At 39.8% G+C, this 244476-nt stretch overlaps 4 protein-coding genes, 1 non-coding gene and 4 pseudogenes across 13 annotated transcripts; 6 read left to right on the top strand and 3 right to left on the bottom strand.

Moving 5' to 3' along the window:
* The first annotated feature begins 28195 nt into the window (after nucleotides 1-28195).
* LOC138843162 (cytochrome P450 2C4-like) lies at nucleotides 28196-49628 on the top strand. Its single transcript, XM_070057566.1, has 9 exons — nucleotides 28196-28438; nucleotides 30611-30773; nucleotides 30960-31109; nucleotides 34018-34178; nucleotides 35469-35645; nucleotides 43408-43540; nucleotides 45141-45328; nucleotides 46452-46593; nucleotides 49091-49628. Exons 1-9 carry the CDS (start codon nucleotides 28271-28273, stop codon nucleotides 49270-49272), a joined length of 1464 nt encoding a protein of 487 aa, XP_069913667.1. The 5' UTR covers nucleotides 28196-28270; the 3' UTR covers nucleotides 49273-49628.
* Nucleotides 49629-53977: 4349 nt separating this feature from the next.
* LOC100347267 (general transcription factor IIF subunit 2 pseudogene) lies at nucleotides 53978-54679 on the bottom strand (annotated as a pseudogene).
* Nucleotides 54680-57945: 3266 nt separating this feature from the next.
* LOC127484313 (U6 spliceosomal RNA) lies at nucleotides 57946-58052 on the top strand. The gene has a single exon (XR_007911182.1). It is a non-coding gene; the product is annotated as a U6 spliceosomal RNA (small nuclear RNA).
* A 24872-nt stretch (nucleotides 58053-82924) lies between these two features.
* LOC100349948 (cytochrome P450 2C4-like) lies at nucleotides 82925-121324 on the top strand. 2 transcript variants are annotated; one of them, XM_070057565.1, is made up of 7 exons: nucleotides 82925-83237; nucleotides 85155-85286; nucleotides 87917-101176; nucleotides 103152-103314; nucleotides 103509-103661; nucleotides 106394-106481; nucleotides 119047-120266. In XM_070057565.1, the coding sequence occupies exons 3-7, from the start codon at nucleotides 101009-101011 to the stop codon at nucleotides 119096-119098; spliced, it is 624 nt and encodes a 207-aa protein (XP_069913666.1). In that variant the 5' UTR covers nucleotides 82925-83237; nucleotides 85155-85286; nucleotides 87917-101008; the 3' UTR covers nucleotides 119099-120266. The 2 variants fall into 2 exon arrangements, with proteins under 2 accessions (XP_069913666.1, XP_069913665.1); XM_070057564.1 differs by lacking the exon at nucleotides 106394-106481 and having other exon boundaries at nucleotides 119047-121324.
* Nucleotides 96109-96836, bottom strand: LOC127484272 (general transcription factor IIF subunit 2 pseudogene; annotated as a pseudogene).
* A 496-nt stretch (nucleotides 121325-121820) lies between the features above and the next one.
* Nucleotides 121821-163997, top strand: LOC138842990 (cytochrome P450 2C5-like). 8 transcript variants are annotated; one of them, XM_070057563.1, is made up of 11 exons: nucleotides 121821-121954; nucleotides 125100-125388; nucleotides 127193-127355; nucleotides 127551-127700; nucleotides 131891-132051; nucleotides 133350-133526; nucleotides 138753-138885; nucleotides 140323-140510; nucleotides 147095-147235; nucleotide 149085; nucleotides 163331-163997. In XM_070057563.1, the coding sequence occupies exons 2-11, from the start codon at nucleotides 125221-125223 to the stop codon at nucleotides 163510-163512; spliced, it is 1464 nt and encodes a 487-aa protein (XP_069913664.1). In that variant the 5' UTR covers nucleotides 121821-121954; nucleotides 125100-125220; the 3' UTR covers nucleotides 163513-163997. The 8 variants fall into 8 exon arrangements, 7 of the variants coding, with proteins under 7 accessions (XP_069913664.1, XP_069913660.1, XP_008268452.1 ...); XM_070057559.1 differs by lacking the exons at nucleotides 121821-121954; nucleotide 149085; nucleotides 163331-163997 and adding an exon at nucleotides 156659-156796 and having other exon boundaries at nucleotides 125118-125388; nucleotides 147095-147305; XM_008270230.4 differs by lacking the exons at nucleotides 121821-121954; nucleotide 149085 and having other exon boundaries at nucleotides 125119-125388; nucleotides 147095-147305; nucleotides 163331-163468.
* A 4518-nt stretch (nucleotides 163998-168515) lies between these two features.
* Nucleotides 168516-169226, bottom strand: LOC100348426 (general transcription factor IIF subunit 2 pseudogene; annotated as a pseudogene).
* A 1680-nt stretch (nucleotides 169227-170906) lies between these two features.
* Nucleotides 170907-195795, top strand: LOC100350195 (cytochrome P450 2C4-like; annotated as a pseudogene).
* Nucleotides 195796-218386: 22591 nt separating this feature from the next.
* CYP2C5 (cytochrome P450 2C5) lies at nucleotides 218387-240731 on the top strand. Its single transcript, NM_001170926.1, is given in 9 exon segments — nucleotides 218387-219073; nucleotides 221258-221420; nucleotides 221608-221757; nucleotides 224647-224807; nucleotides 226115-226291; nucleotides 233461-233593; nucleotides 235197-235384; nucleotides 236508-236649; nucleotides 240195-240731. Coding segments are annotated over 9 exon segments (1464 nt in total). The 5' UTR covers nucleotides 218387-218905; the 3' UTR covers nucleotides 240377-240731.
* Nucleotides 240732-244476: the final 3745 nt, after the last annotated feature.

Below are 244476 nucleotides of genomic sequence, written 5' to 3'. Positions count from 1 at the left end.
TTGTGTGCTCTGACATCTGTCTGTCTCTCCACTTGTTCCATTGCCCTCCTTGGACTCTACCCTGTGTTTTAATGTTTCATCATTTCTTTCCCCTCCTTTCACTCATCCTCCTATTTTTCCTTTCTCTTCACAAATGTTCACTGACAAGTTGACCACTGGGTGTACATACGGGCTTGAGTGAGCACAGATTCAAATCCTATTATTAGAATTAGGAAACATTGTACAGGCTGGAGGTTCTCCAAATCCCTCTTATGTCAGTTCCAGCTTCCCTATGGTGAGGCATCAAACAGCCTAGTACAGGTCAGATTGAAGCAACCCCCACAGGAAGAATCACTTTCTTGGCACTTATGACCACCACATTACCAAAAAGAGGCACATCAGTAATTATGGGTGAGCAACCTTTCACATCACCAACAGAAGACAGTATGTTCAGATTGGACAAAGAGGAAGAACATCTTCATTATGAATGTGTCTTGTCTCCACCTATCTTCTTCCTTGAGCTATCCTCTCTAGGACTTCTGCAGTCTTGAGGCTCTTTGGTTCCTGGTTTGAAATGAGCTGTGCAGAGGACACACCTCTCCCTGAGCAGTATCAGCTTCTGGAGTTCAACAGTCCTGGGATCTGGGTCATTGTTGAGCCTACAGGTCCATAGTCCCGGCCCCTACCCCCTAAAGCTTTTCAGGGGAGGAGAAAGGCAGGATAAGTGAGGTACAGGCTTCAGGATTTGGAATTATGGATCGAGATCCCAAAGAGAAGTCTATGATTACAATGGAGCTTGAAGAGACACTGAGGTCATTTGTTAGTTGCATCTGTAGGAATGAGGTTCTTCTGATCCTGTGCAGAGAAAACAGATGAATATGAATATGCATGATATGAGTGGTAGGCATCATCTTTAACTTGAAATTTTATTAATTTCATTAATCAGATCAGCCCACTTATCTTCCCACTGCCAAGATAGATTGTCTGTCAATCAGTAAATTTGAATTTAGATGGAATCCATTATCTATGATAGACAATTTTTTAGCATGAGAATTTCTTTAAGCTCACTCATACAGAATTAAGTCTCAGTCTGTTCAGACTGATGGCAGAAAATATCATAGACTTGATAGCTTTTAAAGAACAGAAAATTACTTCTCACATTTCTGGAAGCTAGGAAGTCCAAGATTAGGGCTCCAACATATTCGTTATCTGGTGATGAGCTTCCTGGTTCATAGATGGCATCTTCTGACTGTTTCTTCATGTGTCAGAGAGGTGAGGGAGTTTCTAGGGTCTGTTATAAAAGAAAGCAATTTCAATTATATGGGAACCAACCTCATGGCCTAAAAACCTATTAAAGAATTCATCTTCTAATCGAAAATGAATCTTGATGTGAATGGAAGGGGAGAGGGAGTGGGAAAGAGGAGGGTTGTGGGTGGGAGGGACGGTTTGGGGGGAAGCCATTGTAATCCATAAGTCGTACTTTGGAAATTTATATTCATTAAATAAAAGATATAAAAAAAGAATTCATCTTCCAATATCATCACCTTGGAGTTCCATATTAACATACGAATTGTGGGGGGAATACCTACATTTAGACCAGAGCAAACTGATTAGTGCATTGCTTTTATAATTGTTTTATTTGATTATTTTTTATTTATTTGACAGGTAGAGATATAGACAGGGAGAGTGAGAGACAGAGAGAAAGGTCTTCCTTCCGTTGGTTCATTCCCCAAATGGCCAACACGGTTGGCGCTGCACTGATCCGAAGCCAGGAGCCAGGTGCTTCTTCCTGGTCTCCCGTGCGGGTGCAGGGTCCCAAGCACCTGGGACATCCTCCACTGCCTTTCTGGGCCACAGCATAGAGCTGGACTGGATGAGGAGCAACCGGGACTAGAACTGGCACCCATATGGAATGCTGGCACCACAGGGGGAGGATTAACCAAGTGAGCCATGGTGTTGGCCCCGTGCATTGCTTTCATTGAGAAAATTTATAATAGAAATACCTCAGCACTGCAGATCCTCATGAAGTATAAATCTATCCCTGACCTCCTCTCTGCCAGCTCATATCACCCAGGCAAGAGAGTTTACAAGCCTCTGACTTCTCTACTTTCAAGCTTCATAGATGGAATTTCTGTCCCTGGGCTTACTCCAAACGAATCAATTTCTCCTGACTCAAGGATGCCTGGTCTCCCCCAACACAGTAGAGTTTCTCTGGGAAGATTATTCCAGTACCATCAAAGATTGAACATCAGTGTGAGTGGATGAAGACAGAAACAGATATGGTTTCATCCGAGAATGTTCATGTATGAATATAAATATGATGATGTGATTATGAAAAGTCTGTACATATTTGTGCACAAGAGTATGTATCATTAAACTTGTGAGTTTGTGTGTGTGTTTTTGTGTATGTACATAGTGTGATTAAGCTCATTTTAATCCTAGTTTCTGGGAGTCATTGCTCCATTGAATTATTTTTCTATCTTTTATTTTCATGGCCCTTTCTTAGCTGTTACCCATTTATAGAAAATCCAGCATATATCAAGAGAGAAGCCACTGCTAGGGTGTGGTGAGTTAAAAATCAATGTGCAACCATTAAAAGAGAGAACCTGACCACAAGCATAGGAGGGACATAGATTAAGTGAGTATTTTATAGAAATCCATACCTCGGAGTGGAAAGAGTGGGATAGAGATGCTCAAGGAGCAGAAGAACGTCTTTAGGAAGAAGAGGATTCCATTTCTCAGAAGCAAATTATTGCCTCCATTCATGTATTTCCAGTGAGTAAGGGTTAGAGTTTGACCTAGAACCCACAGGCCACCTCCAGGGGGTGCTCCTCCTGCTGATGAATACAGGGATAAGACTCATCAGCCTCTGGATCTTTGACCCTCCATCACCTGTCCTGAAATATGATCCCAGGTCCAGGACACTTCATGGTTCCAAAGCTTGGTGAGTGCTGATTGACTCTTGCTTTGCAGGTGTTGGTGTCCTAATGTGATGTCTGCATGAGTAGCCTTTGCCAGGACAAGGTCTTAAATAGCTCGCCAGGTCAAAATTTAGACCAAGAGAGGAGTGAGGCTACACCAGCCAGAGGAAACGAGGCTTAAGCTTCCAAGAGTGCTTTCCTAGTCACTGTCTTACTTCATCTTAGTGCTTTTCCACAGAAACTCTGCATGTTCCTCTCCCCTCCAAAATCCTCCCAGGAGAGCCATCACACAGCAGTTGTTGGAGCCATATTCAGTGCTCATGTTGCTAGGACTAAAACACCATGTATATTATGATTTCTCTTCCTTATCTTTTATAATATTTTTGTTTTCTCTGGATGTGGTAGCATCTATTCACCATTGGGCTTAGTTTTTAGAAGAATCTATATACATTTCTTTGTTTCCACTCTAAATCCTCCTTGCGTTGTGAAAATCAACCATACAATGAAATACGTGACACATTTTGCACATTTTCCCCTCTTGGGGGAAGTTCTTCAAACCTTCTCGCTAATTCCAGTTGCTCCTGTTGTTCATTCCTTGAGTTTGGCTCTCCTTGGAGGATTTGCTTTCACCATCATCTGAGGTTTTCCCTTGGACTCTCATAGTTGACTTTCCATTTCTGGATCCAGCTTTTCCTTTTACTTCTTTACTCTTTGCATGTTCCTCTCCTCTCCAAAATCTTCCAGCAGAGCCATCACACAGCAGTTGTTAGATCCATATTCAGTGCTCATGTTGTTAGGACTAAAACATCATGTATACTATGATTTCTCTTCCTTATATTTTATAATGTTCTTGTTTTCTCTGGATGTGGTAGTATCTGTTCACCATTGAGCTTAGTTTTTAGAAGAATCTATATACATTTCTTTATTTCCACTCTAAATCCTCCTTGCGTTGTTAAAATCAACAAAACAATGAAATACATGACATATTCTGCACATTTTATCCTCTTGAGGAAAGTTCTCCAAATCTTCTCGCTATTTCCAACTGCTCTGGTTGTTCTTCATTCCTTGAGTTTGGCTCTCTTTAGAAGATTTCAGCGTTCTGAGGTTTTCCTTTGGACTCTCATAGTTGACCTTCCATTTCTGGATCCGGCTTTTCCTTTTACTTCTTATACTCTCTTGTCAGACAGAAAACACAATATTATTTCTGACAAAATTGCGGCAGAGGTAATTTTTCTCATTTGCTGATCATTACTTAGTTGCAAAGTTGAGGCTATTTATTTAATCACAAGTTGGCTGGTTATAGGTTTCTAACTTGTAAACAATTTATCTTATTTTTTAAGGCATTTCCCTACTTTTACTTAATGTTGCTTTTGAGAAGTTGCATTTTCTCTTGTATCTTAATCCTTGTGTGGGCTGTTTGGACTAGTTTTCAAAAATTTCAGGTTTTTTTTTTATTCTACTTTATCTCATATGTACATTTATATATATATGTATTTATAAATCATAAATATTTTCAACATTACATTCTACCTTGGTTTTCAGTGTTGTCTTTTCTATACCATCTCATTTTTTTTTTCATTTTCAGAAAATCTTTTTTTTTAATTCATGGGCTATGTCTCTTAGAGATATTTTGGGTTAAGCATAAACCCCAATCAGAATGTCTAGAGAGTTTTCACCCACTTTTTCCCCCAACCATAATTCCCCTATTACTATCTTTCATAGATTGAATTCATTTGGTATTGTTAATTCATCTACACATTCATACCTTCCTTCTGATACAACCTCTGGCAATCACTGATATCTTTACTTACTCCATAAACCTTTCCCTAAGTTTCATAGCACTGACATTTTACAGTGTGTAGTTTTGAAGTTTGACTTCTTTCCCTTAGAAAGATGCATATAATTTTTGTTGGTGTCTTTTCATGGTATGAATGTCCTAATATCCTCAGGAGTACTGCCTTCCATTGCTCCTTTCATAAGAAATCACTTGTCAATTTCCCATTAACAAAAGAGTGTGAATTTCCCCAACACGAGACAACTGGTTTTAATGGAAACAAAGCAAATTTTGGGGTGCTCTGATAGGTTACAGCAAAGGCTTGTGTGCATTCCACCCCTCGATGTCTCCAGCAGCTTTGCAGATATTTCATTTCCACCTGGCCCTTCCAGATGCAGAGGGTGGTAAAGTAGAATCTGACACTATGTCAGCAAAGCCCTTTCTGGAATGTGTTTGCCAGGCCCTGTGGATACTAGTCAGGCCAATTGCAGGCCCTGGGTATACTCAAGGTCCGTTGCACAGCATGGCTTCTCACTGAGCTAAAAAACAGGAATTACTCAATGATCAAGGTGGACTGTCAGAAGGACATAGAATCCATTCATTAGGAGATAACTGATGCATCAAAATTAGTAATTCTTATCAATTTAAAACTATTGAATGTGTTTGAACATTCTGTTTTAGGTTTATTTTTTCATTTGAAAGTCAGAGTTACAGAGAGAGAGAGAGAGAGAGAGAGAGAGAGAGAACCTTCCATCCACTGGTTCTCTCTCCAGATGGCCACAACAGCAGAGTAGAAACTGATGACTCCCCCACACCTACTTCAAGGAACACAATGCTCTGAGATGCAAATAAACTCACATTATCTAAAGGATCTGTATTGCAACTGGCAGTGCAATTTCACAACTCATGCATTCTAGGCCATTAAGGCACTCACAGACATGGGTGCTTACATTGTGGATCAAGAGGTTATAGCACTGCTTATGACGCAAACATTCAAAATGCTTGTCATTCAAATCTTGGCTGCTTTTCTTCTGATCCATTTCCCTGCTAATGCACCTGGGAAAGCAACAGAAGATGGCCCAAGTGCTTGGGACCTTGTCAACCATGTGGGAGACGCAAATGGAGTTCTAAACAACTGGTTTTGCCTTGCTCAGTCCTGGTCATTGTGACCATTGAAAAGTGAACCAGTGGATGGAAGATCTCTCTGTCTCTCTCTGTCTCTCTCTGTCTCTCTCATTCCCTCTCTCTCTCTCTCTCTCTCTAAGTATGTCTCTAAATACATAAAAAATATATCTTTTTAGAAACTGAAACCCTCAGTTATTGCCCATAATGATTACAACTAGGACAGATGTTGGGACTTAGTAGGTTCAACTCCTCTTGAAGCACAGACATCCCACATTGAAGTGCCAGTTCAGGTCTTAGATGCAATACTTCTGATCCAATGTTTTGTTGATGAACCTGGGAAGCGAGCAAAAGATGGCCCAATTACTTGCATCATTGGTACCCATGTGGGAGACCCAGAAGGAGGTCAGGGTTCTTGGATTCCTTCTCACCTTTCGCTGTCTGAAGGATCTGTGCAGATCAGAGTATTGAAATCAAGACAAACTACCCGATTCTGTTTGCAAGGACTCAATCTGAGATAGGGGATGTGGAGTTAGAGGGGAAGTGGGATTCCTTAATTTAAGTTCAAGGATGCAGTGGGGAAGCTAATCTTTCTGGTAGTGTTGGGATAAGTGCATCAGTCTCACTAAAGAGTGCAGTGAGACGCCACCCCAACGTGAGTTTACTCATGAAGAATTCTGTGCCTTCCATAGATTGGTTCCAAGAAGACTAGAGAGCCAGATTCAAGTTTTTTGGGAAATGAGGGCCCTCTTTTTTTTTTTTTTTTTTTAATGAAGACTAGCCCCTATGGACCTTGGGTACACATAGATTTGGAAATAAATTTGGAGAACACTATGGAAGATATTGTTAAATTCTGAAATGAGAAGTGAGGTGTCCTCCTACCTCAGGAGAAGCAATGTACTGTGCCCAGAGAGTAGGTAACAAATGCTCCCTAATGCATGTTCCATTGGAAGCAGCTGTGTGTGAATTCATATCTGGAAACTGGAATTGAATCACCTTTGATTCATATCTGCACCTCCTCTCTGCAGATGATGAAGTTTCATTTTGTTTCCTAATCCCACAACCATTGTTCCTGACCTTTCTAGTTACTCAGCCGTAATCAAATGCTGAGAAGAAGAAAAGGCTCTTTTCCACTGAAAGAGCAGACATTCCTCTAAGCCACAGGCCTAGTTCAGAGATAAATGCCATCAAGGGAAACACTCAACAATTATCTCCACAAATTCCTGAAAATAACACAGAAACTCATGAAACAACAAAAAGGAAGGGTACATGAACCTTACCCTCCAAGGGACACAACAACACTTCAATAATAGAATGTGAAGATGAAGTGATGGAATGTCTGAAAAATTTGAAGATTAATCACAATATTACTCAGAAGCAATCAGAAGAAAAAATCATAAATTAAAGAAATTGATTCATGACATGAATAAAAATGTTTCCCACAAATTGAGATTTTAAAGAGAAATCAAAATGAAATATTAGAGATGAAGAATTCAAGATCAAATAAAAATGTTTTGGAAAATTTTAAAACAGACATGGTCAGCCTGCGCCACGGCTCAATAGACTAATCCTCTGCCTGCGGCGCCAGCACAGCGGGTGCTAGTCCTGGTCAGGGCACCGGATCCTGTCCTGGTTGCTCTTCTTGCAGTCCAGCTCTCTGCTGTGGCCCAGGAGTGCAGTGGAGGATGGCCCAAGTGCTTGGGCCCTGTACCCTCATGGGAGACCAGGAGAAGCACCTGGCTCCTGGCTTCAGATTAATGCGGTGCACCGGCCGCAGTGTGCTGGCCGCAGCAGCCACTGTGGGGTGAAACAACAGAAAAGGAAGACCTTTTTCTCTGTCTCTCTCTCTCACTGTCCACTCTGCCTGTCATAAAAACAAATAAACAAACAAAACAAACAAACAAAAAAACAAACCAGACTTTGTGAGGCAGAAGAAAGAATCTATGAGCTAGAAGATAAATCTGTGAAATTTTTCAGTCAGACCCCAACATTGAAGAAGAAATTAGAAAAATTAAGAATGTTGATTGAACCAACATATGGGTTTTAGGAGTTCCTGAAGGCATGGATAGAAAGAATGGATTAGAAGGCCTATTCAGTGAAATAATTATACATAATCCCCCCAACTTGGAAAATGAACATCTAAGTACAGGAAGCACATAGAACTTCTAATAGACAAGACCAAAAAAACTCTTCACCATAACACCTTGTTGTCAAACTTTCAACAGTAAAACATGAAGAAAAGAATCTAAAATGTGCAAGAGAGAAATGCCAGATTTGTTTTAGTTGATCTTCAATTAGACTCACAGCTGATATCACATCAGAAACTCTACAGGCTAGGAAAGAATGGAGAGATATAGTCCAAGTCTTAAGAAAAAAAACCTGTAAACCAAGAACATTGTACCCTGCCAATTTTTCACTTATGGGTGAAGGTGTAATAAAGACCTTCCATAGCAAAAAGAAATTGAAAGAATCTGTCACCCTTCATCCAAGCTTACAAAAGATGCTTAAGAATGTGCTACACACAAAAACACAATAAAATATTCATATTTATAAAGGCAGTTAAAGGCAGAAAATGTTCCAGTAAAAGTACAAAAGAAATACAAAGTAAAAAATAAGAATATTAGTGGAAAAATGGCAAGGCCAAGTCATTACTTATCAGTAGTAATATTAAATGTAAATAGCCTCAACCCTCCAGTTAAAAGATACAGACTGGCTGAATGGATTAAAGAACAAGACCCATCGATTTGCTGCCTATAAGAAACACACTTCAACAACAAAGACACATGACAATCTAAGTGAAAGGATGGACAAAGATACTAACAGAAAGCAAAAGAAAAGAGCTGCTGGCCGGCGCTACGACTCACTAGGCTAATCCTCCACCTAGCGGCGCTGGTACACCGGGTTCTAGTCCTGGTCGGGGTGCCGGATTGTGTCCCGGTTGCCCCTCTTCCAGGCCAGCTCTCTGCTGTGGCCAGGGAGTGCAGTGGAGGATGGCCCAAGTGCTTGGGCCTTGCACCCCATGGGAGACCAGGATAAGTACCTGGCTCTTGCCATCGGATCAGCGAGGTGTGCCAGCCGCGGTGGCCATTGGAGGGTGAACCAACGGCAAAAGGAAGAGCTTTCTCTCTCTGTCTCTCTCTCTCACTGTCCACTCTGCCTGTCCAAAAAAAAAAAAAAGAAGAAAAGAGCTGCTGCAGCCTTTTTAATATCAGAAAAACAGACTTTAATACAAAATCTGTTACAAGAGACAGATAAAGGCACTACATAATTATTAAGGGATCAATTCAAAAGGAAGATGTGTCTATAATAAATGTATATGCACCCAATCACAGGGCACCTTGCTGTTTAAAATAAATGTTAACAGATCTAAAGGAAAACACAGACTCTCAAACAATACTAATGGGGGAATTTTATCAATGGACAGATCAATCAGACAGAAAATCAATAAATAAACAACAGATAATCAACACTATGGAACAGATGAACCTCACTGATGTTTACAAAACTCTTCATCCCACAGTTTCAGAATACACCTTCTTCTCATCAGTACATGGAATGTTCTGTAGGATAGACTACATGCTAGGCCATAAAACGACACTTAGCAAATTCAAAAAACTGAAATCATGCCATGCATCATCACTGACCAGAATGGAATGAAGCTGGGAATCAACAACTCAAAAATCTCTAGATCATTTACAGACACCTGGATACTGAACAACATACCCTGAATGAGCAGTGATCCCTGTAAAACATAAGAGTGGGAATAAGAGAGGGGAGAGATGTACAATTTGGGACATGCTCAAGCTGACTTGCCCCAAATGGTAGAGTTAGAAACATACCAGGGGACTCCAATTTAATCCCATCAAGGTGGCATGTACCAATGCCATCTCACTAGTCCAAGTGATCAATTTCAGTTCACAATTGATCATAATGAAAGGACTAAGAGTCAAAGGGAGCACATAAACAAGTCTAGTACCTGCTAATACTCACCGATAGAATAAATAAAGGGGAGAGTGATCCAGCATGGGAAGCGAGATACTCAGCAGACTCATAGAATGGCGGATGTCCTAAACAGCACTCTGGCCTCAGAATCAGCCCTAAAGGCATTCCGAATTGGCTGAAAAGCCCATGAGAGTATTTCAGGCATGGAAAGCCAAGACACTCTGGCAAAAAAAAAAAAAAAAAAAAAAAAAAAACCACCTAAATGAAATATCTCTGTGAGTGAGATCCCAGTGGAAAGAACAGGTCTTCAAAGAAGGAGGTACCTCTCTCTGAAGGGAAGAGAGAACCTCCACTTTGACTATGACCTTGTCTAAACAAGATAAGAGTCGGAGAACTCAAGGGGCTTCCATAGCCTTGGAAACTCATGACTGGTGCATAGGGAGAATACTGATGCCATAAACAGGAGTGTCAATTTGTAAAGTCAACAACAGGAGTCACTGTGCACTTACTCCTCATGTAGGATCTCTGTCCTTAATGTGCTGTACATTGAGGCTTAGTGCTATAACGAGTACTCAAATAGTATATTTCACTTTGTGTTTCTATGGGGGTGCAAACTGTTGAAATCTTTACTTAATGTATACTAAACTGATCTTCTGTTTAAAAAAAAAAAGAAGAAATTATCAATTCCCAACTTGACTCTCACTGGGATTAAACATGACAATAGGTCTGATCTGATTTCATCATTATTTAAAAAATCATCTATTATTTTTCACTTTATGTTTGTGTGGGAGCAAACTGTTGAAATCCATACTTAATGTATGCTAAACTGATCTTCTGTATATAAAGAGAATTGAAAATGAATCCTCATGTGAATGGAAGGGGAGAGGGAATGGGAAAGGGGAGGGTTGTGGGTGGGAGGGACGTTATTGGGGGGAAGCCATTGTAATCCATAAGCCATACTTTGGAAATTTATATTCATTAAATAAAAGTTAAAAAAAAAGTGCATAACACACAACAAAAGAGAAATCAAAAGAAAAATCAAAATATTTCTGGAAATGAATGAGTGAGACAATGAAACATATCAAAAATTATGGTATACAGCAAAAACAGTTTTAAAAGGGAAATTTATAGCAATTTAGTGCCTACATCAAGAAATTGGAAAGATTTCAAATCAATGAGCTGTCAATGCAAATCAAAGACCTAGAAAAACAACAAAACAAACTCAGAATTGGTAGGATGAATAAAATTTCAGAAAAATAAACAAAATTGAAAGAAAAACAGTACAAAAATCAGTGAAAGGAAAAGCTGGTTTTTTTTTGAAAAAAATAAACAAAATTGACACAACACTAACTCAACCTAAAAAAAATGAGATAAAAGACCCAAATCAAACAATCAGAGATGAAAAAGGAAATGTAATAAAGGATACCACAGAAATAAAAAAAGAATGATCAAGAATCACCACAAAGAGTATGTTTGCCAATAAATCAGGAACCTAGAAAAAATGGGTATATTCCTGGACACATGCAATTTCATAACATTGAGTCATGAAGATATAGAACAATTAAACAGACTAATAACACAGAAAAATATTACATGTTCATGGACTAGTAGAATCAGTATCATCATAATGTCCATACTAACGAAAGCAACTTATAAATTCAATGTGATCCCAACCAAAATACCAAGGACATTCTTGTCAGATTTAGAAAAATCTATGCTAAAACCATATGAAATCACAAGAGAGCCTGAATATCCAAAGCAATCTGACACAAGGAAAACAAAGCCAGAGGCATAACAATACCAGATCTCAAGACATTAAAAAAAAAAACCACCATGGAACAGAATAGAAACTCCATAAATCATTCCACATTTCTACAACTTACTTATCATTGACAAAGGAGCTAAAACCAATCCCTGGAGCAAGGACAGTCTCCTCAAAAATGGTGCTTGGATCTTCACATGCAGAAGAATGAAACATGACCCCTACATTACATCTTGCACAAAAATCCACCCAAAAATGGGTCAAGGGCCTAAATCACAACCAATACCATCAAATTATTAGAGAATATTGGGGAAACTCTACAAGACATTGGCATAGGCAAAGGCTTCTTGGAAAAGACCTCAGACTCACAGGCAATCAAAGCCAAAATTGACAAATGGGACTATATCAAACTGAGAATCTTCTCCACTGCAAAAGAAACACTCAGCAAACTGAAGAGGCAACTGACAGAATGAGAGGAAATATTTACAAACTACCCTACTGATAAAGGCTTAATATCCATAAAGAGATCAAGAAACTCAAAAAAAAGAAAAAAACCCAGTTAAGAAATGGGCAAAGGCCTTGAACAGACATTTTTTAAAGGATGAAATTCAAATGGCCAAAAGACACATTAGAAATGCTTAGGATCCCTAGCCGTGAGGAAAATGCAAGTCAAAACCACAAAGGTCATCTTACCCTAGTTAGATAGTTAGAATGGGTGACATACAGAAATCAACAAACAACGTATTTGGCAAGGAGGTGATAAAAAGTACCCTAATGAACTGTTGGTGGGAATGTATACTTGTGCAACCACTGTGGAAGGCAGTATGGATATACCTCAGAAATCTAAATACAGACCTACCATGTCACCCAGTCATCCCAATCCTGAGAATTTACCCAAATAAAAGAAATCAGCATATGAAAGAGTTACCTGTACCCCCAAGTTTATGGCAGCTCAATTCACAATATCTAAGATATGGAATCAACCCAGATGTCAATCAACTGACAACTGATGACTAGATAAAGCAATTATGGTAAGTGTGTCTGTGTGTGTGTACACATTATGGTATACTATACTACACAGTGGTAAAAAAAAAAAGGAAATCATGTTTTATGCAACAGAATGGATGCAACTGAAAATCATTAAACTTAGTGAAATAAGCCAGTACCAAAAAGACAATTGTCACATGTATTTTCTGATCTGTAGTTACTAATAGAGTACCTTGAAGGCAATCTACAGAAGTGGAATTGATACTGTGCAATATGATGGTTTTGAACAGTCCTTGACTTGACAGTTAAATAACAGTGTATTTTTAATCTTCATACTATTTCTTGAACTCTTAATTTATTATAGATTTAATCTCATAAATTAACTGAAAATAGATGCTTGTAAAAAATAAGAATGGGATTAAGAGAGGGAGGAAGTAGATGAATGAGAATGCAAGTGGTAGGAATGGTAGAGTGGGAAGAATCATTATGTTCCTAAATTTGCACATATGAAATGCATGACGTTTATATTCCTTTTATTAAAAAGCACATATAAAAATATATAATTAAATATTTGTTTATTAAAAAGAAAATTAATGAATGCACTCCATTACCAACTTACTTCAGAGATGTCACATTTGGTAAAATAATTTGGTAAAATCCAACACATATTCGTGGAGAAACTTCTCAGCAAACTAGGAATAGATGGAGGACATTCTCAGTTCAGTAAAGAAGAGACAGCAAATACCCACAACAAACGATATATTAATGGTGAGAAATTTGAAGATTTCTGGCTGAGGTCATGAACAAGGCAGCATTCTCCTCTTGCCACTCCTATTTGGCATCCTACTAAACATTCCATCTAAGGTAATAACAAGAAAAGGAAATAAAATATGCTGAAATGGAATTGATAAATAAAATTGTCATTGTTTGCTGACCATATGACTATGTAGAAAATTTCAAAGATTTTTTTAAAAAAGAAATTAAAGGGATACAAATTGGGAAGGAAGAACTCAAACTATTCCTCTTTGCAGATGAAATGATTCTTTATTTAGGGGATCCAAAGAACTCTACTAAGAGACTATTGGAACTCATAGAAGAGTTTGGCAAAGTGGCAGGGTATAAAATCAATGCACAAAAATCAACAGCCTTTGTATACATAGGCAAAGCCATGGCTGAGGAAGAACTTCTAAGATCAATCCCATTCACAATAGCTACAAAAACAATCAAATACCTTGGAATAAACTTAACCAAGGACATTAAAGATCTCTACAATGAGAATTACAAAACCTTCAAGAAAGAAATAGAAGAGGATACCAAGAAATGGAAAAATCTTCCATGCTCATGGATTGGAAGAATCAATATCATCAAAATGTCCATTCTCCCAAAAGCAATTTATAGATTCAATGCAATACCAATCAAGATACCAAAGCCCTTCTTCTCAGATCTGGAAAAAATTATGCTGAAATTTACATGGAGACACAGGAGACCTCAAATAGCTAAAGCAATCTTGTACAACAAAAACAAAGTGGGAGGCATCACAATACCAGATTTCAGGACATACTACAGGGCAGTTGTTATCAAAACAGCATGGTATTGGTACAGAAACGGATGGATAGACCAACGGAACAGAACAGAAACACCGGAAATCAATCCAAACATCAACAGCCAACTTATATTTGATAAGGATCCAAAACCAATCCCTGGAGTAAGGACAGTCTATTCAATAAACGGTGCTGGGAAAATTGGATTTCCACGTGCAAAGCATGAAGCTAGACCCCTACCTTTCACCTAACACAAAAATCCACTCAACATGAATTAAAGGCTTAAATCTCTGACCCGACACCATCAAATTATTAGAGAACATTGGAGAAACCCTGCAAGATATAGGTACAGGCAAAGACTTCTTGGAAAGGACCCCATGAGCACAGGCAGTCAAAGCCAAAATTAACATTTGAGACTGCATCAAATTGAGAAGTTTCTGTACTGCAAAAGAAACAGTCAGGAAAGTGAAGAAGCAACCGACAGAATGGGAAAATATATTTGCAAACTATGCTACAGATAAAGGGTTGATAACCAGAATCTACAAAGAAATCAAGAAACTCCACAAAAACAAAACAAACAACCCACTTAAGAGATGGGCCAAGGACCTCAATAGACATTTTTCAAAAGAGGAAATCCAAATGGCCAACAGACACATGAAAAAATGTTCAAGATCACTAGCCATCAGGGAAATGCAAATCAAAACCACAATGAGGTTTCACCTCACCCCAGTTAGAATGGCTCACATTCATAAATCTACCCACAATAGATTCTGGAGAGGATGTGGGGAAAAAGGACACTAACCCCCTGTTGGTTGGAATGCAAACTGGTCAAGCCACTATGGAAGTCAGTCTGGAGATTCCTCAGAAACCTGAAGATAACCCTACGTTCGACCCAGCCATCCCACACCTTGAAATTTACCCAAAGGAAATTAAATTGGCAAACAAAAAAGCGGTCTGCACCTTAATGTTTATTGCAGCTCAATTCACAATAGCTAAGACCTGGAACCGACCCAAATGCCCATCAACAGTAGACTGGATAAAGAAATTATGGGACATGTACTCTATAGAATACTATACAGCAGTCAAAAACAGTGAAATCCAGTCATTTGCAACAAAATGGAGGAATCTGGAAAACATTATGCTGAGTGTATTAAGCCAGTCCCAAAGGGACAAATCTCATATGTTCTCCCTGATCAGCGACAAATAACTGAGCACCAAAGGGGAAACCTTTTGAAGTGAAATGGACACTGTGAGAAACAGTGACTTGATCAGCCGTTGTCCTGACTGTTGATGTACAATGTAATACTTTATCCCTTTTAGTATTTTTTTTTGTTCTAGTACTATTGGTTGAACTCTGTAATTAACACACAATTATTCTTAGATGTTGAAATTTTAACTGAAAAGTGATCCCTGTTAAATATAAGAGTGGGAATAAGAGAGGGAGGAGATGTTCAATTTGGGACATGCTCAATCGGACTTCCCCCAAATGGTGGAGTTAAAATCGTGCCAGGGGATTCCAATACAATCTCATCAAGGTTGCATGTACCAATGCCATCTCACTAGTTCAAGTGATCAATTTCAGTTCACAATTGATCACACTGATAGGTCTAAGAGTCAAAGGGATCACACAAACAAGACTAGTGTCTGTGAATACTAACTTATAGAATCAAAAAGGGAGAGAACGATCCAATATGGGAAGCGGGATACACAGCAGACTCATAGAATGGCAGATGTCCTAAATAGCACTCTGGCCTCAGAATCAGCCCTTAAGGCATGTGGATCTGGCTGAAGAGCCCATAAGAGTATTTTAGGCATGGAAAGCCAAAACACTCTGGAAAAAAAAAAAACAGAGACCTAAATGAATGATCTCTGCAAGTGACATCCCAGTGGAAAGAATAGGGCCATCAAAGAAGGAGGTACCTTTCTCTGAAGGGAGGAGAGAACTTCCACTTTGCCTGTGACCCTGTCTGAATAAGATTGAAGTCAACAAACTCAAAAGGCTTCCATAGCCTTGGCAACTCATGACTAGAGCCTAGGGAGATTACTGATGCCATAAACAAGAGTGTCAAATTGTTAAGTCAACAACAGGAGTCACTGTGAACTTAGTTTTCATGTGAGATCTGTCTTTAATGTGTTGTCCAATGTGAATTAATGCTATAACTAGTACTGAAACAGTATTTTACACTTTGTGTTTCTGTGTGGTGGCAAACTGATGAAATCTTTACTTAATATATACTAAACTTATCTTCTGTATATAAAGAGAATTGAAAATGAATCTTGATGTGAATGGAATGGGAGAGGGAGCAGGACATGGATGGGGTGTGAGTGGGAGAGAAGTTATGGGGGGGAAAGCCATTATAATCCATACACTGTACTTTGGAAATTTATATTTACTAAATAAAAGTTAAAAAAAAGAAAGATGAAAATGAGAAAATAAGTTAAAAGCCAGAAAATCAAAATTGAAGAAGAAAATAACCAAAAAATCTCCCAGATCTAATAAGTAATTCTAGTAATGTTTCAGAGTGCAAGTTTAATATGAAGAATTCAATTATTTTATGTTTAGTAGCAATGAACCATTGAGTTTTGAAATGAAATACATAGTATCATTTATATTTAGTATCAACAAATATAAAATACTTGTGTGTAAGTCTGACAAATATACAATATTGTTTGAAGAATATCGCAAATGGATTAAAAAAACATAAATGAAGATATAGTCCATGTACACGAATATGAATACTCATTTTAAAATGCCAGTCTTCTTGATTTGATCTATAGCCACCCACACAAATCCAGTCAAAACATAGGAACATTCTTTTTTTTAGATATTCAACAGTGTGAGTGTAAAGTGTATACAGAGAGCTTAAAAAACTTCATAGCCAATACTGAAGGAACAAGTTAGATAACTGACCCTACTTTCCCTGCCTTCAAGCATTTTTATAAATCTACAGTTTTTAAAACAGTGTAGTATTAGTGTAAAAAGGGACAAATAAATTACTGGAGCATAATAGATAGTCAGTAATAGATCCAGACAAATATATTCAATTGCTTTTTGCAAAAGAGTAAAGGCAGTTCCGTGCAGAAAGTATAGCCAATTCAAAATTCAAAAGTGCTCCTGGGGATGGCCCAAGTGCTTGGGTCCCTGCACCCCTATGGGAGACTAGGAGGAAGCACCTGGCTCCTGGCTTCGGATCAGTGCAGCGCACCTGCCTTAGTGGCCATTTGGGGGGTGAACCAAAGGAAGACCTTTCTCTCTGTCTCTCTCTCTCTCTCACTAACTCTATCTGTTAACTAAAGAAAAAAAGTGCTCCTTGAACAGCTAAGGACTCATAGGCAAAAAAAAAAAAAAAAAAAAAAAAAAAGTTCTGGCAAGATGGCGGAATAGGAAGGGAGCACACTGATAGTCTGGGGAGAGACAGTTTAATAAAAGTGGAGATACTGCAGGTTCAAGGAAGAGTAGGGGAGGAAACAGCAGAAGAAACTCTTCCGGAACGCGTGACTCACAGCGGACCTGCGTGGAGAGCGTGGGAGCCCACAGTTCGGGACATCAGCGGCAGACTCAACACACCAGCGCTGGAACGCGAGGTGAGCCGAACCTCAATAGCCTGAGACACCGGCAGGCAAGCGGAGAGAGGAGACTAGAGGGAACGACCCCTGGGGGGGGGGGAAGTTCACGAGGCTAACTGGAAGAGAGAGAGAGAGAGAGAAAAAAAAAAGGGTGACTAGTACGGACACGGGTTTCTCTCTCTCCGCTCACCTCTCAAGGGCAAGCAAGACAAAGAGCAGGCGCCATCTTGGACATACGTCATAAGCAGAGCGACCTCAGGTCTGCACCGGCCCAGAGCCTAGCAGAAAAACATGACTCTGGGCGGGGCGAATTAACAGATTAGGACCTAATAAATTTGTGGTGCTACTTAACTGAGACTGTGAAAAAAGAGACGGTGGGGGAGAGAACTCACGGAATTCACGTGAGCACTCTCCAGAGACGCTACAATTCCGTAACTTTGGCAACCCAGTGGGAGGCTGAAGGAGAATTTGAGCCCACTCTGAGGGCCGAACAGATTCCCTGTGGGGATCTTGGGAAAGAGCTTCCGATCTCTGCCTCCTGTGGGTATATCATTTGCCTGCTAACTACCTCCAACTTCGTTCAGCTGTGCGGAATTACTTCCCTTTTGAATCAAAAAAAAAAAAAAAGAAAGAAAGAGAGAGAGAGAGATTTACCACGCCTAACCTGGGAGTGTCACCTTTGGCACACCAAACAGAGCTCTCAGGCCACACCCATCTCAAGCCCTAAGGCTCCATCAAAAACAGATAGTCCACTTAATCTAGAATCATAGTATAACAAGAAAAAGCACCACAGTGAAGAAACCAAATATCTCCAATATGCCAAATAACAAACGCAAAAACCGAGGTAATAAAAACAAGGAAGTCACCATGACGCCCTCAAATGAAAAAGACACCCCAATTCAAGATTATGAAGATGATGACATAGAAGAAATGCAAGAAGCAGATCTCAAAAAATTGATAAGAACATTAAGAAGTTCTCAAAAACAAATTCTGGAACTACACAAATCCTTAATGGACAAGATAGAAAATCTCTCGTGAAAATGAAATATTAAGGAGGAATCAAAATGAAACGAAACAACTAGTACAACAGGAAACTGTGATAGTGACTGAAGTGAAGAATTCAATAGATCAAATGAAAAACACAATAGAGAGCCTTACAAACAGAATGGGTGAAGCAGAAGAGAGAATATCGGACTTAGAAGACAGAAAACAGGAAAGGATACAGTCAGACCAAAGAAAAGAAGAGGAAATTAGAAATTTGAAACATATTGTCGGGAATCTTCAGGATACTATTAAAAAACCCAACATTCGGGTTCTAGGAGTTCCTGAAGGCATGGAGAGAGAGAAAGGATTAGAAGGCCTTTTTAGTGAGATATTAGCAGAAAATTTCCCAGGTTTGGAGAAGGACAGAGAAATCCTAGTACAGGAAGCCCACAGAACCCCTAATAAACACGACCAAAAGAGATCTTCACCACGACACGTTGTAATTAAACTCTCCACAGTGAAACATAAAGAAAAGATCCTAAAATGTGCAAGAGAGAAACGTCAGATTACTCTCAGAGGATCTCCAATCAGACTCACAGCTGACTTCTCATCAGAAACTCTAAAAGCTAGGAGGGAATGGCGAGATATAGCCCAGGTACTAAGAGAGAACAACTGCCAGCCCAGAATATTATATCCTGCAAAGCTATCATTTGTGAATGAAGGTGAAATAAAGACTTTTCATTGCAAACAGAAATTGAAAGAATTTGTTGCCACTCGTCCAGCCCTGCAAAAGATGCTTAAAGATGTGTTATACACAGAAACACAGAAACACGGTCATCAATATGAAAGAAGGTAAAGGAAGGAAACCAAGGAAGGAAACCTCACAGCAAAAGATCACAGGGAATTCAAAGCATATATTAGAACTTATCTTTGGCAAATGGCAGGGCAAAGTTACCACTTATCATTAGTCACTTTGAACGTGAATGGCCTGAACTGTCCAGTTAAAAGACACCGATTGGCTGACTGGGTTAAGGAACAAAACCCATCTATTTGCTGCTTACAAGAAACACATCTTTCCAACAAAGATCCATACAGACTGAAAGTGAAAGGCTGGAAAAAGATATACCATGCCAACAGAAATGAAAAAAGAGCGGGCGTAGCCATCTTAATATCGGACAACATAAACTTTACCACAAGAACTGTTAAGAGAGACAAAGAGGGACACTATATCATGATTAAGGGATCAATTCAACAGGAAGATATAACAATTATCAATGTATATGCACCTAACTACAGGGCACCAGTTTATCTAAAAGATTTATTAACGGACTTAAAGGGAGACTTAGACCCCAATACAATAGTACTGGGGGACTTCAATACTCCACTCTCAGAAATAGACAGATCAATAGGACAGAAAATCAACAAGGATACAGTAGATTTAAACGACACTATAGCCCAAATGTATCTAAGAGATATATACAGAACTTTCAATCCTACAGCTAAAGATTTTACATTCTTCTCAGCAGTACATGGAAGCTTCTCTAGGATTGACCACATACTAGGCCATAAAGCAAGTCTCAGCAAATTCAAAAGAATTAGATCATACCATGCACCTTCTCAGACCATAAAGGAATGAAGTTGGAAATTAGTAACTCAGGAATCCCTAGAGCATACGCAAACACATGGAGATTGAACAACATGCTCCTGAATGAACAATGGGTCATAGAAGAAATCAAAAGAGAAATCAAAAACTTTCTGGAAGTAAATGAGGATAACAGCACAACATACCAAAACTTATGGGACACAGCAAAAGCAGTGTTAAGAGGAAAGTTTATATCAATAGGTGCCTACATCAAGAAATTGGAAAGACACCAAATAGATGAGCTTTCAATTCACCTCAAGGATCTAGAAAACCTACAGCAAATCAGACCCAAATCTAGTAGGAGAAGAGAAATAATTAAAATCAGAGAAGAAATCAACAGGATTGAATCAAGAAAAACATTACAAAAAATCAGCCAAACGAAGAGCTGGTTTTTTGAAAAAATAAACAAAATTGACACCCCATTGTCCCAACTAACTAAAAAAAGAAGAGAAAAGACCCAAATCAATAAAATCAGAGATGAAAAAGGAAATGTAACAACAGACACCACAGAAATAAAAAGAATCATCAGAAATTACTACAAGGACTTGTATGCCAGCAAACAGGGAAACCTATCAGAAATGGATAGATTCCTGGACACATGCAACCTGCCTAAATTGAACCAGGAAGACATCGAAAACCTAAACAGACCCATAACTGAGACAGAAATTGAAACAGTAATAAAGGCCCTCCCAGCAAAGAAAAGCCCAGGACCAGATGGATTCACTGCTGAATTCTACCAGACGTTTAAAGAAGAACTAACTCCAATTCTTCTCAAACTATTCAGAACAATCGAAGAAGAGGGAGTCCTCCCAAATTCTTTCTATGAAGCCAGCATCACCTTAATTCCTAAGCCGGAAAAAGATGCAGCACTGAAAGAGAATTACAGACCAATATCCCTGATGAACATAGATGCAAATATCCTCAATAAAATTCTCGGCAATAGAATGCAACAACACATCAGAAAGATCATCCACCCAGACCAAGTGGGATTTATCCCTGGTATGCAGGGATGGTTTAATGTGCGCAAGACAATCAATGTGATACACCACATTAACAGACTGCAGAAGAAAAACCATATGATTATCTCAATAGACGCCGAGAAAGCACTTGATAAAATACAACACCCGTTCATGATGAAAACTCTAAGCAAACTGGGTTTGGAAGGAACATTCCTCAATACAATCAAAGCAATCTATGAAAAACCCACAGCCAACATCCTATTGAATGGGGAAAAGTTGGAAGCATTTCCACTGAGATCTGGAACCAGACAGGGATGCCCACTCTCATCACTGCTATTCAATATAGTTCTGGAGGTTCTAGCCAGAGCTATTAGGCAAGAAAAAGAAATTAAAGGGATACAAATTGGGAAGGAAGAACTCAAACTATCCCTCTTTGCAGATGACATGATTCTGTATTTAGGGGACCCAAAGAACTCCACTAAGAGACTATTGGAACTCATAGAAGAGTTTGGCAAAGTAGCAGGGTATAAAATCAATGCACAAAAATCAACAGCCTTTGTATACACAGACAATGCCATGGCTGAGGAAGAACTTCTAAGATCAATCCCATTCACAATAGCTACAAAAACAATCAAATACCTTGGAATAAACTTAACCAAAGACGTTAAAGATCTCTACGATGAAAATTACAAAACCTTAAAGAAAGAAATAGAAGAGGATACCAAGAAATGGAAAAATCTTCCATGCTCATGGATTGGAAGAATCAATATCATCAAAATGTCCATTCTCCCAAAAGCAATTTACAGATTCAATGCAATACCAATCAAGATACCAAAGACATTCTTCTCAGATCTGGAAAAAATGGTGCTGAAATTTATATGGAGGCACAAGAGACCTCAAATAGCTAAAGCAATCTTGTACAATAAAAACAAAGCCGGAGGCATCACAATACCAGATTTCAGGACATACTACAGGACAGTTGTAATTAAAACAGCATGGTACTGGGACAGAAACAGATGGATAGACCAATGGAACAGAATTGAAACACCAGAAATCAACCCAAACATCTACAGCCAACTTATATTTGATCAAGGATCTAAAACTAATTCCTGGAGCAAGGACAGTCTATTCAATAAATGGTGCTGGGAAAATTGGATTTCCACGTGCAGAATCATGAAGCAAGACCCCTACCTTACACCTTACACAAAAATCCACTCAACATGGATTAAAGACCTAAATCTACGACCTGACACCATCAAGTTACTAGAGAACATTGGAGAAACCCTTCAAGATATTGGCACAGGCAAAGAATTTCTGGAAAAGACCCGGGAGGCACAGGCAGTCAAAGCCAAAATCAACTATTGGGATTGCATCAAATTGAGAAGTTTCTGTACTGCAAAAGAAACAGTCAGGAGAGTGAAGAGACAACCGACAGAATGGGAAAAAATATTTGCAAACTATGCAATAGATAAAGGGTTAATACCCAGAATCTACAAAGAGATCAAGAAACTCCACAAAAACAAAACCAACAACCCACTTAAGAGATGGGCCAAGGACCTCAATAGACATTTTTCAAAAGAAGAAATCCAAATGGCCAACAGGCACATGAAAAAATGTTCAAGGTCATTAGCAATCAGGAAAATGCAAATCAAAACCACAATGAGGTTTCACCTCACCCGGGTTAGAATGGCTCACATGCAGAAATCTACCAACAACAGATGCTGGTGAGGATGTGGGGAAAAAGGGACACTAACCCACTGTTGCTGGGAATGCAAACTGGTCAAGCCACTATGGAAGTCAGTCTGGAGATTCCTCAGAAACCTGAAGATAACCCTACCATTCGACCCAGCCATCCCACTCCTTGGAATTTACCCAAAGGAATTTAAATTGGCAAATAAAAAAGAGGTCTGCACCCTAATGTTTATTGCAGCTCAATTCACAATAGCTAAGACCTGGAACCAACCTAAATGCCCATCAACGATAGACTGGATAAAGAAAATATGGGATATGTACTCTTTAGAATACTATACCGCAGTAAGAAACAACGAAATCCAGTCATTTGCAAAAAAATGGAGGAATCTGGAACACATCATGCTGAGTGAAATAAGCCAGTCCCAAAGGGACAAATACCATATGTTCTCCCTGATCGGTGACGACTGACTGAACACCAAGAGGGAAACCTGTTGGAGTGAGGTGGACACTATGGGAAATGGTGGCTTGATCAGCATAGCCCTGACTGTTAATGAACAACTTAATACATTATCCCTCTTAGTAGTTTTTTTATCTGTTCTACTTAATATGACTGGTTTAGATCTGTAATTGATGCACAGTTAATCTTAAGTGTTGAAAATTAACTGAAATGTGATGCCTGTTGAACATGGTGGTGGGAATGGGAGAGGGAAAAGATGTATAATTTGGGACATGCTCAGGCTGACTTGCCCCAAGTGGTGGAGTTGGAAGCATACCAGGGGATTCCAATTCAATCCCATCGAGGTGGCATGTACCAATGCCATCTCACTGTTCCAGGTGATCACTTTCAGTTCACAGTTGGTCATGGTGAAGGGACTGGGAGTCAAAGGGAGCACATAGACAAGTCTAGTACCTGCTAACGCTAACTGATGGAGTAAATAAAGGGGAGAGTGATCCAACATGGGAAGTGAGATACTCAGCAGACTCATAGAATGGCAGATGTCCTAAATAGCACTCTGGCCTCAGAATCAACCCTAAAGGCATTCGGAGCTGGCTGAAGAGCTCATGAGAGTATTTCAGGCATGGAAAGCCAAGACACTCTGGCAAAAGATCTCCACGAGTGAGATCCCAGTGGAAAGAACAGGTCATCAAAGAAGGAGGTATCTTTCTCTGAAGGGAGGAGAGAACCTCCACTTTGACTATGACCTTGTCTAAACAAGATAAGAGTCGGAGAACTCAGAGGGCTTCCATAGCCTTGGAAACTCATGACTGGAGCATAGGGAGATTACTGATGCCATAGACAGGAGTGTCAATTGGTAAAGTCAACAACAGGAGTCACTGTGCACTTACTCCTCATGTAGGATCTCTATCCTTAATGTGCTGTGCATTGAGATTTAATGCTATAACGAGTACTCAAACAATATATTTCACTTTGTGTTTCTATGGGGGTGCAAACTGTTGAAATCCTTACTTAATGCATACTAAACTGATCCTCTGTAAAAAAAAAAAAAAGAAATTATCAATTCCCAACTTGACTCTCACTGGGATTAAACATGACAATAGGTCTGCTCTGATTTCATCATCATTTAAAAAAAATCATCTATTATTTTTCACTTTATGTTTCTGTGTGGGAGCAAACTGTTGAAATCCATACTTAATGTATACTAAGCTGATCTTCTGTATATTAAGATAATCGAAAATGAATCTTGATGTGAATGGAAGGGGAGAGGGAGTGGGAAAGGGGAGGGTTTGGGTGGGAGGGACGGTATGAGGGGGAAGCCATTGTAATCCATAAGTAGTACTTTGGAAAATTATATGCATTAAATAAAAGTTTAAAAAAAAAAGAAAAAAAAAACAAAAAAAAAAGAAAGATAGAAAGAAAGAAAGAAAGAAAGAAAGAAAGAAAGAAAGAAAAAAGGAAAAGGAAAGAAAAGCAAATTATACAAACATTGACCTTTCCCTTGACAAAGTTAATTCAAAATGGGTCACAAAAATAATGTAAAAAACAAGTATAATGCTATTAGACATAACAGAAAAAAATCTAGGTGACTTGGTCTGCTAATAGTTTTCTAATACAATACGAAAAGTACCTTCTAAGAAAAGAAGAATTGTGTAACTGAACTTCATGAAAATGAAAAATTTTTGCTTTGCAAAAGACAATATCAAGTAATGAGGAGAAAAATCATGGAGAAATATTTACAAAAAATCTGATAAAAGACTTAATTGAAATATTCAAAGAACTCTTAAAACAGCATTGTGAAATGTATAGCGTAATTTAAAAGGGAGTAAAATATTTGAACAGAAACTTTGTGCAAAAAGACAAATGGCAACTCAAGAGTGAATGTTATGTAAACTATGAACTTCTGCTGCAGATGTTGGTTCAAGGCATGTAAGAAACCTTACAAATGAGAATTATTAATTGTAGGAAAGCCTGAGTGAGAGTGTGGAAAGGGTTTTGTGGCTACTGTTTATATTTTCTACTTAGTTTTTCTGTGAAACTTAAGCTCCATTTTAGAAATAAATTCTAGAAATGAAATTCTTGTTCTGACAGTTCTAGGGAAGCTGAGTTTGTATTATTAAAGTATTATAGCATATTCTACTATCATAGGTTTAACAGTGTTAATCACCTGAATATTTGAACTGAGATCAGAATCTGTGGAATAGGATGTGTGAAGTCACTGAACTGAAGGTTGGAAAACAGGGATTCTAAGACAAGGTCTTTTACTGATGTATTGGTGACACTATCTTTCAGTGAGGTATCCAATGTTCATTTCTAAACATCAAAACAAATTTGGGCTAGCTGATCTCAGAGATCCCTTTTATCTTGGATAGTATATGATCTTGGGGTTAGTGTTTGGTGTAGCACTTACTACACCATTTGGGACTCCTGCATTCTTTGGCAGAGCCTGAGTTTCAGTCTCAGTGCTGCTCTCCATTCCATCGTCCTGATAATACAATCTCTACCACGCAGCAGGCCATGACTCACATTCTTGGGGCCATGTAACCCATGTGGTTCTTGCATTGAGTTTATAGCTCTCAGTTTTAGTCTGACCAAGCACCAGTCAATGTGGACAACAGAGGAGTGAACCAGCAGATGGGAGGTCTCTCTGTCTCAACTTTCTTTCCCTAGTCCATCTCTCTACTTTTCAAAAAGATTATACAGGGTATTTTTTAAAACACCATGTGTATATAAAAGGTAAAGCCAGGACCGCAGCTCAAAGGAAAGGAGGAGAAGCAGAGCAGGATCACTTATCTTCAAGGAGTAATGTGATTGCTGTAAAGAGACTGACAAAGCTCATTGAACCCAAAACAAATAGGCGTGGTTCTGTTAGGAGTTTAGAACTGTGTGAATTAGGCAGAAAATTTCTTCTTTTTGCCCTGGATGTAGCATTCACCTAGAAGTGGAATTGTTCAAGATCTGAACTTTTCTGACCCTGATTTTTAATCAATTGTTGTGGTAATCATTAAATAAATCATGTTTGTTTTTTAAGTGACTGATTAGAGTGAGTCACGCAATAGTGAATCACAGCACACTCTGAAAATGTTCCTGAACCCAAGTGAAAGGAAAGTCTAGCTTGAGGAAGAGAGGAAGACATGGGACACACGGGGTCAGTTCAGAAGCCTAACATCAGCAGTTTGTGTATCTTTGGCCTTGGGACTGAATCTCACAGGGCAAGTTTCCTCATCCCTCTAATTGAATGATTTTACCTTAGGCAAAGGTAACAGAATCCAAAGAATATGCAGGGTGCGAAACTCTGTTAAGTGTCAGAATCTCTCTATTCTTGACCAATAAAACCTTCTCTAAGTTGGTCTCCACAAGACTTAATTTTTAAAAATACAGTTTAGACAAGAGTGTCAATTGTTAAGGCAACAACTGGATTCACTGTGCACTTACTCCCCATGTAGGATCTTTGTCCTTGATGTGTTGTACAATGTAAATTAATGCTATAACTAGTACTCAAATGGCACTTTACAGTTTGTGTTTCGTGTGGGTGCAAACTGTTGAAATCTTTAATTAATATGTATTAGATTGATCTGTATATAAAGATAATTGAAAATGAATCTTGATGTAAAGGGAATGGGAGAGGGAGCAGGAGGTAAGAGGGTTTTGGGTGGGGCGGAAGTTATAGGAGGGGAAGTCACTGTAATCCAAAAGCTGTGCTTTGGAAATTTATATTTATTAAATAAAAGTTAAAAATACAGTTTAGAAATAATAGCACTAGCCAATTTACAGAAACATCTGATGATACTGTAAGAACATGCCTTTGTATAAGCATAGTCATCAGTGATCTAGTAACATTTATCTTTCAGTGAGATTTAGAGTCTCATCAACACAGTGTCACCTCCTGTTCAGGTCAACAAGTTGTGGTTCTTTGAGCTGTGGGTCCATTGAATGACTTCCCTTCCTCTCCTCCTCTATTGCATCTGCAAGAGCATTCTTTATTATTTCCCTGAATTGCTGTATTATTTCACTTTTCATTTCAGACCACGAGAGACCCAAACTAACAGAATCATCCTTCGCTGGAGCTGAACATGAGGTGAGGGTAGTTTTAGTTTCCCAAGGGTTTTCCCCAAATTTTCTGAGATTGTCTCTTTCCTTAGTTACACTGACTAAATTTTACCTCTACAGTGAATCAACGGGAAGAACCCTGTGTTTTTTCTATTCGTGTGAGCACATGTAGTTTTTTATCCATGGAGTCAATTAAAGGAGTTCCTATTGGGTGTTATGTCTGTTTAATTATGAACATATGTCTGTTTAATTATGAACATAGAGTCACGAATAGTTTAGGTTTCCTTTGTTTGTTGAAGTTGCTCTGGAGGCTGCCTGTGTGTAGGATATAGTACACAAAATGGACATCAGATCTCATAAAAATCCCCCAGAATAGACACTGTGTCGTGGTAGTTCAGCTGCTGCTTTTGACACAGGCATTCAATATCAGAAGCTTGAGTTTGATTCCTGGTTTCACTTTTTGAGCCAGTGTATGCTAATCCTATACCTTTAGCAAGAGATGGTTTCTCAGCTCTTGGGCCCCTTTCACCCATGTGGTAAACCTGGATTGACTTTTGAGTTTCTGATTTGACCTTTTCTGTTGTTGAAATTGCAAGGAATGAACCAAGATACAGGAAATGGAACTCTTTATAACTCTCTCTCTCTCTGCCTTATTTTCAATTACCTATACATAGGAGCAACACAGTACAACGAAATTTCCATTTCCCGAGTGGGCACAGGAAAGAATGCAATGCGACTAAAGAATATCTTGTTTTCATCTATGTCATGGAGGCAAAGTTCACTCAGGAGAGAGGATAAAGTGCATCATTGCTTGACCCGTCAGAGAAGCATATTAGCAAGAGTGGTATAAAGCCTGTGCTTCCCAGCTCACAGTATCCCAGGAAGAAGAGAATGGATCCAGTTGTGGTCCTGGTGTTGGGTCTCTGCTGTTTACTTCTCCTTTCACTCTGGAAGCAGAATTCCAGGAGGGGGAAGCTCCCTCCTGGCCCCACTCCTTTCCCCATCATTGGAAATATTCTCCAGATAGATGCTCAGAACATCAGCAAATCCCTAACTAAGGTAAGTATTCATTATGCTCCTCCTGTGACTAGCTAAGGGTAAATAGATTGACTTTTTTAAAAATAAAATCTATTCCTGGATGCACACTCTTATAACAGAAGATTATAAATCAAAATGCTCTCTGTAAGCTTTGATGCTTCTTCTACCAATTTCAGGAGTTGAGTAGAGAAATATTAGGTACCTGTAGATTGAATCAAAATAATTAAGTGACAAAAGTCGGGAGTACTTCTGACCATCTTTGAGTTTCAGCCATTTGTCTTCAGGTAAGAGATAACGAAGAGCTTCTGATACAAATTTCATTCAAGAAGTCATCTACTGTATTTTACAAGTGTTTTTTTTTTTTCAGAATATCCATGAAAATTGAATTTCTCTGCAGTATCAATAAAAACTGGTATTAAGCTATGGGTTCTGGAGTGGTCTAGGTGAATGAAAGAAAGAAGTAAACATTCAGTGGCCAACTGGTAGCATCAGAATTCTTTTAGATTCTGTGAAACCCTGCAGTGTGACCCAGAATGCCACAGGATGGAAGAAGCTGCTCCTCCCTGAGATGCTGCTTTGCAATGTCCTGGCCTGCCTCTGGGGCTTGTTTTCCTTCCCTCCCCCAACCACCTCCCACCTTCTTTCTCTGCTTCTGATTTTCTAATTCTTCTTCTTCCTACTCCTGCTCTTCCTCCTCTTCCACCTCTCCTCCTTCTTTTTCCTCTTTTTCCTCCTCCTTCTCCTTCTTCTTCTTCCTCTTCTTGTTTTTCTTCTCCTTCCTCCTCTTCTTTCTTCTTCTGATTTGTTTTCTTGACTCAGAAGGCTGAGCAATAGAAACAGAGGTAAAACAGAGTGAGAGATCTCCTGGTCAGTCTTGTAGCATAACATGTTAAGTCTCTGCTTCTGACACTTGCATCCCATATGGGCACCTGTTCAAGGCCAGGCTGCTCCACTTCCCATCCTGCTGCCTGCCAATGTACCTGGGAAAGCAACAGAGGAACATGCAATTCCTTGGGCCCCTGCGCCCACGTGGGAGATCCAGAAGAAGCACGTGGCTTCTGGCATCAGCCTGGCCCAGCCCTAGTTGTTTTTCTCATTTAGGGAGTGACCCAGCACTTGGAGGATCTTTCCCTCTCTGTCTCTCCTCCTCTTTGTAAATCTGCAATTTATTAAACAAACATAAGAAAGAGATCCCATCTGTTCTTTGACTGCACAAAGGACTACAATGGTCAGAGCTGAGCCAGGCCAACCAAGAGCCAGGAACTCTTCCTTGGTCTCCCATGTGGATGGCAGAGTTTCTTTCAAGATTTATTTTATTTCTTTGAAAGGCAAAGTAACAGAAAGAGAGAGACACAGATAGAAAGCTTGCTTGCTCTCTTTCTGCCTTATTAATAGCAACAAATTTCAAACTTGGCTGGGCCAGTTACTTGGCGTGATTTCTAAGTATATACATCACTAGTGTTATCATGGGCCTATTGAGTCAGGATGCTCATAAGATAACCTTACCATGTGATCCTGAATTTGGCTGGGTATTGATTTCAAGCCACAAAAATTGAATAAGCAGTACATAAGTTTCTTTACTGGCTACAGGAAATTGGTAATAAATTTGGAATTCTCAAATGCTAGTTTATAAAATAGTGCAAAAAAACTTGCTGAGTAGATTGTTTGAGAATTAAATGTAAACTGCATACCAACTAATGGACCATTGTATGGCACATCACTATCATATTTAAGTATAAAGAGAAATATTTGAATCCATGGCAGAATGAAGAGAAAACATGTGGGTCAGCACTGAGTTGCAGCAGGTCAAAGTCATGGCCTAAAGTGCCTGCATCCCATATGGGCGCTGGTTCTAGTCCTACCTGCTCCTCTTCTAATCCAGCTCTCTGCTATATCCTGGAAAGCACAGAAGATGGCCCAAGTCCTTGGGCTCCTGCACCCACATGGGAGACTGGAAGAAGCTCCTGCCTCCTGGTTAGCACAGCTCCTGCCATTACGGCCATCTGGGGAGAGAACCAGCAGATGAAAGACCTCTCTCTCTGTCTCTACCTCTCTCTGTAACTCTGTCTTTCAAATAAATTTAAAAAAATCTTAAAAACAGAGATAACATAGACAATGCTAATTTCTGTCTGAATCAGACACACTCTGTGGCTGACATGTGCTTTCTTTGGTGATATTTGTTTCTCTTCCCAGTTCTCAGAACGCTATGGCCCCGTGTTCACTGTGTATCTGGGCATGAAGCCCACTGTGGTGCTTCATGGATACGAGGCAGTGAAGGAGGCCCTGGTTGATCTTGGAGAGGAGTTTGCTGGAAGAGGCCATGTTCCTATGGCTGAAAAAGTTAATAAGGGACTTGGTAAGTGTGTGTGTGTGTGTGTGTGTGTGTGTAACAGTGGTAATAGGGTGGAGAGGATGGAAAACAGAGACTTCAAAAGCTCCCCAGACAGAACTTGGCCATCTGTGTGGCTGGCTGCCTCATGTCAGCTTCTTCCTACTTGCTGGGTTCTCCCTCCCTCCTAGTTTCTGTTTCTCATTCTGGCAGGAATCGTTTTCAGCAATGCAAACACATGGAAGGAGATGCGACGCTTCTCGCTCATGACCCTGCGGAATTTCGGGATGGGGAAGAGGAGCATTGAGGACCGAGTTCAAGAGGAGGCCCACTGCCTGGTGGAGGAGCTGAGAAAAACCAATGGTGGGTGACCCTTACCCCACATCGCTGACCTCACACTGCACCCTTAATATGCTGCCCTGGGAAACCTTGCAGGGTGGGCAGAGCCTTCATCCTGAGGCCTGGTTGCCACTCTCATGGTGGGAGGGGAGGTTTGAAGCAGAGAAGTGGGGAGTTGTTTGGATCTGTGCTGTGTTTCCAGCATGGTTCTGTGTCTTGTGCGGGTGTAAAAGTTAATTTAATACTCTTCTGTTCCAAGTCAGTTTCTATAATTCCAATCAGAAATCATGGATATAAGTTTTGAGTGTAATTTCTGAAAAAATTAAAGAGGAATATTTTTCCCATAGCCTGAATGCTGCTACCTATCGCAGAACATTTCATGGTGGAAACATGGCAAATGCATATGGTGGCAATGACCCATCAGCCACTTAAGGGACAAGAACCGCCCCTCGTGGGCATTCACATCTGCATGCTCGCTTCACTGACATGTCTGAGGTTCCCCAGGCCCGTGCCTAGTGCTGGACACCAGTGGTGCTGTGTGCAGTTTTGTCTCCCTAGGCAATTCCTAGCAAAGTCCCTGAACTTACAATTCTCTGTAATCACACTGTTTATAAAATTTGCTCTCACTTGTTGAGTCTACTTTTTCTACTGATTAATTTGTGTAAATGTATCCTGTAACATAATTCTGCACATATACAAGCACTGTTTCGTGAAATGACTTATTTAACAAAATTTCAACTGTTCATAATAGCTGTTTATATTGGCTTTCCTTTGCAAAGCGTGGCCCTCTTTTCTGCTTTGCTTTCTCTCTGTGTTTATTAGATTTTGTTTGAGAAATTGAGACATATTTTCCTCCCACCATCAGGTCTAGTGCTCCGAGATATGTTACTCAAAATGCATCTGATTATAAATTTCCAAATTACCTTGTTTTTAATTATCTCTTCTAAGCAAAGAAAAGACTGAATACCAGGTTTTCTGTAGATAGCAAACACATATACACAAATACACAGTTCCCAAGGCTTTCCAAATTATCCTCTACCCCGTTGGGGTAAAATAAATTTTTTTTAAATTTTTTATTTATTTATTTTTTTTGACAGGCAGACTGGACAGTGAGAGAGAGAGAGAGAGAGAGAGAGAAAGTTCTTCCTTTGCCGTTGGTTCACCCTCCAATGGACGCCGTGGCCGGTGCACCGTGCTGATCTGAAGGCAGGAGCCATGTGCTTCTCCTGGTCTCCCAAGGGGTGCAGGGCCCAAGCACTTGGGCCATCCTCCACTGCACTCCCTGGCCACAGCAGAGAGCTGGTCTGGAAGAGGGGCAACCGGGACAGAATCTGGCGCCCCGACCGGGACTAGAACCCAGTGTGCCGGTGCCACAAGGCGGAGGGTTAGCTTATTGAGCCGTGGCACCGGCGTAAAATAAAATTTTGTCTGAAAACGTACAGTAACATAAATGTTAAGAAGGCCTGACATAGGTGCAAGTAATTCAGGTATCCTAATGGCCTGTATTCTACCATGTATTCTGAACACTTTTAATTAAGATGCCCTTATTGAGGTAGCTATGAATTTATGAGCTCTTTACCTATAAAGTTCAAGTTGATCATCTGATTCTAGCATTTGCACCATACAAATCTGCCAATTAAAGTGAAAATCTGTCCTGGATTTTAATTTGTTTATCTGTAAAATGAGAGACTTGGCTTAACCTCTGGGTAAATTTTAAATTTTATTAAAACATCTTTTGATATTTGGTATAGTTGTAGAGAACAATATCCTGGGATCTACTAAAGGTCAGCTTTGCTCAAGTATGTTAAATATGTAAAGCAATTACAGATATTGGCTGTTCACTTCTCAAGGAAATTTACTGTTTTCATTTAACATTAAAACTCATGATAAAGAAGACGCCAATTATTTTTTGCTTCATCTAACTAGGATGTATGCTTGAAATAAAATAACTCTCATTCTACTCCTTTACACAAATGAATCCTTCCTAAACTTATTATTTCTTTACTTATTTTTCAATGTTTTTCTTATAAAATGAAAATTATATAGACAGACACACACACACACATACGTATATGCACACACACACACAAACACAGAGAGACAGAGAGAGAGAGAGATCTCATCTACTAGTTCACTCCCCAGATTCCCACATAGCCAGGCCTATAATCGAGCCAGATGTGGGTACTCACTAGGTCTCCCACTTGAGTTTCATGAACTCAGCCATCACCTGCTGTCTCCAAGAGTCTGAAATATCAGGAAATGGAGTTAGGAGTGGGGCCTAGTGCTGAACCCAGCACTCCTCTATATGGAATGCAAATCATCTTAATGGTATCATAAGCAGTAGGCCAATGACTTGCTTCATTTTCTCATTTTTGTATTTTCTCATATTGCATGGATGCCTGCAGCTTTTAAAATATTTTCTTTTCAATACTTGAATTTACCCACAATTTTTCTCTTTGTTTCCTCTCCAATGGTTCAGCACATCATTTTCATTGTGACTATTCTATTCATTATTTTATCTATAAGAAGTTTCCTGGCCCACACTATTTTCTGGTCACCATTTCAGTGCTTTATTGTCTACAGACATTGCACAGGTAACTGACTCTAGTTTGAAAACTTGAATGACTAAGTTTAAAGAAGTTTTTATTTTCTTTCCCAAATAGCAGATCTCTTGTGTAAAAACAGTGCTTATAAAAACAGTGAATGTGAATTGAGTATTGGGAATAGCATTATTTAGCCAGCTAGGTTGTAATGGTCAGCTCAGGCTTACAGTAAAGTGATGTGTTGATTGCATTTGTGTCACTTTTTTTTTTACCGTTACAGGAATTTGTAGGGAAAACATTGCTTAAAATTTCTAAATTACCAAGGACAAAAGTAACAAGCTTCATATCTATATTTTAATGGTGTTTTAAAATTGTTTTCAATTCTTCAGCCTTACCCTGTGATCCCACCTTTATCCTGGGCTGTGCTCCCTGCAATGTGATCTGCTCCATTATTTTTCATAATCGCTTTGATTATAAAGATGAAGACTTTCTTAAACTGATGGAAAGATTAAATGAAAATATTAGGATTCTGAGCTCTCCATGGTTGCAGGTGAGAGTGAGATCTTTTGTTCCTGAGAAACCATTTATGTTCCTTTATCTGACAGGTGCAAATTTCCACATGGACCAAGATGTGAAGAGAATGTTCAGACAGCACAGTCCAAAGCACAGCTGATGTCACTGAACACTGTGAAAGATGATGGAAACTGGGGCTGGTGCTGTGGCATAGCGGGTGAAGCCACTGCCTGCAGTGCCGGTATCCCATATGGGCGCCGGTTCAGGTCCTGGATGCTCTGCTTCCAATCCAGCTCTCTGCTATGACCTGGGAGGGGATGGCCCATGTTCTTGGGCTCCTGCACCCACGTGTGAGACCAAGAGGAAGCTCCTGGCTCCTGGCTTAGGATCAGCGCCGCTAGGGCCCTTGCAGCCAACTGTTGGAGTGAACCAGTGGATAGAAGACCTTTCTGTCTCTGCCTCTCCTTTTCTCTCTGAGTAACTCTGACTTTCAAATAAATAAATAAATCTTTTTTTTAAAGAAAGATAATGGAAACTTTTATTTACACACAGGAAAATGAGTGTCCAAATATTGGGCTGGTGTTTATGTCCATTATCTTCTTGTCCAGTGATTTTTCCACTAAACTCCAAGCCCTATTTCTATGGAGCCACTTCGATGACTAGACAAAGGATGTCTTTGTCAACCAATGGACATCCATGTCATTTTTTTCTTATAATATTTATTTCTTTGAAAGGCAGGATTACAGAGAAAGTGAGAGAGAGAGAGAGAGAGAGAGAGAGAGAGAGAGAGAGAGAGAAATAATTCTTCCATCTGCTGTTTCACATTCTGAATGCCCCCAAAACCAGGGTTAGGCCAGGCAGCTGCAAGGAACCAGGAACTTACGTACTTGAGCCATCACAGATTGTCTCTCAGGCCCAGTAGCAAGAAGTGGAGTAGCTGTGACTCGATGGAGCACACAATGTAGGTTGCTGGCATTCCAAGCAGTGCTTTACCTGCTGGACCACAATGCCCTGATTTTCTATTATCTTTCAAATTTTTTAGCTAAGGATTTGTGGAAAAATGAGATTGATAAAAGGCAGATATTACACTATAAAATTATGTGTGCCACTAAGAAATGACTTTCTTCTTTGATTTTGAATTCTCTCCCCAAATATTTCTATAAGCATATGGAACTACCATATATTTAAATAAAAGTTTCTCCCTGAAAATGGCAACCATATTTTATTTATATTTATAGCTGTAATTCCTAAGTAGGGGTGCAAATATATATATATGTGTATATATAAATGTATATATAATTCAACAAATTATTGTTTTTTGTTTTAGGTCTACAATAATTTCCCTGCTCTCCTTGATTATTTCCCGGGAATTCATAAGACCTTACTAAAAAATGCTGATTATACAAAAAATTTTATTATGGAGAAAGTGAAAGAACATCAAAAACTCCTGGATGTTAACAATCCTCGGGATTTTATTGATTGTTTCTTGATCAAAATGGAGAAGGTAAATTGTTCACAACAGTTCATTATTTGATTTCTTTGTATTTTGAGGTTCATCCAATAATTCTGTATAAACAATGGACGTTAAAATGGTCAGGCTATTTTGACAAGCACTTAAATATCTATTGTAGGAATGAGCTTTTAGTATCCTGAAAAATAGTAAGGGATTTCACATAAAGTTTGCAGAAATAAAGAACTAAAAGATAAGTTTACTTTAGTCTATAAAATGAAGCTTATGGTTTTTAAAAATAATGTACATTTCCATAAATGTTTTTAAAGACACAGAATATAAAATTAAATTGTTAAATGGTTAGAATACCTGGGCCTTGTTCTTTAAATGAAAATAATCTACCCAAGGGGGAACATAATGCACATCTCAGGTGAATTGGAAATAATTAAAAATCACTGACTATCATGCTGTAATGTGAAGATGACATCATCACTGAGCAAGTGTCAGGGAGAGGGGCTTAGCCTGGGTGGGATTTGCGCATATCCTGCACATTGAAGGAGGTCTTTCGAAGTTCTCAGTGCAGGACAGGAGAGGAAATTTCAGGTGGAGTGAGTGGTGTGTGTGGAGGTGTTCAGTGTGCAGTGGGAAAGAGTAGGTGGAAGGAAGACAAAGACTTAGCTCCCTGTAACACAGTAAGTTGTACATATGTGGAGAAGAGATTGGTGTCTAGGTGGCAACCTGTAGGTGTGAATCACCTTGTCACTGCACTGTTTGTTGACAATGTTCCCTATCGCATTACCTTGGCACCCTGGCCAAAGGTCAGTTGTACATAAATCTAAGTTTGTTTGTGGGCTGTCAACTCCACTACATTGACCTTTGGGTCTGTCATCATACCTGAGTACCAACTTGAAGTCTGAATTACTGTAGTTTTCAAGTAAAGAAGTGTGAGACCTTTAAGGTGGTTGTTCTTCAAAACTAATTTGACTATCTTATGTTCCTTGAATTTCAATATAAATTTAGGGTAGACTTGTAAATTTCTATTAAGACTCAGTGAATAGTTGGTGGGATTGCATTAAATCCATAGATCTTTTCAATTATTTTATATAAAACTTGAGGGAAAATTCACATGAATATATGTTCATCAGGGATATTGGTCTATAGTTATTTTTCCTGTTGTATCGTTTTTTAGTTTAATAGTTAAGATGATGTTGGCTTCATAGATGAATTTTGGGAAGATTCCCTCCCTTTCAATAGTTTTGAATAGCTTGAGAGAATTGGAATTAGTTCATCTTTAAATGTCTAGTAGAATTCAGCAGTGTATCCATCCAGTCCTAGGCTTTTCTTTGCTTGGGAGGGTCTTTATTACTGATTCGTTCTCTGCCATGGCCACTGGCATTTTTAGTTTTTCATATCTTCATGGCTTAATTTTGATGGAATGTATGTCTCCAGGAATCTACCCATTCCTTCTAGGTTTCCTGATTTGTAAGCATGCAGCTCTTTTTAGTAACTATTGATTATTCTTTTTAATTCCTTTGTCATCTCTGATTTTTTGATTTGAGTCATCTCTTTTTTTTGATTAGTTGAACCAATTGCATATCAATTTTATTTTTTCATAAAATAGGTTCTTCATTTCACTGATCTTCAGAATTTTATATTGGATCATTTTATTTGTTTCTTATCTAATATTAATTTGCTCTTTCCTCCTACTAATTTGGGGTTTAGTTTGTTGCTATTTTGTTAGGTTCTTGTTATGTATTGATAGCTCATGTACTTGGAGCCTTTCCAATTTCTTGATGTAGGCACCAATTGCTATAAACTTCCCTCTTAATAGTACTTTGCTGTATCCCATAAGTTTTGATATGTTGCATTTTCTTCTTCATTCCTTTCCAGAAATTTTTTTTAATTTCTCTTTGATTTCTTTATGACCCACTGCTCATTCAGGAACATGCTGTTCAGTTTCCATGTGTTTGCATATGCTCTTGAGATTCTTGTGTTGTTCATTTCCAGCTTCATTCCATTTGAGGTCAGAGATGACGCATGGCATGATTTTAATTATTTTGAATTTTCTGACACTTGCTTTATGGCCTAGCATGTTGTCTATCCTAGAGAAGGTTCAGTGCACTGGAGAGAAGAATGTGCATTCTAGAGCTGTGTGATGAAAAGTTCTGTAAATATCAGTTAGTTCCATTTGGTCCATAGTGTCATATAGCTCTGTTGTTTGTTGATTTTCTGTGGGTTGATCTGTACATTGTTGAAAGGGAGGTGTTTAAGTTCCCCATTAATATTGTGCTGGAGTCTCTGTCTCTCTTTCATCCATTAGCATTCATTTTAAATAGCCAGGAAGCCTATATTTTGGTGTATATGCATTTATTATAGACACATAGTCCTGTTGAATTGATCCTTCTTTTTATTTTATTTTTATTTTTTTTTTATTTTTATTTTTTATTTTTTTTTATTTTTTGACAGGCAGAGTGGACAGTGAGAGAGAGAGACAGAGAGAAAGGTCTTCCTTTGCCGTTGGTTAACCCTCCAATGGCTACTGTGGCCAGCACGCTGTGGCCGGTGCACCGCACTGATCTGAAGGCAGGAGCCAGGTGCTTCTCCTGGTTTCCCATGGGGTGCAGGGCCCAAGCACTTGGGCCATCCTCCACTCCCCTCCTGGGCCACAGCAGAGAGCTGGACTGGAAGAGGGGCAACGGGACAGAATCTGGCGCCCCGCCTGGGACTAGAACCTGGTGTGCCGGCGTCGCAAGGCAGAGGATTAGCCTATTAAGCCGCGGCGCCAGCCCTGAATTGATCCTTTAATCCTTACCTAGTGCCCTTCTGTCCCTTTAACAGTTTTTATGTTAAAATCTATTTTTCTGATATTAGAGTGGGTACCCCGGCTTTTTTTTTTTTTTTTTTTTTTTGCTTTCCATTAACATGGTATATATTTTTCCATCCTTTCACTTGCAGTCTGCATGTGTCTTTGTTATTGAGGTGTGTTTCTTGTAGGCAGCAAATAGATTGGTCTTGTTATTTAATCCATTCAGCCCATCTGTATCTTTTAACTGGAGAGCTGAGGCCATTAATATTCAAGTTACTACTGACAAGTAATGTCTTGGCCCTGCCATTTTTCCATCAATATTCCTGTTTTTCAATGTGAATTTCCTTCTTAGTGTTACTGGGACATTTTCTCCTTCACATTCCTTCATAAATATGGCTATTTTTCTGTGTTTCTCTGCATAGCTCATCCTTAAGCATCTTTTGTATATTCAAAATGACACTCACACTCTCTCAACCAGTCAGGCGATGTTGTGGGGTATATTGGGAGGGAGGGAGAAATGTGCACCCTTTTGTTCTGCTACATTAGCAGGTATTGTGTTCATGACAGGCCACCGGGCCAGACTCACACCAGACTGTATCTCCACAGCTGTATGGTCAGAAGCATGGGCTGCTGCAGTCTGAGCTCACCTCACGTTCCAAAGCTGTCGTTTTTCTAGGCTCACAGCTGCTGAGGTCCCGTGTTGTGTCCATGCTCTTGCTATGTGTCCATGCCCTCCACATAGACTTATGTGTCCGTCTTTTATCTGCAGACTTTTCTACTGCAGTTTTTCCCTAACTGTTCCCTGGAATGCAATGCCTTCACTTTTTTTAAAAACTATTTTTCCATCTTCCCCTAGAATAGTGCCCTAAGCTCCCTATTCTGCCAACTAGAGCTTTACTGCAAATGCTTTTTAAAAATCTGTTTAGATGATTTTTTTTCACATTCTTATAATGTGTTTTTCAACATTGATTGCTTTCCTTTAAACCACCTGTGCATTTCTTGGGTAAAATCAATTTTTTCAGAATGTGCAATCCATAAAGAGATAAAGTGTTGTAATGAACTAATTATTTTAAGAGCAGCACCATTTGGTGGCATTAAGCACAATCAGTTTGTTTTGTAACTATCACCACCATACATACCAGAATTATTTTATTCTGCAAAACAGAAACTTCATATCTATTAAATAATAAGTTCCTGCTCCCCATTCCCTGCCAACCACCATATTACCTACTTTTTTTAAAAGATTTATTTATTTTACTTGAAAGTCAGAGTTACAGAGAGAGAAGGAGAGGCAGAGAGATAGAGAGGTTTTCCATCCACTGGTTCATTCCCCAACTGGCCATAATGGCCAGAGCTACGCCGATCCGAAGCCAGGAACCAGGAGCTTCTTCTGTGTCTCCATGCTGGAGATGGCTTGGGCTATCTTCTGCTGCTTTCTCGGGCCATAGCAGAGAGCTGGATAAGAAGTGGGACAGCCAGGACTCAAACAGGTGCCCATATGGGATGCTGGTACTGCAGGTGGTGCCTTTACCCACTACGCCACAGCGCTGGCCTCTTTTTTTTTTTTTAAAAAGACAATCTAATTTCTGTCTCCTGGAATTTGCTATTCTAAGTACCTGTAACTGGAAACACACAATGTTTCTCCTTCTGTGACTGGCTTTTCCTACTTGGCATGATGTTGTTGTTATTACACATCTTTTTTTTTTTTTTTTTGTATTATAACCAGTAACACATATTTATAATTCTTCTATAACAATTTTTATTTAAAATCACATAGAAACTAAAATACTTATATTAAAATATAAAACATTAATATTTACCATTATCTGTATAGCTGTTCTTTTTAAATTTATTTTTTAAATATTGATCTATTTATTTGAAAGGCAGAGTTACAGACAGACAGAGGCAGAGACACACACAGAGAGAGAGAGAGAGATCTTCCATCTGCTGGTTCACTTCCCAAATGACTGTAATATTCAGAGCTGGGCCAATCCAAAGCAGGGAGTCAGGAGCTTCTTCTGGGACTCAAAAGGGAACAGGGGGACAAACACATGTGCCAACTTCCATACTTTCCCATGTGCATTAGCTGGGAGTGACAGGAGTCACTGTGCACTTACTCCTCATGTAGGATCTCTGTCCTAGTGTGCTGTACATTGAGATTTAATGCTATAACTAGTACTCAAACAGTATTTTTCACTTTATGTTTTTGTGTGGGAGCACACTGTTGAAATCTTTACTTAATGTATGCTAAACTGATCTTCTGTATATAAAGAGAATCGAAAATGAATCTTGATGTGAATAGAAGGGGAGAGGGAGTGGGAGTTGGGAGGTTGCGGGTGGGAGGGACGTTATGGGGGGAAGCCATTGTAATCCATAAGATGTACTTTGGGAATTTTAATTCATTAAATAAAAGTTAAAAAAATTAAAAAAATGAATCTTTAAAAAAAAACAAAAGTGGAACAGCCGATACAAGAACAGGTGCCCATATGTGATGCCCCTGCAAGCAGTGGCTTACCTGCTACACCACAGCCAGCCCAGTTAAGTAAACTGCTAACAGGAATACCCATAACTTAATGTGACTTTTACTTCAGAGGTTCTCTTTGTTTTTCCACCTGTATTTTCTTCCTCATATTTGGTACATTCTACTTTTTCACACATATTTTTTGAACTGCATTTCATTGTTTGTATATAATTTTCTTCACCTCTTTGAACTTATTAAAAATTTATTTTAATGACGTCATCATAAGTCCAAAGTCTTTGTTTCCTCAGGAATGACTTCTGCAAAATCATTTAAAAATTATAATGGACAATATTTTTTGCTTTTTTGTGTCCTCGTAGTTTTTTGTTGAAACTGGACATTTAATAAATCATAACGTAACAAATCTGGAAATGAGACTTTCTGCCTTGCACAAATTGTCATTTGTCTTTGAGAAAGCCTGCAGCTATCTGCTTACTTAGAAATTTTTATAAATTGAGTTAGCAAGGTTATAGTTCCTGTCATGTGATCACTTGACTCTTGTTCTGTTTTTTTTCTGCTATCAGTCAGTGATGAGACACAGACTTCGTTAAGATCTTGGGTCCAGTAAAAACAGAAAAAATGTTAAAGTCATTCGCTTCTTTAAATTCCTCAGTTAATGCTTTGGAGAAGTTGTTGGAGCACATGGGATTGAAACAATGCCCAGCCCTTCAGTAATAAAAAGGCACAACTCCTTATTTTTAAAGGAAAATATTTCCCTTGCCCAGTCTGGGACCAGAAAGCCACACAGCACAGGACACTGGCCCCAAAATTGCCTGCCACAGAGCTGAGGTACGACGTATGTTGGCCTCTACTTATATGAGAAACGCCAAAATTCCCAGAAATACAGCAGACAAGTTCTTCATCAAGCCCTAGCCTGAAGGCTGCAAGTGTCTGACAAGCACCCAGAGTCCTGAAATACTTTCCCCAGACAGATCCTTCAAGGTCAGTGATTTTCTTTTCCTGCAGGGACTGATTCCTGAACTTCCTGATCTGGCATGTTTGTGGCATTGCTCCAGAATTGCCATCATAGCAGTATCACTGCTCTATGATATGGAAAGTCTACCCCTTTACTATTGTTTCATAGAGTCTAGCTTAATTATGACAGGTTATGTGCTAGTACCCAGTGAATCTCAAATCCACTTCCAAAGCAGGAAATGTTAGTGTTGGTTTGTGAGCACACTGCTTGTCTTACCGATTCAAGAGAAATTATAACTTGATGAACTTACAACACTCTCTGAAGGTGGGATTACCAATCGATGTGAGTGTCTGTGTGTAACAACTTCATGTTTTGAGAGGATTTAGTTAATGTTCTGGGTGTTGATTATATAACCCTGACATGTACAGGTCATTTCAATATTATCAAAACTTCATTAGTATAATGCCTATGTAGGGACTGGTTAGAAAACTATAAATGTAAACATAAATGATCTCTTGTCCTCAATATTTAAAAATTTCTCCTTCCGATCAGTTCTCTGTCACGCAATCTTTTTGTTCCTTACCAAATGCACATGTCCTTTTCAATGGCTTACTCTCTCCTAACTCACAGTGTGTGAGAACTCCATGTAATTAGTCCCTTAGCTCTGGCATCAGCACAACTTCTGATCTCTCCTTTGTCTGTGGGCACAGTGAACTCTCAGATCTGTCTTCATGACCGCAGCATCTCTTCACCTCGTACCTCCAATTCATTCCTGCGCGTGTCCCCAGTCCTTCTTGCCAGTTGCCTCCCTTCTGGACACAGTGGTGCTGACCTCATCTTTTCTTGAGGAACCCAATGTCATCTAGGTTTTGCAGCCTTACCAGCTTTGCACAATTTTAACTTCTTAAAGAACCTGCATGGATAATTGATTCCATGTCAAGTTTTGGTAGAAGACAAAATTGTGAACTCTTTATTGGGCAAGAATACATTTCATGGTATGCTCCTAACTTACTAATATTTATGTATTATTGACTACCTTTTCTTATGTATAACCAAAAGAAAATGTAGTTAATACTGTCTTAGCAAATGGTTCATTTACATCGAATACAAGGTGACTAAAGTTCAGCTAATCTGGCAATAATAGATCACTAAGCATTAGAGTAGGGTGACCTCCATTTTCCTTGCCATATTTAGCCCATATACCCTCATTTTCATGGTTAAATCCTCCTCTTCCAAGATGATGCCATTTTGCAACAATGTTTCAAGTAAAAAGAAGGAAATAGAGGCTGTGGTGCCACTAGGCTTCTGCTGATATTCTTTTGTGAAAGAAATATTCATGACATACCTCGCTCAAGAGTCTCAAAATGGAATGTTTAGGCAGAGGAAAAGTAATGGTATAGTCTAAAGTTTGGGGGCACCTTATCAATAGTGTCCACACATCCTGCAGAGTTTTTCCTAATATTGCACTTTCAGTTTTCCCTGTTAGCTATCTTTTAAAATAATTGTGTTATTTTGGATTTAGTGTAATAATATATGCTGGCAAGTAATTTGTCAAATTGCATCAAATCATTCCTAGGAAAATAATTTGGAGTTCACTCTTGAAAGTTTGGTAATCGCTGTGTCTGATTTGTTTGGAGCTGGGACTGAGACTACGAGCACAACGCTGAGATACTCCCTCCTGCTCCTGATGAAGCACCCCGAGGTCGCAGGTACGACTCAGTGAGCAGCAAACTGCATTCAGGAGAGAAGCTGGGGAGCCGTGGCTACTGTCCTCCACCTGGTTTTTGCTAGAGGAGTCTCACTGCTTAAAAACTTTTGTGCCAACAACTGTACCCTGTCCAGTGCAGTGATCAGAATAAAACAGGCCAACGTTGTACAATGCAGGAGGAGATCCTAGAGCAGTGAAGACAGCCTGGCAGGAGGAAGAGCAGTGATGTTTGGGGGCTGTGCTGGATCTCATGGGAGTGATGTGTGGCAGGCACAGCATTGCATTTTCTTTCATAACAAAAAGACCCCATTGAGGAGTAGGTATAGTCTTGCTGCTACCTTTCCTCATTCTGACAATTCAGTGCTCTAATACAGAGAAAAGGACAAGGAAGCTTTTCTTACTGAAAACCAACTTGAAATTCAGTGAGGCTTCCTTAAGTAATTCCAGTCTGGGAGGTATTCAAAAGTATAGATGCATAAGACAGGTGTTTTCTTTCAGTCAGAAAATGCACCCAAAGTAATGTTATTACAACAGAAGTCTATTGCCATAAGCTAGCATTGGATAAAACAAGAATTGGGAGAAGTGGTGTAAATAATTTTATATTTTTTGGACAAATGCATTTAGAACGTTACCTGGAAGAAGTTTAGTTTTGTAGAAGTACTAATAATCTGAAGAATCCCAATGACCAGAATATTATTACTAGGTATTTGAAAAATCTTTCTGAGTATCAGGAAATACTTCTTATCAGGAGATAGAAAATTGTGAATTAAAAAATGATGACAGTTAATAATATCAAAGAAAGTAATAAAAGCTAAAGATGCAGAATTGCCTTACTAGGAAACTATACTTATATGCTCAGAATGATGAAAAAATGAATGTTGATATAACCAAAATGTCTGATCTAAATATATCCTGCTAAATGGAGGGACTGCTGTGTGTGCCTGTCATGGTGGGCATATGTGTATGTGGGCTAGAGATTCAGATGAAAATTCTCATCTGTCTTACAAGGAAATAATTGAATAAGTGTTAAAAATGGTAATAAAGAAATAGACATTTAAAGAAACATGATTATAAATTGCAGGGATGCTCAAAATGGCTACTTTGGGGGAGTAGGAAGATGGTAAGATTAACATTGCAAATGAACACATATTCCAAAACCTGCAAATACATTTAGAGACTCACAAAAGGTAAAATAACACATTTCCAAACACACCCTCCCTTCACACATCTGTTTTAACATGATTTAAGTCCCATGCATTTTCAAATTTAGATTTGATTTCTATTTTCCTTTCTGCAAGGCCAGTGTTTTCTTGATTTAATTATGTTCTGATTTTTGCGATCATTTTATTACTTCTATTTACGTTAATTTCATCTGTGTATTTTTATGGCCTGTATGTACCAATATATCATAATGTTAGATGTAGGAGAGTACACTGTATCTTTTTGTGGTAACTCATTTTATATTTCGAGGTGTCTTTCTTGGCCTGTAGCTTATAATTCTGTTGCGACATCTTCATTAAGGTTCATGAAACCCTAAATTGTTATGACAGCTGTGCCAATTTTCTCATTTCCCCCGTTATTTCTTACTTATGTCTTATCAGCTAGGGTCCAGGAGGAGATTGAGCGTGTGATTGGCAGACACCGGAGCCCCTGCATGCAGGACAGGAGTCGCATGCCCTACACGGATGCTGTGATACATGAGATCCAGAGATTCATCGACCTCCTTCCCACTAACCTGCCCCATGCAGTGACCCGAGATGTTAAATTCAGAAACTACTTTATCCCTAAGGTAATCTTGTTTCTTTTACATTGACCCTGAGTGCTCTTAAGCTTCTTACCCACAGTGTGGTTCCAGCCCTGCCCATTTTTAAGCTAAATATGCTTAAACTGATACAATACAGAAGAATATTTTTGATGCATGAAAATTACATGAAACATAAATTTTGATGTCAATAAAAACTGGAACAAGAATCCTCATTCATTTACACATTGTCTATGACTGTTTCCATTCTTTAAGGGCAGTAAGAGAAAGCCATGGCCTGGAAAGTTGGACAGATTTGCTTTTTGGTTCTAGTCCCTGTCGGGGTGCCAGATTCTGTCCCGGTTGCTCCTCTTCTAGTCCAGCTCTCTGCTGTGGCCCGGGAATGCAGTGGAGGATGGCCCAGGTCCTTGGGCCCTGCACCCCATGGGAGACCAGGAGGAAGCACCTGGCTCCTGGAGCCTGGCTCCAGCACTTTGGCTTTAGTGGCCATTTGGGGGTGTGAACCAACGGAAGGAAGACCTTTCTCTCTCTCCCTCTCTCTCTCTCTCACTAACTCTGTAGGTCAAAAAGAAAGAAAGAAAGAAACTAGTGGAAAGTCCCTGTGTGTGGCATCTTGATGGACTCAGTGCTGTTTCCCTCAGATCTTGGTGTGTGGCAGTGGGTGTCTGCCAGTTGTTTTGGCTCCTCCTAGGTGGTTACATTTCCAAATGAATGTTAAAGGTGTCAGTTTGTCAATTTCCCTGTTTTTCAGGGAAAGCAAGTAAGTACTTGGTGTATTCTCTGAAACTTAGTGGTGAGGTAGGGGCATACCCTGAGTTAGGATTAAACTGTAATAAAGATCTCCCTTATTTTAAACATGAGCACAAACAAACTGCCACAATGAGAAATGGTCAGAGGTTTTATACTTGCTACTGAACCCACGTGCTCACATGGTCAAAAGCTGTCACAGGGCATTTTAGCAAAATCACTGCCACCGCTCATCTCTGCTTATTACTTGGTCTGTGTGGCTGGGGATGTCACTGCTCTTCCTGGGACTTGGGCTTCTTCTTTTATTGATCAAAAATTGTCCTAAGTGATTTCCACTTTTCTTTTTTTTTACCCAGCACAGTGACTTCTTCATACTTTGATGATCTGTGTCTATTTTATCCAGGGTACGGACATCATAACATCACTGACATCCGTGCTACATGATGAAAAAGCATTTCCTAACCCAAAGGTATTTGACCCTGGACACTTTCTGGATGAGAGTGGCAACTTTAAGAAGAGTGACTACTTCATGCCTTTCTCAGCAGGTAAAAAATTCATTTCCATGGAATTTCAGAGAAGATAACTCTTTTAATTCAAATTTTTGTCATATAGAGTGAACAAATTTCATGTATTCCACATGTACAGATGTAAGAGCATAATACTACCCACCATACACTCCATCCCTCCCACACTCCCACCCTCCCTCCTCTTTCCTTCTTTTTCTTTTCCTTTGTACACTGATACACTTTCAGTTTGTTTTATGTTCACAAGTATAACCCTCAAATAAATAAAGAATTCAACCAGTGGTTAGTAGAAAAACCTCGCTTCCTCAAGAGTATTGATAAGGGCATTAACCATAATCAAATCTTAAATGTGATTTTGTTCATATACATTACACTTTTTTGAACTCTGTCAACACATATCAGGGAAAACATATGGTATTTGTCTTTTTGGGACTGGCCTATTTCACCAAGCATAAGGTTTCTAGCTATAAAAGACAGGATTTTTGTTGATGTGTATTCCACTGTGTGTATATAATCACAGTTTCTTCATCCAGTCCTTAGGTGATGGATAGCTGAGTTCAGTCTATAACATCCACTATGAATCAAGGTAAAATAAACAATGTGAATTTCTTATGTTTCCATATGAATTTTAGCTTCATTTTTTTCCTGGATCTGAAAAGAATGTCATTGGTATTTTGCAAAATGTTTGGGATAGTATGCACATTTATGATATTACACCTTACAATAGAAGAAAATGAAAGATTTTTTCATTTGTTGTGTCTTTTTCTATTTTTACTTAATTTTTAAAATTTTCATTATAGAGATCTTTCATACCCCTGGTTACATTTACTCCAAGATATTTAATTTTTTCTAGCTATTGTCAATGAAGGTAATCTTACAATTTCTTTCCCAACCATGGCATTGTCTTTGTATCCAAATATTACTGATTTTCATGTGTTGATTTTATATCCTGCAAACTCTCTTATGAGTTCCAATAGTCCCTTGGTGGTGTCCCTTAGTTCCCTTAAATATAGGATCATGTCATCTGCAAACAGGGAGACTTTGACTTCCTGCTTTCTAATTTGTATCTCTTTGATTTCTTTATTGCACAATAGTTATGACAAAATTTCTGCAACTGTACTGAATAGTAATGGTAAAAGTAGACATCCTTGTCTAGTTCCACAACTTAATTGAAATGCTTCCAATTTTTCCCCATTCAGTATGATACTGGCTATGGGTTCATCATATACATTTATGTAAAGGACTGATCCTTCTAGACACATTTTGCTTAAAGTTTTGATCATGAAGTCGTGCTTTGCATTATTAAAGGATTTCTCTGCACCTATTGAGTTAATCATATGGTTTTTATTCTACAGTTGTTAATAGGATGGATCACACTTATTGATTTGCGTATGTTGAGCTATGTCTGCATACCAGGGATCAATCTCACTTGGTTCAGTTGAATACTATTTCTAAAAATGTTGTTGGATTTGATTAGCTGGTATTCGGCTGAGAATTTTTGCTGAATGCTCATAAGGGATTTAGGTCTCTAGGTCTCAATCTTTGCTGTATCTTTCGCTGGTTTTGGAACTAGCTAACTTTTTGGTATCATGGTACTTTCTCGGGAATTGGTAAATTCCTCTTTGTACACGATCAGGAACACCAGTCCCGATGTCCATGAACTTTCTCTGCTCACAATACATCCTCATTATTAACAAGGTTCCTGAGGCTCTGTTTGTTGACACATTCCTGCCACACTGAGAAATCTAAACTATAAGATGATTGAATTCTTCCTCTAGATGCAGTCTCATGGTTCCTAAGATCTCTACCTAGAAGGTAAAACTGAGAAGAGTTTCAACACACCACGATAAACACGTTAACTCCACAACTTCACTGAAATTCTTCTATGTGGTGTCTCTCACCCTGCAGAGTCTTGTCTGGAAATAAAATATGATCAAGCACAGAACAACACTCAAAGACCTCACCAAAATCAGCGACTAGTTGAGTAAAGACCATCAGAATCCATTGTTTTTAGTGCTGTAAGAGAGGGATGCGTAGTCTGCAGGGGAGATGGAGGAAGCACATGAGGAGAATGTATCTGATTCTTCCTCTCCCATACCCAGTGTAAGGCACGGCATGGAGTACCCAACATTCTAATAGTAAACATGACATATCATCTGTCTCAAAAGAACCAGACATAATGTACAGAAGAGAAAAACAGCACAGTATTAAATAGATATTGAATGAAAGAATCAGAACACTGTTCTTTTTCAGTCAGAAAGATCAGTAGAAATCAAAACCAGAAACTTGATTGTGCATCAGAAGTTGCTGAAAAATGTATGGCTAGGGCTAAGAGGAGAGAGAATGTGCCAGACCTTATACATTTGTCTATACAATCCTTTCCAAACTTCCATCCATCCATCCATCCATGCATCCATCAATTACTGTCTGTTTTCTTTCTACCAGTTACTAACACAGTGTTTGTTACATTCGCAGTTACACACAGCAAGTGATTACCCTCTCTGTTTGCTGTTTTCAGGAAAACGGATGTGTGTGGGAGAGGGCCTGGCCCGCATGGAGCTGTTTTTGTTCCTGACCTCCATTTTGCAGAACTTTAAACTGCAATCTCTGGTTGAGCCAAAGGACCTGGACATCACTGCAGTTGTCAATGGATTTGTTTCTGTGCCACCTTCCTACCAGCTCTGCTTCATTCCTATTTGAAAGAGAACAAACTCTCTGCCTCTGTGCTGTTGTCTGCAACTCCTTCTCTTCAGAGGCATTGTCTATCCCTTCCTCTATCAGAGACACCCTCCATGACTTCTCTCACATCTTACTATTCCATCAGATCCAGTGAACACTCAACCTCCATTATAGGAGTTTAGTGGGATCTTATCACAGGGATATCTGCTGTTTCCTACATTCTGCAACACCTACACTGATTTCCACATTTGCCAATTCATATCAATGCTGCTTTACCAAGTCTTATCACTATAAAACAGAAATAAATATTAAAATATGACAATTTAGACCCATACTTCAGTCCCTATGTTCTAAATAAAAAGAAAATAATAATCCTAGTGTCAGTTTTCTGTATTCTCTTCATTTGTGCATCAAGCAGATAAGAAATAAAAGAAAACAGAATCCCAATAGGTCACACCAGTCTTCATAATGACAAGCAGATAGAGGGATGAAAGGGAAGATGGTAGAAAGCTGTCTTGTCTGAATGTCAAGTAGAATTATTTGATTTGTGGTTTCAGAAGAGAGAAACAAAGCTTTTAAAGATTTAGTTATTTATTTATTTTAAAGTCAGAGTTATAGAGATGGGGGAGAGAGTGAATAGGAGGGCGGAGGTTGAAGTAGCGGGAGGGAAAGAGAGCAAGAGCAAGAGCGAGAGCTAGAGAGAGAGAGAGAGAGAGAGAGAGAGATCGTTCTTCTACTAACTGGTTTCTTTACAAAAAGCTGTAATGGCTAGGGCTTAGCCAGAAAAGTCAGGAGCTTCATCCAAGTCTCCTATATGGGTGTCAGGACCCCAAGCACTGGGGACATCTTCTATTGCTTTTCCTGGCTTTACCTGCTCATCCACTATGCTGGGCCCTAAAAGAAACTATGCTAAGAACAATTCTAACGTGTAGGGAAAGTTGAGAGGATCAGCTTAAAGGAAGATGATCATTAGATTCCACAGTCCCATATTCCTTCTTGGGGCTAGTGTGATCATAGGATAAAAATTTTGAATTTTATATTACACACTGTTTTCAATTTAGAGGCAGGTATACATGCGCATTGTTCTATTTCTAATCTTATGTTCTCAGTGCCTTTTTCCGGAACATGATCAAAATCCATGGAAAGCCTATGTTATCATTTTTCTACATTCCATCATGTTCTTTCACACTTAACATAATTTTGAAAGTAATTTTGGGCTATGTCCTTGAATTAATCAGCCTCTTTTCCTCTCTAAACCAAAGGTAACTGAAAATCAGATACTCCTCATATTTTAACCATGTGTTTCCTTTCTTCTGTATCTGAAATTAAAAGTGACATCACTCGTGCCCCTTTCTGAGCTCATCTCCCAGAGGAAGACACATTGTCATGCATTTTTAAGGTAGTATTTACTTTTAAAAATTTATATTTATTTGAAATGTAGAATGACATATAGAGAGGGAGAGACAGAAATCTTCCATCCTCTGGTTCCCTTTACAAATGGCTGTAGCAGCTACGTCTAACACACGCTAAATCCAGGAGTCTTGAACTATATCCTGGTCACCCTTGTGGATTGCAGGGATCCATGTACCTGGTCCATCTTCTCCTGCCTTCCCAGTTGCATTAACAGGGAGATGGTTGGAGGAGGAGCAGTCAGCACTTGAACTGCCATTTCAATATGGCATGTTGGTGTTTAAACAGGGGCTGAACCTACTGTGCCCCAGTTAATAAACTATTATAAAGATTTACTTGTTTCTGTACACATATGATTGTGTAGTTATATATTTTCAGAGAATATACAGTACATATAATCACATACATATAGCATTAAATGTTTTTCTAACACCAGACTCTTACTACATGTACATTCTTAAGCTTTTTTTAAAGATTTATTTATTTATTTGAAAGTCAGATTTACACAGAGATAGGAGAGGCAGAGAGAAATAGAGAGGTCTTCCATCCACTGGTATACTTCCCCATTGGCTGCAACATCCATAGCTGTGCCCAACCAAAGCCAGGAGCCAGGAGCTTTTTCCGGATCTCCCACGCAGGTGCAGGGACTCAAGGATGTGGGCCATCTTCTACTTCTTTCCCAGGAAATAGCAGAGAGCTGGATCAGAAGCCAGATTCAAATCCTATTATTAGAATTAGGAAATATCGCATAGGCTGGAGGCTCTCCAAACCCCTCTAATGTCAGGTCCAGCTTCCCTATGGTGAGGCATCACACAGTCTTGCTCAGGTCAGATGGAGGCAAACCCCACAGGAAGACTCACATTCTTGGCACTCATGACCATCACATCCAGAAGGTGGCCCTTCCTCAGTTACAGTCAGCAACTTCTCATACCCACCATCAGATACAGTATTCCAGGGCTGGCAAAGTGGAAGAATGTCTTCATTATGAATGTGTCTTGTCTCCACCAATCTTCTTCCCAGAGTTGTACTCTTTAGGGTTTCTGCAGTCTTGAGGCTCTCGGTTCCTGGTTTAAAGAGAGCTGTCCAGAGGCCACAGCTCCCCCCTGGGAGGGTTCAGCTTCTGGAGTCAACTGTCCTGATATCTGGATCACTGTTGAGCCTCCAGGTCTGGCACTGACCCTGATCCCTAAAGGTGTTCAAGGGTGGAGGAAGGCAGAGGAATTTCCTACAGGCTTAGGTTTTTTAAAATTTTTTTAATCCTTCCTTCCTTCCTTCCTTCCTTCCTTCCTTCCTTCCTTCCTTCCTTCCAACCTTCCTTCCTTCCTTTCTTTCTTTCTTTCTTTTGTTCATTCGTTCATTCTTTTTGACAGCCAGAGTGGACAGTGAGAGACAGAAAGAAAGGTCTTCCTTTTTCTGTTGGTTCACCCCACAATGGCTGCTGCTGCCTGCGTGCTTTGATGGCACACCGCACTGATCCAAAGCCAGGAGCCAGGTGCTTCTCCTGGTCTCCAATGCGGGTGCAGGGCCCAAGCACTTGGGCCATCCTCCACTGTACTCCCAGGCAACAGCAGAGAGCTGGACTAGAAGTGGAGCAATCGGGACAGAATCCGGCGCCCCAACCGGGACTAGAACCCAGTGTGCTGGCGCCACAGGTGGATGATTCACCTATTGAGCCGTGGCACTGGCCCAGGCTTAGGTTTTGGGAATTATGGGTAGGAGGTCTCAGAGAGAAGTCTGTGATTCCAAGCAAGCTTAAAGAGACACTGCTGCCATTCAACAATTTGTTCTGTAAGGATGTGGTTCTCCTGATCTTGTGCAGACAAAACAGATGAATATGAATATGGATAATATGAGCAGTAGACATCATCTTTAACTTGACTTTTTGTTAATTTTATTAATCAGATCAGCCCACTTATCTTCCCACTAAACATATAGATTTTCTGTCAACCAGTAAATTTGAATTTAGATGGAATCCTTTAGAAATGATAGACCATTTTTCAGCACGAGAATTTCTTTAACTTCACTCTTACGGAATTGAGTCTCAGTCTGTTGAGACTGATGTAAAAAATGTCATAGACTTGGTGGCTTATACAGAACAGAAATTTACTTCTCATACATCTGGAAGCTGGGAAGTCTAAGATTAAGGCTCCAGCACATTTGTTATCTGGTGTGGATCTTCCTGGTGTGCAGATGGCATCTTCTAGCTGTGTCTCCATGTGTCAGATGGGATGAAGGGGTTCTCTGGGGTCTCTTATAGAAGGCAGAAATCTCAATTATGGGGGCACCAAGCTCATGACCTAAAATTTTATCAAATAATCCATCTTCTAATATCATCTCCTTGGAGGTTATGATTTTGTTTCTTTCTATTTATTTTTTATTTTAAAGTCAAATCTACAGAGAAGGAAAGATCCATCTTCCCATCAGCTGGTTCACTCCCTAGATGGCTGTGTTGGGCAGCTCTGGGCCAGGCAGAAGCCAGGAGCTAAGAGTGTCTTCCCGGTCTCTTATGTGGGTAGCATGGGCCTAGCACTTGGTCCATTTTGGGTGCTTTCCTCAGGCCATTAGCAGGCAGATGGACTGGAAGTAGAGCAGCCAGGCCTTGAATAAGCACCAGTATGGGAAGTCTGCATTGCAGGAGGCAGCTTTACCTGCTCTGCCACAAGGCTGGCTCCAAGAAGTCCTAACTGAGCAAGTTTTTCTCCATTTTTCATATCAATATCATTGAGTACAATGAACTCAGGATGAAAACTGACATTTCACTATAAACCTATATGCTCTTCTTTTATTAATGTGTGTTTGGACATGAAACACGGGCACCTTCTCCCTCCATTTTATTTAAACAGATGGTTCTTCAGGAATTTTTGGAGTGTGTAACCTTGGCTTTTCATTCTTAACAGTTTCTGTAGCTGACATTCCTCTCTTTAAATCCACATTACCTCTGCTCCTCAAGAGATAGATAGAGGAAGAGAAAGTCTTAATCTAGAAAACAAATTCCTCATATTACATTTAGAAGGTAATGTTTATAAAGAAAAACACTTTTAATCCCCTAACCCTATCCTATTCATGGATAATCTGGTTTGATACAAGTCTATAAAAAATTTCTTTTTTCTCAAAAACATTTATGAAACTTTGTAAGAATAACCGTTTTAAACAATTGACAAAGAGAAACAATAGTACCAGCCATGTTACTGCTACAGACATAGGTGCTCAAGTGTCCAGAATCAAGGCTGTGGCCTCAGTGTCACCCTGCAGGGGGCCCACCAGCCAGCTCCCCAGGCACTGGCTTAATCTTTCATTTCTTCCTCTTATACTGTCCTTATTCTGGACTGAGCTCCCACATATTCTTGTGGATCTCTTTCACATTCTGAATACCAACTTCTCTCAAGGTTTCCTTCAGGTAGCCCACAGGCTGTTTTGTGATGTCCACCAGGTCCCTAAGGTTGGAATACTAGTACTTCTCAAAGGCTGAAAACAGCCTGGCTAAAACTTGCTGTTATCAGCTCGGGCTCGTTTTCCATCTTGTTTCTCCTTTCATAGTCAATGTTGTATTGATGACTAGCAACAGGTTTGTAATTGGTTGTTACAACTGTACCCAGTTGTTGGGATGGTCTTACTGCTTTGGGAGATTCTTCTGTTTGCCATCTCTTCAATCTCATGTAATTCTCACTGGCAGCATGTTGGCATTCAGCTCTTTATTCCAGCTCCTTCCTGAGACAGCCTCTCTAAGGAGCTCTCAGTAAATACCGTATACCATCCGGCAGTTTGCCAGACACACGGAAGATCTTGAGGAACACTGACTACAGCTGGTTTCACACCAGAATCGTGAATATTTGAGAGATCTTCATCCAAAGAAAAGGACACCACAGTCCTTCCTTGATTCTTGACAATCCGCAGTTTCTCAACTTCACCTCTTCCAGGAGTTTAGCTCATTGCTGTGGCAAATATTTAGAAACTTTGACCAGACACACTCCAGTGTACTGTTTGTACCAGTCACATGGAGTTCCCCGTACTTGGCCATGAGTCTTTTGGGGGTGGAAGTGAGTGAACTGGAGCAGCGGCCTCAGGACCTTGGGTACTGTGGAGCAATTATCCTGAGCAAAAGGCTAGCTGCAGTGGAAAGTGGACTGCAAGCAGGTGGTGCTGATCACCTGCCAAGATAATAGGAAACCTGGAACTGAGGAACACTGGAAGTGTCCATATTAAAATATGAATTGTGGGGGTGGGGGGGAGGACCGTAGTGTAGAAGAACCACTAGTTCTTAAAATCTGTGTGTATGAAATGCATGAAGTTTTTATTCCTTATATTAAAGTATATTGGTAAAAATAGACAAATAAATTCTGGAACATAATAGACAGAAATAAATCCAGACGAATATATTCAATAATTTTTGAAAAAGAGCAAAGGCAGCTCTAAGTAGAAAGTATAGCCATTTCAAAAGTGCTCCAGAAAAATCGAACACTCATAGGCCAAAAAAAATATATAAATAAAGAAAAGAAAAAAAATATGGATATTTTCCTTTTGTCCTTTCCCCCTTGCAAAGGTGATTTGTGGGCAGAGGCCTCAGAGCAGTGGGTGGGGTGGGGGTAGTTGTGAGAGATGAATAAACAGAGAACGGAGGGTTTTCGGGTAGTGAATTTATTCTGTACGATACCACAATTGTGCACATATCTCAATAACATTGGTCAAATTGATAGAATTAACAAGGCAGGAGTGAATGGTATGTAAAATATGAACTCCTGGTGATGTTGGTTCAATGTATGTAAGAAAGCTTACAAATGAGAGTTTTTAATTGTAGGAAAGTCTGAGTGTGCGTGTGGAGTGGACATACGTGGCCATTGTCAAATTTACTCTTTAGTTTTTCTGTGAAACTTAAGCTGTATTGCGGAAACAAATTCTAGAAATGGACAACAAAATTCTTATTCTAACTGACAGTTCTAGGGAAGCTGAGTTTATATTATTCTACTATTGTTGTGGTTTAACAGTGTTCATCTCCTGAATATTTGAACTGAGATCAGAATTCCGTACGATGGGATGTGAGAATTCACTGAACTGAAGGATGGAAAACTTGGATTCTAAGACAAGTTATTTATTCATTTATATATTTATTTATTTATTCATTCATTTTTTATTTGACAGGTAGAGTTATACACAGTGAGAGAGAGAGACAGAGAGAAAGGTCTTCCTTCCGTTGGTTCACTCGCCAAATGTCCACTACAGCCGTAGCTGTGCTGATCTGAAGCCAGGAGCCAGGTACTTCGTCCTGGTCTCCCATGCATGTGCAGGGCCCAAGCACTTGGACCATCCTCCACTGCACTCCCGGGCCACAGCAGAGAGCTGGACTGGAAGAGGAGCAACTGGGGTTAGAACCCGGTGCCCACTGGGGTGCCGGTGCCGCAGGTGGAGGATTAAACAAGTGAGCCATGGCGCCGGCCCCAACAAGTTCTTTTATTGCTGTATTGGTGACACTATATTTCACTGAGGTACCAATTGCTCATCGTTAAACATCAAAACAAATTTGGACTAGCTGATCTCAGAGATCCCTTTTATCTTAGGATTATATGACCGTGGGGCTAGTGTTTGGTGGAATACTTAATATGCCATTTGGGATTCCTGCATTTTCTAACAGGACCTGAGTTTGAGTCTCAGTGATGCTCTCCATTCCATGTTCCTGATAACGCACACCCTGACAGGCAGCAGGCAATGACTCATGTTCTTGGGGCCATGCTACATATGTGCTTGGCTTGCATTGAGTTTCTGGCACTCAGTTCTAGTCTGACCAAGCACCAGTCATTGTGGGGCTTAGAGGAGTGAAACTGCACATGGGAGGTCACTCTGTCTCATCTTTCTATCCCTGTCCATCTCTCTACTTTGCTTTCCTTAGTTTTTTTTTTTCCAATTAATTTATTTATTTGAAAGTAAGAGTTAACACTGAGAGAGAAAGAGAGGCAGAGAGAGAGAGGTCTTCCGTTTTCTGTTTTCCCTCCTCAGATGGCCGCAATGGCCAGAGATTTGTGATCCAAAGGCAGGAGCCATGAGCTTCTTCTGGGTCTCCCACACAGGTGCAGGAATACAAAGACTTGGACCATCTTCCACCACTTTCCCAGGCCATCACTGAGAGCAGGATTGGAACTGGAGCATATGGGACTCAAACCTGTTGCCTACATGGGTTGCTGGTACTGTAGGCATTGATTTACCCACTATGCCACAGTATAGGCCTCCCATCTCTCTACTTTTTGAGGAAGATTATCCAGGATTTTTATAAACACTATGTGTATATGAAAAGTTCAGGCAGGACGTCAGCTCATGTGAAAGGAGGAGATACAGAGCAGGGTCATTTATCTTCAAAGAGTAATGTGATTGCTGTAAAGAGAGTGACAGAGCTCATTGAACCCAAAACAAATTGGTGTGGTTCTGTTAAGAGTTTAGAACTATGTGAATTAGGCAGAAGATTTCTTCTCTTTGCCCTGGATGTAGCATTCACCAAGAAGTGGAATTGTTCATGTTCTGACCTTTTTTGGCCCTGATTTTAATCAATTGTTGTGGTAATCATTAAATAAATCATGTTTGTTTTTCAAGTGACTGATTAGAGTGAGTCACGCAACAGAGAATCACAGCACACTCTGAAAATGTTCCTGAACCCAAGTGAAAGGAAAGTCTTGCTTGAGGTAGAGAGCAAGACATGGGACACATGGGGTCAGTTCAGAAGCCTAACATCAGCAGTTTGTGTATCTTTGGCCTTGGAACTGAGTCCCCAAGGCCAAGTTTCCTCATCCCTCAAATTGAATGATTTTACCTTAGGCAAAGGGAACAGAATCCAAAGAATGTGTAGGGTGTGAACCTCTCTGTTAATTATCAGAATCTCTTGCAGGCACTGCGGCTCAACAGTCTAATCCTCCACCTAGTGGCGCTGGCACACCGGGTTCTAGTCCTGGTCGGGGTGCCAGATTCTGTCCTGGTTACCCCTCTTCCAGGCCAGCTCTCTGCTATGGCCCAGGAGTGCAGTGGAGGATGGCCCAAGTGCTTGGGCCCTGCACCCCATGGGAGACCAGGAGAAGCACCTGGCTCCTGCCTTCGGATCAGCGTGGTATGCCGGCTACGGCGGCCATTGGAGAGTGAACCAACGGCAAAAATAGGAAGACCTTTCTCTCTCTCTCTCTCTCTCTCTCTCTCACTGTTCACTCTGTATGTCAAAAAACAAAATTATCAGAATCTCTTTATTCTTGACCAATAAAACACTTTCTAAGTTGGTCTTGACAAGACTTAACTTTTAAAATACAGTTTAGAGTGCTTGCTTCCACAGCACATATACTAAAATTGTAATGATACAGAGAAGATTAGCATGGCCTCTGTGCAAGGATGACACGCAATTTCGTGAACTGTTCCATATTTTTTTCTGGAATCAACCCATATGCCCCTCAACAGTAGACTGGATAAAGAAATTATGGGACATGTGCTCTACAGAATACTATACAGCAGTAAAAAAAAAATGAAATCCAGTCATTTGCAACAAAATGGAGGAATCTGGAAAACATCATGCTGAATGAATTAAGCAAGTCCCAAAGGACAAATATCATATGTTCTCCCTGATCGGTGACAGCTAACCGAGCACCAAAAAGGAAACCTGCTGAAGTAAAATGGACACTAAGAGAAAGAGTGACTTGATAAGCCCTTGTCCTGACTGTTGATGTACAATTTAATACTTTATCCCTTTTAGTTTTTTTTTTTTGTTCTACTTAATACTATTGGTTGAACTCTGTAATTAACACACAATTATTCTTAGGTGTTTAAATTTAACTGAAAACAGTTTTTCATTTCAAAAGTTAATTTTTCATTGCTATGCTATAGAAAAAAAGTTGAATTCTTCATATTAAACTTGCACCCTGAAACATACTAGAATTATTAAATAGATTTGGGAGTTTTTTGTTATTTGCTTTTTTAACTTTGATTTTCTTGCTTTTAGCTTTTCTTTTTTAAATCTTTGAAATTTTCTACATAGTCAATCATATGGTGTGCAAACAAGGACAATTTTATTTATTACTTCCAAGTTGGTATATTTAATCTACTTTTCTTGTTGTTACATTAGATGGAATGTTTAGTAGGATGCCAAATAGGAGTGGTAAGAGGAGACATCCTGCCTTATTCATGACCTTAACCAGGAAGTTTCAAGTTTCTCACCATAAGTGATCACATTAGCTGTGTTAGTGTGTACTCTGTTAGCTACCACAGATCAGAAAGCAAATATAGTATTTATCTTTTTTGGACTGCTTTATTTCACTAAGTTTAATAATTTAGAGTTACATCCATTTTTGTTGACCACTGTGCAGTATTTCATAATTTGTGTGTGTGTGTGTGTATGATAATTTCTTTATACAGTCATCAGTTGATTGACTTCTGGGTTGATTCCATTTCTTAGATATTATGAATTGAGCTACAGTAAACTTGGGAGTACGGATGTCTCTTTCATATGTTGATTTCTTTTCATTTAGATAAATTCATTTTGACATAGCTTCAAGTCACACTCACGTATACATTTTCTATAAATAAAATACATATATATTTTATATTTATAATGCATTAATATATGTCATAGCATATTGTCATTTCTTTCAGTCATAAATTCTCAAGTGAACATTATTTATAGACACAGAATTTAGCATAATTTTCTTGTGTCATAATTAACTTTCATTCATGGATGAATATTGAAACCACCTGTTTTTCTTTTCTTTTTTTTCAATAACCAATACATGAGCACACCCTCCCAGTACAATGAAATTGCAATTTCCCGAGTGGGCACAGGAAACAAAGTGATACAACTTATGAGTGTCTTATTTTCATCTCTGTCATGGAGGCAAAGTTCACTCAGGAGAGAGGATTAAGTGCATCAATGCTTGACCCATCAGAGAAGCATATTAGCAAGAGTGGTATAAAGCCTGTGCTTCCCAGCTCACAGGATCCCAGGAAGAAGAGAATGGATCCAGTTGTGGCCCTGGTGTTGGGGCTCTGCTGTTTGCTTCTCCCTTCACTCTGGAAGCAGAATTCTGGGAGAGGGAAGCTCCCTCCTGGCCCCACTCCTTTCCCCATCATTGGAAATATTCTCCAGATAGATGTTAAGGACATCAGCAAATCCCCAACTAAGGCAAGTATTCATTATGCTCCTCCTGTGGCATGCAAAGGGTAAATAGATTGACTCTTTTGAAAATAAAATCTATTCCCAGATGCAGACTCTTATAACAAATGTTTATAAATCAAAATGCTCTCTGTAAGCTTTGATGCTTCTTCTAGCAATTTCAGGAGATGAGTGGAGAAATATAGGTCCCCGTAGATAGAATCAAAATAATTAAGTGACAAAAGTCGGGAGTACTGAGGATCTTCTTTGATTTTCAGCTTTTGCCCGCAGGTCACTGACAAGTGAAGAGCTTCTGATAGAAATTTCATTCAAGAAATCATCTATTGTATTATACACATGGTTTCTTTTTTCAGAATATCCATGGAAATTGAACATCTCTGCAGAATCAGTAAAAACTTGTATCAAGCTATGGGTTCTGGAGTAGTCTAGGTGAAAGAAAGAGAGAAGTAAACATTCAGTGGCCACCTGGTGGCATCAGAATTCTTTTAGATTCTGTGAAACCCTGCTGTGTGGCCCAGAATGATACAGGATGAAAGAAGCTGCTCCTCCCTGAGATGCTGCTTGAGATGTCTTGGCCCTGCCTCTGCTGATTCTCCTTCTCCTCTCCTTCTGATTCTCCTCCTCCTCCTCCTCTTCCTCCTCCTGCTTCTCCTTCTGCTACTGCTTCTGTGTCTGCTTATCATTCTCCTTCTTGCTCTTCCTCTTCCTTCTCCTCCTCTTCTCCTCCTTTTTCTTCTTCTTCTAGCTTTATTTTATTTAATCAAAAGCAGAGTGATACAGAGGGACAGACAGAATAAATAAGAGATCTCCTGGCCAGTCTTGTAGAATAACATTAAAGCCAGGAAATCTGACATGAGCATCCCATATGGAGCCAGTTCAATACCAGGTTGCTCTACTTTTCATCCAGCTTCCTGCTATGTACCTGGGAAAGCAGCAGAGGATGAGGCAATTCCTTGGGCCCCTGCACCCTTGAAGGCGATACACTTGAAGCTCCTGGTTCTGGCATCAGCCTGGCCCAGCCCTGGTCATTGTTCTCATTTGGGGAGTGAACCAGTAGATGGAGGATCTGTCCCTCTCGGTCTCTCCCCCTCTCTCTGTAACTCTGCCTTTTAATTAAACAAACATAAAAGAGATCCCATCTGCTGTTTGACTGCACAAAGGACTCCAATGATCAGCGCTGAGCTGGGCCAGTCAGGAGCCAGAAACTCTTCCTTGGTCTCCCATGAGGGTGACAGATTATTTTTTTCAAGACTATTTTATATATTTGAAAGGCAAAATAACAGAAATAGAGACACAGAGAGAAAGACAGCTTGCTCATTTCCTGTCTTATTAATACCAGAAGATTTCATACTGGGCTGAACATTAGATTCACTTGGGTTGGCTTTTAAAAATATATATCACTAGTGTCATCATGGGCCTACTGAGTCAGGATCCTTATGAGAAGAGCTTGCCATGTGATCCTGAAGTCAGCTAGGTATTGATTTCAAGCCACAGAGGTTGAATAAGCAGCAAATAGCTTCTAATTTTTGGTGAAAGGAAACTGGAAATAAATTTGGAATGCTAGACCCCAGTTACTTTTTCTATGAAACACTGCAAACTTGTTGAGTGTGTTGTTTGAGAATGAACTGGCAATTGCATACCAACTACCTGAGCTATTGTATGGAACATCATAGGTCATTCATGAGTGGCAGCCATAATAATCACTATTTAATATAAACAGAAATATTTGAATCCATGGCAGAATAAAGAGATAACATAGACAATGCTAATTTCTGTCTGAATCAGACACACTCTGTGGCTGATATGTGGTTTCTTTGGTGGTATTGGTTTCTCTTCCCAGGTCTCAGAACGCTATGGCCCCGTGTTCACTGTGTATCTGGGCATGAAGCCCACTGTGGTGCTGCATGGATACAAGGCAGTGAAGGAGGCCCTGGTTGATCTTGGAGAGGAGTTTGCTGGAAGAGGCAGTTTTCTTATAGGTGAAAAAGTTAATAAAGGACTAGGTAAGTGTGTGTGTGCATGTGTGTTAAATAGTGGTAATGAGATAGAGAGGTTAGAAAACAGAACTTGACAAGCAACTCAGACAGAACTTGGCCATCTGTGTGGCTGCCTCATGTCAGCTTCTTCCTACTTGCTGGGATCTCCCTCCCTCCAAGTTTCTGTTTCTCATTCTGGCAAGAAATGTTTTAAGCAATGCAAAGACATGGAAGGAGATGTGGCGCTTCTCACTCATGATCCTGCAGAATTTCGGGATGGGGAAGAGGAGCATTGAGGACCAAGTACAAGAGGAGGCCCGCTGCCTGGTGGAGGAGCTGAGAAAAACCAGCGGTGGGTGACCCTTACCCCACATCGCTGACCTCACACTGTTCCCCCAAATATGCTGGCCTGGGAAACCTTGCAGGGTGCGCAGAGCCTTTATCCTGAGGCCTGGTTGCTGCTCCCATGGTGGGAGGGGAGGTTTGAAACAGAGAAGTGGGGAGTTTGTGCGGATCTGTGCTGTGTTTCCAGCATGGTTCTGTGTCTTGTGCGGTGTAAAAGTTCATTTAATACTCTTCTGTCCCAAGTCAGTTTCTGTAATTTCCTATCAGAAATCATGAATATAAGTTTTGAGTGTATTTTCTGAAAGAACTGAAGAGCAATATTTTCCCCATAGCCTGAATGCTGTTATCTATTGTAGAACATTCCATGGTGGAGACTTGGCAAATGCATAGGTGGCAATGACCCATCAGCCTCTTATGGGGCAAGAAATGACCCTCGCTGGCGTTCACATCTGCATGCTCAGCTTCACTGACCTGTCTGAGGTTTACCCAGGCCCAGGCCTAGTGCTGGACACCAGTGGTGCTACGTGCAGTTTTGTCTCCCTAGGCAATTCCTAACAAGGTTTCTGTCACTTGCTATTCTCTGTCATCACCCTTTTTATAAAAATTGCTGTCCATTGTTGAGTCTATTTCCTCTATTGATTTATCTCTCTTAAGTAAATATACCCTGTATTACGTATATGCCTAGTTATGCAAAATAAACATTATTCCATAAGATGATTTTTAACAATATTTCAACTGTTAGAAATAGTAGTTTGATTGTGGCATTTCCACTGTACCATCTAAAATGAAAACCTTTCTTGTATTTTCATTTGTTTATCTGTAAAATGAGAGACTGGCTTAACTTACAGGTAACTTTTAAATTTTATATAACATCTTTCATAGTTTGGTATAGTTGTACAGAACAATATATTAGAATCCACCAAAGGACAGCTTTGCTTCAGTATGTTAAATGCGGAAAGCGGCCGGCACCGCTGCTCACTAGGCTAATCCTCCGCCTAGCGGCGCCGGCACACCGGGTTCTAGTCCCGGTCGGGGCGCCGGATTCTGTCCCAGTTGCCCCTCTTCCAGGCCAGCCCTCTGCTGTGGCCAGGGAGTGCAGTGGAGGATGGCCCAGGTGCTTGGGCCCTGCACCCCATGGGAGACCAGGAAAAGCACCTGGCTCCTGGCTCCTGCCATCGGATCAGCGCCATGCGCCGGCCTCAGCGCGCCAGCCGCGGTGGCCATTGGAGGGTGAACCAATGGCAAAAGGAAGACCTTTCTCTCTGTCTCTCTCTCTCACTGTCCACTCTGCCTGTCAAAAATTAAAAAAAAATACGGAAAGCAATTAGAGATATTGGCTGTTCACTTCTCAAGAAAGGAAATTCATTGTTTTCTTTTAACATTGATGCTCATGATAAAGAAGATTCCAAATATTTATTAGCTTCTTCAATCTGGGATGTATGTTTGAATTTAAAAAATGAAAAATTCTCACTTTACTCCTTCAGGCAGGCAAATGCATCCTAAACTTATTGTTTCTTACTTATTTTTCAAAGTTTTCTTTAAAGTGAAAGTCAAAGATTGAGATACACACACACACACACACACACACACGAACACACTGAGAGAGAGAGAGGGAGAGAGATCTCATCTACTAGTTCACTTCCCAGAATGCCACATGCCAGGCCTGTAATAGAGCCAGAAGTGCATACTCGACTAGGTCTCCCACTTGAGTGGCATGAACTCAGCTACTTGAGCCATTACCTGCTGCCTCCAGGAGTCTGAATTGTCAGGAAGTGGAGTTAGGAGTGGGGCCTGGTGTTGAACCCGGCACCCTATCTAGAATGCAGTTCATCTTAGATGGTATCATAAGCACTAGGCCAATGACTTGCTTCATTTTTTGTAATGAATTATTTTATTTATTTGAAAGACAGAGTTACACAGAGAGGTAGAGACACAGAGAGAGGTCTTCCATCTGCTGGTTCACTCTCCAGATGGCCAGGAGCCAGGAGCTTCTTCTGGGTCTCCCACGTGGATACAGGGGCACAGGACTTGGGCCATCTTCTACTGCTTTCCCAGGCCATAGCAGAGAGCTGAATAGGAAGTGGAGCAGATGGGACAAGAACAGATGAACATATGGGATGCTGGTGCTTCGGGCCAGGGTTTTAACCTGCTGCGCCACAATGCCGGCTCCAACTTGCTTCATTTTTTTCATTTTTGTCTTTTCTCATATTGCATGGATGCCTCCAGCTTTTAAAATGTTTTTTTTTTTAATTTGTGAATTTACCCACAATTTGTCTCTATAGTTCTTCAATACTGGTTCAGCACAGCATTTTCATTATTTGTGACTGTTATTTTATCTATTATAAGTTTTCTGGCCCACACTATTTTCTGCTCACTATTTCAGTGCTTTGTTGTCTACAGACATTGCACATATAAGTGATCTAGTCTGAAAATTTGAATTATTAAGTTTAATATGGTTTGAATTTTCCTTCCCAAATAGCAGATCTCTTGTTATAAAAATGTACACATAAAAACAGTGAATGTGAACTGAGTATTGGAAATAGCATTTTTTAGCGAGCTAGGTTGTAACGGTCAACTCAGGATTATAGTAAAGTGATATTTGATTTTATGTGTGCCATTTACTTACTGTCCCCGGAATTTGTAGACAAGATATTGCTTAAAATTTCTAACTTACCATAGACAAAAATAAAGTGCTTTATTTGTATATTTTAATGGTGTTTTAAAATTGTTTTCAATTCTTCAGCCTCACCCTGTGATCCCACCTTTATCCTGGGCTGTGCTCCCTCAATTTGATCTGCTCTGTTATTTTCCATAATCGTTTTGATTATAAAGATGAGGATTTTCTTAAACTGATGGAAAGATTAAATGAAAATATTAGGATTCTGAGCTCTCCATGGTTGCAGGTGAGAGTGAGATATTTTGTTCCTGAGAAACCATTTAAGTTCCTTTATCTGACAAGTGCAAAGTTCCACATGGACCAAGCTGTGAAGAGATTGTTCAGACAGCACGGGCCCCACAGAGCTGATGTCACTAAACACTGTGAAAGATGATAGAAACTTTTGTCCTAAACAGCACTCTGGCCTCAGAATCAGCCCTTAAGGCATTCGGATCTGGCCAAAAAGCCCATGAGAGTATTTCATGCATGGAAAGCCAAGACACTCTGGCAAAAAAAAAAAAAAAACAACCAAAAAAAACCTAAATGAAAGATCTCTGCGAGTGAGATCCCAGTGGAAAGAACAGGTCATCAAAGAAGGAGGTACCTTTCTCTGAAGGGAGGAGAGAACTTCCACTTTGACCATGGCCTTGCCTAAAAATTATCAGAGTCAGTGAACTCAGGGGGCTTCCATAGCCTTGGCAGCTCATGACAAGAGCCTAGGTTGATTATTGATGGCATAAACAAGAGTGTCAATTTGTAAAGTCAACAACAGGAGTCACTGTGCACTTACTCCTCATGTAGGATCTCTGTCCTTAGCGTGCTGTACATTGAGATTTAATGCTATAACTAGTACTCCAACAGTATTTTTCACTTTATGTTTCTGTGTGGGAGCAAACTGTTGAAATCTTTACTTAATGTATGCTAAACTGATCTTCTGTATATAAAGAGAATTGAAAATGAATCTTGATGTGAATGGAAGGGGAGAGGGAGTGGGAAAGGGGAGGGTTGCAGGTGGGAGGGATGTTATCGGGGGGAAGCCATTGTAATCCATATTCTGTACTTTGGAAATTTATGTTCATTAAATAAAAGTTTAAAAAAAGAGAAACTTTTATTCACACACAAGGAAACGATTGTCCAAATACTGGACTGCTCTTTATGCTCATTACCTTCTTGTCCTGTGATTTTTCCACTGAACACCAAGCCTTGGTTTTTTAAAGCCCACTTTGATGACTAGACAAAAAAAGTCTTTGTCAATCAGTGCACATCCAGGCTGTTTTATTCTTTTTTTTTCAACTTTTAATTAATGAATATGAATTTCCAAAGTACGACTTATGCATTACAATGGCTCCCCTCCATAGCGTCCCTCCCACCCACAACCCTCCCCTTTCCCACTCCCTCTCCCCTTCCATTCACATTCATTTTCAATTATATTAATATACAGAAGATCAGCTTAGTATACATTAAGTAAGGATTTCAACAGTTTGCTCCCACACAGAAACATAAAGTGAAAAATAATAGATGATTTTTTTAAATGATGATGAAATCAGATCAGACCTATTGTCATGTTTAATCCCAGTGAGAATCAAGTTGGGAATTGATAATTTTTTTTTTACAGAAGATAAGTTTAGTATGCATTAAGTAAAGATTTCAACCGTTTGCACCCTCATAGAAACACAAAGTGAAATACATTGTTTGAGTACTCGTTATAGCATTAAATCTCAATGTACAGCACATTAAGGACAGAGATCCTACATGAGGAGTAAGTGCACAGTGACTCCTGTTGTTGACTTTACCAATTGACACTCCTGTCTATGGCATCAGTAATCTCCCTATGCTCCAGTCATGAGTTTCCAAGGCTATGGAAGCCCTCTGAGTTCTCCGACTCTTATCTTATTTTTTTTTTTTTTTTTGGACAGGCAGAGTGGACAGTGAGAGAGAGAGACAGAGAGAAAGGTCTTCCTTTTGCCGTTGGTTCACCCTCCAGTGGCCGCCGCGGCCGGCGCGCTGCGGCCGGCGCACCGCGCTGATCCGATGGCAGGAGCCAGGAGCCAGGTGCTTTTTCCTGGTCTCCCATGGGGTGCAGGGCCCAAGCACCTGGGCCATCCTCCACTGCACTCCCTGGCCACAGCAGAGAGCTGGCCTGGAAGAGGGGCAACCGGGACAGAATCCGGCGCCCCAACCGGGACTAGAACCCGGTGTGCCGGCGCCGCTAGGCGGAGGATTAGCCTAGTGAGCCGCGGCGCCGGCCAACCGACTCTTATCTTATTTAGACAAGGCCATGGTCAAAGTGGAAGTTATTTCCTCCCTTCAGAGAAAGGTACCTCCTTCTTTGAAGACCTGTTCTTTCCACTGGGATCTCACTCACAGAGATCTTTTTGCCAGTGTCTTGGCTTTCCATGCCTGAAATACTCTCATGGGCTTTTCAGCCAAATCCAAATGTCTTTAGGGCTGATTCTGAGACCAGAGTGCTATTTAGGACATCTGCCATTCTATGAGTCTGATGAGTATCTCACTTCCCATGTTGGATCACTCTCCCCTTTATTTATTCTATTGGTTAGTGTTGGCAGGTACTAGACTTGTTTATGTGCTCCTTTGACTCTTAGTCCTTTCATTATGATCAATTGTGAACTGAAATTGATCACTTGGAATAGTGAGATGGCATTGGTACATGCCACCTTGATGGGATTGAATTGGAATACCCTGATATGTTTCTAACTCTACCATTTGGGGCAAGTCAGCTTGAGCATGTCCCAAATTGTACATATCTTCCCTCTCTTATTCCCACTCTTATGTTTAACAGGGATCGCATTTCAGTTAATTTTCAACACTTAAGAATAACTGTATGATAATTACAGAATTAAACCAGTCATATTAAGTAGAACAGACAAAAAAAATACTAAGAGGGATAATGTATTAAGTTGTTGATTAACAGTCAGGGTTATGCTGATCAAGTCACCGTTTCTCATAGTGTCCATTTCACTTCAGGAGGTTTCCTTTTTGGTGTTCAGTCAGTTGTCACCGATCAGGGAGAACATATGGTATTTGTCCCTTTGGGACTGGCTTACTTCACTCAGAATGATGTGTTCCAGATTCCTCCATTTTGTTGCAAATGACTGGATTTCATTGTTTCTTACTGCGGTATAGTATTCTAAAGAATACATATCCCATAATTTCTTTATCCAGTCTACCGTTGATGGGCATTTATGTTAGTTCCAGGTCTTGGCTATTGTGAATTGTGCTGCGATAAACATTATGGTGCAGACCGCTTTTTTGTTTGCCAATTTGAACTCCTTTGGGTAAATTCCAAAGTGTGGGATGGCTGGGTCGAACGGTAGGGTTATATTCAGGTTTCTGAGGAATCTCCAGACTGACTTCCATAGTGGCTTGACCAGTTTGCATTCCCACCAACAGTGGGTTAGTGTCCCTTTTTCCCCACATCCTCGCCAGCATCTGTTGTTGGTAGATTTCTGCATGTGAGCCATTCTAACCGGGGTGAGGTGAAACCTCATTGTGGTTTTCATTTGCATTTCCCTGATTGCAAATGATCTTGAGCATTTTTTCATGTGCCTGTTGGCCATTTGGATTTCCTCTTATGCAAAATGTCTATTGAGGTCCTTGGCCCATCTCTTAAGTGGGTTGTTGGTTTTGTTTTTGTGGAGTTTCTTGATCTCTTTGTAGATTCTGGTTATTAACCCTTTATCTGTTGCATAGTTTGCAAATATTTTTTCCCATTCTGTTGGTTGTCTCTTCACTCTTCTGACTGTTTCTTTTGCAGTACAGAAACTTCTCAATTTGATGCAATCCCAATAGTTGATTTTGGCTTTGACTGCCTGTGCCTCCCGGGTCTTTTCCAGAAATTCTTTGCCAGTGCCAATATCTTGCAGGGTTTCTCCAATGTTCTCTAATAACTTAATGGTGTCAGGTCATAGATTTAGGTCTTTAATCCATGTTGAGTTTATTTTTGTGTAAGGTGTAAGGTAGGGGTCTTGCTTCATGCTTCTGCACGTGGAAATCCAGTTTTCCCAGCACCATTTATTGAATAGACTGTCCTTGCTGCAGGAATTGGTTTTATATCCTTGGTGAAATATGAGTTGGCTGTAGATGTTTGGGTTGATTTCTGGTGTTTCAATTCTGTTCCATTGGTCTATCCATCTTTTTCTGTACCAGTACCATGCTGTTTTGATTACAACTGCCCTGTAGTATGTCCTGAAATCTGGTATTGTGATGCCTCCGGCTTTGTTTTTGTTGTACAAGATTGCTTTAGCTATTCGAGGTCTCTTGTGCCTCCATATGAATTTCAGCATCATTTTTTCTAGATCTGAAAAGAATGTCTTTGGTATCTTGATTGGGATTGCATTGAATCTATAAATTGCATTTGGGAGAATGGACATTTTGATAATAATGATTCTTCCAATCCATGAGCATGGAAGATTTTTCCATTTTTTGCTATCCTCTTCTATTTCTTTCTTTAAGCTTTTGTAATTTTCATCGTAGAGATCTTGAACGTCCTTGGTTAAGTTTATTCCAAGGTATTTGATTGTTTTTGTAGCTATTGTGAATGGGATTGATCTTAGAAGTTCTTCCTCAGCCATGGCATTGTCTGTGTATACAAACGCTGTTGATTTTTGTGCATTGATTTTATACCCTGCTACTTTGCCAAACTCCTCTATGAGTTCCAATAGTCTCTTAGTAGAGTTCTTTGGATCCTCTAAGTAAAGGATCATATCGTCTGCAAAGAGGGATAGTTTGACTTCTTCCTTCTCAATTTGTATTCCTTTGATTTCTTTTTCTTGTCTGATGGCTCTGGCTAAAACTTCCAAAACTATGTTAAATAGCAGTGGTGCGAGTGGTCATCCCTGCCTGGTGCCAGATTTCAGTGGAAATGCTTCCAACTTTTCCCCATTCAATAGGATGCTGGCTGTGGGTTTTTTATAAATTGCTTTGATTATATTGAGGAATGTTCCTTCTATACCCAATTTGCTTAGAGTTTTCATCATGATAGGGTGTTGAATTTTATCAAATGCTTTCTCGGCATCTATTGAGATAATCATATGGTTTTTCATTTGCAGTCTGTTTATGTGGTGAATCACATTGATTTGCGAATGTTGAACCATCCCTGCATACCAGGGATGAATCCCACTTGGTCTGGGTGGATGGTTTTCCTGATGTGTTGTTGTACTCTATTGGCCAGAATTTTATTGAGGATTTTTGCGTCTATGTTCATCAGGGATATTGGTCTGTAATTTTCTTTCAGTGCTGCATCTTTCTCTGGCTTAGGGATTAAGGTGATGCTGGCTTCATAGAAAGAATTTGGGAGGACTCCCTCTTATTCGATTGTTCTGAATAGTTTGAGAAGAATTGGAGTTAGTTCTTCTTTAAATGTCTGGTAGAATTCAGCAGTGAATCCATCTGGTCCTGGGCTTTTCTTTGTTGGGAGGGCCTTTATTACTGTTTCAATTTCTGTGTCAGTTATGGCTCTATTTAGGTTTTCTATGTCTTCATGGTTCAATTTTGGTAGATTGTATGTGTCCAGGAATCTATCCATTTCTGATAGGTTTCCCTGTTTGCTGGCATACAGGTCCTTGTAGTAATTTCTGATGATTCTTTTTATTTCTGTGGTGTCTGTTGTTACGTTTCCTTTTTCATCTCTGATTTTATTGATTTGGGTCTTTTCTCTTCTTTTTTAAGTTAGTTGGGCCAATGGGGTGTCAATTTTGTTTATTTTTTCAAAAAACCAGCTTCTCGCTTGGCTGATTTTTTGTAGTGTTTTTTTGGATTCAATCCTGTTGATTTTTTCTCTGGTTTTAATTATTTCTCTTCTCCTACTAGATTTGGGTTTGGTTTGCTGCAGTTTTTCTAGGTCCTTGAGATGCGCTGAAAGCTCATTTATTTGGTACCTTTCCAATGTCTTGATATAGGCACCTATTGCTATAAATTTGCCTCTCAATACTGCTTTTGCTGTATCCCATAAGATTTGATATGTAGTGTTGTTGTCTTCATTTACTTCCAGAAAGTTTTTGATTTCTCTTTTGATTTCTTGAATGACCCAGTGTTCATTCAGGAGCATGTTGCTCAGTCTCCATGTGTTTGCACACTTTCTGGGGTTTCCTGAGTTGCCAATTTCCAGCTTCATTCTGCTGTGGTCTGAGAAGCTGCATGGTATGATTCTAATTCTTTTAAATTTGCTGAGACTTGCTTTATGGCCTAGTATGTGATCAATCCTAGAGAAGGTTCCATGCACTGCTGAGAAGAATGTGAAGTCTGTAGATGTAGGATTGAAAGTTTTATAGATATCTGTTAGATCCATTTGGGCAATAGTGTCCATTAAATCTGCTGTTTCCTTGTTGATCTTCTGTCCGATGATCTGTCTATTTCTGAGAGTGGAGTATTGAAGTCCCCCAGTACGATTGTATTGGAATCTAAATCTCCCTTTAAGTCCCTTAACATATCTTTTAAATAGACCGGTGCCCTGTAATTAGGTGCATATACATTTATAATAGTTACATCTTCCTGATGAATTGAACCCTTAATCATTATATAGTGTCCCTCTTTGTCTCGCTTAACAGTTTTTGTATTAAAGTTTATTTTATCTGATATTAATATGGCTACACCTGCTTTTTTTTGGTTTCTGTTGGCATGGAATATCTTTTTCCAACCTTTCACTTTCAGTCTGCATGCCTCTTTGTTAGAGAGATGTGTTTCTTGTAGGCAACAAATAGTTAGGTTGTGTTCTTTGAGCCAGTCAGCCAAACGGTGTCTTTTCACTGAAGAATTCAGACCATTAATGTTCAATGTGACTATTGATAGGTAGTGACTTTGCCCTGCCATTTTCCCGGAAATATTTTCTAGTATATGCTTTGAGCTTCCCATGCTCTTTTACTGGTAGGTGTTCTTCCTTTCCCTTCTTTCATATTGATGGCCGTGTTTCTGTGTTTCTGAGTGTAGCACATCTTTACATATCTTTTGCAGGGCTGGACGAGTGGCAACAAAGTCTTTCAATTTCTGTTTGCTATGAAAGGTCTTTATTTCTCCTTCATTCACAAATGAGAGCTTGGCAGGATATAATATTCTGGGCTGGCAATTTTTCTCTCTTAGCACCTGTGCTATGTCTCGCCATTCCCTCCTAGCCTGTAGTGTTTCTGATGAGAAGTCTGCTGTGAGTCTGATTGGAGATCCTCTGAGAGTAATCTGACATTTCTCTCTTGCACATTTTAGGATCTTTTCTTTATGTTTCACTGTGGTAAGTTTAATTACCACGTGTCGTGGTGAGGATCTCTTTTGGTCATGTTTATTGGGGGATCTATGAGCTTCCTGTACTGGGATGTCTTTGTCCTTCTCCAAACCTGGAAAGTTCTCTGCTAGTATCTCACTAAAAAGGCCTTCTAATCCTTTCTCTCTCTCCATGCCTTCAGGAACTCCTAGAACTCGAATGCTGGTTTTTTTTTATAGTATCCTGTAGATTCCCAAAAATATTTTTTAGATTTCTAATTTCTTCTTCTTTTCTTTGGTTTGACTGTATGTTTTCCTGTGCTCTATCTTCTAAGTCTGATATTCTCTCTTCTGCTTCACCCATTCTGTTTTTAAGGCTTTCTAATGTGTTTGTCATTTGATCTATTGAGCTCTTCATTTCATTTTGATTTCTCTTCACTATCACACTTTCCCGTTCTACTAGTTTCTGCGTTTCATTTTGATTCTTCCTTAAAATTTCATTTTCACGAGAGAGATTTTCAATCCTGTCCAATAAGGATTTCTGTAGTTCAAGGATTTGCTTTTGAAAACTTCTAAATGTTCTTATCATAAATTTTTTGAAATCCGTATCTTGCATTTCTTCTATCTCATCATCTTCATAATCTTGGTTTGGGGTGTTTTGTTTATTTGGAGGCATCATAGTGTCATCATTGACCTTGTTCCCTCGATTTCTGTGTTTGTTGCTTGGCATAGTTAATTCTTCTTTCGTCACTGTGCGTTTTTTTTTTTAATTTTTTTTTATTTTATACTATGTCCATGTTAAGTGGACTGCCTGCTGTTGGAGGAGCCTTGGAGGCTTGAGATGGGTGTGGCCTGAGAGCTCTGCTTGGTTCTTCCTGGTTAAGGGTGTGCAAAGGTGACACCCTCAGGTTATGCGTGGTAAATCTCTCTCTTTTTATTTATTTATTTATTTATTTATTTTATTTTATTTATTTATTCAGGGGGTAACACCGCATGGCAAGGCTGTGCAGAATTGATGGTATTTAGCTTCCAGTCTCTGGCTTCTACCCAGAGTCTGTTTAGCCTCCTCTGGACTCCCACTGGGTTGCCTAGGCTACTGAATTGTAGTGACTCAGTTCCTTAGCTCTCTGCTGTTGATATGTAAATCCAGAGAGGGGGCCTGCTCTTTGTCTCTTGTGAATTCTTCAAGCCTTGCAGCCTTGCAACCTTTGCAAGGTTAGGGGAGAGAGAAACCCCCAAGCTTTTTTTTTTCCTTCTTTCCGGTAGTGAGTTTGCTGCACTTTCCGGCCCCCCTCTAGATTCTGACCCCCGTTTCCCCGCCAATGTCTTGGGTTATTGAGCTCACCTCCCCTTCCAGTGCCGATGTGTGGACTCGGAGCCCTGGACGTCACAACTCTCCCCGCTGTTGTCTGTGTTTTTTCATGCACTCCCCTTCCCTCACCGGCGCACAGACCCTGCGGCTTCCGCAGCACCCGCGGCGCGGCTTCCGCGCAGTGGGCGACCTTGTTCTCCCAGTAGGTCATCCGAGTCACAGCCGCTCAATCCAGAAGAGTTTCCTCTGCAATATTTTCCTGGTTCTTTTTTCTGAGGTTACCGTAAGTCCCCTTTTATTAAACTAAATTTTCCCGGACTATCGGTGCGTGCCCTTACTATTCTGCCATCTTGGCTCCGCCCTCAAGATCTTATTCTTAAAATATTCATTTATTGGAAAGGCAGGAACACAGAGACAGGGAGAAATGAAACAGAGATCTTCCATCTGCTGGTTCACTTTCTGAATGTCCCTAACAACCTGGGCTAGGCCAGGCAGCTGCCAGGAGCTGGACCTAAATACTTGATCTAAGTACTTGAGCCATCACAGACCCAGTAGCAGGAAGTAGCATAGATGGGACTTGAGGGAGTGTCGCTCCCCGTCTTCGTGGAGGAACAACACTAAGCCCTGCCTAGGCTCATATCCGAGTCACGGCACCATTATGTTGCTCCCCGTCTTCGTGGAGGAACGACACAGGACCCTGTGTTGTTCTTTCGTCTGCTCGGCCCTCCCCGGGTTTGCTGCTGGTTCTTCCCGGGTTGGCTGCCATCCCTTCCACCTCCGTGGAAGGGCGGTTCCCCCTGGCCACTTTCCCCACTTCCGCAGGGGAGCGGCACACTGCTGGCCGGCTCTCTCGGGGGCTGCACAGGTGTTCCTTCAGATAGATGTTCCCCTTAGATGTTCCTCGTGCATGTTGTCTCTCTCCTCCTTTATAGTCCTCTTCCACCAATCCCAACTCTGCTACCCACACGCCGAGTATGCTGCTCTCCTCCAATCAGGAGCAGGTCCTACAGTTTATTGGTTGAACTGGAGGCAGCTGTATAGAAGCTGTTTTTACTCCTCTCCCAGCACCATATTGTGGGAGAGCAGATGCATAGAATAAGTCTTAATTCCAGTAACTTAGTCTAGTCCGAGTTGCTCTCAGTTGCTCCCCACAGATCCCCCTTTCTTTTTATTTTTGGCGTGTCTTTGGCGCCCCGCGGTATACACTCTGCTCTGCTTACTAGAGTTGCCCATAGGTGCTTACAAGCCCTACCAATCAGGCAAACCGAATCCGGGTCTTCTCTTCGCCGTGTTGTGAGGAGGTTTTTAGGCGCTGATGCGTGCCTGTGTTCGGTGCCCTGCAGCGCATGCTCTGCTCTGCTAGAACTGCCTGCAGGTGCTTACAAGCCCTAGCAATCAGGCAAACTGAATCCAAGCCTTCTCGTTGCCGTATTGTGGGGAGACTTATTGGTGTTGATTCGTGCCTGTCTTCGGTGACCTGCGGTGCATAAGCTGCTAGCCGCCCGCAGGTGCTCACCACCTCCCTAATCAGGCAGACCGAATCCAAGCTCTCTCATTGCCATGTTGAGGGGAGGCCTTATTTTTCTCTATTTCTCTATCTCCGGGCATTCCTATCTCTCCCATTTTACTTCTATCTACCAGCATTTCTATTTCTCTCATTTTACTTCTAAACTTCTGTTTCTCTTATCCCTGCGGCTTCCCGGCGCCCGCCCCGAGGCTGTTTCTCGGCGCCTCGCTGCCCCGCGTCAGCTTCTCGGCTTTGCACCGCTTCAGCCCGCGCTTCTCTCATCTGCGCGGCTTCCCGGCGCCCGCCCTGCGGCAGGCTCCCGGCTCTGCGCAGCTCGGCTTCGCGCGCACACTCCGCGGTCTCCTCGCCCTTCGCGCCCGCACCATGGCCTTCGCACCAGCCCCACGTTCCCTATCTATTCACGCCCCGTGCTCTCTCTCCTCGCAGCTGCTTCCGCGAATCACACAGCGTAGCTCACGTTTCCCTTACCGGCATTCAGTCCAAGTTCCCCGGACTAACCTGGCGAATTCCAACCTGGCGGCCCACGTCTCTGCCTCTGGTTCCAGATTTTCGCCTTTTGCTCCCCGGGCTGACTTGAAGAATTCCAACATAGCTTACGTTTCCACCTCGGCCTGCACTCGCGGCTTCATCCTCCCTAACATTGTTCTCTACCCAGTATGTTTCCCTAAGTTTTCTTCCAACAATATTCCTCCCTCATTTCTCCTGGCCTCTCCCCACAGTCCGTATCCAAGTCTAAGTTTCTTATAGATTTCACTTTCACTTTCAACCTGCAGTCCGTATCTGAGTCTAAGTTTCTTCTTGCTTTCACTTTAAATCCTAACTTCTTTCCCACAGTCCGTATCCGAGTCTATGCCTAGGCTTTCAATAGCTTCTTTCGGCACCTTTTCTGTCCGGCTTTTCCCTAGGCTCTTTGCTAGTCTCTCTCTCCGGTATTTTCTACTTCTTCCTGTTTCTTCCCTCCTAAGTTTCCTATCTGAGTCATGGCACCATTATGTCGCTCCCCGTCTTCGTGGAGGAACGACACTAAGCCCTGCCTAGGCTCATATCCGAGTCACGGCACCATTATGTCGCTCCCCGTCTTCATGGAGGAATGACACAGGACCCTGCATTGTTCTTTCGTCTGCTCGGCCCTCCCCGGGTTTGCTGCTGGTTCTTCCCGGGTTGGCTGCCATCCCTTCCACCTCCGTGGAAGGGCGGTTCCCCCTGGCCACTTTCCCCACTTCCGCAGGGGAGCGGCACACTGCTGGCCGGCTCTCTCGGGGGCTGCACAGGTGTTCCTTCAGATAGATGTTCCCCTTAGATGTTCCTCGTGCATGTTGTCTCTCTCCTCCTTTATAGTCCTCTTCCACCAATCCCAACTAAGCTACCCACACGCCGAGTATGCTGCTCTCCTCCAATCAGGAGCAGGTCCTACAGTTTATTGGTTGAACTGGAGGCAGCTGTATAGAAGCTGTTTTTACTCCTCTCCCAGCGCCATACTGTGGGAGAGCAGATGCATAAAATAAGTCTTAATTCCAGTAACTTAGTCTAGTCTGAGTTGCTCCCAGTTGCTCCCCACAAGTGAGCACACAATATACAACGCTGTCATTCCAGCTTTACCTGCTGGACGACAATACTCTGATTGCCTTTTATATTTCAAGTTTATAACAATGATTTATGCAAAAAATAAGATTCATACATATTTTTATATGTAAAAAATAAGAATCATTTTTTAAAATTTTTACTTAGTAAATATAATTTCCAAAGTACAGTTTATGGATTACAATGGCATTTCCCCCTCACAACCTCCCCCCGTCCTGCACCCCTCCCATCTCCCGCTCCCTCTCCCATTCCATTCACATCAAGATTCATTTTCTATTATCTTTATATACAGAAGATTGATTTAGTATGTATTAAGTAAAGATTTCATTAGTTTGCACCCACACAGAACATAAAGTGTAAAATACTGTTTGAGTACTAGTTATAGCATTAATTCACATTGGACAACACATTAAGGACAGAGATCCCACATGAGGAGTAAGTACACAGTGACTCCTGTTGTTGACTTAACATTTTTACATTCTTGTTTATGGCGTCAGAAAACTCCCTAGGCTCTAGTCATGAGCTGCCAAGGCTATGGAAGCCTCTTGAGTTCTCTGACTTTGGTCTTATTTAGACAAGGTCATAGTCAAAAGTGGAAGTTCTCTCCTCCCTTCAGAGAAGGCTATGTCCTTCTTTGATGGCCATTTCTTTCTACTGGGATCTCACTAGCAGAGATCTTTCATTTAGGTCCTCTTCTCTTTTTTTTTTCTTTTGCCAGAGTGTCTTGGCTTTCCATGCCTAAAATACTCTCATGGGCTCTTCAGCCAGATCCGAATGCCTTAAGGGCTGATTCTGAGGCCAGAGTGCTGTTTAGGACATCTGCCATTCTATGAGTCTTCTGTGTATCCTGCTTCCCATGTTGGATCATTCTCTCCATTTTTGATTCTATCAGTTAGTATTAGCAGACACTAGTCTTGTTTGTGTGATCCTTTTGACTCTTAGACCTATCAGTGTGATCAACTGTGAACTGAGATTGATCACTTGGACAAGTGAGATAGCATTGGTACATGCCACTTTGATGGGATTGTATTGGAATCCCCTGGCACATTTCTAACTCCACCACTTGGGGCAAGTCAGCTTGAGCATATCCCAAATTGTATATCTCCTCCCTCTCTTATTCCCACTCTTATATTTAACAGGGATCACTTTTCAGTTAAACTTAAACACCTAAGAATAATTGTGTGTTAATTCCAGAGTTCAACTAATAGTATTAATTAGAACAAAAAAAAAAAACACTAAAAGGGATAAAGTGTTAAATTGTACATCAACAGGACAAGGGCTGATCAAGCCACTGTTTCTCATAGTGTCCCTTTCACTTCAACAGGTCTCCTTTTTTGTGGTTGGTTAGTTGTCATTACCTTTATAAAAATTATGTGTGAGTCTAGCAAATGACTTTAATATTTGATATTCTGGACAGATTTCTCTGCCTCAAAAATTTCTATAAGCATATAGAACTACCACATATTTAAATAAAATTTTTCCCTGAGATGGGCACAAAATTTTATTCATAATTACAACCGAATTCCCAACAGGGCTTTGTGTGTGTGTGTGTATATACATATATATATATACACATTTGTTATTTATTATATATAATTTATTATATGTAATTCATCAAATTATTGTCTTGTTATTTAGGTCTGCAATAATTTCCCTGCACTTATGGACTATTTGCCAGGAATTCATAAGACTTTCAAAAAGAATTTTGATTATACAAAAAATTTCATTTTGGAGAAAGTGAAAGAACACCAAAAATTCCTGGATATTAACAATCCTTGGGATTTTATTGATTGTTTCTTGATCAAAATGGAGCAGGTAAATTGTTCACAACAATTCATCTTTGATTTATTTTGTATTTTGATGTTTACCCATAATTCTGTAGAAACAATGGATGTTAAAATGGTCAGGCTATTTTGACAAGCACTTTAAAAATATGTGTTGTAGGAGTGAACTTTTAGTATCCTGAAAAATATTAAGAGATTTCACATAAAGTTTATGGAAATGAAGAATTAAAAGAGAAGTTTACTTTAGTGTATAAAAGGAAGCTTAGCTTTTTAAAAAATAATGTACATTTCAAAAAATGTTTTTAAAGACACAGAATATAAAATTAAATTTTTAAATGATTAGAATATTCTGAACTTGTTCTTTAGATGAAAATAATCTACCCAAGGAGAAATATAATGCACATCTCGGGTGAACTGAAAGCTGTTACATCAACTAAAAATCACCGACTATCATGCGATAATGTGAAGAAGACATCATCACTGAACAAGTGTAAGAGAGAGGGGCACATAGCTTAGCCTGGGAGGGTTTTGCACATATCCTGCACATTGAAGGAGGTCTTTAGAAGTTTGCAGTGCAGGACAGGTGAGGGAATTTCAGGTGGAGTGAATGGTGTTTGTGGAGGTGTCCAGTGTACAGTGGGAAAGAGTAGGTGGAAGGAAGACAAAGACTTAGCTCACTGTAACACAGTAAGTTGTGCAGAGGTGGAGAGAGAGGTTGGTGTCTAGGAGGCAACCTGCAGGTGTGGATCATGTTGTCACTGCACTGTTTGTTGACAAGCCTACTTGTTCCCTATTGTATTACCTTGGCACCCTGGCCAAAGGTCAGTTGTACATAAATCTAAGTTTGTTTGTGGGCTGTCAGCTCTACTACATTGACCTATGGGTCTGTCATTATGTTAGCAGTACTTGAAGTTTTAATTACTGTAGTTTTCATGTGGAGGAGTGTGAGACCTTTAATGTGGTTGTTCTTCTTCAAAAACAATGTGGGTATCTTAGTCCTTTGAATGTCAATATAAATTTTAAGATAAGCTTGTACATCTCCACAAAGATGCCAGTGAATATTTGGAGGGGTTGCATTAAAACCGTAGATCTTTTTTGTTGTTTCCTATAAAAATTAAAAGGCAATTCATGTAACATAAAATGAGGCATTTGCAAGTTTACACTAGTGTTATTTAATGTATTCCCTATTCTGTACAAACACCAGTTCTCTCTACTTTCAAAACCTTTACATCACTCCACAGTAACCTATCCTATCCATTAAATGATCACTCCCCATTCCCTACCTTGTCAGGTAGTGAGCTGTAATCTGCTCTCTGCCCCTGTGGATTTGCATATTACGAGTCCTTAATGTAAAAAGGCTCAATGTATGTGCCCTTCTGTTTCTGGCCCCTTTAATTTTGCACATTGTTTAGATGCCCATCTAAGTTGTGGTTTGTATCAGTGCTTCATTCTTTTTTGTAGCTGAGTAATATTGCATTTTGTATGTTCACATACCACAGTTTGTTGATCATTCATCTATTGATGGATGTTTGTGTTATTTTATCCTTTTGGTTATTAGAAATAATGCTGCTATGAACATTTACATTTAAGTTTCTTTTTGGACACACTTTCACTTTTCTTGCATACTCCTAAATGTGGAATTTCTGGGTTATATGGTTATATTTTCTTTGTGATTACCATGGGAATACTGTTAACATCCAAAATCTACAATAGTCTACTTTGATTTGATATCAATAAACTTCAAATTGCATTCATTGATTCTGTCCCTATCTAGCTCCATCACCCCTTTCTTTGTCATTTGTGAGTTTCATGAATAAAATATATGAGTATATATGTATATATATGTCATCTACAAAAAGAAATAATCTTACTTTTTTATTTGAATGCATTTATTACTCTTTCATGTCTAATATCTCTGGCTAGACCTTCCAGAGATATGTTGAATAGCAGTACTGAAAGTACATATTCTTTGTATTTATTTTTCCATTATTTCAGAGAATAAGCTTTTTGCCTTTAAGAATTTAGTAAGATTCAGTATTACAACTTTTAATATATGCCATATCAATATAAGGAAGTTTTTTATTTGTATTTTTTTTTAAATTTTATTTGACAGATAGAGTTAGACAGTGAGAGAGAGAGACAGAGAGAAAGGTCTTCCTTCTGTTGGTTCACCACGCAAATGGTCGCCACGGCCGGCGTGCTGTGCCGATCCAATGCCAAAAGCCAGGTGCTTCCTCCTGGTCTCCCATGCGGGTGCAGGCACCCAAGCACTTGGGCCATCCTCCACTGCTTTCCCTGGCCACAGCAGAGAGTTGGCGTGGAAGAGAAGCAACCGGGACTGGAACTGGGTGCCCATATGTGATGCCAGTGCCGCAGGCGGAGGATTAACCAAGTGAGCCATGGCAACAGCCCCTCTATTTGTGTTTTCTTAGCCATTTTTTATCATGAACAGTTTTACATTTTTCAAAATTTTGTTAAGTCATTTTATATATGCAAGAATACAAACATAGTGATTTTTAACAACCTACCCTTGCCTTCCACTTGTACTCCCAACTTCTTTTTCTGCCCGCTACTATTCTCATTCTTATTTTTTGCAAACATCTATTTTCAGTTAATTTTATAAGATTAACCTTGCACTAAGTACAGTTCAACAATAGTATGAAGAAAAAAAAATGTTCCTCAACAATAAAGACAAGAGCTGTTGAAAACCATTGCTTCTCAGAGTGTCAATTTCACATGTATAGATTAGGTTTTAGGCATGCTATTAGTTGCCACAGATCAGAGAGAACATATGGTATTTATCTTCTTGGGACTGACTTATTTCACAGAGAATGGTTTCTAGCTGCATCCATTTTATTAGAAAATACAGGAATTCTATTTTTTAACCGCTCTGTAATGTTCCATAGTGCATATATACCATAATTTCTTTATCTAGTCTTCAGTTGATGGACATCTGGGTTTATTCCATATATTTAGCTATTGTGAATTGTGTTATAATAAGCATGGGAGTACAGATAACTCTTTCATATGCTGATTTTTTTTCCAAATTGGGGATGTTTTCTGTAATTATTTCACTAAAGAGACTTTCTATTTCATGCTTTCTTCTCACACATTTAGGAACTCCTATGACACATATGTTGTGTCATTTGATGGTATCCCGTAAATATCCAACATTGTTTTTAATTTTTCTAATTGCTTCTACATTTTTGGGACCTGAATGAAAATTTAGCTATTCTAGTTACCTATAACTGGAAACACACATTTCTCCTTCTGTGACTGGGTTTTCCTAATTTTGTTGCTATTAGACATTGTATCTTTTATTTTTATCTCCAGGAACACAGACTTATAATTCTGCTATAATAATTTTTATTTAAAATAACATAGAAACAAAACACTTATATTAAAATTATAAAAATATTAATTTTTAGCATTAATTGTAGAGTTAATCTTTTTTAACTTATTTACTTAAAAATATTTATTTATTTGAAAGGCAGCGCTATAGAAAGAGAGAGGGAGAGACATCTTCCATGCACTAGTTCACTCACCAAATGACTGCAATATCCAGAGCTGCGCCCATCCAAAGCTGGGAGCCTGCAGCTTCTTCCAGGTCTCCCACTAGAGGGCAGGAACCCAAGCCCTTGGGCCACCTTTCACTACTCTCCCAGGCACATTAGCAGGGAGCTGGATTGGAAGTAGAGCAGCAGGGACTTGAACTGTTACCCATATGAGATGCAAGAACTGCAGGTGGTGGCTTTACCCATTACACCACAGCACCAGCCCTATATAGTTACTCTTTTTTTTTTCTTTTTTGACAGGCAGAGTGGACAGTGAGAGAGAGAGACAGAGAGAAAAGTCTTCCTTTGCCGTTGGTTCACCCTCCAATGGCTGCCGTGGCTGGCGTGCTGCAGCATGTGCACCGTGCTGATCTGAAGGCAGGAGCCAGGTGCTTCTCCTGGTCTCCCATGGGGTGCAGGGCCCAAACACTTGGGCCATCCTCCACTGCACTCCTGGGCCAGAGCAGAGAGCTGGCCTGGAAGAGGGGCAACCGGGACAGAATCCAGTGCCCCGACCAGGACTAGAACCCGGTGTGCCGGCACCGGGAGGAGGAGGATTAGCCTATTGAGACGCGGTGCCGGCCATATAGTTACTCTTAACAGGAATATTTATCCCTTAATATGACTTTTATTTCTGAGATTCTTTGTTTTTTGTTCTGTATTTTCTTTCTCATTGGTATACTCTAGTTTTAACCACATATTTTTGTAATTGTATTTCATTCTTCTTACATAATATCCTTCTGCTCTTTGAACATTTTAGAAATTTAACTTAAAGATTTTATCATATGTCTGATGTTTTGGCTTCCTCAGGAATGACTTCCTTTAAATCATTTTTAAAATTTTTAATGGACAATGTTTAATGCTTCTTTGTATACCATGTAGTTTTTTGTTGAGAACTGGACATTTAATATATCATAACGTGACAATTCTGGAAATGAGACTTTCTGCCTTGCACAAATTGCCGTTTATCCTTGAGAGAGCCTGCAGCTATCTGCTTATTTAGAATTTTTTATAAATTGCGTTAGCATGGTTATAGTTCCTGTCTTCTGATCACTTGACTCTTGTTCTGTTTCTCTGCTATCAGTCAGTGATGTGACACAGATTTCATTAAAATCTTGGGTCTAGTAAGAATAAAAAATGCTAAAGTCATTCTGCTTCTTTAAATTCCTCACTTAGTGCCCTGGAGAAGTTGTTGGAGCAAATGGGATTGAAACAATGCCCAGCCCATCAGCAACCAAAAGGCACAACTCCTTATTCTGAAAGGAAAATATTCCCGTTGCCCAGTCTGGGGCCAGAAAGCCACACAGCAGCACAGGACACTGGCCCCAAAGTTGCCTGCCACAGAGCTGAGGTACAACGTATGTTAGCCTCTATTTATACATGAGACGCCAAAGTTCCCTAAAATAGAGCAGAGAAGTTCTTCATCAAGCACTAGCCTGAAGACTGCAGCAGTCTGACGAGCATCCAGAGTCCTGAAATACTTGCCCCAGACAGATCCTTCAAGGTCAGTGATTTCCTTTTCCTGCAGGGACTGATTCCTGAACTTCCTGATCTGGCATGTTTGTTGCATTGCTCCAGAATTGCCATCATAGCAGTATCACTGCTGTATGATATGAAAAGTCTACCCCTTTACTATTGTTTCATAGAGTCTAGCTTAATTATGACAGGTTATGTGCTAGTACCCAGTGAATCTCAAATCCACTTATAAAGAAGGAAATGTTAGTGGTGGTTTGTGAGCACACTGCTTGTCTTACTGATTCAAGAGAAATTCTAACTGGATGAACTTACAACACTCTCTGAAGGTGGGATTACCAATCGATGTGAGTGTCTGTGTGTAGCAACTTCATGTTTTGAGAGGATTTAGTTAATTTTCTGGGTGATGACTATATAACACTGACATAACTCAGGTCATTTTGATGTTATGAAAACATCTGATTTACGTGCTGGGATTTAGTGATAAAAATGTTGATTTAGGGACTGGTTAGAAAACTATAAATATAAATTATCTCTTGTCATCAATATTTAAAAATTTCCCTTTATGGTCAGTTCTCTGTCACATAATTTTTTCAGTCCTCAACCAAACTCATTTGTCTTTCCCTTATCTTCTTTTTTTAGATTCATGTATTTTACTTACTTGAAAGGCAGGGTTACAGAGAGGCAGAGGAAGAGAGAGAGACGTCTTCCATCTGCAGGCTCACTCCCCAAATGGCTACAATGGTTGGTGTTGAGCTGATCTGAGGCCAGGAAACAGGAGCTTCTTATAGGTCTCCAATGCGGATGCAGGGACCCAAAGACATGGGCTGTCTTCTAGTGAATTACCAGAGCCACTCAGAGAGCTGGATCAAGAGTAGCCAGCATTCAAGCCAGTGCTCATATGGGACCTCAGCATCACAGGCAGAGTGTTAGCCCACTACATGACAGAGCCAGGCCCCACATGTCCTTTTTAATGACTTACTCTCTCCTAACTCACAGTGTGTGAGAACTCCATGTAATTAGTCCCTTAGCTCTGGCATCAGCACAACTTCTGATCTCTCCTTCGTCCGTGGGCACAGTGAACTCTCAGATCTGTCTTCATGACCGCAGCATCTCTTCACCTCGTACCTCCAATTCATTCCTGCGCGTGTCCTCAGTCCTTCTTGCCAGTTGCCTCCCTTCTGGACACAGTGGTGCTGACCTCATCTTTTCTTGAGGAACCCAGTGTCATCTAGGTTTTGCAGCCCTACCAGCTTTGCACAATTTTAACTTCTTAAAGAACCTGCATGTATAATTGATTCCATGTCAAGTTTTGGCAGAAGACCACATTGTGAACTCTTTATTGGGCATGTAATACATTTCATGGTATGATCTTGACTTACTAATAGACTTATGTTTTGTTTATATTTAGCTCCTTTGTTTATACATAGAAAATGTAGTTAATATTGACTTAAGCAAATGGTTCATTTATGTCGAATACAAGGTGACTTATGTTCAGCCAATCTAGCAATAATTAGATCGCTAAGCGTTACTTTGGGCGACCTCCATTTTCCTTGCCATATTTAGCACATAGACCCTCATTTTCATGATTAAATCCTCCTCTTCCAAGATGATGCCATTTTGCAACAATGTTTCAAGTAAAAAGAAGGAAATAGAGGCTGTGGTATCACTAGGCTTCTTCTGATATTCTTTTGAAAAAGAAATATTCATGACATACCTCACTCAAGAGTCTCATAATGGAATGTTTAGGCAGAGGAGAAGTAATAGTAAAGTCTGAAGTTTGGGGGCACCTTATCAATAATGTCCACACATCCTGCAGAGTTTTTCCTAATATTGCACTTTCAGTGTTCCCTGTTAGCTATCTTTTAAAATAAATGTGTTATTTTGGATTTAGTGTAATAATATATGCTGGCAAGTAATTTGTCAAATTGCATCAAATCACTCCTAGGAAAACAATTTGGAGTTCACTCTTGAAAGCTTGGTAACCACTGTGTCTGATTTGTTTGGAACTGGGACTGAGACAAGGAGCACAACGCTGAGATACTCCCTCCTGCTCCTGATGAAGCACAGGAGGTCACAGGTAGGACTCAGTGAGCAGCAAACTGCATTCAGGAGAAAAGATTGGGAGCCTTGGCTACTGTCCTCTGCCTTGTTTGTGCTAGAGGAGTCTCACTGTTTAAAAACTTCTGTGCCAACAACTGTACTCTGTGCAGTGTAGTGATCAGAATAAAACAGGCCAACGTTGTACAATGCAGGAGGAGATCTTAGAGCAGTGAAGACAGCCTGGCAGGAGGAAGAGCAGTGATGTTTGGGGGCTGTGCTGGATCTCATGGGAGTGATGTGTGGGAGGCACAGCATTGCATTTTCTTTTCATAACAAAAAGACCCCATTGAGCAATAGCTATAGTCTTGCTGCTACCTTTCCTCATTCTGACAATTCAGTGCTCTAATACAGAGAAAAGGACAAGGAAGCTTTTCTTACTGAAAACCAACTTGAAATTCAGTGAGGCTTCCTTAAGTAATTCCAGTCTGGGAGGTATTCAAAAGTATAGATGCATAAGTCAGGTGTTCCTTTCAGTCAGAAGATGCACCCAAAGTAATGTTATTACAACAGAAGTCTATTGCCCTAAAGCCGGTCTTGAATAAAACAATATTAGGAGAGGTGATGTAAATAATTTTATATGTTTTGACAAATTCATTTAGAATGTTTTCTGAATTAAATTTAGTTTTGTAGGAGGTAAGATAACACACTTTTTCCCTTGCACAAACTCCCACTTAAAAAACAACTGCACACTTACAAATGTGAAATAATGCTTTAGAAGTAGAAGGAGGTGAGTACAGGAACCAGCTCATAACTCTCCAGTAAATGCCGGAAACTCCCAGAGCAGTGCAGAGATGATCATTGGCTTGCAGAGGGGGAGAGGCTGTAACCCAAGTGTGGCAGAGGAAGGGTCATCAAGGAAGAGAAGCTAGTCTGTGTCCCTGCACCCCCAAGGGTCAGGATTTGGAAATCCCAAGTGTCAATGAGGGTAGAACAAGAGGCTGAGACACGGGGTTATCCCGGTCCCTGGGTCCCAGTTCCCCCCAGAACTCCTCTTCTCAGCTAAGTGAATTTCCCCTCAGGAAAAGGGAGTTCAATTTCTGGGCACATCAAGCCTCAGAAGCCCTTTATTCAGGCACAGAGGTGTGAGGTGAAGGCTGCAAAGAAAAGTGTGGCTCTCTTGGAGTTCCAAGACCTTGGCTCTTCTCTCCATCTTGTCTCCTGAAATTCAGCTGCCACATGAATCCTCCAGAGAGCAAATGGCTCTAATGGAGACCTCCATATTTTGCCTTCTTGATAAAATATTATTTCCAAGTGTTCAGCAAAGTAAATGAAATAAAAACATCTGCACAAGACACAAGGCCATGGAGTTTCAGAACAGAAGAATAAAAGAGAAAATCACCATCCATTTCAGAGAGATGGGCAAGATCATATTAAAAGATTTAGGACCTAGAATAGCATCAGAATTCTCAAGAGTAACTATTATCTCATTAATAGCAAAAGGGTATCTTTAAACCTTCATGTTTGCAAAAAACTTACTTATCCCATTTTCTCAGAAAAATACAGAATGTGGTTCTCCATCCAAATGTCAGAAACCAAGTGAGAAGTTGTGGGCTCTAGGAACTGAAAGCTCCCACAGGAGGATAGAGTGTCGGGGATTCTGGTACCAGGCACTGGACATATTCACTTCTGAGTAGACCAAATGGATAGGCAGACATGAGCAGAGACATGAAGAACAATAATGAAGTGACTAATAACCTGAAGTTTCACAATAACCAGAGAATTATCACCAGGTGTTTGAAACATCTATCTGAGCATTGGGAAATATTTCTATCCAGGAGATAGAAAATTGTGAATGGAAAAATGATGACAAAGTTAATAATGTCAAAGAAAGTAATAAAAATTAAAGACGAAGAATTGTCTCTCTAGGAAACTATATATATATATATGTGCTCAGAATGCTGAAAAATGAATGCTGATATGATCAAAATGTGTGATCTAAATATATCCTGCTAAATGGAGTGACTGCTGTACGCCTGTCATTGTGAGCATGTGTGTATATGGGAGAAAGATGGAGATGAAAATTCCCATCTGTCTTACGAGGAAATAAATAAATGTAAAAGTCGGTAATAAAGAAATAGATGTTTTTAAGAAACATGATTATAAATTACAGGTATGCTCAAAAGGGCTAAATTTGGGGAGTAGGAAGATGATAAGAGTACCATTGCAAATGAACACACATTCCAAAACCTGTAAATACATATACAGACTCACAAAAGATAAAAATAACATGTATCAACACACCCACACCCACATCCACACAAACATCTGTTTTAACATAACTTAAGCCCTATGCCTTTTAAAAGCTAGATTTCATTCTTGTATTCCTTTCTGCAAGGACAGTGTTTTCTTGATTTAATTATATTTTGATTTTTTTTTGGGGGGGTGAGCATTTTATTACTTGTATTTATGGTAGTTTCATCTGTGCATTTATATGGCCTATATGTACCAATATATCATACTGGTAGTTTGTATCTTTTTGTGGTAACTTACATTTCTTTCTGGGCTTGTAGCTTATAATTCTGTTGAGATACCTTCATTAAGGTTCAAAAAACCCTAAATTGCCAATTTTCTCATTTTCTCCATTATTTCTTACTTGTGCCTTCTCAGCTAAAGTCCAGGAGGAGATCGAGCATGTGATTGGCAGACACCGGAGCCCCTGCATGCAGGACAGGAGCCGCATGCCCTACACGGATGCTGTGATACATGAGATCCAGAGATACATTCACCTGCTCCCCAATAACCTGCCCCATGCAAGATAATCTTGTTTCCTTTACATTAAACCTCAGTGCTCTTAAGCTTCTCACCCACAGTGTGGTTCCAGCCCCGCCCACATCCTGTGAAAGTAGGGGAAAGTCCCTATGTGTGGCATCTTGATCACTCAGTGCTGCTTCCCTCAGATCTTGGTGTGTGGCAGTGGGTGTCTGCCAATTGTTTTGGTTCATTTCCAAATGAATGCTAAAGGTGTCAGTTTGTCAATTTCCCTGTTTTTCAAGTTTTATCAGTATGACATTAAATCTCTATAGAAATTCAGTAGAGGTTGACATCTTGACAGGTTGAATCTGCATTTGTGAATGTATTTTGATACCCTTTGATTAGGCTCTTTGTTATTTCCTCAGTAATGTTTTGTTTTTAGTACAATGGTTTACAAATTTTTTGTTGTTGCTGGATAATTAACATTATTAATTTGTTAGAAATTTGTTAGAAATTGTTAAAAAGCTTTTACCTTTTTTTAACACTGCATATTAAAATATAAAATATTTTCTTTATTTTAATATTTACTTACTTGAAGGCAGAGTTAGAGAGAGAGAGAATCTTAATCTGTTGGCTTACTTCACAAATGGCAACAAATCCAGGGCTGTCCAGGCTGAAGCCTGTACCAAGGAACTTCCTCTGGTTTCCCACATGGCTGTAGGAATCAGGCAATTAGGCCTATGTATATTCACTGTATTCCACCCTCCCCCTAAATTTAAGTATTATGAGTAAATACACATAGTTACATTTGCATGACTACATATTGTTTAAGGCTTCAGTATTTTTATTCTTGAGTTTTTGTGTTGCAATTTTTCCTCCTTTAGAATTCTTTTCAGATTTTTGATATCAAGACAATGGTGGCCTCATAAAATTATCTGAGAAATGTTCTCTAACATGGTTCTAATCTCTAAAATTTTTAAATTTTAATTTTAGTTATGAACAGAGTCAATCTGTTGTATAGATGCAATTCCAAGAACATAATGGTATGTTCTTCTACCCTCCGTCCCTCGTCCCTCTGTTGCATCAGGTTTGGGGACCTGCTGGAGGGGATTGCTGTACTTGCTGTTTTATACTCATCTCTCAGGTTCACCCTGTGCTTGATGTCTTTAGAGAGTGTGGTGCTCCAAGGGTGTGAGCCACTCACTCCCTCTGCACAGGGCAGTGTTGTGTAGAAATCTGCACACTGCATGGATGAGTCTACTCTCTCACAAATCTGTTGAGTGATTTCTTCCACCACAGTCTAGGGCCATTGATCTTACTGGAGGTAATCATCTTAGATTGGAATTAGCAAATTTTTTGTAATTGGCCAAAAAGCAAATATGTTCAACTTTCCAGGCCATGGCTTTCTCTTTCTGCCCTTAAAGAATGGAAACAGTCATAGACAAAGTGTAAATGAATGAGGTTTCTTGTTCCAGTTTTTATTGAAATTGAAATTTATGTTTCATGTAATTTTCATGCATCAAAAATATTCTTTTGTATTTTTTCAGCTTAAGCATTTTTAGCTCCCTTCCTCCTGTAGAAAAACAGGTGAGAGGCTGGACTTGTGAATGTTATTTGGTGATGACATTACTGTCCAGTAAAACTATCTGCAATAATATGTGGTCTATTTGGGATTTGTGTCCTAGCTGAAAAAAGTTTACCTGATAAGGTGTCAAATTTACACTTACCTGTCATTAGAAGTTTTATTGTTTTAGCTCTTGTGTTTAGACCAATGGCTTATTTCATATTGATTCTAATTTACGCTGTACTGATCATGCTTCATTTTTTACTTTATAAATGTCCAGTTGTTTGAGTATATTTGTCGAAATTATATTTTTCATCTCCATTTTTATTTTACAAGTTGTAATACATGTGTATATATAAGTATGGTTCAATAAGTTTGTGGAAAATGAAAGCAAAATATAATATACACTTCCAGTAATATTTCAAAGACCCTTGTACCTTCATATATATTTGTAGATAGGAAGTGTGTATATATCTGCTTTTATAACGATATATTTATTTTTACATCAATACTTTAGTGTGTTTGTTCCAATAATGAGGATTTTCACTATACAACGACAATAGCATTCATACGTAGAATTTATTGATACAATAATAGTTTATATGACTTACAAGAAAGCACATAAGTGCTTGGTGTATTCCCTGAACCACAGTGGTGAGGTAGGGGCAGATTCTGAGTTAGGATTAAACTATAATAAAAATCTCATCTCAATTTTAACATGAGCACAAACAAACTGTGCCACAGTGATAAATGGTCACGGGTTTCATACTTGCTACTGAACCCACATGCTCACATGGAAGATGCTGCTACAGGGCATTTTAGCAAAATCACATTACTTGGTCTGTGTGGCCAGGGATGTCACTGCTCTTCCTGGGACTTGGGCTTCCTCCTCTGTTGATCAAACATTGTCCTAAGTGATTTCCACTGTTTTTTTTAACAGCTCAGTGACTTCTTTATACTTGGATTATCTGTTTCTGTTTTATCCAGGGCACGGACATCATAACAACACTGACATCTGTGCTACATGATGAAAAAGCATTTCCTAACCCAAAGGTATTTGACCCTGGACACTTTCTGGATGAGAGTGGCAACTTTAAGAAGAGTGACTACTTCATGCTTTTCTCAGCAGGTGTAAAATTCATTTCCATGGAACTTCATAGAAGATAACTCTTTTAATTCAAATTTTTTCTTCATATAGGGTGAGCAAATTTCATGTGTTCCATATGTACAGATTAAGAGTATAATGATACTACCCACCCTATACTCCATCCCTCCCACACTCCCTCCGCCCTCCTCCTTCCTTATTTTTTCTTTTAGTTTATACAATGATATCTCTTCAGTCTGTATTCTGTTCACAAGTATAACCCTCAAATAAATAAAGAATTCAACCAGTAGTAAGTAGAAAAACCGCTCTTTCTCAAGAGTATTGATAAGGACATTAATCATAATCAAATGTTAAATGTGAATTTTGTTCACATACATTACCTTATTTTGTACTCTGTCAATGCATATCAGGGAAAACATATGATATTTACATTTTTGAACTGGCATATTTCACAAAGCATAAGGTTTCTAGCTGCAAAAGACAGGATTTTTTTTTTGATGTGTATTCCACAGTGTGTATATAATCAGTTTCTTATCCAGTCATTAGGTGAAGGACAGCTGAGTTCAGTCTATTTTTATTTATTTATTCAGTTTATTTTTATTTATTTCTAAATAAAAATAAAATAACAATCCTAGTGTCAGTTCTCTGTATTCTCTTCATTCGTGCATCAAGCAGATAAGAAATAAAAGAAAATAGAGTCCCAATAGTTCCCACCAGTCTTCATAATGCAAGCAGAGAGAAGGATGAAAAGGAAGATGGAAGAAAGCTGTCTTGTCTGAGTCTCACCTAGAGTTATTGGAGTTGTGGTTTCAGAAGAGAGACACAAATCTTTTAAAGATTTATTTATTTATTTGAAAGTCAGAGTTATAGAGATGGGGGAAAGAGTGAACAGGAGTGGAGAGGCAGAAGGAGCGGGAGGGAAAGAAGAGAGAGGGAGAGAGAGAGAGAGACAGAGAGAGAGAGAGAGATATCGTTCTTCCACTAACTGGTTAATTTACAAAAAGCTGTAATGGCTAGGGCTTAACCAGAAAAGTCAGGAGCTTCATCCAAGTCTGCTATATGGGTATCAGGAATCCAAGCACTGGGGCCATCTTCCACTGTTTTTCCTGGCTTTACCTGCTATGCCATTATGCTGGGCCCTAAAAGAAACTCTGTTAAGAACGGTTCTAACCTGTAGGGAAAGTTGAGAGGATCAGCTCAAGGGAAGATGATCATTATATTTCACAGTCCCATATTCCTTCTTGTGGCTACTGTGAACATAGAAGAAAAATTTGGAATATCATTTTACTCCCTGTTTTCAATTTAGAGGCAGGTATACATGTGCATTGTTCTATTTCTAATCTTATGTTCTCAGTGCTTTCTTTCCAGGACATGATCAAAATCCATAGAAAGCCTATGTTATCATTTTTCTACATTCCTTCATGCTGTTTCACACTTAACATAATTTTGAAGGCAATTTTGGGCTATGTCCTTGAATCAATCAGCCTCATTTCCTCTCTAAACCAAAGGTAACTGAAAATCAAATACTCCTTGTATTTTAACCATGGGTTTCCTTTCTTCTGTATCTGAAATTAAAATTGACATCATTCATGCCCGTTTCTGAGCTCATATCCCAGAGTGATGTATTGTCATGCAAATTTAAGTTAATACTTATTTTTAAAGATTTATTTATTTATTTGAAATGTGGAATGACATATAGAGAGGGAGAGACAGAAATCTTCCATCCTCTGGTTCCCTCCACAAATGACTGCAATATTTACGTCAGCAAAAGCTGTCTGCAACAGCTAGGATAAATCCAGGCATCCAGAATTATACCCTGGTTACCCATGTGGATTGCAGGGATCCATGTACCTGGTCCATCTTCTCTTGCCTTCCCAGTTGCATTAACAGGGAGATGGATGGATGAGGAGCAGTCAACGCTTGAACTGCCATTTCAATATGGCATGTTGGTGTTGAAAACAGGGGCTGAACCTACTGTGCCCCAGTTAATAAACTATTATAAAGATTTACATGTTTCTGTGCAAATAGGAATGTGTATTTATGTATTGTCAGAGAATATACAGTACATATAAACAAATACATATAGCATTACATGTTTTTATAACATCGGACTCTAACTACATGTGCACTCTAAAGCTTCTTTTTTTAAGACTTATTTATTTATTTAAAAGTCAAGTCAGAGTTACACAGAGAGAAAGAGAGAGGTCTTCCATCCGATGATTCACTTCCCAAATGGCCACAATGGCTGGAGCTACACCAATACGAAGCCAGGAGCCAGGAGCTTCTTCCGAGTCTCTCACACGGGTGCAGGGGCTCAAGGACGTGGGCTGTACTCTACTGCTTTCCCAGGATATAGCAGAGAGCTGGATCAGAAGTGGAGTAGCCGGGTCTCAAACTGGCGCCCATATTGGATTCCGGAGCTTCAGGCCTGGGCATTAACCCACTGCTCCACAGCAGCAGCCCCAAACTTCATTTTTTATTTAACAATATTCCATGAAAACCCCCACAATAGTAGAAATACAGGAAATGGTTCTTAAGGACATAGAAGAAGAAATGGAGATTGTTGTTATTAACCATGAAAATTTATTTAAAATAAATATTGCAAATTAAAACTATTAAGTACCTTTTAAATCTTGACAGGAAAATGAAAATGTGGTAATTCATGTATTGGCAAAGGTGTAGCAAGAAGGCAATCTTGTATACTGACAAAATCAACTTCTCAATGAGACCAAACCAGAATGTTTCATTAAGTCTTGTAATCTCTCTTCCATTTGTACCTTCCTTCATCAAACATGAAGTGTTTACCTTTACCCTGCTTTTGGACTTACATGTTTTCTGTAACTTAATCTTTATTGTAATTTGTTCCATTGCCCTCGTTTGGAATCTATCCAATTTTTTTAAGATCTGTATATTTGTTTGAAAGGCAGAGTTGCAGAGAGGATGAGGCAGAGAAAGAAAGAAAGAGAGAGAGTTCATCCATTCATTGGTTCACTCCCCAGGTCTTCCAACTTCTGGTTCACTTCCCAGATAGCTGCAATAGCCAGAGATGTGGCAATCCAAAGCCTGGAGGCAGCAGTTTGTTCTGGGTCTTCCCGAGGACTTGGGCCATCTTCTATTGCTTTCCAAGGCAATAGCAGAGAGCTGGATCAAAGTTGAGCTAGCAGGACTTGAACTGGCACACATATGGGATGCAGGCACTGCAGGAGGCAAGTTTACCTACTTCACCACAGCGCTGGCCCTGATACCTGGTTTTAATGCCTCATCTTTGCTTTCCCCCTCCTTCACTCACCCACCTATTTTCCTTTCTCTTCACAAATGTTCACTGACACATTGTCAAGTGGGTGCACATAGGGGCTTGTTGTGAGCACAGTTTCATATCCTATTATTAGAATTAGGAAATATCGCATAGGCTGGAGGCTCTCCAAACCCCTCTAATGTCAGGTCCAGCTTCCCTATGGTGAGGCATCACACAGCCTTGCTCAGGTCAGATGGAGGCAAACCCCACAGGAAGACTCACATTCTTGGAACTCATGACCATCACATCCAGAAGGTGGCCCTTCCTCAGATACAGTCAGCAACTTCTCATACCCACCATCAGATACAGTATTCCAGGGCTGGCAAAGAGGAAGAGCTCTTCATTATGAATGTGCCTTGTCTCCACCAATCTTCTTCCCAGAGTTGTACTCTCTTAGGGCTTCTGCAGTCTTGAGGCTCTCGGTTCCTGGTTTAAAGAGAGCCGTCCAGAGGCCACAGCTCTCCCTAGGATGGTTCAGCTTCTGGAGTCAACTGTCCTGATATCTGGATCACTGTTGAGCCTCCAGGTCTGGCACTGCCCCTGATCGCTAAAGGTGTTCAGGAGAGTAGGAAGTCAGAGGAGTTTACCACAGGCTTAGGGTTTTGGAATTAAGGGTAGAGGGTTTCAGAGAGAAGTCTGTGATTCCAAGCAAGCTTAAAGAGACACTTTTGCCATTTCACTATTTCTTCTGTAAGGATGTGGTTCTCCTGATCTTGCACAGATAAAACAGATGAATATGAATATGGATAATATGAGCAGTAGACATCATCTTTAACTTGACTTTTCGTTAATTTTATTTATCAGATCAGCCCACTTATCTTCCCACTAAACATATAGATTTTCTGTCAAACAGTAAATTTGAATTTAGATGGAATCCTTTAGAAATGATAGACCATTTTTCAGCACGAGAATTTCTTTAACTTCACTCTTACGGAATTGAGTCTCAGTCTGTTCAGACTGATGTAAAAAATGTCATAGACTTGGTGGCTTATACAGAACAGAAATTTACTTCTCATACATCTGGAAGCTGGGAAGTCTAAGATTAAGATTCCAGCACATTTGTTATCTGGTGTGATCTTCCTGGTGTGTAGATGGCATCTTCTAGCTGTGTCTCCATGTGTCCGACGGGATGAAGGGGTTCTCTGGGGTCTCTTATAGAAGGCAGAAATCTCAATTATGGGGGCACCAAGCTCATGACCTAAAATTTTATCAAATAATCCATCTTCTAATATCATCTCCTTGGAGGTTATGATTTTGTTTCTTTCTATTTATTTTTATTTATTTATTTTAAAGTCAAATCTATAGAGAAGGAAAGATCCATCTTCCCATCAGCTGGTTCACTCCCTAGATGGCTGTGTTGGCCAGCTCTGGGCCAGGCAGAAGCCAGGAGCTAAGAGTGTCTTCCCGGTCTCTTATGTGGGTAGCATGGGCCAAGCACTTGGTCCATTTTGGGTGCTTTCCTCAGGCCATAAGCAGGCAGTTGTACTGGAAGTAGAGCAGCCAGGCCTTGAATAGGCACCAGTATGGGAAGTCTGCATTGCAGGAGGCAGCTTTGCCTGTTCTGTCACAAGGCTGGCTCCAAGAAGTCCTAAGTGAGCAAGTTTTTCTCCATTTCTCATATCAATATAATTGAGTACAATGAACTCAGAATGAAAACTGACATTTCACTATAAACCTATATGCTCTCCTTTTATTAATGTGTGTTTGGACATGAAACAGGGAACCTTCTCCCTCCATTTTTTTTAAACAGATGGTTCTCCAGCAATTTTCTGAATACGGAACTTTGGCTTTTCATTCTTAACAGTTTCTGTAGCTGACATTCCTCTCTTTGAATCCACATTACATCTGCTCCTCAAGAGACAGAGCAAGACAAAGTCTTAATCTAGGAAACAAATTCCTCATATTACATTTAGAAGGTAATCATAAAGAAAAACCCTTTTAATCCCCTAATCCTATCCTATTCATGGATAATCTGGTTTGATACAAGTCCATAAAAAAAATTTCTTTCTCCTCAAAAAACATTTATGAAACTTTGTAAGAATTACAGGTTTAAAAAAATCGTCCAAGTGAAACAAAAGTACCAGCCATGTGACTGCTACAGATACAGGTGCTCAAGTGTTCAGAATCAAGGCTGAGGTTCAGTGTCACCCTGCAGGGGTTCCACCAGCCAGCTCCCCAGGCACTGGCTTAATCTTTCCTTTCTTCTCCCTTTAGTGTCCATATTCTAGCCTCAGCTCCCACATATTTTTGTGGATCTCTTTTACATTCTGAATACCAACTACTCTCAAGGTTTCCTTCAGGTAGCCCACAGGCTGTTTTGTGATGTCCACCAGGTCCCTCAGGTTGGAATACTAGTGCTTCTCAAAGGCTGAAAACAGCCTGGCTAAAACTTGCTGTCATCAGCTCGGTCTCGTTTTCCATCTTGTTTCTCCTTTCATAGTCAATGTTGTATTGATGACTAGCAACAGGTTTGTAATTGGTTGTTACAAGTATACGCAGTTGTTGGGATGGTCTTACTGCTTTGGGAGATTCCTCTGTTTGCCATCTCTTCAATCTCATGTAATTCTCACTGGCCACATGTTGGCACTCAGCTCTTTATTCCAGCTCCTTCCAGAGACAGCCTCTCCAAGGAGCTCTCGGTAAATACTGTTTACCATCCAGCAGTTTGCCAGACACACAGATGATCTTGATCTTCATTCAAAGTAAAGGACACCACAGTCTTCCCTTGATTCTTGGTAATCCACAGTTTCTCAAATTCACCTCTTCCAGGTGCTTTAGCCCATTGCTATGACAAATATTTAGAAACCTTGGCCAGACACACTCCTGTGTACTGTTTGGCGCAAGCCACATTGTGTTCCCCATGCTTAGCCATGAGTCTATTTGAGGTGGAAGCAAATGGACTGGAGAAGCAGCCTCAGGACCTTGGGTGCTGTGGAGCATGTATCCTGAGCAAAAAGCTAGCTGTGCAGTGGAAGGTGGACTGCAAGGAGACAGTGCTGATCACCTGCTAGGGTACTAGGAAATCTGCAACTGAAGAACACTGGAGGTTGCGATATTAAAATACGAATTGTGGGGGGAAGGACGGTAGTGTGGAACAATCACTATGTTCCTAAACTTTTGTTTATGAAACGCATGAAATTTGTATTCCTTGTATTAAAAAACTGCCAAGAGACGCAATGACTTTAAACAGCCTTGTCTTGAGCATTGAGGAGCAGTTTTTTTTTTCCATCATACTATATTGTTTAACTCTTTTTTCAACATAGAATATAGTCATATGTATATAATTGAAAAATAGATCTTAGTAAAAATAAGAGTTTGAATTAAAAAAGAGAAGGAAGAGCGGTGGGAATGTGGGTCAGAAGTTCAGCATGGTGGGAAGAATTCATTGTTGTAACTGTGAAATGCATAAAGTTAGCAACTGTAAAACTGTATAGTTCTGCATACATTAGTACAAATTTACATGTAAGGGTACAGTTTAAAATCTTACCATGGGATCCCAAATCCCTTTAAGCTTAGTGGTAAAAGTAGCATTTTTAGTATTAAAGTGAGTATTTGGATAGGATTAAGTGTTAAACTGATCATATAGATTGGATTAAGTTTTTGGTAATAAAGATAGAATTAAAAAGGAGTGAATACTCCAACATGGGAAGCAAACCACACAGCAAACTCGCAGAATGGAGCAGCTGGGACTTGAATTAGCCAATATGCGATGCCACACTGCAGGTGGCGGCTTCACCAGCTAAGTCACAGCACCGGCAGTAGAAAACTGGGATTCTAAGACAATCTCTTTTACTGATGTATTTGTGACACTATATATCACTGAGGTAAGAATTGTTCATTTCTGAACATCAAAATAAATTTGGTATAGTTGATCTCAGAGATCACTTTTATCTTTGGATTATATATGATCGTGGGACTAGTGTTTTGTGTAGCACTTAATGTGCCACTTGGGGCTCCTGACATCCCTAGCAGGGCCCGAGTTTCAGTCTCAGTGCTGCTCTCCATTTCAACGTCCTTATAATGCACACCTTGAGAGGCAGAAGGCAATGACTCATGTTCCTGGAGCCATGCTACCTATGTGGTTGACTTGCACTGAGTTCCGGGCTATCAGTTTTAGTCTGACAAAGCACCAGAACTATGGCATTAGAGGAGTAACCCACAGATGGGAGGTCTCTCTGTCTCATTTTTCTTTCCCAGTCCATCTCTCTACTTTTCAAAAAAGATTACCCAGGAAATTTATTATCACGCAATAGTGAATCAAAGCACACTCTGAAAATGTTAGTGAATCCAGGCAAACTGAAGGCCTTTTTCGAAGAACAGAGCAACACATGGAACACATGGAATCAGTTCAGAAGTCTAACATCAGCAGTTTGTGTGTCTTTGATCTTGGGACTGAATCTCCCAGGCTAAGTTTCCTCATCCTTCAAATTGAATGATTTTACCTTAGGCAAAGTTAATAGAATCCAAATAATGTGTAGGGTGTGAAACTCTTTGTTAATTGTCAGAATCTCTCTATTCATGGCCAATAAATCATTCTCTAAGTTGTTTTTGACAAAACTTAATTTTTACAAATACAGTTTCGAAATAATAGCACTGGGCTGGCACCGTGGCTCACTAGGCTAGTCCTCTACCTGTGGCACTGGCACCCCGAGTTCTAGCCCTGGTGGGGTGCTGGATTCTGTCCCGGTTGCTCCTCTTTCAGTCCAACTCCCTGCTGTGGCCAGGGAAGGCAATGGAGGATGGCCCAAGTACTTGGGCCCTGCACCTGCATGGGAGACCAGGAGGAAGCACCTGGCTCCTGGCTTCAGATCTGTGTAGCGCACCGGCTGTAGCTGCCATTTTGGGGGTGAACCAACGGAAGGAAGACCTTTCTCTCTGTCTCTCTCTCTCACTGTCTAACTCTGCCTGTCAAAAAAAGAAAAAGAAATAATAGCACCATCCAATTTACAGAAACATCTGATGATACTGGTAAAACATGCCTTTGTATAACCATAGTCACTGGTGATCTAGTAACATTTTTCTTTCAGTGAGGTTTACCTTCTTGTGAGCAGTGTCACCTCCTGTTCAGGTCAACACATTGTGGTTCTTTGAGCTGTGGGTCTATTAAATGATTTCCCTTCCTCTACTCCTATATTGCACCTGTAAGTACATTCTTTCTAATATTTCCCTGAATTGCTGAATTATCTACTTTTCATTTCAGACTATGACAGTCCCAAACCTACAGAATCATGCTTGGCTACAGCCAAAAGTCAGGTGAGGGTAGTCTTAGTTTCCCAAGAGTTTCCCTCAAATTCTCTGAGATTTTCTCTTTCCTTAGTTACACTGACTAAATTTTACCTCTATGATGAATAAACGGGAAGAACCCTCTCTTTTTCTGTTCATGTGAGCACATATGGTTTTTTATTCTTGAAGTCAATTAAAGGAGCTCCTATTAAGAGGAATGTCTGTTTCATTATGAACATAGTGTGTTGTTTGTTGAGAGTAACTAATATTTTAGGTTTCCTTTGTTTGTTGAAGTTACTCTGGAGGCTGCCTATGTGTAGGACATAGTACACAAGATGGGAATCAGAAGATCTCATAGAACCCCCAGAATAGACAATGTGGCATATTCATTCAGCTGCTGCTTTTGACACAGGCATTCAATGTCAGAAACTTGGGTTTGGTTTCTGGTTTCACTTTTTGACCTGGTTTATGCTAGTGCTATACCTGGAGTCAACAGATGATTTCTCAGCTCTTGGGCCCCTTTCACCCATGTGGTAAACCTGGATTGACTTCTGGGTTTCTGATTTGACCTGTCTCAGCCTTTGCTGTTGTGGGAATTTGGGGGAGTGAACAAAGATACAGGATATGGATCTCTAACCCTGTCTACTCTATCTCCCTCTCTTTCTCTTTCTGCCTTCCAATAAAGAAAAATAAAGTTTTAAAAGCTATATTAAATTTATTTAAAACAACTCTCCAAAGCAAATTGAACACAAAATCTCAAATTCCCTTCTGTGACTTGTAAGCTCTGTGACCCTGGCCAAATCCTCTGTTGTCTATGAATCTCTATTCATTTGAAAAACATAAATTAATATTCTCTGCTTTCTCGAGTTTTCCTTTTAAAATTTAATGGTAAATCATGCCAATTGATATAGCTAGTGACTTGTTCCTTTTTGTTTGTTCAATATGTATGGTTTATGGTTACTTTCTAATGTTTAGTTACCTATAATACTAGTAGAGTATATAAAATATTTGAATAGCTGCCATCATTGAGTACAAAGTGTTTAAGTTTTGGCATACTTCTAAGACACACTTCCATATATATTTTATATGCATATAAAATACATTGATATACAAGGAATAGCATATTGTGATTTCATTTAGTCTTAAAAAAGACAGAATTTGGCATAATTTTGTTTTATTATAATTAATTCTCTATCACGACTGCACATGGAAAACACCCCCCCCCTTTTTTTTTTCAATTACAAATACATGGGCACAACCCAGTATAATGAAATTACAATTTCCCGAGTGGGCATAGGTAACAAAGTGATGGGACTAAACTTTTTTTCTTCTCTGTAAAGGAGGCAAAGTCCACTAAGAAGAGAGGATAAAGTGCATCCTTGCGGCAGGCACTGTGGCTCACTAGGCTAATCCTCCACCTAGCGGCGCCGGCACACCGGGTTATAGTCCCGGTCGGGGCGCCAGATTCTGTCCTGGTTGCCCCCCTTCCAGGCCAGCTCTCTGCTATGGCCCAGGAGTGCAGTGGAGGATGGCCCAAGTGTTTGGCCCCTGTACCCTATGGGAGACCAGGAGAAGCACCTGGCTCCTGCCTTCCGATCAGCGTGGTGCGCCGGCCACAGCGCTGGGGCCGAGGCGGCCATTGGAGGGTAAACCAACGGCAAAAAAAAGGAAGACCTTTCTGTCTCTGTCTCTCTCTCTCACTGTCCACTCTCCCTGTCAAAAAAGAAAAGTTCATCGTTGTTTGACACGTCCAAGAAGCATATTAGCAAGAGTGGTATAAAGCCTGTGCTTCCCAGCTCACAGGATCCCAGGAAGAAGAGAATGGATCCAGTTGTGGTCCTGGTGTTGGGGCTCTGCTGTTTACTTCTCCTTTCACTCTGGAAGCAGAATTCTGGGAGGGGGAAGCTCCCTCCTGGGCCCACTCCTTTCCCCATCATTGGAAATATTCTTCAGATAGATGTTAAGGACATCAGCAAATCCCTAACTAAGGTAAGAATTCATTATGCTCCTCCTGTGGCATGCAAAGGGTAAACAGATTGACTCTTTTTAAAATAAAATCTATTCTTGGATGCACAACCTTAAAACAGATGATTACATATCAAAATGCTCTCTGTAAGCTTTGATGCTTCTTCTACCAATTTCAGGAGTTCAGCAGAGAAATATTAGGTCCTTGGAGATAGAATCAAGATAACTAGGTGACAAAAATCGGGAGTACAGAGGATCTTCTTTGATTTTCAGCCATTTGCCTGAACATCAGTGGTAGTTAAGAGCTTCTGATAGAAATTTCATTCAAGAAATCATCTATTGTATTATACATGTGGTTTCTTTTTTCAGAATACCTATGGAAATTGAACTTCTCTGCAGAATCAATAAAAACTGGTATCACTATGGGTTCTGAGTGGTCTAGGTGAATGAAAGAAAGAAGTAAGCATTCAGTGGCCAACTGGTGGCATCAGAATTCTTTTAGATTCTGAGAAACCCTGCTGTGTGGCCCAGAATGTTACAGGATGGAAGAAACTGCTCCTCCTTGATGTGCTGCATGCAATGTCCTGGCCCTGCCTCTGGTGCTGCTGCTGCTGCTTGTTCTTCCTCTTCTTCTTCTCCTTGTCCTCTGTGCTCCTCCTCCCTCTCACCCCCTCTACTCCCTTGTCCTTTTCGACTTTTTCCTCCTCTTCTTCCCTTCTCCTTCTTTTTCTTCTTCTTCAAGATTTATTTGATTTACTCAAAAGACAGAGTGACAGAAACATAGGACAGACAAAGCAAGAGATCTCCTGACCAGCACTGCAGCAAAGCACCTGGAGCCTCCTCTTGTGATGCTGGCATCACATATGGGCGCCTTTTGAAGACCCGGCTGTTCCACATCTGATCCAGCTACCTGCTAATTATAGTGGGACAGCATCAGAGCATAGTGCAATTTCTTGGGCCCCTGCACCCACATGGGAGAACAGAAGAAGCTCCTGGCTTCTGGAATCATCAAGGCCTAGCCCTAGGGCTGTGGCAATTTGGGTAGTGAAACAGCAGATTGAAGATCTCTCTCTCTCTCTCTCTCTCTCTGTGTGTCTCTCTCACTCTCTCCACTGGCATGGGAGACCCAAAAGAAGCTCCTGGCTTCAGATTGGCCCAGATCCAGCCATTGCGGCAATTTGATAAGTGAATCAGTGAATGGAAGACCACTCTCACTCTCTCTCTCTTGCTCTGCCTCTTTGACTCCTTCAAATAAATAAACAAATCTTTAAGAAGAGAGAGATCCCATCAGCTGTTTGACTGCACAAAGGACTGGAGTGATCAGGGCTGAGCCAGGTCAGAGATGGGAGCCAGGAACTCTTCCTGGGTCTCCCACGTGGGTGGCAGATATTTTATAAGATTTTTTTTACGTATTTGAAAGGCAAGGTGACAGAAAGAGACACAGAGAAAAAGACATCTTGTTTGTTCTCTTTCTGTCTTTTAAATGCCAGTAGATTTCAAACTGGGCTGGGCATTAGACAGGGTTGGGGTGACATGTAAGGACATACATCACTAGTGACATCAGGACTCTACTGAGTCAGGATCCTCATGATAAGGGCTTGCCATGTGATCCTGAAGTCATCTGGGTATTGATTTCAAGCCACAGAATTTAAATAGGCAGCAAATAGACTCTAATTACTGGCTACAGGAAAATGAGATTAATTTAGAATTCCAGTCCCAGTTTCTTTTTTATAAAATAGTGCAATTAACCTTATGGAGTGTATTATTTGAGAATTACATGTAAACTGCATACCGAGTACATGGGCTATTCTATGGTGCATCATAGGTCATTCATAAGAGGCAGACATAATAATCACGATCATATTTAATTATAAATAAAAATATTTTGAATCCATGGCAGAATAAAGAGATAACATAGACAATGCTGGTATCTGTCCAAATCAGACACACTCTGTGGCTGACATGTGGTTTATTTGGTGATATTTATTTCTCTTCCCAGTTCTCAGAACGCTATGGCCCCGTGTTCACTGTGTATCTGGGCATGAAGCCCACTGTGGTGCTGCATGGATTCAAGGCAGTGAAGGAGGCCCTGGTTGATCTTGGAGAAATGTTTGCTGGAAGAGGCAGTTTATCTGTGGGTGAAAAAGTTAATAAAGGATTTGGTAAGTGTTAGTGTGTGTGTGTGTGTGTGTGTGTGTTTGTGTTAAACAGTGGTTATGAGATGGAGTGGTTAGAAAACAGAGACTTGAAAAGCTCCTCAGACAGAAGTTGGCCATCTGTGTGGCTGCCTCATGTCAGCTTCTTCCTACTTGCTGGGATCTCCTTCCTCCCTAGTTTCTGTTTCTCATTCTGGCAGGAATCGTTTTCAGCAATTGCGCAAACACATGGAAGGAGATGCGATGCTTCTCTCCCGTGACCCTGCGGAATTTCGGGATTGGGAAGAGGAGCATTGAGGACCGAGTTCAAGAGGAGGCCCGCTGCCTGGTGGAGGAGCTGAGAAAAACCAATGGTAGGTGACCCTTACCCCACATCGCTGACTCTCCCTGCTCCTTCTCTATGCTGGCTGGGAAACCTTGCAGGGTGGGCGGAGCCTAAATCCTGAGGCCTGGTTGCCTCTCCAATGCAGCAGGGGTGGTTTGAAGAGAGAGTGGGGGAGTTTGTGCGGATCTGTGCTGTGTGTACAGCATGGTTCTGCGTCTGGTGCAGATGTGAAAGTTCATTTAATACTCTCCTGTCCCAAATCAGTTTCCTTTATTTTAAATCAGAAATCATGAAAGTAAGTTTTGAATGTTACTTTTAGGAAAGAATGTTTTCTCCATAGCATGAATGCTGTTGTCTATTGTAGAACATTTCATGGTGGAAACTTGGCAAATGCATATGGTGGCATTGACCCATCAGCCTTTTATGGGGCAAGAACCGCCCCTCGCGGCCTTTCATATATGCATGCTCAGCTTCACTGAGATGTCTGAGGATCCACCAGGCCTGTGCCTAGTGCTGGACACCAGTGGTGCTGTGTGCAGTTTTGTCTCCCTAGGCAAATCCCAACAAAGTTCCTGTCACTTACTATTCTCTGTAATCACACTGTTTACAAAAATTGCTCTCCCTTGTTGAGTCTACTTCCTCTATGGATTTATTTGTTTTGAGTGAATATAGCCAGTAACATAATTCTGCACATACACAAACATGAAGTGATTTATTTAACAAAATTTCAACTGTTGATAATAGCTGTTTATATTGACTTTCCTTAGCAGAGTGTGGCTTTGTTTCTGCTGTGCTTTCTCTCTGTGTTTATTAGATTTTGTTTGAGAAATTGTGACATATTTTCCTCCACAACCAGGTCTACTGCTCTGAGATGTGTTGCTCACAATGTGTCTGATTATCACTTCAGGTTCCAAATTACCTTGTTTTACAATTCTCTCTTCTAAGCAAAGTGAAAGACTGAAAATCGGGTTTTCTGTAGGTAACACATACATACACACAAATACACAGTTCCCAGGGCTTTCCAAATTATCCTCTACCTCACTGGGGTAAAAACACTTTGTCTAAATACGTGGAGTACTATAAATGTTAAGAAAGCCTGACAGAGAAGCAAGTAACTCAGGTATCCTAATGTCCTGTTCTCTACCATGTATTCTGACCACTTTTAATCAAGATGCCCTTTTGGAGGGGGCTGTGAGGTGTCTATAGCTATGAATTTGGGAGTTCTTTACCTATAAAGTTTATTGATCATTTGATGGTAACATTTGCACTGTACAAATCTGCCATTTAAAATGAAAACCTTGTAGGATCTTTGTCTTTAGTGTGCTGTACATTGAGATTTAATGCTATAACGAGTACTCAAACAGTATTTTTCACTTTATGTTTCTGTGTGGGAGCAAACTGTTGAAATCTTTACTTAATGTATGCTAAACTGATCTTCTGTATATAAAGAGAATCGAAAATGAATCTTGATGTGAATGGAAGGGGAGAGGGAGTGGATAAGGGGAGGGTTGCGGGTTGGAGGGATGTTATGGGGGGAAGCCATTGTAATCCATATTCTGTACTTTGGAAATTTATATTCATTAAATAAAAGTTAAAAAAATAAAATGAAAACCTCTCCTGCAGTTTCATTTGTTTCTTTAAAGGGAAAGACATTCAGACACACCACATACACACACACACACACACACACCCCACAGACACACACAAAGAGAGAGAGACAGAGAGAGAGAGAGGGAGAGTTGTCTCATCTACTACTTCCTCCCCAGATTCCCACATAGCCAGGCCTATAATGAGCCAGAAGTGGGTACTCAATTAGGTCTCCCACTTGAGTGGCATGAACTCAGCTACTTGAACCATCACCTGTTGCCTCCAATAGTCTGAACTCTCAGGAAGCTGGAGTTAGGAGTGGGGCCTAGTGTTGAACCCAGCACTCTATCTGGAATGCAAATCATTTTAGACGGTATCATAAGCTTCATAATTTAGTTTTTGGTTTTTCTCATATTACAGGCATGCCTTCAGCTTTAACAATTTTTTTTCTTTCAAGTATGTGAATTTTCTCATAATTTGTCTCTTTTTCCCTCTCTACTGGTTCAACACTTCATTTTTCATTATTTGTGACTATTCGTTATTTTATCTATTAGAAGTTTCCTGGCCCACACTGTTTTCTGCCTTCCATTTCAGTGCTTTATTGTCTAGAGACATTGTACTCATGCATGATTCTGGTTTGAAAACCTGAATTATTACATTTAAAACAGTTTTCAGTATCCTTTCCAAATAGCAGATCTCTTTTGATAAAAGAGTGCATTGAAAAACAATAAATGTGATTCAGTATTTGAAATCTCAATATTTAGCCAGTTAGGTTGTAATGGTCAACTCAGGCTTATAGTAAAATTATGTTTGATTTCTTTTGTGCTACTTTTTCTTTTTAATGTCACAGGAATTTGTAGGCAAGATATTGCTTAAAATATCTAAATTAACATGAATAAAAATAACGTGCTTTATATGTATATTTAATGGTGTTTTAAAATTGTTTTCGATTCTTCAGCCTCACCCCGTGATCCCACCTTTATCCTGGGCTGTGCTCCCTCAAAGAGATCTGCTCCATTATTTTCCATAATAACTTTGATTATAAAGATGAGGATTTTCTTAAACTGATGGAAAGATTAAATGAAACTGTTAGGATTCTGAGCTCTCCATGGTTGGAGGTGGGAGTGAGATCTTTTGTTGCTGGGAAGCCATTTATGTTCCTTTATCTGACAGGTGCTAAATGCTACATGGACCAAGCTATGAAGAGAATGTTTAGACAGCACAGTCCCAGCAGAGCTGATGTCATTGAACACTGTGAAAGGTGATGGAAATTTTTATTTACACACAGCAAAATGAGTGTCCAAATAGTGGGCTGGCGTTTATGTCCATTATCTTCTTGTCCAGTGATTTTTCACTAAACTCCAAGCCCTATTTCTATGAAGCCACTTCAATGACTGAACACAGAATGTCTTTGTCAATCAATGGACATCCAGGCTGTTATTTTCTTAAAATATTTATGCATATGATGGCAGGATCAGAGAGAGAGGAAGAAACAAAGGGGAGAGGAGGAAGAGGAGAAGGAGAAGGAGAACAAAAGAGAGAGATACCTTCTATCTGCTGCTCACTTTCTGAACACCCACAACAAACATGGCTAGGACTCAAACCTGCATACAATATGAGATGCAGGCTTCACAAGTGGTAGCTTTACCTGCTGCATCACAATGCCGTCATTTCCTATTATATTTTAAGTTTGTAGCAAATGATTTATGAAACAAAATGAGAATCATATAAAGAGGAGATTATACTATAGAACAGGCCAGTGCCACAGTTCGCTAGGCTAATCCTCTGCCTGCGGTGCCAGTACCCTGAGTTCTAGTCCTGGTTGGGGCACTGGATCTGATGCGGTTGCTCCTCTTCCAGTCTAGCTCTCTGCTGTGGCCCGGGAGTGCAGTGGAGGATGGCCCAAGTGCTTGGGCCCTGCACCTGCATGGGAGACCAGCAGGAAGCACCTGGCTCCTGGCTTCAGATCAGTGCAGCGTGTGGGCAGCAGCGGCCATTGAGGGGTGAACCAACGGAAAAGGAAGACCTTTCTCTCTGTCTCTCTCTCACTGTCCATTCTGCCTGTCAAAAAAAATTATGTGTGAGTCTAGGAAATTAAATTTATCTTTGATAACCTGGTCAGACTTCTCATGCTCAAATATTTCTATAAGCATATAGAAATACCACATATTTATAGTAAAAGCATTTTTTAAGATGACACTATTTTATTCATATTTATATCTGTAATTCCTATTTATGGCAGGGTTTGCATGTATATATGTATACATACACGTATTATAATGTTTATCAAATTATTGTAATCTCTTTTAGTTTTGCAATACTTTCCCTGCTCTCACTGACTATTTCCTAGGAATCATAGAACCTTAGTAAAGAATATTGATAATACAAAAAAATTTATTATGCAGAAAGTGATAGAAAACCAAAAATTTCTGGATGTTTACAACCCTAGGGACTTTATTGATTGTTTTTTTGATCAAAATGGAGCAGGTAAGATGTTCACAACAGCTTGTTATTTGTTTTCTTGTGTATGTTTAGATTCATTGAAGAATTCTGTATATACAGTGGATATTTAAATGATCATCTGGTTTGACAAGCAATTTACATATCTACAGAATGAATGAACTCTCAGTATTATGAAAAATATTAGTGTACTTTATATAAATTTTGTGGAAATAAAAAATTAAAAGATAAGTTATTTTGGTGTAAGAAAACGAAAGCCAATATATATTTCCTATAATGTACATTACCATAAACGTGTTGAAGGCACATAATATAAAATTAAATTGTTAAATTATTAGAATAAATAGGTTTTGTTTTTAGATAAAAATAATCCTGCAAAGGAGAAACATAGAGTGCATCTCCTGTGCAAATAAATAATTACAAACAATGAAAAAATTACAAAGTGTCATGGTGTAATGTGAAGATGACATCATCATTGCACAAGTGTAAGGGAGAGGGGAACAAAGCTTAGTCTGCATATCCTACACATTGAAGGAAGTATTTAGAAATTTGCAGTGCAGGACAGGAGAGGGAATTTCAGATGGAGTGTGTGGTGTGTGTGGAGGTGTTCAGTTGTATAATGGGAAAGAATAGGTAGAAGAGAGAAATGGATTTAGCTGAGTGTAACACAATAACTTGTACAGACGTGGAGACAGAGGTTGGTGTCTTGAAGGCAACCTGGGAGCATGGATCATGTCATCACTGCACTCTTTGTTGAAAAGGTTATTTGCTCCCCACTGCATACATTGGCACCCTGGTCATAAGTCAAATGAACATAAATATAAGTTTGTTTGTAGGCTGTCAGTTCCATTCCATTGATCTATGTGTCTGTTATCGTGCCAGCTGTATATCTTGAAGTCTTAACTACTGTACTTTTCAGGTATAGAAGTGTGAGATTTTTAACATTGGTTGTTCTTTCTCAAAACCATTTTGGCTATAATAGGTTCCTTGAATTTCAATGAAAATTTTAGGACAAGCTTATAAATTTCCACAAAGACACTTGTGAATATTTAGAGGGATTGCATTAAATCCATAGTCTTTTCATTATTGTCACGTAAAAATTGAGGAGAAACTTACATAACATGAAATGGACCATTTTACATTTCACACTGGTGTTATTTAGTGTATTCTCAATGCTGTCCAAACACCAACTCTCTACTTTCAACACCTTTACATAACTGCACAGACTCCTATCCTTTCCATTAAATGATCGCTCCCCAAACTCCTAACCTGTCAGGCAGTGAGCTTTAATCTGCGTTTTGTCTCTGTGAATTTGCATATTATAGACACATCAAGTAAAAGTACTGAATGTATGTGACCATTTGTTTCTGGCTCCTTTATTTTAGCACACTGTTGAGAGGTTCACTGTGGCACGTATCATTACTTCATTCCTTTTTTGTAGCTGGATGGCATTCCACATTGCACGTACACATACCACAATTTGTTTATCATTCTGTTGATGGATGTTTGTGTTATTTCTTCTTTTGGCTCTTGGAAATAATGCTTTTATGAACATCTACATGTAGGATTCCTTATGGACACACTTTCATTTTTGTAGGGTATACCTAAATGTGAAATTTCTGGGTCATATGGTAATTTGCTTTCTTTATAATTACCATGGGAATACTGTTAACATTCTAAATCTGTAACAGTCTATTTTGAATTGATATTAACTTCAAATTGCATTTTTAATTCTTTCCCTATCTAGCTCCATTACCCCCTTTCTTTGTTATTTGTGGGTTGTAAGAAAAAATATTTATTCATGTCATCTTTAGATAGAAACACTTACTTCTTTTCTATTTGAATACATTTATTTTTTTTTTCATGTCTAATTTCTCTGGCTAGACCTTCTACAGCTATTCTGAATAGCAGTGGTGAAAGTACACATTGATTGTATTATTTTCCTCCTTTTTATTTCAGAGAATAAGATTTAGGCTTTAAAAATGTAATAAGATTCAGTTTTGTAATTTTTCAAAGCCTTCTGTATAATGATAAGGAAGTTTATTTGTATTTCCTGAGTCCCTTTTTATTGTGAACAGCACTGCATTATTCAAATTTCTTTGTTTCAAAATTTTATTAAGGCATTTCATATATACAAATTTAGGAACATAGTGATTTCTCCCAACCTATCCTTCCTCCCACTTGCACTCCTAACTTCTTTTTCCTCCCCTTCCCCCTTCTCTTCCCATTCTTATTTTTTGCAAACATCTATTTTCAGTTAACTTTATTACCCTACACTAGGCTAAGAGTTCAACACATAGTATGAAGAAAAAACAAACCTCCTCAATGGTTGAGACAAGGGCTATTCAAAACCATCACATCTAAAAGTGTCAATTTCATGCCTACAGATCTTTAAGTAAGCTATTAGTTGGCACAGATCAGAGAGAACATATAGTATTTATATTTTCTGGACAGACTTACTCCTCTAAGGAGAATGGTTTCCAGCTGCATCCGTTTTGTTAGAAAAGGCAGGATTACTGTTTTGTTTTTTTTTTAAACTGATCTATAATGTTCTATATTATGTATATATCATAATTTCTTTATCCAGTCTTCAGTTAAGGGACATCTGGGTTGATTCCATATCTAAGCTATTGTTAAATTTGCTGAAATAAACAAAGGGGTACATATAATTCTTTCATATGCTGATTTCTTTTTGTTTGGGTAAATTCTTAGGAGTGGAATGACTGGGTCTAATGGTAGGTCTGTATCAGATTTTTTAGGCATCCTCATACTGTTCTCCAAAGTGGCTGCACCAGTTTACATTCTCATCTACAGTGGTTTAGGGTGCCTTTTACTCCATACCCTCATCAGTATTTGTCATTTGTTGAGTTCTGTATGAGAGCCATTATAACTGGTGTGAGGTGAGAACTTATTGTGGTTTTGATTTGCATTTCCCTAATGGCTAGTGATCCTGAGCATGTGCTCAAGTATCTGTTGGCCATTTGAATTTCCTCTCTTGAAAAATGCCTGTTCAATTCCTTTGCCCGTTTCTTCACTGGGTTGATTGTTTTGTTGTTGTGGAATTTGTGGAGCTCTTTATAGTTTCTGGATGTGAAGCCTTTATCAGTTGCATAGTTTGCAAATAATTTCTCCCATTCTGTTGGTTGCCTCTTCCCTTTGTTGATTGTTTCTTCTGCAGTGCAAAAGCTTCTTAGTTTGATGTAATCCCACTTCAATTTTGGCTTTGATTGCCTGTGATTCTGGGGTCTTTTACAAGAAGTCCTTGCCTATGCCAATGACTTGCAGAGTTTCTCCAATGTTATTTAGTAATTTGATGCTATGGGGTCATAAATTTAGGTCTTTGATTCATTTTGAGTGAGTTTTTATATAAAGTAGAAGGTATGGTCTTATTTCATATTTCTGCATGTGGAGATCCAATTTTCTCAGCACCATTTTGTTTAAGAGACTGTCCTTACTCCAGGGATTGGTTTTAGCTCCTTCGTCAAAGATTAGCTGGTTGTAGAAGCATGGACTGATATCTGGAGTTTGTTCTGTTCCATTGGTCTATATTTCTTTTTTTTGTCAGTACTAGCCTATTTTGATGATAATTGCTGTGTAGTTGTGCAGTGTGACTTAAAATCTGGTATTGTGATGCCACCTGTTTTGTTTTTGTTGTGTAAGATTGCTTTATCTATTGTGGTCTCTTGTGATTCCATATGAATTGTAGAATTATTTTTCCAAGATCTGAGGAGAATGTCCTTGGTATTTTGTTTGGGATCAGATTGAATCCATAAATTGTTTTTGGTAGTATGGACATTTTGATGATATTGATTCTTCTAATCCATAAACATGGAAGATTTTCCCATTTTTTTTGTATCTTCTCCTACTTTTTTTCTTTATTGTTTTGTAATATTCATTGTATTGGTCTTTGACATCCTTTGTCAAATGTGTTCCAAGCTATTTATTTTTTGGTAGCTATTGTGAATGGAATTGATCTTAGAAGTTCTTTCTCAGCTATCAAATTTTCTGTGTATACAAAGGCATTGATATTTGTGTGCTGATTTTGTGTCTGCCAACTTTGCCATAGTCTTTTTTTTATAAGTCTCTATAGTCTCTTAGTGGAGTATTTTGGATCCCCTATATATAGAATCATGTCATCTGCAAATAGGGTAGTTTGACGTCCTCATTTCCAATTTGTGTCCCTTTGATTTCTTTTTCTTTTCTAATGGCTTTGACTAAAACTTCCAGTGCTATATTTAATAGCAATGGTGATAGTAGACATCCTTGTCTCATTTCGGATCTTATTGGACATGCTTGTAATTTTTTACCTCTCAATAAGAATCTGACTGTGGATTTATCATAGATTGCCTTGATTATGCTTAAGAATTTTTCTTCTATACACAATTTCCTTAATGTTTTCTTCATGAAAGTGTGTTTCATCATGAAAGGATGTCATATTTTATCAAACGCTTTCTCTGCATTTATTGTAATGATAATATTAGTTTTTTTGTTAATGTAATGCATCACATTGGTTGATTTGTGAATGTTAAGTCATCTCTGCATGTCAGGGATAAGTCCCACTTGGTCCAGGTGAATGACCTTTATGCTGTGTTGTTGGATCTGATTAGCTAATATTTTGTTAAGGATTTTTGTGTCTGTGTTCATCAGAGATATTGGTCTATAGATCTCTTTGTTGTTTCTATTTATTTATTTAATTATTTATTTTTAAAGATTTATTGATTGATTGATTATTTACTTCCCCAAAGAAACATTTTATTTAAAGAATACAGACTTCATGCATTTCATACATACAACATTAGGAATATAGTGATTCTTCCCACCATACCAGCCCTCCCACCCACTCTCCCATTCCTCATCCTCCTCCCTCTCCAATTCACAGTTGGCATCTGTCTCGTCTCAACTAGTTGCTGTGCACACAAGAGCTGGTGTAGCTGTTACCTGTATCCAAAATTGCATCCATCCTCTGTCACTCAGTTGCCAAGTGCTGTTGTGGAAGTTATGGGAGGGAGAAATGTTCCTCTTTTGCCCACTATGTTAGCAAGTATTGAGTCCCCCACAGGGCTCCAGGACAGACTCATGGTAGGTTCTCCCCCCAGCTATATTGCCAGTAGCATGGGCTGCTACAGTATGATCTCACCTCACTTTCCATAGCTGTTTTCTCTTAGGCGCCCAGCCGCTGAGTTCCCGTGTTGTGTCCATGTTCATGCTGTGCGTCTGTGCCCTCCGCATAGATTCTGTCTGGAGAATTTCCACCACAGTTTTCTCCCTAACTTTCCCCTTGGAATGCAGTATCTTCAATTTTTTTTAACTATCTTTCCCTATAGAGCAGTAAGCTCCCTTCCTATTCTGGCAACTTGAACTCTTACTGCTAATGCTTTTTAAAAATCTGTTAAGATGATTTTTTTTCCACATTCTAAAAATGGCTTATCCTACACTGATCGCTTTTCTTTTAACCACCCCTGAATTTCTTGGATAAATTATATTTGATTAGGATGTATAATACATAAAGAAGTTTAAAGTGTGGCAAAATGTGCATAACAGAAAAGTTGTTAAACTAATTATTTAAGAGGAGCAACATTTGGTCCCATTGAGCACATTCACTTTGTTTTGTAACTATCACCACCATCCATACCAGAATTATTTTATTCTACAAAACAGAAACTTAATATCTATTAAATAATAATTTCTTGCTCTCCAGTCCCTGTCAACCATCATTCTACGTGCTGTTTCCTGGTATTAGCTATTCTAGGTACCTATAACTGGAAACACAAAATGTTTTTCCTTCTGGGACTGGCTTTTCCTACTTGGCATAATGTTGTTATTATACACTGTATCTTTTTATGTTATATCCAGTAACATATATTTATAATTTCGCTATAAGATTTATTTAAAAACACATATTAAAAACATAAAAATATTAATTTTTACCATTACCTATATATTTACTCTTTTTTAATTATTTTCTTTAAATATTTATTTATTTATTTGAAAGGCAGAGTTACAGACATTACGAGAGAGATCTGCCATCCACTGGTTCACTCCCCAAATGTCTGCAATATCCAGAGCTATGCCAATCCAAAGCCAGGAGCCAGGAGCTTCTACCTGTTTTCCCACAAGTGGGCAGGAGCCCAAGCACTTGGGCCATCTCCCACTACTTTCCCAAGAGCATTAGCAGGAGCTGGACTGGGAGTGGAGAAGCCGGGACTTGAAGTGGTGTCTATATGGGATGCTGGCACTGCAGGAGGTGACTTTACCTGCTACACCACAGTGCCAGCTGCGCATAGTTATTCTTAACAGGAATACTTATCTCTTAGTATATCTTCAAATTCTGAGTTTCTCTTTGTTTTTCCTTTATTTTCTTTCTCATTATTGTTATATTCTACTTTTTCACACATATTCTTGTAACTGTATTTCATTCTTTGTATATAATTTTCTTCAGCTCTTGAACATTTTAGAAATTTAACTTTAAGATTTTATCATGAGACCAATGACTTTGTTTCCTCAGAAATTACTTCTGTAAAATCATTTTTTTAAAATATTTATCTATTTAGTTGAAATGTAGAGTTACAGAGAGGCAGAGCAGAGAGAGGCAGAGGCAGAGGCAGAGAGAGAGAGAGAGAGAGAGAGAGAGAAAGGTCTTCTAGCCACAGGTTCACTCCATAGATGACCGCAATGGCCGGAGCTATACCAAACCGAAGCTGGGAGCCTGGAGCTTTCTCCAGGTCTCCCAAGTGGGTGCAAAGGCTCAAAGACTTGGATCATCTTTTACTGCTTTCCCAGGCTATAGCAGAGATCTGGATCAGAAGAGGAGTAGTCAGGACTCGAACTGGCGCTCAAAAGGTACACCAGCACTGCAGGTGGTGGCTTTGCCCACAGTGCTAGAGTGTTGTCCCTGTAAAATCATTTTTAAATTCTGAATGGGTCATATTTCTTGCTTCTTTGTATACCATGTAATTTTTTGTTGAGAAATGGACATAATATGTCAATTCTGGAAATGATAATTTTCTGCATCACACAAATTGTATTTTACCTTGACAAAGCCTGCAATTACATATTTATTTAGAAAATATTAAATTATTTTACCAAAGGTTATATTTCCTGTCATGTGGTCACTTGGATCTTGTTCTGTTTTCTCTGCTACTGGTCAGTGTGTGACAGATTTTGTTAAAATCGGGTCCAGTAAAAATAGAAAAAAAAAATGTTAAAGTCATTGTGCTTCTTTAAATTCCTCACTTAATGCCCTGGAGAAGTTGTTGGAGCACATGGGATTGAAACAATGCCCAGCCCATCAGCAACCAAAAGGCACAACTCCTTATTTTTAAAGGAAAAAATTCCCCTTGCCCAGTCTGGGACCAGAAAGCCACACAGCAGCATAGGACACTGGCCCCAAAATTGCCTGCCACAGAGCTGAGGTACGACGTATGTTGGCCTCTACTTATACGAGAAACGCCAAAATTCCCAGAAATACAGCAGACAAGTTCTTCATCAAGCACTAGCCTGAAGGCTGCAAGTGTCTGATGAGAACCCAGAGTCCTGAAATACTTTCCCCAGACAGATGTTTCAAGGTCAGTGATTTTCTTTTCCTGCAGGGACTGATTCCTGAACTTCCTGATAGCATGCTTGTGGCATTGCTCTAGAATTGCCATCATAGCAGTATTACTGCTCTATTTTATGGAAAGCCTACCACTTTGCTATTTTTTTGTGTGTCTTTGTGTAGCAAATGTATGTGCTGAGAGGATTTAGTTTATTTTCAGAGTATTGATTATATAACACTGATATGCACAGATCATTTCGATATTATAAAAACTTCATTAATATAATGCCTACTGAGGGACTGGTTAGAAAACTAAAACTATAAATATAAATGATCTCTTGTCCTCAATATTTAAAAATTTCTCCTTCCGATAGGTTCTCTGTCATGCAATCTTTTCAGTCCTTTCCAAACGCGCATGTCCTTTTCAATGGCTTATTCTCTCCTAACATACAGTGTGTGAGAACCCCATACAGTTAGTCCATTAGTCCTGGCATCAGCACTACTCCTATTCTGTCCTTGGTCAGTGTGCACAATGAACGTCTCAGATGTATCTTCATGACCACAGCGTCTCTTCAACTTGTACCTCCCGATTCATTCCTGTGTGTGTCCCCCGTCCATCTTGCCAGTTGCTTCCCTTCTGGACACAGTGGTGCTGACCTCATCATTTCTTGAGGAACCTTTTATCATTCTAGGTTTTGCTGCCATATCAGCTTTACATACTTTTAGCTTCGTAATGAACTTGCAGGTACAATTGATTCCATATCAAGTTTTGGCAGAAGGCGAAAATTGTGAACTCTATATTGGGCATGAAATAATTTCATGAGGTGCTCCTAACTTACTGATATAATTATTTATTAAGATTATGCTGTGTGTAAACAGAAGGAAATGTAGTTAATGCTGGCTTAAAAAATGATTCATTTACATCAAATACAAGGTGACTCAAGTTCAGACAATCTGGCAATAATACAGAAGTTACTAAGCATTTGAGTTGAGTGACCTCCATTTTCCCTTGTCATTTTGGGACTGGCTAATTTAACTAAACATAAGGTTTCTATCGCTAAAGCTAGGAATTCACTTTTTATGTGTATCACACAGTATATTCAACAGTATGCATATAATCATGGTTTCTTTATCCAGTCATTAGGTGATGGAAAGCTGAGTTCAGTCTAAAGCTTATCTACTATGAATTGAGGTAAAATAAACATAGGGATTCCTTATGTTTACATATGATTTTTAGCATAAATTTTTTCAAGATCTGAAAAGAATGTCCTTGGTATTTTTCAAATTGTTTGGGGTGGTATGGACATTTATGATATTATGCTTTACAATAGAAGAAAATGGAAGAGTTTTCCATTTTTTATGTATTTTTCTATTTTTACTTAATTTTTTAACATTTTCATTGTAGAGATCTTTCACACCCTTGGTTAAATTTATTTCAAGGCCAGCGCCATGGCTCTATAGGCTAATCCTCTGCCTGCGGTGCAGGCACACCGGGTTCTAGTCCTAGTTGGGGCACCAGATTCTGTCCTGGTCGCTCCTCTTCCTGTCCAGCTCTCTGCTGTGGCCCAGGAGTGCAGTGGAGGATGGCCCAAGTGCTTGGGCCCTGCACACCATGGGAGACCAGGAGAAGCACCTGGCTCCTGGCTTTGGATCAGCGTGGTGCGCTGGCAGCAGAATGCCGGCTGCAGCGTCCATTGTGGGGTGAACCAACAGAAGGAAGACCTTTCTCTCTGTCTCTCTCACTGTCCACTCTGCCTATCAAAAAAATATTTCAAGATATTTAAATTTTTGTAACTATTTTCAATGAAGCTAATCTTACAATTTCTTTCTCAACCATGGCATTGTCTTTGTATCCAAATATTACTGATGTATTTATGTATTGATTTTATATCCTGCAGATTCTCTCATGAGTTCCAATAGTCCCTTGGTGGAGTCATTTGGTTCCCTTAAATAAAGGATCATGTCATCTGCAAACAGGGAGACTTTGACTTCCTGCTTTCCAATTTGTATCCCTTTGATTTCTTTATTGCACAATAGCTCTGACAAAATTTCTGGAACTGTATTGAATAGTAATGGTGAAAGTGGACCTCTTTGTCTTGTTCCACATCTTAATGGATATGCTTCCAATTTTTTCACATTGAATATGATGCTGGATGTTGGTTTGTCCTATATATTTATATGGGAATGATCCTTCTATACACATTTTCCTTAAAGTTTGGATCATGAAATGGTGCTTTATATTATTAAAGGATTTCTCTGCACCTATTGAGTTAATCATATGGTTTTTATTTCACAATTGTTAATATGATGAATCTCACTTATTGAATTGCATATGGTGTACCTTGTCTGCATACCAGGGTTAAATCTCACTTGGTTCAATTGAATACTGATTCTGAAATGTTGGATTTGAATAGCTAGTATTCATCTGAGAATTCTTGCTAAATGCTCATCTGGGATTTTGGTCTCTAGTTCTCTTTCTTTGCAGTATTTTTTCTGGTTTTGGAACTAGAAAACTTTTTGGTACCATGCTACCGTCTAGGGAACTGGTAAATTCCTTTTTGTACACGATCAGGAGCACAACCCGCAATGTCCATGGACTTTCTCTGCTCACAATACATCCTCATTATTCACCAGGTTACTGAGGCTCTGGGTTGTTGACACATTCCTTCCACCCTGAGAAATCTAAACTATAGGTTGATTGAATTCTTCCTCTAGATGCATACTCGGGATACCTAAGATATCTTCCTAGAAGGTAAAATTGAGAAGACTTCCTGTCACACACCATGATAAAGATGTTCAACTCCACAACTTCATTGAAATTCTTCTATGTGGTGTCTCTCACCCTGCAGAGTCTTGTCTGGAGATATAAGTATAAGCAAGCACAGAACAGTACTCAAAGACCTCACCCAAATTAGTGACTAGTTGAGTAAAGATAATCAGTTTCCATTGTTTTTAGTGCTGTACGAGAGGGATGCATACTCTGCAGGGGGTAGGGAGGAAGTATGGAGAAAAGATACCTGGTTCTTGCTCTCTCATATCCAATTGTGAGGCATGGTGTGGAGTACCCAACATTCTGATAGTAAAGATGACATTTCATCTGGCCCAAAAGAAATAGACGTAATGGACAGAAGAGAAATGAAGCACAGTATTAAGGACATAATGAATGAAAGGATCAGAAAACTGTTCTTATGCAGTCAGAAAAAACAGTAGAATGCAAAACCTGAAATTTGTGCATCAAAGTTGCTGAAAAATGTGCATGGCTAGGGCTAAGAGGAGAGAGAAGTGTGCCAGGCCTTATACATTTGTCTATACAAACCTTTCCAAACTTTCATCCATGCATCCATCCACACATCCATGCATCCATCAATTACCATCTATTTTCTTTGTACCAGTTACTAACACAGTGTTTGTTACATTCAGAGTTACAGACCTGCAAGTGATCGCCCTCTGTTATATATTAATGTTAGCCATCATAAAACACACCGAACACCAGAGTAAGGGAAAGGGTTTATTGGGAAACACCCTACAAACCGGAGTGAAGGGGCAGCGAAGGAAAAAGAGAATGCATGTCTGGGATGGATGTCTAATATAGTTTTTCCAGGGGGTGGGCAGTGAGGTAGGAATTAGCCAATCCCATTAGGTTGGGGGTGGAGCTTGGCACAGGTAGTTTGGGCCATGTGGCTACCTGGCTTTCAGTAATGGCGGCCGGTACCGGGGCATAGAATGTCAGTAATGGCGGCGGGTACCGGGGCATAGAATTTAGATCACGCCACAGATAAGAGACTGCACCTGTGCCAGTTTACTAACACCTCTCTCTGTTTGTTATTTTCAGGAAAACGGATCTGTGTGGGAGAGGGCCTGGCCTCCATTTTGCAGAACTTTGAACTGCAATCTCCGGTTGAGCCAAAGTACATGGACATCACTGCAGTTGTCAACGGATTTGTTTCTGTGCCACCTTCATACCAGCTATGCTTCATTCCTATTTGAAAGAGAAGAAACTCTCTTCATCTGAACTGTTGTCTGCAACTCCCAATCTTTAGAGGCATTGTCTATCCATTAACTCCTATAATATTTAATTTTATTTAGTTTCCTCCACTTCAATCCATGATGCATGATCAGCCCTCACGGTTGGTGCAGGTTTGCTTAAGGTGGGGCTCAGCTCAGTAACCTCCATGGTGTGGTGTGATGCAACTAGCCATTGTGTCACATGGGCCTCTGCACCAGACTGGGACATGATGCATGGACTTCATCCTGTTGAGGATCTGCACTTGTGGGAAGGGCAGCAAATGCTGAAGACATTCAGTGTAGATTCACTGGTGATAAGGGAGCATTTCTCACTGTTTACACCATGTCCATGGTTGAAGTGGAGGGTGCTGTCATGATTCAAGTATTCACCTCTCTCTGCATTAAGACAGCATTTTTTAGAGTGGTCATCACAGTAAGACAAAAACCTGGCATTAGCTTATCAACATTAGCTGCAACATAATTGAAACCCACAATCAGTTTTCTTCACATTTACAAGAAAATGAATATTCAGAAGTGTCTGCTTACATGGACAGGTCCACACCCCTGATACATCGGGTTATATGCAAGGTAGCAAAAAATCCTGGGAAAAATTCTCACTATTCAGAAAACAACAATTTATTTCAACTTCTGCAAGAAAGATCAGGGCTCTGGAATATGAAACCACTTCCAGCAAAACACAGAAGTCAAAACGCAATAGAAACTACTAAGGGCAACTGATGAAAAGCTCAGGATTTCCACAGCGAGCTGTGGGACTAGTGTGCAGAATCAGACCACTTGTCTGCAGGACAGTGGCTCAAATTCAAAGACCTAGAAGCTCCCTTGGGGGAACAGAATGCAGGAAATGTGGAAGCAAGAGATGTAGAGAATGTTGACCACCCAGGGAAGGGCACAGAGCTGAGTGCGCAGTTAGACATTCCAAAGTAAAAGAACAACCTAGTTGTTGGGATGTTCTTACTGCTTTGGGAGATTCCTCTGCTTGCCATCTCTTCAATTTCATGTAATTCTCATTATCAGCATGTTGGCACTCAGCGCTTTATTCCAGCTCCTTCCAGAGACAACCTCTCCATTGAGCTCTCGGTAAACACTGTTTACCATCCAGCAGTTTGGAAGGTAGATGGAGGATTTTGAGGTGTACTGACTGAAGGGGGTTTCTCACCAGAATAATGAATATTTGAAAGATCTTCATCCAAAGTAAAGGACGCCATAGTTCTTCCTTGATTCTTGGAAATCCGCAGTTTCTCAACTTCATCTCTTTCAGGTACTTAAGTCCATTGCGGTGAAAAATTTTTAGAAACCTTGACCAGACACACTCCAGTGTACTGTTTGGCTCCAGTCACATTGAGTTCCCTGTACTTGGCCATGAGTCTATTGGAGGTGGAAGTGAGTGAACTGGAGCAGCGGCCTCAGGTTCTTGGGTGCTGTGGGGCAAGTCTCCTGAGCAAAAAGTAGCCAGGGTAGAAGGTGGACTGCAAGGAGGCAGTGCTGATCACTGGCCAGGGTACTAGGAAACCTGGAAGTGAGGAATACAGGAGGTTATGATATTAAAATATGAATTGTGTGGTCAAGGATGGTAGTGTGGAGGAATCACTATGTTCGTAAATTTGTATGTATGAAATGCAGGAAATTAGTATTCCTTATATTAAAATAAGTGCTGGGAATCAATGACTTTGAACAGTCCTTGTTTTGACCGTCGAGGAGCAGTTTTTTGTTCTCCTTCATAGTATTTTGTTGAACACTTTATTCAACATAGAGTTAATCATATTTGTATAGTGTAAATTGAAAATGATATTAGTAAAATCAAGAGTTTGAATTAGAAAAAGAGGAGGAGAGCCTAGGGAGATTACTGACACCATAAAAAAGAGTGTCAAATTGCTAAGTCAACAACAGGAGTCACTGTTTGCGTACTCCTCATGTAAGATCTCTGGCCTTAATATGTTGTTCAATGTGAATTAACACTATAACTAGTACTGAAACAATATTTTACACTTTATGCTCTGTGTGGGTGCAAACTGATAAAATATTATTATATACTAAATTGATCTGTATATAAAGAGAATTGAAAATGAATCTTGATGTAAATGGAATGGGAGAGGGAGCGAGACATGGGAGGTTTGCAGGTGGGAGGGAAGTTATGGGGGGGAAAAGCCATTGTAATCCATAAACTGTACTTAAGAAATTTAGATTTACCAAATAAAAGTTTTTTTTTTTTTTTAAAAAAAAAGAGGAGGAAGAAGGGTGGGAGTATGGGTGGATGGGTCAGCATTGTGGGAATATTAACTGTTGTACCTGTGAAATGTATAGTTTGCAACTGTAAAATTGTATAGTTCTGCATATATTTGCAAAAATTTACATCTAACAGTACAGTTTACAAACTTACCATGGGATACCAAATCCCTTTAAGCTCAGTGGTAAAAATAGCATTTTAAGTGTTAAAGTCAGCATTTGGATAGGATTAAGTGTTAAACTGATCATATAGATTGGATTAAGTTTTTGGTAACACAAATGGAATTAAAAAGGAGCAAATATTCCAACATGGGAAGCAATTCACACAGCAGACTCACAGAATGGAGCATCTGGGACTTGATTTGGAGCCAATGACGATGCTGAACTGCAGGTGGTGGCTTTACGCATTATGCCACAGCACCAGTCTGGAACACTGGGATTCTAAGACAATCACTTTTACTGATGTACTGATGACACTATATATCACTGAGGTAAGAATTGCTCATTTCTGAACATCAAAATAAATTTGGGGCCGGCGCCGTGGCTCAACAGGCTAATCCTTTGCCTAGCAGCGCCGGAACCCCAGGTTCTAGTCCCGGTCGGGGCGCCAGATTCTGTCCCGGTTGCCCCTCTTCCAGGACAGCTCTTTGCTGTGGCCAGGGAGTGCAGTGGAGGATGGCCCAAGTGCTTGGGCCCTGCACCCCATGGGAGACCAGGAGAAGTAACTGGCTCCTGCCTTCGGATCAGCGTGATGCGCCGGCCGCAGCACGCCAGCTGCGGCTGCCATTGGAGGGTGAACCAACGGCAAAAATGAAGACCTTTCTCTCTGTCTCTCTCTCTCTCTCTCACTGTCTACTCTGCCTGTCAAAAACAAACAAACAAATAAATAAATAAATAAATAAATTTGGAATAGTTGATCTCAGACATCACTTTTATCTTTGGATTTTATATGATCGTGGGACTAGTGTTTGGTGTAACACTTAATGTGCCATTTGGGACTCCTGCATTCCCTAGCAGGGCCTGAGTTTCAGTCTCAGTGCTGCTCTCCATTCCATTGTCCTGAGAATGCACACCCTGAGAGGATGCAGGCTTGACTCACATTCCTGGGGCCATGCTACCTACGTGGTTGTCTTGTGTCGAGTTCCTGGCTCTCAATTTTAGTCTAACACATCACCAGATACTATGGACATTAGAGGAGTAACCCGCAGATGGGTGGTCTCTCTCTCTCACCTTTCTTTCCCAGTCCATCTCTCTCCTTTTCAAAAAAGATTATCCATGATTTTTATAAACACTATGTGCATATAAACAGTCCAGGCAAGATGTCAACTCATGGGAAAGGAGGAGAAGAAGAGCAGGGTCACATATGTTCAAGGAGTAATGTGATTGCTGTACAGAGAGTGACAGAGGTCAGAGAACACAAAATAATTGGTGATGTTCTGTTAAGAGTTTAGAACTATGTGAATTAGGCAGAAAATTTCTTCTCTTTCTCCTGAATGTTGCATGAATCAAGAAGTGGAACTGTTCAAGTTCTAAACCGTATTGAACCTGATTTTGATCAATTATTGTGGTAATCATTCACTAAATTCATGTTGATTATGAAAGCCACAGGTTAGAGTGAATCACACAATAGTGAATCAAAGCACACTCTGAAAATGTTGGTGAACCCAGTTGAACTGAATGCCTTTTTCAAAGAACAGAGCAACACATGGAACACATGGAATCAGTTCAGAAGTCGAACATCAGCAGTTTGTGTGTCTTTGATCTTGGGACTGAATCTCCCAGGCCACGTTTCTCATCCCTCAAATGGAATGATTTTACCTTTTTTAGGCAAAGTTAACAGAATCCAAATAATGTGTAGGGTGTGAAACTCTTTGTTAATTGTCAGAATCTCTCTATTCATGACCAACAAAACATTCTCTAAGGTGTTTCAAGACAAAGCTTAATTTTTGCGAATAATTTTAGAAATAATAGCACTAGCCAATTTACAGAAACATCTGATGATACTGTAAGAACATGCCTTTGTATAAGCATAGTCGTTGGTGATCTAGTAACGTTTATCTTTCAGTGAGGTTTAGATTCTCATGAACACAGTGTCACCTCCTGCTCAGGTCAACAAGTTGTGGTTCTTTGAGCTGTGGGTCCACTGAATGATTTCCCTTCCTCTCCTCCTCTATTGCATCTGCAAGAGCATTCTTTCTATTATTTCCCTGAATTGCTGCATTATTTCACTTTTCATTTCAGACCATGACAGGCCCAAACCAACAGAATCATCCTTGGCTAGAGTTGATCTTGAGGTGAGGGTAGTTTTAGTTTCCCAAGAGTTTCCAGCAAATTCTCTGAGATTGTCTCTTCTCTTTTTGGCACCAACCAAGCTTTCCTCAACAGTGATTTAAAGTGAAGAACCCTGTCTTTTTCTGCTCATGTGAGCACATGTGATTTCTTTATCCTTGGAGTCAATTAAAGGACCTCCTATTGGGTGCGATGTCTGCTTTATTATGAACATAGTGTGTTGTTTATTGAGAGTAAATAATATTTTACCTTTCCTTTATTTGTTGAAGTTGTTCTGGAGGCTGCCTTTGTGTAGGACATAGTACACAAGATGGGAATCAGAAGATCTCATAGAAATCCCCCAGAATAGACAATGTGGCATATTCATTCAGCTGCTGCTTTTGACACAGGCATTCAATGCCAGAAGCTTGGGTTTGATTCCTGGCTTCACTGTTTGAGCTGGTTTATGCTAGTGCTATACCTGGGGTCAGCATATGATTTCTCAGCTCCTGGGGCCCTTGCACCCATGGGGTAAACCTGGATTGACTTCTGGGTTTCTGATTTCACCTGTCTCAGCCTTTGCTGTCATTGGAATTTGGGGGAGTGAACAAAGATACAGGAAATGATTCTCTAAGTCTGTTTACTCTCTCTCTTTTTCTCTCTCTCTTTCTGCCTTCCAATAAAGAAAAATAAAGTTTTAAAAGCTATATTAAAATGTATTTAAAGCAATTATCCAGACCAAATTGAACACAAAATCTCAAATTCCCTTCTGTGACTTGTGAGCTCTTTGACCCTGGCCAAGTCCTCTGTTGTCTATGAATCTCTATTGATTTGAAAAACAAAAACTAACATTCTCTGCTTTCTCGAGTTTTCCTTTTAAAATTTAATCATGGAAATCATGCCACTTGATTTACCTAGTGACTTGGTAATTGCTTTTGTTCAATAGGTATGGTTTATGGTTATTTTCTAATGTTTAGTTATCTATAATATTAGTAGAGTATATTAAATATTTGAAGAGCTGCCATCATTGAGTACTAAGTGCTTAATTTTTGACATAGCTTTAAGGCACATTAACATATATATTGTATATGCATATATATAATACATTGATATACAAGTCATAGCATACTGTGATTTCTTTAGTCATAAATTCTCTACTGGTCATTATAACACAGACATAGAATTTGGCATGATTTTGTTGTATCATAATTAATTCTGTATTATGACAGCACATTGAAAGGACCTGTTTTTTTTTTTTTTTAAATTACCAATACATGGGCACAGCCTAATATAATGAAATTACAATTTCCCGAGTGGGCACAGGAAACAAATTGATGGGACTATGTTGTTTTCATTTCTGTCATGGAGGCAAAGTCCACTCAGAAGAGAGGATAAAGTGCATCGTTGCTTGACCCATCAGAGAAGCATATTAGCAAGAGTGGCATAGAGCCTGTGCTTCCCAGCTCACAAGGATCCCAGAAAGAAGAGAATGGATCCAGTTGTGGTCCTGGTGTTGGGGCTCTGCTGTTTACTTCTCCTTTCACTCTGGAAGCAGAATTCCGGGAGGGGGAAGCTCCCTCCTGGCCCCACTCCTTTCCCCATCATTGGAAATATTCTCCAGATAGATGTTAAGGACATCAGCAGATCCCTAACTAAGGTAAGTATTCATTATGCTCCTCCTGTGGCATGCAAAGTGAAAATAGATAGACTCTTTTTAAAATAAAATCTATTCCTCGATGCACACTCTTATAACAGATGATTATAAATCAAAATGCTCCCTATAAGCTTTGATGCTTCTTCTACCAATTTCAGGAGTTGAGTAAAGAAATATTTAGGTCCCTGTAGATAGAATAAAAATAACTTAGTGACAAAAATCAGGAGTATGTGTTAGGGTCTGAAAAAGCCCACCGCCCGAGGAACGACTCCAAGAGACTTATCCTCTCATGCAACCAGCAAAGGGTTAAATTTATTGATCCAACATGTTGGGGCCCTCTGACAAGGACAGAGGAGCAGTGAGGAACTACAGCATAGGGTTTATAAAGGCAAAAACTGCAAAATCGGGAGGGGGGAGAGAATACACGGTTGCTAAGCGGTTGCTAAAATCTTACAATCAGCAATTATGATTTTAAGACATAGACAAATCACATCTTCATTATTAGCCCAGGTAACCCAGGTGCAACCTTTCTACTTTTAAGCTTGAGCAATCATGCTAGGGGGTTTTTGTGCGTTGCCAAGGGTGGTGTAGTGCACTGCTATTGTCCGACTATTTGAGATCATAGCTTCAGACCAGAGTCTCACGGTGGGGGGGGGGGTGCTTTCCCAGAATGCAGTCTCAAGTGCTCCAAAATGGAGTCCCTACTGTCAAGGTGCTACTTACTCTGTCTTATTTTCACAGCTGCACCAGGAAGGTTTAAACCTGTAAGCTTAAGCTTAACTTTTGACACCCACACATATACAATTTTTAATTCTTCATATGCTCACCTTCGTTGATTTCAGCCATATGCCTGAACATCAGTGATAAGTGAAGAGCTCCTGATAGAAATTTCATTCAAGAAATCATCTATTGTATTATACATTTGGTTTCTTTTTTCAGAATATCCATGAATCTTGAACTTCTCGGCAGAATCAATAAAAACTGGTATTAAGCTATGGGTTCTGGAGTAGTCTAGGTGAATGAAAGAAAGAAGTAAACATTCAGTGGCCAACTGGTGGCATCATAATTCTTTTAGATTCTGAGAAACCCTGCTGTGTGGCCTGGAATCTTACAGGGTAGAAGAAATTGTTCCTCCCTGGGATGCTGCTTGCATTGTCTTGTCCCTGCCTCTGGTGCTGCTGCTGCTGCTGCTGCTTCTTCTTCTTCTTCTTCTTCTTCTTCTTCTTCTTCTCCTTCTCCTTCTCCTTCTCCTTCTCCTTCTCTTCTTTCTCCTCCTCCTCTGGATGCTCCTCCTACTTTTCACCCCAACCTTTCCCTTGTCACCCCTCCCTCCTTCTCCTCCTCCTTTTCTTCCTTTTCCTCTTCTTCTCCTCTGTCTTGTTCTATTCTCTTCCTCATTCTTATTCTACTTCTTCAAGATTTATTTGATTTACTCAAAAGACAGAGTGACAGAAACATTGGACAGACAAAGCAAGAGATCTGGCCAGCATTGCAGCAAAGCCACTTGAGCCTCCTATTATGATGCCAGCTTCTTTATTTATAAAGTAGTGCAAATAAAGTTGTTCAGTGTATTATTTGAGAATTAAATGTAAACTGCATACCAACTACTTCTGCCAGCGTATGGTGCAACATAGGTCATTCAGGAGTGGCAGCCATAATAGTCACTATCATATTTAGTTATAAATAAAAATATTTGAATCCAAGGCAGAATAAAGAGACTACATAGACAATGCTAATTTCCATCTGAATCAGACACACTCTGCGGCTGACATGTAATTTCTTTGGTGATATTTATTTCTCTCCTCAGTTCTCAGAACGCTATGGCCCCGTGTTCACTGTGTATCTGGGCATGAAGCCCACTGTGGTGCTGCATGGATACGAGGCAGTGAAGGAAGCCCTGGTTGATCTTGGAGAGGAGTTTGCTGGAAGAGGCAGTGTGCCTATACTTGATAAAGTTAATAAGGGACTTGGTAAGTGTGTGTGTGTGTGTGTGTGTGTGTGTGTGAGTGTGTGTGTAACAGTGGTAATAGGGTGGAAATGATGGAAAACAGAGACTTCAAAAGCTCCCCAGAAGAGCTTGGCCATCTGTGTGGCTGCCTCATGTCAGCTTCTTCCTACTTGCTGGGATCTCCCTCCTTCCTAGTTTCTGTTTCTCATTCTGGCAGGAATCATTTTCAGCAATGCAAAAAGATGGAAGGAGATGCGACGCTTCTCGCTCATGACCCTGCGGAATTTCGGGATTGGGAAGAGGAGCATTGAGGACCGAGTTCAAGAGGAGCCCCGCTGCCTGGTGGAGGAGCTGAGAAAAACCAATGGTGGGTGACCCTTACCCCACATCGCTGACCTCACACTGCACCCTTAATATGCTGCGCTGGGAAACCTTGCAGTGTGGGTATAGCCTTCATCCTGAGGCCTGGTTGCTGCTCCCATGGTGGGAGGGGAAGTTTGGAGCAGAGAAGTGGGGAGTTTGTACGGATCTGGTTGTGTGTACAGCCTGGTTCTGAGTCTATTGTGGTTAGAAAAATAAACTTAATACTCTTCTGTCCCAAGCGGTTTCTATAATTTAAAAAAAAAAATTTTGACAGCAGAGTTAGACAGAGAGAGAGAGAGACAGAGAGAAAGGTCTTCCTTTTCTGTTGGTTCACCCCCCAAATTGCTGCCACAGCTGGCATGCTGCACAAATCCGAAGCCAGGATCCAGGTGCTTCCTCCTGGTCTCCTATGCGGGTTTATGGCCCAAACACTTGGGCCATCCTCTAGTGCCTTCCCGAGCCACAGCAGAGAGCTGGACTGGAAGAGGAGCAACCGGGACAGAATCCAATGCCCCAACTGGGACTAGAACCCAGGGTGCTGGTGCCAAAGGCAGAGAATTAGCCTAGTGAGCTGCAGTGCCAGCCAGGTTCTATAATTTGCAATCAGAAATCATGACTATAGTTTTTGAATGTAATTTCTGAAAGTATTGAAGAGCAATATTTTCCCCATAGACTGAATGCTGCTATCTATTGCAGAACATTTCATGGTGGAAACTTGGCAAATGCATATGGTGGCAAAGACCCATCAGCCTCTTAAGGGACAAGAACTGCCCCTCGTGGGCGTTCACATCTGCATGCTCAGCTTAACTGACATGTCTGAGGTTTCCCCAGGCCCGTGATTAGTGCTGGACACCAGTGGTGCTACGTGCAGATTGTCTCCCTAGGCAATTCCTAACAAAGTTCTTGTCACTTACTATGCTCTGTCATCCATATTTTTCTAAATTGCTGCCCCTTGTTGTGTCTACTTCCTTTATTGATTTAAATTTTGAGTAAATATATCCTGTAACATAATACACATACACTCTACCATAAAATGATTTATTTAACAAGATTTCCAGAGTTAAAATAGCTCTTAATTTCATTTTCCAAAGTAGAGAGTGTTTCTTTTCTACTTTGCTTTTCTCCTTCTAGTCTTTAGAATGTGAGTCAGAAATTGCGATTATAATTTTTCTACCACCACAAAGTCTACTACTCCATGATGTGTTGTTCACCATGTGTCTGATTATGAGCTCAGATAAAAATTTCCTTGTCTTATAATGCTCACTTCTAAGCAAAGTAAAAAACTAAAATTAGGTGTTTTATAAATAATACATAGGTACACACACAAATACCCAGGTCTCAACGTTTTCCAAATGATCCTCTACCTCCTTGAGGTAAAATAAAATTTCATCTAAAAACTTAGATTTCTGTACACGTTAAAAAGTTTTAAAAAAGTGTGATATAGAAACAACTAACTCAAGTCTCCTAATGTCCTATACCCCACCATGTATTGTGAATACCTCGATTCCAGACACACTTATTGGGGGGTACAGAGTGTCTATAGCTATTTATTTGGGAGAAATTTTCATATAATACTTGTTGATAACTTGATTATAACATTTGCATTACAGATCTCCCAGCTAAAATGAACACCTCTCTTGTATTTTCATTTCTTTACCTGTAAAATAATGGCTTAACTTATGGGTAAATTTTAAATTTTATTAAAACATCTTTTTTTGTTTGTTAGCATTGTATGGAACAATATGTTAGAATCTACTAAAAGGCAGCTTTGTTCAAGTATGTTAAATATGGAAAGCAATTAGAGATACTGGCTATTCCTTTCTTAAGAATTGATTTGTTGTTTTTCTTTAACATTGAAACTCATTTTAAAAAGACTCCAATTATTTTTTTTTTATTTTTGGCTTCCTTTTTCTGAGACATATGATTGAAATAACTCTTGTCCTGACGGTTGATGTACAATGTAATACTTTATCCATTTTAGTATTTTTTTTTGTTCTAGTACCATTGGTTGAACTCTGTAATTAACACACAATTATTCTTAGGTGTTTAAATTTAACTGAAAAGTGATATCTGTTAGGAATTTGGAAAACAGTATGCTGAGTGAAATAAGCCAATCCCAAAGGGACAAATAGCACTTGTTCTCCCTGATAGGTGACAACTAACTGAGCACCAAAAAGGAAACCTGTTAAAGTGAAATGAACACTATGAGAAATGGTGACTTGATCAGCCCTTGCCCTGACTGTTGATGAGCAACTTCATATGTTATCCCTCTTAGTATTTTTTTTGTTTGTTCTACTTAATACTTTTGGGTTGAATACTGTAATCAATACACAATTATTCTTAAGTGCTGAAAATTAACTGAAAAGTAATTGCTGTTAAACATAAGAGTGAGAATAAGAAAGGGAAGAGATGTGCAATTCGGGACATGCTCAAGCTGACTTACCTCAAACGGTAGAGTTAGAAACATACCAGGGGATTCCAATTCAATCCCATCTAGGTGGCATTTACCAATGCCATCTCACTAGTCCCAGTGATCAATTTCTGTTCACAATTGATCACAATGATAGGACTAAGAACCAAAGGGATCACATAAACAAGGCTAGTGTCTGCAAATACTAGCTGATAGAATAAAAAAGGGAGAGAATGATCCAACATGGGAAGTGAGATACACAGCAGACCCATAGAATGGTAGATGTCCTAAACAGCACTCTGGCCTAAGAATCAGCCCTTAAGGCATGTGGATCAGGCTGAAAAGCCCATGAGAGTATTTAAGGCATGGAAAGCCAAGACACTCTGGGGAAAAAAAAAAAAACCAAATGAAAGATCTCTGTGAGTGAGATCCCAGTGGAAAGAATGGGTCATCAAAGAAGGAGGTACCTTCCTCTGAAGGGAGGAGAGAACTTCCACTTTGACCATGGCCTTGTCTAAATATGATCAGAGTCACTGAACTCAGGGGGCTTCCATAGCCTTGGCAGCTCATGACAAGAGCCTAGGGTGCTTACTGATGCCATAAAAAAGAGTGTCAATTTGTTAAGTCAACAACAGGAGTCACTGTGCAATATTCCTCATGTAGGATCTTTGTCCTTAGTGTGCTGTACATTGAGATTTAATGCTATAACTAGTACTCAAACAGTATTTTTCACTTTATGTTTCTGTGTGGGAGCAAACTATTCAAATCTTTACTTAATGTGTGCTAAACTGATCCTCTGTATATAAAGAGAATCGAAAATTAAAAAAAAAATTGACACTTTACTCCTTTGAGTAAACAAATCCAAGTGAAACTTATTTTTTCCTTATTTATTTTTCAAAGTTTTCCTTTAAAGTGAAAGTCAAACATATAGATAAACACACAGAAAGAGCTCAGAGAGAGAGAGAGAGAGAGAGAGAGAGAGATCTCATCTACGAGTTCACTCCCCAGATTCCCACATAGCCAGGCCTTTAATGGAGCCAGAAGTGGGGTACTCAGTTAGATCTCCCACTTGAGTGGCATGAACTCAACTATTTGAACCATCACTTGATCTCTCCAAGAGTCTGAATTGTCAGGAAGTGGAGTTAGGAGTGGGGCCTAGTGTTGAACCCAGCACTCTATCTGGAATGCATTTTGTCTTCAATTGTGTCATAAGCATTAGACCAATAGCTTGCTTCTACTGGTCATTTTTTAGTTTTTTTTTCTCATATTATATGCATGCTTTGACATTTTTTCTTTAAAATACATGAATTTACCCATAAGCTGTCTCTTCAGTTCTTCCCTACTGGTTCAACACAACACATATTTTTTCATTATTTGTGACTATTCATTATTTTAGCTTTAAGAAGTTTCCTGGCCCACACTATTTTCTGCACACTATTTCAGTGCTTTATTGTCTGCAGACATTGCATAGGTAACTGATTCTAGTTTGAAAACTTGAATTATTAATTTTAAACTGTTTTCATTTTCCTTCTCAAATATCAGATCTCTTGTGATAAAAATGTGAACATAAAAACATTAAATGTGAATTGAGTATTAGAGAAATATCATTATTTAGCCAGCTGGGATGTAATGGTCAACTCAGGCTTACAGTAAAGCGATGTTTGATTTTATGTGTGCCATTTCTTTTTACTGTCACCGGAATTTGTAGGCAATTTGTAGGACAAAAATAATGTGCTTTATTTGTATATTTTAATGGTGTTTTAAAATTGTTTTCGATTCTTCAGCCTCACCCTGTGATCCCACCTTTATCCTGGGCTGTGCTCCCTGCAATGTGATCTGCTCCATTATTTTCCATAATCGCTTTGATTATAAAGATGAAGACTTTCTTAAACTGATGGAAAAATTAAATAAAAATGCTAGGCTTCTGAGCTCTCCGTGGTTGCAGGTGAGAGTGAGATCTTTTGTTCCTGAGAAACCATTTATGTTCCTTTATCCGACAGGTGAAAAGATCTACATGGACCAAGATGTGAAGAGAAAGTTCATAGAGTACAGTCCCAGTAGAGCTGATGCCACAGAACACTGTGAAAGATGATGGAAACTTTTGGTCAGTGCTGTGGCTAAATAGGCTAATTCTCTACCTTGTGGCGCTGGCACATGGGGTTCTAGTCCCGGTCGGGGCCCGGATTCTGTCCTGTTGCCCCTCTTCCAGGCCAACTCTCTGCTGTCACCCAGGAGTGCAGTGGAGGATGGCCCAAGTGCTTGGGCCCTGCACCCTACGGGAGACCAGGATAATCACCTGGCTCCTGCCTTCGATCAGCACAGTGTGCAGGTCGCAGCGCGCTGGCGGTAGCGGCCATTGAGGGTGAACCAATGGCAAAAGGAAGACCTTTCTCTCTGTCTCTCTCTCTCACTGTCCACTCTGCCTGTCAAAAAAAAAAAAAAAAAAAGATGATGGAAACTTTTATTAGCACACAAGGAAACGAGTGTCCAAATACTGGGCTAGTGTTTGTGTTCATTATCTTCTTGTCCAATGATTTTTCCACTAAACTCCAAGCCCTATTTCTATAAAAGCGCTTTGATGACTGGACAAAGAATGTCTTTGTCAATGAATGTATATCCATGTCCTTTTATTCTTAAAATACTTATTTATTTGAAAGGCAGAATCAAAGAAAGAGTGAGAAAGAGAAAGAGAAAGAGAGAGAGAGAGAGAGAGAGAGAGAGAGAGAGAAAAGATCTTCCATCTGCTGGTTCACCTTCTGAATGCCCCAAAAACCAGGGTTAGGCAAGGCAGCTGCGAGGAACCAGGAACATAAGTGCTTGAGCCATCACAGATTGCCTCTCAGGCCCAGTGGCAGGAAGTGGAGTAGTTAAGAATTAACGGAGCACACCATGTGGGATGCTGGCATTCACTGCAGTGGGATTACCTGCTGGATGACAATGCTCTGATTTCCTATTATATTTCAATTTCGTAGCAAAGCATTTAGGTAAAAAAATAAAATTCATATAAAGAAGATTTTACACTATAAAAATTATGTATGATTTTGGGAAATGACTTTCATCTTTAATTTTCTTGTCAGACTACTCTCCTTCAATATGTCTATCAGCATACAGAACTACCACACATTTACAATAGAAGTTTTCCCATAATGATGGACACCATATTTTGTTCATATTTATAGCTATAACTCCTCAATAGGGTATATATGTATATATAATTCAACAAATCATTGTTTTCTGTTTTAGGTCTGCAATAATTTTCCTGCTCTTATGGATTACTTCCCAGGAATTCATACGACATTTTTAAAGAATAGTGATTATACAAAAAATTTTATTATGGAGAAAGTGAAAGAACACCAAAAATCCCTGGATGTTAACAGTCCTCGGGACTTTATTGATTGTTTCTTGATCAAAATGGAGCAGGTAAGTTGTTCACAACAGTTCATTATGTTATTTCTTGTACATTTTGAGGTTCATTGAATAATTTTGTATCTACAAGGGATGTTAAAATGGTCAGACTAGTTTGACAAGCACTTTACATATCATATAAATGAACTGCAAATAGCATAAAAATATTAGAGTATTCATATAAAGTTTGTGGAAATAAAGAATTAAAAGGTAAGTTTATTTTGGTCTAAAAATGGAAGCTTGTGATTTTTTAAAATAATGTACATTTTCATAAATGTTTTGAAGACACATAATGTAAAATTAAATTGTTAAATGGTTAGAATATCTGGGACTTGCTCTTTAGATGAAAAGAATCTACCCAAGGAGGAACATAATGCACATCTCAGGTGACTTGAAAACAATTACAACTAAAAATCACCGACTATCATGCTGTAATATGAAGTGACATCATCACTGAGCAAGTGTAAGGGAGAGGGGAACATAGCTTAGCCTGGGAGGGATTTATGCATATCTTGCATATTGAAAGAGGTTTTAGAAATCTGCAGTGTAGGACAGGAGAGGGAATTTCAGGTGGAGTGAGTGGTGTCTGTGGAGGTGTTTAGTGTGCAGTGGGAAAGAGTAGGTGGAAGGAAGACAAAGACTTAGCTCACTATAACACAGTAAGTTGTGCAGAGGTGGAGAGAGAGGTTGGTGTCTGGCAGGCACCTGAGTTGCTGATTTCCAGCTTCTTTCCATTGTGGTCCAAGAAGATGCATGGTATGATTTCTATTCTTTTGAATTTGCTGAGATTACTTTATGGCCTATTATGTGTTCAGTCATAGAGTAGGTTCCATGTAATGCTGAGAAATATGTGTAGTCTTCAAGTGTAGGACGAAAAGTTCTGTAGATATAAGTTAGATATATTTGGGCTATAGTGTCGATTAAATTTGCTGTTTCCTTGTTGATCTTCTGTCTGGTTGATTTGTCTCTATCTAAAAATGGAATATTTAAGTCCCCCAGTACTACTGTACTGCAGTCCATGTCTCCCTTTAAGTTCCTTAACATATCTTTTAAATAACCTGGTGCCCTGTAGTTAGGTACGTATACGTTTATAATAGTTACATCTTCCTGTTGAATGATCCTTTAATCATTATATAGTGCCCCTCTTTGTCTCTCTTAACATTTTTTGTGTTAAAGTTTATTTTGTGTGATATTACGATGGCTATGCCAGCTCTTTTTTGGATTCTGTGGCATGGAATATCTTTTTTCAACCTTTCACTTTCAGTCTGCATGCATCTTTGTTGGAAAGATGTGTTTCTTGTAAGCAGCAAATAGATGGGTTTTGTTTTTTAATCCATTCAGCTACTCTGGGTCTTTTAACTGGATAGTTGAGGCCATTTACATTCAATGTGGCTATTGATAAGTAGTGACTTTGCCCTGCCATTTTCCAAAGATATTTCTACTTTGAAGAAGATATTCATACTTTGAACTTCCTGTGATCTTTTTTTAAAAAGACTTTATTCATTTTTATTTGAGAGGTAGATTTATAGACAGTGAGAGGGAGAGACAGAGAGAAAGGTCTTCCATGCATTGGTGCATTCACCAAATGGCCGCAATGGCCAGAGCTACACCGATCCGAAGCCAGGAGCGAGGTGCCTCCTCCCAGTCTCCCACGTGGGTGCAAGGACCTAAGGACATGGACCATCCTCTACTGCTTTCCCAGTCATAGCGGAGACTGGATGGGAAGAGCATCAACCTGGACTAGAACCAGTGCCCATATGGGATGCTGGTGCTGCAGGTGGAAGATTAAACTAGTGCGCTAGGGTGCCGGCTCCACTTCCTGTGATCTTTTACTGAGAGATTTTCTTCCTTTACCTTCTTTGTACTGATGGCCGTGTTTCTGTGTTTCTGTGTGTAACACATCTTTAAGCACCTTTTGCAGGATTGGATGAGTGGTGACAAATTCTTTCAATTTCTGTTTGCTATGAAAGGTCTTTGTTTCACCTTAATTCACAAATGAGAGCTTTGCAGGATATAATATTCTTGGATGACTGTTTTTTTTTCTCTTAGGACTTGGGCTATATCTCGCCATTCTTTTATAGACTGCAGGGTTTCTGATGAGAAGTCTACTGAGAGTCTAATTGGAGATCCTCTGAGAGTAATCTGGCATTTCTTTCTTCCACATCTTAGAATCTTTTCTTTATGTTTCACTGCGGTGAGTTTGATTGCAATGTGTTGTGGCAAGGATCTTTTCTGTTCATGTCTATTGGGAGCTCTGTGTGCTTCCTGTACTTGGACATCTCTCTCCAAATCCAAAAATCTGCTAGTATTTCACTAAAAAGGCCTTCTAATCCTTTCTCTCTCTCCATGCCTTCAGGAACTCCCAGAATCCGAATGGTGGGTTTTATTATAGTATCCTGTAGATTCCCTACAATGTTTTTTAGATTTCTAATTTCCTCTTCTTGTCTTTGATCTGACTGTATACTTTCCTGTGCTCTGTCACTTTCAAATAGAAGTAATAATACTTCCTTTTTATTTTTATTGCATTTATTTCTTTTTCATGTGTAATTTTTCTGGCTAGACCTTCTAGGGCTATGCTGAAAGGCAGTTGTGAAAGTACAGTTCCTTGGTGGATTTTTTTCCTCCATTATTTCATAGAACAAGATTTTAAGCTTGAAGAAATTATTAAGATTCAGTTTTGTAATTTTTAATATGTCATATCAATATAAGGAAGCTTCCTTCTATTTGTAATTTTCAGAGATTTTTTATCATGCACAGCATTTAAATTTTCAAGTACTTTTTAAAAGATTTATTTATTTATTTGAAAGAGTTACAGAGAGAGAGAAGGAGAGGCAGAGAGGGAGAGAGAGAAGTCTTCCATCCACTGGTTCATTCCCCAATTGGCTGCAATGGCCAGTGCTGTGCCAATGCGTAGCCAGGAAACAGGAGCCTCCTTGGGGTCTCCCACATGGATGCAGGGGCCCAAGGACTTGGTCCATCTTCTACTGCTTTCCTTGGCCATAACAGAGAGCTGAAGTGGAAGTGGAGCCTCCGGGTCTAGAACTGGCACCCATATGGGATGCCGGCAGTGCAGGCTAGGGCTTTAACACACTGTGCCACAGAGCCAACCCCTCAAGGACTTTTTAAAAAAGCTGTTGAGATAATTTTATCTCATTCTAAAAATTTTGTTTTTATACTTATTGCTTTTCTTTAAACCATCCATGCATATCTTCGGTAAATTCCACTGGATCAGGACATGTAATCCACAAAGATATTTAAACTGCACCAAAATATGCATAACAGAAAAGTTGTATTGATTATTTTTAATGTAATGTCAGCTGACATTAAGCACATTCACTTTGTTTTGTAACTGTCACCACCATTCATGCCAGAATTATTTTATACTACAAAACAGAAACTTCATATCCATTACATAGTAATTATTTACACCCCAGTCTCTGCCAACATATCATTCTACCTCTGCCTCCTGGAATTTGGCTATTTTAGTGACTGGCTTTTCCTACTTGGCATAGTGTTATTGTTATTGTTATTATACACTGTATCTTTTTATATTATCTCTAGTAACACATTTGTGATTCTACTATCATAATTTTTATTTAAAGTCACATAGAAACAAAGCACTTATATTCAAAATTTAATAATATTAGTTTTACCAGTACCTGTATAGTTACTCTTACTAGGAATATTTATCTCTTAATAAGACTTTTACTTGTTGTCCTGTGTCCATTTATTTCAATGTGAAAGCTGAATCCCCTTAATATTTCTTGCATGAAAAATTTACTGTGAAGAGATCACTATAAGATTGCTTTAATCTGGAATGTCTTAATTTCTGCTTTTCTATGGAAGGTTATATCTTTCCCAAGGAATAGGATTCTTGTTTGACACTGTTTTTGTGTCAGCACCTTAAATAGATCATTTCACCAATTTCTTTTTCTTAAAAAATATTTATTGATTGATTTGAAAGACAGAGGCACAGACAAGAGAGGAAGGAGCAAAGAGAGAGAAAACCTTCATCTGTAGGTTCACTCCTAACATGGTGCAAGGCCGGAGCTGAGCCAGGCAGAAGACAGGAGACAAGAGCTTCATCTAGGTCTCCCACGTGGGTGCAGGAGTCCAAGTACTCATGCCATCTTCCACTGCTTTCCTGGGCACATTAGCAGTGGAGCACTCACAGTGTGTGAGAACTCCATGTAATTAGACATTTAGCTCTGGCATCAGCACTACTCCTGTTCTCTCCTTCATCTGTGGGCACAGTGAACGTCTCAGGTCTGTCTTCATGACCACAGCCTCTCTTCACCTCGTACCTCCTGATTCATTCCTGTGCCTGTCCCAGTCCATCTTGCCAGTTGCCTCCCTTCTGGACACAGTGGTGCTGACCTCATCTTTTCTTGAGGAACCCATTGTCATTCTAGGTTTTGCTGCCATATCTGCTTTGCACGATTTTGATTTCTTAATGAATCTGCAAGTAACATTTATTCCATATCAATTTTTGACAGGAGAAGAGAATTACAGACTCTTATTTTGGGCTTATACTACATTTCATGATGCTCCTAATATACTAATAGATTTATTCATTGAGACTGTGCTTGTGTACAATTAAGAGATAATTTCTTTTTCTTAATTTTTTTTAACTTTTATTTAATGAATATAAATTTCCAAAGTACATCTTACGGATTGCAATGGCTTCTCCCCCCCCCCATAACTTCCCTCCCACCCACAACCCTCCCCTTTCCCGCTCCCTCTCCCCTTCCATTCACATCAAGATTCATTTTCAATTCTTAATAATGGCTTAAACCACAGGTTGAGTCTATTTATCTCAAATGCAAATTGTCTCAAGTTGAGCAGGCATGGCAATACTAGAATATTTTGTACATAGACTCTTATTCTATTAATTAAATGTTCCTCTCCCAAGATGATGTCTGTTTTGTCTCAAAAGTGTTTTCATCACAAAGGAGAAAACAGGCTTCTGTTTGCCTCCTTTTGTGAATTATTCATGACATACCTCACTGAAGCATCTCATAATGGGATTTTTATGCAAGAACTAAGTAAGCGGGTAGTCAATGAGTTTGATGTCACCTTTTCTGTAGTCTACCATATCCAACAGCATGTCGTCTTAATATGGCACTTTCAGTTTTCCCTGTTATCTTTCTTCTTTTTTAAAAAATAATGTGAGTTATTTTGGATTTAGTGTAATAAAAATGCTGGCAAATAATTTGTTAAATTGCACCAAATCACTCTTAGGAAACCCATTTGGAGTTCACTCTGGAAAGCTTGGTAATCGCTGTGTCTGATTTGTTTGGAGCTGGGACTGAGACAACGAGCACAACACTGAGATACTCCCTCCTGCTCCTGCTGAAGCACCCCGAGGTCACAGGTACGACTCAGTGAGCAGCAAAGTGCATTCAGGAGAGAAGCTGGGGAGCCTTGGCTACTGTCCTTCCCCTGGTTTGTGCTAGAGGAGTCTCACTGCTTAAAAACTTCTGTGCCAACAACTGTACTCTGGGCAGTGTAGTAATCAGAATAAAACAGGCCAACATGGTACAGTGCGGGAAGAGATCAGAGAGAAGTGCAGACAGCATGGCTGGAGGAAGAGCAGTGATGTTCAAGGGCTGTGCTGGATCTCATGGGAGTGATGTGTGGTAGGCACTGCATGGCATTTTCTTTTCATAACAAAAAGACTCCATGAGGAGTAGGTATAGTCTTGCTGCTACCTTTCCTCATTCTGACAATTCAGTGCTCTAATGCAGGGAAAAGGACAAGGAAGCTTTTCTTATTGAAGCCCAACCTGAAATTCAGTGAGGCTTCCTTAGGTAATTCCAGTGTGAGTAGCTTTCTGAAAGTTTAGATGCATAAGACAGTTAGAAGATGCACCCAAAATAATTGGAATAGGAGAGATCATTAATTTGAAACATCTATCTCAGCATGAGAAATAAATCTAACCATGAAATAGAAAATTGTGAATTGAAAAATGGTGTTAAATTGAATCCAAGAAGGTAATAACATCTGAACACATAGAATTTTCTCACCAGGAAACTATATGTGCTCAGAATGATGAAAAAAAAATGAATGCTGATATAACCAAAATGTGTGGTCTGCATATATCCTGCTATCCTGCTAAGTGGAGTGACTGCTGTGTTTGCCTGTCATGATGGGCATGTGTGTATATGAGATAGAGATGTAGAAGAAATTTCTCATATGTCTTATGAGGAAATAATTAACTATATGTTAGAATCAGTAATAAAGAAATAGACATTTTTAAGAAACATGATTATGAATTGCAGGAATGCTCAAAATGGCTACATTTGCGAAGTAGGAGGATGATAAGAGTATCCTTCCAAATTAATACACATTCCAAAATATGCAAATACATATACACACTCTAAAAGCTAAAAATAATATGTTTTAACACACAAACACACATACACACAAACACCGGATGTAATTCAATTAAAGCCCCATTCATTTCCAAATTTAAATTTGATTTCTGTTTTCCCTTTTGCAAAGGCAGTGTTTTCTTGATTTAATTATATTCTGGATTTTTGGGGAGAAACACTTAATTACTTCTATTTATGTCAGTTTCATGTGTGCCCTTTAAATGGCCCTCTATGTATTAATATATCATAATAGTAATTTTTAGGAGAGTGCACTGTATATTTTAATATAGTAACTCATATTTCCAGGTGTATTTCTGGGCTTATAGCTTATAATTCTGTAGAAATACCTTCAAGAAGGTTCATGAAACCCTAAATTGTTATGACAACTGTGCCACTTTTCTCATTTTCCCCATTATTTCTTACTTGTGTCTTATCAGCTAAAGTGCAGGAGGAGATTGAGCGTGTGATTGGCAGACACCGGAGCCCCTGCATGCAGGACAGGAGCTGCATGCCCTACATGGATGCCGTAGTACATGAGATCCAGAGATACATTGACCTGCTCCCCTATAACCTGCCCCATGCAGTTACCCGAGACATTAAATTCAGAAACTACTTTATCCCTAAGGTAATCTTGTTTCTTTTACATTGAACCTCAGTGCTCTTAAACTTCTCCCCCTCAGTGTGGTTCCAGTCCCCTGCCAACATCATGTGATTTTCTTATTCTGATGATCTTATACCCAGCACGATTCATTGTTAGTAATTTATCTGTATATTATCCTGCTATCTGGGTTAATGGCTTTTATGTGTTATTTTCCAATTCTTGTGTCTTTAACTTTTCTTAAAAATGTATTTATTTGAAATCAGAGTGACAGAGAATGAGGGAGTGACAGATATTTTTCCATCCATTGGAATAATTGTACCCATCCCCAAATGGGTACAACAGCTAGATCTGGTACAGGGAACACCCTGGTCTCCCATGTGGTTGGCAAGTGTCCAAGTACTTAGGCCACCTTTTGCTATCTTTTCAGGTGCATTAGCAGGAAGCTGGATTTGGAAGCTTAGGACAGCCAGGATTTGACTGACATTATGCTATGGGATGCCAGGGTCCCAGGAGGTGGTTTAAACTGCTGAGCCACTGTCAGTCGTCTCAATTTCTCATCATTGTATTATTGCACTGGCTAGGATTCCAGGATAGCATTTATCAGAATTGTTGATAGCAGAAAACCTTGATTCATCCCAGATTTTTAGGAAAGGGTGGAGTTTTAATACCTTAGTATTGAGAATGATGTTTTAATTAGATTTTAGTAGATAATATTTATAAGATTAGAAAAGCTTGCCCTTTTCTTATTTATGTAAATTTTTCTCAAGAATTCATCTATAATTATACCAAATTCAAAATGTATAATTGGCTTCATTTTCCTCATATAATACCTGTATTATAAGTAAATATCTGTATTATAATTGGATTTGAATTAAAATATATTGTTTTGGACTATAGTATTTATATTCATAACAGACTTTGTTCTGTTATTACCTCCTTAAGAATTTTCAGATTTTTTTATAACAACTTAATGGTAGACTCATAAAATTTATGTGAGAAACATTTCTCTAACATGGTTCTGTTTTATTAATTTTTAATTTTTAATTAGTTTTTAACAGATTCAACGTGATTTGTAGATATAATTCTTAGAACATAATGATACCCCTTCCTTCCTCTATCCCTCCTTCATGGCTTTCCCTCCCTCTCTCCTTCCTTTTCCCCTTCCTTCCTTCCTTCCTTCCTTCCTTCCTTCCTTCCTTCCTTCCTTCCTTCCTTCCTTTCTTTCTTGTTTTTGATATAACACACTTTAAATTTACATTATAATAAAAGGCTCAATACTTTACCAAGTAAGTTTAACTGGTGAAAAGTGAAAAGACCCTGATTCAGTGGGAACAGACAATGGCTATAAAAATTGAACGGGGACATGACCATTTCACCCATATAGTGTAAATTTTAGAGTCATCACAGATCATAAAACTATTGTAGTATAATATTATTGCCGCACATACCTTCCCCCGCCCCCACCTCAGCCTGCCCCAATCTTCTTGTTCTGGCCTTAATTGTACCCTTGTAATAACTAAGTTCTGGTGGAATCAGATCTGCCTTCATCCAGAAAAAATTCTTCTCTCTGCTACCAGGTAGCGTGAAGGATGTAACTAACACTTCCTGCACTGATTCATAGGCCCTAAGGAGATGTGAACACAGTTGCAAATTGATGGTAGGTGTTAGATGATCTTTCTATGGTTCACATATTTCTGGTATCTTGAGAGCGATGTTCATCTTAACACCTTTACAATGGCTTCTGACACCTTTTTATTTTTTGGTATATTTTTAGGATTTCTAGCTACTATGTTACAAGCTACTCTACTTGAATTCAGGATATATAATTGTTAAAATAAAAATTTATGTAACTAAAGTTGTATTTTCATGGGGAAAATGGATGGATAAGCACGCAATTATTAATGTCATCCTGTGGAAAACGTGAAATTTCTGACTTTAGCAGGAGGTGATATGGCTTGTCATGCTGATGACAGATTTAGTATAAGGGTTAGGATTTCAGTCCACTCTGTTTCAGCAAAGGATACAGTGAAAAAAGACTTCTGTTTCTTGCTATTAGAGGCTGAGGATAATATCATTGAGACATGTTTCTTCCTCTTTAATGAACAAAATGGAAAGTAGAGGGAGGAATGTGTTAGGGGACCTGGTGCAGTGGAGTGTTGTACTGGCTGGATGATACGCATTCCTCAGGCTCACCCTGTGCCTGATGTCTTTAGAGGGTTTAATGCTCCAAGGGTGTTCCAAGCCCCTCATTCCCTCTGCACAGGGCAGTGTGGTGTAGAAATCTGCAACACACGTGGATGAGTCTAATCTCTCACAAATCAGTGGAGTGATTTCTTCCACCATGGGCTAGGGCCACTGATCTCAGTGGAGGTAATGGTTTAGGACAGGAGTTAGCAAACATTTTTTATAATTGCCCAGATAGAAAACATGCTTTATTTTCCATGCTGTGGGTGTTCTGGGATTGCCTTTTAGCAGAGTAGTCTTTGCTAGTTTATTTTCCTTTGGTAAATTCCAAGGAGTGAGATGGCTGGGTTGTATAGTAGGGTTATATTTAGGTTTCTGAGGAATCTCCAGACTGACTCCATAGTGGCTTTACCAGTTTGCATTCCCACCAGCAGTGAGTTAGTGTCCCTTTTCCCCCCACATCCTCGCCAGCATCTGTTGTAGGTAGATTTCTGTATGTGAGCCATTCTCACATACAGAAGGTGAGGTGAAACCTCATTGTGGTTTTGATTTGCATTTCCCTGATTGCTAGTGATCCTGAACATTTTTTCGTGTGTCTGTTGGCCATTTGGATTTCCGCTTTTGAAAAATGTCTATTGAGGTCCTTGGCCCATCTCTTAAGTGGGTTGTTTGTTTTGATGTTGTGGAGTTTCTTGATCTCTTTGTAGATTCTGGTTATCAACTCTTTATCTGTTGCATAGTTTGCATATATTTTTCCCATTCTGTTGGTTGCCTCTTCACTTTCCTGACTGTTTCTTTTGCAGTACAGAAACTTCTCAATTTGATGCAATCCCAAATGTTAATTTTGGCTTTGACTGCCTGTGCTTCTGGGGTATTTTCGAAGAAGTCTTTGCCACTACCTATATCTCGCAGGGTTTCACAAAAAAGCTGTCTGCACCTTAATGTTTATTGCAGCTCAATTCACAATAGCTAAGACCTAGAATCAACCCAAATGCCCATCAACAGTAGACTGGATAAAGAAATTATGGGACATGTACTCTATAGAATACTATATAGCAGTACAAAAACAATGAAATCCGGTCATTTGCAACAAAATGGAGGAATCTGGAACACATCATGCTGAGTGAAATCAGCCAGTCCCAGTAGGACCAATACCATATGTTCTCCCTGATCGGTGACAACTAACCGAGCACCAAAAAGGAAACCTGGTGAAATAAAATGGACACTCTGAGAAACAGTAACTTGATCGGCCCTTGTCCTGACTGTTGATTACAACTTAATACTTTATCCCTTTAAGTATTTTTTTTGTTTTTCTTCTTAATACTATTGGTTGAACTCTGTAATTAACACACAATTGTTCTTAGGTGTTTAAATTTAACTAAAAAGTGATCCCTGTTAAATATAAGAGTGGGAATAAGAGAGGGAGGAGATGTACAATTTGGGACATGCTCAAGCTGACTTGCCCCAAATGGTGGAGATAGAATTGTGCCAGGGGGTTCCAATACAATCCCATCAAGGTTGCATGTACCAATGCCATCTCACTAGCCCAAGTGATCAATTTCAGTTCATAATTGATCATAATGATAGGTCTAAGAGTCCTAGGGATCACATAAACAAGACGAGTGTCAGCTAATACTAACTGATAGAATAAAAAATGGAGAGAATGCTCCAACATGGGAATTGGGATACACAGGAGATTCATAGAATGGCAGATGTCCTAAATAGCACTCTGGCCTTGGATTCAGCCCTTAAGGCATTTGGATCTTGCTGAAGAGGCCACGAGAGTATTTTAGGCATGGAAAGCCAAGACATTCTGGAAAAACAAACAAACAATCAAACAAAACAACAACAACAAAACAAACCTAAATGAAAGATCTCTGCGAGTAAGTTCCCAGTAGAAAGAACAGCCATCAAAGAAGGAAGTACCTTTCTCTGAAGGGAGGAGTGAACCTCCACTTTGACAATGACCTTGTCTAAATAAGATAGAAGTGGGCAAACTCAAAAGGCTTCCATACCTTTGGCAACTCATGACTAGAGCCTAGGGAGATTACTTACGGAATAAACAAGAGTCATTTTGTTAAGTCAACAACAGGAGTCATTGTACACTTACTCCTCATGTAGGATCTCTGTCCTTGATGTGTTGTTCAATGTGAATTAATGCTTAACTCGTACTGAAACAGTATTTTACACTTTATGTTCTGTGTGGGTGCAAGCTGTTGAAATCTTTACTTAATATATGCTAAATTGATCTTCTGTATATATTTATTTATTTTTTTTAATTTATTTTTTTTTTTTTACAGGTAGAGTGGACAGTGAGAGAGAGAGACAGAGAGAAAGGTCTTCCTTCGCCGTTGGTTCACCCTCCAATGGCTGCCGCGGCTGGCGCGCTGCAGCCGGCGCACCGCGCTGATCCGATGGCAGGAGCCAGGAGCCAGGTGCTTTTCCTGGTCTCCCATGGGGTGCAGGGCCCAAGCACCTGGGCCATCCTCCACTGCACTCCCTGGCCACAGCAGAGGGCTGGCCTGGAAGAGGGGCAACCGGGACAGAATCCGGCGCCCTGACCGGGACTAGAACCCGGTGTGCCGGCGCCGCTAGGCGGAGGATTAGCCTAGTGAGCCGCGGCGCCGGCCGATCTTCTGTATATAAAGATAATTGAAAATGAATTTTCATGTGAATGGAATGGGAGAGGGAGCAGAATTTGGGAGGGTTGAGGGCGGGAGGGAAGTTAAGGGGGGGAAAAAGCCATTGAAATCCATAAGCTGTACTTAGGAAATTTATATTTGCTAAATAAAAGTTAAAAAAAGAATAGTAGTCTTTGATAATGTGTAAATGAATGAGGATACTTTTTTCAATTTTTATAGAAACTGAAATTTATGTATCTTGTAGTTTTCTTGCATCAAGAGTATTATTTTGGCTCTTTTCAATTTAATCAGTCTTATCTCTCAGACCATAGAAAAACAGGGGGGATACTGGAATTGTGAATGTTGTTTAGTGATGACATTACTGTCCAGTAAAACTATCTGCAATAATGTTTGGTCTATTTGGGGATTTGTGTCCTAGCTGAACAAAGTTTGCCTGTACAAGGTGTCAAAAATTTCCCCTTACCTTTCTCTAGAAGTTTTATTGCTTTAGCTCTTATGTTTAGACAAGTTGCTCATTTCAAATTGATTCATATTTATGGTATAATGATTATGCTTCATTTTTTACTTTATAAATGTCCAATTATTTTAGTAATGTTTATTGAAAATACATTTATATCTTCATTTTTTATTTTATAAATTGTAATATATATAAATATATATGTATGCACATATATATATACTTCAAAAAGTGTGTGGAAAATGAAAGCAAAAGATAATGTACATTTTCCATGAACTTTTTGAAGACACTTGAACTTTCATCTATGACATATAACTTAGGACTGGTTATGACAATTCAACTTCCTAAATATCCCCCCAACAATGTTAGCTATGATTGATAATCCTTGCCTGAAATGATAATCCTGCACCGAATTGCTCCAAAAATTTTATGTTTCTAATTTCATCATCCTGAGTTAGGATTAAACTATACTAAAGATCTCCCTCATTCTTAGAATGAAGACAAACAATGTGCTCTACAATGATAAATGGTCAAGGGTTCCATACTTGCTACTGCACTTGCTTTTATTAAAGAATTGGTGATTTTTAAGCAGGTCAGATGTTTATTTCTATATGTCCTGTGAAAAGTTTTCCAGACATTTCACAAACCAACCAACTTCTGACTGAAAGCACACATGTGAGATGTGTGAAAACTGAGCTGAAGGACAGCAGCATGTGGCAGTAGGAACCAGAGTCCAAGCTTGATGAGGAGCACAGTCACAGGTTTTGGCACCCACCCACTCACACACTCACATCTTCAAATGCTGTCACAGGGCATTTTAGCAAAATCAATGCCACTGCCACAAACTCATCTCTGCTCTTTACTTGGTCTGTGTGGCTGGGGATGTCACTGCTCTTCCTGGGACTTGAGCTTCCTCTTCTATTGATCAAAAGCTCAATAGAATAGTAGTCTGGATGGTGCCATGGCTCACTAGCTAATCCTCTGCATGCAGCGCTGGTACTCTGGGTTCTAGTCCTGGTTGGGGCACCGGTTCTGTCTCTGTTGCTTCTCTTCAAGTCCAGCTCTCTGCTGTGGCCCGGGAAGGCAGTGGAGGAAGGCCAAGGTCCTTGGGCCCTGCACCCGCATGGGAGACCAGGAGTAAGCACCTGGCTCCTGGCTTCAGATCATCATAGTGTGCTGATGGAAGGAAGACCTTTCTCTGTATCTCTCTCTCCTTGTCTAACTCTACTGGTCCAAAAAAATATTGTCCTAAATGATTTTCACTGTTTTTTCACCCAACACAGTGACTTCTTTATACTTGGATTATTTGTGTGTGTTTTATCCAGAGCACAAACATCATAACATCACTGACATCTGTGTTACATGATGAAAAAGAATTTCCTAACCCAAAGGTATTTGACCCTGGACACTTTCTGGATGAGAGTGGCAACTTTAAGAAGAGTGACTACTTCGTGCCTTTCTCAGCAGTTAATAAAATTCATTCCCACACAACTTCAGAGGAGAAGATAACTTTTTTGATTCAAAGTTTTTGCTCATGTAAGTTGAACAAACTTCATGTATTCCATATGTACAGATTTAAGAGCAGAATGATACTACTCACCCTATACTCTGTCCCTCCCATACTCTCACCCTCCCTCCTCCTTCCTTGTCTGTGCTTTTAATTTTTATGATGATATACTTTCAGTTTATTTCATGTTCACAAGATTAACCCTCAACTGAGCAATAAATTTAACCAGCAGTATGTAGAAAAACCACTTTCCTCAACAGCATTGATAGGGACCATAAACAGTAATCAAATCTCATAATGTGATTTCTGTTCATATACATTACAAATTTTTTGTACTTTTTGTACACTGTTAACACAAATCAGGGAAAACATATATTTGTCTCTCTGGAACTGGCTCATTTCATTAAGCATAATGGTTTCCAGTTGCATGTATTTTGCTGCAAGTGACAGGATTTCAAGCTTTGTTATTACAGGTTGAGTAGTATTCCACAGTGTACATATATTTCATTTCCTTTATCCAATCATTAATTGATGGAAATCTGAGTTCTGCAGAGTTTCCCCTATGTTCTCTAGTAATTTTATGGTATCAGGTCATAGATTTATATTCTTGACATATTTTGAGTGGATTTTTGTGTAAGGTATAAAATAGGGGTCTTGTTTCATACTTCTGCATGTGGAGATCCAATGTTCTCATGACCATTTGTTAGAGAAACTGTCTGCTCCAGGGATTGATTTTAGCTCCTTTGTCAAAGATACGTTGGTTCAGATTCAGGGACTTATTTTTGGAGTTTCTATTCTGTTCCATTGCTCTACGCACCTGTTTTTGTTTTTTGTTTATTTGCTTGTTTTTGTTTTGCATTTAGCAGGCTGTTTTTTTTATTATAGCTGCCCTGTAACATTTAATATTCTTTGAAATCTGGTATTGTGATGCCTCCAACTTTGTTTTTTGTTGTTGTTGTTGTTGTTGTATTGTGTTTTTTTTTAAACTCTTATTTCGTAAATATAAATTTCCAAAGTACAGCTTATGGATTACAATGGCTTTTCCCCCCCATATTTTCTCTCCCTCCCACACCACTCCCATCTCCCACTCCCTCTCCCATTCCATTCACATCAAGATTCATTTTCAATTATCTTTATATACAGAAGATCAATTTAGTATATATTAAGTAAAGATTTCAACAGCTTGCACCCACACAGAACATAAAGTGAAAATACTGTTTCAGTACTAGTTATAGCATTAATTCACATTGAACAACACATTAAGGACAGAGATCCTACATGAGAAGTAAGTGTACAATGACTCCTGTTGTTGACTTAACAAAATGACACTCTTGTTTATGGCATCAGAAATCTTCCTAGGCTCTAGTCATGAGTTGTCAAAGCTATGGAAGACTTTTGAGATCGCCTATTTCTATCTTTTTTTTTTTTTAAAGGAAGAGTGGACAGACAGAGAGAGAGAGAGAGAGAGAGAGAGAGAAAGGCCTTCCTTTGCCGTTGGTTCACCCTCCAATGGCCACTGTGGCCAGCGCGCTGCGGCCGGCACATGGCGCTGATCTGAAGCCAGGAGCCAGCTGCTACTCCTGGTCTCCCATGCAGGTGCAGGGCTCAAGCACTTGGACCATCCTCCACTGCACTTCCAGGCCATAGCAGAGAGCTGGCCTGGAAGAAGGGAAACCGGGACAGAATCCGGCGCCCCGACAGGGACTAGAACCTGGTGTGCTGGCGTGGCAAAGCGGAGGATTAGCCTAGTGAGATTGGTGCTGGCCTATGCCGACTTCTATCTTATTTAGACAAGGTCATAGTCAAAGGGTAAGTTCTCTCCTCTCTTCAGAGAAAGGTACCTTCTTCTTTGATGGCCCATTCTTTCTTTTTTTTTAATCTTTTTTTTTCTTTTTTTTAAACTTTTAATTAATGAATATAAATTTCCAAAGTACAGAATATTGATTACAATGACTTCCCCCCCATAACGTCCCCCCAACCTGTAACCCTCCCCTTATCCACTCCCTCTCCTCTTCCATTCATGTCAAGATTCATTTTCGATTCTCTTTATATACAGAAGATCAGTTTAGCACACATTAAGTAAAGATTTCAACAGTTTGCTCCCACACAGAAACATAAAGTGAAAAATACTGTTTGAGTACTAGTTATAGCATTAGATCTCAATGTACAGCACACTAAGGACAAAGATCCTACATGACAAGTAAGTGCACAGTGACTCCTGTTGTTCAATTAACAAATTGACACTCTTGTTTATGGCATCAGTAATCACCCTAGGCTCTTGTCATGAGCTGCCAAGGCTATGGAAGCCCCCTGAATTCACTGACTCTGATCATTTTTAGACAAGGCCATGGTCAAAGTGGAAGTTCTCTCCTCCCTTCAGAGAAAGGTACCTCCTTCTTTGATGACCCGTTCTTTCCACTGGGATCTCACTCGCAGAGATCTTTCATTTAGCTTTTCTTTTTTCCCCAGAATGTCTTGGCTTTCCATGCCTTAAATACTCATGGGCATTTCAGCCGGATCCGCATGCCTTAAGGGCTAATTCTGAGGCCAGAGTGCTGATAGGACATTTGCCATTCTATGGGTCTGCTGTGTATCTCACTTCCCATGTTGGATCATTCTCTCCCTTTTTTATTCTATCAGCTAGTATTTGCAGACACTATTCTTGTTTATGTGATCCCTTTGGTTCTTAGTCCTATCATTATGATCAATTGTGAACAGAAATTGATCACTGGGACTAGTGAGATGGCATTCGTACATGCCACCTCGATGGGATTGAATTGGAATCCCCTGGTATGTTTCTAACTCTACCGTTTGAGGTAAGTCAGCTTGAGCATGTCCCGAATTGCACATCTCTTCCCTCTCTTGTTCCCACTCTTATATTTAACAGCAATCACTTTTCAGTTGTTTCAGCACTTAAGAAGAATTGTGTATTGATTACAGTATTCAACCAAAAGTATTAAGTAGAACAAACAAACAAAAAATACTAGAGGGAAAACGTATTTAGTTGTTCATCAACAGTCAGGGCAAGGGCTGATCAAGTCACTGTTTCTCCTAGTGTTCATTTCACTTTAACAGGTTTCCTTTTTGGTGCTCAGTTAGTTGTCACCTATCAAGGAGAACAAGTGGTATTTGTCCCTTTGGACACTCAACATAATGTTTTCCAAATCCCTAACAGGGATCACTTTTCAGTTAAAATTTAAACACCTAAGAGTAATTGTGTGTTAATTACAGAGTTCAACCAATGGTACTAGAACAAAAAAAATACTAAAATGGATAAATTATTACAATGTACATCAACCGTCAGGACAAGAGCTGATTAAGTCACTGTTTCTCACAGTGTCCATTTCACTTCAACAAGTTTCCCCTTTGGTGCTCAGTTAGTTGTCGCCGATCAGGGAGAACATATGGTATTTGTCCCTTTGGGACTGGCTTAATTCACTCAGCATGATGTTTTCCAAATTCCTCCATCTTGTTGCAATTGACTGGGTTTCGTTGTCTTTGACTGCTGTATAGTATTCTATAGAGTACATGTCCCATAATTTCTTTATCCAGTCTACTGTTGATGGGCATTTGGGTTGGTTCCAGGTCTTAGCTATTGTGAATTGAGCTGCAATAAACACTAATGTGCAGACAGCTTTTTTGTTTGCCAATTTCATTTCCTTTGGGTAAATTCCAAGGAGTGTGATGGCTGGGTTGAAGGGTACGGTTATATTCAGGTTTCTGAGGAATCTCCAGACTGACTTCCATAGTGGCTTAACCAGTTTGCATTCCCACCAACAGTCGGTTAGTGTCCCTTTTTCCCACATCCTCTCCAGCATCTATTATTGGTGGATTTCTGAATGTGAGCCATTCTAAATGGGGTGAGGTGGAACCTCATTGTGGTTTTGATTTGCATTTCCCTGATTGCTAGTGATCTTGAACATTTTTTCATGTGTCTGTTGGCCATTTGGATTTCCGCTTTTGAAAAATGTCTATTGAGGTCCTTGGTCCATCTCTTATGTGGGTTGTTTGTTTTGATCTTGTGGAGTTTCTTGATTTCTTTGTAGATTCTGGTTATCAACCCATTATCTGTGGCATAGTTTGCAAATATATTTTCCCATTCTGTCAGCCGTCTCTTCACTTTCCTGACTGTTTCTTTTGCAGTACAGAAACTTCTCAATTTGATGGAATCCCAAATGTTAATTTTGATTTTGACTGCCTGTGCTACTGGGGTGTTTTCCAAGAAGCCATTGCCGGTACCTATATCTTGCAGGGTTTTTCCAATGCTCTCTAATAATTTGATGGTGTCAGGTCATAGATTTAAGTCTTTAATCCATGTTGAGTGAGTTTTTGTGTAAGGTGAAAGGTAGGGGTCTTGCTTCATGATTCTGCAAGTGGAAATCCAATTTTCCCAGCACCATTTATTAAATAGACTGTCCTTACTCCAGGGATTGGTTTTGGATCCTTGATCAAATATGAGTTGGCTGTAGATGTTTGGGTTGATTTCTGGTGTTTCAATTCTGTTCCATTGGTCTATCCATCTGTTTCTGTACTAGTACCATGCTGTTTTGATTACAACTGCCCTGTAGTATGTCCTGAAATCTGGCATTCTGATGCCTCCAGCTTTGTTTTTGTTGTACAAGATAGCTTTAGCTATTCAAGGTCTCCTGTGTCTCCATGTAAATTTTAGCATCATATTTTCTAGATCTGAGAAGAAGGTCTTTGGTATCTTGATTGGTATTGCATTGAATGTATAAATTGCTTTTGGGAGAATGGACATTTTGATGATATTGATTCTTCCAATCCATGAGCATGGAAGATTTTTCCATTTCTTGGTATCCTCTTCTATTTCTTTCTTTAAGGTTTTGTAATTTTCATCGTAGAGATCTTGAACGTCCTTGGTTAAGTTTATTCCAAGGTATTTGATTGTTTTTGTAGCTATTGTGAATGGGATTGATCTTAAAAGTTCTTCCTCAGCCGTGGCATTGCCTGTGTATACAAAGGCTGTTGATTTTTGTGCATTGATTTTATACCCTGCTACTTTGCCAAAATCTTCTATGAGTTCCAATAGTCTCTTAGTAGAGTTCTTTGGGTCCCCTAAATAAAGAATCATGTCATCTGCAAAGAGGGAGAGTTTGAGTTCTTCCTTCCCAATTTGTATCCCTTTAATTTCTTTTTCTTGCCTAATAGCTCTGGCTAGAACCTCCAGAACTATATTGAATAGCAGTGGTGAGAGTGGACATCCCTGTCTGGTACCAGATCTCAGTGGAAATGCTTCCAACTTTTCCCCATTCAATAGGATGTTGGCTGTGGGTTTTTCATAGATTGCTTTGATTGTATTGAGGACTGTTCCTTCCAAACCCAGTTTGCTTAGAGTTTTCATCATGAAAGGGTGTTGTATTTTATCAAATGCTTTCTCGGCATCTATTGAGATAATCATATGGTTTTTCTTCTGCAGTCTGTTAATGTGGTGTATCACATTGATTGTCTTGCGCACATTAAACCATCCCTGCATACCAGGGATAAATCCCACTTGGTCTGGGTGGATGATTTTTCTGATGTGTTGTTGCATTCTATTGGCGAGAATTTTATTGAGGATTTTTGCATCTATGTTCATCAGGGATATTGGTCTGTAATTCTCTTTCAGTACTGCATCTTTTTCCGGCTTAGGAATTAAGGTGATGCTGGCTTCATAGAAAGAATTTGGGAGGATTCCCTCTTCTTCGATTGTTCTGAATAGTTTGAGAAGAATTGGAGTTAGTTCTTCTTTAAATGTCTGGTAGAATTCAGCAGTGAATCCATCTGGTCCTGGTCTTTTCTTTGTTGGGAGGGCCTTTATTACTGTTTCAATTTCTGTCTCAGTTATGGGTCTGTTTAGGTTTTTGATGTCTTCCTGGTTCAATTAGGTAGGTTGCATGTGTCCAGGAATCTATCCATTTCTGATAGGTTTCCCTGTTTGCTGGCAAACAAGTCCTGTAGTAATATCTGATGATTCTTTTTATTTCTGTGGTGTCTGTTGTTAGGTTTCCTCTTTCATCTCTGATTTTATTGATTTGGGTCTATTCTCTTCTTTTTATAGTTAGTTGGGCCAATGGGGTGTCAATTTTGTTTATTTTTTTCAAAAAACCAGCTTCTCGTTTGGCTGATTTTTTGTAATGTCTTTTTTGATTCAATCCTGTTGATTTCTTCTCTGATTTTAATTATTTCTCTTCTCCTACTAGATTTGGGTCTGGTTTGCTGCAGTTTTTCTAGATCCTTGAGATGCGTTGAAAGCTCATCTATTTGGTGCCTTTCCAATTTCTTGATATAGGCACCTATTGATATAAACTTTCCTCTTAACACTGCTTTTGCTGCGTCCCATAAGTTTTGGTATGTTGTGCTGTTATCCTCATTTACTTCCAGAAAATTTTTGATTTCCCCTTTAATTTCTTCTATGACCCATTGTTCATTCAGGAGCATGTTGTTCAATCTCCATGTGTTTGTATATGCTCTAGGGATTCCTGAGTTGCTAATTTCCAACTTCATTCCTTTATGGTCTGAGAAGCTGCATGGTATGATTCTAATTCTTTTGAATTTGCTGAGACTTGCTTTATGGCCTAGTATGTGGTCAATCCTAGAGAAGGTTCCATGTACTGCTGAGAAGAATGTAAAATCTTTAGCTGTAGGATTGAAAGTTCTGTATATATCTGTTAGATCCATTTGGGCTATAGTGTCGTTTAAATCTACTGTATCCTTGTTGATCTTCTGTCCTATTGATCTGTCTATTTCTGAGAGTGGAGTATTGAAGTCCCCCAGTACTATTTCACTGGGTTCTAAGTCTCCCTTTAAGTCCACTAACAAATCTTTCAGAAAAACCGGTGCCCTGTAGTTAGGTGCATATACATTGATAATTGTTATATCTTCCTGTTGAATTGATCCCTTAATCATTATATAGTGGCCCTCTTTGTCTCTCTTAACAGTTTTTGTGGTAAAGTTTATGTTGTCCGATATTAAGATGGCTACGCCCGCTCTTTTTTCATTTTTGTTGGTATTGTATATCTTTTTCCAGCCTTTCACTTTCAGTCTGTATGGATCTTTGTTGGAAAGATGTGTTTCTTGTAAGCAGCAAATAGATGGGTTTTGTTCCTTAACCCAATCAGCCAATCAGTGTCTTTTCACTGGACAGTTCAGGCCATTAACGTTCAATGTGACTAATGAAAAGTGGTAACTTTGCCCTGCCATTTGCCAAAGATAGGTTCTAATATATGCTTTGAATTCCCTGTGATCTTTTGCTGTGAGGTTTCCTTCCTTTACCTTCTTTCATATTGATGACTGTGTTTCTGTGTTTCTGTGTGTAACACATCTTTAAGCATCTTTTGCAGGGCTGGATGAGTGGCGACACATTCTTTCAATTTCTGTTTGCTATGAAAAGTCTTTATTTCACCTTCATTCACAAATGATAGCTTTGCAGGATATAATATTCTGGGCTGGCAGTTGTTCTCTCTTAGTACCTGGGCTATATCTTGCCATTCCCTCCTTGCTTGTAGGGTTTCTGATGAGAAGTCAGCTGTGAGTCTAACTGGAGATCCTCTGAGAGTAATCTGACGTTTCTCTCTTGCACATTTTAGGATCTTTTCTTTATGTTTCACTGTGGAGAGTTTAATTACAACGTGTCGTGGTGAGGATCTCTTTTGGTCATGTTTATTAGGGGTTCTGTGAGCTTCCTGTACTAGGATTTCTCTGTCCTTCTCCAAACCTCGGAAATTTTCTGCTAATATCTCACTAAAAAGGCCTTCTAATCCTTTCTCTCTCTCCATGCCTTCAGGAACTCCTAAAACCCGAATGTTGTGTTTTTGAATAGTATCCTGCAGATTCCCGACAATATGTTTTAGATTTCTAATTTCCTCTTCTTTTCTTTGGTCTGACTGTATCCTTTCCTGTTCTCTGTCTTCTAAGTCCGAAATTCTCTCTTCTGCTTCACCCATTCTGTTCGTAAGGCTCTCTATTGTGTTTTTCATTTGATCTATTGAATTCTTCACTTCATTATGATTTCTCGTCACTATCCCAGTTTTCTGTTGTACTAGTTGTTTCGTTTCATTTTGATTCTTCCTTAATATTTCATTTCCATGCGAGAGATTTTCTATCTTGTCCATTAAGGATTTCTGTAGTACAAGAATTTGCTTTTGAGAACATCTTAATGTTCTTATAAATTTTTTGAGATCTGCTTCTTGCATTTCTTCTATGTCATCATCCTCATAATCTTGAATTGGGGTGTCTTTTTCATTTGGGGGCATCATGGTGACTTCCTTGTTTTTATTACCTCCGTTTTTGCGTTTGTTATTTGGCATATTGGAGATATTTGGTTTCTTCATTGTGGTGCTTTTTCTTGTTATACTATGACTCTAGATTAAGTGGACTGTCTGTTTTTGATGGAGCCTTAGAGGCTTGAGATGGGTGTGGCCTGAGAGCTCTGTTTGATGTGCCAAAGGTGACACTGCCAGGTTAGGCATGGTAGATCTCTCTCTCTCTCTGTCTCTTTCTTTTTTTGATTCAAAAGGGAAGTAATTCCACACAGCTGAATGAAGTTGGAGGTAGTTAGCAGGCAAATGATATACCCACAGGAGCCAGATATCGGAAGCTCTTTCTGAAGGACCACACAGGGAATCTGTTCTGCCCTCAGGGTGGGCTCAGATTCTCCTTCAGTCTCCCACTGGGTTGCCAAAGTTACGGAATTGTAGCATCTCTGGAGAGCACTCACGTGAATTCTGTGAGTTCTCTCCCCCACCGTCTCTTTTTTCACAGTCTCAGTTCAGTAGCACCACAAATTTACTAGGTCCTAATCTCCTGTTAATTCGCCCCACCCAGAGTCAGGTTTTTCTGCTAGGCTCAGGGCCGGTGCAGACCTGAGGTCGCTCTGCTTATGACATATGTCCAAGATGGCGCCTGCTCTTTGTCTTGCTCGCCCTTGAGAGGTGAGCGGAGAGAGAGAAGCCCGTGTCCGTACCAGTCACCTTTTTTTTTCTCTCTCTCTCTTCCAGTTAGCCTGGTGAACTTTTCCCCCCCCGGGGGTCGTTCCCTCTAGTCTCCTCTCTCCGTTTGCCTGCCGGTGTCTCGGGCTATTGAGGTTCGGCTCACCTCGCGTTCCAGCGCTGGTGTGTTGAGTCTGCCACTGGTGTCCCGAACTGCGGGCTCCCACGCTCTCCACGCAGGTCCACTCTGAATCACGCGTTCCGGAAGAGTTTCTTCTGCTGTTTCCTCCCCTACTCTTCCTTGAATCTGCAGTATCTCCACTTTTATTAAACTGTCTCTCCCCGGACTACCAGTGTGCTCCCTTCCTATTCCGCCATCTTGGCCCATTCTTTCTACTGGGATCTCACTCGCAGAGATATTTATTTAGGGTGTTTTTTTTTTTTTTTTGTTCCAGAGTGGCTTGGATTTCCATGCCTAAAATACTTTCATGGACTCTTCAGCCAAATCCGAGTAAAAGAGCGAAGAGATGTACATTCTGGGACATGCTCAAGCTGACTTTCCCCAAATGGTGGAGTTAGAAATGTGCCAGGGGATTCCAATACAACCCCATCAAGATTGCATGTACCAATGCCATCTCACTAGTCCATGTGATCAATTTCTGCTCGCAATTGATCATAATGGTAGGTCTAAGAGTCAAAGGGGTCTCATAAACAAGAATAGTGTCTGCTAATACTAACTGATAGAATAAAAAATGGAGAGAATGATCCAACATGGGAAGGGGGATACACGGCAGACTCATAGAATGACAGATGTCTTAAACAGCACTCTGGTCTCAGAATCAGTCCTTAAGGCATTGTTTTTTTTTATCACATTGTGTTTTTTTTTTATCACATTGTTTTAGCTATTTGGGTTCTTTCGTGTTCTCATATGAATCTCAGCATTGTTTATTCTAAATCTGAACAGAATGTCTTTTGTATTTTCATTGGGATTGCCTTGTATCTGAAAATTACTTTGGGCAGTGTGGACATCTTGATAATATTACTTCCTATAATAAATGAACATGGAAGAGGTTTCCATGTTTTTGTGCTATTTTTTTCTTTTGTTATACAATTTTCATTGTCAATTTCTTAAGCATCTTTGGTTAAATTTATTCCAAGATACGTAGCTATTTCTGTATTTTGTATTTTTTTAGCTATTGTAAATAGGACTGATATTATAAGTTCTTTCTCAACTATCCTTGATTGTTTCCAAATATTAGATTTACATATGTTGATATTATACCATGCAACTTTAGCAAACTCTCTTATGAGTTCTAATAGTCTCCTACTGGAGTCTCTTGGTTCCCCTATATATGGAATCATGACATCTGCAAACAGGGATAATATGTGTTCCTGGTTTCAAATTTTAATCTGTTTGATTTCTTTTTCTTGCCCAATAGCTCCAAAATTTCCAGAACTATATTAAATAGAAATGATCAAAGTGCCGCCTCCTTGTCTGGTTCCATATCTTAATCAAAATGCATCCAACTTTGCCCCATTCATATGCTGCTTACTGTGGGTTTTTATCATATATTTCCTTATTATGTTACAGAATGTTCCTTCTAATCCTAATTTGCTTATGGTTTTTATCATGAAGGGTGTTTTATTTTATCTAATGCTTTCTCTACATTTATTGATATAATCATATGGTTTTTACTCTTCAAATTGTTAATGTGATGCATCACATTTATTGATTTGTATATGTTGAACCATGCTTGCATACCATGGATAAATCTCATTTTGTTCATGCCTTTCCAATTCCTTGATGTAGGCACTAATTGCTATAAACTTACCTCTAAATACTGTTTTTGCTGTATTCCATAAGTTTTGATATTGTGTTGTCATCTTCATTCATTTCCAGGAATTGTTTGTTTTTCTTTTTGATTTCTTCTGTGACCTGTTGTTCATTCAGGAGGGTGCTGTTCAGTCTCTACGTGTTTGAATATTCTCTAGAGTTTAAGTTGTTAATTTCCAGCTTCATTCTGTTATTATCAGAAAAGATACATGGTTTGATTTCAATTGTTCTGAATTTTCTGAGATGTGCTTTTTGGTCTGTCATATTGTCTATCCTAGATAAAGCTCCAGGCACTGATAAAAAATCTGTATTCTGGAGCTATGAGATTAAATATTCCATAGATATCATTTAGGTCTAGTTGTCCCACAGTGTAGATTAACTCTGTTGTTTCTTTGTTGATTTTTTTGTCTACTCAATCCATCCATTGACAAATGCAGAGTGTTAAAGTCTGCCATTAGTATCGTATTGGAGTCTACGTCTCCTGTTAGTTCCATTAACATTTTTGAAAGAGTTATTTATGTACTCAAAAGGCAGAGTTACAGAGAGAGGGAGACACAAAGAGATAGAGAGAGCCAGAGAGAACTCTCCCATCTGCTGACTCACTCCTCAAATGGCTGTGATGGCAAGAGCTGGGCCAGTCCTAAGTCAGGAGCCAGGAGCTTCTTCTGGGTGCAGGGGCCCAAGGACTTGGACCATACTCCACTGTTTCAAAAAGTGCATTAGCAATTGGGTGGATCAGAGTAGAGCAGCCAAGCCTGCAACCAGAGTCCATATGGTATGCTGGCACTGCAGGCAGCAGCTTAACTTGCTATGCCACAGTGCCAGACCCCATTCGTTTGAAATAGTCAGGTACTCTGGCATTGCATGCATATGCATTTACTACAGTCACATCTCCATGTCGAATTGATCCCTTAATCATTACAAAATGCCCTTCTTTGTCTCTTTTTTTTTTTTTAAATTTTCTTTTTTTTTTATTTTATTTTTATTTTTGATAGGCAGAGTGGATAGTGAGAGAGAGAGACAGAGAGAGAAAGGTCTTCCTTTGCCGTTGGTTCACCCTCCAATGGCCGCCGCTGCAGCCGGCGCACCGCACTGATCCGATGGCAGGAGCCAGGATCCAGGTGCTTTTCCTGGTCTCCCATGGGGTGCAGGGCCCAAGCACCTGGGCCATCCTCCACTGCACTCCCTGGCCATAGCAGAGAGCTGGCCTGGAAGAGGGGCAACCGGGACAGAATCCGGCGCCCCGACCGGGACTAGAACCCGGTGTGCCGGCGCCGCAAGGTGGAGGATTAGCCTATTGAGCCACGGCGCCGGCTCCTTCTTTGTCTCTTTTAACACCGTTTGTGTTAAAGTCTATTTTGTCTATTAGGAAGGACACTTCTGCTCTTTTTTGCTTTCCATTAACAGTGGTTAACTTTTTTCATCCTTTTATTTTCAGTCTTGGTGTATCATTGTTGGTGAGGTGTGTTTCTTGCAGGCGGCTAATGGATGGGTCTTGTTTTTAAGTCCATTCAGCCAGTCTGTGTCTTTTAATTGGAGAATTTAGGCAATTTACATTCAACATTAATATTGATAAGTAATGCATTGGCCCTGCTATTTTCCAATAAATATTCCTTGTTTGTTTGGATGTCCTTTGCACTTTTACTGGGAGATTTTCTGCCTTCATGTTCTTTCATAATGATGACTATTTTTCTCTGTTTCTGTGTGTAAGGCTGGATGAGTGGTTACAAAGTTTTTGATTTTTTTTCTGTTATGGAAGGTCTTTATTTCACCTTCATTTATAAAGGAGAGATATGAAGGGCACAGTATTCTGTGCTGACAGTTTCTTTTCTTTTGGACTTGAACTAAGTCTTCATTTTCTCTTACCCTGTGGGGTTTCTGAAGAGACACCGACTGGCAGTTTAATTGGAGATCCTCTCCTCTGAAGGAAATCTGGCATTTCCCTCATGCAGATTTTAGACATTTTAGAATATTTCCTTTATGCTTTACTTTTGAAAGCTTAAGCAAAATGTGTCATAGAGAAGATCCTTTTCTGATTATGTTTGTTAGGAGTTCTATGTGCTTCATGTACTAAGGATGTCCCGATCTTTCTCCAAATTAGTAAAGTTTTCTGCTATTATTTCACTGAATATGCTGTCTAATCCATTGTCTCTTTCCACACCTCTAGGAACTCCAAGACACACAAGTTAGGTAATTTGAGAGTATCTCATAAATCTCAAACACTATTTTTAGTTTTTCTCATTGTTGTTTCTTTTTCACCTCCTTCTTTTCCTCCTCTTCTTCCTCTTCTTCTTTTTGGTCAGACTAGATATTTCCAAAGATTTGTCTTCTAGCTCAGAAATTCTTCCTTCGGCCTCACCAAGTCATTGTTTAAAGTTTTCCGGTGTGTTTTTTCATTTGACATGTTGAATTCCTGATCTGATTTTTTAGCTTGATTTTTCCTCAATAACTTTATTCTCAGGCAAAATTTTTCATCCATGCCTTGTATGGATTTCTTCATCTCACTAGCTTCTCAGTGTGTTTGAGTAACCTTATGATCCTGCTTTTGAATTTCTTTTCAAGAATTTAATCAATCTCTTCATCTTCACATTCTAATACTGAAGTGTTGCTGTGTTTCTTTGGGGGAGTTATTTTTTCTTCCTTGTTCATGTTTCTCATATTTCTACATTCAATTTTAGGCATTTTTGAAACACTTGTTGTTTTTCTCCTCTGAGAAAAGGTAGAGTGAAAGAGAGGTAGAGATAGATGGAAGATAGGTAGAGATTTCCCTTTAACAGTTCCCTTCACCAATGGCCACAAAAGCCAGGAAAGCCTGAGTCAGGCAAAAACCATGGGACAGATACTGCATCTGAGGCTCCCATGTGTGCGGCAGAAGACCAGGCACTTGAATCATTTTGTGCTGCATTTATAGGTATATTATTGGGAAACTGGATTGGTTGTGGAGCAGCCAAGACTCAAACCAACTCACATATGTGATGCCAGCATCTCAGGTGGTGGGTTAACATGCAGTGCCACAATGCCTTCCCCAAGAACTTGATAGCTATTCGGTATCAGCTGGAACTACATACTTCCTCCACTGGAGCTGGTATATTTCCTCTTTGTACACAATCAGGAACACCACTCCCAATGTCCATGAACTTTCCCTGCTCACAATACATCCTCATTACTGACAAGGTTACTGGGGCTCTGGATTGTTAACACATTTCTTCCACACTGAGAAATCTAATTTATAGGTCGAGTGATTTCTTCCTCTAGATGCATACTGGTGGCACCTAAGAGTTCTTCCTAGAAGCTAAAATTGGTTAAGAATTTCCTCACACACCATGATAGATATTTAACTCCACAATAGAAATTCTTCTATGTGGTGCCCTTCATGTGCAGTGTCATGCATAGAGATAAAAGTAAAAGCAAGCCTAGAACATACTCAAAGACCTCACAGCAAGTTGCAACAAGCTGAGTAAAGATAAACGGAATGCGTTATTTTTAATGCTGTGAGAGAAGGATGCATAGTCTGCAGAGGGTAGATAGGAAGTATGTGGAGAGAAGATATCTAGTTCTGGCTCTCTCAGACCCAACTGTGAGGCATGGAATAGAGTACCCAACAATCTAATAGTAGAAGTGAAATTTCATCTGCCCCAAAAGAAACAGACATAATGGACAGAAGAGAATGGCAGCACAGTATTAAGGAGAAGGAATGAAAGAATCAGAATTGTCACTCTAGCTGAAGGATGTTAGAACATCTGCTAAATAACCATTGATTTGTGGAACCAGTGGAAATTCATCAGGATACTCTCGATGATTCCAGAGCACCCTTCTAGTTTTCCAGTAATTGTCGCATGTCTTGGATGTTGGATGTATGCATCTTCAATATATGTGTTTCCTTTGCCAAGGACTCACTTTCCTTTATTCTTATGACTGTTGAGGTCTACTTTGTATATGTCACTGTAGATACCATGTTGGCAGGATACACTTTTTCAAGACTCACATGTCAGGCCAAATCAAAATGTGGCGAATTATGGTTCCTGGTGATACATACTTTAATGAAATTAACAATATTAAGTTATGAGTCCACACAGAGAGCACAAATTTTTATCTTTAGTCATTTAAAGTGTGTAAAGTACAAAGGGAACCTGACTTTGATCCTGAATGTAATAAAAGAATTTTTTTTATTGAAAGAGCAGTATGATGCAAAACTTGAAACTTGATTGTGCTTTGGAGATTGTTGAAGAATGTACATAGCTAGAACTAAAAAGAGATAGTGGGAAGGAAAGATAATGGAACATCAGATCGAGAATTGGAAAGTAAATGATGTAGTTGTCTCTAAAGAAAACTACATGGGGGTAGGGGTGGCTATCGCTATGGCACAGTGGGTTAACATCCTTGCTTGAGGTGCAGGCATACCATGTGTGTGCTGGTTCTGGACCTTGCTGTCCTACTTCTGATCCAGCTCTCTATATGGCCTGGAAAAGCAGTAGAAGATGGTTCAAGTGCTTGGGCCCCTGTATTCATGTGGGAGACCCAGAAGAAGCTCCTGGCTCCTGGCTTGTGATCGTACAGTTCCAGCCATTTCGGCCAATTGGGGAATGAAATATCAGATGGGAGACCTGTCTGTCTCTCACACACACACATATCCTCTCCTTCTTTTCTTTGACAGGCAGAGTTAGACAGTGAGAGAAAGAAAAAGAGAAAAAGGTATTCCTTCCATTGGTTCAACCCCAAATGGTTGCTACGGCCAGCACGCTGCGCCGATCTGAAGCCAGAAGCCAGGTGCTTCCTCCTGGTCTCCCATGCAATTGCAGGGCCCAAGCACTTGGGCCATCCTCCACTGCCTTCCTGGGCCACAGCAGAGAATTGGACTGTAAGAGGAGCAATCAGGACAGAATCCGGTGCCCCAACCTGGACTAGAACCCGGAGTACCAGTGCCGCAGGCAGAGGATTAGCCTAGTAAACCACAGATCCGGACTCTCTGTGTAACTCTGACTTTCAAATAAATGAAAAGAATCTTTTAAAAAAAACTACATGGAACAGTTATAATGTGGTACTAATCAATGAAGTTGTTCTCATGGAGATGCTGCTTAATAAATATTTGTTAACGGAAATAGTTGTTAAGATCACATGTCAGTTGTGTAGCCAGTGTGTCCAACTTTTGTTCATCTTTCTGAACAATCAGTTTTCATTCATCTATCCATCCATCCATTACTGTACATTCTCTTTGTACAGTTAAAAATACTTTATTTGTTACATTCACAGTTACACACTGGAAGTGATTACCTGCTGTATTTGTTATTTTCAGGAAAACGGATGTGTGTGGGAGAGGCCCTGGCTCGCATGGAGCTGTTTTTGTTCCTGACCTCCATTTTGCAGAACTTTAAACTGCAATCTCTGGTTGAGCCAAAGGACCTGGACATCACTGCAGTTGTCAATGGATTTGTTTCTGTGCCACCTTCGTTCCAGCTCTGCTTCATTCCTGTTTGAAAAGGAGCAGACTGGCTTCTGCTGTGCCATCATCTTCAAAGGCATTGTCCATCACCTTACTGCATTTGAGACGTCTTCTTTAACTTTTCTCACATCTTACTATTCCCTTAAGATCTAGTGAAAACCTAACTTCTGTGGGTGATCCCCTGAGACTGCCTGCCCTGACCATGCAGGAGGTAGAGAGGACATGGTCGTGCCATGCCTCCTGGGAGGGACCCCACAGCCTGGCTGCTGGCAGGTGGTGGGAGCGCCAGGCACATTATCCTCCACTCCTGCCAGTCAGGTAAACTGCTCCCAGGTTGGTCCGAGGCCATCAGGAAAGCTACTGTAGCCTATGTGACCTTCAAGATGATTGGAGAAGCACAGCGGTGCCAATATGGCCTCTATCCTATAGAATTAGTGCTGCCCTGAACTGGTTACATCCCTTCTGCCTGCCCTTTAGAAAGTGTGCATGCTCACTAATAAAGTGGATGTCTTCACTGAAATTTGTCTCAAGTGCTTTTTGTCGCAGAGCGCCATCTCCCCATCCATGCCGACAGCATACAGGCCTTGTGAGATGAACCCTTAAGCCTCCATTAAAGTAGTTTCATAGGGTCATTTTGTAAGAATGTCTACTGTTACTATATTTGCAACATTTAAACTGATTCTCACATGACCCTACTGTATCAATGCCAATTTACCATACGTTAATCAATCTAAAATAGAAAAAAATGGTAAGAATAGACCCATTCTCCCCTCTGCATCTTCTAAATAAAAACATTACTACTTGCAGGGTCAGTTCTCTGGATTCTCTTCTTTTATTCAGGAAGTGAGTAAGAAATGAAAGAAGATAGAATCCCAAGAGGCCACCCACCTCTTCATTACAAGTAGAGAGAGGGATGAAAGGGAAGAAAGCAGAAAGGAGTCTTGTCTAGGTGTCACCTAGAGTTATTGGAGGTATTGCTTGAAAGACAACTATTCTGGCCAGCGCTGCGGCTCAATAGGGTAATCCTCCACCTGTGGCGGCGGCACTCGGGTTCTAGTCCTGGTCGGGGCGCCGGATTCTGTCCCAATTGTTCCACTTCCAGTCTGGCTCTCTGCTGTGGCCTGGGAGTGCAGTAGAGGATGGTCCAGGACCTTGGGCCCTGCACCTGCATGGGAGACCAGGAGAGGCACCTGACTTCTGGCTTCGGATCAGCGCGGTGCGCCGGCTGCAGCAGCCATTGCGGGGTGAACCAACGGAAAAGGAAGACCTTTCTCTCTGTCTGTCACTCTCTCTGTGTCCACTCTTACTTTCAAAAAATAAATAAATAAAAGACAAACAATTCTAGAAACTGTTCAAACCTATAGGGAAATATTGAGAGGATCAGCTAAAGTGAAGATGAACATTAAGTTTTACAATTTATGTTACATTTTTGGTTGTAATATCCTCTTCCCATTGATAAAAAAAATAGAAAAAGTTATAATGCTATAACTAGTATTGAAACAGTATTCTACACTTTGTGTTTCTGTGTGGGTGCAAACTAATGAAATCTTTACTTAATATATACTAAATCGATCTTCTGTATATAAAGATAATTGAAAATGAATCTTGTTGTGAATGGAATGGGAGAGAGAGCAGGAGATGGGAGGGGTGTGAGTGGGAGGGAAGTTATAGGGGGGAAGCCATTGTAATCCATAAACTGTACTTTGGAAATTTATATTTACTAAATTAAAAAAAAGAAAAAAAAGAAAAAGCAAAAATAATTTTTTTTTCAACTAAAGAAAAATAAAACTTGGAGAGCAAGCACTGTGGAGTAGCAGGTAAAGCTGTTGCCTGCAGTGCCAGCATCCCATGTGGACGCTGGTTCAAGACCTGGCTGCTTTACATATGATCTAGCTCTCTGCTACGGTCTGGGAAAGCAGTGAATGATGGCCCAAGTCCTTGCGCCACTGCATCTGTGTGGGAGACCGAGAAAAGCTCCAGGCTCCTGGCTTTTGATTGGTGCAGCTGCAGCCATTGTGGCCAATTGGGGAGTGAACCAGCGGATGGAAGTCCTCTCTCTCTGCCTTTCCTTCTCTCTCTGTGGAACTCTGACTTTCAAATAAATAAATAAATCTTTAAAAAAATAAAATTTGGAACCTCCCCTACATCTGCATCTTCCCTCATCAGAAAACAAAAAATAACAATTACCTTTACTTTGCTGTTGGCCATAGGCATATTTTCTGTTACTTAATTCTTCTAGTAATTCTAGGAGACAAATAATGTTTGTGTTAGTTCCCATTACTACTATTATAAGTTACCACAAGTTGAGGGACTTAAAACAATGCAGATGATTATCTTACAGTTCCAGAGTTCCAAGATTCAATACCAGCATCACTGAATTAGTATCAAGGTGTCAGCTGAGCTGGTTCCTGAAGAAGAACTTAACAGATAATCGATTTCTCTTACTTTGCATATGTATATCCATGTGTAGGCTGCCATCAATTTTGGCCTTCAGGAGAGGTAAAATCTCCATTGATAGCCAATAGGACATATTCCTGAGTGTCATTTTTACCAATCCTTTGTAAAGTGTCTATTGCATTTACAGCAAAAAGTCTTGGGAGTGTCTGGGGGTCTTGTTTGGGCTGAGATATAATCAGGAGTGTACTCCTTCGCATACATTTACACCACTGCTGTTCAGTCCCCTCCTGATCTGTTATAAAAGACCATGGTGCCCACCTTTAAGAGGTTTAGATTACCCTCACGTCCTACTACAAGTCCCTGGAGTTTATCCTAATGTCTGAAACAGACTGGGTTAGGAAACTGCCTTTTAAAATCACTTATTGGAGCTGGTGCTGTGGCTTAGCAGATAAGGCTGCCAACTGCAGTCTGGCATCCCAAATGGGTACCGGTTTGAGTCCCTGCTACTCCACTCCCAATCCAGCTCTCTGCTATGGCCTAGGAAAGCAGTAGAAGATGGTCCAAGTGCTGGGGCCCCTTACCCATATGGGAGTCCTGGAAGAAGCTCCTGGTTCCTGGATTTGGGTCGGCACAGTTCTGGAGTGAAGCAGTAGATAGAAGATACATCTCTCGCTCTCTCTCTCTCTCCATGTGTGTGTAACTCTTTCAAATAAATAAATAATGAATCTTTAAAAAAATAAAATCACCTATGCATCTACAGAGTCGGGATCTAATGGACTATATTTCTTTATAGTCTCCCTCAAATGTTCTAAGAAGGCAGGGAAATTTTTCTGTGGCTTGTGATCTATCAGGGAGAGTTTTGCACAAAGCAAGCTTGGGCATAAAAGACCTCAACTCATTTAGGTAAAATTTTTCCTTCCTCTAGCTTTGTGGTGCATCTTTTCTTTATGTTCTGGGGATTAAAAGAATCCCGATGTTACTGGAGGCATAAAATGACTACAGTAGATGGTTTGTTTCCTAATCGGAATGAGAGGAAAAAGAAAGAAGTATCACCCCATCAAGAGGAAATATTGACAATTTGATGCAAGAGGATATAGATAGCCAATTCAATGGAATTTAGAATATAACATGCGGCATGATTTAGAAATTCAGCAAGGAGATACAGAATGTAAATCATTACTTGGATTTGAATAATTCAATGAATTTCCCTTTCATGAAGACCAGTGTGATTTCAGGAGGCCCACCTAGTCAAATCAGTATTATCTAACCCTGTTAAGATCTCTCATACAATCACATTTGCAATGCCCCTCTTAGCATTTAAAACGACATATTTAGAAGTTCATAGCTTCAAAGAATTAGGACATGAGCACCTTTGCTCAGGAGACGAGCTCATTATTCATATTATCCTGCTATTATTATATCCATTTAGCAGCATACCCTAAGATGATGCTTTCTATTAAATTATTCATTCAAGTTCACTCAGCTTTCAACAGGAGGAGGAAGTGGTTGCAGGCCAATCTGACAGGAAAGTAGAGTTGCTAACCACTTACTGTTAACTCCTATAATGTTTAATCATTTTATTTAGTTTCCTCCACTTCAATCCATGTTGCATGATCAGTCCTCATGGTTGGTTCAGGTTTACTTACAGGTGGGGCTCAGCTCAGTAACCTCCATGGTGTGGTGTGATGCAACTAGCCATTGTGTAATATGGGTCTCTGCACCGGACAGGGACATGAAGCATGGACTTCATCCTGTTGAGGATCTGCACTTGTGGGAAGGGCAGCAAATGCTGAAGACATTCAGTGCAGATTCACTGGTGATAAGGGAGCATTTTTCACTGTTTACACCATGTCCATGGTTGAAATGGAGGGTGCTGTCATGATTCAAGTATTCACCTCTCTCTGCATTAAGGCAACATTTTTTAGAGTGGTCATCACAGCAAGACAAAAACCTGACATTAGATTACTAACATTAGCTGCAACATAATTGAAATTCACAATCAGTTTTCTTCAAGTTTACAAGAAAATGAATATTCAGAAGTGTCTGCTTACATGGACAGGTCCACACCCCTGATACATCGGGTTATATGCAAGGTAGCAAAAAATCCTGGGAAAAATTCTCACTATTCAGAAAACAACAATTTGTTTCAACTTCTGCAAGAAAGATCAGGGCTCTGGAATATGAAACCACTTCCAGCAAAACACAGAAGTCAAAACGCAATAGAAACTACTAAGGGCAACTGATGAAAAGCTCAGGATTTCCACAGCGAGCTGTGGGACTAGAGTGCAGAATCAGGCCACTTCTCTGCTGGATCAAAGTAGAGCTACCGGGATGTGAACCGGCACCCTAATGGGATGCAGGCACTTCAAGAGGAAAGTTTACGTGCTATGCCACACCACTGGCCGTGCTATCTGGTTTTTATGTCTCATCTTTGCTTTCCCCCTCCTTCACTCACCCAACATTTTTCCTTTCTCTTCACAAATGTTCACTGAAAAACAATTGACCAAGAGAAACAACAGTACTCGCCATGTTACTGCTACAGACCCATGCATTCATGTGTCCAGAATCAAGGCTGAGGCTCAGTGTCACCCTGCAGGGGGCCCACCAGCCAGCTCCCCAGGCACTGGCTTAATCTTCCCCTCTAGTGTCTGTATTCTGGCCTGAGCTCCCACATATTTTTGTGGATCCCTTTTACATTCTGAATACCAACTTCTCTCAAGGTTTCCTTCAGGTAGCCCACAGGCTGTTTTGTGATGTCCACCAGGTCCCTCAGGTTGGACTACTAGTGCTTCTCAAAGGCTGAAAACAGCCTGGCTAAAACTTGCTGTCCTCAGCTCGGGCTCGTTTTCCACCTTGTTTCTCCTTTCATAGTCAATGTTGTATTGATGACTAGCAACAGGTTTGTAGTTGGTTGTTACAACTATACACAGTTGTTGGGATGGTCTTACTGCTTTGGGAGATTCCTCTGTTTGCCATCTCTTCAATCTCATGTAATTCTCACTGGCCACATGTTGGCACTCAGCTCCTTATTCCAGCTCCTTCCTGAGACAGCCTCTCCAAGGAGCTCTCAGTAAATACCGTTTACCATCCAGCAGTTTGCCAGACACACGGATGATCTTGAGGAGCACTGACTACAGCTGGTTTCACACCAGAATCATGAATATTTGAGAGATCTTCATCCAAAGAAAAGGACACCACAGTCCTTCCTTGATTCTTGACAATCCGCAGTTTCTCAACTTCACCTCTTTCAGGAGTTTAGCCCATTGCTGTGGCAAATATTTAGAAACCTTGACCAGACACACTCCAGTGTACTGTTTGCGCCAGTCACATGGAGTTCCCTGTACTTGGCCATGAGTCTGTTGGGGGTGGAAGTGAGTGAACTGGAGCAGCGGCCTCAGGACCTTGGGTGCTGTGGAGCAATTATCCTGAGCAAAAGGCTAGCGCGGTGGAAGCTGGACTGCAAGGAGACAGTGCTGATCACCTGCCAAGATTATAGGAAACCTGGAACTGAGGAACACTGGAAGTGTCCATATTAAAATATGAATTGTTGGGGGAAGGAAGGTAGTGTGGAGGAATCACTATGTTCGTAAATTTGTATGTATGAAATGCATGAAGTTTGTGTTCCTTATATTAAAAAAAAAAGTGCCAGAGAAGCAATGACTTTGAACAGCCTTTGTCTTGACGGTTGAGGAACAGTTTTTTTTTTTTCCTTCATACTATTTTGAACACTTTCCTCAACATAGAGATAATCATATGTGTATAAATTTAATTGAACATAGATCTCAGTAAAAATAAGAGTGGGAATAAGAGAGAGAAGAAAAAGAAGGGTGGGAGTATCAGCATGTGGGAAGAACTCACTGTTGTAACTGTGAAATGTATGAAATTTATAACTATAAATCTGTTACTCCTTCATACATTTGCATAAACTTACTTCTAAGGGTACAGTTTAAAAACTTGCCATGGGTTTCCAAATACCTATAAGCACAGTGGTAAAAATAGCATTTTAAGAGATAAAGTGAGCATTTGGATAGGATTAAGTATTAAAGTGATCATATAAATTGAATTAGCTGTTTCACAATAAAACCAGATAGAATTAAAAAGAGCAAATACTCCAACAGTGGAAGCAGTCCACATGGCAAACTCACAGAATGAACAGCAGGACTTGAACCAAAGCCAATATGGATGCCCTAGTGGAGGTGGCAGCTTTACCCCCTAAGCCACAGCACTGGCCCTGGAAAACTGGGATTCTAAGACAATCTCTCTTACTGATGTATTTGTGACACTGTACGTCACTGAGGTAAGAATTGCTCATTCCTGAACATCAAAATAAATTTAGACTAGTTGATCTCAGAGATCACTTTTATTTGAATTATATATGATCGTGGGACTAGTGTTTTGTGTAGCACTTAATGTGTCATTTGGGACTTCTGACATCCTGAGTTTCAGTCTCAGTGCTGCTCTCCATTCCAACTTCCTGATAATGCAAACTCTTGGAGGCAGCAGGCATATGACTCACATTCTTGGGCCATGCTACCTATGTGGTTGACTTGCATTGAGTTCTCAGCTCTCAATTTTAGTTTGACAGAGCAACAGTCACTGTAGGCATTAGAGGAGTAACCAGCAGATGGGAAGCCTCTGTCTCTTCTTTCCTTCTCAGTCCATCAATCTACATTTCAAAAAAAGATTATCCATGATTTTTATAAACACTATGTGTATATAAACAGTCCAGGCAGGACGTCAACTCATGGGAAAGGAGGAGAAGCAGAGCAGGGTTACTTATCTTCAAGGAGTAATGTGTTTGCTGTACAGAGAGCGACAGAGCTCATTGTACACAAAACAAATTGGTGTGGATCTGTTAAGGGTTTAGAACTATGTGAATTAGGCAGAACATTTCTTCTCTTTCTCCTGAAGATTGCATGAATCAAGAAGTGGAACTGTTCAAGTTCTAAACTATATTGAACCCGATTTTGATCAATTATTTTGGTAATTATTCACCAAATTCATATTGACTTTGAAAGCCACAGGTTAGCGTGAATCATGCAATAGTGAATCAAAGCATACTCTAAAAATGTTGGTGAATCCAGGTAAACTGAAGGCCTTGTTTCGAGGAAGACAGCAAGACATGGGACACACGACGTCAGTTCAGAAGTCTAACATCAGCAGTTTGTGTGCCTTCAGATATGGAACAGAATCTCCAGACCAAGTTTCCTCATCCCTCAAATTGAATGATTTTACCTTAGGAAAAGGTAACAGAATCTGAAGAATGTGTAAGGTGTGAAACTCTTTGGGAATTGTCAGAATCTCTCTATTCGTGGCTGATAAAACATTCTCTAAGTTGTTCTCGACAAGACTTAATTTTCACAAATACAGTTCAGGAATAATAGCACTAGCCAATTTACAGAAACATCTGATGATACTGTAAAAACATGCCTTTGTATAAGCATAGTCATTGGTGATCTAGTGACGTTTATCTTTCGGTGAGGTTTACCTTCTGTGAACACAGTGTCTGCTCCTGTTCATGTCGACAAGTTGTGGTTCTTTGAGCTGTGGGTCCATTGAATGATTTCTCTTCCTCTCCTCCTCTGTTTCATCTGCAAGCGCATTCTTTCTGTAATTTTCCCGAATTTCTGCATTATTTCACTTTTCATTTCAGACCATGACAGACCCAAACCAACAGAATCATCTTTGGCTGGAGTTGAACATGAGGTGAGGATAATTTCACTTTCCCAAGAGTTTCCCTCAAATTCTTTGAGATTGTCTCTTTCCTTAGTTTCAATGACTAAATTTTTCCTCTACAGTGAATCAACAGGAAGAACTCTTTTTCTGTTCATGTGAGCACATGTGAGTTCTTTATCCTTGGAGTCAATTAAAGGACCTCCTATTGGGTGCGATGTCTGCTTTATTATGAACATAGTGTGTTGTTTATTGAGAGTCACTAATATTTTAGGTTTCCTTTGTTTGTTGAAGTAACTCTGGAGGCTGCCTGTGTGTAGGACATAGTACACAAGATGGGAATCAGAAGATCTCATAGAAATCCCCCAGAATAGACACTGTGGCGTAGTCATTCAGCTGCTGCTTTTGACACAGGCATTCAATGTCAGAAGCTTGGATTTGATTCCTGGTTTCAATTTTTGACCTGGTTTATGCTAATTCTATACAGGGGAGAGGTTGGGGGAACAAGAAGATTTCTTAGCTCTTGGGCCACTTTCACCCATGTGGTAAACCTGAATTGACTTCTGGGTTTCTGATTTGACCTTTCTGAGCCTTTGCTGTCCGTGGAATTTGTGGGAGTGAAGCAAGATACAGGAAATGGTTCTCTAACCCTGTCTAATCTCTCGCTCTCTCACTCTCTCACTCTCTGCCTTCCAATAAAGACAAATAAAGTTTTGAAACCTAAATTAAATTGTATTTAAAACAATTCTCCAAACCAAATTGAACATAAAAACACAAATTCCTTTCTGTGACTTGTGAGCCTGTGATCCTGGCCATGTCCTCTGTTTCCTATGAATCTCTATTCATTTGAAAATTAAAATTAATATTCTCTGCTTTCTCAAGTTTTCCTTTTAAAATTTAATGGCAAAAATCATGCCAATTGATTTAGATAGTGATTTGGTCATTTCTGTCCATTCAATATTTACGGTTTATGGTTACTTTCTAATGTTTAGTTATTTATAATATTAGTAGAGCACATTAAATGTCTGAATTCTGCCATCATTGAGTACAAAGTGTCTCACTTTTTGATATAGCTTCAAGACACACTCACATATATATTGTATATGCCTGTATAATACGTTATAAAAGTCATAGCATACTGTGATTTCTTTTAGTCATAAATTCTCAACTGGAAATTATAACACAGACATAGAATTTGGCATGATTTTGTTGTATCATCATTAATTCTCTATCATGACTACACATGGAAAACATCTGTTTTTTTTTTTTTCCAATTACCAATACATGGGTACAACCCAGTACAATGAAATTACCATTTCCCAAGTGAGCATAGGAAAGAATGCAATGCGACTAAAGAATATCTTGTTTTCATCTATGTCATGGAGGCAAAGTTCACTCAGGAGAGGGATAAAGTGCATTGTTGTTGGACCTGTCAGAGAAGCATATTAGCAAGAGTGGTATAAAGCCTGTGCTTCCCAGCTCACAGGATCCCAGGAAGAAGAGAATGGATCCAGTTGTGGCCCTGGTGTTGGGTCTCTGCTGTTTACTTCTCCTTTCACTCTGGAAGCAGAATTCCAGGAGGGGGAAGCTCCCTCCTGGCCCCACTCCTTTCCCCATCATTGGAAATATTCTCCAGATAGATGTTAAGGACATCAGCAAATCCCTAACTAATTTAAGTATTCATTAGATTGACTCTTTTTAAAATAAAAACTATTTCTGGATGCAGATTCTTTGACAGATGATTATAAATCAAAATGCTCTCTGTAAGCTTTGATGCTTCTTCTACCAATTTCAGGAGTTGAGTAGAGAAATATTTAGATCCCTGTAGATAGAATAAAAATAACTAAGTGACAAAAATCAGGAGTACTGCAGAACTTCTTTGAATTCAGCCATTTACCTGAACATCAGTGATAGTGAAGAGCTTCTGATACAAATTTCATTCAAGAAATCATCTGTTGTATTATACATGTGGTTACTTTTTTCAGATTATCCATGAAAATTGAACGTCTCTGCAGAATCAATAAAAACTGGTATCACTATGGGTTCTGAGTGGTCTAGGTGAATGAAAGAAAGAAGTAAACATTCAGTGGCCACCTTGTGGCATCAGAATTCTTTTAGATTCTGTGAAACTCTGCTGTGTGGCCCAGAATGCTACAGGATGGAAGAAGCTGCTCCTCCCTGGGATGCTGCTTGCAATGTCCTGGCCCTTCTCTGGTGCTGCTGCTTCTTGTTCTTCCTCTTCTTCTTCTACTCCTACTCCTACTGCTCCTCCTCCTTCTCTCTCCCTCCTCTTCCTTCATCCCCCTCCCTCCTTCTTCTCCTCCTTTTCTTCTTCTTCCATCCTCCTCCTCCTCCTCCTCCATCTTCTTCTCCTCCTCCTCCTCCTCCTTCTTCTTCTTTTTGAAGATTTATTTGATTTACTCAAAAGACAAAGTGAGAGAAACTAAGGACAGACAAAGCAAGAGATCTCCTGACGAGCACTGCAGCAAAGCACCTGGAGCCTCCTCTTGTGATGCCGGCATCTATACGGGCACCGTTTGAAGACCAGGCTGCTTCATATCTGATCCTGCTATCTGCTAATTATCTTGGAACAGCATCAGAACATAGTGCAATTTCTTGGGCCCCTGCACCCACGTGGGAAACTGCAAGAAGCTCCTGGATTCTGGAATCAGCATGGCCTATCCCTAGCGCTATGGCAATTTGGGTAGTGAAACAGCAGATTAAAGATCTTTCTCTCTCTCTCTCCTCTCTCTCTCTCTCTCTCTCTCTCTCTCTGTCTCTCTCCCCACCATCTCTCCTCCCCTTTCTGTAACTCTGCTTTTTGAAAATTGAATCAGTGAATCAGTGAATGGAAGACCTCTGTCACTCTCTCTCGCTCTGCCTCTTTGACTCCTTCAAATAAATAATTAAATCTTTAAGAAGAGAGATATCCCATTTGCTGTTTGACTGCACCAAGGGCTGGAGTGATCAGGGCTGAGAAAGGTCAGAGCCTGGGTCAGAGCAAGGAGCTCTTCCTGGGTCTCCCACATGGGTGGCACATTTTTTTTTTTTTTACAAGATTTTTTTTTTGTATTTGAAAGGCAAAGTGTCAGAAAGAGACACACAGAAAAAGACATCTTGTTTGTTCTCTTTCTGTCTTTTAAATGCCAGTAGATTTCACACTGGGCTGGACATTAGACTTAGTTGGGGTGACATTTAAGGACATACAACACTAGTGACATCGGAACCTGACTGAGTCAGGATCCTCATGAGAAGGGCTTGCCATGTGATCCTGGGTAAGCTGGGTAATGATTTCAAGCCACAGAGTTTGAATAGGCAGCAAATAGCCTCTATTTCCTGGCTGCAGGAAACTGGAGATTAATTTAGAATTCCAGTCCAGGTTTCTTTATTTATAAAATAGTGGAATTAACCTTGTTGAGTGTATTATTTGAGAATTACATGCAAACCTCATACCAACTACCTGGGCCATTTATGGCACATCATAGGTCATTCATGAGCAGCAACCATAATAATCACTATCATATTTAGTTATAAATAGAAATACTTAAATCCATGGAATTATAAAAAGATAACATCGACAATGCTAATTTCCATCTGAATCAGACACACTATGTGACCTTCATATACTTTCTTTGGTTATATTTGTTTCTCTTCCCAGTTCTCAGAACGCTATGGTCCCGTGTTCACTGTGTATCTGGGCATGAAGCCCACTGTGGTGCTGCATGGATATGAGGCAGTGAAGGAGGCCCTGGTTGATCTTGGAGAGGAGTTTGCTGGAAGAGGCATTTTTCCTATAGCTGAAAAAGTTAATAAAGGACTCGGTAAGTGTGTGTGTGTGTGTGTAAGTGTGTGTGTGTGTGTGTGTAACAGTGGTAATAGGGTGGAGAGGATGGAAAACAGAGACTTGAAAAGCTCCTCAGACAGAACTTGGCCATCTGTGTGGCTGCCTCATGTCAGCTTCTTCCTACTTGCTGGAATCTCCCTCCCTCCTAGTTTCTGTTTCTCATTCTGGCAGGAATCATTTTCAGCAATGCAAACACATGGAAGGAGATGCGACGCTTCTCGCTCATGACCCTGCGGAATTTCGGGATGGGGAAGAGGAGCACTGAGGACTGAGTTCAAGAGATGGCCTGCTGCCTGGTGAAGGAGCTGAGAAAAACCAATGGTGGGTGACCCTTACCCCACATCGCTGACTCTCGCTGCTCCTTCTCTATGCTGCCCTGGGAAACCTTGCAGGGTGGGTGGAGCCTTCATCCTTAGGCATGGCTGCCTCTCCCATTGAGGTAAGGGGCGGTTTGGAGCAAGGAGTGGGGAGTTTGTGTGGATCTGAGCTGTGTTTGCAGCCTGGTTCTGTGTCTGGTGTGGGTGTGAAAGTTCATTTAATACTCTCCTGTCCCAAATCATTTTCCTTTATTTTCCAGTCAGAAATCATGAAAGTAAGTTTTGAGCATTATTTTTATGAAAGAAGGTTTTCTCTATAGTCTGAATGCTGTTACCTATTGTAGAACGTTTCATGGTGGAAACTTGGCAAAGCACATGGTGGCAATGACCCATCAGCCTCTTACGGGGCATAAAACGACCCTCGTGGGCGTTCACATCTGCATGCTCAGCTTCACTGACATGTCTGAGGTTCCCCAGGCCCGGGCCTAGTGCTAGACACCAGTGGTGCTGTGTGCAGTTTTGTCACCCTAGGCATATCCCAACAATGTTCCTGTCACTTACTATTCTCTGTAATCACACTGTTTACAAAAATTGCTCTCCCTTGTTGAGTCTACTTGCTCTATGGATTTATTTGTTTTGAGTAAATATAGCCAGTAACATATTTCTGCACATCCACAAACATGAAGTGATTTATTTAACAAAATTTCAACTGTTGATAATAGCTGTTTATATTGACTTTCCTTAGCAGAGTGTGGCTTTGTTTCTGCTGTGCTTTCTCTCTGTGTTTATTAGATTTTGTTTGAGAAATTGTGACATATTTTCCTCCACAACCAGGTCTACTGCTCCGAGATGTGTTGCTCACAATGTGTCTGATTATCACTTCAGGTTCCAAATTACCCTGTTTTATAATTCTCTCTTCTAAGCAAAGGGAAAGATTGAAAATCAGGTTTTCTGTAGGTAACACATACATACACACAAATACACAGTTCCCAAGGCTTTCCAAATTATCCTCTACCTTGTTGGGGTAAAAAAAAAAAATTGTCTAAATATGTAGAGTACTGTAAATGTTTAGAAAGCCTGACAGAGAAGCAAGTAACTCAGGTATCCTAATGTCCTGTTCTCTACCATGTATTCTGACCACTTTTAATCAAGATGCCCTTTTGGAGGGGGCTGTGAGGTGTCTATAGCTATGAATTTGGGAGCTCTTTACCTATTAAGTTTATTGATCATTTGATGGTAACATTTGCACTGTACAAATCTGCCATCTAAAATGAAAACCTCTCCTGCATTTTTATTTGTTTATCTGTAAGATGAGAAACTTGACTTAACGTATGGGTAAGTTTTAAATTTTATTAAAACACATTTTGCTATTTGGTATAGTTGTACAGAACAATATGTTAGAATCAACTAAAAGACAGCTTTGCTCAAGTATGTTAAATATGGAAAGCAATTCGAGATATTAGCTGGTCATGTCTCAAGAAAGGAAATTTTTTTTTTACATTGAAATTCTTGATAAAGAAGACTCCAATTACTTTTTGGCTTCCCCAATCTAGCATGTATGCTTGAAATAAGTAAATTAATATTCTCACTTTGTTCCTTCAAGGAAACAGATCCACAGATCCATGGTTTTTTTTTTTTTTTTTTTTTTTTTTTTTTTTTTTGACAGGCAGAGTGGACAGTGAGAGAGAGAGAGACAGTGACAGGTCTTCCTTTGCCATTGGTTCACCCTCCAATGGCCGCTGCAGCCGGCGCACCACGCTGATCCAAAGGCAGGAGCCAGTTGCTTCTCCTGGTCTCCCATGCAATTGCAGGTCCCAAGCACTTGGGCCATCCTCCACTGCACTCCCTGGCCACAACAGAGAGCTGGCCTGGAACAAGGCAACTGGGACAGAATCCGGCTACCGACCGGGACTAGAACCAGGTGTGCCGGCGCTGAAAGGCGGGTGATTAGCCTAGTGAGCCGCTGAGCTGGCACAGATCCTTCTTAAACTTATGCTTTCCTTACTTATTTTTCTAAAATTTTTCTTTAAAGGGAAAGTCAACCGTTTTGATAGACACACCACACACACATACACACACACACACAAAGAGGTAGGGAGGGAGGGAGGGAGGGAGGGAGAGAGAGAGAGAGATCTCATCTACTAGTTCACTCCCCAGATTCCCACATAGCCAGGCCTATAATGAGGCAGAAGTGGGTACTCGATTAGGTCTCCCACTTGAGTGGCATGAACTCAGCTACTTGAACCATCACCTGTTGCCTCCAATAGTCTGAACTCTCAGGAAGCTGGAGTTAGGAGTGGGGCCTAGTGTTGAACCCAGCACTCTATCTGGAATGCAAATCATCTTAGATGGTATCATAAGCTTCATAATTTAGTTTTTAGTTTTTCTCATATTACATGCATGCCTTCAGCTTTGACAATTTTTCTCATTTAAGTATGTAAATTTACCCACAATTTGTCTCTTTTTCCCTCTCTACTGGTTCAACACTTCATTTTTCATTATTTGTGACTATTCGTTATTTTATCTATAAGAAGTTTCCTGGCCCACACTATTTTCTGCCTTCCATTTCAGTGCTTTATTATCTACAGACATTGTGCACATGCATGATTCTGGTTTGAAAATTGAATTATTAAAACTGTTTTCATTTTGCTTCCCAAATAGCAGATCTCTTGTGATAAAAGGGTGCATAGAAAAGCAATAAATGTGATTGAGTATTGGAAATTTCATTATTTAGCCAAATTTCATTATTTAGCTATTATTTAGTCAAATCAGGCTTACAGTAAAGTGATGTTTGTTTGATTTGATTTGTGTCACTTTTTTTTACTGTCAAAGGAATTTGTAGGCAAGACATTTCTTACTATTTCTAAATTAACATGGAGAAAAATAACATGCTTTATATGTATATTTTAATGGTGTTTTAAAATTGTTTTCAATTATTCAGCCTCACCCCATGATCCCACCTTTATCCTGGGCTGTGCTCCCTGCAATGTGATCTGCTCTGTTATTTTCCATAATCGCTTTGATTATAAAGATGAGGATTTTCTTAAACTGATGGAAAAATTAAATGAAACTGTTAGGATTCTGAGCTCTCCATGGTTGCAGGTGAGAGTGAGATCTTTTGTTGCTGGGAAGCCATTTATGTTCCTTTATCTGACAGGTGCTAAATGCTACATGGACCAAGCTATGAAGAGAATGTATAGACAGCACAGTCCCAGCAGAGCTGATGTCATTGAACACTGTGAAATGTGATGGAAATTTTTATTTACACACAGCAAAATGAGTGTCCAAATACTGGGCTAATGTTTGTGTCCATTATCTTCTGTCCAGTGATTTTTCACTAAACTCCAAGCCCTATTTCTATGAAGCCACTTCAATGACTGAACACAGAATGTCTTTGTCAATCAATGGACATCCAGGCTGTTATTTTCTTAAGATATTTATGAATATGATGGCAGGATCAGAGAGAGAGGAAGAAACAAAGGGGAGAGGAGGAAGAGGAGAAGGAGAGGAGGAGAACAAAAGAGAGAGATACCTTCTATCTGCTGCTCACTTTCTGAACACCCACAACAAACATGGCTAGGACTCAAACCTGCATACAATATGAGATGCAGGCTTCACAAGTGGTAGCTTTACCTGCTGCACCACAATGCCGTCATTTCCTATTATATTTTAAGTTTGTAGCAAATGATTTATGAAACAAAATGAGAATCATATAAAGAGGAGATTATACTATAGAACAGGCCAGTGCCACGGTTCGCTAGGGTAATCCTCTGCCTGCGGTGCCAGTACCCTGAGTTCTAGTCCTGGTTGGGGCACTGGATCTGATGCGGTTGCTCCTCTTCCAGTCTAGCTCTCTGCTGTGGCCCGGGAGTGCAGTGGAGGATGGCCCAAGTGCTTGGGCCCTGCACCTGCATGGGAGACCAGGAGAAGCACCTGGCTCCTGGCTTCGGATCAGTGCAGTGTGTGGGCAGCAGCAGCCATTGAGGGGTGAACCAACGGAAAAGGAAGACCTTTCTCTTTGTCTCTCTCTCACTGTCCATTCTGCCTGTCAAAAAAAAATTATGTGTGAGTCTAGGAAATTAAATTTACCTTTGATAACCTGGTCAGACATCTCATGCTCAAATATTTCTATAAGCATATAGAAGTACCACATATTTACAGTAAAAGCATTCTTTTTAAGAAGGACACTATTTTATTCCTATTAATATCTATAATTCATATTTATGGCAGGGTTTGCATGTATATATGTATACATACATGCATTATCAGGTATGTATTATTGTACTCTCTTCTAGGTTTGCAATAATTTCCCCGCTCTCACTGACTATATCCCGGGGATTCATAACACCTTCGTAAAAAAATATTGCTTATACAAAAAATTTTATTATGGAGAAAGTGAAAGAACACCAAAAATCTCTGGATGTTAACAACCCTAGGGACTTTACTGATTGTTATTTGATCAAAATGGAGCAGGTAAGATGTTCACACAGCTTGTTATTTGTTTTCTTGTGTATTTTTAGATTCATTGAATAATTCTATATATACAATGGATATTTAAATGATCAGGCTGGTTTGACAAGCAATTTACATATCTACAGAATGAGTGAACCCCCAGTATTATGAAAAATATTAGGGTACTTTATATAAATTTTGTGGAAATAAAAAATTAAAAGATGAGTATTTCGGTGTAAGAAAACGAAAGCCAATATATATTTCCCATAATGTACATTACCATAAACGTGTTGAAGACACATAATATAAAATTAAGTTGTTAAATGATTAGAATACCTCCTGCTTGTTTTTAGATAAAAATAATCCTGCAAAGGGGAAACATAGTGTGCATCTCATGTGCAAATAAATAATTACAAACAATTAAAAAATTACAAAGTGTCATGGTGTAATGTGAAGATGACATCATCATTGCACAAGTGTGAGGGAGAGGGCAATATAGCTTAATTTGCATATCCTACACATTGAAGGAGGTATTTAGAAATTTGCAGTGCAGGACAGGAGAGGGAATTTCAGATGGAGTGTGTGGTGTGTGTGGAGGTGTTCAGTCGTATAATGGGAAAGAATAGGTAGAAGAGAGAAATGAATTTTGCTGAGTGTAACACAATAACTTGTACAGACCCACAGAGGTTGGTGTCTTGAAGGCAACCTGGGAGCATGGATCATGTCATCAATGCACTCTGTTGAAAAGGTTATTTGCTTCCCATTGAATACATTGGCACCTGGGTCATAAGTCAAATGAACATAAATATAAGTTTGTTTGTAGGCTGTCAGTTCCATTCCATTGATCTATGTGTTTGTTATCGTGCCAGCTGTACCATCTTGAAGTGTTAACTACTGTACTGTTCAGGTAGAGAAGTGTGAGATTTTTAACATTGGTTGTTCTTTCTCAAGACCATTTTGGCTATAATAGCTTCCTTGAATTTCAATAAAAATTTTAGGACAAGCTTATAAATTTCCACAAAGACACTTGTGAATATTTAGAGGCATTGCATTAAATCCATAGTTCTTTTCATTGTTGTCACGTAAAAAAAATGAGGAGAAACTTACATAACATGAAATGAACCATTTTAAAGTCCACACTGGTGTTATTTAGTGTAGTCTCAATGTTGTCCAAACACCAACTCTCTACTTTCAAAACCTTTACATCACTGCACAGAAACCTATCCTCTCCATTAAATGATAACTTCCCAAACCCCTACCCTGTCAGGAAGTGAGCTTTAATCTGCGTTTTGTCTCTGTGGATTTGCATATTGTAGATACATCCAGTAAAAGCATGGTATTCCATGTTATATGTACACATACCAGAATTTGTTTATCTTCTGTTGATGGATGTTTGTGTTATTTCTTCTTTTGGCTCTTGGACATAATGATTCTATGAACATCTACATGTAGGTTTCTTCATGGACACACTTTCACTTTTCTAGCGTATACCTAAATGTGAAATTTCTGGGTCATATGATAAATTTATTTTCTTATAAGTACATGGGAATGCTGTTAACATTCTAAGTCTGTTACAGTCTATTTTGAATTGATATTAACTTCAAATTGCATTCATTTATTCTTTCCCTATCTAGCTCCATGACCCTCTTTCTTTGTTATTTGTGGGTTGTATGAAAAAAAATTTATTCATGTCATCTTTAGATAGAAATACATACTTCTTTTCTATGTGAATACATTTATTTCTTTTTCATATCTAATTTCTCTGGCTAGACCTTCTACAGCTATGCTGAATAGCAGTGGTGAAAGTACACATTGATTGTATTATTTTCCTCCTTTTTATTTCAGAGAATAAGATTTAGGCTTTAAAAATGTAATAAGATTCAGTTTTGTAATTTTTCAAAACCTTCTGTATAATGATAAGGAAGTTTATTTGTATTTTCTGAGTCCCTTTTTATCTTGCAAGCATTATATTATTCAAACTTCTTTGTTTCAAAATTTTATTAAGGCATTACTTATATACAGATTTAGGAACATAGTCATTTTTCCCAACCTATCCTTCCTCTCATTTGCATTCCTAACTTCTTTTTCTTCCCCCTCCCCCTCCTCTTCCCATTCTTATTTTTTGCAAACATCCATTTTCAGTTAACTTTATTACCCTACACTAGGCTGAGAGTTCAACAAATAGTATGAGGAAAAAAAAAAAAAAAAGCTCTTCAATGGTTGAGACAAGGACTATTCAAAACCATCACATATAAAAGTGTCAATTACATGCCTACAGATCTTTAAGTAAGCTATTAGTTGGCACAGATCAGAAAGAACATGTAGTATTTATATTTTCTGGACTGACTTATTCCACTAAAGATAATGGTTTCCAGCTGCATCCATTTTGTTAGAAAAGACAGAATTACTGTTTTTTTTTTAATGGATCTGTAATGTTCTATAGGGTGTATATATCATAATTTCTTTTTCAGTCTTCTGTTGATGGACATCTGTCGCTTCCCCTCTTCATGGAGGAACGACACTAAACCCTGCGTTGTTCTTTCGTCTGCTCGGCCCTTCCCGGGTTTGCTGCTGGTTCTTCCCGGGTTGGCTACCGACCCTTCCACCTCCGTGGAAGGGCGGTTCCCCCTGCCACTTTCCCCACTTCCGCGGGGGAGCGGCACACCGCCGGCCGGCTCTCTCGGGGGCTGCACAGGTGTTCCTTCAGATAGATGTTCCTGGTGCATGTTGTCTCTCTCCTCCTTTATAGTCCTCTTCCACCAATCCCAACTCTGCTACCCACATGCCGAGTATGCTGCTCTCCTCCAATCAGGAGCAGGTCCTGCTGTTTATTGGTTGAACTGGAGGCAGCTGTGTAGAAGCTGTTTCCTCCTCTCCCAGCGCCATATTGTGGGAGAGCAGATGCATAGAATAAGTCTTAATTCCAGTAACAGTCTAGTCCGAGTTGCTCCCCACAGACATCTGGGTTGATTCCATACCTAAGTTATTGTGAAATTTGCTGAAATAAACAAAGGGGCACATATACTTCTTTCATACGCTGATTTCTTTTTGTTTGGGTAAATTCCTAGGAGTGGAATGACTGGGTCTTATGGTAGGACTGTATTCAAATTTCTGATGTACGTCTATACTGTTCAACACAGTGACTGCACCAGTTTACATTATCATCTACAGTGGATTATGGTGCCTTTTCCTCCATACTCTCATCAGTATTTGTCGTTTGTTGAATTCTGTATGAGAACCATTCTAACAGGTGTGAGGTAAAAATTTTGTTTTTTTTTTTTTCTTTCAAACTTTTATTTAATGAATATAAATTTCCAAAGTACAGAATATGGATTACAATGGCTTCCCCCCATAACGTCCCTCCCACCCGCAACCCTCCACTTATCCACTCCCTCTCCCCTTCCATTCACATCAAGATTCATTTTCGTTTCTCTTTATATACAGATCAGTTTAGCATACATTAAGTAAAGATTTCAACAATTTGCACCCACACAAAACATAAAGTAAAAATACTGTTTGAGTACTAGTTATAGCATTAAATCTCAATGTACAGAACACTAAGGACAGAGATTCTACATGAGGAGTAAGTGCACAGTGACTCCTGTTGTTGACTTAACAAATTGACACTCTTGTTTATGGCCTCAGTAATCACCCTAGGCTCTTGTCATGAGCTGCCAAGGCTATGGAAGCCCCCTGAATTCACTGACTCTGATCATATTTAGACAAGGCCATGGTCAAAGTGGAAGTTCTCTCCTCCCTTCAGAGAAAGGTACCTCCTTCTTTGATGACCCGTTCTTTCCACTGGGATCTCACTCGCAGAGATCTTTCATTTAGCTTTTCTTTTTTCCCCAGAATGTCTTGGCTTTCCATGCCTTAAATACTCTCATGGGCTTTTCAGCCAGTGCTGCATGCCTTAAGGGCTGATTATGAGGCCAGAGTGCTGTTTAGGACATCTGCCATTCTATGGGTCTGCTGTGTATCTCACTTCCCATGTTGGATCATCCTCTCCCTTTTTTATTCTATCAGCTAGTATTTGCAGACACTAGCCTTGTTTATGTGATCCATTTGGTTCTTAGTCCTATCATTATGATCAATTGTGAACAGAAATTGATCACTGGGACTAGTGAGATGGCATTGGTACATGCCACCTTGATGGGATTGAATTGGAATCCCCTGGTATGTTTCTAACTCTACCGTTTGAGGTAAGTCAGCTTGAGCATGTCCCGAATTGCACATCTCTTCCCTTTCTTATTCCCACTCTTACATTTAACAGTGATCACTTTTCAGTTAAGTTTCAGCACTTAAGAAGAATTGTGTATTGATTATAATATTCAACCAAAAGTATTAAGTAGAACAATCAAAAAAATACTAAGAGGGATAACATTAAGTTGCTCATCAACATTCAGGGTGAGGGCTGATCAAGTCACCGTTTCTCCTAGTGTTCATTTCACTTTAACAGGTTTCCTTTTTGGTGCTCAGTTAGTTATGACCTATCAAGCAGAACAAGTGGTATTTGTCCCTTTGGGATTGGCTTATTTTACTCAGCATGATGCTTTCCAAATTCCTAACAGGGATCACTTTTCAGTTAAAATTTAAACACCTAAGAATAATTGTGTGTTAATTACAGAGTTCAACCAATGGTACTAGAACAAAAAAAAATACTTAAATGGATAAAGTATTACATTGTACATCAACTGTCAGGACAAGAGCTGATCAAGTCAATGTTTCTCATAGTGTCCATTTCACTTCAACAGGTTTCCCCCTTGGTGCTCAGTTAGTTGTCCATGATCAGGGAGAACATATGATATTTGTCCCTTTGGGACTGGCTCAATTCACTCAGCATGATGTGTTCCAGATTCCTCCATCTTGTTGCAAATGACTGGGTTTCGTTGTCTTTGACTGCTGTATAGTATTCTCTATTAGAGTACATGTCCCATAATTTCTTTATCCAGTCTACTGTTGATGGGCATTTGGGTTGGTTCCAGGTCTTAGCTATTGTGAATTGAGCTGCAATAAACATTAATGTGCAGACAGCTTGTTTGTTTGCCAATTTCATTTCCTTTGGGTAAATTCCAAGGAGTGTGATGGCTGGGTTGAATGGTAGGGTTATATTCAGGTTTCTGAGGAATCTCCAGACTGACTTCCATAGTGGCTTAACCAATTTGCATTCCCACCAACAGTGGGTTAGTGTCCCTTTTCCCCTACATCCTCTCCAGCATCTATTGTTGGTAGATTTGTGAATGTGATCCATTCTAACCTGGGTGAGGTGAAACCTCATTGTGTCTTTGATTTGCATTTCCCTGATTGCTAGTGATCTCTAACATTTTTTCATGTGTCTGTTGGCCATTTGGATTTCCTCTTTTGAAAAATATCTATTGTGGTCCTTGGTCCATCTCTTTAGTGGGTTGTTTGTTTTCTTTTTCTGGAGTTATTGATCTCTTTGTATTTTCTGGTTATTAACCCTTTATCTGTGGCATAGTTTGCAAATAATTTTTCCCATTCTGTCGGTTGTCTCTTCACTCTCCTGACTGTTTCTTTTGCAGTACAGAAACTTCTCAATTTGATGCAATCCCAATAGTTGTTTTTGGCTTTGACTGCCTGTGCTTCTGGGGTGTTTTCCAAGAAGTCATTGCTGGTACCTATATCTTGCAGGGTTTTTCCAATGCTCTCTAATAATTTGATGGTGTCAGGTCATAGATTTAAGTCTTTAATCCATGTTGAGTGAGTTTTTGTGTAAGGTGAAAGGTAGGGGTCTTGCTTCATGATTCTGCACGTGGAAATCCAATTTTCCCAGCACCATTTATTGAATAGACTGTCCTTGCTCCAGGGATTGGTTTTGGATCCTTGATCAAATATGAGTTGGCTGTAGATGTTTGGATGGATTTCTGGTGTTTCAATTCTGTTCCATTGGTCTATCCATCTGTTTCTGTCCCAGTACCATGCTGTTTTGATAACAACTGCCCTGTAGTATGTCCTGAAATCTGGTATTGTGATGCCTCCAGCTTTGTTTTTGTTGTACAAGATTGCTTTAGCTATTCAAGGTCTCCTGTGTCTCGATATGAATTTCAGCATCATTTTTTCCAGGTCTGAGAAGAAGGTCTTCGATGTCTTTATTGGTATAGCATTGAATGTATAAATTGCTTTTGGGAGAATGGACATTTTGATGATATTGATTCTTTCAATCCATGAGCATGGAAGATTTTTCCATTTCTTGGTATCCTCTTCTATTTCTTTCTTTAAGGTTTTGTAATTTTCATCGTAGAGATCTTGAACGTCCTTGGTTAAGTTTATTCCAAGGTATTTGATTGTTTTTGTAGCTATTGTGAATGGGATTGATCTTAAAAGTTCTTCCTCAGCCGTGGCATTGCCTGTGTATACAAAGGCTGTTGATTTTTGTGCATTGATTTTATACCCTGCTACTTTGCCAAAATCTTCTATGAGTTCCAATAGTCTCTTAGTAGAGTTCTTTGGGTCCCCTAAATAAAGAATCATATTATGTGCAAAGAGGGAGAGTTTGAGTTCTTCCTTCCCAATTTGTATCCCTTTAATTTCTTTTTCTTGCCTAATAGCTCTGGCTAGAACCTCCAGAACTATATTGAATAGCAGTGGTGAGAGTGGACATCCCTGTCTGGTACCAGATCTCAGTGGAAATGCTTCCAACTTTTCCCCATTCAATAGGATGTTGGCTGTGGGTTTTTCATAGATTGCTTTGATTGTATTGAGGACTGTTCCTTCCAAACCCAGTTTGCTTAGAGTTTTCATCATGAAAGGGTGTTGTATTTTATCAAATGCTTTCTCGGCATCTATTGAGATAATCATATGGTTTTTCTTCTGCAGTCTGTTAATGTGGTGTATCACATAGATTGTCTTGCGCACATTAAACCATCCCTGCATACCAGGGATAAATCCCACTTGGTCTGGGTGGATGATCTTTCTGAGGTGTTGTTGCATTCTATTGGCCAGAATTTTATTGAGGATTTTTGCATCTATGTTCATCAGGGATATTGGTCTGTAATTCTCTTTCAATTCTGCATCTTTTTTGGGCTTAGGAATTAAGGTGATGCTGGCTTCATAGAAAGAATTTGGGAGGATTCCCTCTTCTTCGATTGTTCTGAATAGTTTGAGAAGAATTGGAGTCAGTTCTTCTTCAAATGTGTGGTAGAATTCAGCAGTGAATCCATCTGGTCCTGGGCTTTTCTTTGTTGGGAGGGCCTTATTACTGTTTCAATTTCTGCCTCAGTTATGGGTCTGTTTAGGTTTTTGATGTCTTCCTGGTTCAATTTAGGTAGGTTGCATGTGTCCAGGAATCTATCCATTTCTGATAGGTTTCCCTGTTTGCTGGCATACAGGTCCTTGTAGTAATTTCTGATGATTCTTTTTATTTCTGTGGTGTCTGTTGTTATGTTTCCTTTTTCATCTCTGATTTTATTGATTTGGGTCTTTTCTCTTCTTTTTTTAGTTAGTTGGGACAATGGGGTGTCAATTTTGTTTATTTTTTCAAAAAACCAGTTATTCGCTTGGCTGATTTTTTGTAATTTTTTTTTTGGATTCAATCCTGTTGATTTCTTCTCTGATTTTAATTATTTCTCTTCTCCTACTAGATTTGGGTCTGGTTTGCTGCAGTTTTTCTAGATCCTTGAGGTGAATTGAAAGCTCATCCATTTGGTACCTTTCTAATTTCTTGATGTAGGCACCTATTGATATAAAGTTTCCTCTTAACACTGCTTTTGCTGCGTCCCATAAGTTTTGGTATGTTGTGCTGTTATCTTCATTTACTTACAGAAAATTTTTGATTTCCCCTTTAATTTCTTCTATGACCCATTGTTCATTCAGGAGCATGTTGTTCATCTCCATGTGTTTGCGTATCCTCTAGGGATTCCTGAGTTGCTAATTTCCAACTTCATTCCTTTATGGTCTGAGAAGCTGCATGGTATGATTCTAATTCTTCTGAATTTGCTGAGACTTGCTTTATGGCCTAGTATGTGGTCAATCCTAGAGAAGGTTCCATGTACTGCTCAGAAGAATGTAAAATCTTTAGCTGTAGGATTGACAGTTTTGTAGGTATCTGTTAAATCCATTTGGGCTACAGTGTCGTTTAAATCTACTGTATCCCTGTTGATCTTTCTATTTCTGAGAGTGGAGTATTGAAGTCCCCCGGTACTATTGTATTGGAGTGTAAGTCGCCCTTTAAGTCCCTTAACAAATCTTTTAGATAAACCGGTGCCCTGTAGTTAGGTGCATATACATTGATAATTGTTATATCTTCCTGTTGAATTGATCCCTTAATCATTATATAGTGTCCCTCTTTGTCTCTCTTAACAGTTTTTGTGGTAAAGTTTATGTTGTCAGATATTAAGATGGCTACGCCCGCTCTTTTTTCATTTCTGATGGCATGGTATATCTTTTTCCAGCTTTTCACTTTCAGTCTGTATGGATCTTTGTTGGAAAGATGTGTTTCTTGTAAGCAGCAAATAGATGGGTTTTATTCCTTAACCCAATCAGCCAATCAGTGTCTTTTCACTGGACAGTTCAGGCCATTAACGTTCAATGTGACTAATGATAAGTGGCAACTAACTTTGCCCTGCCATTTGCCAAAGATAAGTTCTAATATATGGTTTGAATTCCCTGTGATCTTTTGCTGTGACGTTTCCTTCCTTTACCTTCTTTCATATTGATGACCGTGTTTCTGTGTTTGTGAGGTGAAAATTTATTGTGGTTTTCATTTGCATTTCCCTTGTGGCTTTTTTTTTTTTTTTTTGGAACATGCTGAATGGACAGTGAGAGAGAGAGACAGAAGGAAAGGTCTTCCTTTGCCATTGGTTCACCCTCCAACAGCCGCCGCAGCCAGCATGCTGCGGCCAGCATACCGCGACTATCCGGAGGCAGGATCCAGGTGCTTCTCCTGGTCTCCCATGGGGTGCAGGGCCCAAGCACTTAGGTCATCCTCCACTGCACTCCCGGGGCACAGCAGAGATCTGGCCTGGAAGAGGGGCAACTGTGACAGAATCCGGCTCCTTGACCGGGACTAGAACCCAGTGTGCCGCTGCCGCAAGGAGGATTAGCCTGCTGAGCCGCGGCTTGGCCCCTGATGGCTTGTAATCCTGAGCATGTGCTCAAGTATCTGTTGGCCATTTGAATTTCCTCTCTTGAAAAATGCCTGTTTAATTCCTTTGCCCATTTCTTCACTGGGTTGCTCGTTTGGTTGTTGTGGAATTTGTGGAGCTCTTTATAGTTTCTGGATGTGAAGCCTTTATCAGTTACATAGTTTGCAAATAATTTCTCCCATTCTGTTGGTTGCCTCTTCCCTTTGCTGAGTGTTTCCTTTGCAGTGCAGAAGCTTCTTAGTTTGATGTAATCCCACTTGTCAATTTTGGCTTTGATTGCCTGTGGTTCTGGGGTCTCTTCTAGGAAGTCTTTGCCTATGCCAATGTCTTGCAGAGTTTCTCCAATGTTCTTTAGTACTTTGATGCTATCGGGTCATAAATTTAGGTCTTTGATTCATTTTGAGTGGATTTTTATATAAAGTATAAAGTAGTCGTCTTGTTTCATACTTCTGCATGTGGAGATCCAATTTTCTCAGCACCATTTGTTTAAGAGACTTCATATCCATTAAGTAGTAATTTCTTGCTCCGCAGTTGCTGTCAACCACCATTCTACATTCTATCTCCTGTTGTTAGCTATTCTAGGTACCTATAACTGGAAACAAAAAATGTTTCTCCGTTTGTGACTGGCTTTTCCTACTTGGCACAATGTTGTTATTACACACTGTATCTTTTTATTTTATATCCAGTAACATATATTTATAATTATGCTATAATAATTTTAATAAAACACTTATTTTAAAAACATAAAAATATTAAGTTTGACCATTCCCTATATAATCAATCTTTTTTAATTATTTTCTTTAAATTTTTACTTATTTATTTGAAAGGCAGAGTTGCAGACATTAAGAGAGAGATCTTCCATCCACTGGTTCACTCCCCAAATGTCTGCAATATCCAGAGCTGGGCCAATCCAAAGCCAGAAGTCTGGAGTTTCTACCAGTTTTCAAACAAGTGGGCAGGAGCCCAAGCACCTGGGCCATCTTCCATTACTTTCCCAGGAGCATTAGCAGGAGCTGGATTGGGAGTGGAGCAGCTGGGACTTGAAGCCTTGTCAATATGGGATGCTGGCACTACAGCAGGTGACTGTACCTGCTACACCACAGTGCCAGCTGCGTACAGTTACTCTTAACAGGAATACTTATCTCTTAGTATGTCTTCAAATTCTGATTTTCTCTTAGTTTCTCCTTTATTTTCTTTTTCTTTAGTGTTATATTCTACTTTCTCACACATATTCTTGCAACTGCATTACATTCTTTATATATAATTTCCTTCAGGTCTTTGAACATTTTAGAGATTAACTTAAAGATTTTATCATAAGACCAATGACTTTGTTTCCTCAAAATTACTTCTGTAAAATCATTTTTAAAAAATATTTCTTTATTTAGTTGAAATGCAGAGTTACAGAGAGGCAGAGAGAGAGAGAGAGAGAGAGAGAGAGAGAGAAAGAGAGAGAGAGAGAAAGGTCTTCCTTCCACTGGTTTACTGCCCAGATGATCAGAGTTGTTGGAATCAGAAGGTGGGAGCCCGGAGCTTTCTCCAGGTCTCCCAACTGGGTTCAGAGGCTCAAGGTCTGGGCCATCTTCTACTGCTTTCCCAGGCCATAGCAGAGACCTGGATCAGAAGAGGAGTAGTCAAGACTCGAACGGGTGACCATATGGTATACCAGCACTGCAGGTGGCGGCTTTGTCTGCTGTGCTACAGTGATATCCCTGTAAAATCATTTTTAATTTCTTAATGGATCGTATTTCTTGCTTCTTTTTATAACATGTAATTTCTTCTTGAGAACTGGACATGATGTGTCAATTCTAGAAATCAGAATTTTCTGCATTGCAAAAACTGTTGTTTTTCCTTGACAAATCCTGCAACTGCATACTTATTTAGAAATTTTTAGATTATTTTAGCAAAGGATATATTTCCTGTCATGTGACCACTCAACTCTTGTTCTGTTTTCTTTGCTACTGATCAGTGATGTGACACAGATTTTGTTAAAATTGGGTCCAGTGAGAATAGAAAAAAATATTAAAGTCACTCTGCTTCATTAAATCCCTCACTTAATGCCCTGGAGAAGTTGTTGGAGCACATGGGATTGAAACAATGCCCAGCCCATCAGCAACCAAAAGGTACAACTCCTTATTTTTAAAGGAAAACATTCCCCTTGCCCAGTCTGGGACCAGAAAGCCACACAGCAGCACAGGACACTGGCCCCAAAGTTGCCTGCCACAGAGCTGAGGTACAACGTATGTTAGCCTCTATTTATACATGAGATGCCAAAGTTCCCTAAAATAGAGCAGAGAAGTTCTTCATCAAGCACTAGCCTGAAGACTGCAAGTGTCTGACGAGCACCCAGGGTCCTGAAATACTTGCCCCAGACAGATCCTTCAAGGTCAGTGATTTTCTTTTCCTGCAGGGACTGATCGCCCTCATTTTTAAAATGAAGAAAAGCAAACTGTCCAAAAATGATAAGTAGTCATGAGTTTCTACTTGCTACTGAGCTTGCTTTCCTTTTAGAAGAGGTGATTTTTAAGCAGGTCAGATGTTTATTTACATATGTCTTGTGAACAGGTTTCTGGACCTTTCACAAACCAACCAACTTCTGTCTGAAACCACACATGTGAGATGTGTGAAAACGGGACTGAAGGACAGCAGCATGTGGCAGTGGGAACCAGAGTCCAAGCTTGATGAGGAGCACAGTCACAGGTTTTGGCACCCACCCACCCACGTGCTCACATCAAAGATGCTGTCACAGGGCATTTTAGCAAAATCACTGCCACTGCCATGAACTCATCTCTGCTCTTTACTTGGTCTGTGTGGCCGGAGATGTCACTGATATTCCAGGGACTTGGGCTTCCCCTTCTGTTGATCAAAAATGGCTTTTCATTATTTCCACTCTTTATTTTTTCCAGCTCAATGACTTCTTTATAACTTGAATTATTTGTGTCTGTTTTATCCAGGGCACAAACATCATAACATCACTGACATCTGTGTTACATGATGAAAAGGCATTTCCTAACCCAAAGGTATTTGACAATGGACACTTTCTGGATGAGAGTGGCAACTTCAAGAAGAGTGACTACTTCATGCCTTTCTCAGCAGGTAATTAAATTCATATCCATGGAACTTCAGAGAAGAGGTATTCCATCAGTTGGTTCACTACCCAGTTGGCCGCAAACAGCCAGAGCTGCGCCCATCTGAAGCCAGGAGCCAGGAGGGAATCTGGCATTTTTCTCATGCACATTTTAAAATGTCTTCTTTATGCTTTATTTTTGAAAGTTTGTGTCCTGATTAAGATCTCTTCTGATCATGTCTATTAGAGTTTTATGTGCCTCCTATACTAGTATGTCCCAATCGTTCTCCTACTTAATAAAGTTTTTTTGCTATGGGCCTTTTAATCCGTTCCCTCTTTCCACACCTTTTGGAACATTTAAGACACATATGTAAGGTTTTTTGAGAATATCCCATACATCTTGAACACTATTTTCAGTTTTTCTAATTTCTTCTTCTTGATTTTTTTGGCCCCATCAAGATATTTATAGAGACTTGTCTTCTAGCACAGAAATTGTTTATTCTGTCCCATCAAGTCTGTTGCTAAGGTTTTCCATTGTATTTTTTATTTTACACATTGAATTCCTGTTTTTTCTTCAATATCTCTATCCTCTGGTAAAATTGTGCATCCATGTCAAATATGAATTTCTTTAACTCATGAATTTGCTTCTCATTGTTTTTGTGCAATCTTATGTTCATTATTTTGAATTTCTTTACAGGAATTTCATCAAACGCTTCATCTTCACATTTTAATATTGAAGTATTGTTGTGTTTCTTTCAGAGAGTCATCTTGTCTTCCTTTTTCATGTTTCTCATATTCCTGTATTTATTTTTAGGCATTTGTGGTTATACTTGTGGTTTTTCTCCTCTGAGAAAAAGCAGAGTTAGAGAGAGGGAGAAATATATAGTCAGAGGGAGAGAGACAGAGGGAGAGAGAGAGAGAGAGAGAGAGAGAGAGATACTAATTTTCCTTTTGAATGTTCTCTTCACAATGGTCACAAAAGCCAGAAAAGGCTCTGTCAGGCAGAAACCATGGGGCAGATACTCCATCTGAGGCTCCCATGTTTGTAGCAGAGGACCAAGCACTTGCATCATTTTGCGCTGCTTCCCCAGGTGCATTAGCAGGAGGCTAGATTGGAAATGGAGCAACCAGGACTCAAACCAGCACTCATATGGGATGCCAGCATCTCAGGTGGTAGCTTACCATACAGTGTCACAATGGCTGCTCCAAGAGCCAAATAACATTCTGTTATCAGCTGGAACCACATGGTTCCTCCTCTGGAGCTGGTAATTTTCCTCTTTGTAAGTGATTAGGAGCACCACTTCCAGTGTTTATGAACTTTCCTTGCTCACTGTGTATACTCATTGTTGGCAAGGTTACTGGGGCTTTGGGCTGTTGACACATTTCTCCATATTGAGAATCCTAAATTATTGGTTGATTGCATTCTTCCTATAGACACGTAATGGTGGTACCTAAGAGTTCTTCCTAGATGGTAAAAAGTGATTAAGACTTTCATCACACACCATGATAAAGATATTTAACTCCACGCCTTCATTGAAATTCTTCTATAGTTTTCCCTCACCATGAAGTGTCATGTATAGAGATAAAGCACAGGACAGCACTCAAAGAACTCACACGAAATTGATGACTTTTGTTGAGTAAAGGAAGGGAGAGAGGGAGGGAGGGGGGTATTTTTAGTGCCATGAGAGAAGGATGCATAGTCTGCAGGGGGTAGGGAGGAAGTATATGGAGAACAGATATATGATTCTTGCTCTCTTATACTCAACTGTGAGGCATAGAATGGAGTATCCAACATTGTAATACCAAAAATAACTTTTCATCTGCCCCAAAAGAAGTAGACATCATGACCAGAAGAGAAAGGTAGCACAGTATTAAGGAGATATTGAACGGAAAAATCAGAATGGTCACTCTAATTGGAAGATGTTTGAAAATCTGCCAAATAACCATGAAGTTAGGGAACCAGTGGAAATTTTTCAGGATACCTGACAATGATTCCAGAGCACCCTGCTATTTTTCCAGTAATTGTCATATGTCTTGGATATTTATCCATATGTCTTCAATATATGTGCTTCCTTAATCCAGGCCTCTCGTTTCTTTATTCTTATGACCTTAGTAGTCTATTTCATATGTGGCACTGTAGATACCATGTTGACGTTAGAGACTGCTTTGATGATTCACACTTCAGTTTTCAAAAGAAAACAAAGAATTATGATTCCAGGTGATTCATGCTTCAATGAATCATAGACATGTTGTTGTGGATCCATATTAGAGGGCAAGAGTTTTCAGTCTGAGTGATCATAATGCATGCAAAAAGGAAAGGGAACTTGACTTGGGTCTTGAATGTAGCATAAGGAAACTGTTCTTATTCAGTCATTAAAAATAGTATAATGCAGGCCGGCACAGTGGCTCAATAGGCTAGTCCTCTGCCTGTGGCGTTGGCACACCCGGTTCTAGTCCCAGTCAGGTACCGGATTCTGTCGCAGTTCCCCTCTTCCAGGCCAGCTCTCTGCTATGGCCCGGGAGTGCAGTGGAGGATGGCCCAAGTGCTTGGGCCCTGTGCCCACATGGGAGACCAGGAGCAGCACCTGGCTCCTGGCTTCAGATCAGCACGGTGCACCAGCCGCAGTGCACCGGCCGCGGCGGCCATTGGAGGGTGAACCAACGGCAAAGGAAGACCTTTCTCTCTGTCTCTCTCTCACTATCCACTCTGCCTATCAAAAAAAATAGTATAATGCAAAACTTGAAACTTGATTGTGAATCAGAGATTGATGAAAAATGTGTATAGCTAGAGCTAAGAAGAGAGGTGGTGTGGGAATCAGATATCAGATGGGGAACAGGAAAGCAAAGGATGTTTGGGTCTCTCAAAATACATGGAAATTTGAAATGTCAAATGAGCAGTGATAATTGAATTATTAATGGACTAATTCACAGCGTTGATGTTTAAAAAATATTTCTGAACTAGTGTTTGTTAACCATCCACACATGAATCCACCCACCCATCCATCCATCCATCCATCAATAACTGAACATTCTCTTTCTACCAGTTATAAACACAGTGTTTGTTGCATTAACAGTTACACACTGGAAGTGATTACCTGCTGTATTTGTTATTTTCAGGAAAACGGATGTGTGTGGGAGAGGGCCTGGCCTGCATGGAGCTGTTTTTGTTCCTGACCTCCATTTTGCAGAACTTTAAACTGCAATCTCTGGTTGAGCCAAAGGACCTGGACGTCACTGCAGTTGTCAATATTTCGCTTCTGTGCCACCTGCCTACCAGCTCTGTTTCAATCCTGTTTGAAAGGGGACAAACTGGCTGCCGCTGTGCTGTTGTCTGCCATCACCCTCTCCTCAGAGGTGTGTCAATCCCTTCCTTTATCAGAGGCATCCTTTCTAACTTCTCTCACATCTTACTGTTCCCTCAGACCCAGTGAACACACAACCTCCATTAAAGGAATTTTGTAGGGTCATTTCACAAGAATGTCTGCTGTTCCCTATATTCTCCAACACTTACACAGATTTCCACATTGACTAATGTCTATCAATACTGCTTTGCCAAATATTATCATTGTAAAACAGATTTAATATTTAAATATGACAATTTGGACCTGTACTTCAGTCTCCACATTCTAAATTAAAAAAAATAAATAATACTAATCCTAGGGCCAGTTCTTTGTATTCTCTTCTTTTGTGCATCAAGCAGGTAATAAATAAAAGAAAACAGAGTCCCAAGAGGTCACACCCATCTTCATGATGACAAGCAGTGAGAGGGATGAAAGGGAATGAGGTAGAAAGCTATCTTGTCTGAGTATTACCAAGAGTTATTGGAGGTGTCATTTCCAAAGAGAGAAACTATTTTTAAATATTTATTTATTTGTTTGAAAGTCAGAGCTACAGAGACACTGAGAGAGAGGGAAAGGGAGGGCTGAGAAAGAGACAGTGAGAGAGAGTTCTTCCACCCACTGGCTCACTTGCCACATGGCTGCAATGGCTAGGGTTTAGCCAGACCTAAGTCAGGAGCTTCATCTGGGTCTCCCACTTGGGTGGCAATGATCCAATCACTGGAGCCCTCTTCTCTTCTTTTCATGGTCCATTAGCAGGGAGCTGGATTGAAAGTGGGACAGGAAACTGCATACAAACCAGTGTCCACATGGAATGCCAGGGTTGCAAGCAGTGGTTTTACTTGCTACACCAATTGCTGGCTCCTAAAATAAACTATTCTTAGAGCAGTTCTAACCTATAGGGAAAGTTGAGAGGATGTCTTAAAGGAAGGTGAGCATTAGCTTTTACAATTCATGCTCCTTCAAGGTGCTACTGTGAGCATAAAACAATAATATGGAATATTATTTTATTCCTTATATACAATTTATTGTCAAGTATGCATATACACTGCTGTATTGCTAATCATATGTTCTGAGTGCTATTTTCTGGAACAAGATCAAAATCCATGGGGCCGGCGCCATGGCTCACTTGGTTAATCCTCTGTCTGCAGCAGCAGCATCCCATATGGGCGCCGGATCTAGTCCTGGTTGCTCCTCTTCCAGTCCAGCTCTCTGCTGTGGCCCGGGAGGGCAGTGGAGGATGGCCCAGGTGCTTGGACCCTGCACCCAAGTGGGAGACCAGGGAGAAGCACCTGCCTCCTGGTTTTGGATCGGCACAGCACCGGCCGTGGCGGCCATTGGAGGAGTGAACTAATGGATGGAAGACCTTTCTTTCTGTCTCTCTCTCTCACTCTTTATAACTACCTGGCAAATAAAAAAAATGCATGGAAAGCCTATCATGGATCTCTGCACAAGACAGGGGCTTTAAGCAGGGACTTCATTCTGTTGGGGATGTGTGCTTGAGAGAATTGCAGCAGAGGCTGAAGATACTCCATGTGGATTTCACTGATGATAAGGGAGCATTTCTCAGTACTTCTGGATATCTGTGGTTGAAGTAGAAGGTGCTGTGATGATTTGAGTACTCAGTTCTCTCTGCTGTAAGGCAGAATTTTTTTCTCATTGGTCATCACAGCAAGACAAAAAGCCTGGTTTTAGCATTCCAATATTAGCTGCAGCATTATTAAAACTCACAATGAGTTTTGTTCAGGCTTACAAGGAGATGAAAATTCAGATATATCTAGTTACATGTACAGGCCCACATCCCTGCTACATCATGTTATATGTGCTGTAGCAAAAAATCGTGGAAAGAATTCTCAGTTTTCAGAATAACAGCAGTTAGTGTCAATTTATGCAAGAAAGCTCCATGTTATGAAATATGAAACCACTTCCTCCAAAACACAGAAGAATTCAAAACACAATAGAATTTATTAAGGGAAACTGATGAAAGACTCAGGATTTCCACAGTGAGCTGTGGGACCTGTGTGCAGAGTCAGGCCACTTCTCTGCAGGATGGTGGCTCAAACTCAAAGACCTAGAGGCCTCTCTAGGTGAAGAGGATGCAGGAAACGTGGTGGAAACAAGAGATGTAGAGAATGCTGACCACCCAGGGAAGGGCACAGAGTCAAGTCTGCATTTAGACATTCCAGTGTGCAAGAACACATCTCACACTGACATGCACTGAAGAACAGGAGAAAAAGCCTACTGGTCATTATAAAGATGTCCAGTCATAGGAACAACTTGAGGAGGGATAAAATAAAATGACAATTTCATGAACAGTAAGAAGGGAATATTGTAGGCACTTGCTGGCTAGGCAGACATTCACTAGAGGCCAGAGACAGGACTGTCTGAATCCAATGATTCAATAAGCACTGAGTTTGAAAAGCCAAAGACAGTCCCATGGAAAACAACTCAAAATCTAGAAAGACAACTGGAAAAAGCCACTTTTTAGTCTTCTCAGACTTCTCAGACACTGACCTTGGCCTCTACTCAGATTTTCACTACTCTAATACAATAATCCAAGTACTAACTGGTTGTGGAATTTGTCCCCAAGGCCTAAGGCCATGGACAAGTGCCACGCAGCTTGCATTTTGTTTTCACTAAAATACTATCTCATATTTCTGACTTGTGTGCTTTGACATCTGTCTGTCTCTCCACTTGTTCCATTGCTCTCCTTGGAATCTACCCTGTGTTTTAATGTTTCATCATTTCTTTCCCCTCCTTTCACTCATCCTCCTATTTTTCCTTTCTCTTCACAAATGTTCACTGACACGTTGACCACTGGGTGTACATAGGGGCTTGTTGTGAGCACAGATTCAAATCCTATTATTAGAATTAGGAAACATTGTACAGGCTGGAGGTTCTCCAAATCCCTCTTATGTCAGTTCCAGCTTCCCTATGGTGAGGCATCAAACAGCCTAGTACAGGTCAGATTGAAGCAACCCCCACAGGAAGAATCACTTTCTTGGCACTTATGACCACCACATTACCGAAAAGAGGCACATCAGTAATTATGGGTGAGCAACCTTTCACATCACCAACAGAAGACAGTATGTTCAGGTTGGACAAAGAGGAAGAACATCTTCATTATGAATGTGTCTTGTCTCCACCTTTCTTCTTCCTTGAGCTATCCTCTCTAGGACTTCTGCAGTCTTGAGGCTCTTTGGTTCCTGGTTTGAAATGAGCTGTGCAGAGGACACACCTCTCCCTGAGCAGTATCAGCTTCTGGAGTTCAACAGTCCTGGGATCTGGGTCATTGTTGAGCCTACAGGTCCATAGTCCCGGCCCCTACTCCCTAAAGCTTTTCAGGGGAGGAGAAAGGCAGGATAAGTGAGGTACAGTCTTCAGGTTTTGGAATTATGGATCGAGATCCCAAAGAGAAGTCTATGATTACAATGGAGCTTGAAGAGACACTGAGGTCATTTGTCGGTTGCATCTGTAGGAATGAGGTTCTTCTGATCCTGTGCAGAGAAAACAGATGAATATGAATATGCATGATATGAGCGGTAGGCATCATCTTTAACTTGAAATTTTATTAATCAGATCAGCCCACTTATCTTCCCACTGCCAAGATAGATTGTTTGTCAATCAGTAAATTTGAATTTAGATGGAATCCATTATTTATGATAGACAATTTTTTAGCATGAGAATTTCTTTAAGCTCACTCATACAGAATTAAGTCTAGTCTGTTCAGACTGATGTCAGAAAATATCATAGACTTGATAGCTTTTAAAGAACAGAAAATTACTTCTCACATTTCTGGAAGCTAGGAAGTCCAAGATTAGGGCTCCAACATATTCGTTATCTGGTGATGAGCTTCCTAGTTCATAGAAGGCATCATCTGGCTGTTTCTTCATGTGTCAGAGAGGTGAAGGAATTTCTAGGGTCTGTTATAAAAGAAAGCAATTTCAATTATGTGGGAACAAACCTCATGGCCTAAAAACCTATCAAAGAATTCATCTTCCAATATCATCACCTTGGAGTTCCATATTAACATATGGATTGTGGGGGGGATACCTACATTTAGACCAGAGCAAACTGATTAGTGCATTGCTTTTGTAATTGTTTTATTTGATTATTTTTTATTTATTTGACAGGCAGAGATATAGACAGTGAGAGTGAGAGACAGAGAGAAAGGTCTTCCTTCCGTTGGTTCACTCCCCAAATGGCCAACACGGTTGGTGCTGCACTGATCCGAAGCCAGGAGCCAGGTGCTTCTTCCTGGTCTCCCATGCGGGTGCAGGGTCCCAAGCACCTGGGACATCCTCCACTGCCTTTCTGGGCCACAGCATAGAGCTGGACTGGATGAGGAGCAACCGGGACTAGAACTGGTGCCCATATGGAATGCTGGCACCACAGGTGGAGGATTAACCAAGTGAGCCATGGTGTTGGCCCTGTGCATTGCTTTCATTGAGAAAATTTACAATAGAAATACCTCAGCACTGCAGATCCTCATGAAGTATAAATCTATCCCTGACCTCCTCTCTGCCAGCTCATATCACCCAGCCAAGAGAGTTTACAAGCCTCTGACTTCTCTACTTTCAAGCTTCATAGATGGAATTTCTGTCCCTGGGCTTACTCCAAACGAATCAATTTCTCCTGACTCAAGGCTGCCTGGTCTCCCCCAACACAGTAGAGTTTCTCTGGGAGGATTATTCCATTACCATCAAAGATTGAACATCAGTGTGAGTGGATGAAGACAGAAACAGATATGGTTTCATCCGAGAATGTTCATGTATGAATATAAATATGATGATGTGATTATGAAAAGTCTGTACATATTTGTGCACAAGAGTATGTATCATTAAACTTGTGAGTTTGTGTGTGTGTTTTTGTGTATGTACATAGTGTGATTAAGCTCATTTTAATCCTAGTTTCTGGGAGTCATTGCTCCATTGAATTATTTGTCTACCTTTTATTTTCATGGCCCTTTCTTAGCTGTTACCCATTTATAGAAAATTCAGCATATATCAAGAGAGAAGCCACTGCTAGGGTGCGGTGAGTTAAAAATCAATGTGCAACCATTAAAAGAGAGAACCTGACCACGAGCATAGGAGGGACATAGATTAAGTGAGTATTTTATAGAAATCTATACCTCAGAGTGGAAAGAGTGGGATAGAGATGCTCAAGGAGCAGAAGAACGTCTTTAGGAAGAAGAGGATTCCATTTCTCAGAAGCAAATTATTGCCTCCATTCATGTATTTCCAGTGAGTAAGGGTTAGAGTTTGACCTAGAACCCACAGGCCACCTCCAGGGGGTGCTCCTCCTGCTGATGAATTCACTATACTGTGTAGGGAGAAGCCTCATCAGCCTCTGGATCTTTGACCCTCCATCACCTGTCCTGAAATATGATCTCAGGTCCAGGACACTTCATGGTTCCAAAGCTTGGTGGGTGCTGATTGACTCTTGCTTTGCAGGTGTTGGTGTCCTAATGTGATGTCTGCATGAGTAGCCTTTGCCAGGACAAGGTCTTAAATAGCTCACCAGGTCAAAATTTAGACCAAGAGAGGAGTGAGGCTACACCAGCCAGAGGAAATGAGGCTTAAGCTTCCAAGAGTGCTTTCCTAGTGACTGTCTTGCTTCATCTTACTGCACTACCACAGAAGCTTTGCATGTTCCTCTCCTCTCCAAAATCTTCCAGCAGAGCCATCACACAGCAGTTGTTAGATCCACATTCAGTGCTCATGTTGCTAGGACTAAAACACCATGTATATTATGATTTCTCTTCCTTATCTTTTATAATATTTTTGTTTTCTCTGGATGTGGTAGCATCTATTCACCACTGGGCTTAGTTTTTATAAGAGTCTATATACTTTTCATTGATTTCACTCTAAATCCTCCTTGAATTGTGAAAATCAACCATACAATGTAATACGTGACACATTCTGCACATTTTCCCCTCTTGGGGGAAGTTCTCCAAATCTTCTCACTAATTCCAGTTGCTCTGGTTGTTCTTCATTCCTTGAGTTTGGCTCTCCTTGGAGGATTTGCTTTCACCATCATCTGAGGTTTTCCCTTGGATTCTCATAGTTGACTTTCCATTTCTGGATCCAGTTTTTCCTTTTACTTCTTTACTCTTTGCATGTTCCTCTCCTCTCCAAAATCTTCCAGCAGAGCCATCACACAGCAGTTGTTAGATCCATATTCAGTGCTCATGTTGTTAGGACTAAAACATCATGTATACTATGATTTCTCTTCCTTATCTTTTATAATATTCTTGTTTTCTCTGGATGTGGTAGTATCTGTTCACCATTGGGCTTAGTTTTTAGAAGAATCTACATACGTTTCTTTGTTTCCACTCTAAATCCTCCTTGCGTTGTTAAAATTAACAAAACAATGAAATACATGACATATTCTGCACATTTTATCCTCTTGAGGAAAGTTCTCCAAATCTTCTCTCTATTTCCAACTGCTCTGGTTGTTCTTCATTCCTTGAGTTTGGCTCTCTTTAGAAGATTTCAGCGTTCTGAGGTTTTCCTTTGGTCTCTCATAGTTGACCTTCCATTTCTGGATCTGGCTTTTCCTTTCACTTCTTATACTCTCTTGTCAGACAGAAAACACAATATTATTTCTGACAAAATTGCGGCAGAGGTAATTTTTCTCATTTGCTGATCATTACTTAGTTGCAAAGTTGAGGCTATTTATTTAATCACAAGTTGGCTGGTTATAGGTTTCTAACTTGTAAACAATTTATCTTACAATGTTTAAGGCATTTCCTTACTTTTACTTAATGTTGCTTTTGAGAAGTTGCATTTTCTCCTGTATCTTAATCCTTGTGTGGGCTGTTTGGACTAGTTTTCAAAAATTTCAGATCTTTTTTTATCTACTTTATCTCATATGTATATTTATATATATATGTATTTATAAATCATAAATATTTTCAACATTACATTCTACCTTGGTTTTCAGTGTTGTCTTTTCTATAACCATCCCATTTTTTTTATTTTCAGAAAATCTTTTTTTTTTAATTCATGGGCTATGTCTCTTAGAGATATTTTGGGTTAAGCATAAACCCCAATCAGAATGTCTAGAGAGTTTTCACCCACTTTTTCCCCCAAACATAATTTCCCCTATTACTATCTTGCATTGATTGAATACATTTGGTATGGTTAATTCATCTACACATTCATACCTTCCTTCTGATACAACCTCTGGCCATCACTGATATCTTTACTTACTCCATAAACCTTTCCCTAAGTTTCATAGCACTGACATTTTACAGTGTGTAGTTTTGAAGTTTGACTTCTTTCCCTTAGAAAGATGCATATAATTTTTGTTGGTGTCTTTTCATGCTATGAATGTCCTAATATCCTCAGGAATACTGCCTTCCATTGCTCCTTTCATAAGAAATCACTTGTCAATTTCCCATTAATAAAAGAGTTTGAATTTCCCCAACACGAGACAACTGGTTTTAATGGAAACAAAGCAAATTTTTGGGCACTCTGTTAAGTTACAGCAAAGGCTTGTGTGCATTCTCCACCCCTCGATGTCTCCAGCAGCTTTGTAGATATTTCCCTTCCACCTGGCCCTTCTGGATGCAGAGGGTGGTAAAGTAGAATCTGACACTATGTCAGCAAAGCCCTTTCTGGAATGTGTTTGCCAGGTCCTGTGGATACTGGTCAGGCCAATTGCAGGCCCTGGGTATACTCAAGGTCCGTTGCACAGCATGGCTTCTCACTGAGCTAAAAAACAGGAATTACTCAATGATCAAGGTGGACTGTCAGAAGGACATAGAATCCATTCATTAGGAGATAACTGATGCATCAAAATTAGTAATTCTTATCAATTTAAAACTATTGAATGTGTTTGAACATTCTGTTTTAGGTTTATTTTTTCATTTGAAAGTCAGAGTTACAGAGAGAGAGAGAGAGAGAGAGAGAGAGAGAGAGAACCTTCCATCCACTGGTTCTCTCTACAGATGGCCACAACAGCAGAGTAGAAACTGATGACTCCCCCACACCTACTTCAAGGAACACAATGCTCTGAGATGCCAATAAACTCACATTATCTAAAGGATCTGTATTGCAACTGGCAGTGCAATTTCACAACTCATGCATTCTAGGCCATTAAGGCACTCACAGACATGGGTGCTTACATTGTGGATTAAGAGGTTATAGCACTGCTTATGACGCAAACATTCAAAATGCTTGTCATTCAAATCTTGGCTGCTTTTCTTCTGATCCATTTCCCTGCTAATGCACCTGGGAAAGCAACAGAAGATGGCCCAAGTGCTTGGGACCTTGTCAACCATGTGGGAGACGCAAATGGAGTTCTAAACAACTGGTTTTGCCTTGCTCAGTCCTGGTCATTGTGACCATTGAAAAGTGAACCAGTGGATGGAAGATCTCTCTGTCTCTCTCTTTCCCTCTCTCTCTCTCTCTCTCTAAGTGTATCTCTAAATACATAAAAATATATCTTTTTAGAAACTGAAACCCTCAGTTATTGCCCATAATGATTACAACTAGGACAGATGTTGGGACTTAGTAGGTTCAACTCCTCTTGAAGCACAGACATCCCACATTGAAGTGCCAGTTCAGGTCTTAGATGCAATACTTCTGATCCAATGTTTTGTTGATGCACCTGGGAAGCTAGCAAAAGATGGCCCAATTACTTGCATCATTGGTACCCATGTGGGAGACCCAGAAGGAGGTCAGGGTTCTTGGATTCCTTGTCACCTTTCACTGTCTGAAGGATCTGTGCAGATCAGAGTATTGAAATCAAGACAAACTACCCGATTCTGTTTGCAAGGACTCAATCTGAGATAGGGGATGTGGAGTTAGAGGGGAAGTGGGATTCCTTAATTTAAGTTCAAGGATGCAGTGGGGAAGCTAATCTTTCTGGTAGTGTTGGGATAAGTGCATCAGTCTCACTAAAGAGTGCAGTGAGACGCCACCCCAACGTGAGTTTACTCATGAAGAATTCTGTGCCTTCCATAGATTGGTTCCAAGAAGACTAGAGAGACAGATTCAAGATTTTTGGGAAATGAGGGCCCTCTTTTTTTTTTTAATTTAAGACTAGCCCCTATGGACCTTGGGTACACATAGATTTGGAAATAAATTTGGAGAACACTATGGAAGATATTGTTAAATTCTGAAATGAGAAGTGATGTGTCCTGCTACCTCAGGAGAAGCAATGTACTGTGCCCAGAGAGTAGGTAACAAATGCTCCCTAATGCATGTTCCATTGGAAGCAGCTGTGTGTGAATTCATATCTGGAAACTGGAATTGAATCACCTTTGATTCATATCTGCACCTCCTCTCTGCAGATGATGAAGTTTCATTTTGTTTCCTAATCCCACAACCATTGTTCCTGACCTTTCTAGTTACTCAGCCGTAATCAAATGCTGAGAAGAAGAAAAGGCTCTTTTCCACTGAAAGAGCAGACATTCCTCTAAGCCACAGGCCTAGTTCAGAGATAAATGCCATCAAGGGAAACACTCAGCAATTATCTCCACGAATTCCTGAAAATAACACAGAAACTCATGAAACAACAAAAAGGAAGGGAACATGAACCTTACCCTCCAAGGGACACAACAACACTTCAATAATAGAATGTGAAGATTTTGTGATGGAATGTCTGAAATATTTGAAGATTAATCACAATATTACTCAGAAGCAATCAGAAGAAAAAATCATAAATTAAAGAAATTCATTCATGACATGAATAAAAATGTTTCCCACAAATTGAGATTTTAAAGAGAAATCAAAATGAAATATTAGAGATGAAGAATTCAAGATCAAATAAAAATGTTTTGGAAAATTTTAAAACAGACATGGTCAGCCTGCGCCACGGCTCAATAGACTAATCCTCTGCCTGCGGCGCCAGCACAGCGGGTGCTAGTCCTGGTCGGGACACCGGATCCTGTCCTGGTTGCTCTTCTTGCAGTCCAGCTCTCTGCTGTGGCCCAGGAGTGCAGTGGAGGATGGCCCAAGTGCTTGGGCCCTGCACCCTCATGGGAGACCAGGAGAAGCACCTGGCTCCTGGCTTCAGATTAATGCGGTGCACCGGCCGCAGTGTGCTGGCCGCAGCAGCCACTGTGGGGTGAAACAACAGAAAAGGAAGACCTTTCTCTCTGTCTCTCTCTCTCACTGTCCACTCTGCCTGTCAAAAAAACAAACAAATAAACAAACAAAACAAACAAACAAACAAAAAAACAAACCAGACTTTGTGAGGCAGAAGAAAGAAGCTATGAGCTAGAAGATAAATATGTGAAATTTTTCAGTCAGACCCCAAAATTGAAGAAGAAATTAGAAAAATTAAGAATGTTGATTGAACCAACATATGGGTTTTAGGAGTTCCTGAAGGCATGGATAGAAAGAATGGATTAGAAGGCCTATTCAGTGAAATAATTATACATAATCCCCCCAACTTGGAAAAGGAACATCTAAGTACAGGAAGCACATAGAACTTCTAATAGACAAGACCAGAAAAACTGTTCACCACAACACCTTGTTGTCAAGCTTTCAACAGTAAAACATGAAGAAAAGAATCTAAAATGTGCAAGAGAGAAATGCCAGATTTATTTTAGTTGATCTTCAATTAGACTCACAGCTGATATCACATCAGAAACTCTACAGGCTAGGAAAGAATGGAGAGATATAGTCCAAGTCTTAAGAAAAAAAAAAAAACCTGTAAACCAAGAACATTGTACCCTGCCAATTTTTCACTTATGGGTGAAGGTGTAATAAAGACCTTCCATAGCAAAAAGAAATTGAAAGAATCTGTCACCCTTCATCCAAGCTTACAAAAGATGCTTAAGAACGTGCTACACACAAAAACACAATAAAATATTCATATTTATAAAGGCAGTTAAAGGCAGAAAATGTTCCAGTAAAAGTACAAAAGAAATACAAAGTAAAAAATAAGAATATTAGCGGAAAACGCAAGGCCAAGTCATTACTTATCAGTAGTAATATTAAATGTAAATAGCCTCAACTCTCCAGTTAAAAGATACAGACTGGCTGAATGGATTAAAGAACAAGACCCATCGATTTGCTGCCTATAAGAAACACACTTCAACAACAAAGACACATGAGAATCTAAGTGAAAGGATGGACAAAGATACTAACAGAAAGCAAAAGAAAAGAGCTGCTGGCCGGCGCTACGACTCACTAGGCTAATCCTCCACCTAGCGGCGCTGGTACACCGGGTTCTAGTCCTGGTTGGGGTGCCGGATTCTGTCCCGGTTGCCCCTCTTCCAGGCCAGCTCTCTGCTGTGGCCAGGGAGTGCAGTGGAGGATGGCCCAAGTGCTTGGGCCCTGCACCCCATGGGAGACCAGGATAAGTACCTGGCTCTTGCCATCGGATCAGCGAGGTGCGCCAGTCGCGGTGGCCATTGGAGGGTGAACCAACGGCAAAAGGAAGACCTTTCTCTCTCTGTCTCTCTCTCTCACTGTCCACTCTGCCTGTCCAAAAAAAAGAAGAAAAGAGCTGCTGCAGCCTTTTTAATATCAGAAAAACAGACTTTAATACAAAATCTGTTACAAGAGACAGATAAAGGCACTACATAATTATTAAGGGATCAATTCAAAAGGAAGATGTGTCTATAATAAATGTATATGCACCCAATCACAGGGCACCTTGCTGTTTAAAATAAATGTTAACAGATCTAAAGGAAAACACAGACTCTCAAACAATACTAATGGGGGAATTTTATCAATGGACAGATCAATCAGACAGAAAATCAATAAATAAACAACAGATAATCAACACTATGGAACAGATGAACCTCACTGATGTTTACAAAACTCTTCATCCCATAGTTTCAGAATACACCTTCTTCTCATCAGTACATGGAATGTTCTGTAGGATAGACTACATGCTAGGCCATAAAACAACAGTTAGCAAATTGAAAAAACTGAAATCATGCCATGCATCATAACTGACCAGAATGGAATGAAGCTGGGAATCAACAACTCAAGAATCTCTAGATCATTTACAGACACCTGGATACTGAACAACATACCCTGAATGAGCAGTGATCCCTGTTAAACATAAGAGTGGGAATAAGAGAGGGAAGAGATGTACAATTAGGGACATGCTCAAGCTGACTTGCCCCAAATGGTAGAGTTAGAAACATACCAGGGGACTCCAATTTAATCCCATCAAGGTGGCATGTACCAATGCCATCTCACTAGTCCAAGTGATCAATTTCAATTCACAATTGATCATAATGAAAGGACTAAGAGTCAAAGGGAGAACATAAACAAGTCTAGTACCTGCTAATACTAACCGATAGAATAAATAAAGGGGAGAGTGATCCAGCATGGCAAGCGAGATACTCAGCAGACTCATAGAATGGCGGATGTCCTAAACAGCACTCTGGCCTCAGAATCAGCCCTAAAGGCATTCGGATCCAGCTGAAAAGCCCATGAGAGTATTTAAGGCATGGAAAGCCAAGACACTCTGGGGGAAAAAAAAAAAAAAAAAAACCCTAAATGAAAGATCTCTGTGAGTGAGATCCCAGTGGAAAGAACAGGTCTTCAAAGAAGGAGGTACCTTTCTCTGAAGGGAGGAGAGAACCTCCACTTTGACTATGACCTTGTCTAAACAAGATAAGAGTCGGAGAACTCAAGGGGCTTCCATAGCCTTGGAAACTCATGACTGGTGCATAGGGAGATTATTGATGCCATAGACAGGAGTGTCAATTGGTAAAGTCAACAACAGGAGTCACTGTGCACTTACTCCTCATGTAGGATCTCTGTCCTTAATGTGCTGTACATTGAGGCTTAGTGTTATAACGAGTACTCAAACAGTATATTTCACTTTGTGTTTCTATGGGGGTGCAAACTGTTGAAATCTTTACTTAATGTATACTAAACTGATCTTCTGTTTAAAAAAAAAAAAAGAAGAAATTATCAATTCCCAACTTGACTCTCACTGGGATTAAACATGACAATAGGTCTGATCTGATTTCATCATTATTTAAAAAATCATCTATTATTTTTCACTTTATTTTTCTGTGTGGGAGCAAACTGTTGAAATCTTTACTTAATGTATGCTAAACTGATCTTCTGTATATAAAGAGAATTGAAAATGAATCCTCATGTGAATGGAAGGGGAGAGGGAATGGGAATGGGGAGGGTTGCGGGTGGGAGGGACGTTATGGGGGGGACGCCATTGTAATCCATAAGCCATACTTTGGAAATTTATATTCATTAAATAAAAGTTAAAAAAAGGTGCATAACACACAACAAAAAAGAAATCAAAAGAGAAATCAAAATATTTCTGGAAATGAATGAGTGAGACAATGAAACGTATCAAAAATTATGGTATACAGCAAAAACAGTTTTAAAAGGGAAATTTATAGCAATTTAGTGCCTACATCAAGAAATTGGAAAGATTTCAAATCAATGAGCTGTCAATGCAAATCAAAGACCTAGAAAAACAACAAAACAAACTCAGAATTGGTAGGATGAATAAAATTTCAGAAAAATAAACAAAATTGAAAGAAAAACAGTACAAAAATCAGTGAAAGGAAAAGCTGGGTTTTTTTTTGAAAAAAATAAACAAAATTGACACAACACTAACTCAACCTAAAAAAATGAGATAAAAGACCCAAATCAAACAATCAGAGATGAAAAAGGAAATGTAATAAAGGATACCACAGAAATAAAAAAAAAGAATGATCAAGAATCACCACAAAGAGTATGTTTGCCAATAAATCAGGAACCTAGAAAAAATGGATATATTCCTGGACACATGCAATTTCATAACATTGAGTCATGAAGATATAAAACAATTAAACAGACTAATAACCCAGAAAAATATTCCATGTTCATGAACTGGAAGAATCAGTATCATCATAATGTCCATACTACTGAAAGCAACTTATAAATTCAATGTGATCCCAACCAAAATACCAAGGACATTCTTGTCAGATTTAGAAAAAATCTATGCTAAAACCATACGAAATCATAATAGCGCCTGAATATCCAAGCAATCTGACACAAGGAAAACAAAGCCAGAGGCATAACAATACCAGATCTCAAGACATTAAAAAAAAACACCATGGAACAGAATAGAAACTCCATAAATCATTCCACATTTCTACAACTTACTTATCATTGACAAAGGAGCTAAAACCAATCCCTGGAGCAAGGACAGTCTCTTCAAAAATGGTGCTGGGATCTTCACGTGCAGAAGAATGAAACATGACCCCTACATTACATCTTGCACAAAAATCCACCCAAAAATGGGTCAAGGGCCTAAATCACAACCAATACCATCAAATTATTAGAGAATATTGGGGAAACTCTGCAAGACATTGGCATAGGCAAAGGCTTCTTGGAAAAGACCTCAGACTCACAGGCAATCAAAGCCAAAATTGACAAATGGGACTACATCAAACTGAGAATCTTCTCCACTGCAAAAGAAACACTCAGCAAACTGAAGAGGCAACTGACAGAATGAGAGGAAATATTTACAAACTACCTTACTGATAAAGGCTTAATATCCATAAAGAGATCAAGAAACTCAAAAAAAAAAAAAACAGTTAAGAAATGGGCAAAGGATTTGAACTGACATTTTTTAAAGGATGAAATTCAAATGGCCAAAAGACACATTAGAAATGCTTAGGATCCCTAGCCGTGAGGAAAATGCAAGTCAAAACCACAAAGGTCATCTTACCCTAGTTAGATTGTTAGAATGGGTGACATACAGAAATCAACAAACAACGTATTTGGCAAGGAGGTGATAAAAGGTACCCTAATCAACTGTTGGTGGGAATGTATACTTGTGCAACTACTGTGGAGGGCAGTATGGATATACCTCAGAAATCTAAATACAGACCTACCATGTCACCCAGTCATCCCAATCCTGAGAATTTACCCAAATAAAAGAAATCAGCATATGAAAGAGTTACCTGTACCCCCAAGTTTATGGCAGCTCAATTCACAATATCTAAGATATGGAATCAACCCAGATGTCAATCAACTGACAACTGATGACTAGATAAAACAATTATGGTAAGTGTGTCTGTGTGTGTGTACACACTATGATATACTATACTACACAGTGGAAAAAAAAAAAGAAATCATGTTTTATGCAACAGAATGGATGCAAATGAAAATCATTAAACTTAGTGAAATAAGCCAGTACCAAAAAGACAAATGTCACATGTCTTTTCTGATCTGTAGTTACTAATAGAGTACCTTGAAGGTAATCTACAGAAGTGGAATTGATTCTGTGCAATGTGATGGTTTTGAACAGTCCTTGACTTGACAGTTAAATAACAGTGTATTTTTTAATCTTCATACTATTTATTGAACTCTGGATTTATTGTAGACTTAATCTTATGAATTAACTGAAAATAGATGTTTGTAAAAAAATAAGAATGGGATTAAGAGAGGGAGGAAGTACATGAATGAGAATGCAGGTGGTAGGAAGAGTAGAGTGGGAAGAATCATTATGTTCCTAAATTTGCACATATGAAATGCATGATGTTTTTATTACTTTTATTAAAAAGCACATATAAAAATATATAATTAAATATGTTTATTAAAAAAGAAAATTAATGAATGCACTCCATTACCAACTTACTTCAGAGATATCACATTTGGTAAAATCATTTGATAAAATCCAACACACATTCGTGGAGAAACTTCTCAGCAAACTAGGAATAGATGGAGGACATTCTCAGTTCAGTAAAGAAGAGACAGCAAATACCCACAACAAATGTGATATTAATGGTGAGAAATTTGAAACTTTCTGGCTGAGGTCATGAACAAGGCAGCATTCTCCTCTTGCCACTCCTATTTGTCATCCTACTAAACATTCCATCTAAGGTAATAACAAGAAAAGGAAATAAAATATGCTTAAATGGAATTGATAAATAAAATTTTCATTGTTTGCTGATCATATGACTATGTAGAAAATTTCAAAGATTTTTTAAAAAAAGAAATAAAAAGGATCAAATTGGGAAGGAAGAACTCAAATTTTCCTCTTTGCAGATGACATGATTCTTTATTTAGGGGATCCAAAGAACTCTACTAAGAGACTATTGGAACTCATAGAAGAGTTTGGCAAAGTAGCAGGATATAAAATCAATTCACAAAAATCAACAGCCTTTGTATACATAGGCAAAGAAATGGCTGAGGAAGAACTTCTAAGATCAATCCCATTCATAATAGCTACAAAAACAATCAAATACCTTGGAATAAACTTAACCAAGGATGTTCAAGATCTCTACGATGAAAATTACAAAAGCTTAAAGAAAGAAATAGAAGAGGATACCAAGAAATGGAAAAATCTTCCATGCTCATGCATTGGAAGAATCAATATCATCAAAATGTCCATTCTCCCAAAAGCAATTTATACATTCAATGTGATACCAATCAAAATACCAAAGCCCTTCTTCTCAGATCTGGAAAAAATGATGCTGAAATTCACATGGAGACACAGGAGACCTCGAATAGCTAAAGCAATCTTGTACAACAAAAACAAAGCCGGAGGCATCACAATACCAGATTTCAGGACATACTACAGGGCAGTTGTAATCAAAACAGCATGGTACTGGGACAGAAACAGATGGACAGACCAATGGAACAGAATAGAAACACCAGAAATCAATCCAAACATCTACAGCCAACTCATATTTGATCAAGGATCCAAAACCAATCCCTGGAGTAAGGACAGTCTATTCAATAAATGGTGCTGGGAATAAATGGTGTTGATTTTTGTACTTAAATCTATGATGCGACACCATCAAATTATTAAAGAACATTGGAGAAACCCTGCAAGATATAGGTACTGGCAAAGACTTCTTCCAAAATACACCAGAAGCACAGGCAGTCAAAGCCAAAATTAACATTTGGGATTGCATCAAATTGAGAAGTTTCTGTACTGCAAAAGAAACAGTCAGGAAAGTGAAGAGGCAACCAACAGAATGGGAAAAATATCTGCAAACTATGCAACAGATAAAGAGTTGATAACCAGAATCTACAAAGAGATCAAGAAACTCCACAACATCAAAACAAACAACCCACTTAAGAGATGGGCCAAGGACCTCAATAGACATTTTTCAAAAGAGGATTTTCAAATGGCCAACAGACACATGAAAAAATGTTCAAGATCACTAGCAATTAGGGAAATGCAAATCAAAACCACAATGAGGTTTCACCTCACCCCAGTTAGAATGGCTCACATACAGAAATCTACCAACAACAGATGCTGGAGAGGATGTGGGGAAAAGGGACACTAACCCACTGTTGGTGGGAATGCATATTGGTTAAGCCACTATGGAAGTCAGTCTGGAGATTCCTCAGAAACCTGAATATAACCCTACCATTCAACCCAGCCATCCCACTCCTTGGAATTTACCCAAAGGAAATTAAATTGGCAAACAAACAAGCTGTCTGCACATTAGTGTTTATTGCAGCTCAATTCACAATAGCTAAGACCTGGAACCAACCCAAATGCCCATCAATAGTAGACTGGATAAAGAAATTATGGGACATGTACTCTATAGAATACTATACAGCAGTCAAAAACAATGAAATCCGGTCATTTGCAGGAAAATGGAGGAATCTCGAAACATTATGGTGAGTGAATTAACCCAGTCTCAAAGGGACAATCATCATATGCTCCCCCTGTTCAACGACAACTAACTGAGCACCAAAGGGGAAACCTGTAGAAGTGACATGGACACTATGAGAAACAGTGACTTGATCAGCTCTTGTCCTGTCTTGATGTACAATATAATACTTTATCCCTTTTAGTATTTTTTTTTGTTCTAGTACTATTGGTTGAACTCTGTAATTAACACAGAATTATTCTTAGGTGTTTAAATTTAACTGAAAAGTGATCCCTGTTAAATATAAGAGTGGGAATAAGAGAGGGAAGAGATGTTCAATTTGGGACACTCTCAATCAGACTTCCCCCAAATGGTGGAGTTAGAATCTTGCCAGGGGATTCCAATACAATCGCATCGAGGTGGAATGTACCAATGCCATCTCACTAGTCCAAGTGATCAATTTCAGTTCACAGTTGATCACACTGATAGGTCTAAGAGTCAAAGGGATCACCCAAACAAGACTAGTGTATGCAAATACTAACTGATAGAATCAAAAAGGGAGAGAACGATCCAACATGGGAAGCAGTATACACAGCAGACTCATAGAATGGCAGATGTCCTAAACAGCACTCTGGCCTCAGAATCAGCCCTTAAGGCATTCGGATCTTGCCAAAAACCCATGAGAGTATTTAAGGCATGGAAAGCCAAGACACTCTGGAAAAAAAAAAAAAAACAAACACTAAATGAAAGATCTCTGTGAGTGAGATCCCAGTGGCAAGATCTTGGCCATCAAAGAAGGAGGTACCTTTCTCTGAAGGGAGGAGAGAACTTCCACTTTGACTGTGACCCTGTCTGAATAAGATTGAAGTAAGCAAACTCAAAAGGCTTCCATAGCCTTGGCAACTTATGACTAGAGCCTAGGTAGATTACTGACACCATAAACAAGAGTGTCAAATTGCTAAGTCAATAATAGGAGTCACTGTGAACTTACTTCTTATGTGGGATCTGTCTTTAATGTGTTGTCCAATGTGAATTAATGCTATAACTAGTACTGAAACAATATTTTACACTTTGTGTTTCTGTGTGGTGGCAAACTGATGAAATCTTTACTTAATATATACTAAATCGTACTTCTGTATATAAAGAGAATTGAAAATGAATCTTGATGTGAATGGAATGGGAGAGGGAGCAGGAGATGGGAGGGGTGTTAGTGGGAGGGAAGTTATGGGTTGGAAAGTCATTGTAATCCATAAACTGTACTCTGGAAATTTATATTTACTAAATAAATGTTAAAAAAGAAAGATGAAAATGAGAAAAAAATAAAAAGTTAAAAGCCAGAAAATCAAAATTGAAAAAGAAAATAACCAAAAAATCTCCCAAATCCAATAAGTAAATCTAGTAATGCTTCAGAGTGCAAGTTTAATATGAAGAATTCAGTTATTTTATGTTTAGTAGCAATGAACCATTGAGTTTTGAAATGAAATACATAGTATCATTTATATTTAGTATCAACAAATATAAAATACTTGTGCATAAGTCTGAGAAAATATACAATATCAGTTGAAGATAATCGCAAATGGATTATAAAAACATAAATGAAGATATAGTCCATGTGCATGAATTTGAAGACTCATTTTAAAATGCCAGTCTTCTTTTTTTTTTTTTTTTTTTGAGAGGCAGAGTGGACAGTGAGAGAGAGAGACAGAGAGAGAAAGGTCTTCCTTTTGCTGTTGGTTCACCCTCCAATGTACACCGCAGCTGGCGCACTGTGCTGATCCGATGGCAGGAGCCAGGTACTTATCCTGGTCTCCCATGGGGTGCAGGGCCCATGTGCTCGGGCCATCCTCCACTGCACTCCCTGGCCACAGCAGAGAGCTGGCCTGGAAGAGGGGCAACCGGGACAGAATCCTGTGTCCCGACCAGGACTAGAACCCAGTGTGCCAGCGCCGCAAGGCGGAGGATTAGCCTAGTGAGCCACGGCGCCAAATGCCAGTCTTCTTAATTTGATCTATAGCCATCCACACAAATGCAGTCAAAACATAGGAACATTCTATTTTTTTTAAATATTTCACTTTGACCATGGCCTTGTCTAAATATGATCAGAGTCAGTGAACTCAAGGGTCTTCTATAGCCTTGGCAGCTCATGACAAGAGCCTAGGGTGATTACTGAGGCCATAAACAAGAGTGTCAATTTGTTAAGTCCACAAAAGGAGTCACTGTGTACTTACTCCTCATGTAGGATCTCTGTCCTTAGTGTGCTGTACATTGAGATTTAATGCTATAACGAGTACTCAAACAGTATTTTTCACTTTATGTTTCTGTGTGGGAGCAAACTGTTGAAATCTTTACTTACTGTATACTAAACTGATCTTCTGTATATAAAGAGAATCAAAAATGAATCTTGATGTGAATGGAAGGGGAGAGGGCGTGGGAAAGGGGAAGGTTGCGGGTGGGAGGGAAGTTATTGGGGGGAAGCCATTGTAATCCATAAGCTGTACTTTGGAAATTTATATTCATTAAATAAAAGTTTAAAAAAAGACTTAATTAAAATATTCAAAGAACTCTTAAAACAGCATTGTGAAATGTATAGCATAATTTAAAAGGGAGTAAAATATTTGAACAGAAACTTCATGCAAAAAGACAAATGGCAACTGAAGAGTGAATGTTACGTAAAATATGAACTTCTGCTCATGTTGGTTCAAGGCATGTAAGAAACCTTACAAATGAGAATTATTAATTGTAGGAAAGCCTGAGTGAGAGTGTGGAAAGGGTTTTGTGGCTACTGTTTATATTTTCTACTTAGTTTACTGTGAAACTTCAGCTGCATTTTAGAAATAAATTCTAGAAATGAAATTCTTGTTCTGACACTTCTAGGGAAGCTGAGTTTGTATTATTAAAGTATTATAGCATATTCTACTATCATAGGTTTAACAGTGTTAATCACCTGAATATTCGAACTGAGATCAGAATTCTGTGGAATAGGATGTGTGAAGTCACTGAACTGAAGGTTGGAAAACAGGGATTCTAAGACAAGGTCTTTTACTGATGTATTGGTGACACTATCTTTCACTGAGGTATCCAATGTTCATTTCTAAACACCAAAACAAATTTGGGCTTGCTGATCTCAGAGATCCCTTTTATCTTGGATAATATATGATCTTGGGGTTAGTGTTTGGTGTAGCACTTACTACACCATTTGGGACTCCTGCATTCTCTGGCAGAGCCTGAGTTTCAGTCTCAGTGCTGCTCTCCATTCCATTGTCCTGATAATACAAACTCTAGGACGCAGCAGGCCATGACTCACATTCTTGGGGCCATGTAACCCATGTGGTTCACTTGCATTGAGTTTCTAGCTCTCAGTTTTAGTCTGACCAAGCACCAGTCAATGTGGGCAACAGAGGAGTGAACCAGCAGATGGGAGGTCTCTCTGTATCATCTTTCTTTCCCAGTCCATCTCTCTACTTTTCAAAAAAATTACACAGGGTATTTTTTAAAACACTATTTGTATATAAAAGGTAAAGCCAGGACCGCAGCTCAAAGGAAAGGAGGAGAAGCAGAGCAGGGTCACTTATCTTCAAGGAGTAATGTGATTGATGTAAAGAGACTGACAGCGCTCATTGAACCCAAAACAAATCGGTGTGGTTCTGTTAGGAGTTTAGAACTGTGTGAATTAGGCAGAAGATTTCTCCTCTTTGTCCTGGATGTAGCATTCACCTAGAAGTGGAATTGTTCAAGATCTAAACTTTTCTGACCCTGATTTTTAATCAATTGTTGTGGTAATCATTAAATAAATCATGTTTGTTTTTCAAGTGACTGATTAGAGTGAGTCATGCAATAGAGAATCACAGCACACTCTGAAAATGTTCCTGAACCCAAGTGAAAGGAAAGTCTAGCTTGAGGAAGAGAGGAAGACATGGGACACACGGGGTCAGTTCAGAAGCCTAACATCAGCAGTTTGTGTGTCTTTGGCCTTGGGACTGAGTCCCCAAGGCCGAGTTTCCTCATCCCTCAAATTGAATGATTTTACCTTAGGCAAAGGTAACAGAATCCAAAGAATATGCAGGGTGCGAAACTCTGTTAAGTGTCAGAATCTCTCTATTCTTGACCAATAAAACCTTCTCTAAGTTGGTCTCCACAAGACTTAATTTTTAAAAATACAGTTTAGACAAGAGTGTCAATTGTTAAGGCAACAACTGGATTCACTGTGCACTTACTCCCCATGTAGGATCTTTGTCCTTGATGTGTTGTACAATGTAAATTAATGCTATAACTAGTACTGAAACAATATTTTACACTCTGTGTTTCTGTGTGGTGGCAAACTGATGAAATCTTTACTTAATATATACTAAATCGTTCTTCTGTATATAAAGAGAATTGAAAATGAATCTTGATGTGAATGGAATGGGAGAGGGAACAGGAGGTGGGAGGGTTTTGGGTGGGACGGAAGTTATAGGGGGGGAAGTCACTGTAATCCAAAAGCTGTGCTTTGGAAATTTATATTTATTAAATAAAAGTTAAAAATACAGTTTAGAAATAATAGCACTAGCCAATTTACAGAAACATCTGATGATACTGTAAGAACATGCCTTTGTATAAGCATAGTCATTGGTGATCTAGTAACGTTTATCTTTCAGTGAGATTTTGATTCTCATCAACACAGTGTCACCTCCTGTTCAGGTCAACAAGTTGTGGTTCTTTGAGCTGTGGGTCCATTGAATGACTTCCCTTCCTCTCCTCCTCTATTGTATCTGCAAGAGCATTCTTTATTATTTCCCTGAATTGCTGCATTATTTCACTTTTCATTTCAGACCACGACAGACCCAAACTAACAGAATCATCCTTGGCTGGAGCTGAACATGAGGTGAGGGTAGTTTTAGTTTCCCAAGGGTTTCCCTCAAATTTTCTGAGATTGTCTCTTTCCTTAGTTACACTGACTAAATTTTACCTCTACAGTGAATCAACTGGAAGAACTCTGTGTTTTTTCTGTTCGTGTGAGCACATGTAGTTTTTTATCCTTGAAGTCAATTAAAGGAGTTCCTATTGGGTGTTACGTCTGTTTCATTATGAACATAGTGTGTTGTTGATTGAGAGTCACGAATAGTTTAGGTTTCGTTGTTGAAGTTGCTCTGGAGACTGCCTGTGTGTAGGACATAGTACACAAAATGGACATCAGATCTCATAAAAATGCCCCAGAATAGACACTGTGTCGTGGTAGTTCAGCTGCTGCTTTTGACACAGGCATTCAATGTCAGAAGCTTGAGTTTGAGCCAGTGTATGCTAATCCTATACGTGGGAGCAAGAGATGGTTTCTCAGCTCTTGGAACTCTTTCACCCATGTGGTAAGCTGGATTGACTTCTGAGTTTCTGATTTGACCTTTTCTGTTGTTGAAACTGCAAGGAATGAACCAAGATACAGGAAATGGATCTCTTTGTAACTCTCTCTCTCTGCCTTATTTTCAATTACCTGTACATAGGAGCAACCCAGTACAATGAAATTACCATTTCCCGAGTGGGCACAGGAAAGAATGCAATGCGACTAAAGAATATCTTATTTTCATCTCTGTCGTGGAGGCAAAGTCCACTCAGGAGAGAGGATAAAGTGCACTGTTGCTTGACCCGTCAGAGAAGCATATTAGCAAGAGTGGTATAAAGCCTGTGCTTCCCAGCTCACAGTATCCCAGGAAGAAGAGAATGGATCCAGTTGTGGTCCTGGTGTTGGGTCTCTGCTGTTTACTTCTCCTTTCAATCTGGAAGCAGAGTTCCGGGAGGGGGAAGCTCCCTCCTGGCCCCACTCCTTTCCCCATCATTGGAAATATTCTCCAGATAGATGCTAAGGACATCAGCAAATCCTTAACTAAGGTAAGTATTTATTATGCTCCTCCTGTGACATGCTAAGGGTAAACAGATTGACTTTTTTTAAAATAAAATCTATTCCTCGATGCACACTCTTAAAACAGATGATTATAAATCAAAATGCTCTCTGTAAGCTTTGATGCTTCTTCTACCAATTTCAGGAGTTGAATAGAGAAATATTAGGTCCCCGTAGATAGAATCAAAATAATTAAGTGACAAAAGTTGGGAGTACTTCTGACCATCTTTGAGTTTCAGCCATTTGTCTTCAGGTAAGAGATGATGAAGAGCTTCTGATACAAATTTCATTCAAGAAGTCATCTACTGTATTTTACAAGTGTTTTTTTTTTTTTTCAGAATATCCATGAAAATTGAATTTCTCTGCAGTATCAATAAAAACTGGTATTAAGCTATGGGTTCTGGAGTGGTCTAGGTGAATGAAAGAAAGAAGTAAACATTCAGTGGCCAACTGGTGGCATCAGGATTCTTTTAGATTCTGTGAAACCCTGCAGTGTATGACCCAGAATGCCACAGGATGGAAGAAGCTGCTCCTCCCTGAGATGCTGCTTTGTAATGTCCTGGCCTGCCTCTGGGGCTTGTTTTCCTTCCCTCCCCCAACCACCTCCCACCTTCTTTCTCTGCTTCTGATTTTCTAATTCTTCTTCTTCCTACTCCTGCTCTTCCTCCTCTTCCACCTCTCCTCCTTCTTTTTCCTCTTCTTCCTCCTCATTCTCCTTCTTCTTCTTCCTCTTCTTGTTTTTCTTCTCCTTCCTCCTCTTCTTTCTTCTTCTGATTTGTTTTCTTGACTCAGAAGGCTGAGCCATAGAAACGGAGGGAAAACAGACAGAGTGAGAGATCTCCTGGTCAGTCTTGTAGCATAACACGTTAAGCCTCTGCTTCTGACACTTGCATCCCATATGGGTGCCTGTTCAAGGCCAGGCTGCTCCACTTCCCATCCTGCTGCCTGCCAATGTACCTGGGAAAGCAACAGAGGAACATGCAATTCCTTGGGCCCCTGCACCCACATGGGAGATCCAGAAGAAACACGTGGCTTCTGGCATCAGCCTGGCCCAGCCCTAGTTGTTTTTCTCATTTAGGGAGTGACCCAGCACTTGGAGGATCTTTCCCTCTCTGTCTCTCCTCCTCTTTGTAAATCTGCAATTTATTAAACAAACATAAGAAAGAGATCCCATCTGTTCTTTGACTGCACAAAGGACTACAATGGCCAGAGCTGAGCCAGACCAACCAAGAGCCAGGAACTCTTCCTTGGTCTCCCATGTGGGTGGCAGAGTTTCTTTCAAGATTTATTTTATTTCTTTGAAAGGCAGAGTAACAGAAAGAGAGAGACACAGATAGAAAGCTTGTTTGCTCTCTTTCTGCCTTATTAATAGCAACAAATTTCAAACTTGGCTGGGCCAGTTACTTGGCGTGATTTCTAAGTATATACATCACTAGTGTCATCATGGGCCTATTGAGTCAGGACGCTCATAAGATAACCTTACCATGTGATCCTGAATTTGGCTGGGTATTGATTTCAAGCCACAATAATTGAATAAGCAGTACATAAGTTTCTTTATTGGCTACAGGAAATTGGTAATAAATTTGGAATTCTCAAATGCTAGTTTATTTATAAAATAGTGCAAAAAACCTTGCTGAGTAGATTGTTTGAGAATTAAATGTAAACTGCATACCAACTAATGGGCCATTGTATGGCACATCACTATCATATTTAAGTATAAAGAGAAATATTTGAATCCATGGCAGAATGAAGAGAAAACATGTGGGTCAGCACTGAGTTGCAGCAGGTCAAAATCATGGCCTAAAGTGCCTGTATCCCATATGGGCACCGGTACTAGTCCTACCTGCTCCTCTTCTAATCCGGCTCTCTGCTATATCCTGGGAAGCATAGAAGATGGCTCAAGTCTTTGGGCCCCTGCACCCACGTGGGAGCCTGGAAGAAGCTCCTGCCTCCTGATTAGCACAGCTCCTGCCATTACGGCCCTCTGGGGAGTGAACCAGCAGATGAAAGACCTCTCTCTCTGTCTCTACCTCTCTGTGTAGCTCTGTCTTTCAAATAAATTAAAAAAAATCTTAAAAACAGAGATAACATAGACAATGCTAATTTCTGTCTGAATCAGACACACTCTGTGGCTGACATGTGGTTTCTTTGGTGATATTTGTTTCTCTCCCCAGTTCTCAGAATGCTATGGCCCCGTGTTCACTGTGTATCTGGGCATGAAGCCCACTGTGGTGCTGCATGGATACGAGGCAGTGAAGGAAGCCCTGGTTGATCTTGGAGAGGAGTTTGCTGGAAGAGGCAGTGTGCCCATACTTGAAAAAGTTAGTAAGGGACTTGGTAAGTGTGTGTGTGTGTGTGCGTGTGTGTGTGTGTCTAATAGTGCTAATGGGATGGAGTGGTTACAAACCAGAGACTTAAAAGCTCCCCAGACAGAACTTGGTCATCTGTGTGGCTGCCTCATGTCAGCTTCTTCCTACTTGCTGGGATCTCCCTCCCTCCAAGTTTCTGTTTCTCATTCTGGCAGGAATCGCTTTCAGCAATGCAAAGACATGGAAGGAGATGCGACGCTTCTCGCTCATGACCCTGCGGAATTTCGGCATGGGGAAGAGGAGCATTGAGGACCGAATTCAAGAGGAGGCCCGCTGCCTGGTGGAGGAGCTGAGAAAAACCAACGGTGGGTGACCCTTACCCCACATCACTGACCTCACACTGCTCCCCTGAATATGCTGCCCTGGGAAACCTGGAAGGGTGGGCAGAGCCTTCATCCTGAGGCCTGGTTGCCACTCTCATGGTGGGAAGTGCAGTTTGAAGCAAGAAGTGGGGAGTTGTTTGGATCTGTGCTGTGTTTCCAGCCTGGTTCTGTGTCTTGTGCGTCTGTAAAAGTTCATTTAATACTCTTCTGTTCCAAGTCAGTTTCTATAATTTCCAATCAGAAATCATGGATATAAGTTTTGAGTGTAATTTCTGAAAAAATTAAAGGGGGATATTTTCCCCATAGACTGAATGCTGCTACCTATCGCAGAACATTTCATGGTGGAAACATGGCAAATGCATATGGTGGCAATGACCCATCAGCCACTTAAGGGACAAGAACCGACCCCCGTGGGCGTTCACATCTGCATGCTCGATTCACTGACATGTCTGAGGTTCCCCCAGGCCCGTGCTTAGTGCTGGACACCAGTGGTCCTGTGTGCAGTTTTGTCTCCCTAGGCAATTCCTAACAAAGTTCCTGAACTTACAATTCTCTGTAATCACACTGTTTATAAAAATTGTTCTTACTTGTTGAGTCTACTTCTCCTACTGATTGATTTGAGTAAATGTATCCTGTAACATAATTCTCCACATATACAAGCACTGTTTCGTGAAATGATTTACTTAAAAAAATTTCAAGTGTTAATAATTGCTGTTTATATTGGCTTTCCTTTGCAAAGCGTGGCCCTCTTTTCTGCTTTGCTTTCTCTCTATGTTTATTAGATTTTGTTTGAGAAATTGTGACATATTTTCCTCCCACCATCAGGTCTAGTGCTCCGAGATATGTTACTCAAAATGCGTCTGATTATCAGTCAATTTCCAAATTACCTTGTTTTTAATTATCTCTTCTGAGCAAAGTAAAGACTGAATATCACACACATATACACAAATACACAGTTCCCAAGGCTTTCCAAATTATCCTCTACCTCGTTGGGGTAAAATAAATTTTTTTTTAATTTTTTTTATTTGTTTTTTTTTTTTGACAGGCAGAGTGGACAGTGAGAGAGAGAGAGAGGTATTCCTTTGCTGTTGGTTCACCCTCCAATGGCTGCCACGGCCGGCGTGCTGCGGCCAGAGCACCGCGGTGATCCCAAGGCAGGAGCCAGGTGCTTCTCCTGGTCTCCCATGTGGGTGCAGGGCCCAAGCACTTGGGCCATCCTCCACTGCACTCTCTGGCCACAGCAGAGAGCTGGCCTGGAAGAGGGGCAACTGGGACAGAATCTGGCGCCCCGACCAGGTCTAGAACCCGGTGTGCCAGCTCCATAAGGCGGAGGATTAGCTTATTGAGCCGCGGCGCTGGCGTAAAATAAAATTTTGTCTGAAAACGTAGAGTAACATAAATGTTAAGAAAGCCTGACATAGGTGCAAGTAATTCAGGTATCCTAATGGCCTGTATTCTACCATGCATTCTGAACAATTTTAATTAAGATGCCCTTATTGAGGTAGCTATGAATTTATGAGCTCTTTACCTGTAAAGTTCAAGTTGATCATCTGATTCTAGCATTTGCACCATACAAATCTGCCAATTAAAGTGAAAATCTGTCCTGGATTTTCATTTGTTTATCTGTAAAATGAGAGACTTGGCTTAACCTCTGGGTAAATTTTAAATTTTATTAAAACATCTTTTGATATTTGGTATAGTTGTACAGAACAATATCCTGGGATCTACTAAAGGTCAGCTTTGCTCCAGTATGTTAAATATGTAAAGCAGTTACAGATATTGGCTGTCCACTTCTCAAGGAAATTGACTGTTTTCATTTAACATTAAAACTCATGATAAAGAAGACGCCAATTATTTTTTGCTTCATCTAACTAGGATGTATGCTTGAAATAAAATAATATAACTCTCATTCTACTGCTTTATGCAAACGAATCCTTCCTAAACTTATTATTTCTTTACTTATTTTTCAATGTTTTTCTTATAAAATGAAAATTATATAGACAGACACACACACATACGTATATGCACACACACATACATACATGCACACACACAAACACAGAGAGACACAGAGAGAGAGATCAAGAGATCTCATCTACTAGTTCACTCCCCAGATTCCCACATAGCCAGGCCTATAATTGAGCCAGATGTGGGTACTCACTAGGTCTCCCACTTGAGTTTCATGAACTCAGCCATCACCTGCTGCCTCCAAGAGTCTGAAATATCAGGAAGTGGAGTTAGAAGTGGGGCCTAGTGTTGAACCCAGCACTCCTCTATCTGGAATGCAAATCGTCTTAATGGCATCATAAGCAGTAGGCCAATGACTTGCTTCATTTTCTCATTTTTGTATTTTCTCATATTGCATGGATGCCTACAGCTTTTGAAATATTTTCTTTTCAATACTTGAATTTACCCACAATTTTTCTCGTTATTTCCTCTCCAATGGTTCAGCACATCATTTTCATTGTGACTATTCTATTCATTATTTTATCTATAAGAAGTTTCCTGGCCCACATTATTTTCTGCTCGCCATTTCAGTGCTTTATTGTCTACAGACATTGCACAGGTAACTGACCCTAGTTTGAAAACTTGAATGACCAGGTTTAAAGAAGTTTTTATTTTATTTCCCAAATAGCAGATCTCTGTGTAACAACAGTGCTATAAAAACAGTGAATGTGCCAGCTAGGTTGTAATGGTCAGCTCAGGCTTACAGTAAAGTGATGTGTTGATTGCATTTGTGTCACTTATTTTTACTGTCAAAGGAATTTGTAGGGAAGACATTGCTTAAAATTTCTAAATTACCATGGACAAAAGTAACAAGCTTCATATCTATATTTTAATGGTGTTTTAAAATTGTTTTCAATTCTTCAGCCTCACCCTGTGATCCCACCTTTATCCTGGGCTGTGCTCCCTGCAATGTGATCTGCTCCGTTATTTTCCATAATCGCTTTGATTATAAAGATGAAGAGTTTCTTAAACTGATGGAAAGCTTAAATGAAAATGTTAGGATTCTGAGCTCTCCATGGTTGCAGGTGAGAGTGAGATCTTTTGTTCCTGAGAAACCATTTATGCTCCTTTATCTGACAGGTGCAAATTTCCACATGGACCAAGATGTGAAGAGAATGTTCAGACAGCACAGTCCAAAGCACAGCTGAAGTCACTGAACACTGTGAAAGATGATGGAAACTTGGGCTGGTGCTGTGGCATAGCGGGTAACGCCACTGCCTGCAGTGCCGGTATCCCATATGGGCTCCAGTTCAGGTCCTGGTTGCTCTGCTTCCAATCCAGCTCTCTGCTATGACCTGGGAGAGGATGACCCATGTTCTTGGGCTCATGCATCCCGGTGTGAGACCAAGAGGAAGCTCCTGGCTCCTGGCTTAGGATCAGCGCTGCTAGGACCCTTGCACCCAGCTGTTGGAGTGAACAAGTGGATAGAAGACCTTTCTGTCTCTGCCTCTCCTTTTCTCTCTGAGTAACTCTGACTCTCAAATAAATAAATAAATCTCTTTTTTTTTGAAGAAAGATAATGGAAACTTTTATTTACACACAGGAAAATGAGTGTCCAAATATTGGGCTGGTTTTATGTCCATTATCTTCTTGTCCAGTGATTTTTCCACTAAACTCCAAGCCCTATTTCTATGGAGCCACTTCGATGACTAGACAAAGGATGCCTTTGTCAATCAATGGACATCCATGTCATTTTTTTCTTATAATATTTATTTCTTTGAAAGGCAGGATTACAGAGAAAGTGAGAGAGAGAGAGAGAAACAGAGAGAGAGAGAGAGAGAGAGAGAGAGAGAGAGAGAGAGAAATAATTCTTCCATCTGCTGGTTCACGTTCTGAATGCCCCCAAAACCAGGGTTAGGCCAGGCAGCTGCGAGGAACCAGGAACTTACGTACTTGAGCCATCACAGGTTGTCTCTCAGGCCCAGTAGCAAGAAGTGGAGTAGCTGTGACTCGATGGAGTACACAATGTAGGTTGCTGGCATTCCAAGCAGTGCTTTACCTGCTGGACCACAATGCCCTGATTTTCTATTATCTTTCAAATTTTTTAGCTAAAGATTTATGGAAAAAATGAGATTGAAAAAAGGCAGATATTACACTATAAAATTATGTGTGCCACTAGGAAATGACTTTCTTCTTTGATTTTGAATTCTCTCCCCAAATATTTCTATAAGCATATGGAACTACCATATATTTAAATAAAAGTTTCTCCCTGAAAATGGCAACCATATTTTATTCATATTTATAGCTGTAATTCCTAAATAGGGGTGCAAATATATATATGTGTATATATAAATGTATATATAATTCAACAAATTATTGTTTTCTGTTTTAGGTCTACAATAATTTCCCTGCTCTCCTTGATTATTTCCCAGGAATTCATAAGACCTTACTAAAAAATGCTGATTATATAAAAAATTTTATTATGGAGAAAGTGAAAGAACATCAAAAACTCCTGGATGTTAACAATCCTCGGGATTTTATTGATTGTTTCTTGATCAAAATGGAGCAGGTAAATTGTTCACAACAGTTCATTATTTGATTTCTTTTGTATTTTGAGGTTCAGCCAATAATTCTGTATAAACAATGGACGTTAAAATGGTCAGGCTATTTTGACAAGCACTTAAATATCTATTGTAGGAATGAGCTTTTAGTATCCTGAAAAATATTAAGGGATTTCACATAAAGTTTGCAGAAATAAAGAATTAAAAGATAAGTTTACTTTAGTCTATAAAATGAAGCTTCTGGTTTTTAAAAATAATATACATTTCCAAAAATGTTTTTAAAGACACAGAATATAAAATTAAATTGTTAAATGGTTAGAATACCTGGGCCTTGTTCTTTAAATGAAAATAATCTACCCAAGGGGGAACATAATGCACATCTCAGGTGAATTACAAAGAATTAAAAATCACTGACTATCATGCTGTAATGTGAAGTGACATCATCACTGAACAAGTGTCAGGGAGAGGGGCTTAGCCTGGGTGGGATTTGCGCATATCCTGCACATTGAAGGAGGTCTTTTGAAGTTCGCAGTTCAGGACAGGAGAGAGAATTTCAGGTGGAGTGAGTGGTGTGTGTGGAGGTGCTCAGTGTGCAGTGGGAAAGAGTACGTGGAAGGAAGACAAAGACTTAGCTCCCTGTAACACAGTAAGTTGTACATATGTGGAGAAGAGATTGGTGTCTATGTGGCAACCTGTAGGTGTGAATCACCTTGTCACTACACTGTTTGTTGACAATGTCCCCTATCGCATTACCTTGGCACCCTGGCCAAAGGTCAGTTGGACATAAATCTAAGTTTGTTTGTGGGCTGTCAACTCCACTACATTGACCTTTGGGTCTGTCATCATACCTGAGTACCAACTTGAAGTCTGAATTACTGTAGTTTTCAAGTAAAGAAGTGTGAGACCTTTAAGGTGGTTGTACTTCAAAACTAATTTGGCTATCTTATGTTCCTTGAATTTCAATATAAATTTAGGGTAGACTTGTAAATTTCTATTAAGACTCAGTGAATAGTTGGTGGGATTGCATTAAATCCATAGATCTTTTCAATTATTTTATATAAAACTTGAGGGAAAATTCACATGAATATATGTTCATCAGGGATATTGGTCTATAGTTATTTTTCCTGTTGTATCTTTTTCTAGTTTAATAGTTAAGATGATGTTGGCTTCATAGATGAATTTTGGGAAGATTCCCTAACTTTCAATAGTTTTGAATAGCTTGAGAGAATTGGAATTAGTTCATCTTTAAATGTCTAGTAGAATTCAGCAGCGTATCCATCCAGTCCTAGGCTTTTCTTTGCTTGGGAGGGTCTTTATTACTGATTCAATCTCTGCTGTGGCCACTGGCATTTTTAGGTTTTCCATATTTTCATGGCTCAATTTTGATGGATTGTATGTCTCTAGGAATCTACCCATTCCTTCTAGGTTTCCTGGTTTGTAAGCATGCAGCTCTTCTTAGTAACTACTGATTATTCTTTTTATTTCCTTTGTCATCTCTGATTTTGTTATTTGAGTTATCTTTTTTTGATTAGTTGAACCAATTGCATATCAATTTTATTTTTTCATAAAATAGGTTCTTCATTTCACTGATCTTTAGAATTTTATTTTGGATCATTTTATTTGTTTCTTATCTAATATTAATTTGCTCTTTCCTCCTACTAATTTGGGGTTTAGTTTGTTGCTATTTTGTTAGGTTCTTGTTATGTATTGATAGCTCATGTACTTGGGGCCTTTCCAATTTCTTGATGTAGGCACCAATTGCTATAAACTTTCCTCTTAATAGTACTTTGCTGTACCCCGTAGTTTTGATATGTTGTATTTTCTTCTTCATTCATTTCCAGAAATTTTTTAAATTTCTATGTGATTTCTTCTATGACACACTGCTCATTTAGGAGCATGTCATTCAGTCTCCATGTGTTTGCATATGCTCTTGAGATTCTTGTGTTGTTCATTTCCAGCTTCATTCCATTTGAGGTCAGAGATGATGCATGGCATGATTTTAATTATTTTGAATTTGCTGACACTTGCTTTATGGCCTAGCATGTTGTCTATCCTAGAGAAGGTTCAGTGCACTGGAGAGAAGAATGTGCATTCTCGAGCTGTGGGATGAAAAGTTCTGTAAATATCAGTTAGTTCCATTTGGTTCCTGGTTTCCCATGGGGTGCAGCGCCCAAGCACTTGGGCCATCTTCCACTCCCCTCCTGGGCCACAACAGAGAGCTGGACTGGAAGAGGGGCAACCGGGACAGAATCCGCGCCCCGACCGGGACTAGAACCCGGTGTGCCGGCGCCTCAAGGCAGAGGATTAGCCTATTAGGCTGCGGCACCAGCCCTGAATTGATCCTTTAATCCTTACCTAGTGCTCTCCTGTCCCTTTAACAGTCTTTATGTTAAAGTCTATTTTTCTGATATTAGAGTGGGTACCCCGGCTTTTTTTTTTTGCTTTCCATTAACATGGTATATATTTTTCCATCCTTTCACTTGCAGTCTGCATGTGTCTTTGTTATTGAGGTGTGTTTCTTGTAGGCAGCAAATAGATTGGTCTTGTTATTTAATCCATTCAGCCCATCTGTATCTTTTAACTGGAGTGCTGAGGCCATTAATATTCAAGTTACTACTGAGAAGTAATGTCTTGGCCCTGCCGTTTTTCCATCAATATTCCTGTTGTTTACTGTGAATTTCCTTCTTAGTTTTACTGGGACATTTTCTCCTTCACATTCCTTCATAAATATGGCTATTTTTCTGTGTTTCTCTGCATAGCTCATCCTTAAGCATCTTTTGTATATTCAAAATGACACTCACACTCTCTGAACCAGTCAGGCGATGTTGTGGGGTATATTGGGAGGGAGAAATGTGCACCCTTTTGTTCTGCTACATTAGCAGGTATTGTGTTCATGACAGGCCACTGGGCCAGACTCACACCAGACTGTATCTCCACAGTTGTATGGTCAGAAGCTTGGGCTGCTGCAGTCTGATCTCACCTCACGTTCCAAAGCTGTCGTTTTTCTAGGCTCACAGCTGCTGAGGTCCTGTGTTATGTCCATGCCCGTGCTATGTGTCCGTGCCCTCCACGTAGATCTATGTGTCCATCTTTTATCTGCAGACTTTTCTACAACAGTTTTCTTCCTAACTCTGCCCTGGAATGTAGTACCTTCACTTTTTTTTTTTTCAACTATTTTTCCATCTTCCCCTAGAACAGTGCCCTAAGCTCCCTTTCTATTCTGCCAACTAGAGCTTTACTGCAAATGCTTTTTAAAAATCTGTTGAGATGATTTTTTTCACATTCTTATAATGTGTTTTTCAACATTCATTGCTTTTCTTTAAACCACCTGTGCATTTCTTGGGTAAAATCAATTTGATCAGAATGTGCAATCCATAAAGAGATAAAGTGTGGTAATGAACTAATTATATTAAGAGTAGCACCATTTGGTGGCATTAAGCACAATCAGTTTGTTTTGTAACTATCACCACCATACATACCAGAATTATTTTATTCTGCAAAACAGAAACTTCATATCTATTAAATAATGAGTTCCTGCTCCCCATTCCCTGCCAAACACCATATTACCTACTTTTTTTAAAAGATTTATTTATTTTACTTGAAAGTCAGAGTTACAGAGAGAGAAGGAGAGGCAGAGAGATAGAGAGGTTTTCCATCCACTGGTTCACTCCCCAACTGGCCATAATAGCCAGAGCTACGCTGATCCGAAGCCAGGAACCAGGAGCTTCTTCTGTGTCTCCATGCTGGAGATGGCTTGGGCTATCTTCTGCTGCTTTCCCGGGCCATAGCAGAGAGCTGGATAAGAAGTGGAACAGCCAGGACTCAAACAGGTGCCCATATGGGATGCTGGTACTGCAGGTAGTGCCTTTACCCACTACGCCACAGCGCTGGCCTCTTTTTTTTTTTTTTTTTTAAAGACAATCTACTTTCTGTCTCCTGGAATTTGCTATTCTAAGTACCTGTAACTGGAAACACACAATGTTTCTCCTTCTGTGACTGGCTTTTCCTACTTGGCATGATGTTGTTGTTATTACACATCGTTTTTTTTTTTTTTTTGTATTATAACCAGTAACACATATTTATAATTCTTCTATAAGAATTTTTATTTAAAATCACATAGAAACTAAAATACTTATATTAAAATATAAAATATTAATATTTACCATTATCTGTATAGTTGTTCTTTTTAAATTTATTTTTAAATATTGATCCATTTATTTGAAAGGCAGAGTTACAGACAGAGAGAGGCAGAGACACAGAGAGAGAGAGAGAGAGAGAGAGATCTTCCATCTGTTGGCTCACTTCCCAAATGACTGTAATATTCAGAGCTGGGCCAATCCAAAGCAGGGAGTCAGGAGCTTCTTCTGGAACTCAAAAGGGAACAGGGGCACAAACACATGTGCCAACTTCCATGCTTTCCCACGTGCATTAGTTGGGAGCTGGATCAGCACCCACGTGGATACCTGGAAGAAGCTCCTGTTTCCCGGCTTCCGATCAGCTCAGCTCTGATCATTGCGGCCAATTGGGGAGTGAACCAGTGGATGGAAGACCTCTCTCTCTCTGTCTCTGCTCCTCTCTCTGTATAACTCTGATTTTCTAGTAAAAATAAATGAATCTTTAAAAAAAAACAGAAGTGGAGCAGCCGATACAAGAACAGGTGCCTGTATGTGATGCCGGCACTGCAAGCAGTGGCTTACCTGCTACACCACAGCCAGCCCAGTTAAGTAAACTCCTAACAGGAGTACCCATAACTTAATGTGACTTTTACTTCAGAGGTTCTCTTTGTTTTTCCACCTGTATTTTCTTCCTCATATTTGGTACGTTCTACTTTTTCACACATATTCTTTGAACTGTATTTCATTCTTTGTATATAATTTTCTTCAGCTCTTTGAACTTATTAAAAATTTATCTTAATGATTTCATCATAAGTCCAATGTCTTTGTTTCCTCAGGAATGACTTCTGTAAAATCATTTAAAAATTTTAATGGACAATATTTTTTGCTTCTTTGTGTCCATGTAGTTTTTTGTTGAAACTGGACATTTAATAAATCATAACGTGACAAATCTGGAAATGAGACTTTCTGCCTTGCACAAATTGTCATTTGTCCTTGAGAAAGCCTGCAGCTATCTGCTTATTTAGAATTTTTATAAATTGAGTTAGCAAGGTTATAGTTCCTGTCATGTGATCACTTGACTCTTGTTCTGTTTTCTCTGCTATCAGTCAGTGATGAGACACAGACTTCGTTAAAATCTTGGGTCCAGTAAAAATAGAAAAAATGATAAGTCATTCGCTTCTTTAAATTCCTCACTTAATGCCCTGGAGAAGTTGTTGGAGCACATGGGATTGAAACAATGCCCAGCCCATCAGCAACCAAAAGGCACAACTCCTTATTTTTAAAGGAAAACATTCCCCTTGCCCAGTCTGGAACCAGAAAGCCACACAGCAGCACAGGACACTGGCCCCAAAGTTGCCTGCCACAGAGCTGAGGTACGACGTATGTTGGCCTCTACTTATATGAATGACGACAAAGTTCCCTGAAACAGAGCAGACAAGTTCTTCATCAAGCACTAGCCCTGAAGGCTGCAACTATCTGACGAGCATCCAGAGTCCTGAAATACTTGCCCCAGACAGATCCTTCAAGGTCAGTGATTTCCTTTTCCTGCAGGGACTGATTCCTGAACTTCCTGATGTAGCATGCTTGTGACATTGCTCCAGAATTGCCATCATAGCAGTATCACTGCTCTATGAAATGGAAAGTCTACCCCTTGGCTATTGTTTCATAGAGTGTAGCTTAATTATGACAGGTTATGTGCTAGTACCCAGTGGATCCCCAAATCCACTTATAAAGAAGGAAATGTTAGTGATGGTTTGTGAGAACACTGCTTGTCTTACTGATTCAAGAGAAATTATAACTTGATGAATTTAGCAATCTCTCTGAAGGTGGGATTACCAATCGATGTGAGTGTCTGTGTGTAGCAACTTCATGTTTTGAGAGGATTTAGTTAATGTTCTGGGTGTTGATTATATAACCCTGACATGCACAGGTCATTTCGATATTATCATTACTATAATGCTTATTTAAGGACTGGTTAGAAAACTATAAATGTAAACATAAATGATCTCTTGTCCTCAATATTTAAAAATTTCTCCTTCCGATCAGTTCTCTGTCACGCAATCTTTTTGGTCCTCACCAAATGCACATGTCCTTTTCAATGGCTTACTCCCTCCTAACTCACAGTGTGTGAGAACTCCATGTAATTAGTCCCTTAGCTCTGGCATCAGCACAACTTCTGTTCTCTCCTTCGTCTGTGAGCACAGTGAACTCTCAGATCTGTCTTCATGACCGCAGCATCTCTTCACCTCGTACCTCCAATTCATTCATGCGCGTGTCCCCAGTCCTTCTTGCCGGTTGCCTCCCTTCTGGACACAGTGGTGCTGACCTCATCTTTTCTTGAGGAACCGATTATCATCTAGGTTTTGCAGCCCTACCAGCTTTGTACAATTTTAACTTCTTAAAGAACCTGCAGGTATAATTGATTCCATGTCAAGTTTTGGCAAAGACCACATTCTGAACTCTTTATTGGGCATGGAATACATTTCATGGTATGCTCCTAACTTACTAATAGATTTATGTATTATTGATTATGTATAACCAAAAGAAAATGTAGTTAATACTGGCTTAAGCAAATGGTTCATTTACATCGAATACAAGGTGACTAAAGTTCAGCCAATCTGGCAATAATAGATCACTAAGCATTGGAGTATGGTGACCTCCATATTCCTTGCCATATTTAGCACATAGACCCTCATTTTCATGGTTAAATCCTCCTCTTCCAAGATGATGCCATTTTGCAACAATGTTTCAAGTAAGATGAAGGAAATAGAGGCTGTGGTACAACTAGGCTTCTGCTGATATTCTTTAGTGAAAGAAATATTCATGACACACCTCACTCAAGAGTCTCATAATGGAATGTTTAGGCAGAGGAGAAGTAATGGTATAGTCTGAAGTTTGGGGGCACCTTATCAATAGTGTCCACATATCCTGTGAGTTTTTCCTAATATTGCACTTTCAGTTTTCCCTGTTAGCTATCTTTTAAAATAATTGTGTTATTTTGGATTTTGTGTAATAATATATGCTGGCAAGTAATTTGTCAAATTGCATCAAATCATTCCTAGGAAAATAATTTGGAGTTCACTCTAGAAAGTTTGGTAATCGCTGTGTCTGATTTGTTTGGAGCTGGGACTGAGACAACGAGCACAACGCTGAGATACTCCCTCCTGCTCCTGCTGAAGCACCCCGAGGTCGCAGGTACGACTCAGTGAGCAGCAAACTGCATTCAGGAGAGAAGCTGGGGAGCCGTGGCTACAGTCCTCCACCTGGTTTTTGCTAGAGGAGTCTCACTGCTTAAAAACTTCTGTGCCAACAACTGTACCCTGTCCAGTGCAGTGATCAGAATAAAACAGGCCAATGTTGTACAATGCAGGAGGAGATCCTAGAGCAGTGAAGACAGCCTGGCAGGAGGAAGAGCAGTGATGTTTGGGGGCTGTGCTGGATCTCATGGGAGTGATGTGTGGCAGGCACAGCATGGCATTTTCTTTCATAACAAAAAGACCCCATTGAGGAGTAGGTATAGTCTTGCTGCTACCTTTCCTCATTCTGACAATTCAGTGCTCTAATACAGAGAAAAGGACAAGGAAGCTTTTCTTACTGAAAACCAACTTGAAATTCAGTGAGGCTTCCTTAAGTAATTCCAGTCTGGGAGGTATTCAAAAGTATAGATGCATAAGACAGGTGTTTCCTTTCAGTCAGAAGATGCACCCAAAGTAATGTTATTACAACAGAAGTCTATTGCCATAAAGCTAGCATTGGATAAAACAAGAATTGGGAGAAGTGGTGTAAATAATTTTATATTTTTTGGACAAATGCATTTAGAACGTTACCTGGAAGAAGTTTAGTTTTATAGAAGTACTAATAATCTGAAGAATCCCAATGACCAGAATATTATTACTAGGTATTTGAAAAATCTATCTGAGTATCAGGAAATACTTCTTATCAGGAGATAGAAAATTGTGAATTAAAAAATGATGACAAAGTTAATAATATCAAAGAAAGTAATAAAAGCTAAAGATGCAGAATTGCCTTACTAGGAAACTATACTTATATGCTCAGAATGATGAAAAAATGAATGTTGATATAACCAAAATGTCTGATCTAAATATATCCTGCTAAATGGAGGGACTGCTGTGTGTGCCTGTCATGGTGGGCATATGTGTATGTGGGCTAGGGATGCAGATGAAAATTCTCATCTGTCTTACAAGGAAATAATTGAATAAGTGTTAAAAATGGTAATAAAGAAATAGACATTTAAAGAAACATGATTATAAATTGCAGGGATGCTCAAAATGGCTACTTTGGGGGAGTAGGAAGATGGTAAGATTAACATTGCAAATGAACACATATTCCAAAACCTGCAAATACATTTAGAGACTCACAAAAGGTAAAATAACACATTTCCAAACACACCCTCCCTTCACACATCTGTTTTAACATGATTTAAGTCCCATGCATTTTCAAATTTAGATTTGATTTCTATTTTCCTTTCTGCAAGGCCAGTGTTTTCTTGATTTAATTATGTTCTGATTTTTGCGATCATTTTATTACTTCTATTTACGTTAATTTCATCTGTGTATTTTTATGGCCTGTATGTACCAATATATCATAATGTTAGATGTAGGAGAGTACACTGTATCTTTTTGTGGTAACTCATTTTATATTTCGAGGTGTCTTTCTTGGCCTGTAGCTTATAATTCTGTTGCGACATCTTCATTAAGGTTCATGAAACCCTAAATTGTTATGACAGCTGTGCCAATTTTCTCATTTCCCCCGTTATTTCTTACTTATGTCTTATCAGCTAGGGTCCAGGAGGAGATTGAGCGTGTGATTGGCAGACACCGGAGCCCCTGCATGCAGGACAGGAGCCGCATGCCCTACACGGATGCTGTGATACATGAGATCCAGAGATTCATCGACCTCCTTCCCACTAACCTGCCCCATGCAGTGACCCGAGATGTTAGATTCAGAAACTACTTTATCCCTAAGGTAATCTTGTTTCTTTTACATTGACCCTCAGTGCTCTTAAGCTTCTTACCCACAGTGTGGTTCCAGCCCTGCCCATTTTTAAGCTAAATATGCTTAAACTGATACAATACAGAAGAATATTTTTGATGCATGAAAATTACATGAAACATAAATTTTGATTTCAATAAAAATGGAACAAGAATCCTCATTCATTTACACATTGTCTATGACTGTTTCCATTCTTTAAGGGCAGTAAGAGAAAGCCATGGCCTGGAAAGTTGGACAGATTTGCTTTTTGGTTCTAGTCCCTGTCGGGGTGCCAGATTCTGTCCCGGTTGCTCCTCTTCTAGTCCAGCTCTCTGCTGTGGCCCGGGAATGCAGTGGAGGATGGCCCAGGTCCTTGGGCCCTGCACCCCATGGGAGACCAGGAGGAAGCGCCTGGCTCCTGGAGCCTGGCTCCAGCACTTTGGCTTTAGTGGCCATTTGGGGGTGTGAACCAACGGAAGGAAGACCTTTCTCTCTCTCCCTCTCTCTCTCTCTCTCACTAACTCTGCTGGTCAAAAAGAAAGAAAGAAAGAAACTAGTGGAAAGTCCCTGTGTATGGCATCTTGATGGACTCAGTGCTGTTTCCCTCAGATCTTGGTGTGTGGCAGTGGGTGTCTGCCAGTTGTTTTGGCTCCTCCTAGGTGGTTACATTTCCAAATGAATGTTAAAGGTGTCAGTTTGTCAATTTCCCTTTTTTTCAGGGAAAGCACATAAGTACTTGGTGTATTCTCTGAAACTTAGTGGTGAGGTAGGGGCATACCCTGAGTTAGGATTAAACTGTAATAAAGATCTCCCTTATTTTAAACATGAGCACAAACAAACTGCCACAATGAGAAATGGTCAGAGGTTTTATACTTGCTACTGAACCCACGTGCTCACATGGTCAAAAGCTGTCACAGGGCATTTTAGCAAAATCACTGCCACCGCTCATCTCTGCTTATTACTTGGTCTGTGTGGCTGGGGATGTCACTGCTCTTCCTGGGACTTGGGCTTCTTCTTTTATTGATCAAAAATTGTCCTAAGTGATTTCCACTTTTCTCTTTTTTACCCAGCACAGTGACTTCTTCATACTTTGATGATCTGTGTCTGTTTTATCCAGGGTACGGACATCATAACATCACTGACATCCGTGCTACATGATGAAAAAGCATTTCCTAACCCAAAGGTATTTGACCCTGGACACTTTCTGGATGAGAGTGGCAACTTTAAGAAGAGTGACTACTTCATGCCTTTCTCAGCAGGTGAAAAATTCATTTCCATGGAATTTCAGAGAAGATAACTCTTTTAATTCAAATTTTTGTCATATAGAGTGAACAAATTTCATGTATTCCACATGTACAGATGTAAGAGCATAATACTACCCACCATACACTGCATCCCTCCCACACTCCCACCCTCCCTCCTCTTTCCTTCTTTTTTCTTTTCCTTTGTACACTGATATACTTTCAGTTTGTTTTATGTTCACAAGTATAACCCTCAAATAAATAAAGAATTCAACCAGTGGTAAGTAGAAAAACCTCGCTTCCTCAAGAGTATTGATAAGGGCATTAACCATAATCAAATCTTAAATGTGATTTTGTTCATATACATTACACTTTTTTGAACTCTGTCAACACCTATCAGGGAAAACATATGGTATTTGTCTTTTTGGGACTGGCCTATTTCACCAAGCATAAGGTTTCTAGCTATAAAAGACAGGATTTTTGTTGATGTGTATTCCACTGTGTATATATAATCATAGTTTCTTCATCAAGTTATTAGGTGATGCATAGCTGAGTTCAGTCTATAACATCCACTATGAATCAAGGTAAAATAAACAATGGGAATTTCTTATGTTTCCATATGAATTTTAGTTTCATTTTTTTCTAGATCTGAAAAGAATGTCATTGGTATTTTGCAAAATGTTTGGGATAGTATGCACATTTATGATATTACACCTTACAATAGAAGAAAATGAAAGATTTTTTCATTTGTTGTGTCTTTTTCTGTTTTTACTTAATTTTTAAAATTTTCATTATAGAGATCTTTCATACCCCTGGTTACATTTACTCCAAGATATTTAATTTTTTCTAGCTATTGTCAGTGAAGGTAATCTTTTTTTTTTTTTTTTGACAGGCAGAGTGGACAGTGAGAGAGAGAGACAGAGAGAAAGGTCTTCCTTTGCCGTTGGTTCACCCTCCAATGGCCACTGCGGCCAGTGCGCTGCGGCCATTGCACCGCGCTGATCCGATGGCAGGAGCCAGGTGCTTATCCTGGTCTCCCATGGGGTACAGGGCCCAAGGACTTGGGCCATCCTCCACTGCACTCCCTGGCCACAGCAGAGAGCTGGCCTGGAAGAGGAGCAACTGGGACAGAATCCAGCGCCCCGACCGGGACTAGAACCCGGTGTGCCGGCGCCACAAGTTGGAGGATTAGCCTATTGAGCCGTGGCGCCGGTCCAGTGAATGTAATCTTACTATTTCTTTCTCAACCATGGCATTGTCTTTGCATCCAAATATTACTGATTTTCATGTGTTGATTTTTTTATCCTGCAAAATCTTTTATGAGTTCCAATAGTCCCTTGGTGGTGTTCCTTAGTTCCCTTAAATATAGGATCATGTCATCTGCAAACAGGGAGACTTTGACTTCCTGCATTCTAATTTGTATATCTTTGATTTCTTTATTGCACAATAGCTATGACAAAATTTCAGCAACTGTATTGAATAGTAATGGTAAAAGTAGACATCCTTGTGTGGTTCCACATCTTAATTGAAATGCTTCCAATTTTTCCCCATTCAGTATGATGCTGGCTATGGGATCATCATATACATTTATGTAAAGGATTGATCCTTCTAGACACATTTTGCTTAAAGTTTTGATCATGAAGTCGTGCTTTGCATTATTAAAGGATTTCTCTGCACCTATTGAGTTAATCATATGGTTTTTATTCTACAGTTATTAATATGACGTATTACATTTATTGAATTGCATATGTTGAACTATGTCTGCATACCAGAGAACAATCTCACTTGTTTCAGTTGAATACTGTTTTTAAAATATTGTTGGATTTGATTAGCTAGTATTCAGCTGAGAATTCTTGCTGAATGCTCATTTTGGTCTCTAGGTCTCAATCTTTGCTGTATCTTTCGCTGGTTTTGGAACTAGCTAACTTTTTGGTATCATGGTACTTTCTCGGGAATTGGTAAATTCCTCTTTGTACACGATCAGGAACACCGCTCCCAATGTCAATGAACTTTTCTGCTCACAATACATCCTCATTATTGACAAGGTTCCTGAGGCTCTGTTTGTTGACACGTTCCTGCCACACTGAGAAATCTAAACTATAGGTTGATTGAATTCTTCCTCTAGATGCAGTCTCATGGTTCCTAAGATCTATACCTAGAAGGTAAAACTGAGAAGAGTTTCATCACACACCACGATAAACATGTTAACTCCACAACTTCACTGAAATTCTTCTATGTGGTGTCTCTCACCCTGCAGAGTCTTGTCTGGAAATGAAAGTATGAGCAAGCACAGAACAGCACTCAAAGACCTCACCCAAATCAGTGACTAGTTGAGTAAATACCATCAGATTCCATTTTTTTTAGTGCTGTAGGAGAGGGATGCGTAGTCTGCAGGGGAGACGGAGGAAGCACATGGAGAGAATGTATCTGATTCTTACAATCTCATACCCAGTGTAAGGCACGGCATGGAGTACCCAACATTCTAATAGTAAATATGGCCAGCACCGCGGCTCAATATGCTAATCCTCCGCTTGCGGCACTTGCACCCCAGGTTCTATTCCCGGTCAGGGCGCCAGAATCTCTCCTGGTTGCCCCTCTTCCAGTCCAGCTCTCTGCTGTGTCCCGAGAGTGCAGTGGAGGATGGCCCAAGTGCTTGGGCCCTGCACAAGTATGGGAGACCAGGATAAGCACCTGGCTCCTGGCTTCGGATCAGCGCATCGCGCTGACCATGACAGCCATTGGAGGGTGAACCAATGGTAAAGGAAGACCTTTCTCTTTGTCTCTCTCTCTCTCTCTCTCTCTCACTGTCCACTCTGCCTATCAAAAAATTTTGTAAATATGACACGTCATCTCTCTCAAAAGAACAAGACATAATGGACAGAAGAGGAAAGCAGCACAGTATTAAATAGATGTTGAATGAAAGAATCAGAACACTGTTTTTTTCAGTCAGAAAGAACAGTAGAATGCAAAACCTGAAACTTGATTGCGCATCAGAAGTTGCTGAAAAATGTATGGTTGGCAAGCGCTGTGGCTCAATAGGCTAATCCTCCGCCATGCTGCGCCAGCACACCAGGTTCCAGTGCTGGTCAGGGCGCCAGATTCTGTCGCGGTTGTCCCTCTTCCAGGCCAGCTCCCTGCTATGGCCCAGGAGTGCAGTGGAGGATGGCCCAAGTGCTTGGGCCCTGCACCCACATGGGAGACCAGGAAAAGCACTTGGCTCCTAGCTTTTGATCATCGTGGTGCGCCAGCCGCAGCGCACTGGCCGCGGCGGCCATTGGAGGGTGAACCAACGGCAAAAAAAGAGGAAGACCTTTCTCTCTGTCTCTCTCTCTCTCTCTCTCTCTCTCTCACTGTCCACTCTGCCTGTCAAAAAATATGTATGGCTAGGGCTAAGAGGAGAGAGAATGTGCCAGACCCTATACATTTGTCTATACAAACCTTTCCAAACTTCCATGCATCCATCAATTACTGTCTGTTTTCTTTCTACCAGTTACTAACACAATGTTTGTTACATTCACAGTTACACACAGCAAGTGATTATCCTCTCTGTTTGCTATTCTCAGGAAAACGGATGTGTGTGGGAGAGGGCCTGGCCCGCATGGAGCTGTTTTTGTTCCTGACCTCCATTTTGCAGAACTTTAAACTGCAATCTCTGGTTGAGCCAAAGGACCTGGACATCACTGCAGTTGTCAATGGATTTGTTTCTGTGCCACCTTCCTACCAGCTCTGCTTCATTCCTATTTGAAAGAGAACAAACTCTCTGCCTCTGTGCTGTTGTCTGCAACTCCTTCTCTTCAGAGGCATTGTCTATCCCTTCCTCTATCAGAGACACCCTCCATGACTTCTCTCACATCTTACTATTCCATCAGATCCAGTGAACACTCAACCTCCATTATAGGAGTTTAGTGGGATCTTATCACAGGGATATCTGCTGTTTCCTACATTCTGCAACACCTACACTGATTTCCACATTTGCCAATTCATATCAATGCTGCTTTACCAAGTCTTATCACTATAAAACAGAAATAAATATTAAGATATGACAATTTAGACCCATACTTCAGTCCCTATGTTCTAAATAAAAAGAAAATAATAATCCTAGTGTCAGTTCTCTGTAGTCTCTTCATTTGTGCATCAAGCAGATAAGAAATAAAAGAAAACAGAATCCCAATAGGTCACACCAGTCTTCATAATGACAAGCAGATAGAGGGATGAAAGGGAAGATGGTAGAAAGCTGTCTTGTCTGAATGTCAACTGGAATTATTTGATTTGTGGTTTCAGAAGAGAGAAACAAAGCTTTTAAAGATTTAGTTATTTATTTATTTGAAAGTCAGAGTTATAGAGATGGGGGAGAGAGTGAATAGGAGGGCGGAGGTTGAAGTAGCGGGAGGGAAAGAGAGCAAGAGCGAGAGCGAGAGCGAGAGAGAGAGAGAGAGAGAGAGATCGTTCTTCCACTAACTGGTTTCTTTACAAAAAGCTGTAATGGCTAGGGCTTATCCAGAAAAGTTAGGAGCTTCATCCAAGTCTACTATATGGGTATCAGGAACCCAAACAATGGGGCCATCTTCTACTGCTTTTCCTGGCTTTACCTGCTTATCCACTATGCTGGGCCCTAAAAGAAACTATGCTAAGAACAATTCTAACCTGTAGGGAAAGTTGAGAGGATCAGATTAAAGGAAGATGATCTTTAGATTTCACAGTCTCATATTCCTTTTTGTGGCTACCGTGAACATAGAAGAAAAATTTGGAATATCATTTTACTCCCTGTTTTCAATTTAGAGGCAGGTAAACATGTGCATTGTTCTATTTCTAATCTTATGTTCTCAGTGCCTTTTTCCGGAACATGATCAAAACCCATGGAAAGCCTATGTTATTTTTCTACATTCCATCATGTCCTTTCACACTTAACATAATTTTGAAAGTAATTTTGGGCTATGTCCTTGAATTAATCAGCCTCTTTTCCTCTCTAAACCAAAGGTAACTGAAAATCAGATACTCCTCATATTTTAACCATGTGTTTCCCTTCCTCTGTATCTGAAATTTAAAGTGACATCACTCATGTCCCTTTCTGAGCTCATCTCCCAGAGGAAGACACATTGTCATGCACTTTTAAGGTAGTACTTACTTTTAAAAATTTATATTTATTTGAAATGTAGAATGACATATAGAGAGGGAGAGACAGAAATATTCCATCCTCTGGTTCCCTTTACAAATGGCTGCAGCAGCTACGTCTAACACACGCTAAATCCAGGAGTCTTGAACTATATCCTGGTCACCCTTGTGGATTGCAGGGATCCATGTACCTGGTCCATCTTCTCCTGCCTTCCCAGTTGCATTAACAGGGAGATGGTTGGAGGAGGAGCAGTCAGCACTTGAACTGCCATTTCAATATGGCATGTTGGTGTTTAAACAGGGGCTGAACCTACTGTGCCCCAGTTAATAAACTATTATAAAGATTTACTTGTTTCTGTACACATATGATTGTGTAGTTATATATTTTCAGAGAATATACAGTACATATAATCACATACATATAGCATTAAATGTTTTTCTAACACCAGACTCTTACTACATGTACATTCTTAAGCTTTTTTTTTAAAGATTTATTTATTTATTGGAAAGTCATATTTACACAGAGATAGGAGAGGCAGAGAGAAATAGAGAGGTCTTCCATCCACTGGTATACTTCCCCATTGGCTGCAACATCCAAAGCTGTGCCCAACCAAAGCCAGGAGCCAGGAGATTCTTCCGGGTCTCCCACGCAGGTGCAGGGACTCAAGGATGTGGGCCATCCTCTACTTCTTTCCCAGGAAATAGCAGAGAGCTGGATCAGAAGCCAGATTCAAATCCTATTATTAGAATTAGGAAATATCGCATAGGCTGGAGGCTCTCCAAACCCCTCTAATGTCAGGTCCAGCTTCCCTATGGTGAGGCATCACACAGTCTTGCTCAGGTCAGATGGAGGCAAACCCCACAGGAAGACTCACATTCTTGGCACTCATGACCATCACATCCAGAAGGTGGCCCTTCCTCAGTTACAGTCAGCAACTTCTCATACCCACCATCAGATACAGTATTCCAGGGCTGGCAAAGTGGAAGAACGTCTTCATTATGAATGTGTCTTGTTTCCACCAATCTTCTTCCCAGAGTTGTACTCTCTAAGGGTTTCTGCAGTCTTGAGGCTCTCGGGTCCTGGTTTAAAGAGAGCTGTCCAGAGGCCACAGCTCCCCCCTGGGAGGGTTCAGCTTCTGGAACTCAGCTGTCCTGATATTTGGATCACTGTTGAGCCTCCAGGTCTGGCACTGACCCTGATCCATAAAGGTGTTCAAGGGTGGAGGAAGGCAGAGGAATTTCCTACAGGCTTAGGTTTTTTTTAAATTTTTTTAATCCTTCCTTCCTTCCTTCCTTCCTTCCTTCCTTCCTTCCTTCCTTCCTTTCTTTCGTTCATTCTTTTTGACAACCAGAGTGGACAGTGAGAGACAGAAAGAAAGGTCTTCCTTTTTCTGTTGGTTCACCCCACAATGGCTGCTGCTGCCTGTGTGCTACTGATGGCACACCGCACTGATCCAAAGCCAGGAGCCAGGTGCTTCTCCTGGTCTCCAATGCGGGTGCAGGGCCCAAGCACTTGGGCCATCCTCCACTGCACTCCCTGGCCACAGCAGAGAGCTGGACTAGAAGAGGAGCAATCGGGAAAGAATCCGGCGCCCCAACCGGGACTAGAACCCAGTGTGCTGGCGCCACAGGTGGAGGATTCGCCTATTGAGCCGTGGCACTGGCCCAGGCTTAGGTTTTGGGAATTATGGGTGGGAGGTCTCAGAGAGAAGTCTGTGATTCCAAGCAAGCTTAAAGAGACACTGTTGCCATTCAACAATTTGTTCTGTAAGGATGTGGTTCTCCTGATCTTGTGCAGACAAAACAGATGAATATGAATATGGACAATATGAGCAGTAGACATCATCTTTAACTTGACTTTTCGTTAATTTTATTAATCAGATCAGCCCACTTATCTTCCCACTACACATATAGATTGTCTGTCAACCAGTAAATTTGAATTTAGATGGAATCCTTTAGAAATGATAGACCATTTTTCAGCACGAGAATTTCTTTAACTTCACTCGTACGGAACTGAGTCTCAGTCTGTTGAGACTGATGTAAAAAATGTCATAGACTTGGTGGCTTATAAAGAACAGAAATTTACTTCTCACACTTCTGGAAGCTGGGAAGTCTAAGATTAAGGCTCCAGCACATTTGTTATCTGGTGTGGATCTTCCTGGTGTGTAGATGGCATCTTCTAGCTGTGTCTCCATGTGTCAGATGGGATGAAGGGGTTCTCTGGGGTCTCTTATAGAAGGCAGAAATCTCAATTATGGGGGCACCAAGCTCATGACCTAAAAATCTATCAAATAATCCATCTTCTAATATCATCTCCTTGGAGGTTATGATTTTGTTTCTTTCTATTTATTTTTTATTTTAAAGTCAAATCTACAGAGAAGGAAAGATCCATCTTCTGGTTCACTCCCTAGATGGCTGTGTTGGCCAGCTCTGGGCCAGGCAGAAGCCAGGAGCTAAGAGTGTCTTCCTGGTCTCTTATGTGGGTAGCATGGGCCAAGCACTTGGTCCATTTTGGGTGCTTTCCTCAGGCCATTAGCAGGCAGTTGTACTGGAAGTAGAGCAGCCAGGCCTTGAATAAGCACCAGTATGGGAAATCTGCAATGCAGGTGGCAGCTTTACCTGCACTGCCACAAGGCTGGCTCCAAGAAGTCCTAACTGAGCAAGTTTTTCTCCATTTCTCATATCAATATCATTGAGTACAATGAACTCAGGATGAAAACTGACATTTCACTA

Source organism: Oryctolagus cuniculus, chromosome 15 (assembly GCF_964237555.1).
Source record: "Oryctolagus cuniculus chromosome 15, mOryCun1.1, whole genome shotgun sequence".
NCBI classification, from domain to species: domain Eukaryota; kingdom Metazoa; phylum Chordata; class Mammalia; order Lagomorpha; family Leporidae; genus Oryctolagus; species Oryctolagus cuniculus.
The sequence above is the reverse complement of the archived record's forward strand: the minus strand, read 5'-3'. Positions and strand labels throughout refer to the sequence as shown.

Coding starts and splice junctions, on each gene's coding strand:
- LOC138842990 (XM_070057563.1), top strand. CDS start 125,221: ATGGATCCAGTTGTGGTCCTGGTGTTGGGGCTCTGCTGTTTACTTCTC. Junction 133,527..138,752: donor TCTTGATCAAAATGGAGCAG/GTAAGTTGTTCA, acceptor AATCACTCTTAG/GAAACCCATTTGGAGTTCAC. Junction 140,511..147,094: donor GAAACTACTTTATCCCTAAG/GTAATCTTGTTT, acceptor TGTTTTATCCAG/AGCACAAACATCATAACATC.
- LOC100349948 (XM_070057564.1), top strand. CDS start 101,009: ATGGATCCAGTTGTGGTCCTGGTGTTGGGGCTCTGCTGTTTACTTCTC. Junction 101,177..103,151: donor TCAGCAAATCCCTAACTAAG/GTAAGAATTCAT, acceptor TTCTCTTCCCAG/TTCTCAGAACGCTATGGCCC. Junction 103,662..119,046: donor GGAGCTGAGAAAAACCAATG/GTAGGTGACCCT, acceptor TGTTATTTTCAG/GAAAACGGATCTGTGTGGGA.
- LOC138843162 (XM_070057566.1), top strand. CDS start 28,271: ATGGATCCAGTTGTGGTCCTGGTGTTGGGTCTCTGCTGTTTACTTCTC. Junction 35,646..43,407: donor TCTTGATCAAAATGGAGAAG/GTAAATTGTTCA, acceptor AATCATTCCTAG/GAAAATAATTTGGAGTTCAC. Junction 46,594..49,090: donor CTTCATGCCTTTCTCAGCAG/GTAAAAAATTCA, acceptor TGCTGTTTTCAG/GAAAACGGATGTGTGTGGGA.